Source organism: Leucopleurus acutus (assembly GCF_964270905.1).
Source record: "Leucopleurus acutus genome assembly, chromosome: 19".
In the NCBI taxonomy this organism is placed as follows: Eukaryota; Metazoa; Chordata; class Mammalia; order Artiodactyla; family Delphinidae; genus Leucopleurus; species Leucopleurus acutus.
In genome coordinates this window covers 27,020,782-27,226,012 of record NC_139161.1, presented here as the reverse complement: position 1 = coordinate 27,226,012, position 205,231 = coordinate 27,020,782, and the positions used below count along the sequence as shown (strand labels likewise).

Here is a 205,231-nt window from a genome sequence, read left to right as displayed (position 1 = left end):
AGGCAGTATATAATAGGAGTATAGAACACCAATATTGTGGTCTAATGTGAAATATTTTATAACCACGTAATGAGTAATAGTGAAGTACTGAACTTTGTTTAAAAAAAAGCTTACCTTTACAAAAGTGGATTAAAGTTCATATACTTCACATATGTATATGATTTATTTATTTTTTAAAAATTATTTATTTGGCTGCACCAGGTCTTAGTTGCGGCATGCGGGATCTTTAGTTGCGACATGTGAACTCTTAGTTGTGGCATGTGGGATCTAGTTCCCTGACCAGGGCCCGGACCCCCCACATTGGGAGTGCAGAGTCTTAGCCACTGATCCACCAGGGAAGTCCCCTATATGATTTAAATGGAAGTAAAAAGTGTTGTTACAGCTAGTGTTCAGGGAATGCATGTGGAAATGAAAACATCCATCCTGCTCATCGCAGAAAAAGTTTGATAACTACTGGTATAGATAAAAAAAAATTTTTTAAGAGTTTAGAGATGAGCATTGTGCTGTTCTTTCTTTCACACTGAGTTTTTTTTGGTGAGATCACTAAAGTACAGACTTTTATTTTCCTTTCAAAGACAGTGAGTTCTAATCCCTTCCTCTGATCCTGCAAAAGCCATTTAAATAGCTTTTTTATCTAAACTAGAAAGGAGGAGTCGGCCTATTTATTATTGGTACTGTAAATATTGTATTGGTCTGCTGTAACAAAATACCATAGACTAGGTGGCTTAAAAAAGAGAAACTAATTTTCTCACATTTGTGGAAGCTGAAAAGTCCAAGATCAAGGTTCTGGCAGGGTTTGATTTCTGGTGATGGCTCTTTTCCTGGCTTGCAGATGGCTGCCTTATCTCTGTGCCTTCAAGTGGCTTTTCTCCTGTGTGCTTGAAGGGAGAGAAAGAGAGTTCTCAAGCTCTCTGGTGCTAATCTTATTTTTAAACAATCAGGACCCCACCCTTCTGACCTCATTTAACCTTAATTACTTTCCAGTCTAAATATAGCTACACTGGGGTTTAGGGTTTCAACATATGAATTTGGGGGGACATATCAGTTTATAACATTCTGCCCGCTGGCCCCCCCAAATTAATGTCCTCCTTGCATTGAAAATACATTCATTCCATCCCAGCAGCCTCCAAAGTCTTAACTCATTCCAGCACGAACTGTAAAGTCTGAAGTCTATAGTCTCATCTGAATATCATCTAAATCCAGGTGTGGATGAGACTGGAGATAAGCTTGCAAAAATACAATGCTGGGACAGAGTAGAATATACATTCTCATTCCAAAAGGGAGAAGTGGAAAGAAGAAAGGAGTGACAGTTCTCAAGCAAGTCTGAAATTTACAAAGGGAAATTCCATTAGATTTTTTTTTAATATTTATTTATTTGGTTGCACTGGGTCTTAGTTGTGGCAGGTGGGCCTCTTGATTGCAGCTTGCCGGCTTCTTAGTTGTGGCATGTGAACTCTTAGTTGCGGCATGCATGTGGGATCTAGTTCCCTGACCAGGGATTGAACCCGCGCCCCTGAATTGGGAGCACAGAGTCTTAACCACTGCGCTACCAGGGAAGTCCCTCTGTTAGATGTTAAGACTTGAATAATCCTCTTTGGTTTCATGCACTGCCCTCCAGGTGCATTGGGGAAGCAGCGTCACCCCCAAGGCTCTGTGGGGAAGCCTTGCCCCCAGCCCCTGGGCCATGACCTTGCTCTTGAGGCACTGGGTGGTGGCATCTTGGTCCCCCACCCGCAAACCAAGGAGGCCGCACCTTTTGAAGATGAGGAAGAGCCAGCACTACACCCTGGACCAGTGGCAGGAGTGGCAGCCCTGCCCTCTCAGTCTTCCCTTTTCTTGAAGGATGATGCATGTTTGTAGCTGGTAACTATTGTTCCATCCTGTAGAATCCCAGACAGCCTTCTTTCATTCTGTCCCATTTGTTTTCTATTCCTTTTAGTCCCAGCTAGCAGTGTTTCTGCTCCTATAATCCCATCTTTATTCCTGACTTCTGCTGAAGTGGTTGATTAAGTTTGTGGTTCACCTCCTTATCAAATAGATGTTAGCCACATCTATTGTTAGTGTTCTCTTCAGATCAAGCCTTTATCATTTTTTGCAGCAGTATGGATAGGCTGAGGATTTTCCAAACCTTCAAGTTCCGGGTCCTTTTTGTTTAACAATTCCTTCAATTTATCTCTTTCCTCACATTTTACTAAAAAGAAGTACGAGAAAAACAAGTCTTCAACACTTTGCTTAGAAATCTCTTCACCCAAATATCCAATTTTATCACTTGAAAGTTCTGTATTCTACAGAACACTAGAACATGACAACAGTTCAGCCAAGTTCTTTGTCACTTTTTAGCAAGGATCACCTCTCCTCCAGTTTTTTGTTCCTCATTTCTGTCTGAGATCTTTTTTTTTTTAATTTTTAATTTTTATTTATTTTTGGCTGTGTTGGGTCTTTGTTGGCGGCGAGTGGTGCTACTCTTTGTTGCCGTGCGCAGACTTCTCACTGCGGTGGCTTCTCTTATTGTGGAGTACAGGCTCTAGGTGTGCGGGCTTCAGTAATTGTGGCACACAGGCTCAGTAGTTGTGGCTTGCAGGCTCTAGAGCACAGGCTCAGTAGTTGTGGTGCAAGGGCTTAGTTGCTCTGGGGCATGTGGGATCTTCCCAGACCAGGGCTCAAAACTGTGTCCCCTGCGTTGGCAGGTGGATTCTTAACCACTGTGCCACCAGGGAAGTCCCTAAGATCTTTTTACCCAACCGAACTTGGGTTCACTTGCCCATCACGCGGTAAAGCCAATCTACTGACACCGGATTGTGGTGAAAGAAAATATGGCCTTTATTTGTGGGTCACCAAGCAAGGAGGGTGGGCAGCTAATGATCAAAAAACCTGAACTCTCCCGTGGCTTTCAGGCAGGGGTTTTAAAAGGCAGCACTAGGGATGAGGGTCACAGAGTACATGATCAACTAGTGGACATTTTTCTGATTGGTTGGTGGTAATGTTCAGGAATCTTAATCAACAACTTTCTGGTTCCAACCAGTTTAGGGTCTATGTGCTTATGGTCATGCTTGTGGTCAGCTTGTAGTTACCATCCTCCACTGGGTTGGGGGTCTTAGTTTCAGCAGAACAACTGAAAGATACACGTCAGACTGTTATCTGTATCCCTTCAGTGACTTAGTCCTGTGACTCCATTGTTCAAGCTATTATTACTTCTCTTGCTTGACTGCTTTCCTTTGTTTCTGCATTTTCCACTTCTCTAATCATTAACTGCTTGAGTCTGCTCTTTGGCCAAACAAGCGGGGGACACAGAGGGCCTAGTACCCAGGAAGGCTCTGCAGGGTCCCACTTGGTTTCAGTCCCCCCTTTTCTTTGATATTCCTCAGTCCTGAGGGGAAAGGGGTGGGACAAGAAAGGGAATAAATTTTGGATAGAGAGGTTAATCATAAACTCTGCAGGGGAACTTGGTTTTAGGGGGACTTGGTTTCAGTCTCACCAGAATGGCCTTAAGCATTCATATTCCTAACCTACATTCTGTTCATGATGTGTTCTTTGAGATGACAGAGACTCTCTCCATAGCCCTCCTCTTTCTAAACTCTCCCCAGAATTGCCTTTGATGTCCATATTTTTGCCAACAGTTCCTTAACAGCAGTCTAAGCCTTTTCTATCAAGTGCCTCAAAACTCCCCCCGCCTCTACCCATTACCCAGTTCCAAAGCTGCTTCCACATTTTTAGGCATTTGTTATAGCAGCAGCTCACTTCTCAATACCAAATTCTGTGTTAATCAGCTTGGGCTACCATAACAAATATCACAGACTGGGTGGCTTAAACAACAGAAATTTATTTTCTCATAGTTCTGGAGGCTGGAAAATCTAAGATCAGGGTTCTGGCAGGATTTGGTTTCTGATGGGGACTCTGGTGGCTTGCAGATGGCTGCCTTCTCTCTGGCTTCCCACATGGCCTTTTGTGTGTATGTGGGGAGCGGGGGGGGGGGGGGGGGGGGGGGAGAGGTGGTGAGTGCAAGCACTCTGGTGTTTTTTCTTAGGTGGACACTAATCCAATGGCCCCACCCTTATAATCTCATTTAACAGTAGTTACTTCTTAACTCCAAATGCAGCCACACTGGGGGTCAGGGCTTCAGCATATGAATTTTGTTAGTGACATTCATTTAGTCCATAACAGAAATGTAAATACAGTTGACCTTTGCATAACTTAGGAGTTCTGGGTGCTGACCCATAGTTGAAAATCTGTGTATGATTTACAGTCGGCCTTCTGTATACAGCGTTCCTCCATATCTGTGGTTCTGCATCTGAGGATTCAACCAACCTCGGATGGCGGATGGCGTAGTCCTCTGTGTTTACTTTTGGAAAAAAATCTGCGTATAAGTGTACCTGAGTAGTTTAAACCCACGTTGTTCAAAGGTCAGCTGTACAATGTGAAATATTCAAGTTTTTGTATAGACTTGGTCTTCATCAAGTCTGAGTATAACTTAGAACCAAGCAGACATCTAGAACTTACCATAGATCCTTTTTTCTTTCTTGTTTTTTTCACAGCTAATTATTCATTGAACTCTGTTCAGTCAACTCTCACATCTCTTGAATCTGCCTTACCTTACCTCCCTTTTATAGTTTAAGTCCTCAACTCTTGTCTGAACTAACACAGTAGCCTCTAAACTGCTCTTTATGCTGCTTATCTGGTCTTTTCCCAGTCTTTTAAACACATTAATATGAGTGTGAACATAAATCTGATTGTTATTTCTTTGTTTAAAACTCAGGAATAGCTTAGAGTGTCCTTTCATGCAGTTGCATCTGATATCTCTATCTATCTAGGATTAAGTTTGGATGAATATTAAACAGAAAATATGTGATATAGTTCTTTATTTTTCTTATACGTAAATCTGGAGATAGAATATCCAGAGGTTGTATGGCAATTCCATGGTTGTTAAGCTTTTTCTGTCTCTTTGACTTCACCATCTTTAGTGTATGGTTTTTAACTTGAAGTTCACTTACAGGGTAAAATGGCTTCTGGAGAGGCAGCCATCCCATCTTGAGATCCAGGTGGGAAGAAGAGATAATAGCAAAAGGACATTGCTAGCTATCTGGAGCTTTTAAGGTGTCTTCTTGGAGCAATTTCTATTACATTTCATTGGCTATTTCTAGTTCCATAGCAAGGGAAGCTGGAAAGTATAGTCTTTTACCTGGGAACATTATCACCTCGAAAAAAGGATTCTGTTTATCTGCCAGTTATCATTCCAACCTCATTTCCTGCGGCTCTGTTTCTTGTACCCTGTACTTCATTTATATCAAACTACCTGCAATCCCCTGATTATCCATGCTACTTTATTCTTTTATATATGTTTTCCTTACATGGATTACACTTCTGCCCTTTTTGGCCATGTGAACTCCTATCCTGCAAGGGTCAACATCTCTTGGAAGCCTTTCTTAATTACCAGCTGGGACAATTAATCACTGGCTATTTGGGGACTCCATTTTAATACCTCCTCTTTAACATTTCCTGTCTGGCATTGCAGTTATTTTGGTTGTGCCTTTTTTCCCTACTAAATTTTGAAGTATTAGAATGCAGGGACTATGTCTTATTCATTTTGACTGTGCCTGACACATAGTAGATCATTTAATAAGTGATTGTTGAAAAAAATCAGCTAAAAGTACAATTTAATAACAGCTAGGTGGAATGTTATTCTTGTAGGCCACATGCAATTAGGAACTGCCTCTAAGAACTACAGATAATGAATATATAGGGTATGTGGGCTGTAACATTAAAATGATGGAATTAGAGAAAGTTGTGAAATCCCTGGTTGAATGATTTGAACATGCTTATTGCTTAAAACAAGGTGAAATAGAATTAGTGTTGATAGCTCTGCTTTGTAAATGAATTTTTGTAAATGAATTTTTTTTTTTTGGCAGATTATGCTTCCCCCTCCTCTTTTAAAACAGTTATAACAAACTAACAGTTATAACAAACTAGGTCTGTTTCATCTTTGATTTTCTTTCCCAAGGACAGTGTGTCCATTGCCTTGCTAAGTTGTACTTCATTATACAAGTCAAGTTGACTATGAGAAAAGAGAAAATATTCATTTAAACTTTCAGGAAGGAAGGCTCTCAATGGTCTTAGAACCTCAGATCAGGAAGTAAAGCTAACCTAATTTTTTTTATCCTTTTGACTTGGAATATATTTTCCCTCCCTCCCTTCCTTCCTTCCCCCCGCCACCCTTCTTTCTACAGATTTTAGATACCAAAGTTCTTTGTGAAGAAATAGATCACAGTCTTCTCTCCCTGCCTCCCCTTTTTTTCTCTAAGGCTAGGTTACTCCTGATTTCTGAAATGGTGCCCTTAGATGTAGTACAGATGGGATTTTGATCTCTCCCAGTGGGGTTGAAAGTTTAAATCTTCAGTTTAGCTCTCTTTGGCTAGAGGTAATGGTTTAGTATTCCTGAAGGAGAGTTGTATGGTTGACTATTTTAGGGCCAACTTCTTTAGTAACACTTTTGATGGAAGTACCATTTTCTTTAGTACTTACGTATCTAACTTGTGTTACAGAGATTTGTAAATATTTAGAAGAGTAGTATAATATGTGAAATTCTTCAGATGCCTATGGAGAAAAGAAAACCAGTACAGATGTAATACTTAGTATTCGTGTTTATGGCAGATTATATTTTCAAAAGATAACTATGACAAATATCTCCCATCCCACAAGCTGGTTACAATGTGACTTTGACACATTGGAATCTGTGCTTGCTTCTCTTGAACCTGGGCAGGTTTATGACTGCAGCAGAAGTGACAGTCTTGTTATTTCAGCTTTTAAAATTTGGGATACCAGTGGAATGTATGTTGATTTCCTGTGCCTCTTTGTCTAATATTTTCTCTCTAATCTTTCTGTTTTCACTTTGTTAACTTTCTTGTTCTATTTGCCTTCTTTTCCTTAATCTTGTTCTCTTTCTGTTTCCTGCATCATTTCTTTCTTTGGCCAGGGAGCGAATGATGGGCATTTTGGTAGACATTTTTCCATAATACTGGAGATCTCAAACTGAGATCTCCTTCTTCTCTGTTATCAGAAAATGAAATAAAATGAGGGATGGATTTGTATGAGGGCTGATGTATGTCTCTCTGGCTTTCTTTTTCAAATTGTAAACTTTTTCAGTGTGGAGTATGTTGTGTCTATATGAACACTGAGCACTTAATAGAAGTCTTAGATTTAGTTTTTCATTAGCTTCTAGATTTGCATTCCTAATTTAAAAAATTTACGCCTTATTATATACTTCTTTCACACTCTTACCAGAATAGCTCCTGAAAAAGTAAAAACTCATTAGCATATTTATCACCCTAGATATTCCTTCCATTTCTCTTGCCATACTTTTCTGTTTTGCAGTCCCCACACTTTACATTCCAGCCTCTCAAACTGTCCTGTAAACATTCCTAACATCTTCTGACTTCTGTGTCATTGCTCACTCCCTTCCTGATACTCGACATATTCTTCCTGTCTCCCTGTCTTGTACTCATTCTTAACTTTCTAGTATGGGGACTGACCCCCTTTTATGAAACTTTCCTAGATTCCTCCCTTGTAATCTTTTCTTCTGTACTTCAGTATCACTTGTTTATACCCTTTACAGTATTTATTACAGTCTACTTTGTGTTATTGGTATGTTACTTATGTATTCATTAATTTAGCAAACATTTGAATCCCTGGGTCCTACTTCTGGAGACTTCAATTTATTGGTTTGGGATGGAGCCTGGGCATTAGAATTCTTTAAATGCTCCTCAGTTGATTCCAGGTTTAAGAACTAATAGAATAAAGACATAACACAGTGCCCACCTGGCCTGTGATAAACACTCAAATATTTGTTGACAGATTTTAAGCTTTTAAATCCAAAGACCATAGTTTATTTTTGTATCCCCCATAACACCCAACACACTATTGCCTACTATTGTATACAGGTTTTCCCTATTATCTGAAAGTAGAGCATTCCTGTGAAACGTTTTGTAAGCTGAAATGGCATAAAGCAAAGAGGCAGTCACCTTAGGGCACATCTTGCTAACAATGTACAAAATAAATTGAGATAAAACATAAATGCTCACAGACATAGTTCAGAGCTATGGCAGCTTGATGCTGAGATGCTAGTGTAGTTCCCAGGGAAGGAGCTTGGCAATGCCACTCTTGCTGCTTGGGGTGCATGATGCCTCTATAATAGCTCTCTGCAAAACAAATGCTAAAAGCTATTTTCGCCTTCTTTTGTAAAAGCAAAAATCCTCTTTAGATTTCTTTTGATTAGCGAAAACAGGTGCTAACGTAGGTTTCTCATAAAAGCGAAGAGGCATAAAGTGAACTTTTGAAAAGTGGGGGATACCTGTATATAATTAGGTGAAATACATAGTTCTTTTCAGTTTTCATGATATTTCATGTTGTTGCAGGGGCCATTCAGAATATGCTTGGATTACTATGTAACTAGAAACTGCTAGACACCCGTAAAATGTTTTTTCTGCTCTTTGGCTGTGCCTGCGGGGCAAGTGGGATCTTAGTTCCCCAACCAGGGATTGAACCTGCGCCCCCTGCATTGGAAGTGCGGAGTCTTAACCACTGGATCTACAGGGAAGTCCCTGTTTTTTCTGCTCTTGTTTGTATTTTTAAAATAAATTTTAAAATACCCTCTAGAGAAGTCTTGGATTTACTGAACTCTAAACTAGTCTTGTGTTTGATCTGTGGGTTAAATATAGAATATGAGCTCCATTCTTTAATCTGATACAACGTAGTCTTCATAAAATGTGACTTTAGTTCAAGTATGTTTAGGAGCCTTTATAGATAAATATAGTAAATATAGCAAATGAATGTACCCATGCTTCGAGTAAATATAATATTTAGCCCAACCTATAGCCAGTGCATGCAGCAGAATTATCAGATTGAACCTTTGACCTATTCAGACCATATGGCTCCTGACTTGCATCTTTTATGTGATGTTGATAGCAAAATTTGTTTCACAAAGGGAGGTTTTATTTTGTTCATAATTTTTGGGAATGTTAATAACCTTTTAATTAAAAGTGCTTATGATACTTATGTGACTAACCTGGCTTTGAGTAAGACAGCACTCATGGTCAAATCTAATGCAGTTGGCCCTCTGTATCCACAGGTTCCTCATCTGTGGATTCAACCAAGTGTGGATCAAAAATATTTGGGGGAAAAAATTCCAGAAAGTTCCAAAAAGCAAAACTTCAATTTGCCACTCCTGCTACACACAGACAACTATTTATACAGCATTTACATTGTATTTACAACAATTTATTGATACGTAGCATTTACACTGTATTAGGTATTATAAGGAATATAGAGATGATTTAAAGTATAGAGGAGGACTTTTGTAGGTTACATGCAAATACTACACCATTTTATATAAGGGACTTTGATCGTCTGTGGATTTTGGTATCAGGGTGGGGGTGGGGTGGGATTGCTGGTCCTGGAACCAATGCCCGGAAGGTACTAAGGGTTGACTTGAGTACGTTCTTTACAATTAATGACAATACTTTCTGTATGCTTGTCTGTCAAACCTACAGAAATTGCCTTCCTCTTCTTGATAGCTCCCTTCCTCTTCTGCTTGCTCTCTTTTCCTTCCCTCCCCTTTGTTCCAGTGTTAGGTGGCAGCTGGATCTGCTGGGATGGTAACATTAGTCTATAGGTGAGGAGGAAAAGGATAGGGGAAGAAAAATTTGTTGTTGTTTGTTGGACTTTTACCTCCTTTCTCCAGTCCTCATTTTCACAACTTTCCTCCAGAGTCAGGAGTAGAAAGTAAACAGGGGCTGCTCTCATTACTGCTAGAAATCTCCTCCTCCCCACAGACTGTCATTATTGGGCATCCATTGTTTTTCTGTCTTTGTTTTATACATATATATATATATATATATATATATATATATATATATGTAAGTGACCGTGTTGGATTCGAACATACATATATTTTGTTTGTGCCCTTAACCATTTGGCCAGAGGTTGCCAAACTTGGCAGCTGGTGGGCCATATTTACTGCATGTTGATTAATTTTTTTTTTTAATATTAGCTGCTAACACTTTTAATATGGAGAGATTTCACAAAAAATTTATATTCCTGGTTTCCTCATTGCCACATTGCAGCATAGGCCTGGAACTTAGTAGCAGCTTCACGCTGTAGGAGGAATATGTGCTCTCTAGGGTTCCACAGACCCCACCTGGCCCACTTCATCATTTATAGTACCCTCCTGCTCCCTGTAGGTATTTCCGTTTTTGAGGTTTGCATCATCAGTCTTTACTACCACCAGCAATTCCTTTTATGCTTGAACTTGTGTTCCAGAGCAGAGGAGCTACAGAATATTTTTATTCATACAGCTTTTCTTCCCAGTGTGAGGTCTGAGAATAGTCAAGTGTAAGGGAGATGCCTTATGTTTCTGGCCTTTTGAGTTGGAATTACACATATTTTCATTTATTTGGACAATATTTATTGATAGTGGTGGTAAAGGATCAGATGAAATGTGGTTCAGAAATAGCGGAGAGTATTAAAGAAGCACAGGTTTCTTGTCAGCGCCCATGGCCCTGAATATGTAGTCCTTCAGCGAGACATAGACTGCCTGGAGTGAATTCAGTGTCCTCGCCTTAGCTCACCACAGTACACTGTTGCCTTTCACCCTGCTCCGAAAGCCAAGTGGTAAGAAAGGGTGGGAAAGTCTTGGATGAGAAGGTGTCCAGGAAGCACTAATTCGTGGCTACAATTAACTCAAATCAGCCATGTTAGTCACAGTTATATCAACTGATATAACCTGTAAATCTTACTTTAGCTCGGAAGACTACCATTTTCTCTTAAAAACTGGTGATTAGGTTGTTTATGCTGATAAGTTGCTATATTAGGTTTATTATAGATCAGATAGGTCTTGAGAATGTCATGCTATAGATGATCAAATGTAAAAAGAATTCACAAGGAGATCTTTATAGAAAGTATATATGCAAATAATCACTAGATGCACCTAGCTATCTGTTTTGCTCTAACTTGTGCTTAGTAATGTAGTTTTAGAGCACTCTTCCCCCTTTTTAGATGTTCTTCCTCTGTGCACAACTATGTCTTTTATGTTTACTGTATTGTCATTGTTTATTCATGAATCTGTCTCTTAGCTGTGAGTTCCTTGAAAGCAGACTTGGAGGTCTTATTAGTTTTGTGTTCCTCATGGCCTAGCACAGTGTTTGGGCATATGATCAGTAAGGGCACAGTAGCCTTTAATTAATTAATGATTTGTTGATTGATTGATTGCATTTCAGGAACGTCTTACTGGAAGGATTCTGTTTCTGTGGTGAGAACCATAATCTTTGTTTTATCTCTGTTTCAGTATTTGCCCTTTCTGTGTAATTGCTTTTACTTTTGTGCTATAATCATTACGTGATTATCAAGTACTTTCTTTTTCTTACCATATCTTGGTATTTGAGTGTGAGTTGCTAATTCGCACTAATGGAATATTTTGAAAACTGAGATGTCTTGAAATCACCAAGGCTTTTTGTTGGATGAGATTTGTGTTAAATTTTCTTGAAAATCTGTTTTGATATGAGAAAAGAAAACTTTCTCCCTTTGTTCTTTGCCTTGGGTGTTCCCTTGTCTTTCATTCACACTTACTTCCTGTTTGAGGAAGGATTTTAGTTCTGTTTCTGTAGTTTTCAATAAGATTCTGGTTAGTTTCTTGACTCTTATGACGGTGTTATAGGTGGACTTGAAATGTTTCTACAGTTCCTTAGATTAAGAAAAACCTAAAGTAAAACCAGCCCTTGAGATTTATTTTTTGAAGGTGAAATACCTCTTTAAGCTATTCCCATTGTGGTCAAATATATTAGTTTACTGTCCAAATGTATTAGTTTACTGTCATTCTTTCCTTTTTTATTCTGGAATCCTTCATTTCTAATCTAGTCTTGTTCTCTAGGCTTATGCATAGCTGTCCTGCTGGGATATCATATCATAATCATCTTAGAAATTCCCTTTACCTCTCTTATACTACAGTCAGTGTTTCCTGGATCCTTTTTCTTTCCTTTGTTTACCCCCTCATTTTGTTGTAGGACATTCTCCTGTAGCTTTCTGGAAGAGGTACAGGAGAGATTGTTTGTACTTTTTCCTTGTTATATTTTTCTAGTACCCTATTCTTATTTGGATGCAATTTTCTTTTTCTCCTTTTCTGAGAATATTTGGAGGTTTTCATATTTTTTTCTTCTTTCTTCATTATTTCTGTTCACCCCTCCCCCTTCCCCCATTTGTTTGTTTTGGTACCTTTCTTTTTGGAATCTTCCTCAATTTTTGGTGTTCCTTGGCAGTTCATTCATTTTTTCAGTCTATTGATATATAATTTACATACAATAAAATGCACAGATTTTAAGTATTCAGTTTAGTAAGTTTTGACAATCATATTCACTTTTGTAGCCACCACCCCAATCAAATATATGACATTTCCATCAACTCAGAAGAGTTCCCTCCTATCTCTTTGCAGTGTCTGTTCCCTGCAATTCCAGCCACATACTCCCCACTTCACCACCTGTCAACCACTGTCTTTGACATCACAGCTAGTTTTGCCTCTTTAAGTCTTTTATATAATGCAGTCGTATGGTATATGTTCTTTTGTGTCTGGCTTATTTTGCTCAGCATAGTTTTTGAGATCCACTTATGTTGGTGCATGAATCAGTGGTTTCTTCATTTTTATTGCAGAATACTGTTCCATTGTATGGATATACCACATTTATTTATTCATCTGTTCAAGGATCAAGGGGTTGTTGTTTCTAGTGTTTTTGCTATTGTTAATAAAGCTCCTTTGTATGTTTCTGTACAGTATTTTCTTGGGTAAATAGCAAGGAGTGGAATTATTGGGTCATAAGGTAAGTATATGCTTAACTTTATAATAACTGCCAAACTGCCTTTTTATTTTAAAGAGTGATGCATTAGAAGATTGACTGGAACACTTACATGTTTGAGTATATCACTTGTTGACTTGTGGATTTTCCTTTTGGGAACCCAGCCATTTCTAAAGGGGGAATGGAGACATTCCCCTCACCCCATGTCAGTAACAGTAGGTCTTTGTTCTAGAATCATTTACTTTCTTCAGAGAAGAATCCTCATTGATTCTGCCCAGGTGATATATATGTGAGAATAGGGCAAGGGAGGACAGCTGGATGCAAATGCTCACTTAATCTTCACCTTTTTTCATACCTCATTGTCCTTCCTATAGCTCTTAGCTAAATCTGGTGTTTCCATGTATGGAGCCTTTCTGTGTCAGTGTCTCCAGAAAATGTATCTCTGGTTTTTGATATATATCTACATCTAAAAGTGATGTGCGGGGGTGGGTAGATGGTAGATTGGTGCGTGACTGTGTTGTGCTGCAAGGGACCCGAGAGTCTAAGCACTCCTCATATAATTTTCAACCAATTTCTCTTCAATCCCACCTTTTACCCTCACCCCTTTTTTTTTGTGGTAACTGGTACAATGAATTTGAGTCTTTTTTGGGTGCTCTAGACAGAGTAAGTTAGTTCACTTTCTTGTTCACATTTCTCAACTGCTGGTGCTTAGGTTTCAATTTTATTTTATCTGCTCAGGTCAGTCACTCCTCCAGACACTAATGTTCCCCAGAAAAAATTGACTGCCTCTTAGATCCTCAGTTCTTTTTTCTCCTATTCTCTTTGTCCTTGTGAGTTTATGTCCTTTTTTATTCTTGCTGTAATTTTAGTGAAGTCTTTGGAGAGAGAGGATAGAAAAACCACTTGTGTTCAGTTTTCTATTTTTTCCAGAAATTGCTTTTTCTTTCTAAAACTAAAATAACTGCATTAATATTATGTTTTCCTACCCTAAAATTTTACTAGGCTTGATTCTCTTTTGTTTTCCATCTTGCCTGAATCTTTATTTTTAAAGTTTTCAAAGTTTCACTTGTACAATGAATGCTTTTATGTATTCCTTATCTACAGATGAACTAATTGTTAGCTTGTTTATATTGAATAAAAATACTATTTATTTTCAGTAAATATGGATCTCTGGCAGTATTTTAGTGTCTGATAGTTTCTTTTGTGCATATACAATAACTTATTCAATCTGTCTTCTGCTGATGGACATTGTTTGCTTTTACAAATGCTTTAAAAAGCTTATATGTACATTTTCTCCTGTTATTAGGGAATAAATTCATTAGTCATCTGGTTGCTATTTTTTTAACATATTACCAAACAGTCCTTCAAATATCTGTAACCAACAGTGTATAAGATTATCATTTTATATCACAATGATTGATTTTTCTTGTCTCCTCCACTAGACTATGAGCATCCTAATTTGTTAGTAAAACCATTAATGAAAATTAGGCATATTGAAGAAATAGGTATTCTGGTAGCTGAAGTAATTTCTTCTTTTTTATTGTAATTTATAAAATGAGCTTTGTTCTGTTTCTCACTTTTGCATTCTAAAACGGAAAAAAAATTAGTAACTTGGGGCTATTAATATTATGAATTCATTTTTTAATGAATTAAGCATCTAGTGTTCATACTTTTTCTAGCTGCTTATTCAAGTATTAGTTCTTATTGTTTTATCATTGCCCTACAGGTTGTTGAACTCATGAACTTTCCTTCCCTACCACAGACTTTCATTGAATGATAATCTATGTGCCAGGGCACTCTTTAGTCTTTATCTTGCTGGCCCTTTCTGCCTTACTTGAGACTGTAGACCAGCCCTTTTTCTTGTCCTTTGGAGACTACACTCTTGTTTTTCCTGTTCTAACTATTCCTTGTCAATCTTGTTTGAGTATTTTTTCTTTCTCCACAGGTACTGTAAGCTTTGGTTTCTCCCAGTTTTGTCTCTGTCTCATTTGTACTCTTCATTCATGGCTTTAATTGCCGCCTATAGGTTGATGACTCTCATCAAACCTCTCCTAAGCTTTACACTCATAATTGTAAAAACCCAATGGATCTCCCCAAGGTTCCTCATTTTCAGTATGTCCTTATCAGAATTTGTCATTGTTTTTCTTCCTCACGATTTTTTTAAAAAAATATTTTTAAAATTTATTTATTTGGCTCTGCTGGGTGTTCGTTGTGGCATGCAGGATCTTTGTTGCTGTGTGCAGGATCTTCGTTGCAGCATGCAGAATCTTTAGTTGTGGCATGCAAACCCTTAGTTGCAGCATGTGGGCTCTAATCTAGTTCCCTGACTAGGGATTGAACCTAGGCCCCCTGCATTGGGAGTGTGGAGTCTTAGCCACTGGACCACCAGGGAAGTCCCCATTTCCTCACTTACTCTTTTTCATACATTCCCTTTCTACATGCTAATACCATCCTTCAAGTTTCCCAGGATAGAATCCTGAGTGTTATTCTAGATTGCTTCTACTTTTAGTCAAGCTTCAGATTCTACAGACTTTTCCTTCTAAATATTTCCCAGATTTAGCTCCTCCTTTTCTTCTCTTAGTAGCAGTCTATCTTTTGCTTCCACATTTGTTCCACTCTCTATAGAACTGGTAAACTATCTGAATTTTATCTGACTGTGTCCTGTTTCCTGTCTGCCTGGAGTTTGTATCTGAATTGTGTCTGACGGAATCCCTTCCTTATTATGACAGAACCGAATTTCTCTGAATTGGTCAATGACTGCTTTAGGTTTATCACTTGTTACTCCCTGCCTTATTCATTTTGTTCTAGTAACATACAGTTCTCCATACGCTCTATACATCATGCTCTATGCATTATACTTTGAAACAAACTATTATGTCTGCCTGGCATGCCCTTGTCCATTTTGCCTGGATTAGCCTTTAAAAGTTTAAGTAATCATCCTCTCTGTCCAGAAGTCTTGTCTTTCTTCTCTAGCATGGGATAAAGGTACTAATTCTGTGCCTCCATAGTGACGATTGTACTGACCACATAATACTAAAGAGTATTTATTTTTCTGTCCTTGTAGACAGAGATTGTTCTATTCAGTGGAAAAAAGGCTTCAATGCCTAAAATAAAGTAATGGCTCAGTAACTTTTTTTTGGAGAGTGGGTGTCTAAAAATTATAGTTTATTAGAATCATCTATTTATAGGTTGCTTTCTTTGTAGATGATGACACGGTCTAAACTAAACTTAGGGGGTGTCTTCTGCATGGATAGATACGTGCTCAAAGAGTAGAAATAATATAATTTTTATCCCAGAGGCCATGAGTGCATTGCTGCTAAAAACATATTAATGCCAGCGTCTAAGGCCATTTAGCTTACTTGCTAATTCGAAGTACTTGTTACCTCTTCCTTACCCCTGCCTAAAACTTGTATGCATAATTTAATGTTCTGTCATTTGAAAATAGTGGGTCAGGAATTTGCATATTTATTCTCTAGATTAGATTTGAAGATATTAGAATTATGAAAAATATCTTTGGGTTTATTTGACTTATTTGGAAAGAGAAATAATATTTGCCAATTTTTATTAGGAATTGGGTTGAAAAAATGTAAAGATTTTGAGAGATGACTTTTCTCCTCTAGTTTCTTACCCATCTTCTCTTTCTGAATTTCAGTTACAGATGTAGAGCTGAAACGACTGAAAGATGCCTTCAAGAGGACCTGTGGACTCTCATATTACATGGGCCAGCACTGCTTCATCAGAGAAGTGCTTGGGGATGGAGTGCCTCCAAAAGTTGCTGAGGTAATCTTTATGTTCTAGGTTTTCCTGTGAGATAGTTACCACCAGCCTGAATTCTTGAGGGTTCTCCTGGTCTTGACAGATGTAATCTTCCCTACAGTTATTTTTCTTGCTGAGTAGGTTAACAGATCTTGTTTTAGATGTCAATATGGCTGTGTTCTTAGAGGCCAAATGGGAGTACTGCAGAGCTGCAATTCTGCTTCTGTGTGCTTCTGAGCTTTAATAGCCACTGATTATTATCATGGGACCATTTATATGACTAGCTTCTTATTCTTATAAACTTCATCACCCTGACATATAATTTTTATGTTGGGAGTATTTTTATAAATTTTGAATTTAAAACCTTTCTATATAGTAAAACCTAATTAAATTAATTCTGTAAAATTAAATGTTGTACATAAACACTAGCTTTTTGGAATTTGTAAAGGCTTATTTAAATTCTACTAAAAATTTTTAGGTAGAGATAAAATGAGCTAAGTTGATATAAATATCCCCTTTCTAACATTAAGTTCACTATTTTATAGGTATATACACAGATATGTATTATGTCATTTGAAAGGTGAAATGATAAAAAAATTAATAAAACAGTGAAAATTATAATAAGAATTTTAAGCTTGGTGTATTTCATAAAACCTTGATTCACCATTCCTAATTAGTGACAGTTGATATTTCTAACCCGTGCTGTGTGCTTTTGAATCTTATGGTTTACATAATATAGAAATTACATTTATTGCTTTTTTGTGTGTTTTAATCTTTTTTTTTTTTTTGGTGGGGATATATGTTGCATTAATTCTGTTACATGTATTCTTATGTAAAATTACGTACTTTCTTGCTCTGTCATTATTTTGGATTTATGACAGGATTAGTTTTTTTCCTGATACTATTTATTGGTTCTCTTTTTCAGTATGAATTCATCTTCCTATTTTCTTGTGTGTTTTTTTTTTTTTTTTTTTTTTGGCGGTATACGGGCCTCTTACTGTTGTGGCCTCTCCCATTGCGGAGCACAGGCTCCGGACGCATAGGCTCAGCCGCCATGGCTCACGGGCCCAGCCGTTCTGCGGCATGTGGGATCTTCCCAGACCGGGGCATGAACCCGTGTCCCCTGCATTGGCAGGTGGACTCTCAACCACTGCGCCACCAGGGAAGCCCTTCCTATTTTCTTTTAATTTATTTGTCTTAAATGCTAGTATAATATAAAAATTTGGAATTCAGAATTTTTCATTTTAGGATATAACTAGCAATTTAATGAGATAATATAACTTGCCCATTAGAGAAAGGGATTTAAACTGAATCCATAGTATTTAAAACAAGATGCTTCCAAATTCAAATGTATACTAACTTGAGCCTTTCTTTCCCTTAGCTTCTTCCTTAAAGTCAAAACTGTCAGTCTCTGTAAATTCATGGTGCTGGGAAAACTTAGGTCAGAATATCTGATTTATCTCTTTGGATCATGTATAAAGATTTACTTGTGTACATCTACATACCTATAAACAGATGTCCATTCAGGTCCTTGTCCATTTTTTAATTGGCAAGCTCCTACTGCTTGCCACATAACAGCTCAATAAATTGAGAGACGTGTTGTGGGGGCAAGGAATAACGACTTTATTCCGAAAGCCAGCAGACCGAGAAGATGGTGGACTAGTGTCCCAAAGAACCATCTTCCCTGAGTTAGAATTCAGGCTTCTTTTATAGTAAAAGGGGAGAGGGTATGGCTGGTTGTTGCAGACTTCTTGGTGCCTTTGTTCTTGCAGCTGTCCACGGAGGTCTGATCACAATGTTCCTAGACCTCCTGCAAGACAAATCTTATTCTCTGTTTGGCAACATTTTATCTCTATATGAATGAAAAAGTGTTATACCTTTAAGAAGTCAGAGCCTTGAGAATGGGCTATCTTGTATATTTTAGGCTATAGGCAACATTCTTTTATGAAAGGTGCAAAGCCTGCATGACTAAGCACAGGCAACAGAGTGCAAAGGTTAGAGCTAAAGGAATAGATTCAATATGGAGCCAGGTTTATTCTTCTCTGTTATAGTCCGAGCAACTGTTTGTTGAAAAGATTATTCTTTCCCATTGAATCGTCTTACCACTGTTGTTGAAAATCAACTGATCATAAGCATAAGGTTTTACTTCTGGATTCTCAATTCTATTCCATTGCTTTCTGTGTCTATCCTTGCATCAGTATCATATTGTCTTGATTACTCTAGGTTTATAGTAAGTGTTGAAATCAGAAAGTGTCATTTCCCCATCTTTCTAATTTTTCAAGTTGTTGTGTCTATTCTGGGTCCCTTGCATTTACATATGAATTTTTGTATCAGTTTTTCAATTTCTGCAAAAGAAGCAGCTGAGATTTTGATAGGGGTTGCATTGAATCAGTAGATTGATTTGGGGTGTATTGCCATTTTAACAATATTTAAGTCTTCTGACTCACAAAATTAGAATGCCTTTCCATTGATTTAGATTTTTAATTTCTTTCAGCAATGTTTTATAGTTTTTAGTGTACAAGTCAAATGTCCATCGATAGAACAAAATGTGGTATATCTAATCTATAGAATGGAATATTGTTAATAAAAAAGGAATGAAGTTTTCTGATACATGCATGGATGAACCTTCAAAACATTCTAAGTCAAAGAAGCCAAATACAAAACACCATGTATTTTTTTATTCTATTTGTATGAAATGGCCAGAATAGCCAAATCTATGGAGACAGGAAATAGATTAGTGGCACTTTGTTAAAATTGTCGCTGATTTTTTTCTTACTCGCTTGCATGGTAGCTGCCTCTTCCTGCTGTTGTTTTGGAGGAATCTATCTTTCTTGAAATGTCAGATACAGGTTGCCCTGTTAACTCTGTTCTCCGATATGCTCAAGAAATGTAATATGATAGTTAAATGACTTTTTCTTGTTTTTAGGTTAGGAGTGACACTCAGGCTTTCTACATCTAAGGTGGAAGTGGAACTCCCTGGAGCGTCATTTTTATGTCAATATTTCATAAATTTCATTTCACCCAAAATTATTTCAAGAGTCTCTGTCCTTTGGACTATCTTTTAAGAATCATCACTGGCTAGAATAATTAAAGTATTGAATAATTGTTTTCCAAGAATGATCTTAATTTTAAATTGTAAAATCCATAATGATAGTTTCAAATTTCAGTTTCATTGTAGTTAACACTTTTTTGTGTGTAAACTCTACCACAGTATTAAGCACAAATAGAAATTTTATAAATGCTTTTAGTGATGATGGTGAACTTAATTTATCCTATTATTTACAAATCTAGGTTTATTTTAAGTGAGGAGGAGTACTATTAGCATGTGAATATTGATTAGTACATATAACACTGTGTAGGTTTTAAAGTACTATAAGGAACTAAGTACTTCTGTCTTTTTTTAATTTATTTTTTTGTTTATTTTTATTTTTGGCTGTGTTGGGTCTTCGTTTCTGTGCAAGGGCTTTCACTAGTTGCTGCAGGCGGGGGCCACTCTTCATCGCGGTGCGTGGGCCTCTCACTATTGCGGGCTCTCTTACTATTGTGGGCTCTCTTGTCGGAGCACAGACTCCAGACGCGCAGGCTCAGTAGTTGTGGCTCACGGGCCTAGTTGCTCCACGGCACGTGGGATCTTCCCAGACCAGGGCCCGAACCCATGTCCCCTGCATTGGCAGGCAGATTCTCAACCACTGCGCCACTAGGGAAGCCCGGTACTTCTGTCTTTAATCTCTCGTATTTTCTCATGAAAGGATGTCTTTATAGTGTCTCATACAATAATCTCAAAGGATGAGTGAACCCCATTAAGCTCAGTTCTGGAATAGTTCCAGCATTTATATAAAATGAGCTTGTAGCATATTTCAGGCATCTCTCCAAGACAGGCAGGTTAGTAAATAGACTTCAACTTTTGTGTGTATTTGGGAAAGGGAGTATGCTTCATCTTGCAGAGTATAAAGTTATTTGCTAAAGAGGAAATAGTACATTTTAAGTAAAATGGAAGTATAGATCTGGGCAGATAGTTTTGAAGTTTGAATTTAGATGTAGTGGGTAGGCAGACTCATAGAATGGAGGATCTGTATTCAGTAGTTGCACCAAAATCTTGTTAAATGATGGGATTTCTAAACAAAGTGATTAGTTGCAAAGCTAAGGAAGTAATCATTCGACTGTATATGGCTCTTCTGCGATCTTTCTTAAAATCCTTCTAAGAGTTTCCTATATAAATTCCAAGACAGGCTATTTTGGATAAGGAAAAATAACTCAAAGTAGTCTAAAATTTTTAGAATCAAAGCATTGATTTCATTTGACTCATTATTTTCTAAGATAGATTAGTGTAGTTAATATTTTGATGTAATTCTGATCTTGCTTATAATAATAACTATGTGTTATTTGAACAAAATATTAAATGAATGGAATTTGAGGGAATTAAGAAAACAAGGTCAAAACAAGGTGAATGGAAAACTGTTCTACTGGAAATTGGACTTTTCTGAACCAAGGCCACTAACTCTTAATTATTCAGTGTTTTTTCTTTAGTGTGTCACCCATCTCCCAACCCTTATTCCCCCAAAGAAATCTAATGACAAAACATTTCCATGTAGTATTAATTTGTAATCATTTCCTCTTGTTTTCACATTCACTTAAAACTGGTTTTCACCATTTACAAAATATGCGATGCAAGTGAATTGATAGTTGCTACTCCTTAACTATTTCTTTTGACTGGAAACTCTTAAATCTCTATCCCAGGATTGATTTCAATTCTGGATGGCTGTCTAGGATAAAAATTCCACTCCACCTTCCTCCATAAAGCTGTCTCTGACAATTTTAGCCTGCACTGTTTTTCTCCCATCCTTAAACTCTTAACAGGCATTAAAGCCTGCCTCTGTACTATGTAGTACAATGTTTTTATTAGATAATGACTAATTGTTCATTTAAATCTTGTCTCAACTAAGTTATGATTCTTGACGGGCGGACTTTATGACTTTTAAAAAATTGGCCCCAGAGTGTTGTGCATATAATATAAACTCAGTGAGTATTTTGATGTTTCTGTTTTGTTTTGTTTGTAAGTAATTGTATATTCTGCAAAACTCTATTGTAAGAATGACCAGGACAGTGACCAGGAAACGATACTCCTAAAGTCAGTTAGCTTTGCTAGCTTTGCAGTCTTTGAACATTTAACCTTTTCCAAATTTGAGGAAAATACACATTTTAAGCAAAAGCAATCATGGAGACTGGAGTGTTTTTAGATATAGTGGTCAACATGTGAAAACAAGCAGCTGATTAGTAGGATATTTTTCCATTAGTGTTGGTAAATTTATGCTGAGATATTCATAATGCATTTAGATGCCCCTTGGGGCTAGGGACATGCATTTATTGAGTTGGCCAAAACGTTTGTTCCAGTTTTTCAGTAAGATGTTATGGAAAAACCCAAACGAACTTTTTGTCCAATTCAATACTAGACAGTCTAGGTTTAGGGGGACTATCTGACCATAGAATAATGATTTGTGATTGTTTTTTTGTTTTGATGTTAGTTGATCAGTATTATTGATTACATCCCTTTATGTTGGATTTACTAGAATCATGGATAACAACTTTCTTGACAGCTCTAGCCATTGTCAGCTCTTGATGCTGTTGATCATTGACTATTGTAATATACTAAAATAATATGTTTATATCAACCAGAGAAAAGCAGCTAATGTTTTCATGTTACATTAAATCCTAGTCTTGACATTATGGCTAACAGTAGAACACTAAGCAGGATACTGGTTTAAAATCTTTCTCTGGAACTGGAATCTGTAAAATATCCACTAGTCTTTATCTTAACTGCATCACTTTCGTTCAGTGTAATATTCATGCTAGTTCTCAAATTGCATTGTTGTTTTTTTCTTTTTGTATTTCTCTTTGTAAGACCAGACAAAAAAGATTCCAGGGGCTCTCTTAGATGAAGATAATAACAGAATATATCACTCCCTTCTTGTAAAATTACATATGGACTTTTAAAAAAAATATGCATTATTGTCTTGATGGTTCTTAACTGCCAAGTTTTATCCTAGAGCAATATTTAAACTGTTTCATAAGCTATTGAAAAACAAAGTTTATAGGAGAAGAGCTGATATGTCATTAAGCATAATGGGACTAGGGAATTCCTTGTATAAAACATTACATCAAATACATTACATAAATTATAAGTGTTCTAAGTGGTATGCCGTATGTCAAAGAAGTTACTTATATTGGTACTAAAAAATACTCTTATAGAAAATAACTTATGCATAATCACTTATTTTGAATCCTTGGTGTATTAAGTGAGCCACTGACATGACTAGTGTAGTAGATGATAAAAATAATTGACATCCTTTTCAAGTCAGTCTTGATAAGACACTTCTATCCAATAGCATATTCCTTAATTGGTATTATAAGGTAAAATAAAGTTGATTTAATTTATAATCGAGAGTGTTAAAAACCTCTGCCTAAATTTAGCTGATAAAATTCAGCTGAATTTGACTACAGAAGTTGGAAATTTTATATAAAAAGAATTCTAAATGGTGGGAAAAGCAACTAACGTTATCTAAACTTGGGTGAATGTAAAAGGAATGCATATTCATTCTTATCCTTTTCTCCCTTTCTGCATGCCCATGGAATAAATATAGCTGTATTTTATTGAGCACCTACCTAATAAATTTCTTTTCTTTTTATAATTTATTTATTTTTGGCTGCGTTGGGTCTTCGTTGCTGTGCGTGGGCTTTCTCTAGTTGCAGAGAGCGGGGGCTACTCTTCCTTGCAGTGCATGGACTTCTTATTGCAGTGGCTTCTCTTGTTGTGGAGCGTAGGCTGTAGGCACGCAGGCTTCAGTAGTTGTGGTGCGTGGGCTCAGTAGTTGTGGCTCGCGGGCTGTAGAGTGCAGGCTCAGTAGTTGTGGTGCATGGGCTTTGTTGCTTGGCGGCATTTGGGATCTTACTGGACCAGGAATTGAACCCATGACTCCTGCATTGACAGGCGGATTCTTAACCACTGTGCCACCAGGGAAGTCCCTAATAAATTTCTATTTGTAGCAGTAATGGAATGATTTTTATGTTTGCCTTGCATATGGTAGTTATTATCTTTTAAGACTATCATCTTTGAGTAATATTAATTATTACATTCAATACTTAGATTAAAATATAGGGAGAAGAGTTGTAAAATACAGTTGAACTTTCTGTATTTCCATAATTTTGTCATTAAGTGATAAATATGAGAATCCTTCCTTAATGTACTTCTAAATGTAATTTCTGTTTTTAAAAATAATTTTGTTTATTTATTTTTGGCTACGTTGGGTCTTTGTTGCTGCACACGGGCTTTCTCTAGTTGCGGCGAGTGGGGGCTACTCCGTTGCAGTGCACAGGCTTCTCAGTGTAGTGGCTTCTCTTGTTGCAGGGCAAGGGCTCTAGGTGTTTGGGTTTCAGTAGTTGCGGCATGCAGGCTCTAGGGCGTGCAAGCTTCAGTAGTTGTGGCTCATGGGCTCTATAGCTCAGGCTCAGTAGTTGTGGCGCACAGGCTTAGTTGCCCCGCTCCATGTGGGATCTTCCCAGACCAGGGATTGAACCAATGTCCCCTGCATTGGCAGGCGGATTCTTAACCACTGTGCTACCAGGGAAGTCCCTAAATGTAATTTCTTTTTTTTTTTTTTTTTAACATCTTTATTGGGGTATAATTGCTAAATGTAATTTCTTGATGCTTTATTTTTTATGAGTAGCTGATTGAAAATATGAAGAGGAAAGAATTTATGTTCAGAGTCATTTATTTATTTATTCTTTTAAAATTTATTTATTTTATTTATTTTTGGCTGTGTTGGATCTTCATTGTTGTGCGCGGGCTTTCTCTAGTTATGGCGCACAGGCTTCTCATTGTGGTGGCTTCTCTTGTTGCAGAGCACAGGCTCTAGGCACATGGGGTTCAGTAATTGTGGCACGCCGTCTCAGTAGTTGTGGCGCATGGGCTTAGTTGCTCCGCGGCATGTGGGGTCTTCCTGGACCAGGGCTCAAACCCCTGTCCCCTGCGTTGGCAGGCGGATTCTTAACCACTGCGCCACCAAGGAAGTCTCCAGAGTCATTTATACTTACAGCTTTAGGGTACACTTTTTCCTGCCTAGTTCTCTATTAAGTTATAAGAACATCCTGAAGCACCTTTCTGAGAATCTGAGGTGTTGTCCCAAATATGCTATTATAAAAAATGATGGACTTAAAGAAATTATTAGCTGTGTAATGGTAACATTTCATACTATATACATCATTGTAGTTTTGAATGCAAATACGTACAGTATATAAACAATATAACCACATATATTGTAGTTTCAAATATATGTAACACTTTATAGTCATCAAAAATTGTGATTTTAGGATTAATTTTGTAATTAAGGAACATTGCAGTCAACTGTGGGATTTTCAAGGGTGTATTCTCAGGAAACAAATGGCATGAAGAAACAGCAATATATCCTCCTATGTTCACACAAACTAATACAGGATAGCAAGTCATTTACTGAAAAATGTTTATATATTATGGCTAAAAAGGAAGTTCTTAGTATAGTCTATCCTTTTTTCTTTTTTTTTTTACAGTATTGTTCTTTAGTACGCGTCTCATTTATTCCCATTTAAAATAAATATTTGTTGTAAAATGTCTCTGATTTTTTGTGAATGAATAAAAATTTTTTGAACTGAACTCAAAATAATAGTATATAATAAATGATTTGTAATACATACAGTAATACCTATCATTGTATTTTCTCCTATATTAGTTAACTTTTCTCAGCAACATACATTTAATAACTAGTCCACTGGAACGGGAATATGTTTTAAAGAAGTCTTGTCCTGTATTTTTAGCTGCTAAAGCTAGATTATTGAAGTCTTTAATTTATTTTTCCTGAGAGTTTGATACTAATAAAATATACTTCTTCACTGGGCAGTGTTTCTTTGACCTTCTTCCTTCTAAAATAGAAGCATATTAAAAATGTTCATTCTGCTTATTATAAATATAGTAAGATGTTTTTCATGAGGATTTTCTTTTTACTACTTTGTAAAATTATATTCAGTGACTTAGCAGTAAAAAGGAAGACCTGTTGGTACACACGCAACATAAGTGAATCTCCCAATCACTATGCTAAACGAAAGAATCCAATTAAAAATAGAGCACATGCTTATGATTCCATTCATATAAAATTCTAGAAAATGCAAAATCTATCAGGAAACAAAGCTTACCTAGAGCCTGGTACTGGTGTTGGTGCAGGAGGAAGGAGAGGCAGGGATAAATTACACAGGGACATGAAACTAGAGGTGATAGAAATGTTTGTTACTTGTTTTTTTTTTGGCTGTGCTGGGTCTTCGTTTCTGCGCGCGGGCTTTCTCTAATTGCGGTGAGTGGGGGCTACTTTTTGTTGCGGCGAGTGTGCTTCTCATTGCAGTGGCTTCTCTTGTTGTGGAGTGCAGGCTCTAGGCGTGCAGGCTTCAGCGGTTGCAGCATGTGGGCTCAGTAGTTGCAGCACGTGGGCCCCGGAGCACGCGGGCTTCAGTGGTTGTGGTGCGTGGGTTCAGTAGTTGCCGCGTGTGGGCTCTAGTGCATGTGAGCTTCAGTAGTTGTGGTGTGTAGGCTCAGTAGTTGCAGCATGCGGGCTTCAGTAGATGCAGCATGCAGGCTCAGTAGTTGTGGTGCGCAGGCTTAGTTGCCCCACGGCATGTGGGATCGAACTCGTGTCCCCCTGCATTGGCAGGCAGATTCTTAACCACTGGACCACCAGGGAAGTCCTGTTACTTGTTCTCTTGATTGTGATTATGGTTTCAGTGGTATGACATGAAGTGTGACAAAATGGATCAATTGTACACTTTAAATATATGCAGTTTATTGTACTTCAGTTATTCCTCTAAAACTTGGTAGAACATTTAATTAGATGTACTTTTTGAGCTTTTCAGGAAGAATACTTGTTCTACTTGGAAAAGTGAGCTGGAAATATAAAAATTGACTATTGACAGACATATGATTTCCTTTTCGTTCTTCATTAAGATATTTGGATTTTAGTTCTAACTTTGTTATTTACTTCATGATCTTTTCCTAGTCACTTAAGTTCTGAGGCAAAAGAACCTCCAAACCTTCCATCAGAATTATTGTAGGAATTTAGGTATATGACCAGCTTGACTATAATTAGAAGAGTTTGAAGTGTAGTTAAATTGTTTTCTTCATTTATTTATTTATTTGGTTGCACTGTGTCTTAGTTGCAACCTGGTGGGCTCCTTAGTTGTGGCTTGCTGGCTCCTTTAGTTGTGGCATGTGGGCTTCTTAGTTGTGGCACGTGGGCTCCTTAGTTGTGGCTTGCCAGCTCCTGAGTTGTGGCATGCGAACTCTTAGTTGTGGCATGCACGTGGGATCTAGTTCCCTGATCAGGGATCGAACCTGGGCCCCGTGCATTGGGAGCACCGAGTGTTAGCCACTGTGCCACCAGGGAAGTCCCATGAAGTGCAGTTAAATTGTAATGTTCTACTGTTGACTTTGAGATCTGCCTGGATTGGAGGAGAGAAGGATATCGGTAGGTTAGTCTGGGAAAGTTGGGGCAGTGAAAGGAAAGAATTCCCAATGATAAATTTGGAACTCTGCCTTTTTCTCCTGATTTAAGTTATGGATTAAATTAAGCTTTTAGAAAATAAAAGTGAAAGCAAGGCAATTCTAGAATGAGATCATTAATCGTAGAAGATCCAGGATAATTAGCTTCCAAGAAAAGTACGGATAATAAAGTAGGATAAGAACAGACAAGGGGAGTCAGTTGTGAGGACAAGGATCCAATCTTAGGATCATGGATTAAGATGTGGAACAGCAAAGAAAAAAGCTAACCAGGAAATCTCACTAGGCAGAATTCAGGGATACTAACTCCAAGGAGAATAATTTTGACTTGAAACTTAGTAGTTGAACCTGCAGCATTAACAGGTTTCTTTCTTCAAGCATCAGTGAGTTTAAGGAAAATTCATTTTCTTCCTTGGGATGGGAATAGATCAGCTGTAAGGGACAAATATTTGCTTTAAAGGAAGCTAGTGAGTAGAAGGGGAGTTACAACCCAGAACTGCAAAGACATTATTTAATAATGTTAAATAAACCAAGGCCAAGCTACTTGAGAGAGTATACTAAAAATTTACCTCATCGATGTCTAGTGACACTGTAGTTTATGCTCTGAGCCTTTTTTGTAGTTGTGTATTTGAACAGACTTAAGTAGACAAGGTATCTTCAGAGACGAGAAAAGAGGGTACAGACTGAATCTTAGGACTTGCTATCCAGTGTGGTGGCAGCAGGAAGTTACCTAAGACAGAGGTAATAATCTGGTTTGTTCAGTCGGTCCTGGGATTAGTTTACTGGTCTGACAGTCTGTCAGATATTAAGTAATTAATGTACAGAGGTATTCTGAACATTTTGTTTAGGCAAGGCTCCTTTGCTGTTGGGCTGGAGGAAGGGAGAGCAGTAATAAAGAATGTTCTATTCTCTAAATTTAAGAAGAGTATTTGTTAGTAACTTACTTTCTGACTCTTATATAAACATTTAATGCCATGGATTCATGACTACCATATAACAGTCAACAATTCTGTGGGATATATACCTGACACAGGCCTAGGATAATTCTTAATATGAAAAATAATGGATTGTAGGACAAATATTAATGAAATATACCAAGAATATGGAGCAACTAACATGTTTTAGTTTTTTTCTGAAAATAGTATTTAATATTTTCCCTTCAACAATAAATTTCACAATTTATTCTTTAACAATAAAGTAAGTTGACAGGATAGTAATCTATATAAATAAAATTAATTTCTATCTCTTAGAACGTCCTGTGAAAATAACCAGACTTATTTTCATAAAACTTGGTAAAGTTTGTTTGGGGAGATAGGACTTATAGCCTATTCTATACTATGTTATAGACTGTTCTATACTCTGTGCATGAACTTTTCTTTGGTGATTCTTTAGGGGAGTTTCAAGGAGAGAGGCATCTTACATAGTATCTCATACTGAGGTCCAAGGATTCTATGTGACTTACCACAAGTAATAAGTCCCAATAGAATGAGAAAATAAACCATGGTGTCAAATATGGACCTCAAATCAAGTTACAAGGTTAGATGGTCTGACATGCAGGCTTTGATTTATTATTGATCTATGTACCAGTGGGAAATGCAACACCACTCTCCCCCACCTAAAATCCACAGTGACTAAATATATTAGTTTTGTTTCTCTTTTATGTAAAAGAATTTCAAAGGTAGATATTCTAGGGCTTGAATGGCAGCTGCCCTATCATCAGGGACCCAGGTCCTATTTGATCAGAGAGTCTTTTCAGAAGTCCACCCATTGACTTTCAGTTTTATCTCATTGGCTATCCCCAGTTGCAAGAGACTCTAGAAAATGTAAAAAATGTAAGTTTGAACAGGTATAATAATACCTTAGAAAAAATTGGGGTTCTATTACAAGAAGAAAAGAAAAATGGTTATTGTATAAATAGCTAACAGTTTCTGCCACAAGCTATATCATACAAGGTGTATTATGATCCAGGATAAAGTAGCAACAGGAATATACTTAATATAGATTGGACAGTTGAACATTTTATTTAATAAAATTGCCTTTTAAAAAATGTATACAGTAGGGCTCCCTGGTGGCACAGTGGTTGGGAGTCTGCCTGCCGATGCAGGGGACACGGGTTCGTGCCCCGGTCCAGGTAGATCACACATGCCGCGGAGCGGCTGGGCCCGTGAGCCATGGCCGCTGAGCCTGCGCTCTGAAACGGGAGAGGCCACAGCAGTGAGAGGCCCGCGTACCGCAAAAAAAAAAAAAAAAAAAAAAAAGTATGCAATAAATGTTTTTATTTATATTTTTATTTAGTTATATATTTATTTATATTGAATTACAGTGCTTTTTTGTTTTTAATTGCTCTGTATTTCATGTTTTATAATCCTGTGAACTGTTTTCAATTGATTTAAAAGAAATAGGTAATGTGTGTGTATGGCACACTATTTAAAACTTACAGAAGGGATTCCCTGGTGGCGCAGTGGCTGGGAATCCACCTGCCAATGCAGGGAACATGGGTTCGAGCCCTGGTCTGGGAAGATCCCACATGCCGCAGAGCAGCTACTGAGCCTGCACTCTAGAGCCCGGGTGCCACAACTACTGAGCCCACGTGCCTGGAGCTCGTGCTCCACAGTAGGAGAAGCCACCGCAGTGAGAAGCCCGCGCATGGCAGGCAGGAGTGGCCCCCGCTTGCCGCAACTAGAGAGAGCCCACGCGCAGCAACAAAGACCCAATGCAACCAAAAATAAAAATAAATAAATTTTTAAAAGATTAAAAAAATAAAACTTACAGAAGAGTTTTAAGTGAAAAGTTAAGACTTCTCCATTTTATCCCCATTATCTAGAGTCCTTCCCCAGCAGCAACCAGTTACTTGTTTTGCAAATAAAAATTTTAAATTATTTTTATCATAGTGATATATGCATATAGTTAAAGTAGAATCAGAAAGAGAGTGAAAAACAAGAATCCTTGTCCCCGCGTACCTAAATCTCATACCGGTTCCAGAGGCAACCACTTTCTAGTAATAGTTTCTTGTATATACCAACATTTTCTAAATACTGTTCTTTACTGCTAATTCTTAGTTAATTTTAGATTTTATCCTTTGCTTTCCAGTTGTAGAAGATATTTAGCGTTCTTACACACTCCACACCACATCATCCCAATGCAATTGTATCACAATCTTTGGTTAACTTGGTATTTGTTATTTATAGTGTTATGACTATGTAAATATTCTCTGCAACATGGTGTACTGTTATTTAGTTTTCTTTCTTATTCAATTTTTTGTTTTTTCCTGGAATTATAACAGTTTCCTTATTTCTTAAAAATTGAGGTATACTCGATTTACAGTATTTTATAAGTTTCAGGTGTTCAACAGTGTGATTCACAATTTTAAAAGATTATACTCCATTTATAGTTGTTGTAAAATATTGCTTTATTTTTTCATTTGCTTAGTTTTCATACCTGTGGCTAAATTGTTCTATACCTTCCAATTTTTGGTATGATTTTCTGTGAGACAATGGTTACTTTTTTATACTGATCTTCTAAATGTATTTTTAGCTTAAGTATTTTAGTTGTGGTAGATACATATATACATATCATATATTTCTTTCTTTCTATGTATCTGTCTGTCTGTCTATCTATCTCAGGCTGTCTTTGTTTCCTCTAATAATCCATGAATTTTTATGCTTTTTTGGCCTTCTTTGTCCCAACCATGAATAAAAAAAAAACAATGCAAGATTTAATTAGTGAGTTTTCCTTATTTGCTATTGAAGTAATGTGGGACATCAAGACAAAATATAGGGGCTTCCCTGGTGGAGCAGTGGTTAAGAATCCACCTGCCAATGCATGGTACACGGGTTCGAGCCCTGGTCCGGGAAGATCCCACGTGCTGCGGAGCAACTGAGCCTGTGCACTGCAATGAAGAGTAGCCCTTGCTCACCGCAACTAGAGAAAGCCCGCGCACAGCAACGAAGACCCAATGCATCCATAAAATAAATAAATAAAATAAATAAATTTATATAAAAAAAGATAAAATATAGGAGGTGAATTGAGGATGAATTTTAATTACATCATTTGCATGTTGTTAAATTACCATTAATAACAATGGAAATATACTAGATATAAAATTCCATCTGTACAAAGCAGCTGACCTCAGAGGAAGGAGAAATCAGGCTTAAGAATTGTTTTAGTTTTTTCCCTCTCATGTGAAAGAAGCTGAGATATTCTTTAAAATCAAGTTAGTAGCATCTATGAAAATGTGTTTTCTTTTTTTTACAGATTCTGGCTAGAGTTTAGCTTTTTAAATAGTTTATAGTTTAAAAATCAGTTTATAATTGGCGCTGTTCACAGAAATTAGTAATAGGCAAAAAGTTTTAAGTTATTTTGTGTATGGTTGGCAATTTTAATAGTATTCTAGCTCTGAAGAATAATTTCTTCATTAATTTCCAAATGACAGAGCAGTAAAGGTATTTTGACAATTATACAGAAAACTATACGGGCATATAATACCTCACATTAAGATTCATCCGAAATATTTTTCCCATCTTTCTTGTAGTTATATTTGATTTTCAAAAATTTCAGATTAGGAATAAAAATACTTAAAGAAGCAGTCTTCAAAAAAAGTGTATTAGGGCTTCCCTGGTGGCGCAGTGGTTGAGTCCGCCTGCCGATGCAGGGGACACGGGTTCGTGCCCCGGTCTGGGAAGATCTCACATGCCGCGGAGTGGCTGGGCTTGTAAGCCATGGCCTCTGAGCTTGCGCGTCCGGAGCCTGTGCTCCGCAACAGGAGAGGCCACAACAGTGAGAGGCCCACGTACCGCAAAAAAAAAAAAGTATATTAAACCAACTTTGCTGTGAATACCACTTCTTTGCTTTAAATGAAATAGTGCTGTTTTTTCCCTAGCAGCTTTTTCCTTAACAGTTCTGTAATTATTGAGATATAGTACATGCTATTCAATTCACCCATTTAAAGTATATAGTTAATGGCTTTTAGTTTGTTCACAGTTGTGCAGCTACCACCACAATCAGTTTTATCACCCCTAAAAGAAACCTTATTCTCTCCATCCCCTTCTCTGCTAGCCCTAAGCTAACTAATATACTAGTTACTTTCCATCTCTATAGATTTACCTATTCTGGACATTTCATATAAATGGAATCACATTGTATATGGTCTTCTGTGACTGGCTTCTTTGACTTAGATTAATCTCAAAAACATTATGCTATCTTGCAGCATGTATCACTTCTTCATTCCTTTTTAATAGGACAATATGCTATCATATGGATATATCACATTTAGTTTATTCATTAATCAATCAATGGATATTTGAGTTACTTTCACTTCTGGGCTATTATAAATAATGATGCTCTGAACATTAATGTGCATTTATGTTTTCATCTCTCTTGGGTATATACCTTGGATGGAATTTCTAGATCTTATGGTAACTCTGTGTTTAACCTTTTGAGGAGCTGTCAGACTGTTCTCCAAAGTGGCTACACCCTTTTACATTACCACCAACAGTGTGCGATTCCAGTATTGCTCTACATCCTTGCCAACCTTGTTATTAACTGTGTTTGATTATAGTCATCCCAGGGGGTGTGAAGTGGTATCTCATTGTGGGTTTTTTTTAAATTAATTAATTAATTTTTGGCTGCGTTGGGTCTTTGTTGCTGCCTATGGGCTTTCTCTAGTTGCGGCGGGCGGGGGCTAATCTTCGTTGCGGTGAGCGAGCTTCTCATTGCAGTGGCTTCTCTTGTTGTGGAGCACAGCCTCTAGGCATGCCAGCTTCGGGAGTTGTGGCACGCAGGCTCAGCAGTTGTGGCTTGTGGGCTCTAGAGCACAAGCTCAGTAGTTGTGGTGCACGGGCTTAGTTGCTCCATGGCCTGGGGGATCTTCCCAGACCAGGGCTCGAACCCTTGTCGCCTGCATTGGCAGGTGGATTCTTAACCACTGTGCCACCAGGGAAGTCCCGCTCATTGTGGTTTTGATTTGCATTTCCCTCAATAGTGGTATCCTGAAATAAAGTTTTTAATTTTTAAGGAAGAATATTTGAAAAGAATCTCTGTTCAGATATCTTGATTAAATATGTTAGTGGATCTGAACTGTATAGTAAAGACTTATACATTCTGTGGTGTACATGTATATGGGAGTTTGTGTTTGGCTTCATTGACTCAAGCCATTTCAGGGCACTGAAGAATTTGAGGTTTTTTGTATTTCAGCAATAGATATTTTTGAAAATTTAAAGTAATAATCATTCTTCAAATTTAATGTTGATATAAAAGACTTAATCTATATTGTATATGGTGGCTCTATAGAGTCCAGGTCTAGAACTATCTCCTCTTTTTTGAACCCCAACTCAGTTAATTTTGATGTTTTCCAATCTTGATCCTTTTCTGAATTTCTACTTTTTAAAATCCATTTTTAACAATATCTATATATCTGTTAATTTTGTATAAATAAAATTTTGTGAAGATTTACTAATATAGGGAACCAAGATGAAATGCCATTGGCTTTTAAATCACTTATACATTTTCTTGGTTTGTAGTATAATACTTACTAAATTCATCTAAGAACAATATTTTAAACACATAAATAAATATGATTTAGTTCTGCAGAGCTACTACCCATCTCACTCTAAAGGAACAGCATATTGAGTCTCAAGATATATTAAACATCTTGTATAAAACAGTGGACCTGTTTTGTACCCAGTAGTCACATTTTACTTTTTTTTTTTTTTGCGGTACGCGGGCCTCTCACTGTTATGGCCTCTCCCATTGCGGAGCACAGGCTCACGGGCCCAGCCGCTCCGCGGCATGTGGGATCTTCCCAGACTGGGGCATGAACCCGTGTCCCCTGCACCGACAGGCGGACTCTCAACCACTGCGCCACCAGGGAAGCCCTTTACTTATTTTTTTTCTTAGTCTCATAAGGACTTATATTTTGATACTATTTATTTTTGTTCATTAACTTTATTCAGTAGTCATTGAGTGCCAACTATAGGCCCTTTATCAAAAAGGGGTGACTAAAGTTGTGACAAAGTTGAAATACACTGCCTCGTAATCTCATTAGAGTTATGAAGAAAGTCACCTGATTAAAATAATGAACACTGAGGTGTTAATGACTAGTATAGTTGGCCTTCACAAGGAGTTTTCACTCTTAAAAGTTGAGCTTGTTTTCCCAGATTTCCAATTAGTAGACCTAAGGAAGTGATTTTTTTTTTTTTTTGGTTGTTGTATTCTTCAGTTCTAAAATTTCCATTTGGTTTCTATGCTGAGACTTTCCATCTTTCCATTCAAAAGTGTTCTCATTTCTTTGGGCATTTTTATCACGGCTGCTCCATATCTGTCTCGTGTAATTGTTGATGCCTGTTGATTGTTCCCTAATTGAATTGAGATTTTACTGGTTCTTTATATGCTGAGTAATTTTGGATTGTATTCTAGACATTTTTAAAATTAATTAATTAATTTATTTATTTATTTTTGGCTGCATTGGGTCTTCGTTGCTGCTCACGGGCTTTCTCTAGTTGCGGCAAGCAGGGGTTACTCTTTGTTGCAGTGCACAGGCTTCTCATTGTGGTGGCTTCTCTTGTTGCGGAGCATGGGCTCTAGGAGCGTGGGCTTCAGTAGTTGTGGCACACGGGCTCAGTAGTTGTGGCTCGCAGGTTCTAGCGTGCAGGCTCAGTAGTTGTGGTGCATGGGCTTAGCTGCTCCATGGCATGTGGTGGGATCTTCCCAGAACAGGGCTCGAACCCTTGTCTCCTGCATTGGTAGGCGGATTCTTATCCAGTGAGACACCAGGGAAGTCCCTATTCTAGACATTTAAAATTTTTTTTTTATTTTTGGCCACGACGTGCAGCTTGCAGGATCTCAGTTCCCCTACCAGGGATCAAACCTGTGCCATGGCAGTGAAAGCGCCAAATCCTAACTACTAGACCACCAGGGAACTCCCTCTAGACATTTTTAGTATCATGTTATGAGATGCTGAGTCTCTTTAAATCCTATGGAGATGTTGATACAGTTGGCCTTCCAGATCTCCTGGGTCCCCCAACCGAGGATTCAACCAACTGCGGATGAAAAAAACTTGGGGAAAAAATTCCAGGAAGTTCCAAAAACCAAAACTTGAATTTGCCACAGGCTGGCAACTATTTATATAGCATTTACAACTATTTACATAACATTTACATTGTATTAGATATTATAAGTAATCTAGAGATGATTTAAAGTATAGGAGAGAATTACGTAGGTTATAGGCAAATACTACTCCATTTTATATAAGGGACTTGAGCATCCGCAGATTTTGATATCTGCCAAGGGCTTGGCACTAATTTTCTGTGGACACCAAGGGACAGCTGTACATTTGTTTTTTGTCACATCATGGGTATTGATGGGTTCAGGCTGCAAGTTCCAACCAGTCTTCTTTTGGTTGTGTCAGTGAAGTTTTCACAGCCTTTGCAGTGCTATTTGGACCTGTTCCACACGTGCAACCACCCAGTGGCCAGTCTGGAACCTGGGCATTGACCTATCCTCAATTTGTACTTCTGTTTAGGATCAGATCCATGCATGTGCAGTTATGTGACAAACCCAGGAGTTCAAAAACAATTTTCCTGAGCTCCTTCCTCCTCTCAATATCCATAATACTTCCCTTTCGCTGAGCTCCCATTTTTAGTCCTCCTATCAGGTGCCTTAGTTACTCTGCTATGCCATGTACTTCCACTACTGTGCCTGTGTCCAGAGCCAAGCTGGAGGACAACAGAGAGATGACAAAAGCAATGGGAGTTTGTCTCACCCTCTAGGGATCGTAGCTACTCTGATTGGAGAGTGTGGTAGGCTGAATAATGGACCCCCAAATCTCCAGGTCGTAATCCCTGGAGCCTGCATGTGGCATGTGTCTGTGGAATTGTGGTAGTAAATGTGCATGTTCTAAAATGCCAGGTTTATTACTTTACCTGAAAATATTTTTATTTATTTAATTGAAGAAATCTGCCTTGACTACTGGAAATAGGTTTATATAATTATGTATTCTTGGTTGTTTAAGTCTCAGTTTGAGATTTCCAAGAGTGATTACTCTCTGAAAATTTATTGTGCGGGTGGTATTGTTCTAATGATGATATTGAAGATATTTATAACCTGTCCTCTTTTGTTTTGTAGTGAGTATTCTAGTTGCCCTTGTGATTTATTAAAATAAAAGTCATCTTTGACACAGTGTTTATCACACCCTATATGTTGAGTTGGGTCTTGATTTTACTGTTTCTCATAGAGTTATGTAGTATTTACCTAACAGGTGAGTGGTACAGTGTTTAGGCCAGTATAAGCTACCAAAGGTTGTAGGTAAGGGCAGGAACTGGCATGAGTTTTGGAAGACCGTGCTCTGAGCATTCCTGGCTCTTAGTTGGAGGGGCAGGTCAAACTAATAACCGTATATTACTGTAGTTTGCTCATTTCTTGTCTAGGTGAGAGACTGACTATGAAGGTGGTTCTCAGAAGAGCCCTCCTTACTGCAACTTTTACATTTAAGAAATAGGTATGATATACCACTAGATCAAACAAATCTTTTTCCATCTCAAAGGACTTTTAAAAAATTTATGAGAATAAGTCTTCTTTCAAAACCAAGACACTTTTAATGAGTTGAAGACTATGAGTAAGGAAGCAAATTAAGCACATGTAACAGAAGATGTATACATCAATTTTTGGTGCCAAGAAAGAAATTAAGTTGTTCCTTCTTCATTGTCTCCCTTACCCCATTTGATGCCCGACACAGAGATAATATTTATTATGTGGGGTATAATTTTTATTACTTAATTTGACTTTATGAATAATTTGTTTCTTCCTCTTTTTTTTTTTGGCTGCGCTGTGTGGCATGCAGGATCTTAGTTCCCTGACCAGGGATCGAACCCGTGCCCCCCACACTGGGAGCGCGGAGTCTTAACCTCTGGACTACCAGGGAAGTCCCAATTTGTTTCTTCTTTTTTAACTTGAAAAGTGTTTTGTTATTTTTTGTTTTCAGAAAAGTTCATGTTGTAAATGTGTGGATCTTTGTGGAATTTTTTCCCTTGGTCATGTGCCCTTAGGAGAAGAACTGCCTGTTACAGCTAGTGGTAGAGAGAAAATATTATTTAGAATACATTTAATATAAAATTTTTCCTAAAAAATTCTTTCTAGGGTACATTTACTCAAATATTCTGAAGATCGGTTCATCCTAAATTTTTTTTTTAAGGTTGGTGGGATTCTCACTTTATTTTTTTTTTAATTAATTAATTAGGCTGCGTTGGGTCTTAGTTGTGGCACGCAGGCCCTTCATTGCAGTGCATGGGCTTCTCTAGTTGTGGCACGTGGGATCAATAGTTGCAGCGCTCGTACTTAGTTGCCCCGCATCATGTGGGATCTTAGTTCCCCGACCAGGGATCAAATCCGTGTCCCCTGTGTTGAGGGTGGATTCTTAACCACGGAACCACCAGGGAAGTCCCCATCCTAAATTTTTTCAACTGAAATTTTTATTAAGATAAATACAGATTCACGTGCAGTTAATAAGGAAGAAAACAGAGATCCTTTTTATATTTTTCCAGTTTCTCCTTGAAGATAACATTTTACAAATGCATAAAATCACAATCAGTATATTGTCACTGATGTTATCCACTGATCTTATTTCGCTTTACCCAGTTTTACTCTGTGTGTGTGTGTGTGTGTGTGTGTGTGTGTGTGTGTGTGTGTGTGTGTAAAATTCTGTACAATTTTATAACTGTGTGAGTGCATGTATCTACCACCACAGTCAAGATACTAAATAGTTGGTAAAGTCACCAAAGCTTGATAGTTTGATGAGCTTTGAGTTTTCTGGTGTTATAGGTCTTCTGTTGGTAGAAGTCACAGAATGGAACCCAAGTGCAATATGATTTGCCACTGTCCATTTATCAGTCTTCTTCCAGCAAAGTTCCTTTGGTTTCTGGTTCCGATTGAGTCGATTGAGTTTGGTTTGGGGCACTTCTCATGATACTTTCTAGTTCCTGAGAATTGGAGCCCCTCATTCAAGAATGTTTGAGGATCCTTTTGTTTGTCTGAGAGAACTCTGAAAAAGGATCAGCAGCTTAATTTTACTGGTATTTTGAAAGCTATGTATTGAAGTTTTTTGGACTGAAAAATAGTCCCCATTACTGATTTTCATTGTCTTTTTTTTTTCCTCATTAGGGTCGGGAATATTTTTTCAGTAACCCCTGGGAACCACATTAAGCCCTCACCAGCCTATTTATTTGAAGCATAATAGCATGTTTATTTCATATCCTTGAACTCCAAAGAGATACTACCTGAACTTATTATTAGACTGTTTCTCTGTTAGGTCATTTGAGAGCATCATGCTATAATAGCCAAAGTTGTTAGTTTTATCCTTCTATGGGTAATTTCAACTGAACCCAAAATTGGCAATATCGTAGTTATACATAATAACATGGTTTGCAAATGTTACAGGAGGTATAAATAAAAGTAATTTGTTTATTTGAAACCAAACCTTTCCCTCAGGGATACTGTATGACTGTGAGAGACTTTGCTTGTTGTTTATTAATATTATATGCTAGCTGCTTTATTAGCTGCTTTACAAATATGTCATTTAGTACTTTGAACAACCACATTATGCTGTTAATGGGCATGGTAACTTTGAATACTTGGTAAAGCTTGTGTTTTCCTAGTGAATTCACAAATTTTTATCTATTTATTTAAGTTATATGACATTTGTCATGATACAGGTACTAATGTTACTATCATTTTTTAAAATAAAGATAAGTACTTTTTTAAAAAGTTAATTAATTTTTAGCTGTGTTGAGTCTTTGTTGCTACATGCAGGCTTCCTCTAGCTGCGGCGAGTGGGGGCTACTCTTCATTGAGGTGCAGAGACTTCTCATTGTGGTGGCTTCTTTTGTTGCAGAGCACGGGCTCTAACTGCACAGGCTTCCGCAGTTGTGGCACGTGGGCTTCAGTAGTTGTGGCGCGCGGGCTCTAGAGCACAGGCTCAGTAGTTGTGGTGCACAGGCTTAGTTGTTCTGTGGCATGTGGGATCTTCCTAGACCAGGGCTCGAACCCGTGTGCCCTGCATTGGCAGTGGATTGTTTTTTTTTTTTAAATGGTGTGTCAGTTTACAGTTGGTAAAGTCACCAAGCTTTACAATGGTGTGTCAGTTTCTGCTTGATAACAAACTGAATCAGTTATACATATACATATGTCCCCATATTTCTTCCCTCTTGCATCTCCCTCCCTCCCACCCTCCCTATCCCACCCCTCTAGGTGGTCACAAAGCATCAAGCTGATCTCCCTGTGCTATGCGGCTGCTTCCCACTAGCTATCTGTTTTACGTTTGGTAGTATATATATGTCCATGCCACTCTCTCACTTTGTCCCAGCTTACCCTTCCCCCTCCCCGTATCCTCAAGTCCATTCTCTAGTAGGTCTGCATCTTTATTCCCATCTTGCCCCTAGGTTCTTCTGACCATTTCCTTTTTTTTTTTTTTTTTTTAGATTCCATATATATGTGTTAGCATATGGTATTTGTTTTTCTCTTTCTGACTTACTTCACTCTGTATGACAGTCTCTAGGTCCATCCACCTCACTACAAATAACTCAGTTTTGTTCCTTTTTATGGCTGAGTAATATTCTATTGTATATATGTGCCACATCTTCTTTATTCATTCATCTGTTGATGGACACTTAGGTTGCTTCCGTGTCCTGGCTATTGTAAATAGAGCTGCAATGAACATTTTGGTACATAACTCTTTTTGAATTATGGTTTTCTCAGGGTATATGCCCAGTAGTGGGATTGCTGGGTCGTATGGTAGTTCTATATTTAGTTTTTTAAGGAACCTCCATACTGTTCTCCATAGTGGCTGTATCAATTTACATTCCCACCAACAGTGCAAGAGGGTTCCCTTTTCTCCACACCCTCTCCAGCATTTATTGTTTGTACATTTTTTGATGATGGCCATTCTGACTGGTGTGAGATAATATCTCATTGTAGTTTTGATTGCATTTCTCTAATGATTAATGATGTTGAGCATCCTTTCATGTGTTTGTTGGCAATCTGTATATCTTCTTTGGAGAAATGTCTATTTAGGTCTTCTGCCCATTTTTGGATTGCGTTGTTTGTTTTTTTGATATTGAGCTTCATGAGTTGCTTGTATGTTTTGGAGATTAATCCTTTGTCAGTTGCTTCATTTGCAAATATTTTCTCCAATTCTGAGGGCTGTCTTTTGGTCTTGTTTATGGTTTCCTTTGCTGTGCAAAAGCTTTTAAGTTTCATTAGGTCCCATTTGTTTATTTTTGTTTTTATTTCCATTACTCTAGGAGGTGGGTCAAAAAGGATCTTGCTGTGATTTATGTCATAGAGTGTTCTGCCTATGTTTTCCTCTAAGAGTTTGATGGTGTCTAGCCCTACATTTAGGTCTTTAATCCATTTTCAATTTATTTTTGTGTATGGTGTTAGAGAGTGTTCTAATTTCATTCTTTTACATGTAGCTGTCCACTTTTCCCAGCACCACTTATTGAAGAGGCTGTCTTTTCTCCACTGTATATTCTTGCCTCCTTTATCAAAGATAAGGTGACCATATGTGCGTGGGTTTATCCCTGGGCTTTCTATTCTGTTCCATTGATCTATATTTCTAATTTTGTGCCAGTACCATACTGTCTTGATTACTGTAGCTTTGTAGTATAGTCTGAAGTCCAGGAGCCTGATTCCTCCAGCTCCGTTTTTCTTTCTCAAGATTGCTTTGGCAATTTGGAGTCTTTTGTGTTTCTATACAAATTGTGAAATTTTTTGTTCTAGTTTTGTGAAAAATGCCAGTGGTAGTTTGATAGGGATTGCATTGAATCTGTAGATTGCTTTGGGTAGTAGAGTCATTTTCACAATGTTGATTCTTCCAGTCCAAGAACATGGTATATCTCTCCATCTATTTGTATCATCTTTAATTTCTTTCATCAGCGTCTTATAATTTTCTGCATACAGGTCTTTTGTCTCCTTAGGTAGGTTTATTCCTAGATATTTTATTCTTTTTGTTGCAGTGGTAAATGGGAGTGTTTTCTTAATTTCACTTTCAGATTTTTCATCATTAGTGTATAGGGATGCAAGAGATTTCTGTGCATTAATTTTTTATCCTGCTACTTTACCAAATTCGTTGATTAGCTCCAGTAGTTTTCTGGTAGCATCTTTAGGATTCTCTATGTATAGTATTATGTCATCTGCAAACAGTGACAGCTTTACTTCTTCTTTTCCAATTTGGATTCCTTTTATTTCTTTTTCTTCTCTGATTACTGTGGCTAAAACTTCCAAAACTATGTTGAAGAATAGTGGTGAGAGTGGGCAACCTTGTCTTGTTCCTGATCTTAGTGGAAACGCTTTCAGTTTTTCACCATTGAGGACGATGTTGGCTGTGGGTTTGTCATATATGGCCTTTATTGTGTTGAGGAAAGTTCCTTCTATGCCTACTTTCTAGAGGGTTTTTATCATAAATGGGTGTTGAATTTTGTCCAAAGCTTTTTCTGCATCTATTGAGATGATCATATGGCTTTTCTCCTTCAGTTTGTTAATATGGTGTATCACATTGATTGATTTGCGTATATTGAACAATCCCTGCATTCCTGGGATAAACCCCACTTGATCATAGTGTATGATCCTTTTAATGTGCTGTTAGATTCTTTTGCTAGTATTTTGTTGAGGATTTTTGCATCTATGTTCATTAGTGATATTGGCCTGTAGTTTTCTTTCTTTGTGACATCTTTGTCTGGTTTTGGTATCAGAGTGATGGTGGCCTCGTAGAATGAGTTTGGGAGTATTCCTCCCTCTGCTATATTTTGGAAGAGTTTGAGAAGGATAGGTGTTACCTCTTCTCTAAGTGTTTTATAGAATTTGTGGCAGGCGGATTCTTAACCACTGTGCCACCAGGGAAGCCCCCTGTTCCTACCATTTTATGAATGAGAAAAAGATACTGAATCTTAAGGATGTTTGGTTACTTGCTCAAGTATTAAAGCTAATGAGCAGATCCAGGATTCAAGTCCAGGTATCCAAATCCTTATTAGCTACTGTTCTGTGTTGCCTCCCCTGGATGATGATAATAACTAAAATTTATGGAGTTATTTACCATTCACCTGGCTTAGAGTAAATATTTTATGTAAATTATCTCATTTAATTTTCACCACACCATGTGAATGTTGCTATTATTAATAGCACCATGGAGGTGCTCTTATTACTAATCCCATTTTCTAGACTAGCAAATTGAAGTTATGTAATTTATTCAAGACCATACAACTCCTAATTAGAAGAGCTAGGATCTGACCCCAGGTCTTTTTGGTTCCAGAGTTGTTAACAGTTATGTTTCACTGAAAACTCAGGTGCAGTTGCAAGGTCATACATTTATTTGTCATGTTGATTCTTTTACATTTTTTTTTTTTATGCGGTACGCAGGCCTCTCACTGTTGTGGCCTCTCCGGTTGCGGAGCATGGGCTCCGGATGCGCGGACTCAGCGGCCATGTGGCTCATGGGCCCAGCTGCTCCGCGGCATGTGGGATCTTCCTGGACCGGGGCATGAACCTGTGTCCCCTGCATCGGCAGGCGGACTCTCAACCACTTTGCCACCAGGGAAGCCCTGATTCTTTTACTTTTATATAAGATGCACAACACTGTCTTATTTGGTCTACTGAAAATCTGTCTTGTCTGGTGACTATGGCTTCATTTTTTACCTGATTTAGATCTCTGTCAGTATGATATGGCTTGTGAGGACAATTAGGAAATACATGTCGTTTTTTCTTTCTTATTCTCTTTCTGTACTTTTTAACAAATGATACATTCTCATGGTTCAAAATTTTAAAAAAGAACAGACCATGAAAAAATCTCCTTTCCACCCAGTCCACCAGGCATCTAATTTCCCTCCCAGAAGGAAGGACCTTTCTTACCATTTTTTTCTTTTTTAGATTTTTTTTTTTTTTCTGGCTGTGCCACTTGACTTGTGAGATCTTAGCTCCCCAACCAGGGATCAAACCCAGGCTACTGGCAGTGGAAGCACAGAGTCCTAACCACTGGACCTCCAGGGAATTCCCTCTTACCAGTTTTTGATGTATCCTATTAAAGATGTATCTTAAAGGTATGAATTAGGATATTTACTCTATTTTTTAAAAATTGCCCTCACAGCAGTTTCTTCAGATTCCTAAAACATTTTGTTGTCCTGGAGTTTACAGAATGTAACTCCTGGGCTTTTTTTTTTTTTGGTAAGTACATTTAAGTTCTCTTAACAAATTTGAATTAGTGGCATATAATATAGTGTTATCAACTATAGTCACCATGTTGTGCATTAGATCCTCAGATCTCCTTATTCATCTTACAGCTGAGAAGTTTGTGCCTTTTTACCAACCTGTCCCTGTTTCCCCCAGGCCTTGGCAGCTACTTTTCTACTCAGTTTCTAAGAGTTTGACCTTTTTTCTTTTTTTTTTCTTTTAAAGAGATTCCACATATGAGTGATACCATGCAGAATTTTTATTTCTCTTTCCGGCTTATTTCTTATAGCATAATGCCCTCAAGGTTTATCCATGTTGTTGCAAATGGCAGGATTTTCTTTTTTCTCATGGCTAAATAATACTCCATTGTATATGTATACCACATCTTTATTCATTCATCCATTGATGAATACTTAAGTTGTTTCCATATCTTGGCTATTGTGAATAATATCTGTTGCATTGAAAATGGGAGTATATGTATGTCTTCGACATCCTGTTTTCATTTCCTTCGGATATATTCCCAGAAGTGGAGTTGCTGGATCATATAGTAATTCTATTTTTAATTTTTGGGGGCACCTCCATACTGTTTTCCATAATGGCTGCACCAATGTACATTCCTACCAACAGTGCACCAGTGTTCCCTTTTCTCCATATCCTCACCAACAGTTTATTTTTTTCTTCCAATTGTATTGAGATATAAATTGACATACAGCATTGAAGTTTAAGGTGTACAGCATAATGATTTTATTTACATATTTCTTGAAATGTTACCACAGTAAGTTTCATTAACATCTGTCATCATACATAGATATAAAAAAGAAAAAAAAATTTTTTACTTGTGATAAGAACTCTTTCGATTTACTCTCCTAACAACTTTCATATATGCCATACAACAGTGTCTCTTGTCTTTTTGATGATAGCCATTCTAACAGGTGTGAGGTAATACCTCCTTGTGATTTTGATTTTCCTGATGATTAGTGATGTTGAGCACATTTTCATGTACCTGTTGATCATTTGTATGTCTTTGGGAAAATGTCTATATTCAGTTCCTCTGTCCTTTTAAAAACCAGGTTGTTTGATTTTTTTTTTCTTTGCTATTGAGTTGTATGAGTTCTTTACATATTTTGGATATTAACCCCTTATATATAATCTACAAATATTTTTTTCCCATTGTATAGGTTGCCTTTTCATTTTGTTGTTGACTTCATTTGCTGTGCAGAAGCTTTGTAGCTCGATGTAGTCCTACTTTTTTGTCTTTGTTGCCTAGAATGAATGTGTGTTTGGGTTTGTGTGGTGTTTCTGATTTGCCTGATCATAAGATATCCCAGAATGATATTTATTTGTTAACTGTGTATTTTTGGTTACTGAGAGAAATAGGAAGATAAGAGTATCTTGGTACAAAGATCTCCATTCTTTAAAATGGCATTTTAGAGCCCACATACTCTTTTTTTCTTAAACATGTTACATTTTATTTTATTTATTTTTTTGGCTGTGTCAAGTCTTAGTTGTGGCACTCAGGATCTTCGTTGCAGCACGTGGGATCTTTCGTTGTGGCATGTGGGCTTCTCTCTAGTTTTGGCACGTGGGCTCCAGAGCACGTGGGCTCAGTAGTTGTGGCATGCGGACTCTGTAGTTTGGGGCACACAGGTTCTCCATTTGAGGTGCACGGGCTCAGTAGTTGTGGTGTGTGGGCCTAGCAGCCCCATGGCATGTGGGATCCTAGTTCCCTGACCAGGGATTGAACCGCGTTCCACACATTGGAAGGCAGACTCTCAACCATTGGAGCACCAGGGAAGTCTCCAGAACCAACATATTCTTAAATGTAGCTACAGAGCAGCATCTGCATATGACAGCAACTTGCTGGTATTCTCTTAGTTTCACTGTTGACTTCCCTCCAGGTTTATTATTACCAGTAGCCAATGTATATATGTGCAGAAAGAGTGCTCTATGCTCATTACTTCTTTTTTTTTTAAATTTATTTTATTGACTTATAGTTGCTTCACTATGTTGTGTTAGTTTCTGGTGTGCAGCAAAGTGATTCAGTTATGCATATAGATAATAGTTTCATGCTTATTACTTCTTGACTTGAACTGGATTCATGAGAATAAGGCACGAACAAAGGATAGCCAAACATGTTATTACCCTCCTTGATCGATCCATCTTTAGAGGAATGGTGGTCTCGGTTCTGGGAATGCGATTTTGGGTAGATGTATTATCAAGGACATTTCTGGCATGTAGGGACTTGATAATGTGCACTGCCCCTACTCCAGTTGCTCATTCTTTCTTTAGTTTACTTTTGTCTGCTTAATAATCTCAGCAGTGGGGACTGCATGGGACCAGGAAAAGAGAGGAGAGATGGACTGATACGTTCATATTGCCTTTTTATTTCCTTCTTACCACATAGTGTACACATTTCCCTGGAAATAATATTTGTAAATAATGACTGCATTCCTGTACTAGCCCCTAAGCTTATTTAGTTCATAATACAGATGAATACATTCACAGTTGTATACTTTTAAAGTCTTCTTTAAATTATTGTTGTTAATTACTCAGTATTTTAACCACATTATAATTTAGATAGAATTCGTGGGGTTAGCCAGGGAAATCTGATCATTGATTATGAGAGAAAATGCATTCTGTATTCAAACAGTTCTTTCCACAAGGTATAGTTTGTGAGTGGGGAATGATTTCCTTGTTTCTTAATAACTAAACTGCTTGTGAGTTATTTTAAGGGCTGCTTTTGGGTTAGGGTTTTGTTTGACTTTGCTAGTCAATCTTTGAATTTTCTAGGTAATTCCATGACATCATAGATTTGGACTGGATGAGTGAAGTAGGTCAGGCCTCAAATAAGTCACTTTACTGGATCTTACTGAGCTGAGAGAGAGCAAATAGTGTTTGTGTTAAAATATATATAACATAATTTGCTGTTTTAACTATTTTCAAGTATACATTTAAGTGGCATTAATGACATTCACAATGTTATGGAACTATCACTACTATCTTTATCTAAAATGTCTTCATCACCCCAAACAGAAATTCTGTGCTTATTAAGTGATAATAACGCCACCTACCCCCCCCCCAATTCAGCCACTTTCTGTCTCTATTAATTTGCCTATTCTAAATATTTCATATATGTGAAATCATACAGTATTTGTCTTTTTGTGTGTAGCTTATTTCCTTTGCATAATGTTTTCAAGACTCATCCATGTTGTATTACGTGTTACAACTTCATTTCTTTTTATGGCTGAATAATATCCCATTGTAACTATTAACTTTTAAAAGTGGTCAGTTTTATCTTAAACATCCATCTCTGTAACATTTCTCTTACACTGTTGAAGTTTTTGTGTCTTGCTAATATATTTTAATGTCTTGAAAATATAAGATATCATGAATTCAGTGAAATTTTTGTTTTTCATTCTACCCCCTTTAAATTTGGGGGCATTGAAACAGTTCTGTATATTCACCTGACCTAGTCCCAGCCTCATTTTATGGTTTTAGAGATAAGGGTGGAGCTAGAAGCCACTGGGGATTTTGGCACGGTATCATGGTCCCAAAATTTTTGCTGTCACTACTAGAACTCCCATTGGAAATCTGCTACCCCTCAGAGTTGGAATTAAGCTATTTGAATTGGGAAATGGGAACCTTCCCTTCTAGGCACATGAACAAGTCCTTTTCCCCTGCTGCTCCTTAACCATAGTTAATATGCATACTGGTTAATCCCATGCTGCTCCCTAGATGGAATTAGATTAGTGAACAGTAGGAGAATATTTAAGTCTTTAATCACTACCATGCAGCATAAAATTGCATTAGCTTAAGCAGAAAGGTCATAGCTTTGTTAGCTAAAATTTCCAAGCTTGATCATGTTCTTCTATCCTTATGTATAATACTGAGTTTTTAAAAAATTCTGAATATATTACATTTAATCTTGTTGCATTTAGCCTAGTGTCCCTGCCTAAGATGAATCTGATTCTATATTCTGCTACCTATTTTATTAGCCATTCCTCCCATCTTTGTCATTTACACAATTAACACACACGGCTTCTATGTCATAATCCAAATCACTGGTAAAAAGTGTTTAATAGTTACGATAAAATATAAAGTCCAGGTTGGCACTTCTTTATAGCCTTTTTTTCCAAAGAAGGTATAGAATTTTTAATCAACACTCTTTGTGTTTATAATTTTCAATCAGATTTGCATGACCCTAACTATAATTATTCAGTCCACAATTTACTATATTATCTAAAATGAGACCTTATCAAATACGTTCCTAAATAAAGTCAGCATGTTTATCTTAATTCTTATTAGTTAATTTGATCACTTTACCATTTTAAATTTCTGGAACATGATCTTTGTCGTAACATGGAAGCTAATTAACTTTTTGTAACTTCTAGGCTAGCTTTATAGTTAGGCATATGAGGAAATTGGTCTACTTCTTATGTGATCTCTTAAAGGGAAAGGTATATTTTTTAAAAATGCACTTTTCAGCACTTATTTTATTTTATTTTCATTTTTGGCCACAACGTGCTGCTTGCAGGATCTTAGTTCCCCACCAGGGTCTTAGTTCCCCATCAAACCCAGGCCCCCTGCAGTGGAAGCTAGGAGTCTTAACCACTGGACCGCCAGGAAATACCCATAAAAATTTACTTTTCTAGAGATTTGAATTGAGTCCTTTTTGAAAATAGTAGTAGAAAAATGTGAGAATTGATATATTCAATGATTAAAGGATTGTTTCATTCACTTGAAAATAGTTATTTACTATATTATTGTAAAACAAAAGGTATGTCAAGTTGACCTTTTGCCAGTTCCTATAGACTGTTTGTTTTTCCAAAACTAAACATTCATCACATCCTTGTACGAGAATCTGAAGCATAAGATTAATCCAAGTCTAAAATTAATTTTGCTAAGATTTCTATATAAGATTCAAAATCATTTAAGTAAAAACAAGCGATATCTGTATAAATTTGATCTAAAATGCTCTACTTAAGGAGTAAACAAATGATTATCTATTATAATTATCTTTAAAAATGTATTTTTCTAATACCATTTATATAAAAAGGAATAGTGAGTGCTGAAAAGCAGTAAACAGATAAAATCCCTGTCCCTCATGTGGCTTACGTTTTTGTCAGGAGAGGCAGATAATAAGCAAAACATACAAAATGAAAAAATTGCCCATCTTTTAAAACTCTCAAATGACTGTACTTTGTATAATTTATTCTCTTCAGCGTTCCTTTAAGATAACATTAACAGAAGGGTATATGTTATTAGTTCTTTTGATCCTAAGAAGCAGAGAATCACTTAAGTTTCCTTAAGTAAATGGTTGGTTATAAGGAATACAAGAAAATAGGAATCTTAGACTACTACTGTGTCTGGTTTTAACATTACAATGGGCTCACATTCAGAAGAATGAAATGGAGTTCAGGAACTTCAAAATTGTCTAGGATCCTGTGTATTTTAATCATTAATGTGTCCCATGAATCTACTCCTAATTTCTTACAGTTGATAGCATTTAATGGGGAAGATTGCTGGTAGGTTGGTCAGAATGGGACTCTAGCTGCCAACAAACCTGGATGGTGGAGTGAAATGTCTATTTTCTTTTTTATTATTTTAATTAATTAATTTGGCTGCATTGGGTCTTAGTTGTGGCACATGGGGTCTTTCATTGTGGTGCTTGGGCTCTTTGTTGCAGAGCATGGGCTTCTCTCTAGTTGTGGCACAGGCTCCAGAGCACGCTGGCTCAGCAGTTGCAGCACGTGGGCTCTCTAGTTATGGTGTACGGGCTCTAGAGCGCGCCCCCTGCATTGGAAGGCAGAGTCTTAACCACTGGACCACCAGGGAGGTCCCTGAAATGTCTATTTTCTTAAGTGCACTCAATAATTCAAAAAATATTTGCTGTCTGTAACGTATGAGGCACTAAAGGATTTATTGCAGTATTTAAGATCTACCAAAAATGTAAAGAAATAAAGCAGAATAAAAGCATTTTCTATACAGATGAAATCCTCTCTACCTTTCTCCCCACAATGTTCATTTCCCCACAGAAATCATAATTGTTTTCCTAAAATTGATGTTTCAGAAAAGTGGTGTTTCCACTTTTGGTGTTTTAATCTTTGGGGTTGGAACAAGACAGGTGTTTTAAAGTGGGAAACAAAATTCAAAGCTGCTTTCTAACAATAACTTAATAGGTTAAGGCACTAATTGTCTATTTTAAAAATCTTTTCTAAACAAACAAGGAGAACATTTGTGCTGAACAATCAGGTATAATCAGGTGTTTATTATTAGTTGATAGTGATAAACAGGTTCTAAGTAGAAGTTCTCCCATGTTTGTTTGTTTATTTTTAGTATGTTTTAATTGTGGTAAAATATTTATAACATAAAATTTACCATTTTAACTATTTTTAAGTACACGTTTCAGTGGCAATCATTTCATTCACCATGTTATGTTGTGTCCAGTCATCACCACTATCTATTTCCAAAGTTTTTCATCACTCCAAATAACATAAGGTTATTTTTCAGTCATAAAAATCCTGTTGATGGAGTTGGGTGACTCTCCATGACAGCTCTTTTTGTTGGTTCAGCTTTACAGGCAGTGTCAATTTTCCCCTCTTTTTTCTTTTTTTCCTGCACTGAAGCCAAAATGTTTATTTTCAATTTGTTACTCATTCATAAGACAATAGTGCACATTTTAGTGGGTCTTTTTCTTTTAATGAATTTTTTGTGTGTGTGGTATAGTTGATGTACATATATATATATGTTTCAGGTGTACAAAATAGTGATTCACAATTTTTAAAGGTTTTATTCCATTTATAGTTATTATAAAATATTGGCTGTATTCCCTGTATCGTACAATATATCCTTGTAGCTTATTTATTTTATACATAGTAGTTTTCATCTCTTAATCCTTTACCCCTGGCTTGCCCCTCCCCTCTTTCTCCTCCTTGCTGGTAACCACTAGTTTGTTCTCTATATCTGTGAGTCTGTTTCTTTTTTGTTGTATTCACTACGTATTTGTTTGTTTTAGATTCCACATATGATATCGTACCATATTGTCTTTCTCTTACTTATTTCACTTAGCATAATACCCTCCAAGTCCATCCATGTTGTTGCAGATGGCAAAATTTCATTCTACTTTATGACCGAGTAGTATTCCGTTGTGTATATGTATGTGTACACACACGCACCCCACATCTTCTTTATGCATTCATCTGTTAATGGATACTTAGGTTGCTTCCATATCTTGGCTATTGTAAATAATGCTATGAACATTGGGGTACATGTATCTTTTTGAATTAGTGTTTTTGTTTGGCAGTGTCAAATCTTTGGCACTTACATATCAGAAAGAGCATCTATAAATCAGTAGTGAAGTAATGGAAGTCATGCTAGGGAGAGGTCTTGTGCAATTAGGTGCATGGCCCAGAAGTGGTGTCTGTCATTTCTATCCATAACCTTTTGGTCAGAAGTAGTCATACAGCCCTATTCAGCCGCAAGAAGCATGAGGAAATGTCTCCATGCCTTATGTCCCCAAAGAAAGGAGAACTACCTTTGTGAGAGCATCAGAAGTCTTTTCTACAAATATCTAGGCTTAGTATGCTCATGCTTTATGCTCTCAGATTCCCTTTTGAAGTTACTGCTTAGAATTATCTTCTTGTTATCCTACTTCCATGTTACCTTAGTTCAGTGATGTCCTCTAGAAAGGAACATAGAAACATTATTAATATTGAAACATTCAATCGATATCAAAATGTAATGATTAGTTGGAGGTGAAATGGAAAAGATTGCATGTATATGGGAGTATTAGTATAAATTCATGATGTGTTTTACTTTCCTAGATCTGTCCACTGAAAAGTTTGAGAAACAGTCACTAATACCCAGGCAATAAGCACCACTAGTATCCTGATTGTGAGCTCTAAATACAACTTCCCATTTGAAAGAACAAGGCTGTTTGGAAAAATGTCTGATTCTAGGTCTGGGTCAGGGAATTTATAAAATGAGCTTAGACCATCTTGTCATACCAGAAAGTAAGGAAGGTGTAAGACACTACTTAGAGTCATATAGAAGGGATTCAGGAGCCAATTCGAAGAGTCTCTCTCTACAAAGGGATGGGCAAAAATGGGGAAATTGATCATCACTAAGGATAATTGTAAGGAGATTGAAACATATCAAATATATATTTTATTTATTTATTTATTTATTTATTTATTTATTTATTTATTTATTGCGGTACGCAGGCCTCTCACTGTTGTGGCCTCTCCCGTTGCGGAGCACAGGCTCCAGACACGCAGGCTCAGTGGCCATGGCTCATGGGACCAGCCGCTCCACGGCACGTGGGATCTTCCCTGACCGGGGCACGAACCCGTGTCTCCTGCATCGGCAGGTGGACTCTCAACCACTGCGCCACCAGGGAAGCCCCTCTATCTTTAACTTTTGATTTTATTTTCTCTTTGTTACTGTACCACAGAGAAGATCTCTCTCCATACTCTTCCCTCTCCTTCGGCAGTAGACTGCTGTTATTTATTCCTCAGTGTTTGCTAGCACAGTGGCGGAGGTGGGTGAGGGGTACCAGGGGCCGGCGGACATTCTCTGTTGTCCTATTTCTGTCTCAGTTCTAGGGGGTCATTATGTCTCTGGATCTTGGAGGGCAAGACTTTCTCAGTGATTCTGCCTTTTCCCCAATGGTAGAGGATTTTTAAAGGTCTGGGGCTTTAAAAATCAGGGATAGAGGGGGTTTTCTGTTACCTTCCTCTGGTTATGCAGGGGCTAACTAAAAATAGTTATTCTATGAAGTATACTTCTTATGTTCTTTTTATATTTTATATATTCTGATTTGAGGCCATCTCCCTATGCTAGTTTTTGCTCTCAGTGGCACTAAACACACAGTTTTTGGCATCAGCTGTCAGAGTATTATTAAATATATTTATAAATATCATTTAATGAATATGTATTTTCATATGTTGACCATTTAAGTTTTATTCCTTGAATTATCTTTAATCGTGTATTTCAATGACAAATTCTGCATGGCAGATACTAGGTCGGGTTTTTTTCCTTTTTCTTTTTTAAACAACACAGCACTTGCCGATGCCAAATGTGTGGAGTTTTTTCCCCACATCAATCAGTTCTCCAACTCTCTGAACACCAACTGGGTGTCCTACAATTCAATTCAGTTCTGATACTAACTATCCAGAGTTAGTGCAGACCCCACAGGTCTGCCCCCCACTTCAGAAGTTGCCAGTCGCAGGTCCCCGACGTCCTGTACTTCTGACCAATCAGCTATAAGTCGAGGGTTCCCATGTTCCCCTTCTGGGATTCAGTAATTTGCTAGAATGGCCCACAGAACTCAGGAAGGCACTTTATTTAATATCACCAGTTTATTATAAAGGATATAACTCAGGAACAGCCAAATGCAAAAGGATGCATGGGATGGTGGGGGGCAGTTAGGAGGGCGATGGTGCACAGTACTTTCTTGTCCTTTCTGGATGTTCCAACCTTCTTGCACCTTGATGTGTTCACCAATAAACCTGTAGTTTAGGGGTTCTTATAGAAGTTCCATTACATAGGCATGAATGATTAAGTCACTTGCCATTGGTGATTAGCTCAATCTTCAGCTCCTCTCCCTTTCCCTGACTTTGGGAAGTGGGGCTGAAAGTTCTAATCCTCTAATCACATAATTAGTTCCTCTGACTATCAGCTCCCATTCTGAGGCTTTGTAAGGACTCACCAAGAGTCACCTTATTAGCACAAATTCAGGTATGGTTTAAAGGGGTATTATCAATAACAAAAGATGCTCCTTTCACCTGTATCACTCTGGGAATTCCAAAGATTTTAGAAGCTCTTGTGTCAGGCCTGGAGGAAGACCAAACATATGTTTGTTGTATCACACTATCACACTAGGCACTCAACACAGAATTGTTGAATAAATGAATTTATGTGATTGCTGTTACTGTCCCTTTCTTATGAATAGCTTTTCTTCTTTATTTCTGATTACCATAATACTCAATTCTAAGAGTATAAAAATGTCTTTCTGTATTTTCTTCTTTTTTTTAACTTAAAATCTAAATATATTTGACATATAACTTTGTATAAATTTAAGGTGTACAACATGTTAATTAGGTACGTTTATATACTGCAGTATAATTGCCACTGTATTTCTGAACATTCACTTAGAGAATGTTGATCTTTCAAATCAAAATTATGTATATATGTTTAACAGAGGTTGAAGGAAGTTATCTAATTGCATGAAATCCTTATCACATTATTGGGACTATTGAAGGGGAGGAACTTATCTTTTTGGATCTTGATGAGGACTCCCAAGAGAAAGAAAATTCAGTGTGTGAGCCAGTGATATATGTCCTTTAGGATAAGTACAGTATATTCTTGGCTGAGTGCCATAACAAGGTGTAAGGGAGGAAGAAGAGGGAGAAACAACGTCATTGCACTAAAATTTACCAGGACCTTGTTTGGAGATGGAGATAAGATTTATTAAAGGTGATGTCAGCCTCACATTCCTCGACAACTGAAATGTCTATAGTTGACTGTATCATTCATTTTCTCCTAGGTGATTTATTGTTCTTTTGGTGGAACATCCAAAGGCCTGCACTTCAATAACTTAATAGTTGGACTTGTCCTTCTTACAAGAGGCAGAGATGAAGAGAAAGCAAAATGTGAGTACTTTTATTATCTCAAAATGTTAAAATACTACATCTGTGCACAGAATAATCTACCGCAAAATTTTGATGACAGTCAAAGGATTTGAAGTGATGTTTCTCCAAAGAAGATATACAAGTAGCCAGTAAACACTTGAAAAAATGTTAAACATAAGTAGTTATTTGGGAAGTGTAAATTCAAATTACAATTAGATACCACGTAAGTGTAAGATAGATAATGAAGCCACTTTGGAAAACTGGCAGTTTCTCAAACTGTTAATCACTGAGTTTTCATATGATCCCACAATTTCATTCCTAGGTATATACCCAAGAAAACTAAAAACATATTCATTAAAAAAAAAAAAGTTCCTAACAGCACTGTCCATAATGGTTACAAAATGGTAACAACACTAATGCCCATCAACTGATGCATTCAGCATAAACAAAACGTGATATAACCAACAATAGAATATTACTCAACAATAAGAAGGAATAAAGTACTGCGTAGGAGCGGGAAAAATTTCCCTAATTAAGTTGATATAAGACAGATTAACAGGAGAAAACCAAACAAATTTTGTATGTACGTACAGGAGCCCCATAAAAATATGAGACCCAAAGGGCAGCCAGGTAATTGAGGCTTATATAACATTCTGAGCTAAGGAAAGGGATAGGGATCTGAGGGTACAAGAGGAAGGGAGTCCATTCACAGGAAGGCAGAGATGTTTGGAGAACAAAGGTTGCCCTGTTATACTAGTTTCTTAGGTAAAAAAGTATCTCTGATAACAACTCTCTTTCCGGTATAGGCCTTTTTTCCAATGTAAATTTAGGCTGTTGATGGGGAGGTAATGAGCATTTCTGAATCTGCTGGGTTTTGATTGCCTTTAAGCTCAAAATAATTGTCAAGCCAAAGTGACGTATTTGGGGGCAACAAATTCTGCTCTCCTCCAACAGATACATGCTACAACATAGATGAACCTGAAAACGTTATGCTAAGTGATAAATGCCAGTCAAAATAGAACACACATTATGTGGTTCCAATCATATGACATGTCCAGATTAGGCAAATTTATAGAGACAGAATATAGATTAGTGGTTGCCAGAGGCTAGGGGGAAAGGGAAATGGAGAGCTTACTGCCAATGAGTATGGGGGTTTCTTTTGGGTGAAAATGTTCTGTAATTAGATAGTGGTGATGATTGCACAGCTGTGTAAATATATTAAAAAACACTGAATTGCACACTTTAAAAGAGTGAATTTTATGGAACGTGCCTTATATCTTAGTAAAGCTGATTTTTAAAAAATAATTCTGAAGACATAGATTTAGCAATCTATTCTTGCCTTACTTCACAAATACAACCAGAAGTTCACTTGATAATACTTTATACAAATTCTTGGTAAAAGGTTTAATTATTTATCATGGTTTTACTTTTAACTTCAGAGATGAATTTTATTAGGTGAATTATGTAAGCCCAGAAGAGGATGGCACCTTTAAGTTCTACTAAGCAGGGAAATTTTATGTTACAATGAGACGGCATCATTTACCCTCTAAATATGAAAGGGAAGACAACCTTAGTTGATCATTCATTGTCCATCTGTGTTTCCTAGGATATGCATTTATTTACTTAATTTTTAATTCATTCATTTGATTACTTATAATGTCTTATGTTTCCTCATTCTTTTCTTTGAGCTCCCCCAAGGCAAATCTGCTCTTAACAAGAATATTAGTAAACAATGTAAATTTTATTGAAAATTTTCCAGGGGAGATGAGAGGGAAATGTCAGATGACAGTTAAAATTTAAGTGACAGCATGGGAGGACTCAGCTAGAATTGCTCTATCTCTGACACTCTGACCCCAATGTCTGGCACATCGTAGGAATTCAGTAGTATAATTTGACTATTATCATAATTAATGATTCTCAGAGCAAAACATGGGAGAAAGACCAAGAACAAAATAGCTAGCTTGACCAATTACTATATGTATGACTCTGGGCCTCTTCCTTGAACTTCTGAGCCCCTGTTTTTCATCAATACAAGGATGAAAGCGACATCCACCAAAATCTTTCACTGTAAAACTCAGAAGAAAAAATGTATGTAAAGCACCTGGCAAGTATCAAGAACTAGCGGGCAATCAATAAATTGTTAACTTTTACTGTTTTCTCAAAGTGATTGTTTATATACACACATATGTACCTACAGTTAAACGTGTGAAAAACATTGAGGCCAAAATAAACTTTCAAAGAAGAAAAAAAAAAGAAGAAAATTTTCCAGGGGGAGTTTAGGAAGGTGTTTATATTAAAGAGTATGACGTTTTGCTCTAAAAATCCCTAGAATTTTACCCTTGCCCACTGGATGCTGGTCTTTCTCTCTTCTTTCTGCCTTTTCTAAGCTGCCCTCTTACTTCTTCTAAATCTCTCAGAATCTTCTTTCTCATTTCTGAATTTAGACTGTTGTTCTTCAGCTGTTTCCTTTTTTACAGTTTTGCTGAGGTATAACTGATATACAATAAAATGTACATATGTAAAGAGTGTACATTTTGATGTTTTCAGACATGTATATATCCACATTATCACAATCAAGATAATGAACATATCCCTAAACCCAATTTTATGTATTGGAATTTAACTGAGATCCTGATTTTTTCAAATTAACATCCCTCTACCAACAAACACATACTCTGGCTCCAGGTAGCCAATAAATAAAAATAACCAATTTGAGGGTCATAAACACATATATTTAAAATTTTAAATCATTTTTATTATACAATTGTATTAGTTTCCTAGGGCAGCTGTAGCAAAGTACCACAAACTGGGTGGCTCAAAACAACAGATATTTATTATCTCACAGTCTGGAGGCTAGAAGTCCAAAATTAAGATGTTAGCAGGGCCTTACTCCCTCTGAAATCTACAGGAAGGAATCCTTCTTTTTACCTAACTTCTGGTGGTAGCCCTCAATCCTTGGTATTCCTTGGCTTGCAGTTGCATCACTCCAATCTCTTTCCATCTCATCATGTGGCTTTCTTCCCACTGTTTCTGTCTTGTCTTCTTATAATTAATCATATTGGGTTAAGACCCACCCTAATGACCTCATCTTAACTTGATTATATCTGCAGAGACCCTGTTTCAAATAAGGTCACAATCATGGGTTCTGAGGTTAAGACTTCAACATCTTTTGGAGCGGGGGAATATAATTTAACCCATAACAGATGGTCAGAGGCTTCTAGCAAATATTCCCCTTAAGAGAATCAGCCATGACATGTGGGAGGGCAGTTCAACTCATAACAGTAGTATTTCAAACATACATGTAGTATGTACTTCCACCCAGCTTTATTATTTCTTACCATTGTGTCATATTTGTCCCAGAACTTGTTTTTTAAGAAATAAAAGATTATAGCCAAGGTGAGGCTCTTTCTCAGTATCCCTCCATATTCCCATCCACATTCTTCCCTTGACAGAAGTAACCACTCTCATGAAATTGGTGATCTTTCATTCCTCATGCAGGTCTTTATACATTTATGACATTTGTATGTATCCTTAAACATATCTTCAACTGTTTTACAGGTTTAAAACTTTTAAAATAGATAGTATACTATACAGGTTTTGCAATTTGCTTTTTCCCCTGAATATTATTGATATTTACCCATGTTGAAACACTTAGTTCCTTTATTCTAACTGCTATATAGTATTTCATTGTGTGTGTGTGTCTCAGGTTACCTATTTTTTTTGTTGATGGACATTTATCTTTTCTTTCCTAAATTTTGCTATTACAAAGAATACTTCAGTGTATGTTGTACCTTATGCATGTATATATGAGAGTTTCTCACAAGTGGAGGTAGAGTTGCCTAGAAATTGAATTTCTAGCATAAATATTCATCTTTACTAGATTTTGGCAAGGTGTTCTCTGAAGTGTTACAGTAATCTATACTCATTAACAGTATATAAGAGTTCCTGTTTATCCCAGTTTATTGCTAACACTTGGTATTGTCACACCCAAACATTTTTGCAAATTTGGTATTTGAAAAGATACCACATTCCTGTTTTAATTAGCATTGTTTTTTTAAGGAATAAATTAAATTATATATTTATAAAGTGCTTGGCACTAGTAATCACTCAATAATTGTTACCTATCTCTTCCCTCCCTACTTCCACCAGAGTACGTTTAATCTATGATAAAATTACTTTATTCTTTCTTTCTCCTAGACATTTTTAGTCTTTTTGCAAGTGAATCCGGGAGCTATGTTATACGGGAAGAAATGGAAAGAATGCTCCATGTGGTGGATGGTAAAGTCCCAGATACACTCAGGAAGTGTTTCTCAGAGGTATATTTAAAGATTTACATTTCATCCCTCCCTGTGGACAAAGTATTAACTCTTAGTTGTATAATGAATTTAGCTGTGATGAATAGATGTTTATGTGTAGCATATTCTTGACATTTTTCTATTTAATGTTTGATGCTTTAACGATTTGTGTGCTATGCTCGAAGGTGCATGACACTACTGCTGTGTTTGTGAATCTGAAAATTCCCAATTCCCAATAAAGGCAACTGTCTATACTTAACGGTATAATGAAACATACTCCTCCACTGTCACACCAGCACACATACAGACACACACACAGGTGATCCTGCAGAAACAGCATTGCTTAGGTTGTGGTGCTCATTGCTTTTCATCATGAGCATGTAGATATATCACTCACTGGCCTTGAGCCATAGGTGACCTCTATGATCCATCAATGCCTATTTTATCATTTATTTTACTTAATTGATTTGCATAGTGAAATATTTGGGTTTTAAAAATTTGTCATTTTCCTGTTTTCATAAATAATATATTTTCATTGTAAAAAACCTTTAACAACAGAAAATGTGTATCTTTAACAGAGAAAATTCTTTTATTTCTTTTCAGAGGTCTGCTAATATGGGAAAAGTCCCAAGAGATGGCAGAGTAAAGTCCTTTTACAAGTTTCTGATTCTTTCCTGCAGCACTCAGTGCTGTATGATTTCTTATGGGTGGCTATTTGACCCACTTCCATTTCACTTTCACTGCTCTTGGTTTTATTCAGAGAGTTTTAATTCAATTTAGTTTAGTCACCTTCCTAACTATGTAAGCATTGATTGTTAATACCCCAGCCATATGTGGTTCTTTTTTTTTTAATATAAATTTATTTTATTTATTCATTTATTTTGGCTGTGTTGGGTCTTCGTTGCTGTGCGCGCGCTTTCTCTAGTTGCAGCGAGTGGGGGGCTACTCTTCCGTGCAGTGCGTGGGCTTCTCATTGTGGTGGCTTCTCTCATTGTGGAGCACAGGCTCTAGGCACACGGGCTTCAGTAGTTGCGGCATGCAGGCTCAGTAGTTGTGGCTCACAGGCTCTAGAGCACAGGCTCAGTAGTTGTGGCTCACGGGCTTAGTTGCTCCGCAGCATGTGGGATCTTCCCGGACCAGGGATCGAACCCATGTCCCCTGCATTGGCAGACGGATTCTCAACCACTGTGCCACCAGGGGAGCCCATGTGTGTGGTTCTTATATCTCTTTGGACTCTCTGGCTTTACCTTTAGCTTTTCATCACTCTGGCTTTAAGTTTCCTCTGTGTTGATAGCACCTGGAGATTTCCCTTTCTTGCTTTTGAGCTTGGCTAAGCAGTTTTTGGTAGTAGTTATGGTGTTACATTTTACTAAACATTTCTGTGTGTTTGGTGCAGAAGGATTGTCCTGCATTTTTGGTTCTTACTTATTGACTGGAAGTTGCTGTGATGGTATTTCAGTACCTCAAGACAAACTAGATCATTTTTTTTTCCCCTAATAAAATTTGCTGACCAGAAAAAAAAACTGATCTCATCTTTACAGGCCTGATTACTTGAATTTTTCACAGAGATGTTAAGTGCTTGCTCATTTCTGGGGAGAATTTTATATATATATATATATTTTTTTTTTTAATATTTTATTTATTTGTTTATTTTGCCATGTTGGGTCTTAGTTGCGGCATGCGGGATCTTTTGTTGAGGCATGCGGGCTTCTCTCTAGTTGTGGTGTGAGGGTTTTCTCTCTCTAGTTGTGGCACGCAGGCTCCAGGGCACGTGGGCTCTGTAGTTTGTGGCACACGGCCTCTAGATGAGACGCGCAGCCTTAGTTGCCCCGTGGCATGTGGGGTCTTAGTTCCCTGACCAAGGATTGAACGGGTATCCCCTGCATTGGAAGGTGGATTCTTTACCACTGGATACCAGGGAAGTTCCTATTTTTTTTCACTTTAATAAGGTTTATGCAGACATTATCATTTTATAGATGGGGATTAAATGTGGTTAGCCACCCAGTTCTCTTATAATTTAGGCACAATAGCAGGTACATATATTAGATAATAATTAGTGCTATAGGGAAAAATAAAGTAGACTACAGGGCATAGGTGGTGATGGAGAGGAGGTAGCCAAGTGTAGGTATTTTGTATAGTATAGTTAGGAGAGGCTTATCAGAGAAAGTGACATTTGAACAAAGAATTTTAAGGAAGTGAGAGAGAAAACCCACGCGGATATGTAAGGAAAGCATTTTTCATGAAGAGAATATAGCAAAAGCCCTCAGGGGAAGTATGCTTGACTTGTTCAAGGAACAAGAAGAGGTCAATTTAGCTGGAATGGAATGAGCAAGGGAATAGTAGGAAATGAAGCTACAGAGGTTGGGGGAGGGGGTGGAATGGGGTAGGGAGATTACACATGGCCCTGTAGGACAGTGTGAGTTCTTCAGCTTTCACCCTGAGTGAGACAGAAATCTTTAGAGGTATTTGAGCAGGAAAATATATGAGTTTTTGTTGCTGTTGTTTAATTACTTTTTTTTTTTTTTTTTTGGCTGCGTTAGGTCTTCGTTGCTGTGCGTGGGCTTTCTCTAGTTGCAGCGAGCAAAGGCTACTCTTTGTTGCGATGCATGGGCTTCTGATTGTGGTGGCTTCTCTTGTTGCGGAGCACAGGCTCTAGGGCGCACAGGCTTCAGTAGTTGTGGCTCGCGGACTCTAGAACACAGGCTCAGTAGTTGTGAGACATGCACTTAGTTGCTCCGCAGCATGTGGAATCTTCCTGGACCAGGGCTCGAACCCGTGTCCCCTGCTTTGGCAGGTGGATTCTTAACCACTGCACCACCAGGGAAGTCCTGATTACATTTTAAACGTCATCATTTTGGCTCTTATGTAGAAAGTACACTGAACAGAGTCTGATTAAGGTATCTGAATAATCCAGGGAAGAGGTCATGGTGTAACAGTGAGGTGATGAGACTTTTCAGATTCTGCATTTATTTTGAAGGTGGAGTTGACAGGACCATTTCTTGTATTGATGATGGGCTGTGAGTGAAAGAGAAAAGGATGATTAAGGTATTTCGCTTGATTTAGTAAATGAATGGAGTTGCCATTAACTGAGCTGGCTAACGCTATAGGAGAGGGAAGTTGGAGGTTTCAAAAGCAAGAGAAGTTTAAGACATAATTAGAGAATCATATTAGACGTTCGGGTGGAGTGGTAACTGTGCTTTTTGACATATAAGTTGGAGTTCAGAGGAAAGGATTTGTTGGCTTATAGATGTGGATGAGGTCATCTAGGAGTGAATTAAGATAGAAAATGGATTGGAAGACTGAGTCCTGTACTCTGACGTATGGCGAGATGATGAAGAATCAAAACAGGAGCCTAAGGAATAGCTTGTGAGGAGGAACGAAAGAGAATGGTGTCCTAGAAGCCAAGAGATAAAAATGTTTCAAGAGGAAGGAGTATTTAACTACATCAAATAAGCCGAAAGATCAAGTGAGTTGTCCTTTGATCACTGAGAAGTGATCATTAGATTTGACAATGTGAAGTGTAGGTGATTGGTGTAGGTCCTGTGGAGTTAAAAAATCACTGGAGTCAGGATACTAGAAGGAGTGTGCTCATAAGAGGAAATTGTGACAGGGAAAGTGGAATGCTTAAAATTGCATTTATTGGAAAGGGAATGGATTTATAATAAAAATATCAATATAAGACTATGGTAACAAATGGTTGGGTTAGTCTTGTATGAAGGACAAGACCTATGGAAGAGGGAGGATCAAAGAAATGAGAGGCCTAGGTTTTGGGATACTCGTGTATAGCTGTTTAAATCATTAGGTACTCAAGGTTGATTTTAAAAAAACAAAAAAACAAGACTGTAAATGGGCTAATTTTACCTAATTCAACTATTTGATGTATTTATCTGCTGTAATTTCTGAGCAATGTGTGTGATGTGATCCAGACCCTTGCTTTTCAAGTTACCATGTTTCAGTAACTTGAAATGAAGGAAATCCATATAGGACTTATATTGTTTTTTTCTTACTGAATTTTTTTGGTTGTTGATTCTCAAGGTGGAAATTCGTATTTTACATTGTTCTTCAAAGATGTATCAGTTTCAGAAGTTTGTTTATTTATTTATTTTTTTTTTTTGCGGTACGCGGACCTCTCACTGTTGTGGCCTCTCCCGTTGCGGAGCACAGGCTCCGGATGCGCAGGCTCAGCGGCCACGGCTCACGGGCCTAGCCGCTCTGCAGCATGTGGGATCTTCCCGGACCGGGGCACGAACCCGTGTCCCCTGCATTGGCAGGCGGACTCTCAAACACTGCGCCACCAGGGAAGCCCAAGTCTGTTTATTTTTAGTTGCCTTTTATAGTACTGGAAAATTTTTTTTCTAGACTGCTATTATGACAGTTTATAAAAGGAGACTTCCCCTTTACTTCCCTTATTTAGAGCCATGATTCAAAAACATAAAAAGTCAGGTTTGGCAGATGGAATTTTGGTGCTACCAGTTATATGGAGTGATCCCAATGGGCAAGTGGATTTCAGAGATTGCTTTATATTTCACTAAGTCGGCCAGGCAGTGAAGTGTATAGTTTAGGCACAGAGACTTTGGAGCCTTGACTACCTGGGTTCAATCCTATCTCTGCCACGGTATAACCTTGAATGCATAACTTTTTGGAGCCTCAGTTTTCTCGTGTGTAAAATGGGGATAATAGTATCTCCTATAGAGGGTTGCTTGAGGATTAAATGAATATAAAAATATTTAGAATGGTGCTTAGGGCATTGTAAATACTCAATAAATATTACCTATATGTGAAGGTGGTAGAATAATAGGCAGCTTCTTTCTTTCTTAATGGTACATGAAGGTGCATCTTATAACATCATCTTAGTTTCACTGAAACCATTGAAACTATCACGTTCAACTGAATCTAAGATGCCATCGATTAATAACGTGCGCCTTTATGTATTATAAAGAACAAAAAACCTGCGAGTTACAATTGAAGGGTATTATTGATTTTAAGACTTTTCCCAATGTCAGAGATGTTAACTTGTAAAAATTAGTAGACTACAGGGCATAGGTGGTGCCCTTGCATCAGCTTGTAGGGTTTATACTGCAAACCCTCTTTCTAGACTAAATGTAGGGTAGAGAAAGAATATGGCTATGATTCTCTAAACATGTTGGCAATGTCCTCACATCCCTGCAGCAAGTCTGAATGCCATATTCTTCCATGTAGAAAAACAAGACTTCCAATGTTGTCTTGATCGCTTGGATTGCACTGTTAAGTGTTCTGAAACCATGAGGCTTAAGCATGTTGCTATACTTAATAGGATGCTACTAACAATATAGAAATTATTTCTACCATAACTCTTTTAGGTTCTAAGTTAATCCCTTAATATCTCCATCAGGATTAGAGCTGCTAGGCTCCTGAGTGTCATTAGAGCTGCTAGGCTCCCGAGTGTCATTCTTCATTGTATTTCTATGTGGGTTGCTTCTGCCTTTTTTCTCATAGAAACATCTGGCCCTCCCTCTACCTGGGTCCTCTTGTCTTCCAGTCAAAGAGATTGACTTACACAGCCATATGATGTTCTTTCTCAGCCTGGATACATTTTTTCTCCAGAGATTTAGCAAGACAAATACTTGGAAAGAAAACAAAGAAATAGAAATTTCCTTGCTTCTTTTTGTATTCTAGTTGACTTGTGAATACATGTTTTCAGTGATGTCTTTCGGAGGAGGACTCCTGGATAGATTTTAATTCGCCAATGAAATTTAAAAGAATATTTAAATTCCATACATATTTAATTAAAATATGCTAATTCTGACCAATTGAAGTACTGAAGAAGAGGGATGAAGCAAGTGAAAAGTTGGTTTTATTAAATATTGAAAGAAATTCAGTTTACTGATTTCAGGATATACCTTAGCAAATAAAATGTGACTTATTAGTAGAAATGCACTGCTTTAATGAATTGATGAAATAATTTGCAATTAGCATATAGATTTTATGCAAATGAAAGTTCTGAAGTACAATTATATTTGAAAAATTTTATTTCCAGGTATATAGCCTATAGTGATATTTAGATAATTCTTCCTTTATAGATAGTAGAAGGGTAAATGTCAATTAAATGCAAATTTCAAGTTGTATAAGTTCCAAGTAGGTACCTTAAAATTTGACTAAACCTATGTTTTCTTGTTTTAATTTTAGGGCGAAAAGGTAAACTATGAAAAGTTTAGAAATTGGCTTCTTCTCAACAAAGATGCTTTTACCTTCTCTCGTTGGCTACTGTCTGGAGGTGTATATGTGACCCTCACTGATGATAGTGATACTCCCACTTTCTACCAAACTCTGGCTGGAGTCACACATTGTAAGTAATGGCATTTCATTGTGTTCTGTTCACTTTTTAATACAATTGCCTGGTAATATGAGAAAATGAGAATTTGCCTTTTATCAGTGGGTTTTTTCTTCCAAAGTATAGTAAAATGGAATACTGGAGGCTTGAGTACATAGCTGAAAAGGAAAACTCTCTTTTTTGTCTACTCACTGAATACTTTTGTACTCCAAATGTGTGGGGTGTTTTTTTTTTCCCCACACCAAGCAATTCTCCAGTGCTCTATGGATACCAACTGGGTGTCCTGCATCTCAGTTCAGTCTGACACTGTCTACCTGGGGTTAGCACAGACCCCACAGTTTTAGGGCTCAGTCTCGAAAGACTGACCCTCTGCTCCCCACTTCAGACGCCAAGTCCAGATTGTGACCTGTGCTTCTGACCAACCACCTATAAATGAGACTTCCCATGACCCCCTCCTTGGGTTTGGTAATTTACTAGAACAGTTCACAGAACTTCAGGAAACAGTTACATTTACTGATTCATTATATAATAAAGGATATGTTGAAGGATACAGATGAACAGATACATAGGGCAGGATCTGGAAGGGCCCAAACACAGGAACTTCTGTCCCTGTGGAGCTGTGATGCCCCAATTCTTCTGGCATGTAGATGTGTTTACCAGTCTAGAAGCCCTCCAGACCCTGTGCTTTGGGGATTTTTGTGCAGGCTTATTACATAAGTATGCCTGATTATTAACTACATTCTAGTTCATCTTCCCTCTCCAGAGAATGGGAATGGGGCTGAAAGTTCCGAGTTTCTAATTATGGCTTGGTCTTTCTAGTGACCAGACCCTTTCTAAGAGCTTACCAAAAGTCATCTCAGACATTAAAACAAAAGATTCCTATCACCCAGAAAATTGCGAGGAATTTAGGAGCTCTGTGTCAGAGATTCCTATCACTCAGGAAATTACAGGAATTTGGTCAAAGAGCAAATATTAGCAGGAACCAGGGTCAATATTACTATTTCACAATAGCCCTCTACTAATTGTCCTTAACCAAGCTGTATTAGTTTCCTAGAGCAGCTGTAACAAATTACTACAATCTGTAAACTGAAAAAACAGAAATCTATTCTCTCACAGTTCTGGAAGCTGAAATCAAAGTGTTAACAGAGCCTTGTTCCTCCTGAAGGCCCTAGGGAAGAATCTTTCCTTGTCTCTCCCAGCTTCTGGTGACCCCAGGCTTTCCTTGGCCTGTAGCAGCGTAACTCCAATCTCTGCCTCCGTCTTCCCATGGCCTTCTCTCTGTGTGTGTCTATGTCCTCTCCTCTTCTTTTAAGCACACCAGTCATTGGATTTAGGGCCCAGTCTATATTCAGGATGATTTTAACTCGAGGGCCTTAATTCATTACATCAGCAAAGACCCTATTTCCAATAAGGTCACATTCTGTGATTGCAGGTGATAATGAATTTTTGAGGGACAGTATTTAGTCCTCCACAACACAGGCCTAAGTGTTAACTTCTACTGTTCTTCTTTCCTGTGGTTACAGAATTGTACCTACACTGGGCTTTTGCTTATGCTACTCCTTAACACTAGAATGAATGCCTTTCCCTTTTATTCTCCCTATAAACCTTAGTCATCTTTGAAGACTTAAATCACATGCTGCTTGGTTTTCATAAAACATTTTCTTGCCTTCCTGTGAGAAATCATCTCTCCTTCCTCTGAACTCTCATAACACCATTTTTGTACCCTTCTTGAATGAACTTATCACTTTTGTCCTTGTATTATAATTATTTATAGCATTCCATTTATTTGTACGTGTCATCTCTCTTAAATCATAGAGTCTGTATTATTTTTCTATTCACCCTGTGTCAAGCCTTAAATAAGTATTTGTTGACTGAGTAGAGGACCTTGGGTATCAAGTGCTATTTGTATCTATTTGTTCATATAATTTATGAGTTGGCTACTAGTTATACACCAGCTACTTTCCCCCTCATTTTCATTCCATTGTCACCAGAAGTTCTGACAGATAAATTCTGGCATGAATAGGCAATGAATTTGATGTTCCTACTTTTCAGTGCCCCCGCCTGAATATATATATATATATTTTTTTGAGAAATAATACTCATGTGGTATTTAGGAGTTCTTCGGACTGAGTCAGACACTCTAGCCCTGCTACTTATTATTCATGTAGCTGCGGGAAATTTAATCTCTATGAACTTCTTTTTTCATCTGGAAAACAGGAATAATGATACAACTGTACCTCATAGATATATTGTAAGGAGTGTGGGGAAGGAAAAGTATTTTCCTCTACTTATCTTGGTTTCATTGGGTGGGGCCCTTTAAATTAGACTAACAAAGATAACAAGAAAAAAACATAAGCTTACTTTGTTACTATTGATACTTAACTAACTTACTTATGTACCAGAACTTTCAGTGATGAGTAACTCAAAGGGGTGGTTAGAGCTTGAGCTTATATAGCATCTTAGCAAAGAGCAATAATTTTATGGAGATGTGACAAGACAAAAGAAAAGGACTTTGAGCTGCTAGGGATGGCACATTGTGGGAAGGCAAATACATGGAGGAACTGTTGATTGATATGGCTGGTTAATAAGGTTTGTTATGTAGATTCTTTCCTTTGGTGCTATCTCCAGGTTGATAAGTATCTAGAGTGGTGTCTGTTGATTAACTTCTTCCTGGTAGAAGGGCAGGTAAGACATCTTTATAAATTAGGCTAATAGGGGGAGCTGGAGAGCTTTTTTTTGTATCAGCTTCTTCTCAATTGCCTTCAACTCAAAATAACCCTTATGCTAAAGTGGCATGTTTGGGGTGGTATATGGTGCTACCCTTCAGGAATACATGAGATAGTACCTTTTTTAAGGGACTCAGCATTATGCCTGGTATAGAATAGGTAGGTGCTTTACAATGAATATGCATCCTCTTTTTTTTTTTTTTTTGGCTGGGCCCTGCGTGCGCTGCATGAGGGATCTTAGTTCCCTGACCAGGGATCAAACCCGTGCCCCCTGCAGTGGAAGCATGGAGTGCTAACCACTGGATCATCAAGGAATTCCCTGCATCCTTTTGTATTAGTGAACACTTGGCTTGGGAATGTCAGTGAGCTTCATCCCACTTTCTCCAGAGAGTAATTGTTTTGGGAGCAAGCAGTTTTCTAAGAGAGGACTGTAGATCAGTACAAAAATTAACTCATCCATGTCTGTGGGAAGAAAGTGTTTTTCTTACCAGTTTGCTTTCTTTTATTTTAGAATTTATAAAAATAAAGAACAAAAATAAACTAGTACAACAGACAACTCATTTGCTGCTGGCTTCAGCAAATGGCTCCTTTCTCAGTGGGCTTTCCTATGAAAGCATTATGACAAAGTCAGAATTACTGCTAAATTTCTTACAGAAATTCTGACATGGGTAGGTTTACATTCTGATGTCTGTGATTTATCATATTATTTATAAATTCTCAGCTTCTGTGGATGTCTTTGCAGGCTCTTTCACTCAAAGAATATTTGGTACATTGAGCTTTTCAAATAATGTGTCAGGAATGTGGAAACACGGGATAAAAATAGAGAATGTTATTAACTGATTTATAAGTAAACAGAAAATATTTATTTTAAAGCATCACTGACTCCATTTAAATTTGTGTAATGACCCAAGGTATCTAGGAAACAAAAAGGAGTTATAATTTTTCACTTGTAAATAACATTTATGTTAGAGTGCAGATGCCTTTAATTACTTTTTCACATACGATTATAAAGTAAAATTTGAAGTCACAGTAGGTTGAACATACTGCCACTTTTAATCAAATTTTTTCTCTTTCGTGTAAATCACAAATGAAACTGGGGCGCTATTTGCATTCAATACAGAGTTAGAATAACTAACTGATTTGATTTAGACAAGATTTTAGACTTTGTCATGGCCAGTACAGTTTTTAGAACTTCAGATTCCAAACTATTGTTACCTTACCTTTTATTTAAGTTTAAGAAATTGAATTAGAACTTCTTTTGGCTGCACCGCCTTGCAGGATTTTAGTTCTCCAACCAGGGATTGAACCTGGGTCCTCAGTAGTGAAAGCACTGAGTTCTAACCACTGGACTGCCAGGGAATTCCCTGAATTAGAACTTTAGCCAAAAGTCCAAGTTTTTATGCTTGAGTAGATCTTAACTAGATTTTTATCAAGACTGATATATTTTTCTTTTATAATTTGCTGTTTAAATACCTAAGGTTAGATTTCCTAAAAAGATTTTTTTCGTCAAATATATAGTGTTTTTAATGACAAGTTAATTTTTAAACATTTTGATATTCAGAATCAGAGAACATATATAGAGAACATAAACATGTTCTATATAGTTAAATGTTTGAAATAGTTTGGTACAAGTTTATTATTATTATTATTGATATCTGAAAGAAGATCCTACTTTCTAAGACTAACTAGTCATTTGGCTTTTTCTTGTAATAGCCTTTCCCCACCCATTTTGTTCATGGTTATTTAGCACTACATAGTGTTGGAATTTGGAGCCACAGACTATAAACTCAAAATGTAATTTGTTTTCATCAGCTTTTTACAAATTTAGTTCAGTGTATCAAATCCCCTACTATTGTACATGCATAGTCCTATCCAATCACAGTCTGGCATCTCTCTGCTTGAGTTTGAAGGCTCATCCTTTAGATGCTAACCTTTGAAACGTCTACATTCTAACCGAACTGTCTACTAATTCTAGGTTGAACTGCCATCTTTAACACTCTTTTTTTGTCACTCACTGGAAAGTAAAGTTCTCTCTTGTTTTTTGTCTTTTATCTTGTGTCCATAGCATAAATCCTTCTATAGGTTATCTATCCTCTTTCTTATTTTTGAATTATAGCAGAATACAACGGTTATTCTTTTTGTTTTTCTGTCCTATCACTACCTGTTTTTCCTAGAGACTTTTACACATGCTTTTTTACTTCTGCTTGCAATATCCTTCTTCTGTCACACTAGTTTTCCTTTCCCTGGTCAACCATAAGATGTTCTGTGTGTACCTCTTTAAATATCAAGACTTCTAGGGCCTCACTGCTTATGTGCTCCCTGAAAACCCTGTGTCTCTGTTCCTTCATTGTACTTTCCACACTGGATTAAAATGACCCATTTTCTCTTCTATTAGAATCTAAACATAATTATTTTGTTCACTGTCATGTCTATAATTTTTAGTGCAATGTCAGGTACATAAAATGTTTTTATTGAATGTTTGTAGAATATTAAATGATCTTGACATATAGCTCCTGTACTTTTTTTTCCCCAAAAATGCTTTGGAAGGTTCCAACTTACCACATACAGATTGAGCCCTTACTAAAGGAGGCACTATACTCCTTGTACATTATCTCATTTAATCCTTGTGCCACCTCTGAAGTTCATTTTATCTCCATTCTAAAAATGAGGAAACCACAGCTACAAGAAGTTAAAGAAACTTTCTCAAGATCAAATGGCTAATAGGTGCCAAAATTGGGATGTTTGAACCCCAGAGTGCATGCTTAGTATCATTTTAGGATTTGAAGACAGTTTATTGACACACAGTCATTTTTTTCTTTAATCTTTCGTAAGCAGCTTGTAATTGCAGGTAAAAGGAGGTGGTCATGTGATAGCTGTGGTTGTGGTGAGCCATCTTCCTCAGACTCACTTCAGACAATCTTGCAGCTTCACTTTTCTAATTTCCTTTTTTTCCCCTTGGGATACCTTCAAATGATTATTATTTTAAATTTCTCTTTAATAATTAACTTCATTTGATCCAGGCAAGGTCACTGAATGATTCCCCATTTACCAACAGTGAAATAGGTAATTGGAAGAACTAAGATTTTAAGAACTATGTTTTAAGAACTAATTGAGAGTTTTTTCCTTAATGATGATCATCTTTTCATAGAGTTTAGTTATATTATTTGGAAGAAAATATGTGTGCTAACTCTTTCTTGTAAATATGTTTTTTAGAGTTTCCCTAAAATGTATCATAAGCGTGATTTCTTTTAAGTAGTAGAATCTGGATACTGAGGTAATTAATGTAGTATTTTGGGCTAATTTTAGGGCCATTGAACTCATTTTGATTGGTTTTCTTTTCTTATCTAACTCAAATTTATATAACTCAAATGCTTTATTTTAGCATTTATTATCTCAACTAAAAATATGCATATTATTATATTCCCTTGCTACATTTTAGTTTGCAATGTTAAAGCCTCCTTTCTGTAAGAGAAAAATACTTCAGTGATTCTTAGGCCATAAACTGCCTAGTAAATCTGCATGTCCCTCCTTCATTATCCTCTTATCTGGTTGTAAATGATGTAAGGCTTAAATAGATTGCAGAAGGTCATTGCTTTTGAGAACAGGTTGCTTCCTCAGAAATGTTAAAGAACTGTGTTACTGTTTGAAAATACTTGGATATTTTGCTTGGCTTTGTTTTTGTTTTTGTTTTTAAATAAGAATCCAATTCTGGCCTTAAAGAGCAATTTCTGTAGCTGGAGCCTCCGGTAAGGTGGGACTTGATTAGGATGGCCCAAAGGGCAGGCCAGGAACTATTTAGAATGTTGTAGTATGCTACTGTTGTGAACCAGAAAAAATTATATCAATAGGTGGGTGATAAATTCATTCCCATTTAGCTAGTAAATTATAAGTTTTGATATTTATTTATGAATTGCAAACAGAGTAACTGCTGCAGTTGTTAACCTCTAACTTCTTTAAGTGAAAATAAGGTTAGTTATCTTTCCTCTCCTCAGCAATTCAGCTGCCAACTCATGTAAAATATTTGGGTGATGATAATATATATAATTTACTTTAGCATGCTTTTACAAATATTTGATTAACAAATTACAGTCTGTAACTATAAATGAACAGATTGCATAAACTTAAAAGGGAGCTGTAGCCATAACCAATCTGATCATTTTTGTCTTCCAAATATGTTCTACTTACTTGTCTTTCCACATTTCTACTTCAACAAAAAAAATTGTGTTTTTTAAGGAGATTAATGAACTTAGTTTTCAAAGGTAAAAACATTTGGGAGGAAGTTGATATGAATTTTCTGTGTTCTAATTTAGTGTATAAACTAAACACCAACTGATCAGAAGTACTCATTGAATACCCATTATATGCTCAGTACCTAGATGTATAAAAATGAGAACATAGTTTCTGTCTTCTACCTTTGGTTTCAGTGTCAGATTTTTTTAATCTGAAGATCTACTACTGGGAAGAAAATTTAGAATTTGAGAAAACTGTTTCTCTGGAGGAACAGATTTCTCTTTCTTTCTTCCTTTCACATAATAAATGGAGTAAACAGACATCTTATTTAGGAAAATGAGGCAGTAATGCTCAATTTATATATCAAACTCCTGTAATTACTCTCCCTATTGCTAAAATTTTAAATTATTCCTTTTAAATAAATTCAGTCATCTGGGTATTTGAAGTAGATGCTTCTGTTAAAAAAAAAAAAAAAAGAAAACTGTGGAAATTCCCTGGTGGTCCAGTGGTTAAGACTCGGCACTTTCACTACAGTGGCCCGGGTTCAAACCCTGGTCGGGGAACTAAAATCCCTCAAGCTGCGCAGCACAGCCAAAAAAACTTTAAGAAAAAAAAAAAAAAGAAAAACCAAAACTGCTAAGGAATAGAGTAAGAATGAATACTTTGAAATCACTGGAAATTTAAAATACATTGTTCTTGTCTTGCCAGGTAACTTGTAAGCTACTTGTCCATTAAATATTTCTGGAGTGCTCAAAATGTACCAGATATTATTCTAAGTTTTAGAATATAACAATGAATAAAATAGACCAAAAAGCCTGCCTACAAGGAGCATATGTTCTAGTTGGAGGAAACAACAAAGAAAACAAATAAGTCTTAGAGAACAAAGTAAAGCAGGGAAGAGGGATGAAGGAGCATCATTGGATGGGGTGCAGTTTAGAAGATCCGAGAATATGACATCGAGTAAAGATCTGAAAGAGTTGTAATAGCCATGCAGGTATCTTGCAAGAAGAGTGTTAAAAAAGTTTTGAAGCAGCATGATTCTGCTTAAATTTTTCTTCTGAAATGATGTTTTTATTCTTAGTGAAATTAACTTCCCCCCCGCTTTTTATGAATTGTCTGTCTTGTACTTGTTAATTTATTGTAGTCTTAATGCTTTTTAATTCCGTATATTGATGATTTAAACTCACTTCTGTTCTTAGCTGCCCACTAGGCTATTCTTTTTTTTTTTTTTTGCGGTACGCGGGCCTCTCACTGTTGTGGCCTCTCCCACTGCGGAGCACAGGCTCCGGACGCGCAGGCTCAGAGGCCATGGCTCACGGGCCCAGACACTCTGCAGCATGTGGGATCTTCCCAGACCAGGGCACGAACTTGCGTCCCCTGCATCGGCAGGCGGACTCTCAACCACTGCGCCACCAGGGAAGCCCTAGGCTATTCTTAACTAAGCAGTCAAGAGTGATCCTGTGGGTTGGATCATGTCACTCCTCTGCATTAGATCCTCCAGTGGTTCACAATTTCACTTAAAATCAAAGTCCTTACAGTGGCCTATATAATCTGACCCCCATTTTCTTACTGACTTTTATTTTTGGATATTTGTTTCTTGTGGGGAAATTGCTATTATTGTTATGCTTTTTCTCTTTTATATTTTCTTACATGTATTAATGAGATATAGGAAAAGCATTGATTTTTCTATATTTATTTTATATCCCTACAGGTTTTTAAACTCAATTATAAGTTTTAAATGTTTTCTCTTTGAGTTTTTTTGGAATGCATTCTACTTATATGCAAATAATAACCTTGCTTATTTTCTAACATTATACTTCATATTCGTATCTTATTGCATTGGTGAGAATTTTCAGAATCATGTTAAATAACAGGGGAAGGGTTCTACTTTAGGTTGGGAAGTAGAAAGACATGAAGGATCTTCATTCCCATTTTAATAACATGAAATCACTACATAAACCAAACAATCATAATCTTTAAAGCCACTGAAGACATATCAATACAAAGAAATCTTAAAAAAAAAACAAAACTGAATTCCAGAGGGACAAGTGCTTCCTAGGTAATCAAAGGATATAAAGGTGCTTTCATTTCTGAGGCCAGAGGCTGAGATTGGGGCTAAGGCTGCCAGAAGAGTGAGCCTGCCTGAGGACAGTCTTTGCTGGGATAAGGAGAAGCCAGCCAAACTTTGAAAAACCCGTTTCAGATTTAAATCTGAAGGAACCGCAAGTGCAAAGATAATCATCTCTGCCCTGTAATTCTGTCCTGTGGAAATTTTGCTGAGACTGGGGTTAGGCAGTTTCATGAGCTCATAATTTTGAAGTCTCAAAATCTTGAAGGTTGCAGTCTCAAGGCTCTGTGGTCCTGAGCTGCTGTCATTTTATGGAGTTGCAGTCTTGAAGTCCTGTGGTTATGCAGTTTCAACACAGGGATTGACAAACATTTTCTTTAAAAGGCAAATAGTTAATATTTCAGACTTGTAGGCCATATGGCTCTTTGTTACAATTACTCAACTCTGCCATTGTAACACATTAGCAACCATAAACTAAATGTAAGTACATGGCATTGTTGTGTTCTGATAAAACATTATTTATACAAACATGTATGCAGCCTTCAGGCTGGAGTTTATAGATCTCCAGGTTCAAAAACTAGCAGTTTCTGAGCTCTCCTGAATAGAAATCTGAGCTCACCTTCAGAACATTTGAACTAGAGGTAAACTTAGTCTAACCAAAGCTGCAACTAAACTTCTATCCAAAATCTGTCATGATTAATGATATCAGATGGACATTATGGACTGGGTGTTTCCTGTTTTCATTATTGCTCTGTGTAGATACTGATTTCCATCTGGTATCATTTAATTTAGTCTGAAGAACATCCTTTAACATTCCTTTTGGTACCGTTCTGCTATTGATGAATTCTCTCAGCTTTTGTTTGTCCAAAAAATACTTTATTTTGCCTTTGTTTTTGAAGGATATTTTCATAGGATATAGAATTTGAAATTAACAGGTTTTTTTTTTCTCCTTTCAAACCCTTTTTTACCCCATTAATCTTCTGGCTCCCTTGTTTCCGAAGAGAAATCATTGCTTATCTTAGTTCCTGTGTTTGTAATGTATTTTTTCTCCCCTCTCATAATGCTTTTAAGATTTTTACTTTATCAGCAGTTGGATCGTGTCTTGCCTTGGTTTGGTTTTCCTTGAATTTTTCTTGCACAAGTTTCACTGAACTTCTGGATCTATGGGATTATGGTTTTAATCAAATTTGAAATTTTTTCAGCTGTTATTTGTTTTAAATATTTTCTGCCCACTCTTTTCTGGGACCCCAGTAACATGTATGCTATACTTTTGGTATTGTCTTACAGGTCACTAAGAGTCTACTAATTTTTTCAGACTTCTTTTTCTCCTTATGCTTCCATTTGGATAGTTTCTATTGCTCAGTCTTCAGGTTCACTGACCTTTTCTCTGTATTTTTTAATCTGCAGTTAATCTCCCATGAATTTTTAAAATTTCAAGTACAGTTGACCCTCCATATCCACAGATTTAACATCCACAGATTCAACCAATTGGGGATTGAAAATATTTGAAAAAAAGTTTTTTCCAGAAAGTTCCAAAAAATAAAACTTGAATTTGCCACGCACCAGCAACTGTTTATATAGCATTTACATTTTATTAGGTATTATAAGTAATCTAGAGATGATTTAAAGTATACAGGAGGATGTGCGTTGGTTATATGCAAATACTATACCATTTTATATGAGGGCCTTGAGCATCCTTGGATTTTGGTATCCACGGGGGTCCTGGAACCAATCTCCTATGGATACCAAGGGATGATTGTATTGTACTCTTCATCTCTAGTAGTTTCATTTGGTACTTTTTTTTTTTAATAGTTTCCGTTTCTCTTTTCAATATAGTCATGGTTTTCCTTAAATTCTGTAGATATTTATAATGGATGTTTTAAAGCCTTGTCTACTAATTCCATCATCTCTGTTATTTCTATGGCTTTTTCTATTGACTGGTTTTTATCCTGGTTTTGGATCGCTTTTTCCTGCTGTTTTATGTACATATATATATTTGGATGCTAGACATTATGAATGTTATATGGCTAATGGATTCTGTTGTCATCCTTTAAATTAGGAAGTTTGTTTTGTTTTGATAGGCAGTTATTTGTGGATCAGGTTGATATTTTCTAGATTTTTTTTTAAAGTTTTTTGGGGGCAAGTCTGGAGTAGCCTTTACTCTAAGAGTTAGTTTTTCCCCTACTGATTAAGTGACCCTCTGAGTCTGTGAATGCTCCCAGTGTTCAACAAGGTATCTCCGCTCTGGCTGGTCAGAACTTAGGCATTTCCTAGCCCAGCCTCAATGAATTTCACTCTATGCATACACAGCTTAGTACTCTGCTATAACTCAGTAAGACTCCTGTTCATATTTCTGGAGCTCTTTCTCTACATAACTCTTTCCTCTCCAGTATTCTGCCCTGTAAACTTGAGCTACGTCAACCTACCTGAACTACAAGTTCTATTCTTAACTCAGTGAAATTTCACTGCTTAGGTTCCTCATACCTTGCCAAGGTCTGGGAAGAGGCTGCAGGCAGAAAGCCAGGGTAATGGAAAGACTCACCTTGTTTGTTTTCCAAATCTTACTTTAGTTCCTTGGAGGGAAAAAAAACAACAGCAACAACAATGCACATATAGAATGTAACCATAGTTGGAGTTTACCTGTGATTTTTTTTTTTAAATACATCTTCTGATGAATGAGGAGAAAAAGATGTTCATGTTTTCATGATGCCCCTATTACCTATCACATTATAAATCCTGTTCTACCCTGTCTTATGTATTGACTTTATTACTTATAACATCTTTTGTCATGTTCATTTTCATTTATTTAATAAGTATTGAATGTGTGTAGTTACCATATCGACAGGATGGATCAGACATGGTATCCTGCTATTAGGATGTTTATAGTGTAGCCAGGAGAGAATATGTATATAGAATCACTAAATCCAAGATACAGATTGAAAATTACCAAAAATGAGTAAAATAAAAATGGTGTGGGGGGCTTCCCTGGTGGCGCAGTGGTTGAGAGTCCGCCTGCCGATGCAGGGGACACGGGTTTGTGCCCCGGTCCGGGAAGATCCCACATGCCGCGGAGCAGCTGGGCCCGTGAGCCATGGCCGCTGAGCCTGTGCGTCCGGAGCCTGTGCCCTGCAACGGGAAAGGCCACAGCAGTGAGGGGCCCGCGTACCGCAAAAAAAAAAAAAAAAAAAAAAAAAAAATGGTGTGGGAAGCCATAAAGGTCTCAGTTGTTTCCTGTTTTACATATTGGATTTAAATGGGGAACTGCAAAAAAATTTTTTTCCCATTTTAAAGCTTCTTATATGTTAATTTGAATTTAATTTTCATTCCATTTTAAATATAATGTATTTGTCTTTCAGAGTTTTGTTTTAGGTAATTTTTAGCAATTTAACTGGGAAATTAAAATATATCCTTAGAAGTTACATTATCAGGATAAACTAACTGCCCAGAAGAGAAGCCTGAGGTTTTATAATCTTGTTTCATTTGACTCTCAGTGGAGGAATCAGACATCATTGATCTGGAGAAACGCTATTGGTTGCTGAAGGCTCAATCCCGAACTGGACGATTTGATTTAGAGACGTTTGGCCCATTGGTTTCACCACCAATTCGTCCATCTCTAAGTGAAGGTAGGAACATTCTATTTCTACAGTGTTCCTTGCTAAACACACATAAGACCATCTTTTATTTCTAACCAATACATCTTAACTCTAAAAGGCTATAATGTTACAAGTTTGCAAGTTTCTTGCAAATAGTGTAGTTCAGTGGGAAAAAAAACTAAATTGGGAATTATAGTCTTGAGCTTCCTATTCTACCTATGTAGCCTTGCATAAGTCAGTTTTGCTCTCTCACCGGTACATTCTCATATATATAAAACATTTTGACCGAGACAGTGGTTACAAAACAGTACTCCAGTGAGGTGCCTCAGCATCTGGTGCAGGGATTAGGGAGGTGGCCACTGAGCAGGCAAAGCTCTAGGTTTCCACACATAGCCCCACCTCTTCCCTCACCGCAAGAGCCTCCACTGTTTTTATTTTACATAAGAAAGTTCCACTGGGGAATTACCTGGCGGTCCAGTGGTTAGGACTCTGCACTTTCACTGCTGAGGGCCCGGGTTCAGTCTCTGGTTGGGGAACTAAGATCCTGCAAGCCGTGTGGCGTGGCAGCAAAAAAAAAGGAAGAAGGTTCCACTGTTCTATCCCTCCCTCCCTCCCCTGCCCCAAAAAGATTAAGAAACCACTGGACTGGACCATCTCTATGCTCCCCACTTAGCCCTAAACTTTTCATTGCTATAACTTAAAAAAAAAAAAAGTTAGTAATGCAAAGGGTAGTTGTTGGTGATATCACAAAAACCATATTTGGAATCTGAATACTTGGGTTCTGCTTCTGGTTCAGACCTTTTTAAACTTTTCTAACTTTTGGCAAGTCATGTAACTACTTCTAGCTTTGATTTTCTACTCTTTAAACTGAGGGCACAGAAGTAGAGTCTTACAGACAATCTGTATTCTTCACATTCCCAGTGTATTTCAGAAATACCTGTTTGGGGAGCCAGAACAGATAGGGCTTGTACCTACTTCAAAGGTGCAGTTGTGTTTTTACCTTTCTAGAATTGGAGAGTGATAAGTCATTTTATTTGAAAACAAAATTATTCCATTTCTATTTTTACAAAAGGTTTGAAAACCACAGGATTATATTATAAATTCCCTTTTATTTCTGAATTTTAAAATATTTATAAATATTAAGTAATACAAAAAAGACTGCAGTACAGAATTTCTTTCTTTGGTAATATAGTGTGTTATTTTTCTTTGCTTCATGAAAGAGCTTAATGGAGCTTATTAATAACAACACAGTATATCTTTGATATGCAGTTCAACTTTTCTTCTTTTTTCCTTTTTCTTCTTAGTCTTTCCAAATAAGGATAATTGTGGTCTCTGACATTTTTTTTCAGTTCTTGATTTTTTAAACTGATTTTTATTTTTTACAGCTAAAGTCATTTTGAGCTATAGGAATTGATATAAAATAGAGACAGGCAGGCAAACAAAACCAAATACTAAATGATGGTAATGTATTTTCTGCTAGAAGGTTAAGTTTTATAATTATACCAGGAAAAAGAGAAATACTTCCTAGGACAATGGGAACTACTGATAAACTTTTTTTTTTTTAATTCAGTCAGTTTATGGGAGTCATGCCTCTTTTCATAAACATGTCCTTATTACCATTAGGAAGTTTGTTTGTTGTGATTTACATTGTCTTCCTATTTTACAGGTTTGTTTAATGCTTTTGATGAAAATCGTGACAATCACATAGATTTTAAGGAGATATCCTGTGGGTTATCAGCCTGTTGCAGAGGACCGCTGGCTGAAAGACAAAAATGTAAGTGTGTTAAACACTGTCACAAAATTTGCAAACTATACAGCGAAAAAAATCAGCATTCATTCATATAAAAATCATCTGTGGATTGAGGCTTGAATTTTCATTACTCTGGCAAATAGCAGTCTCATGTTGAGCTTTTACTGAGGTCGCTGTAAGGATACAGTCACCTATTTTCTGTGGAGTGATTTGGGATTTGTCATTAGTAACGGGGTTGATTTTTCCAGATGAATGTGCAGCTCATGATAAATGAACTACATCAGTCATGATGTATTTGAAAATGTTAAGCATTTAGAAAATATTTTCTGGTAGTCTATAGAGAATTTTGTGTCTTACATGACTTGAAGTATAACTTATTTTCTGTCACTTGAATACATTAGTATTTTATTAGCAAAGTGAAATTTATGATCAAAACACAGTTTTATTAAATACTAAAATGGTCTTTTAAGCCTAACTAAAATATTATAGTGTAATTTATAAGCATATTGAATTAATAAATCTTAACTATATTTGAGAAAATGCAACAGTTTAGGTTCCAACATTTAATTGGAACCTAATTCTAATATATTTACAAGTGTCATTATCTCTGTGTCTTTCTAAAATACAGCTTCACAAATGTTGCCTATGTGGGGTATGCTACTTGTTATTTGATATTCTTCAGTAATGTGCTGTGATGCACTCCATTGATTTAATAGCATAATTATTATGGGAGTATATGAAATAGATAAGTATGTAATCTAAAAAATGTATATTCCTTTTTTCTTCCCTGATATGGTATACCATTATTCCAACCTGGCTTTACGATAGATTATTTGTTCCCATTAAAGTTCAAATATTAAATAAAGAGGCCAAAATCTTTGCTTTTCAATTGAGGTTTATTATTGCCTTAAAAAAATTTTAATTTCTTTTTTGCTAGTGGAAGTTAATAAACTAGAGTGATTCATTTGATGTTAATTAGCAAAGTGCTGCTATTTCTAATTCTTAGTCTGTTGTATATAAACAAAGAATTGAAGAGTTAAAATTGTTCTTTGGCAAAAAATGAGTGTGCCTTAATTACATTGGAGAGGCAAAATCTTTATAGTTATCCCTCAGTATCTGCTGGGGGTTGGTTCTGGGACCTCCTCGGATACCAAAATCCATGTATACTCAAGTCCTTGTATAAAATGGCATAGTATTTGCATATAACCTATGCACATCTTGTGTAGTTTAAATCATCTCTAGGTTACTTATAATACCTAATACAATGTAAATAGTTGTAAATACAATGTAGATGCTATGTAAATAGTTGCCAGTGTGGCAAATTCAAGTTTTGCTCTTGGGGACTTTATGGAAAATTTTTTTCTTAATTTTTATATATTTTCGATCTGTGGTTGTTTGAATCTGCAAATGTGAAACCTTTGGATACAGAGGGCCAACTGTACCACCTTGTTATTGTTGATTCTTAATGTAGATGGAACATTTTCAACATTGTGAGAATCAACTCTGAAGTGATCAGTTTTAAATAGTACAAATTAATTTAAAGGCTTGAATTACCTCCTCAAAATCTGTGAGGTATTGTACAGTAATTTGGCTCTTATTTTTCAGTTTGCAAGGAATTTAACTCTAGATTTGGGGGAAGGATAGGGTTCTCCAACCTGGCTAATGATGTAGATAGAGAGACTTAGCAAGTATGTGCAGGAAGTCCTACAAGTTCAGAGGACTTTAATGACATAGTCTGCTCCAGATAAGCAGACTTAATCCAGAATATACTTGCTTAAGAAACTAAGTAATTTTACTAAGGCAGCTTCCAGTAAAACATATTGTACTTCAGAATACTTCATAAGAGTTTCTTTTGTTTAGTTTGCTTCAAGGTGTTTGATGTTGACCGTGATGGAGTTCTCTCCAGGGTTGAACTGAGAGACATGGTGGTTGCACTCTTAGAGGTCTGGAAGGACAACCGCACCGATGACATCCCGGTAAATTCTGGTTGTATACATCTTGTTGCATGTAAATTTCCAACAGGAAAATGGAGTGAAAAATTTTAAAAAGAGATCAAGAGAAAGGGATTTGTTATTACCTCTAGTTGCTATATTATGCTACTCAAAATATCCATAGCTGAAGGTACAAAATTGGAAAAAGAATTTGCCTTAGAAAATTTCATAAACTGAATGTATTGTGTAAAGTAAAAATGAAACCAGAGGGAAATTGGCTTAATTTTTTAAAGCAAGTGTAACAATCTATTAATGGTAATTTAAAAAAATACTTGACCTGGCTTCCCTGGTGGCGCAGTGGTTGGGAATCCGCCTGCCGATGCAGGGCACACGGGTTCGTGCCCTTGTCCGGGAAGATCCCACATGCCGCGGAGTGGCTGGGCCTGTGAGCCATGGCCGCTGAGCCTGCGCGTCCGGAGCCTGTGCTCCGCAACGGGAGAGGCCACAACAGTGAGAGGCCCGGGTACCGCCAAAAAAAAAAAAAAAACTTGACCAAAATGTCGTATACCTTAGTCACTGACTAATAAAGATGATATCTACTCTTTTCTAATTACTTCTTTGGGTTTCTGTTTTTAAAGGAATTACACATGGATCTATCTGACATTGTAGAAGGCATATTGAATGCACATGACACCACAAAGGTGAGTCTCGCTGGGACTAATCCTTTTCTAAAAATACCTTGTACTCTGAATTGGTTTATATAGTTTATATATATATTTAAATCTCTTCTACCTCATCCCCACCAAGTGCTTATTTGGATCTGTTGTTACAACACCTCCAAGTTGTCTCTAAAGATAGCCCATTCCATCTTTAAACAACTCCATTAAGTGTTATATACATAAAAACATTTATTATATTTTATAAGCTAGGCATTTTATAAAAATTAAGTAGACACAGCCGTTGCCATCATTTATAATCTTTATTTCTCCCATTTTAATAAGTTATGGTAGGGCTAACCTTATACTGAGTGAAAGAATGCACAGAAAAAAAGAACACATATTGTATGATTCCATTTATATGAAGTTCGAGAACAGAGGCAAAACTTAAAAATGGTAACAGGTGTTACAACAGTGATTTCGGGGATGAGTGATTTAACTGGGGAGGACCATAAGGATATTTGGGATGATGGAAATGACCTTTTATCTCAGTCAGGGTGGTACATATGTTCTTTTACAAAATTTAAAAAGTAATATTGGTAAAGATCTCTTCTGAGTTCTTTAATGGCAGCCAGAATAAGCATGTAATCAATAGCTTATATATATTTTGCCTTCTGTATGAAAATGTAATTTTTGGTACACTTTGACACCAAGAAAATATTGCTTTACTCAACTTATAAGAGTAATGTTAAATTGTATTTTGGGGAAATGTAATGTAGATACTCATTTTTTATATTTATTAAATTCTTTTAAATCTCTAAGAATTCTGATAAAATTACCAGATATTTCTAAGAAGGTCTTAGAAAATTGTTAGGATCAAAGGGCATAATCCAAAGAGTCTGCAAAAATGCTTTCAAAATTAGTAAATGCTTCATTTTCCCTACTCAGGGCCTTTTGTGGGTTCCGTAAGTGACCTTTGAACCAGAAGATACTGTGAGTTATTTCCCAGGTCTTATTGGAGGAAGATGATTGTTGGGGATAAATTGTCCTCATTGCCATTGACTATTTCAACAAAATTTGGTTACTTTTAAACTTATCCTAGCTGGCCTACTTCTCAGATGAACACATAGCATCTACCTTAAATTATTGGTTTTCTTTCAGACATATGACAATTAGAAGTTTAATAAACCAGATTTTATTCAAATAGTATAAAAAATGAGATCTTTTAAAATACTGTTTCTCTTTCAGATGGGCCATCTTAGTCTAGAAGACTATCAAATCTGGAGTGTGAAAAATGTTCTTGCCAATGAATTTTTGAATCTACTTTTCCAGGTATGTTTAAGGTAAATGACAGGTACAGAGGACAGTGGTACCAGTAGTTCTGCATCTTTTCCATATGTAATAGTTATTACAACTAGGCTACAAAACCATATATTATAAAAAGAACTACATTATCCCGTACACGACCTGAAGGATGGTGAGAGAGCATGAGTGCCTACTGAAGTTTCTCAAAGTCATGAGACGATAGGAGGGTAGAATAGAGCTGATTATGTTTATCTTACAAGTAATGACAGAGGAGAATGTAGACACATAGAGAATAATTTGCTATTTTTCTTCATTGTTGTCTTGTTTAAAGGCCCCTCCTAACAAGTAAGGCTGTGTGAACAGAGAGATGGATCATAAGTAGGCAGCTGTAAATTTTTCACAAAATATACAATCTTCCCAGTTAGGAGATTATCTTAGATGCAAGACTGTTTCTCAGTTCTGTTTTTTTTTCTAATTCTTTAGAAGGTCCAAAAAAGATTGAAGGAGAAGGAGGAAAGAATAGCTGCTAGGAGTGAGCAGCCATATTTTAACTGTTTTCCCAGTTAAAATACTTCTCTTGCTCCAATTAAAAAAAATAACTTATGGTTTCCCATTTTTCATGGTTCTTTATAAAAATTTGTTGATTTAATAGTGATATTTTAGATTCTCCTTATTATATTTTCCTTTCCTTGTAAAAGCATCCCTGTGAAAGTCAGAAAGGTTTAGTATCTTTGTATCATGATCTTCCATTGCAAATAAAGAGTAACTTGTCTGTGACACAACGATGTTAGAATACATGGAAATTGAACTCTTCCTTATAGCTAATGACTAATTAATGTATATTTAAAGCATATGCAATCTGATAAGCCTATAATATCCATATAAATCACTCAGCTGCTCCACTATCAGTTTTCAGCAGGGATTTAAGTTGATGGCTTTGTAAAATAAAAAATGTACAAAAATAATATAAATCACTACTATAAACAGAAATGACTTGCTTGGTAATACGAAAATTGATCAGCTAGTTTTTTATCTCATTTAAAATAATATTCTCAACTACTTTAAGTCATAATTAGTTATACAAACATTTTGACCACTTAAGTAAACTTTATGTTCACTTAATATATGAGTAAGCAGACTGTTATGCTAATTAGTTTTATTTTCTATCTGTGTCTTAAAATAGAGTTAGCTGGTAAGTTCAGTGATAAAAGCTTGAATTATGCTCTTATTTTATTTGCCAAGATCCCACTCTTGCCTGAGTATTTAAGTGTAACATAAGTATCAGTAGAATTAGTAAACCATTCCTGTGGTAGTACTTTATTTTCAATCCTTTTTAATAAACTCAGTGCCCAATATTTTGCAGAGGAAGCATGCTAAACATGAGCAGGATCTTCTATCTTATACATTTGTCAGAAAGTATCAAATGTTAAATAATGTGGTAAGCAGAATAACTCAGCCTACCCCCACCCCCACCAATATCCATGCCCTAATCCTTGGAACCTGTGAATATGTTATTTTACATGGCAAAGGGGATTTTGCAGATGTATGAGTTTAAGGACTCTGAGATGGGGAGATTGGCCTGTATTATTCAGATGGGTCCAGTCTAATCACATGAGTCCTTAAAAGTGGAAAATCTTTCTCAGCTGTGGTCAGAGAGAAAGAAATGACATTGGAAGAAGAGTGAGAGAGGTGCAAGTGGCTAGCTTTGAAGAAAGAGGAAGGGGCCGTGAGCAAAGGAATGTGGGTGAACTCTAGAAGCTGGAAAAGGCAAGGAAGCATATTCTTCCTTTGACCTCCGGAAAGGAATACAGACAGCCCTGTTGCCGTCTTAATTTTTAGCCTAGTGAGATCCATGCCTTACTTTTGACCTACATAACAGTAAGATAATGAATTTGTGCTGTTTTAAGCTGCAAATTTTGTGATAATTTGTTATAGCAGTAATAAAAAAAAACCGATACAGAGGGAGGTAATCCGTATTTATGGATTGGAAGGCTCAATACTTTAATGATGTCAATTCCCCTTCAGTTGATTTAAAGATTTGTGCACTCACAATCAGAATCCCAAAAAGTTCATTGTTGTCATTATGTTTTTGCAGAACTTGACAAGCTGATTCTAAATACACAGAGAAGTATGAAGGGCCAAAAATAAAAATAGCAAAGGTGATATTAAAGAACAGTGGACTTGTATTACCAGATATTAGAACTTGTTATAAAATAACAGTATTGGGCTTCCCTGGTGGCGCAGTGGTTGAGAGTCCACCTGCCGATGCAGGGGACACGGGTTCGTGCCCCGGTCTGGAAGGATCCTACATGCCGCGGAGCGGCTGGGCCCGTGAGCCATGGCCGCTGAACCTGCGCGTCCAGAGCCTGTGCTCCGCAACGGGAGAGGCCACAACAGTGAGAGGCCCGCGTACCGCAAAAAAAAAAAGAATAACAGTATTAAGACAATGTGATATCTGCATAAAGTTAGACAAACCAGTGGAACAGTATTGAGAGTTCTTAAACAGACCTACATAGGTGTGATCACTTGATTTATAACAAAGAAGACATTGCATTGCAGATGCAAAGGGGTGGTCTTTTCAGTAAGTGGTACTGAATTAATTAGTATTCATATGGTGAAAACATGCCTCATTATTCCCACCCCATTATAATACATGAAAAGTAATTTAGGTAGATTATAAATCTAATAAATTTGAACGGTAAACAATAAAATGTCTAGAAAATAATATAGGAGATATTTTAATGACTTTGAGGTGGCAAAGAGTTCTTAAACAGGACGCATGCAGCAATGAAGACCCAATGCAGCCAAAATACTTCCAGAGAGCACTAAGCATAAAGAAAAGTTTTAAGTTGGACTTCAGTAAAATTAAGAATTCTTTTAATCAAGAGATACCATTAAGAAAATGAAAAGAGGGACTTCCCTGACGGTCCAGTGGTGACGATGCCACGCTTCCAATGCAGGGGACACGGGTTCGATCTCCGGTTGGGGAACTAGGATTCCCCATGCCACGCGGTGTGGCCAAAAAAAAAAAATGAAAAGATAAGAATATATTTGCTATACCTGTATCCAACAAAAGACTTGTATATAGGGCATACAAAGAGCAAAAATCAATGAAAAAAAGGCAGAAGCTCAATATCAAAGTGTACAAAAAACTTGAACAGGTGCTTCACAAACGAGAATATCCAAATAGCTAATAATTATGAAAGGGGGCTAACTTCTTTAGTCATAATGGAAATACATTTTAAAATCACTCTTGGAGTACCATTAGACATCCATTAGAATGGTTAGCTTTGAGGTGATATGAAGCATTGTTGAGGATAGCAAGAAACTGGAACTCTTACACATTGCCAGTAGGAATATAAATTCTTACAAGTATTTTGGAAATTGTTTGGCTGTTTTTATGTATACTCTATGACTCAGCAAATCTACCCCATGTATATATCCTACAGAAACTTGTATATCTGAGCACCAAGAAACATAGAATAAGTTCTTATAATCATTTTTTGTTACAGCCCCAAACAGAAAATGACCCGAGTACCTATCAACAATAAATACATAAACAGAAATGGTGGCACATGCATACATATGGTTTACTTTAAAACAATAAAAATAAATATACTAGTGCTACACACAACCACATGGATGAATCTTACATAATTTTGAGTGGAAAATACTGGACCAGAAAATTCAAAAGCAGACAAAACCAATCCATGGTGGTAGAATTTAGTAGAGTGAACACATTAAAGGGGTACAGTGGTGTCTGGGAAAGAACTCAAAGTGGAACTTTGGGAGAGGTAGCAATGTTCTGTTTCTTGACTGGATGAAGGTTACATAGGTGTGTTTACTTTGTGAAAAGTCAATAAACTGTACACTTAAGATTTGTTCACTTTTAACACTTTGCTGTACATGTGAAACTAACACAATATTGTAAATCAGCTATACTTCAATTAAAAAATCTTTTTAAAATATTGTTCACTTTTAAGCATGTATATTATATTTCCTTTTCATTAAGTTTGCTTACAAAAACCCAGATACCTGTGCTTCCCTCGTGGCGCAGTGGTTAAGAATCCACCTGCCAATGCAGGAGACACGGGTTTGAGTCCTCATCCAGGAAGATCCCACATGCCGCGGAGCCACTAAGCCCGTGCACCACAACTACTGAGCCTGTGCTCTAGAGCCCACGAGCGACAACTACTGAGCCCATGTGCCACAACACTGAAACCTGCACGCCCTAGAGCCCGTGCTCTGCAACAAGAGAAGCCACCACAATGAGAAGCCTGCACACCGAAACCGAGAGTATTCCGCGCTCACCACAACTAGAGAAAGCCCGCACGCAGCAACGAAGACACAACACAGCCAAAAATAAATTAAAAAAAAAAAACAAAACCCAAAGCCCAAGTATGCATCAGTAGGAGAATGGATAAAATGGTATTGTCAAACAGTGGACTGTTACTCAGCAATAAAAAAGAATGAACTACTGATACATGCCTGAATCTTATAAACCTAATTTGTGTACTGTTAATTGTACCTCAAAATGTAAACAAAACTATAAACAGGCATGCTGATGTATTTACAGGGAGCTGTACTAATAGCTATAATTTACTTTGAAATGCATGTAAAAATTAAGATGATGAATTGAGGGATGAATAGATTAAGTATAATAAAAATGTTAATGTTAGACTTAGATGATGGGAATGAGGTGTTCAGTGTAAAATTCTTTCAACTTTTCTGTATTTTTGAAAATTTTCATGTTAAATGTTGGGGGAAAAATCATATCTTTTGTGATGATATTTAGAGAAGGCAAATAAGTTGAGGAGAAAATGAGCCTTAAAAAGCATATTTAGGGCTTCCCTGGTGGCGCAGTGGTTGAGAGTCCGCCTGCCGTTGCAGGGGACACGGGTTCGTGCCCTGGTCTGGGAAGATCCCACATTCCGCGGAACGGCTGGGCCCATGAGCCATGGCTGCTGAGCCTGCGCGTCCAGAGCCTGTGCTCCGCAATGGGAGAGGCCACAACAGTGAGAGGCCCGCGTACCACAAAAAAAAAAAGAAAAAAGCATATTTAGCACTAGTGGCAATAATGTTTTTCTTAGAGTTGTTCAAATTGAAATGCCACCATTATCCTTCATTTTCTGTGTCCTTTTCATCTCCCCTTCACCTCTCTGCCCAGGTGCCATGGTATACTCCAGATTTCAGGAAAGGAAGTAATATTCTCTATGTGAGATAATTAAGATATATAGTGTTAATGAAATATTCTGAAAAGTAGTTTCTTCCTTTCTTTCTCCTTTTCTTCCTTTCTTCCTTTCTCTGTCTCTGTCTCTGTGTCTCTCTCTCTGTCTCTTTTTTATCACACAGAGATTTGGAAATTGCCTTCCATTGCAATGGTTTGTTTAAAAAGAAACAACAGAATAGAAAATTTAAGTTTAAAGTTCAGATTTGCTTAAGTGGATCATTGATAATTCATCAATTGAAAGCTATTGCTGATTTAGATTCCCATCTAGAATATGGATCTCATACAGAGAATGTGAAATAGTCTATAGTCCAGTCATTGGCACCAAAGAAGTTTAATTTACCACTTTTATCTCTAGGTATGTCACATAGTTCTGGGGTTAAGACCAGCTACTCCAGAAGAGGAAGGACAAATTATTAGGTAAGTTTGTAGTTTCAATCTGTACATTTTTCATTATATAGTTGAAATTTCTGACACCTGAAATATATTGTTACTGAGTAACAGCATGTCCCATTTTAACGTTATCATTACAATAGCACTTTGTTTCTCCAAAACAGTTACATAATGAAATTTTTTGTTAAACTAACTTCCTAACCAAGGGATTGGGTTAAGATATTTAAAGTGTACAATGTGGTGACTTGATATATTGTATACATTATGAAAGGATTCCACCCATTGAGTTAATTAACACACCATCATCATCAGCTCACATATTTATTTACCTTTTGGGGGTGGGGGTGAGAACATTTAAGTTCTGCTGTCTTAGCAGGTTTCATTTATATAATACATTGTTATCAACTATATTACATTGGATTTGAAGACCTTATATATCTTATAATGGAAATTTGTACCTTTTTACCGACCTCTGTTTCTCCCAGCCCCTGGCAGCCACTTTCCTCTTCAGTTTCTGAATTTGACTTTTTTTTTTTTATATCATGCAGTATTTGTCTTTCTCTGTCTGGCTTTTTTCACCTAGCTTAATGCTCTCCAGATTCATCCATGTTTTTGTAAATGACATGATTTCCTTCTCTTTTAAGGCTGAATAAAATTCCATTTTATATATATAAAAACACCACATTTTCTTTATCCATTCATCCGTTTTGGGACACTTAAGATTGTTTCTATACCTTGGCTAGTGTGAATAATACTGCAATGAACTTGGGAATAGAGCTGTCTCTTCAAGATAATGATTTCGTTTCCTTTGGATATATACCCGGGAGTGGGATTGCTGGATCATATGGTATTTCCATTTTTAATTTCCTGAGAAACCTCCGCACTGTTTTCCGTGATGGCTGTATCAGTTTACATTCCCACCAACAATGTACAAGGGTTTCTTTTCTCTACATCCTTGCCAGCATTTGTTATCTCTTATCTTTTTTATAATAGCCATCCTAAAAGATGTGAGATGATATCTCATTGTGGTTTTGATTTGTATTTCCCTCATTTTTAGTGATGTTGAGCACCTTTTCATGTAGCCATTGGCCATTAGTATGTTTTCTTTAGAAAAATGTCTATTCAGGTCCGTTGCCCATTTTTTTTTCCTTTGCCCATTTTTTAATTGGATTGTTTTGGTTTTTTGCTAGTGAATTATAAGAGTTCTTTGTATATTTTGGATATTAACCCCTTATCAAATATGTGGTTTGCAAATATTTGCTCCCATTTTATAGGCTGCCTTTTCATTTTGTTGATGGTTGCACTATTGACACTCTATCACATATGCACATACGTATATACCTCTGATGGAATTTGTAAATTTTTTACAAAAATGAGAGTATTCTGAAATATAGTTTTACTTTCTGCTTACATTTCCACTGCAGATAATATAAAATGACACTTGTATTTATCAATAAAATCCTCTTATAATTTAAATGATTGGCTAATAGGTCCTATTCATCCCCTAATTTTATCTCTATTTTTCTTTAACATAAGTATATTGGAACAATTTAGTAATAAAGTCTATAAGCCTTTGATTAGGGATTTACTTAGGCAGAATTACTTGAAGTCATATACCTGGGTTAATGAGCCTGTATATTTTTATAGTTATAATTCAATTTTTAATACCTTAAGTATCTTTCATTGCTTTAGGATTACTATTATACTACATGTTTATATAGAAAGTTTTAGAAATATGACTGAATCTCTACTAAACTTTGCTTTTAGAATAAAGTCTTAACATATAGTTTGTCACTTGACTTTTTCCTAAAGTAGTGTGTATAACTACTTTTTTGGTAGTTTCTTTTGGCTTTGGACTAATGGATAAAAGAGATTTTACTGAAACAGTTGTTGGGAACACCAGAGAACAAGATTACAGAGTCACATTTAAATAGGCAGTGCCAATTGAGATTTAGGTTAGTTGAAGTAGTAAATATATTTTGTTTTTAAAATGGATTTTTAAAAATAGTTCTTAAAGAAGGTTAGGCAAAATCCATTTTTTTAAAATGTTGTTTTCATAAAAACTGTAGTCTTGTGTAGTCTTTTTAATTTTCATACTCAGAAGACTTCTTCTTATTTACAGTTTACAGATGTTGACAGTGTTGCTTGATTTTCTCTAATGTTTAACTCTCGTAAAATAAAAATTAAAAGTACATTGAAGTGTACAAATGAGATAGTGTAAGGAAATACTAAAAGGCTTTTATGTAGCTGCAGTAGCTTTTTTTTCTGACAGCACTGCAATATAATTTCATATTATACTAATATCTTCTTAAGTCATTATGACTTAGCATAGATATTAAGAATGCTGTGTAAACTGTATATATATTTCTTGGCTTAATTATTTTGCAAATGTTCATAGCAACCCTATTTAAAAATATAATGTTGAGATAATCTTATATTTTTATAAAACTTTGTCCTTTGCAAAATACTTCCACTTGGGTTATTTCATCTAGTCCTCAGAATAACTGCATGAAATTAATTTCATCATCCCATTTTGTAAAAGAGAAAACTGAGATTCACAAAAGTTGAGGAACTTACCTAAAATTACATGGAGGTGGCAGAATCAAGTCTAGGACTTTTTTCATTAAAAACACTACTGCTTTCTGTATTTTTCAATAAATCTGAATTTTAAATCCTAGGTTCCAAATTTTTTATTTCATTTGGATTTCTGAGTTTTGTTTTATTTTGCCTCCATTTTTCACGTCAAAAATTCATTTTACTGTGATGGTTTTTGATGGATGAGTCAGGGAATCACACCTCTAGTTGCTAGACGGGATGCTACCTGATTCATGAATCATTGAATAAACTGAACTAGATCTCCAAAAATAATTTTTTTTTAATAAAAAGTAAAGGATGAGGAACTTCCTTGGTGGTCCAGTGGGTAGGACTCCACACTCCCAATGCAAGAGGCCCGGATTCAATCCCTGATTGGGGAAATAGATCCTGCACGCATGCCACAACTAAAGAGTTCGCATGCCACAACTAAGAGCCGCATGCCGCAGCTACGAAGTCTGCCTGCTACAACTAAAGATCCCACGTGCTGCAACTAAGACCCAGCACAGCTAAAATAAATAATAAATAAATAAATATTTTAAAATAAATAAAGGATGAGTCAGGTTGTTACATAGGCAATGAAGTGAAAGAAATATTTGTCTCAAAAAAAAAAAGAAAGAAAGAAATATTTGTCGCTAACTTAAAGAATCAGTACTTTTTTTAAAGATCAGTATCATGGACTTCCCTGGTGGTGCAGTGGTTAAGAATCCGCTTGCCAACGCAGGGGACACAGGTTCAATCCCTGGTCTGGGAAGATCCCACATGCTGCAGAGCAACTAAGCCCGTGTGCCACAACTACTGAGCCCTGTGCTCTAGAACCCATGTGCCACAACTACTGAGCCTACGTGCTTAGAGCCCCTGCTCTGCAACAAGAGAAGCCACCGTAATGAGAAGCCTCCGTACCGCACTGCAACAAAGAGCAGCCCCCGCTCGCTGCAACCAGAGAAAGCCCACACGCAGCAATGAAGACCCAAAACAGTAAAAAAAATTAATTAATTAATTAAGTTAAAAATCAGTATCATGATTTCTGCAATGGCTGAGTGAAGATCTCAGCAAATTCTCTCCCCGAAAAGCAACTGGGCAAAATTGTCAGCCAACCATTTCAGGACTCTGAAAACTGAACAGAGTTATTCAACAAATTGAGAAGCATTTATTCAAGAAAAACTACTAAACCTTGGTAAGAATAATGGGATTCTGTAGTATTTCTACCTGAGACTGTTCCCATGCCCTCCCATCCAACAGATCTGCATGATAGTTTTACCAGGGCAGGCCAGAGAGAGCTGACTTGATTTGCAGTAGAGCAGGGCTGAGTGCCTGGCCAAGAGAATTGTAAAAAAAAAATGGGGGTGGGGGGTGGAATTAGAAGTTTGGGATTAACATATACATACTACTGTATATAAAATAGATAAACAACAAGGGCCTGCTGTATACGGAACTATATTTGATATCTTGTAATAATCTATGATGGAAAAGAATCTGAAAGGTATATATATATATATATATATATCTGAATCACTTTGCTGTACATCTAAAACTAACACAACATTGTAAATTGACTATACTTCAATTAAAAAATGAAAGCAAAAAAAGAAAATAAGAATATAAACAATCTTATAAAAATATTGTAAAAAACAGTAGAGATTACATGGTGGCAAACAATCAGGGAACATCGCTAGCTTGGGGTTGAGGTACTGGTTAAGGGAAGCAGCAGACGGACAGCCCAGTCAAAATTTTAACAAAGACATCCAGAGAACAAGATAACCATAGTGAGTAAACTTCCCCATATTCTAAATGATTTGGAAGGCTGCTAGTATATACAAGACTACATGCAAGCTCAGAAGACACCAAAGCGAGCCTTAGATGTCTATTCATTCCTGGTTTAATGGGAATCCTTGCACATGCAGAAAGTAAAAGCCTTCCCTTGCACAGAGAAGGTTTGTAACCTTTCTGAACTTTGCATGTGTTTCTCAAATGGTGAACACAGATCCATCAGAGAAAAGGTGCAAGTGGCTCCAGATGTTTAAGCACAGCCTCTCACCAGTCATTGGCTGGCAAGTAAGTTATGCTCTTCCCAAGAAATCCAGGCTTAAAAATAAATATAAGAAATAATAATAAAACTGGGACTTCCCTGTGGTCCAGTGGTTAAGTCTGCCTTCCAATGCAGGGGACGTGGGTTTGATCCCTGGTCGGGGAACTAAGATCCCACATGCCGTGGGGCAACTAAGCCCGCGTGCCACAACTACTGAGCACACGGGCCACAATTAGAGAGCCCAGGCACCACAACTAGAGAGTCCATGCGTTCTGGAGCCCATGCGCCACAGCTAGAGAGAAGCCCACATGCTGCAACACGGAGCAGCCCGTGTGCCACAGCGGAGGATCCCACATGCCTAAACAAAGATCCTGCATGCCACAACTAATACCCAATGCAGCCAAAAATAAAATAAATAAATAAATATTTAAAAATAATAATAAAACTGAGCAGCCTTATACTTGCAGAAGAGACAGACTCTACAGAATTAGTTCTGGAAGTCACAAGGAAGAACACACGGGGGGGCGGTCAGAATCCAGAGTTGCTGAAATATATTATCAAATATGTCTGATTTTCGATAACAAAAAATTACAAGACATTGAACAGAATAGGAAAATATGACCCGTATACGGAGGGAAAACTAGTTGATAGAAACTGTCTCTGAGGTGGCCACTGATGTTAGACTTAGTACGCAGACTTCAAAGCAGTATTTGAATGTAAGTGTTTTCAAAGAACTAAAGTAAGCTTTGTTTAAAGAATTAAAGTATCATGACAATGACTGCTTAAATACAAAATATCAGTAAAGAGACAGAAATTTTAAAAGAGAAGCCAATAGAAATTCCGGAGTTGAAAAGTACAGTAAGTGAAACAAAAATTCACAGCAGATTTGAACCGACAGAGAAATAACCAGCAAAATATAATATAAACCAATAGATTTTTCGAATATGAAGAACAGAAACAAAAGAATAAATAAAAGTGAACAGCACTTCAGAGACATATGGAATGCCAGAAATAAGTATACCAACATAAACGTAATGGAAGTTCCAGAAGGAAAGGAGGGAGAGAGAAAAGAGCAGAGAAAAATATTTGACAAATTAGTGGCTGAACCTTCCAAAATGTGTTGAAAATCAGTAATTCAAGAATTCCAGTGAACTGCAAGTAAGTGAAACATAAAGAGATTCATATCTAGACACATAGTCAAACTGTTCAAAGCTATAGGCAAAGAGAAGATCTTCAAAGCAGGAAGAGAAGAATGACTTCTTTTGTAGACAGCAACCCCAAGTCAACAGCTGACGTTCTTAAAAGATGGAGGTCAGTAGCCAGTGGGATGGCATTTAAAATGCTGAAAGGGGGCTTCCCTGGTGGCGCAGTGGTTGAGAGTCCGCCTGCCAATGCAGGGGACACGGGTTCGCGCCCCGGTCCAGGAAGATCCCACATGCCGTGGAGCGGCTAGGCCCATAAGCCATGGCCGCTGAGCCTGCGCACCCGGAGCCTGTGCTCCGCAACGGGAGAGGCCACAACAGTGAGAGGCCTGCGTACCACAAAAAATAAAAATAATAAAAAATAAATAAAAATAAAATAAAATGCTGAAAGGGGAAAAACTGTCAATCCAGAATTCTTTATCCAGCAGAACTATCTTTCAGAAATGAAGGTAAATATAAATACTGAATTTGTTGCTAGTAAACATGTCCTAAGATAAATGCTAAAGAAACTTCTTCAGGCTGAAAGGAAATGACACCAGACACTTGGTAATTTGACTCCACACAAAGAAATATAGAGCACCAGTAAACATAATTACATAGTTAATAAAAGACAGTATAAATATATATTTTCTGTTTCTTTTTACTAATTTAAAATTAATGAGATAGTGATTTAAAAATTGTTTTTGTAACAGAAAATGTGTGACAATAATAATACAAAAAGAGTAGGAGGCAGAGCTATATTTGAGTAAGGTTTCTATATTTCACTGCAATAATTTAGAGTTAATCTGAAGTAGAATATGTTAAGATCCATATTGTAACTCTAGAGCAGCAACTAAGAAAATAATCCCAAAATATGGTTTCTTAAAAAAAATTAAAGTGATATACTAGAAAATATCTATTTAATGCAAAAAAGGAAGTAAAGGAGGAATAGAGGAACAAATAAAAATACTTGAGGGCTTCCCTGGTGGCGCAGTGGTTGAGAGTCTGCCTGCCGATGCAGGGAACACGGGTTCGTGCCCCGGTCCGGGAAGATCCCACATGCCGTGGAGCGGCTGGGCCCGTGAGCCATGGCCGCTGAGCCTGCGCGTCCGGAGCCTGTGCTCCGCAACGGGAGAGGCCACAACAGTGAGAGGCCCACGTACCGCAAAAAAAAAAAAAAAAAAATTGAAATAAATAGAAAACAAATAACAAATAGTAGGCATAAATCCAAACCAATAATTACCTTAAATAATAATGAATTAAACGCTCTAATCAAAAGCTAAAGATAGACTGAATCTTTTTAAATCCAACTACAGACAGTCCCTGAGTTATGATTTTTTGACTTTATCATGGTTCAAAAGCAATAACATGTTTAGTAGAAACCATATTTTGAATTTTGATCTTTTTCTGAGCTACTGATATGTGGTACAATACTCTCTTGTAATGCTGGGCAACAGCAGTGAGCTGCAGCTTCCAGTCCGCCACTTAATCACAAGGGTAAGCAACCAGTACACTTACAACCATTCTATACTAATGCAACCATTGTGTTTTTCACTTCCAGTATAATATTCAATAAATTGCATGAGATATTCAACACTGAATTATAAAATGGGTTTTGTGTTAGATGATTCTGCTCAACTGTAAGCTAATATAAGTGTTCTGAGCACGTTTAAGGTAGCCGAAACTAATCAGTCTATGATGTTCAGCAGATTATGTGTATTAAATACATTTTCAACTTAAGATATTTTCAACTTATGATGAGTTTATCGTGCCATAACCCCATCATAAATTGTGGATGATTTGTACTTGAGATTTAAAGACACAAATAGATTGAAAATAAAAGGATGAAAAAGATGCAACCATGCAGATAGTAATCATAAGAGAGCTGGAATGGCTATACTGATATTACAATTAAAATGGCTTTTATGCAAAAAAATGTTACTACAGACAGACATTTTATAATGATAAAAGTTTCAATTCATCAGGAAGATATAACAATTGTAAATATATATGCACCCAGTAACAGAACAGTCTACCCAGCAACAGCAGAATACATATTCAAGTGCACATGGAATACAGTCTAGGACAGACTGTATTCTAGGCCATGGGTTTTCATACTCTGGCCCTTTGGCTAACTTGGGAATGCTACCTGATTTTTATACAGCCTGCAAGCTAAAAATGTTACTTTACATTTTTAAATGTTTGAAAACCATCAAATGGGGATTAATAATTTGGGACACTTTACAATTAAATGAAACTCGAATCTCAGGGTACACAAACAAAGTTTTATTGGAACACAACTATGCACATTCAAAGAAACCTTTGGGGAATGGAAATTTGTTAACCTGATAAAGATTTCTGGAAAAACCTACAACTGATATATCTAATGGTTGGAACACTGAAGACTTCCCATAAGATCAGGACAAAGGCAAGGATGCTTGCTCTCACCACATCTATCAACTTTGTATTAGAGGTTCTAGCCAGTGAAATCAGGTAAGATTAAATAAATTTTTTAAAGTCATCCAGATTATAAAGGAAGAAGTAAAACCGTTTCTATTTGCAGACATAGATTCTAACTCTTAAAGAATTCACGGAAAATCTATTAGAATTAATAATTAGTTCAACAAGGTTGTAGGATACAAAACCAATATAAAAAATCAATTGAATTGCTATTTACTAACACTGAATAATTTGAAAGTAAAGTTAAAATTAAGACTCTAGTTCCTTTCTCAATAGAATCAAAATAAATAAAATCCTAGGAAACAAATTTAACAAAAGAAGTGTGAGACTTGTGCACTGAAAACTAACTACAAAACCAGGCTGAGAGAAATTAAAATCTTTGTAAATGCAGAGACTTTCCGTGTTCATGTGTTTGAAAACTCAGTACTGTCAAGATAATTCTTCCAAACTGATTTATAGATTCAACACAATACCAATCAAAATCCTAGCTTTTTTGTAGAAACTGACAAGATATTCCTAATTTTCATATAGAAACACAAAGAAATCAGATTAGCCTAAACAACTTGGAGAACTTCCTGAACTTCCTGAATTCAAACTTACTATAAGGCTGCATTAATCAAGGTAGTGTGGTACTGGCACATGGACAGACACACAGGTCAATCAAGCTGAACTGACAGTTTAGAAATAAACCTTTATATATTTGGTCAATTAATTTCCTACAAATTTGCCAACAAAATGTAATGGAGAAAGGGTTGTCTTTTCAACAGATTGTGTGGGAATAGTTGGATATCCACCTTGAAAAGATTTAGATCCTTACCTATACCATGCAAAAACAATGTAGTCCAAGTGGATCCCATAGACCTAAACATAAAAACTAAAACTATAACACTTCTGGAGAAAAACAATAGAAAGTCTTTGTGATTGGTATTGCCAAGGATTTCTTAGATATAACACCAAAAGCACAATCCATAAATGAATTTGTTTTGATAAATTGGACATAGTCAAAATTAAAAACTTTCAAGTTTCAAGAGACACCATTAACACAGAGACTGGGAGAAAATATTTGCATATCATTTATTCAGTAAAGGACTTGTTTCCAGGTTATATAAGTGAGTGTTACAACATTTTTAAATCCAAGTAAAATATGCAAAAGGCTTGAATAGGCATTTCACTAAATATATATGAATGAATGGCTAGTACACCCATGCATTTTCAGGGAAGGCAAATTAAAAGCACAATGATAGCAGTGACTCAGTGAAACTGGTGTAGTTCCAAGAGCCTGTCTCTCCACAGAAACAGTGAAAAATAAAGGAAAAACTGTCAAAACAAACTTTGTTAGAACTCTCAAAAAGAGTTGAAGGTTTATAGCAACTAAGCAAATGCTGGATTTTAAAAAAAGGCCAACTGAAAAAGCAATAGGAAAACTCTGGCAATTATATTTGCCCTTATCTGGTTCATTGTCAGTCTTGAAGATGGCAACCCATGTTCCTGGTTTAGACACCTGTGCTTGGTTTCACATGGAACAGAGCACACCATGTTCACAAAGATTTGTGTGTGTTTGTTCTAACCTGTCTGGGTTTATTTGAAGAACTGACACAAGGAGTTCATCTCTGGTATGCCTAACTGAGAACTTAACCAGGCTGGAAAAGCAGTGGGCATTCCTCAAAAATATTGTAAAGCAAATGAACAAACCGTAACCACCTGGGGCAAAAGATTATAGTTGAGCTGTACAACAGAGTGCCAAAAGTCTAGGAGGAGAAGCTGGAGAGAGTTTCCTTGGAAAATTAGAGCATTTGAAAGCACACTTATGTATACTAGCAAATTTAAAAAGCCTTGCACATACTTGTGGCAAGATGCATGCTCAGAATAGACCTGAGAATACCCCTATGTTTTCACCTCTGGCTAATCTCTAGACTGAGGGCATGTATAAAATGAAGGCTAAGGCAGCTGTAAAGAGCCTGGATAAGCATTGAAGAATTCCCCAGCACAGAGCTATTCTGTAAAGACAGGAGTGGTTTTTGTTTCCTCCTCATCTTCTTCCTCTCCTCACCCTGCCCTCCTCCATCCCCTCCTCCCTATTCTTCCTCTCCTCCTCCCTCTTTTTTTTCCCCCTACTATTCCTTTTCTCTCCCTCTCCCCTCGCTCCTGCCATTCAAGGAAATCTCTATCAAAACACTAGCTGAACACAAGTGAAGTGAAGAGAGACTTCAGAGACAACATATAACAGACTTTACAAAAAATAGTTTAGGAATGTCACTGAACAAACACTATAGCAAGCAACAAAAACCAGCAGGGGCGGGGGGAGGATCAGATTTCCAGAGTTGCCACATTATAATATTCAAAAGGTCTAGTTTTCAACAAAAATTATGAACCATGCAGCAAAACAAGAAAGTCCATTGCACATTCATAAAAGAAATTAACAGAAACTGTCTCTAAGGGAGCACAGACATTGGACTTTGTAGACAAAGATTTTAATCAACTATCTTAAATATGTTCAGAAAGCTGCTGGAAACCATGAACAAAGAGGTTAAAATAACCAGGAGAATGATGTATGGATAAACAGATAATATCAGTAAAGAGAAAGTATAAAAAGGAACCAAGCACAAATTCTGGAGCTGAAAAGTACAATAAGCAAAATGAAAAATTCAGTAGAGAGGTTCACCACCAGATTTGAGTAGATAGAAGAAAGAATCAGCAAATTTAAAGGTAGTTCAATTGAACTATCCCAGACTGAGGGGTAGAAAGGAAAAAGAATGAAGGAAGATGAACAGAGCCTAGGAGACCTGTGAAATAGCAGCAAGCATTCACGTGATGGGAATCCCAGAAGGAGAGGAGAGGAAGTGACAGAATACTTGAAGAAAAAACTTACCAAATTTGATAAAAGACAAGAACCTAAACATTCAAAAAGCTCATTGAACTGCAGGGTTAAACTCTAAGAGATCCACATGAAGACACATTATCATCAAGTTGTCAGAAGCCAGGGACAGAATTTTGAAAGCAGCAAGAGAGAAGCTACTTATCACATACAATGGATCCTCAATAAGATTTAAAGTGCTGAAAGAAAAAACAAGAATTCTATATCCTGCAAAAATATTTCTCCAAGAATGATTTCGATTTTGAAATTAATTCTTATACATGACCCCCAAAGCATAAGCAACCAAAGAAAAAAAATGGATAAATTTGGCTTTATCAAAATTAAAAAACTGTTCATCAAAGGGCATTGTCAAGAAAGTGAAAAGAAAGCCTACAGAATGAGACATAATATTTGTAAATCATAGATCTGACAAGGGTCAAGTAAGTAGAATATTTAAAGAACTCCTACAGCTCACCAACCAAAAAATAACTCAATTTTAAAATGGGCAAGGGACTTGAATACACATTTCTTCAGAGATGATATACAAGTGGTTATCCAGCAGTTGAAAAGATGCTCAAAAACATTAGTCATTAAGGAAATTTTGCAGTTCAAAACCACATGAAATTCCACTTTGCACCTACTAGGGTATTTTTAATTTTTAAAATGGAAAATAATTTTTTTGATGATTTGGAGAATTTGGGATCCTCATTGCATCACTGGTAGAATTGTAAAATGGTGTAGCTGCTTTAGAAGATAAGTTGGTACTTCTTCAATGTGGAATTACCACATAATCGAGCAATTCCACTTCTAGGTATATACCTAAAACAATTGAAAATAGACACTCAAATACTTGTAGCCAAATGTTTATATCAGCACTATTCACAATAGCCATAAGGTGGAAACAGCCCAAATATCAACCAGTAGATGAATGAATAAACAAAATGTATATCTATGCCATGAAATATTAGCCATAAAAAGGAATGATGTACTCATACATGCTACATCATGGATGAACCTCACAAATGAAGAAGCCAGACACAATAGGTCACATATTATATGATTCCATTTATATCCGTGGTCCCCAACCTTTTCGGCACCAGGGGCTGGTTTCGTGGAAGACAATTTTTGCACAGACTCGGGGGGTGGGGTGGGGGGAGAGTGCTTCAGGCAGTAATGTGAGTGATGGTTCAGACGGTAATGCGAGCGATGGGAAGCGGCAGATGAAGCGTTGCTCGCTTACCCGCCACTCACCTCCTGCTGTGTGGCCGGTTCCTAACAGGCCATGGACCAATACTGGTCCACGGCCTGGGGGTTGGGGCCCCCTGATTTATATGAAATATATGAAATATCCAGAATAGGTAATCTATTGGTACAGAAAGCAGATTGGTGATTGTCAAGGGCTGGGGGAAGAGGGTAATAGAAAATAACTGCTTAGTTGGGATGTATGAAAATGTTTTGGAGAAGTTCACATAGCATAAAATTAACAATTGTAGCACTGTTGGTGGAATGTAAATTGATACAGCCACTATGGAGAACAGTATGGAGGTTCCTTAAAAAACTAAAAATAGAACTACCATATGACCTAGCAATCCCACTACTGGGCATATACCTTAAGAAAACCATAATTCAAAAAGAGTCATGGGGCTTCCCTGGTGGCACAGTGGTTGAGAGTCCGCCTGCCGATGCAAGGGACACGGGTTCGTGCCCCAGTCCGGGAAGATCCCACATGCCGCGGAGCGGCTGGGCCCGTGAGCCATGGCCGCTGAGCCTGTCCGTCCAGAGCCTGTGCTCTGCAACGGGAGAGGCCACAACAGTGAGAGGCCCGCGTACCGCAAAAAAAAAAAAAAAGTCATGTACCACAATGTTCATTGCAGCACTATTTACAATAGCCAGGACATGGAAGCAACCTAAGTGTCCATTGACAGATGAATGGATAAAGAAGATGTGGCCATAAAAAGAAATGAAATTGAGTTATTTGTAATGAGGTGGATGGACCTAGAGACTGTCATACAGAGTGAAGTGAGTCAGAAAGAGAAAAACAAATACCGTATGCTAACACATATATATGGATCTAAACCAAAAAAAATGGTTCTGAAGAACCTAGGGGCAGGACAGGAATAAAGACGCAAATGTAGAGAATGGACTTGAGGACATGGGGAGAGGGAAGGGTAAGCTGTGATGAAGTGAGAGAGTGGCATGGACATATGTACACTACCAAATGTAAAATAGATAGCTAGTGGGAAGCAGCCAAATGTCACAGGGAGATCAGCTCGGTGCTTTGTGTCCACCTAGAGGGGTGGGATAGGGAGGGTGGGAGGGAGACGCAAGAGGGAGGAGAAATGGGGATAAATGTATATGTATAGCTGATTCACTTTGTTACACAGTACAAACTAACACACAATTGTAAAGCAATTATACTCCAATAAAGATGTTAAAAAAAAAACGATTGTTAAGTATACAATTCAGTGGCATTTAGTACATTTAAAATGTGCAACAAACAACCATCTTATGTTATATGAATTTCTCCTCAATAAGAATAGTGTCTTAAAAATCACAGTGTGGGGACTTCCCTGGTGGTCCAGTGGTAAAGAATCAGCCTTACAATGCAGAGGACGTGAGTTCGATCCCTGGTCAGGGAATGAAGATCCCACATGCCATGGGGCAACTAAGCCCACATGCCACAACTACAGAGCCCACTCACCACAACTACAGAGCCCATGCACCTTGGAGCCTGCATGCCACAACTAGAGAAGAGAAAACCCACAGGCCACAACTAGAGAGAAGCCCGAGCACCGCAACAAAGATCCCACGTGCCATAACTAAGACCTGATGCAGCCAAAAATAAATAAAGGAAACCATAAACAAGACGAAAAGACAACCCTCAGAATGGGAGAAAATATTTGCAAATGAAGCAATAAACAAAGGATTAATCTCCAAAATATACAAACAGCTCATGGAGCTCAATATCCAAAAAACAAACAACCCTATTAAAAAATGGGCAGAAGACCTAAATAGACATTTTACCAAAGAAGACATACAGATGAAGAGGCACACGAAAAGATTCTCAACATCACTAATTATTAGAGAAATGCAAATCAAAACGACAGTGAGGTATCACTTCACACTGGTCAGAATGGCCATCATCAAAACAATAAATGCTGGAGAGGGTGTGGAAAAAAGGGAACCCTTTTGCACTGTTGGTGGGAATGTAAATTGATTCAGCCACTATGGAGAACAGTATGGAGGTCCCTTACAAAACTAAAAATAGAGCTACCATATGACCCAGCAATCCCACTACTGGGCATATATCCTGAGAAAGCCATAATTCAAAAGGACACATGTACCACAATGTTCATTGTAGCACTGTTTACAATAGCCAAGACATGGAAACAACCAATGACAGATGAATGGATAAAGAAGATGTGGTACATATATGCAATGGAATATTACTCAGCCAGAAAAAGGGATGAAATTGGGTCATTTGTAGAGATGTGGCTGGACCTATAGGCTGTCATACAGAGTGAAGTAAGCTAGAAAGAGAAAAACAAATGTCGTATATTCATGTATATATCTAGAAAAATGGTAGATGAACCTATTTGCAGGGCAGGAATAGAGACATAGACATAGAGAATGGACATGTGGACACAGCAGGGGAAGGGGGGAGGGTGGGACCAACTGGGAGATGAAGTTTGACATAAATACACTCCCATGTGTAAAATAGATAGCTAGTGGGAACCTGCTGTATAGCACAGGGAGCTCAACTCTGTGCTCTGTGATGACCTAGATGGGTGGGATGGGAGCATGGGAGGGAGGTCCAAGAGGGAGGGGATATAGATATGCATATAGCTGATTCACTTCATTGTACAGCAGAAACTAACACATTGTAAAGCAATTATACTACAATAAAAATAAATAAATAATAAATTAATCTTAAAAATAAAATCACAGTGTGACACCACTTCACACCCATTAGGACATTTGTGATAGAAAAGACAGACAATAACAAGTGTTGGTGAGAATGTGGAGCAACTAGAACCCTCATACAGTAACTGATGGGGATGTTAAATGGTGCAGCCACTTTGGAAAACAGCTGGCCAGTTTCAAATTATCAGGTGTTAGATAGATAAACAAAATATGGTGTATATATGTATATATATAATAATATACCTATGGAATATTATTCAGTAATAAAAAAGCACAAACTAGTGATATGTACTCCAACATAGATGAACCTCAGAAACATGCTAAGTAAAAGAGGCCAGATATAAAAGACAATGTGATAACATTCCATTTATTTAAGTTCCTTGCCCATTTAAAAATTGCAAAATGTTCATAAAAAGGAAATTTATAAGAGATAGAAAATAGACTAGTGGTGTCTTGTGGCTGAGGGCAGTAATTTGACTAAAAAATGACTAAAAATAGGCATAAAGTATCTTTTGGGGGTATCTGAAATGTTCTAAAATTGGATTGTGGTGATGTTTGCACATGACTGTAAGTTTACCAAAATCATTGAGTTCTTTACTTAATTCAGGTAACTAGTATGTTACTAAATTATTCCTCATTTAAGCTGTATTTGAAACATCAGTTGGAGGCTTAATAGTGGTGTTATGACTCCAGAAATTGGCTTATCAGTGTTTCACTAATTTAAAATGTGGCCATCTCCCTAGTATATCTGTTTCATGTTTTTCCTTTGAAAAATTTCTAATGATAATTTGTAGGTGCATGGTCATATGTTTTATACACCATTTGTTGTACTGAATTTCTTTTGTATGTACAGAGGATGGTTAGAACGAGAGAGCAGGTATGGTCTGCAACCCGGACACAATTGGTTTATCATCTCCATGCAGTGGTGGCAGCAGTGGAAAGAATATGTCAAATATGTGAGTAAGATTCCTGTTTATCTACATTTTTCATAGGATTATTAACTCCATCAGACTTTGTGTGACTAGTGGCCAGTAATAAAATGCTCCAACCTCGATAAAGATTTGAAGGGGAAAGAAATGAATACCTATATGATGCTACCAACTTGCTTTTCTAAAAAGCAAGTTCCAGAGCAAGTAATAGATTCATTAAGGAATTAGTTACTCTACTCAGCATTTGGAGCACATTATGAAAACAAAAGTAGGAGACTATAATCCTCACTTGGGCAGTGGTTGCATAGCAAAATCACATAGAAAGCTTAAAAAAAAAAAAAGAAATGCCTATGCTCCACTCCAGACCAAATAAATCAGAAAGCATAATTGAAGAAAAAGTTTGAATTAATTTAAAAAAGTCATTTTTGTTTACTGAAAATTTTCTTTTGAAATCTGACTTAAATGGAATACATTTTGTTGGTAGGGACTCAATATCAGAAAAGCTGTGAGAAGATCAATATTATCTTTAATAAATTGCTATGAAGTCTACAAACTGAAGTCCAAACATATTAATAATATAAACTAACTACTCAGGCCTACTTCACAGGCCATAGGTCAGTGTGATTCTGTTGTTCCATTGTCCGTATACAATTCTGACTTCTTTGGTGGATAGTTGAATTTAAAATATTGATGGCCCCAAATCCATACTTAATGTAGACTCCCAGTTTTTAATCATTTGTGTACTATGGTCACCATTTTTTTACCATATAGTTCCCATACTATTATTTTCTTAGTATGTTTATATAAATAACTTTATCATTTTTACATAAATATATTTTATTTTAAAAGGAAACTTTATATCACTATCTTAAATAGAAAATCAGTGTCACATTCCAGAAATAGAGGATCAAAATAAAATCAATGAAAATAAAATATATTATTAAAGTCTAGCCAAGTAGTGTTGTCTTTTGAAGACTGATACTGAGACCTGTTCTCTGTCAAAAATAGAAATTGTCAAGTATTAGATTAGCAGATCAAGCATTAGATTAGCACATTAGTACCAAACTGAGACCCTGTCCTTGAAGTAATCAGAGGATTGAAAGAGAATTGAATAGGGAATAATTTTTTTCATTGTGAACTAGGGTTATTTAATACCCAAAATAATCTGGTACCTTTCCCATATTTTAAGAAAGTTAATAATTAATAGAAGATGCTAACACTTGGATCTGTAATAAAGAATGTGAATCTGTGTGCTTCTGAACTATTTGAAGTTTTAACAATAAGGCTATTAAAAATTTTTTAGTCCAATAAAGTTAATTGGTATGTAGAAAGAAATCTAGGTTTCATTCTCATTCTTATTGCCACTCTTGATTAAAGGCACTGGAATTTCTTCAGAGCTGGCTTCTGAAGGATTTACAAATTGATAATATTCCCCTGCCTTACAGATCAAAGAGGGAAAAAAATCTAATAAAATATTGACACAATGTCTCCTTGTTTTGGCTAAAATTAGAGATGCTGTAATTTCATTAAAAGAATCTAAAGCATCCATTACGCTGTTGCTATGCTGTGACTTGGAGTTTGTCTTTTAAATTTGATGTTTTTCTTGGGTTTCAACTAGTTACTTTATAAGCTGTGCCTTCAAGACCCACAGCCATTGATCAGTTTCATCTACTAAAATTTATGTCATTATTTATTGAATGCCACTTAAGATCCTTTACCCATGCTACTGTCTATCATTCTCAGATGCCTGTGGGATCTTGTTCTACTGGTTAGCCCCATTAGTCTTTCTCTTTACCTCTCACTTAAAAATATCCTGATCTTTTTTTAAAAAAGTATTTATTTATTTATTTATGGCTGTGTTGGGTCTTCGTTTCTGTGCGAGGGCTTTCTCTAGTTGCGGCAAATGGGGGCCACTCTTCATCACGGTGTACGGGCCTCTCACTATCGCGGCCTCTCTTGTTGCGGAGCACAGGCTCCAGACGCGCAGGCTCAGTAATTGTGGCTCCCGGGCCTAGTTGCTCCGTGGCATGTGGGATCCTCCCAGACCAGGGCTCGAACCCGTGTCCCCCGCATTGGCAGGCAGATTCTCAACCACTGCGCCACCAGGGAAGCCCTATCCTGATCTTTTTAAAACACTCACAGATATACATTCTCATAGCACCTTCCCTCCACCTTCTCCTCAATTCTTAGCTCTCTCTCTTTTTTTTTTTGTTTTTTTTCCACAAGTAAACTTAGTAGAGAATAGTTCTATGCTAGCGGCCTCTGCTTCTGGTACTCTGCATCTCCTCATTTTTCTCTGGTCATTCAGACTCAGTGTCCTTCCCAGATTCTTCTGCTACCTATCCTGTAAATGCTGTACTCTCCTTATTCTACATACACCATTTTCTTGTCCTTCCAGAAGTCTGTTGAGCTTCACATTTTTATATCTAGTCTCTTTCTCTGTCCTGAGCACTAGACTCAATGTCCATATATCTCAAACCAGAATATCCCAAAATAAGGTTATTCCTAAAACGATTCCAGTCACCAATACACCTTATCTTATGAAGGTGTCAACTCCCATCCAGTCATCTAAGCCAGCACCTCATGTCCGACCTTGGAATTATCTGTGCCCCTCTTTCATACACAATTAGTTGTCAAGTTTTTTTTATCTCCTAAATCCATGCTCTTCTCTCTATCTCCTTACTTATGGATCTAGCTTTTTATGGTTTAGTGCCTCATCATCTCTTGCCTGAATTATTATAGAAGTCTTCTAATTTGTGTCTCCATTTTCAGTTTCTGCCTCAAATCCGTTCTACACACTAGAGTTATTTTTAAAGCAAAAATTGGGTTATGCTATTCCCCTATTTAAAAGCCTCTCACAGAAAAATCCTATCAATATAATGTTAAGGGAAAGAAAAATTAGCAATATGCTGTATTTAAAATGTGATATCTAACAACAACCAGAATGATAGTTCACATTTACTAAATGCCAGGCATAAAACTCTGAGGTAGATATTAATACTAATATTATCCTAGTTTTTACCCATGAAGGAGCTGAGGCTTATAAGTTTACTTATTGTAAAAGGTCACAGAGCTGGGAAGTCAGTGCCCTGCCCTTAATTGTAACTGTATTCTCCACATTTATTTTTTACATATATGTATATGTTTTCAGTCACAAAAAATAAATGATGGCATCTGAGTACTTGTGATATTTATTTTCTTCATATTTTTCCATATTTTCTATAATAACAATGTAATCTTTAATAGTAAAAAGAATAAATATTATTTAATTTTTTAGTATCAATAAAAGCCTCCCATGATTTCCAACTTTCAACAGAATAAAGTCTAAATTATTTTATGTGGCACAGAGTCCCTTGTAGTCTGTTCCCATTCTGCCTTAACAATTTTATTTATATACACTATTCCCCTTTGAAGAAATTAAAATTTAGTTATCCATCAAAATCTTTTTAAGTGGCTGTAGCCAGCCACAGGAAGATTAGAAACAATAGACCATTTGCGGATTCATTTTTGAAGGCTGCATAATTGGCAGATTATTAAATTTTACCTCTTAATTTCTGACTTCATAATTTTTAGGATGCCAGCCCTGTTGCAATTGAGCCGTCATCTGTTCTGAATGGAGGAAAATATTTATTTGGAACAGCAGTACATCCTATAGAGCAGAGTGAAGATAGAATCGGAGGAGGCAGCCCCAGTTATGTGAACACCACAGAAGAGAAATTTTCAGACAACATTTCTACTGCATCTGAAGCCTCGGAAACTGCTGGCAGTGGTAAGCATAGTTTGTTTTCCAAGAGGTTTAGGCAGGGTCATTTCTTAAAGGGGTATATACTCAGAGAGTGTGCTTGGTAGGATATGGGGCATCAGGTTTCCATTCACAGAAATAAGTTTCGAATGAAATGGTCAGTTAATAGATTCTTGAATGTATTAGTATCTTTACAAAGAGGAGCTCTTCTATATTCTACCTCATTAATCTCTCAATTTGAAAATATTTTCACAGTTTTCATTGATTAAGTCAATCTTTCCATATTGTTATTAAATCATTTTGTCAATAAATTTAAATTTGAGAAAACATAATAAAATCTAACTTTTTATCTCCAGAACTCTCTCTAACCATAAGCATACATTCATTGGATTAAATGCACCCTCATATCAGATTCTACAGACATTTCAGGATGGAATTTGGGAGTTATTTTGTTAAAATATTTAGAAAGACTTCATAATGTTCCCCATAATCCCCTTCCATTGTTGATACCTACATAAAACTTAGTGGTTCTACACTTATGGGGAAGATGCTTTGGTGTATTTTGGCCCAAATGAATTTAGTTGATCCCTATTATTCTGCTGATACAGTGGCAGAACTCTCAACCTTATTCTGTTGTTGTTTCATCTTTGAGATTTTTTTTCTCCTTTTCTGTGGAGGGAGAAGGCAAATTGGACAGAGTTAGCATTTTCTCTACAAAACTCTTTGTAGAATCTACTGCTTCTTTTTCACCATCTGACGTTACAGAGATCACTTAGCAGTCCTAGAAGTGCTCTCTCTGATCAGCTTTCACACTAAGATTGTTTCTTGACCCTCCCTAAGATCCTTTTTGATATATGCTCACTCTGTATAATCTGTGCTATACACATGCTGAGCCATACCACAGATACAAGTTTCAAAGTAAATGATGGCTAGAAGGTTTACCTGAGATTAATATGTGGTTGAGAGTTGAAATACCTTAAGATACCACTGGGGTTCACAACTCTAAGTTATCATCAGTCATTTTCCTGTGTGTATTTTTCTACTGTGACATTCATGCCTTCCTTTCAAATAGATTTATTAGGGAACAGTTTCTTCCCTCCCAGCACTCTCTGTTGGAGTTCTTTTTTTAGCTCCTTCCCTTTGGTTTAGAGACTTGTTATCACCATTATCTACCAAGAACCTTTGCAGGTGGAAGAGAAGAATTAAGGGAAGATATGTGAGAGCCCAGCTACTTGACTGTATTTCTTCCTTTCCTATCAGAGGAAAGGAAGAGGACATATAATTCTCGTGAATTATTAGATATTCTAGGAGTCTGGCCAAACGTTCATTTGGTAACAATTTTCAAAGCTTTTATTCTACCTAGTGTTATACTAGGTATTGTCCAGAAAGGAATACCTCTCTAATTCCTATCTTCTACAGAATTCATCAGAATCTAACCCTGTACTGACCTGACCACAGAATAATAGCATTAACCTAATACGTGGACATTGAGTTTGTATATTCAAGCCTATTTATGTATAATAAAATAAAGAGATTCCATCTTCTTTTTCCTTACAGGCTTTCTGTATTCTGCCACACCAGGGGCAGATATGTGCTTTGCTCGACAACATAACACTTCTGACAATAACAACCAGTGTTTACTAGGAACCAGTGGGAATATTTTGTTGCACCTCAATCCTCAGAAACCAGGGGCTATTGATAACCAGCCACTAGTAACTCAAGAACCAGTAAAGGTAAGTAATTTGACATCTCTTTCAGGTTGCTAATAAATTTCATTCTACGGATTTTAGCACATAGAAAATGTCTGTGATTCATTTTATTAACCTGTTGTAGATGGAAATGTTTCTGTGAGAATATTTCATGACTTAGTACTTGTGTAGAAGCAGTTTAGTGATCCTTAGAAATGTTTTTCTTACTTAGGACAGCTACTGTAAAAATGTAGTTTCACGTGTATGTGAATTTTTTTTTTCAAAATAATATTTTTTACTGTTGGAAAGAAGTCTGTGAAAACTTTTATTATTCCCAAATGTTCCAGTGACTTTTTTCAAATGATTTGCCTTGAGTTTCATTTCTTAGTTTATTTTGAAAGTTCAAAATAAAAATCTTTTAGAAAATTCATTTTTTTCTAGTGACATGAAACTGAGTAGTGATGCATTTATTCTCCTGTGTCTAGGTTTTGTTAAAACACAAGAGACTGCAATTTTAAAAATCAAAATTTGGGGGAATTCCCTGACAGTCCAGTGGTTAGGACTGCACACTTTCACTGCCGTGGGCCCGGGTTCCATCCCTGGTCTGGGAACTAAGATCCTGAAAGCTGCAAGGTGCAGCCAAAAAAAAAAAAATCAACATTTACATTCCATTCTTTCTAAGGCTACATCATTAACACTAGAAGGAGGACGATTAAAACGAACCCCACAGCTGATTCATGGAAGAGATTATGAAATGGTTCCAGAACCTGTATGGAGAGCACTTTATCATTGGTATGGAGCAAACCTGGCCTTACCTAGACCTGTAAGTATAGCCAATATTGCCTTATATAAGGAGAAATTATAGATGGGGTCTTCTATTAATTTTTTATGTGAACCTCACTATCCACAAATTAGTTCTTACCCATGGTAGCAGAGTATTCAGTACCTGTTCAAATTAGCTGAATGAATTTTAGGTTCTTTCATATTCATTCATTCATTTACTCATACATTTATTGAGCACTACATTAGGTACCAACCATACAATGATGTTCCTTTGGGAGTGAGTGACTTATATGGAGTGGAGGAAATAGTCACTAGACTAAATAGAGTCAAGGAATTATGAGGCTAGTCTATTAAATAAGTCATCCACATAAACATAGCCATTAAGATAATGCAGAACTCAGACTGGAGCAGAAGTCTGAGAGCCAGTGCCAAAAAGTTCAGTGAATGTAGAGGAAGTGGTACAGAGGTTACTTCTAAAACTGTTACTCCCATTAACCACACAGGCATCCACTTAGGGATTGGATTCATCTTGTAGCTGTTGGTGGATTTTTGTGGTTTGTCTTTTTGAAGGAGGAACATATAAAAGATCACAACATATAATAAAAAGAATTCAAAGCTAGTGAATTCTGATTGTTGCCATTACTAGAATGAGTCATTTAGAGCATAAGTAAAATGCTCTACAGTAATTTAAAGGGCTTGGAGTATGTAATATCAAAATATTAGTGAGTTAACTGTTCAACATGATTTGTTCTGCTTATACAGTAAACAGCAGTACTCATTGCCCTGAATACTCTTCACATTACTGACGCAGTAAAATACTTTATAAGAAGACTCTTTTACTGTATCAAGAAACACTCTCCCTGTATAATGTCCAAGAACGCTTTTATACCAGAAAGGATTTCCATGAATAAGATATAGTAACTTAGGTCACGTCCAAAAAGAGTAAAAGTCTGCTATATGTCCGTACTCTTAATTTTGATAATGATTTTGAGTTATTAATAATTATGTTTATTAAAAATTATGTTTAAATCACAATCAGGAATTTAGGGTTTGTGTTTGTTGGCTCCAAAAGATTTCTACTGTATTTGTCAACAGAACTCCTAGGTAGATACATATAAATATGAATATACATAGATACATTTACATACATATTATATTCTTTATTTATTGGGGAGTGGGATAGTCCTTGAGTTAATCACTTAATTTCTGGTGGGACTTTCCTGCTCTAATATTCTTCTTTTTTTTTTTTAATAAATTTATTTATTTATTTGTTTGTTTATTTATGGCTGCGTTGGGTCTTCGTTGCTGGACGTGGGCTTTCTTTAGTTGCGGCGAGCAGGAGCTACTCTTCTTTGTGGTGCGCGGGCTTCTCATTGCAGTGGCTTCTCTTGTTGCAGAGCACGGGCTCTAGGGACGCGGGCTTCAGTAGTTGCAGGGCGTGGGCCCAGTAGTTGTAGCTCATGGGCTCTAGAGCACAGGCTCAATAGTTGTGGCACACAGGCTTAGTTGCTCCGAGGCATGTGGGATCTTCCTGGACCAGGGATCGAAGCCATGTCCCCTGCATTGACAAAGGCGGATCTAATATTCTATGTCTGTAGGAGAATCATGGTGATAATTGTGTTGGATGGATAGGTAGGTAGGTAGGTAGGTAGGTAGGTAGGTAGATAGATAGATAGATAGATAGATAGATAGATAGATAGATAGGTAGGTAGGTAGATAGATAGATAGATAGATAGATAGATAGATAGATAGATAGAGTTAGTGAGTGAGTGAGTGAGTGAATGAGTGAGTGAGTTTGATGTTTTGGAGTCTGCCTGAATTCAGATTACCAGTGCTAATCTCTAAACCTTAGTTTCCTCATCTGTAAAATGGTGATAACAATAATATCTACCTCATTATAGTTGTTTTGATAAGTAAATAATACATATGATTAGCACAGCACCTGATTTATAGTAAATGGTCAATAAATTTTGCCTGTTGCTACTATCATCACCATCATCATTATAATTATTAAACAAGTTTTTTTGGAGCCTCACAAAAGGTCATGTTTTTTAACATTGATGTCAGATAAATATTAGTTTAAATAAGTAGTAATTTTACTACATAAAAGCTTCAGTTGCAGGCTTGATAATATTTTTTTACCTCTAAATAAGATAAATTTAACGTGATTCAGGAAAAATTGCTGTAAAAACATTTAGAATATGGTGTTTCAAGTTAAAGAATACTAAATATATTTGCTACAGCAAGGTTAAAAGTAAATACTTTCATTTTTACATAAATCATACCATTAAAAAATAGCTTTATTTAATTTGCACATGTACAAGCTCAATGATAACAAATTAAGCAATATAGAAAAAATAAAGAAGAAAATAAAAAGCATACCATATCTACCATATCCTACTACTTAAGAGATAATTACTATTAACATTTTGGTTTTCATCTTTCCAAACATTCCTCTGTGCCTATTCATATACATATACAAATATGTATAGATAATTTAATGAAATTGAATTATATTATACTTGATGTCTTGTGATCTGCTATTTTCAGTCTAAGATAGATGCTATTGATATCTTTCTAAGCTAATAAATTTAGATCTATACCATTATTTTTAATAATTGCGTAGTGTTCCTTAATTTATTACATACACATGCATATGTACATAAATCACAATTAACCAATCACCACTGATGGACTTTTAGTTTGCTTCTAGATCTTAGTCGTTTAAAGCAATTTTCTGGGACTTCCCTGGCAGTCCAGTGGTTGAGACTCTGTGCTCCCAATGCAGGGGGCACAGGTTCAATCCCTGGTCGGGGAACTAAGATCTTGTGTGCTGCACCACACGACTGGAAAAAAAAAAAAAAAAAAAAACAACAATTTTCTGGTGAATAGTCTCTTTCCAAACATTGTGATGATCTCTTTAAGGTAAATTCCTGTAAATGGAATTGCATCTATTGTTTGCCGGTTATGGTTGAAGTTAATAAGTTCATATACAAGAATAATTAAAATGTAAATAAATATGTATTTATGTATGATTGTGCCTGTATGTATAAGAATTTGTTAATCTGTAATTAGCTCACAAAATCACTTATCTTGGAAAGCAAGCTACAGATTATAAAAATTACTTCTTTGTCATTTCAGATTCTGCCAAAAGTATGTTTTTTATGTAGCCTGATGACTATAGATGCAGAATTATTGATCTTTCCCAAAATCACAGTTAAACTGAAATCCTAAGAGAATTTTACTGTTGGCTTTGCAGCTATCAGTGACTCTCTAGAAGTGGACAGACTTTGTTTTCCTCCAGTGTCAGGGAGAGCTCCTTTTACTGCTTTAAATAGGAGTTGAAAAAGCTCCTAAGTGGAGCTTTCCTAGTACCATACTATAGCATATCAGAACATGTAGAATAATTTTAAGAAATAGTCCTAAAGGTTTGGTTTGTAACATTGTTTTTATCTGGCTCTTTACTGCCCCCTCTTGATATTAAAAAATGCTCTGTTGCAGAATATATTGGTTACTAAGGCAAAAGGAAATGAAACAAAGCCCAATCACTTGAGACTATTAAAGGTTCTGTAAGATTTTATGTTTTAAAGAGTTTGACTGTTGACCCTGCTATCCTTTTGGAATGCTAAATTGATAAGGTGCTACTCTTAAAACTCTTAAAGCACTACTTTGGTAATACGTTTTCCTGTGTTTTGGGGCTAGCAAGCAAGTTATTAGAGAGATTACTGAAAAATCCTGTTTCAACCGTGTGACTTCCAGTTTTGTACATCCAATTTAGTTGTTTTAATCATAGACAAAAAATATATGAACAGTCCAGTTACATAAAACACAGTAAATTTTTACGTGGAAACATTTTTGTTCTCACTACAAATACAAGAAATAAAATTTTAAGCAAATTTATAATATTTTTTATATGTATTAAAGAAATGGGGTTTGTTTTTTAATTTTTTTTGTTTGTTTTTTAATTTTATTATTTATTTTTGGTTGCATTGAGTCTTGGTTGCTGCACACGGGCTTTCTCTGGTTGTGGCGAGCAGGGGCTACTCTTTGTTGCGGTGCATGGGCTTCTCATTGCGGTGACTTCTCTTGTTGCGGAGCATGGGCTCTAGGTGCGTGGGCTTCAGTAGTTGTGGCACGTGGGTTCAGTAGTTGTGGCTTGTAGGTTCCGTAGTTGTGGCACACGGGCTTAGTTGCTCCACGGCATGTGGGATCTTCCTGGACCAGGGCTCGAACCTGTGTCCCCTGCATTGGCAGGCAGGTTCTTAACCACTGCACCACCAGGGAAGCCCAGAAATGGGGTATCTTTAAATGATATCCAGTGATAAGTTTTTGTGAAAGTAATACATTCATACATTTCCGGGAATATTGCTGCATTTTGGGTGTTACTATGACTTATGTAGTTAATGACATGAATACTTTCGTACTCTTTTATTAACTCCATTCCTAAGAATTTGTCCTTTAAAATACCATCATTTATATGTATGAAATATGTAAAAGTGAAAAGAGTTATGGTGTGAGAGTGCTAAAATTGTAGATAATATTTAAGATTTTTTCCCCTTAATTTTGATGTTACTTGCTTTTAAATGAAAGGGGAGAAAATACCCACCAGGAATCCTAATCCTGGAAAATGGACTAAGGTGCAGGAGGCTGAGGGTCTTTAAACCCATGTAATTAAACCTGTGAATTTCTATAATCTAACTGAAATATAGGCAGTGAACCTATTGAACATTTTAGTTTAAAAATAAATCTAAGAAATTAGGTTAAAAATGGCAAGTTTTGGGCTTCCCTGGTGACGCAGTGGTTGAGAGTCCGCCTGCCGATGCAGGGAACATGGGTTCGTGCCCTGGTCCAGGAAGATCCCACATGCCGCGGAGCGGCTGGGCCCGTGAGCCATGGCCGCTGAGCCTGCATGTCCGGAGCCTGTGCTCTGCAACGGGAGAGGCCACAACAGTGAGAGGCCCGCGTACCGCAAAAAAAAACAAAAAAAAAGGCAAGTTTTGTTTCTTTTATAGTGATCACTTTATGTCTTTTAAAACAATAGGTAATCAAGAATAGCAAGACAGAAATCCCAGAGCTGGAATTATTTCCTCGCTATCTTCTCTTCCTGAGACAGCAGCCTGCCACTCGGACACAGCAGTCTAACATCTGGGTGAATATGGGTATGATGAGCCTGAGAATGTTTCCTCAGCATTTACCAAGAGGTAACTTAAGAATGCAGCAAGAATACCATGCATTTCCTTAAAAAAATAAAAGCCAATTTGCTCATAGTCTGGTGCCACTGTACTAATACACATTTTCATCTGTTTTCATACAGAATCAGTAAATCACTTGTGGGGCTTAGATCTACGGTCATGCGCAAGAACTAGATGGGGTAGAGGCAAAATCTCAGCAGCAAACTGAGAAATGTTGTTCCCTTTTTTGGCTTGTAAACATACAAAGATAATACGTAGAAGTAAATTTTATTTATTTTGTTTCTTTGAGAACAAGACATTGTAAATTATGTGCTGGACCTAAATTAGAGTCTGCCAGTCAATGACTGGTCTTTTCAACTCCACTCAAATTTCTAAGCAGTAATTTCTTTGGCAATATCATCTTTTTTTGTTTGTTTTTTGTTTTTTTTTTAACAAAACATGATACATTTCTCATACTAGGTCCAAGGAGCCTTTATAACAGACAGATAATACAAAGGAAAAGATACATTTTTGAAAATGAAATTGACACATTTTCTTTCAAAAACATCAAGCCTATCAAAATGACATATAAGTTCTCGTTTTAATGTAATACATGCAAAAAGTTCCCTTTTGATTTCTCTGTGAGGTTAAATTTTATTTTATTTTTCTAACATCTTTATTGGAGTATAATTGCTTTACAATGGTGTGTTACTTTCTGCTTTCTAACAAAGTGAATCAGCTATACATATACATATCCCCATATCTCCTCCCTCTTGCATCTCACTCTCACCGTCCCTATCCCACCCCTCTAGGTGGTCACAAAGCACCGAGCTGATCTATGAGGTTAAATTTTATTGATGGCCTGGACTTGCTCAATGCTTTTGCCTTGCAAATATTTGAAATAGTTCTTCTTCAGCAAAAATAATGAGTTCATCCATTTACACATAGTCCCACACTGTGTTAACAATGCCAGAATGATGTTATAATTAATATAACTTAATATGAAAGAACTACCTTTGAATCCAAACCAACCCTATAAAGTATCATCCCTCCTTTGAAATGTAATAGAGTAGTTTTATATCTTCATTAAAGGTTGTATTCAGATAATATATGGAGATTCTTACACATACTGTTTGGTAAGAATTATAGCAAAGCAGTGGCCTCTGCCTAACCAAACTTTGTCTTGGAACACATTAAAATCAAGGAACAGTGAAATAAGAATCTCTCTGAAACACTCTTAATTTAATTTTCCATTGAATAATAATAGTATTTGCCTTGCTCCCATGGCACCCTTAGTACATATCTTTTTCAATTCTCTTTGAAAGATAACATGAGAGGCAAGATGTGTTGTTGCGCTTTTAGTAAGTATTCTTTGTAACTCTTGTGCTGATCCTAGATTTTTGCTGCTTCTGTAAATTCCACTAGATTTGTTGGTGCTATTCAAAAGCACGAAATTATGTATAATAAGTGGCTGCCTGCTTAATGAGCTATGCTACAAAAACTGTCTAGAATTCAAATAAATTTCTTATGTGGCTTAAGGACAATAGAAGTTGACTTGGACACTGCACTTGCAAATGCTTCTGAATCCTAGAACTGGGTAGTTATTATGCTCCAAATTTGTTCTTAATCTGAAATTTTATTTCTTACTAATTAGTTGTGAAATCAATCATTAATCACTTTGAAGTTTATAAAAATATGCTTTCTTGCTGTAATCTTATAACTAATCCTCTGATGTGTTTTTGGAGAAATTTGCTCTTTTGTTTTCTTCTAGGGATTATCCTTTGCTTGCTGATAGTAAATGATTTGCCTTGCTAGATGTTTAAAAATTGATCATGGTTGGGTTTGTTCTCCATAACGTGGTTTTCATCGTTCTCATTACTCAATTTATCACAGCTGTTTACTAGGCTCTTTTATTCCTTTTGGAATGACAGGTATACAAACCTTGCCACAGTTAACAATGACTTAATTGTAGCCTTTTCAACAGACAAGAAGTCATTGTTAGATGATTTTTCAGCTTATTTTAGGTGAGTTAATTCTTGGAAACTCTGAAAAAGTGGATGATGCCAGTACTTTTCTCCTCTGTTTAGTAGGTAAAGACTCAAAGCACATTTAATGGGAGGAAAAAAGCTAAGTCACCATTGAATGGATGGAAAACTACCTCGAGTGTATAATTGTACCCTTCATGGATTATATTGATATGTTAAGTGTATTTTAGTTTTGGGTTGCTCAGTAAACTATAACCTCCCATAGGCAGAGATGACCATTTTAAGCTACAGCTTTTGTCTAGATTTTTGGCTGAGTAGTTACCCAGGGTTTAGCATATTGTTTTAGCAACCTGTTTTTGATTTCCATAATCTCTTGTCATTTTATCACCCTTTTCTTTTGAAATATGTGGTTAGACTTGATATATTCTTCCTTCAGTATTCACTCTTTCCTCTTATTGCCTCTTTTTGTTTCCACCTTGAGCCCTTCAAGAATTCAAGGTCATGTCTGCTTTTCTCTTTTCGGGTGGGCAGGCCATATGATTCCCCCCTTACTACCTTTCAATAGGGCAATTTTTTTGTCATGGGAAGTTTCTTGGCTTCACTTTAAAGCTTTGTTTGGCCAAGTAACATCTATGCCTACTTAGAATTCTAAGTACAAGTAACAATTCTTGTGTAATTGTACCAGTGTGCTAGGTAATTGGGCTACTTAATGAGAGTGATGTGATTAGTAACTCAAAGACAGTTTATTTTAAGAAAGTAGATCAGGTAACTCCAATTATCTATCTGTGGGATTCAAATCCAGCCCCCTTTTATCTTCCCCATTCTTACACTGAGTTTTGATTTTGCTACTGAGTGTGACTCAGCTGAGGGCAGCCTAGATACAGATGCCCGTTGATATTTGCCAGTCTTCTTGGGATCCAGATACTGCCAATTATTTGGGCCTCTAATTTTGTTGTTCTTCCTTTCAAAGTTAAGGCTTACTCTAAGACACTTAGTTCTCCTATCTTCATTTTAAAGCTTTCTCTTAAAGCGTCTTAATTTATAAAATTATTAAATCTGTAACTCTCATTTCTCATCATGTCCAAAAATAGTATGGTCCCCATTGCTGAGAGGGGTGCTTTTTTTTTTTTTTTTACATCTGCGTTTTTCCTTACTGTGACTACTGTGACCATAGGAAATGTACCTTCTCCGAATGCACCATTAAAGCGGGTCTTAGCCTATACAGGCTGTTTTAGTCGAATGCAGACCATCAAGGAAATTCATGAATATCTATCTCAGAGGCTGCGCATCAAAGAGGAGGATATGCGCCTGTGGCTATACAACAGTGAGGTAAGAGACATGTTGGAGTCAAGGAAAGTCCTGATTAAGTGTTAAATCCATGTTTCATAAGTATGGGTTATTTTTATCTACACTAATTGTTCTGAAAGCCATGTCTCGGAATCGCAGTGGAAACTTCAACTTTTAAATTACTGGATGCATACATGTAGATATTTGTCATCTGAAACCCATAATAACAGTCATGGACAGTACCATCCTGTAAAGATTATTATTATAAAGTAACGGCAAATATCACTTTTTAACAAATAGTTTATTTTTGATTTGTCTTAAAGTAACTTATATAGATGTTAAAAAAATTCAAACAATACAAAAGTATGTAGTGAAAATTCTTCCTTTCCATCCTCTGACCCCATCTTCCATTCTCCTCAGAGGCAGTGCTGTTAATTGCTTATATATTCTTCCTAACACATGCAATATATTTCCATTAATACTCTGAAATTGGATCATAAGTAGTTTTAACCAGTTCTTTATTCCCTAGTTCCTTCTTTCTTACATTCTCCTTTGGTCACCATTGAGAGGTGACCAGTTGTATAATAAGTTAAGAGCAGAGGTCCTGGAGCTACACTGCCACAGATTAAATCTTGGCCCTCACACCTGTTAGTTGAATAACCAAGGGCGAGTCCCTTGACTCTGTGTCACAGTTTTCTCATGAGTAAATGGGGAAAATAATAGTATTTCCCTTAGGATAGTTGTAAGAATTAAATGAATTAATTTTCTGAGCACTTTAGACAGGGTGAGCATCAACAAAAATGTATAATTCTATTGCATGACATTTGGTTTTACATTTTCAATTCCTAGTAAATAATCAAGTTCCATCTTGACCACAAGCACATTTACTGAATTTCATACTAGATACTAAAAAAACTTCTTTTCTATCAGCTGTTCAGAAAATCTAAATCTCAATGAATTCTGGTTTGATATGTGATGAGTCTTTTCTGGTCTCCCCCAAATCCTATATAACTTTTTTAAAGAAAAAGTATGTGTTTACAAAGTATACATTGTCTTTCCCTCATTTTGCCACCAAAATTATAAGCATTTCTGAATAACTATAATATGCTAAATATCTGTCACGAGTTATGTAACTACAAGGATGTTTTTAATTGTCATTCATTTTTATTTCCATATTTGTTTCATGTTTAGTAATTAAATTAACAAAACATTTCCTCCTCCATATACAGAATTACCTCACTCTTCTGGATGATGAGGATCATAGATTGGAATATTTGAAAATCCAGGATGAGCAGCACTTGGTAATTGAAGGTACAAGATGGAAGCATGCATTTGTATTAGATTTTTAGGGGAAGAATGTAAAGATTGAATTACTCACTGATAATCGATTTTATAGTTTTTCCAACTGGTATTTGATCACTATATTCTATATAGTAAAGAAAACCCATTAAACCCTTATGTAATCCTACTGTAATGTAATACTATTTATATTGCTTTAAGAGAAAAACATGTCTGCATTCATTGGCTGGAAAGGGTGGAAACAGTGGGTAAAAACAAGTGAATTCAGTTATAAGTTTATAGCTCCTTAAAATTTTCAAGCTGCCTCTTTGTCAGGAGACTTTCTTGCAACAGTTAGTGGTGCAGGCTTTTCATTAGTCAACACTAGTCATTCACCAACATAAGCATAGATTTACACACTGGCAAGCACACATCATTGAAAACTTAGTGTGTCTTTTCTCATCAAGATTCATGAAACAGGGCTTCCCTGGTGGCGCAGTGGTTGAGAGTCCGCCTGCCGATGCAGGGGACACGGGTTCGTGCCCCGGTCCCGGAAGATCCCACATGCCGCGGAGCGGCTGGGCCCGTGAGCCATGGCCGCTGAACCTGCGCGTCCGGAGCCTGTGCTCCACAACGGGAGAGGCCGCAACAGTGAGAGGCCCGCGTACCGCCAAAAAAAAAAAAGATTTCATGAAACATTCCTAGCTGCCTTTGTATTAAAATGAATAGATTACTCTGGCAGTTGTCACAATTTAAGAAAGCATTGTAATAGTTCCAATGTATTAAGTTTAAGAACTTTAATTCCTTCTATAGATGGTTGAGTATAATTTTACTTCAGGTATGTAATTTAGAGATTAGCTTACTAATTAATTCTAACCAATAAAGTCTCCAGTGTAAAGAATTGGAATGGTTTCAGAGGCAATTACTAAAATTAACTTGATTTTTTTTTTCAGTTTCTGATTTAGAAATAAGAACTTTTTTTTTTAACAGAAGCAATTTAGTGGGTGTGATTTGAATAGATAAGAAATTAACACATTGCTGTCTGTTTTTCCAGTTCGCAACAAGGATATGAGTTGGCCTGAAGAAATGTCCTTTATAGCAAACAGTAGTAAAATAGATAGACACAAGGGTAAGTCTACAGTGTATTATTTTTAAACAATCTTAAAATTATTCTTTTATTTTTCCTTCTCTCAACTATTGAAGTGTTAATGACTTGTAGCTTTCTAGCTCAAAAGCGATTAGGCCCCCTCTTATTTTTCTTTTTCCTGAAGCATCAAATTTCTTTCTAACCATGCAATTAAATAATTTATATATTTTGAAAGACATAATTCTAGGAGAGAATTGTTTGAACTCTAAAAAACGATCATAACAATTAAAGAGAATCACTGCTGCTTCTAGATTACAAATGAACATAGATTATCATGATTGCCGATGATGCTCCATTAAAAAGCCTCTACTTAGCATTGCAAGACCCAATAGAGAAATATTAACTCCATTTAATTGATTAGAAGAGTTATAAAAATCATTGCATTGAATACAAATAACTGTTTGGTCATGACATCTTGCTACAGCTAGGCTTCCGTTCTCATGTTGTTTGTTCCAGTTCCGACAGAAAAGGGGGCCACAGGTCTGAGTAACCTGGGAAACACATGCTTCATGAACTCAAGCATCCAGTGTGTTAGTAACACACAGCCACTGACACAGTATTTTATCTCAGGGAGACATCTTTATGAACTCAACAGGTAATCTTCCTTGAGTCATTGGCTCTTAACTTTTATAACTTTGCTATGAACACAATATTACCTAAATCTCCTCTCTCTTCACCCTGGGGGAGCAAAGTCTTAATCTCATTTGCCCTATTAAGCGTGAAGTAAGGACCAAATGCTACTTCTCTTATTTTGAAAAGATATTTTGATGTGAGGAAACAGACTCTAGGCATTTCTGTGTCCACATGATTGTGATTTATAAGAATCTTTGGCAACGAATTTTCCTCTCAAACTTCTAGGACAAATCCCATTGGTATGAAGGGGCATATGGCTAAATGCTATGGGGATTTAGTACAGGAACTTTGGAGTGGAACTCAGAAGAATGTTGCCCCATTAAAGCTTCGGGTAAGCATGTTAAAATAATATAAAGGTATTTAAGTCCTAAGCAGTTATTTAAGTAATTATTTTTCTCTACATGTTATTTATATTTAGCTTTTTAGTTTTAGTGTAATGTTTTTGGGTCCTTCACAAGGCATAAACTGGATGTCAGATACTTTTACTTCTTCACATATATGCAAAATACTACTATAGACATACTGGGTAGAAAAAGATCAAAAGTATAGTCTAAATTTGGGATGTCATTCATTTTACTAATTTATCAGGTATCTTACTTGTATATACAGTACGCCTTTCTTTCTTAATCCTTCACTATTAGCAGTATTCTAACTGCAAGGTAGACTTGAGTCTAATTAATGATACTCCATACATTTTTAACATTACTAAGATAATTACTTCTATCTGTAGAATTTTAAAAAGTAGCAGAAAGAAAGAATGTAATTTAATGGATACAAATTTGACATTAATATCATATGCAGTGAATTCTAGTTGATGTTAGGATTACCAGCCACTGTAATAATTATGTATTAACTCATTTAATCTTCTAAATGGCCCTACAGTATAAAGCAACATTATTATCCGCATTTTATGGCTCAGGAAACTAAGACTCATAGCAGTCAAATAGCTTGTCCAAGGTTGCAAGCCAGTTACTAAGTCCTCACAGTTGAACATGAGGCTATTCTGCCTCTAATAATAAAAGCTAGGATACAACAAGACCAGAAAAGCTAACTGTAAAAGAAAACATTATAAAAGGGAATCTTCCAATGTGAGCAAATGCCATTTTAATATTTCCATCTTGTATCTTAAATAGCTATGTACCTTAAGAACTGTTTGCTTATATGATGCTAAACTAGGACATAGGATTGGCCATAATACTTTTTTGGGGCTGGGGGAGGGAGCATCGTTTGAGATTAAGATTAGAAAGATTTCATGATTATCCAAAATATGTTCGCTGAAATAGAGACAGACTAAATACTATACTATGTATCTTCTTCTAATGCCTCTGATAGAATTATGGACATGTTCTTTCTAAACTTTATGAGATAGCAAATAATGAGTTTGATTCCTCTTATATTTATAGTGGACCATAGCAAAATATGCTCCCAGGTTTAATGGGTTCCAGCAACAAGACTCCCAAGAACTTCTGGCTTTTCTCTTGGATGGTCTTCATGAAGATCTCAACCGAGTCCATGAGAAGCCATATGTGGAACTAAAGGACAGTGATGGCCGACCAGACTGGGAAGTAGCTGCAGAGGTTTGTCAGTTTTGAGTTTCTAATGTAAGCAATAGATAAAATATTCTGACCACAAATACGTGTTGCACAACTTAATGATAACTAAACTATTCTGCGGTCAGAATTTTACTGCGAAAATGAAGGAATTTACGTTTCTCTGCTTATTTCTTGTGCAATAATCCTAAAACAAAGCATCTTTAATGAAAATAGAAAAGTGTTTCCTCTTCAATGTAAATTTGGGGGAGAGGATGTAGGAATAATCATTCAGTAGAAATTTAGGAGTCCCCATAATTGCTAAAGTAATGTGTACAGTGACCAATAGGCATATTTTATCCGCTTTTTAATGGACAAAGAACTCATCATTGTTACTATGGTAAGAAGAAAGAAAAAAATAGGGTTTTCCGTCTGAATTTAATACGTTATAGATTGAGCAGAAAGGATCACATTGTATTCTGGACCGCCAGGGAACTCCCGATGGTGGTATTTTTAAAGAAGGGAAATATGTAAGCCCAAAGCTGCCGATGCGGAGTGATCTGGCTATGTCACTACAGTCTAGATTTACCCCAGTGAGTGCTGCTGCTACACTTGGCAGCTCTTCTGTGTTACCACTGTTGCCAGAATTCTTGAAGTATTTTATGTATTTCTCTACTATCTCAGTAGACAGTATATTTTAAATTACATATCTGACTTGTAAATTTGTAGGCATAAAGCTTTTATTTTTTAAGGATTATATTCTTGACATTTAGATCTAATATATTTAACCATTTTCTTTGAATTTGGGGAGATAAAAAATTTCTCTAATCATTTTTCTTGCTAGGCCTGGGACAACCATCTGAGGAGAAATAGATCAATAGTTGTGGATTTGTTCCATGGGCAGCTAAGGTCCCAAGTCAAATGCAAGACATGTGGGCATATAAGTGTCCGATTTGACCCTTTCAATTTTTTGTCTTTGCCACTACCGATGGACAGTTATATGCACTTAGAAATAACAGGTGGGTCGCAAAGTTATGAAAAATTATTTAATTCCATTGTCTTTTACCTTATTCAAGCAGCCTGAATTTGTAAGTATAGTCATTTGTGTATAATGCGTTCTCATAAAGATTGGTAGTCAGCATGTTATAATTTTTTTTTTTAATTTTATTGGTGTTAGTTGGTTTACAGTGTTGTGAGCATGTTACAATTTAACAGTCTAATTTCAGGCATGATTTGAGGTTTGAAAGACTTGGAATATGGGTCCATTTTTGTGCCCATTGAGTCTTCTGTCAGTTTCAAATGTGCCAGGAACTCTCTTTAAAATCTTGCAAAGCCACTCACACTTCTGTATCAGATGAATATTCAAAAAATAATGATTTTACTTAAGATTATCTTTAAGCACCATCTGTCGTAGTGTTTACATATAAAATTAAAATTCTAGACTGAAATGTTTGCTATTTCCAAGTCTCTCTCTCTCACACACACATACACAGTGTAAAGCTTTCAATGAAACCTGAATTTTACTGGTAAAAAAATCTTTTCTCTTTACTAGTTATTACGTTGGATGGTACTACCCCTGTACGGTATGGACTAAGACTGAATATGGATGAAAAGTACACAGGTTTAAAAAAACAGCTGAGCGATCTCTGTGGACTTAAATCAGAACAAATCCTTCTTGCAGAAGTACATGGTTCCAACATAAAGGTGATATTAGCTGTTCTTTTTAGGAAACTCTTGATTCCATCCTTCAAAGATCACAGTTTTCTCAATTAATTATTGTGTCAAATGACCAAGGGAGATAATAAAACACAACAAAAACTGGAAAAAAATTTGTGAAGTTTTTCGTTCTGGAAGAAACTTAAAAGAGTTGTCTACCAGGGGCTTCCCTGGTGGTGCAGTGGTTGAGAGTCCGCATGCCGATGCAGGGGATGCGGGTTCGTGCCCCGGTCCGGGAGGATCCCACATTCCGCAGAGCGGCTGGGCCCGTGAGCCATGGCCACTGAGCCTGCGCGTCCGGAGCCTGTGCTCCACAACAGGAGAGGCCACAACAGTGAGAGGCCCGCGTACCGCAAAAAAAAAAAAAAAAAAAAAAAAAAGAGTTGTCTACCAGAATAAAAGAGTAATAATGACGGTGGTATTTTTTTTTATTTATTTATTTTTGGCCACATTGCATGGCATGCAGGATCTTAGTTCCCCTACAAGGGATCGAACCCATGTCCCCTGTGGTGGAAGCACAGAGTCTTAACCATTGGACCACCAGGGAAGTCCCAATGGTGGTATTTTTAAAGAAGGGAAATATGTAAGCCCAAAGCTACCTATATGGAGTGATCTAGCTGTGTCACTACAGTCTAGATTTACCCCCAGTGACTGCTGCTGCTACGTCTAACAGCTCTTCTGTATTACCACTATTGCTAGAATTCTTAAAGTATTTTATATATGTACAAATGTGTTCTTTTAGTACTTATTTATGAATATATATACCTGGCCTTTCAACACACTAAGAAATTAAAGAGTAAAGACAAAGTGACACAAATCACTTCTTGCATACCAGCTGGAGAAACAAGAAATTTAATAAATATATTGCCTACCCTAAATTGAGCTCCTACCACTGGTATTATTTATATTCATCTTTGGGATTTCTGAACAAACTCCCACCTCTTTGACATTTTTTTTCATACGTAATGCGGAGGTGAGATCTCTCTGGGGATTTTGGGTTTAGATTCTTGAAATGATGGACAAAACTTAAGAAGTCAGTTATACACATCATACTGCCCTCCTATGAAAGGGGATAATGGTTTTGCCAGGAAGGTTAGTTTTCACTTAGTTTATCAAGCTTTCATTTATAGTTATTTTAGAAAAATTATTCGGACATCTTATTTGTTTTACTGATAAAAGGATCTAAGACATTTGCTTCAGATCTATCAGAGGGATGATTCTCCATTTTATCTGAAACATCTCCCCCTTCTCATCTTGCCTCTTTTTCTATAGACTTTCCCTCAGGACAACCAGAAAGTACGACTCTCAGTGAGTGGATTTTTGTGTGCATTTGAAATTCCCGTCCCTGGATCTCCAATTTCAGCTTCTAGTCCAGTACAGACAGGTAAGATAGAACTAGAGCTCCTTCTCATGATTTTAGCTTTGAATAACAGTCTAAGGGTTGTCATCCTTTTTAGGCTTTTGTTTAGGCTAAAAATGTTAGAGCAAAAGAATTTTGGAGCCTGAAGGAAACCTTGGTGATCATTTATCTCAAATCCTCATTTTATAGGTGAGGAACCTAAAATTCAGAGAACCTAAGTTAGATAGGTAGTTACTAGCTAAATCTACCACTGGAATTCAGAGGTCCTTTAACTCTTTTATCTAATATTAACATGGTAACAGATGGTATGAGAGAAATGTACTATCAGAAAACAAAATAATAAATTTGACTAAAAAGGAATCTGTTTATCTAATATTGCCTGTGATTTAATATGGTCATCCAATGAGTCTTTTTGGCCATTAGTGGGGTTTGTCTCCTCTTTATACTGTTGCCAGTTAGATTCGTTCCCCAACTATAACATGCTTCAGAGAGAATGAGGCTCCTCTCATTGGCACTCAGTAGATAGTACTGATGGTTGGGTTGGTGGATTATTTAACATTGCTTTTTGGTTATCATCACTGTCCACTAGAACTCTCTGCAATGAGGAAAACTTCCTGTAATCTTTGCCATCCAATAGAGTTATCTACTAGTCACATGGACTGTTTAGCACTTGAAATGTGGCTAGTCAAAGGGAGGAAATGCACTTTTAATTTAATTTTAATTTAAAAAGCAGCGACTTTCATCAGTTGTAACAAATGTTTCACTCTGGTGGGGCAGGTTGCTACTGGGGGAGGCTGTGCTGGGTGGGGGCAGGCAGCAGGTGGGAAATCTCTACCTTGCTCTTTATTTTACTGAGTCTAAAACTGCCCTAAAAAATAGTCTTTTTAAAAAGTTAAACAATTTTTTAAAAACCCATCATCTGGCTTGGGACTACCGTCTTAGAACATTTCTAGAAGAATGGAGAAATGAATTTTTAGAGGAGAGGAAAAAGAAAAGCAGTAGAACTGTTTTTGTGCCACAACACGGTACTAATAAAGATTGTTGGAAAAATTCTACTTACTCTTTCTATCAGCTACTCATGCTTTGTCATTTAGTCAGAAGTGTGAGTTATCGAGGTAAAATCTGAAGTTAAAATCTTCCAGTTAATCTAGAATTATCATTTGACCTATGATTCCTCCCTGTCCTCTGTTAAAAGAGAGTGTCAGTGGTCTGGGCTCCAGCGATATTTGAGAAAAGAGCAAAGATAAACGTACCACAGACTTGTAACGCTATACTTATCTTTGAATTTGTAGATTTCGCCTCTTCCCCATCTACAAATGGAATGTTCACCCTAACCAATGGGGACCTGCCTCGATCCATATTCATCCCCAATGGAATGCCAAACACTGTTGTGCCATGTGGAACTGAGAAAAACTTCACAAATGGAATGGTGAATGGTCATATGCCATCTCTTCCTGACAGTTCCTTTACAGGCTACATCATTGCAGTCCACCGAAAAATGGTTAGTTTAATGTTAGGCAAGTTACTGCTGGTCTTGCCAGTGTTATTTATGAAACAGCCATTTTCTGTCTTTGCAACATCTTCAGTGTGTGCACTTTCAATGTGTTATGTTCTAAGTGATTGCAGCCAGGATTTAATATCACACATGACGGCCTACGTATGAAATGACATTCCTCACTCATGTATCAAGCAGCAACAGGAGAGCTGGTGCATCTGAATATAGTACTACTGTCTTTAAAAAGTTTGTGGCTCCTATATGTTCATGTAGCCATGTACATCTTCTCCGCCATATAAGTGTAGATGCCTTTGGGGAGAAGGTTTTGTTTGTTTGTTTTGGAGGGAGAAACAAGAAGATTCTTGGGCAAGACAAGTTGTTTCCTAGGACTGCTGTAACAAATTACCACAAACTTGGTGGCTTAAAACAACAGAAATTAATTCTTTCACAGTTCTGAAGGCCAGAAGTCTGAAATCAAGGCATCAACAGGGTTGTGCCCCCTCCATAGGTTTTAGGAGAGAATCCTTCTTGCCTCTTCCAACTTGTACAGGCATTCCTTAGCTTGTGGCTGTATAACTCCAATCTCTGCATCTGTCTTGGCCTTCTTCTCCTTCTTCCTCTGCCTTTCACTGATAAGAACAATTGTCATAGGATTTAGGGGCCATCCAAATAATCCAGGATGACATCTCAATTAATTACATATGCAAAAACCCTTTTGCCATATAAGGTCATATTCGTAAGTTCTTGGAGTTAGGATGTGGACATATATTTTTGGGGACCACCAAAATTCACTACAGAAATCATTTATCATAAAATTATCATTTATTCAAAAAACTAAGTACCAAGAAAAAAATTAAATACCTGGAAATAAACTTTACAAAAAATATACAAGGTATCTGTATAGAAAACAATAAAATATTATTGCTAGAAATTAAAGAAGACTCAGATGTTTGAAGGAACAGACTGTGTTCATGGATTAGAAGACTCAGTATTTCAAAGATATCCGTTCTCCACAAACAAATCTACAGATTCAATGCACAATCCCAATAAAAATGCATACTCTGTATGTGTATGCTTGTGTATGTATAAATTGATAAGCTGATTCTAATATATGGAAGCACAAAGCACTAAAATAACCAAGACAGTCTTGAAGAAGAACAAAACATGAAGAATTGAGCTACCAGATATAATGATTTTATAAAGCAATGATACTTGAGACATTGTGATATTGGTGTGAGAAAAGGCAAATAGACCAATGAAATAAAATAGAGAGCCCAGAAACAGGGCTCTGTTATGTATGAACACTTGATTTATAACAAAGATGACATTACAGAGCAGTGGAAGACAGTTTTCTCGGTAAATTGTGCTGGGATAATTGAATAGCCATATGAAACTTGACACACCTACCTCTCACCACATAAAAATCAATTCCAGGGACTTCCCTGGTGGTCCAGCGGATAAGACTCCGCGCTCCCAATGCAGGGAACACGGGTTTGATCCCTAGTCAGGGAACTAAGATCCCACATCCCACATGCCACACGGCGCGGGCAAAAAAAAATCAATTCCAGGTGGACTGCAGAATTAAATATGAAGGAAAAGCAGACCCTAGAAGATAATAAACATGAATATATTCATGACCTTGGTTTAGAGAAAAAGATTCTTGAACAGGACACAGAAAGCACTAACCATAAAAGAAAAGATAAATTGTACATCATTAAAATTATGAACTTTGGTTTCATCAAAAGACATCACTAAGAAAGTAAAAGGCAAGCCTAGGAGTAGAAGATGTTTGTAACTCATATAACCAACAAAAAGGCTCAATCCAGAAAATATAAAGGACTCCTATAAGTCACTAAGAAAAAACAATTCAATAAAAAAATGGCTAATACTTAAATAGGCACATCACAGAAAGGATATCTAAATCGCCAATAATCATATGAAAAAGTGATCAGCCACACTGCTAATTAGGGAAATGCAAATTAAAATCACATTATGAAGACTTCTCTGGTGGCGCAGTGGTTAAGAATCCGCCTGCCAACGCAGGGGACATGGGTTTGAGCCCTGGTCCGGGAAGATCCCACATGCCGTGGAGCAACTAAGCCCGTGCGCCACAACTACTGAGCCTGAGCTCTAGAACCCGTGCACCACAACTACTGAGCCCACGTGCCACAACTACTGAAGCCTACGGCCTAGAGCCTTTGCTCCACAACAAGAGAAGCCACCACAATGAGAAGCCCGCGCACCACAATGAAGAGTAGCCTGCACTCTCCGCAACTAGAGAAGACCACGTGCAGCAACGAAGACCCAAGGCAACCAAAAATAAATATTTTTTTAAAAAAACCCACATTACAATATCACTGCACACCCACCAGAATAGCTATCATTATTAAACAGGTTGACAGTGTTGGTAAGAATAATTGAGCAACAGGAAATCTCATACACTGCTGATGAGGGTGTACATTAATACGGCTACTTGTAAAAATAGTTTTCTAATTAAAGATAAGTAATTTCACTATTCCATTTTGTGTTTTTATGAAAACACAAAATAAAACCACTAAATGTCCATTAGTAGTAGAAAGGATAAGGAAATTGAGACATGGTCATATAATAGAATATTATACAGCAATGAAAATAAATGAATTTTTAGTTATACCCAACATAAATGAATCTCATAAACATAATGTGGGAAAGAAGCCAGACACAAAAGAAATACCAATAATATGATTCTATTTATAAATAAAAACTTTAAAGACAGGGAAAATGAAATTTTCTGTTTATACGTAGGGTATAAAATGATAAAGAAAAGCAAAGAATTGATTACCATAAAATTGAGAAAAACTGTTACCGTTAGGAGGAAGGAAGAATTTGTGATTGGGAGGAAGCAAGAGGAAGGCTCTGGAGTGCTGGCTGAATTGTTTCTTGACCTGACTGGTGATTACACAACTATTTGCTTTGTGATAATTCTTTGAAATGTATATTTTCCCTCCTTTGAATCAGTAACTCCCGAGTTAAAGTGATTTTCTGACCATGTGAATGATGTTCTATGGAACATATTCTAAACAGGATTGTATGAGTGGACATCCTAGAGAATTAAGGGATATATTTGTGTCTTGGAATTTTGTTTAAGCACAGCTCCAACAGGTCCCATCAGCTAAAATAATTGGGGTGATTCATTTATTTCCCCATGTCTTTTTTAACGGAGCATTATCAGATTATATATTAAGAACACTGACGTATTTTTAATCTTTCTTAGAAAACAGCTCTCTTCATTTATCATGTATATGTTACATAAAGTGCTTGTAAGTGCTAAAGCATTATATATAGGTTTTTGTAATTATTGGACCATAAAGCCATATTGTCAGCTCGAAATTTTCACCTTTTAACCAGTTCCCTGTTTCCAGTTTCCTTCATGATCTAGCAGCTTCTTTGGGGAATGCCTAAAATTGATTTTACCATCTGTCCCAAGTCAACTCCCTTTTCCCATTATTCATGTGAAAGGCAACACCGTTCTTCCATGCTAAAGGCTAAAGCCTAGAAGTGTTCTTAGATTTTTTTCCCCTTTTCTTCTAAAACCCTATATTCAGTGTATCATTATGCCTTTTAATTTCTTCTTTCAAAATACTACTTGAATTTACCATTTTTCGTCATTTTCATTGCCACCTTCTTCTTTCAGACCCTTTGATCTCATGGTTGACTTACTTTGAAAGTATTTTTCTTCTACTCCCTTCTACAAGATAGAAAAAGAAGGGGAATAAGGCAAGGTAACATAGGCAAGAATATTCAGAGACTAAAGGGAGAAATAGTGTTGTGTGGACACAACAACTAAAGGGAAGTCAGTTTCAAAAAAAAAATTAAGAAAGAAAGACGTGGTTACATAGGCCAGAGACATCAAAAAGAATGAAAACTGAGAAGTTGGGCTGTGTAACCAAGTAAAGAAATAGGGCAAGAACTTAGCACAGTTAGGTCAAGTGAGTTTTTTCAGATTAGAGAAAAAGTTGTTAGGAGAGGACAAAAGGAAAATTCCTGATGCAGTAAAGCTGGGAGCATTATCCCATTAGGAACTGAGCAGGTATGGGCCACAGGGCCCTGGGAGAAGTTACCTTCAAGAGGATGAAAATTGTGTGGGTTTAGAAGAGAAATACAGGGACTTCCCTAGTGACACAGCGGTTAAGAATCCACCTGACAAGGCAGGGGACATGGGTTCGAACCCTGGTCCAGGAAGACCCCACATGCAGCAGAGCAATTAAGCCCGTACACCACAACTACTGAGTCCACGTGCCACAGCTACTGAAGCCCACGCACCTAGAGCCCATGCTCTGCAACAAGAGAAGCCACCACAATGAGAAGCCTGCGCACCGCAATGAAGAGTAGCCCCCACTCGCTGCAACTAGAGAAAGCCTGCGCGCGGCAACGAAGACCCAATGCAGCCAAAAATAAATAAATTAATTTTTTAAAAAAAGAAGAGAAATACACTGAGAAGAGTAAAGAAATAGTTGCTTAAATGACCTCATTTATTTAGTAAAATAAGTCATCTACCAGGAGTTGGAGTGGAAGAAAAGTAGAAGTTTTAGAAGAGAAAAACTCATCTAAGTTTTTTGATTTTTAAAAAATAGTTCTGAACTCTGTCCACATTTCTGTGGGTCTTATAATAATATAACTACCAACACATGAAATGGGGTCTTAAAATCATGTACTTAGCTAATCTTAAGTGAATAATGGCAAAACAAAATACTTGAGGATCTGAAATAAGAGAGTCTTTTCACTTAGAAACTAGTGGGTTTATAAGTTGTTGGCTTAGCTTCTCTACTATATAAAGACCAAACTTAAAGAATTAAATGTCCAAGTGCTCATCAGCTTTTTTGAGTAATCCTGCAACTCCCAGCAACCTTTCTATTATACTGAACTTTTGTTTTAAGCCATCATTTCCAAGCTAATTCTGTGCAGTATCTCCATGTTAAGAAATGATAAAAATCTCCTTTAACATACTCAAAGCAAACGTTTTAAAAGTTTACCTTACTTTTATTCTATCATGTAATTAAGAATATGATTTTTAATTTTTTTACATATGATTCAGTGTGTGTGAGAAATATTTATCAGAGAAAAACTACGTAGTTTGAAAATATTAAATGCTGAAAACCCAAGTTTGATAGAGAGCAACTCTGAAATTGGCAATACCTCAACCTTTTAGTGATTCCACTTTGAATAACCATTCTCTTCATATTAATAAAAGATGGTCCTATAAATAAAGAGAAGTGTGATAGCGACTAAGTTGAAAATGGTAGTGATGCCTGTTTTTGGCAGTCTTAGAAGAATGAAAGGGAGGAATCAGAGGCCTATCTTCTCCGCTCTTCCTTCTCTTGTTTGTACATACAGATGAGGACAGAACTGTATTTCCTGTCATCTCAGAAGAATCGCCCCAGCCTTTTCGGAATGCCTCTGATTGTTCCATGTACTGCGCATACCCGGAAGAAAGACCTGTATGATGCAGTTTGGATTCAAGTATCTCGATTAGCCAGCCCACTCCCACCTCAGGAAGCTAGTAATCATGCGCAAGATTGGTGAGTTTCAGGGCATCTTCCTAGATCTTTGGTTTCCAAATGTAGAAGAAGAATTTATGTGAATTCTGTGTGATTTATAGGACCCATTCCATGTCAGGTTAATCACTCCTTGAAGAACCATCCAGAGAACATACAGTTCAACCATTTGGTTTGGTCTTTTGAGTAGGAGAGACTGTATGCCTTCCTTTCATCACCTAGACATTCCAGTGTCTAATAATTGTTGTATTCTCTGATCTCTTACCTAAATTTTTTCAGCTAGTATTTTATATGCTTCAGGTAATATCCTTGGCTTCTGTTACTACAAAAGTAGAGAGTATGAATTCACCAGGAAATTTGCATCATCTCAACCCTCTGAATTTCCAAATGGGAGCAGTATCTATACGTGCATATCTATACATGAACTCTGAAAAAGTCTCATGCCATAACAATGATTCAGTTGGATTATCTCCCTACCATGTCATTTTAACATGGAGTAATTTCATAAGTCTTGGTAAAGAAAATAAGCATCTTCTGGTTTTTTTTCCATTCCTCTTACCACTGTTCTATTGGATTAGTAAATGTATTTACTTCTAATAATCTTTGGGATTGTGTTGCCTTTTATATCTCATTTGAATTGAAGATCATTTTCTTGTTATCATGGTACAAGTGGGAGTTTTGCTTCTGTGTTAACTGAGTAAAGAAATTATTTTTGCAGATAGGTTATTTGTTATGGTATGAGGGTCTTTTGATAATTAGGATACGGCTTAAGGTAAATAAATTTTAAAGGAAAAGTACAAATAATAGATAAGTGATTTAATTGATGAATGTTGTGTTTAGTAAAAATGACAATAGGGCAAGATTAAATTTGAAGCGAAAATCTAATCTAGCTTCTAGATGAGGACTTTTCCCAGGGCTTGCTAATGAATCAGATATAGAGTATGAGGGGAGGAGGAATCCAAGCTAGATTTTCAGCCTGAACAATTGTTTGTGAATGCTGATACCATTTAATGAAATGAGGAAGACTGGAGAAGGAGTAGGTTTTGGCAAGCAATGATAGGAATCAAGCTAAATTCAAGATCTGTGTTATATTTTCAAGTGGGAGATAGACTTAAGGTCTTTCCAGGAGGTATAAATATAGGTTTCATCAGCAAATAGTTGGTATTTAAAGCCCTGAGACCAGTTGATATTATTTAGATACTAAGAGAAAAGATGCCTAAGATCTAATTCCTGATGCATTCCAGCATTTAGAGGCTGAATAATGGAGGGAGAGACAACAAAGGAGATTCAGAGGGAACAGCCAGTGAAGTAAGAAGAAAACCAGGAGTGAGTAGTGTCCCAGAAGTTAAGTGAAGATAGTGTTTAAGGGAGGACTGGTCAGATTAAGAGAAGGACTGGGAATTGACCACTGGATTTGATAAAATGGCAGTCTTTGGTGACCTTGCAAAAGCTGTCTCAGTGGAGTGGTGTAGATGAAGACACAGAGGTTAGGGCTTCCCTGGTGGTGCAGTGGTTGAGAGTCTGCCTGCCGATGCAGGGGACACGGGTTCGTGACCCGGTCTGGGAGGATCCCACATGCCGCGGAGCGGCTGGGCCCGTGGGCCATGGCCGCTGAGCCTGGGCATCCGGAGCCTGTGCTCCACAGCGGGAGAGGCCACAACAGTGAGAGGCCCACATAACCGCCAAAAAAAAAAAAAAAAAGACACAGAGGTTAGAGTAGGTTAAAGAGAAGATGGTCCTACAGACATTAAAAGAATAATAAGAGCTTATCTTTTAGAGATAACACAGTGAAATATTTATGGATGAAAATGATAAAATGCCTCTGATTTTCTTCAAAAGTATCTAGTGAGTCACAGTAGCCAAGAGGTGGAAACAACCCAGAAGTCCATCAAGATGAATGGATAAACAAAATGTGGTGTATACATACAGTGGAGTATTATTCAGCCATAAAAAGGAATGGAGTTCTGATACATACTACAACATGGATGAGCCTTGAAGACATTACACTCAGTGAAATAAGCTAGACACAAAAGGACAAATATTTGTATGATTCCACTTTTATGAGGTGTATCTCGAATAGGCAAGTTTATAGACAGAAAGTAGATTAGAGGTTAACAAGGTCTGGGGGGAGGGGAATTTATTATTGCTTAATGGATAGAGTTTCTGTTTGAGAAGATAAAAAGGTTCTGGAGCTGGGTGGTAGTGATAATTGCACAACATTGTGAATGTACCTAATGCCTCTGAGTTGTACACTTAAAATGATTAAATAGTAAATTTTATGTATATTGTACCACATTTTTAAAAATGGAATAAAAGAATCTAGTGGGGCTAGGTAAGGGTATAGATGAAATAAGAGTGGCCAAGAGTTGATGATTAATTGTAGTTGGGTGCTGTTCATTGTACAGTTCTCTACTTTTCTGAGTATTCATGTCAATAAATTTGAAAATTTAGATTAAATGGACAAATTCCTGGAATTGAGGATCCATGCAGAAGATGATTAGTTTGAGGGACAGTGGATAAGGAGGAGAGTGAGGATTTGAGGGCAGTGATTGGAGGTTTATGTTGGGTCAAAGAATTGTTAGAGTAGTGATACTTGAATAAGTGATCCAAGAAGATAGGAAATGTTTGTTTCAAAGTAGGATGTTTGGAATTGAGATTTTTGGAGATGGTAAAGTCCTTATCATGGCTTCATTACCTTCAGCAGCCATGTAATAGCCACCATCAATTGACAAGATCTAGAATATGACCATTGGAGAGGGTAGATCAATATAGAATGGAGATTATTGTTGGAAGAGAGAAGGCCAAGGAGTTGTTAGGTAAGTTACATTGAAGTCACCAAGAGTATGATGGAAGTGACAGAGAGAAAAACAGTGAACTGCGTTCTAAAATCTTTAGTGAATAAAGAAAAAATGTCCCTACCAAGGAGGAATAGCAAGCAGGTGGTATCATTCAGTAGCAGATGCTACATAGAAACCAGAATTCTACCAGAAGTGGTAAAGAGGAGTAAGGAGGAGACCCATATCACCTTCAGGTTCTGGGGTGTATGAGAAGAAAGCTAGCACTTAAGAGGTGAGCTGGAAGCGGAGTCCTCAGGAAAGCCAGGTTTCCGTTAGAGCAACAAAGTAAAGAGACTTTTTAGAAGAGGGTGCTGCACAGTTCTCTGCCAGAGTGCTACCTGGTTGTTTTGTCCCTTTATCTTTCTTTGGATTCCTCACTTACCATTGACCTGGTTTTCATTGACATGATACTGGGCAGCATGGGCTATCAATAGTCATTCAATCAACAAGTTATGCAGAAAGCTGGGAACTGCTGTGACAGGCATGATACTCACTGTTGCCCTTACAGTGAGTCCTTATCATGGTTTTATTACCTTGAGCAGCCATGCAATAGCCACTACAAATTGCCAAATGATCCATAAAGTATATTGCTCTTATGTTATAGTCATTGCATTGCTTCTTATTGGGGCAAGGATGAATAAATTTTTTTAAAGTTGGAGAACTCGCAAAGCTATCTTGCAGTTAAGACATTACCCTAAAAATGTTACGTAGCTTATAGCTTTAGATAGTTAAGGCAAGGAAAGGGGGTATCTGTCATGTACCACATCAGGGATTCTCATTAAAGAAGCTTCTAAATATATAGTCAGTCAACTCCTCTAATACCATTATGACCTTTCAGCTTTCTGTGGTCTGTCAGTGTTCTTGTCATGGAAGAGGTCTGGTTTAATGTGAATTAAATCTCTTGATAGAATTAGGGCTGAAGGATAATTAGCATTTGATTTCATGATTAGCTTATTTTTATGAAATTTACGTGGACCACATGGACTCGCTCAGAGACATCTGGCAGTCTGCTGTGTCTCCCCCTCTATAAGCAGGGAGCCCTGAGTGTGGTTGCACAGGGCTGCAGTTAATGGGTTAGGATAACCAGCATTGAGCTGTCAATGTGAACATACTGCTCTGACAGATGCCTCTTTCTAGGGTTAGTTCAAGAGAAGATGAAAGAGACCTCAACTAAGAAATGTTTCTTATACTCTTTGGTTTATGTTCTGTTTCAGTGATGACAGTATGGGTTATCAGTATCCATTCACTCTACGAGTTGTGCAGAAAGATGGGAACTCCTGTGCTTGGTGCCCATGGTATAGGTAAAGTGACCTTCTGCAAAAGAAAAATTTTAGAATTGCAGCTTCAGATATTATACCCTTTTCATAACGTTTCCAGTTTCTAGAAGTAATAATGAATAATGAAAAGCTTGAAATAAACTTAGGAATTCTTCATTCATCTCTTCCCTGTGAGGTCTATAGCTAAGTTTTGCTCTTGAGATTTAGCTCGTTTTGTAAACTCTACAATCCTCATCAAATTCATAGTTTATGACTAACATTTATCATTCTGTACCTTCTGCTCCTTAGATATAAATGAGTTTAGCAATTCTGAGCCCAGTAAGACATAGTCTATTTACTAGACCTTGCTGGAAGTCTATTTTTGGTTTTTAGAAGAGTTATGGAGTTTGGCCATTACTGTCCCAGCTTGGAAAATGCCTGAGTACTGAAGTCAGCCTTCAGAGAACTGTAATAGGCTTTAGCAAACTGAGTCTGTATAGGCCTTGGAACCATGGCCTTTGTCATGGTTCCCTCCCCGCCCCCATAAATTTTTATATATATTTATTTAATGTGCCATTTTACAAACAAGGAAATAGGCATGGTTATGCCAGATAAATTGTCCTACCTCCAAGCATTTAATAACTGAATTTAGAATTTCTTGAGGGTGTATGGTCTCAGATAGCCAATTCCCATATCATTTATTTGCCATAAAGTCCGCATATTCATGTGGATTTACAAATGGTTATCAAGTACCTTGAAAAACCAAAGATTTGAGAAGTGATAAGCAGGATTCCCTGAAATAATAATAATTACTAGTACATATTCATGCATTTATCAGTCTGAAGTTAGAAGCCCATGACAAATTGGGATGCCCAAGAAGGAAAGTAGAGAAGTAGAAAGGGGGACTTCCCTGGTGGCGTAGTGGTTAGGAGTTCGCCTGCCAATGCAGGGGACATGGGTTTGAGCCCTGGTCCTAGAAGATCCCACATGCCGCACGGCAGCTAAGTCTGTGCGCCACAACTACTGAGTCTGCGCGCTCTAGAGCCCGCGAGCCACAACTACTGAGCCCATGTGCCACAACTACTGAAGCCCGTGCACCCAGGACCCATGCTCCACAACAAGAGACGCCACTGCAGTAAGAAGCCCGCGCATTGCAGTGAAGAGTAGCCCCCCCCAACGCAATTAGAGAAAGCCCGCAGGCAGCAACAAAGACCCAACGCAGCCATAAATAAATAAATAAACAAATTTATTTTTTAAAAAAATAAAAGAAGTAGAAAGGGAGAGTTTTGGGGGTTTTTTGTGTTGTTTGGCCACGCCCCACAGCTTGCAGGATCTTCGTTCCCCTACCAGGGATTCAACCCAGGCCGTGAGTGAAAGCGACAAGTCCTAACCACTGGACCTCCAGGGAATTCCCGGGGAGAATATTTCTGATAAAATTTAGATCCCTTCATAATTACTCTTTCCTCAGTAGATCTTTTTTCCCCCTTTAGATTTTGCAGGGGCTGTAAAATTGATTGTGGGGAAGACAGAGCTTTCATTGGAAATGCCTATATCGCTGTGGATTGGGACCCCACGGCCCTTCACCTCCGCTATCAAACATCACAGGAAAGGGTAAGTACTCAAAGCCATCGTAAGGTGGTGGTTTTCTTATGTAAAATTTTTCCCAGCTTAACTGTATCATGCCATTTCTATTTTCAGACAGTTTAAAAACAGCTAGAAAAACATTCATTGGCATTCTCTGTGGCACTTAAATATATTAACATGATTATGTGGATGTTTCAGTTTTCCCACTTGTAGAGTTAATTGTATTGGGGCATTGAATTTCAAAAATGTTAATAATAAGTAAATCTTGAAACAAAACTTTGGACGTAATTAAGAAGTTATATTCTCTGGCCATGACATATCGAGCGTGCCAGTCTCTCTGCCTGTTTATTAATTATTATTGAAGCTGCAGCATTTGGTAACCACTATTACTTAGCCCAAGTGCATTCCAGGGCTATAGCTGCTACCTTTAATGGGCACAGTGATCAGAAAATTAGAGAAAGAACTGAATGTTTCAAGACACCTAAGAGTACATCTCCATGCCTGTTCTTCACACTTAGCCTTCCTCTACTGCCACTCTGACTGGAGCAGTCATTAAACTTTGAAAATGTAACTTCCAAAAGAATACTACCTCCATATCTAAAAATGTTTGCTAAATATTGTTTGAAGAGTAGATTGACTAGATAGCTTGTGCGTAGAGATATGAAGAATCTGGTGGAGATGTAAAAGCAACAGAATCAAAGGAGTTGTTTTAGTCACAGGAAGAGTAGTAGTGGCTTTTGCATTTATATGATTCTTTTTTTTTTTTTTTTTTTTTGCTGTACGCGGGCCTCTCACTGTTGTGGCCTCTCCCATTGCGGAGCACAGGCTCCGGCCCGTGCAGGCTCAGCGGCCATGGCTCACGGGTCCAGCCGCTCCGCGGCATGTGGGATCCTCCCGGACCGGGGCACGAACCCGTGTCCCCTGCATCGGCAGGCGGACTCTCAACCACTGCGCCGCCACCAGGGAAGCCCATTTATATGATTCTTGATGGAAATTTCCTTCACTGTTTCTTAAGGCATTCCCTTTAGATAAGTTAGTAACGAAAATTAACTTTTCTGTCTTTTTTTTCTTTTTAAGTATAATTGACATAATGTTGTGTTTCTGGTGTACAGCAAAGTGATTCTGTTATACATAAGTATATATTCTTTTTTATATTCTTTTCCATTATGGTTTATTACAGGTTACTGATTATAGTTCCCTGTGCTATATAATAGGATCTTGTTGTTTATCCATTCGCATATATAATGCACATATAATAGTTCTCGTCTGCTAATCCCAAACTCCCAATCCAACCCTCCCCGACCCCTTGGCAACCACAAGTCTGTTCTCTATGGACTTTTCTGTCTTTTTGTGCTATTGAGGAGTGGGGGAACTCCCAGTTCCAGACCAAATTCCCTATTTGGATCCCTAAATACGCCGGCACACACCCTAAGGCTCTCACTAGCCAAGGATGAGTACTATTTGTGGATACTTGGCCAAATGAAGGATCATTGGGCTAAAGGTAGCTGAAGAGAAGTAGATGTTTTGGCAGATTATGCTCACTGTAGCAAGGTAATTCAATAACCTCAACCATGGTTACTTTAAAGAGGGAAAATTTTAGCAATTGAAAGAAAGATTCTTAAATCTTCATCAGCACAAAATCCAACAGGACATTATTGTGACAAGATACTCCTGTCAAAGATGAAAAATTATTTGGCTGTAAATCTCTTTCCCTTTTTAACAAAGCCAGTGTGCAATCTGAAAAACTCTGGAGGACATCCTGCTTTATAGGAAGAGGGACCTACGTGACCTGTTAAATCTCATCCCACTTCCATTTTCAGTGATGCTCTTAGGATACCATGGAAACCAAGCTGCTATTGCGATATCCTTCCTTTCTGGGGAATGGGGCCACATGACTAATTTCTTCCTACATGTGGTTTCTGCATGTGCTTGGAGAGTCACGTAGACAAAGGAGATTCAAAATTGAGATTGTTGCCTGTATGTTTTATGGTTTTTATTCCAGTAATTCCCCTTTTAAGAATTTATCCTAGGGAAATACTCTGTGATTTGTTGACAGATTTCATCTTAGCATTTGTTAGAATAGTAAAAAATTAGAAGCAACTTGTATTTGTCCCACATTAGAGGCATGTGGTATAGAAATTGGGTAAAATATTATGCAGCCATTGAAAATGCTGACTACCAGGAGTTTTTCCCGACATACATAGAGATGCTTATGATGTCTTGTAAAGTTTTTTATAAAGCAAGATATAAAATTGAAAAAAAAGACATAAAATTGCATACACTGAAAAATCTCTTCGTATAAAAAAAAAGGGCAGAAGAAAATCTGCCAATATTTTGACAGTTTGTCTTTATATTAAGAGTATAAAAGGTTTCCTGCCTTTTTACATTTTTCACTGCTTTCCAGAATTTCTACATGAATGTTTTATTTGGTAAGGAGGGAAAAATATAGGCAATTGTGCTTATTCTTTTTACTTTTCCCGTTTGGACCTCATATTCCTTAGTAAAAAATTAAACTAGATAACTTCTCAGATCTCCCTCTTTTTCTAATAGTCTTATAATGTATGAAAGCTTATTATTTCATTCCTTTATGTTTTGGGCTAAGGATGAGCTTTCAAGCAACTTAGATTTAAAAAAAAAAAGGAAGAGGGTGCCAATAATAATTTAGACTATTTGAATAATTGTAGAGGATCTGGGAATGGATCCCAAGAGGTAAAGGGAATCTTTGTCATTTAGGGAAATTTTATTAATAAATAAAAATTATTTTTGTCCACAGATATGTTTTTCATCCATCTCCTTCCTCCCTGTCTCCATCCAGCTCTATAGCCTGTGTGTTCTATAGAAAATATAGTCAATAAAAATCAACATTCTTTACTTAGTTACTATAATTTGTGGTTGGCCATAAGGCATCCCTGGTAGAGGTAATAATACAGATAATGTTTAACTGGCTGTGAGAAAAGAAACAGTACTATATTTAATACACCTCTTTTTCTACTCTGATTCTAACCACCATGATACAGCATGTTTCCTTTTGAAGCATGTCAGTTTTTCCCTTGGATGACCAGCCCTAAAAATGATGAGAGTTAATATCAGAAAAGAAGTCAAGGTCAAGCCAGATTTTCCTTCCGAAAAAAAAGAGATTTCCTCTAAGTTCCCCTTTTTAAATAAGCTCCTTAGAAATGGATGGTGATGCAATGCTAAAACTCTTCATTGCATAATCAACCCCAACCTTGATAGTTTATAAAAACATTTGACAGCCTGTGACTCAGCCATCTTCTCACGTAGGGAAAAAGTCACACCTGAAAATCTGTTCTAAACTGTGAGCTCAGGAAGGAAAACTTGAGGGAAATTGCCTCAGACAGAGAGAACCAATTCACCTCCGGAAGGAAGAAGTAATAAGTGGAGTGAGGGACCTGTATGTGACCTTTGTCAAAAAGAGAGGCATTCATTGTCGTCCATGTCCTCCCGGCCCCACCCTGCGATTTGATCCCTGTGGAGTCTCTCACGGTCATTCATAGTCATGCTATGTATGCCTCACCTGCCGTGGTTCTTGATTGCTTAGTAAGTGGCAGCCAAGAATTGGAGAGGGAAAAATCCTTCCTTTCTGTTGCATTCTAGGCCCCTCCTTGTCTCCTTCCTCCTGATTCCCACGCCACCTCCAACATACATCCTTGCACATCTACCCCCCTTTGCTCTCTCCTTCCTCATATTTACCTCCTCCTTGCTTCAAAGCCTAGCATGCTGGTTAACAGGAACCACAGAGGTTTGGGCAGGTATTAGGGGTCTTCTCAGCAAAATCAGGCTTTTTTGAGCTTGCTGTTCCTTTTATTGCCATCTCAGATAGAAAGGCACCAAGAGGCAGGAGACAGATAACAATACACATGGTATTTTGATAACTCTGTGTTACGTGGCACCAATATGCAAATGAGTTGTAGCCTGTGAGTTTTAATGCCCTGGGGGTTGTCCTCTTAAGGTGAGCTTTTCTGTATCCTTTCTTATTTAATCCAGATCTGGCATCTGTGTTTCAGTGATATTATTTCTCCTAGCCTCTGTAAAGCCTGCAGCATACTAATAATGTTCTGTGTCCCTGTTAAAAAATAAATGGCCTGGGCTTCCCTGGTGGTGCAGTGGTTGAGAGTCCGCCTGCCGATGCAGGGGACACGGGTTCGTGCCCCGGTCCGGGAGGATCCCACATGCTGTGGAGCGGCTGGGCCCATGGGCCATGGCTGCTGGGCCTGCGCGTCCGGAGCCTGTGCTCCGCAACGGGAGAGGCCACAGCAGTGAGAAGCCCGCGTACCGCAAATACATAAATAAATAAATGGCCTAATCTCAACACCCTGCCTTGAGAGCCAGTCCACATGTAAGCTGTTTTAGGATTTCAAATTGTAAAATAAACAGGCAATTCCTTGTTTGTTTTTGTCATTGGAAGCATGCAGAAATTTTTCCCCAAAAAGCTGTGGTCATATAAATAGAAATTTGATCAAGGATGTTATTGATGTTATATTTGTGAATAAATGTACAAATGCCCTATTTGCTCAGACTCTAGTCTGGGTTGTATTTTTTTCCTCATGTAAAGTAAATGAGGATGATGCATAGCAGGTGACCATTTTAAACCCCCTCCCTCCCACCCACCCCTTCTCCCGTTCCTCCTGTCCCCTCCACCTGCAGGTTGTAGATGAGCACGAGAGTGTGGAGCAGAGTCGGCGAGCACAAGCTGAGCCCATCAACCTGGACAGCTGCCTGCGTGCTTTCACCAGTGAGGAGGAGCTGGGGGAAAATGAGATGTACTACTGCTCCAAGTGTAAGACCCACTGCTTGGCAACCAAGAAACTAGATCTCTGGAGGCTCCCCCCCATTCTGGTATGTTACAGTCCCACCTCTGAGAGAGCAAGAGTCTAGCTTGAAGGAAAGAAGTGGGGAACAAATAAGAGTTTTTGAGAATAAGACCCTTCCTGCAGCAGTGTTTAAAACACATTTGCTGTTGCACACAGAGATGAATTGTACTACAGATATTTGCTAGTTTTGTATCCTAAAGAGCATACAGCCTAGAAGGGGAGAGAAGTCATATAGACCAGTAACTGCATTAAGTGCAATATATGAGAAGTGCCACGAGTGGTACAACCTGGTGAATTTGAACTTCAGGAAAAGGTGAAAGCACTCCTGGCTCTAGGGAGAGAGGAAGCTTTAGGCTTGTGCTTTATGGACTACAGCAGAGAACAGAGGCTGAACCTCCAATCCCGCTGTGCTTCATCACATGGCCACAACACGCTGCTGAATTAAATGTGAAGGCACAAGTGCACTGGGGCTTACATATTCTTTCTGATTTGATGTACTTCTGCCTTCTCCATTCATGGATTAGGAGACTCACCTGTTGCTTGTCAAGAAAGTTTGAGGTGTCAGTTCTTCCTATTCATTTAAGAAAGTTTTTTCCTTAAGGGAGGAAATCATATCAAATGTGAGGCACTGGTGTATTTTAACCAGACCTTGTGTGTATTTTTTTATTCATATCTTCTTCCTACTACTCTGTGAGACTGTGAATGTAGACCAGAACAACTTTCCAGGGAAGGATGCACAAGAAATTACTAATGCTGATTAGCTAGCTCGAGGGATGGGAAGCAGAGCACAGGGACAGGCTTGGGAACAGGTAGGTGGGAAGGGGGAAGCTTTTTTTTTTTTAATTGAGGTATAGTTAACATGGAATTAAATTCATAGATTTTAAATGTCTAGTTTGATGAGTTTGACAGTTATATATACTCATGTAACCATCACATAAAACATATCATGAAGTATTGGCATTTGTAAAACTATGTTTTTGAGGTCTTTAAAGAATAATGAGGAATAGATGTTATATTGAGAGCTTGGTGGGCTTCTGTTAAATCCACACACCAGCATCCCCCTTAGAAAGGGGTTCTCTTTATATAAACAGTAAATTATTAAGCATTTAGGGTAGAGGGAGCCACCCAAATATCTGTGCCCACAGTAGAGAGCATAATAACACTGCATAAGGCTAGAGGAATTCATTGCTCTTGAAAAGAAAAAGAGAAGGGAGATTCTTATGCTCTTCAGGACAGTGAAACTCCGTGGTAGCAACCAAAGGATGTGGTAAGAAGGAAGAGGCCTCCTATTGGAGACTCGGTAAGTTTCATCTGTAAAAAACGCCTCCATTTTTCTTCAAAACATTCAGTATATAGTATTCTATCCTCATGAGTGTGTTTATGAATGGATCTTCTGTGATATTGGAGAGAGGTAAAGGTCAGCATGTGTCACAAGCACAGAGAACATGCAAGTATAGGCTCCTAGGATATTGAAGGAAATTAGGAGGATTACCATGTTAGTCATATAGCTAAAGGGCAGTGGCCTGACCGTTAACTATGTTACATAATAAAATATATTCTTCTGGGGGAAAAAAAGTTATGTTATATTTTTGGAACATTTACGTGTATTAGACTTGGGGATTTTTAATGTGTATTTTGTATCTTCAGAACTCTTTAATGCAAGTGTTTTCTATTCTTCTCCAGATTATTCATCTTAAACGATTTCAATTTGTAAATGGGCGATGGATAAAATCACAGAAAATTGTTAAATTTCCTCGTGAGAGTTTTGACCCTAGTGCTTTTTTGGTGCCGAGAGACCCAGCTCTCTGTCAGCGTAAACCACTCACACCCCAGGGGGACGACCTCTCTGAGCCCAGGGTTCTGGCAGGAGAGGTGAAGAAAATGGATGCTCAGAACTCAGCTGGGGAAGCCAACATGCTCCTGAGCAAGAGCCCATCCTCACTCAGTGCGAACGTCATCTGTAGCCCTAAAGGTGAGGAGGCCTGGGGGACTTCACAGAGCCCAGACATCACTCTGCAAGGGGCTCTCCAGGGATCCCTCTAGGCTGCGTGTTTCCCTGTTTTCCACTCTGGAGCAACAGCTTGGTTGTACAGGAACATGTCTGAAATGTGACTTTTAGCAAGAAGTACAGCCTCGTTAAATCTATTTTCTCATTCATATAATGAAGATAATACTAAGTTCACAGAGTGAGAAATTGATACATCAAGAGTAATGCACTTTAGGACTTCCCTGGGTCCAGTTGTTAAGACTTAGCGCTTCCAGTGCAGCGGGCACGGGTTCAATCCCTGGTCAGGGAACTAAGATCCCACATGCCGTACTGCGTAGCCAAAAAAAACCCAAAAAACAAACAAAACATTTAAAAAAAGAAAAAGTAAAGAACTTTACATAGAGCCTGACATTTGGTGATCACGAATGATAGTTGTCACCCTTGTTCCCTTACAGCAGGGGTTCTCAATATATAGTCTGAGAACCCCTAGAGAGTCCCTGAGACCCCTTCTGGAGGATCAGAACTGTTTTCATAAAAATACTAAGTATTTGGGGGTTCCCTTGTGATCCAGTTGTTAGGACTCAGCGCTTTCTCTGCTGTGGCCCAAGTTTCAATCCCTGGTCAGGAAACTAAGATTCCACAAGCCACGCAGCAAGGCAACAAAAAAAGAAAAAGGAAGGGGCTTTCCTGGTGGCGCAGTGGTTGAGAGTCCGCCTGCCGATGCAGGGGACACGGGTTCATGCCCTGGTCCAGGAGGAGCCTACATGCCGCGGAGCGGCTGGGCCCGTGAGCCATGGCCGCTGAGCCTGCACGTCCGCAGCCTCTGCTCCGCAGCGGGAGAGGCCACAACGGTGAGAGGCCCGCATATCACAAAAAAATAAAGAAAAAGGAAAAAATACTAAGTATTTGCCTTTCCACTCTCATTCTCTCACAAGCGGAGTCAGAGCCAACAATACGTGTGATATTGTCAGTGAAATATATGCTTGTGTGGGGCTTCCCTGGTGGTGCAGGGGACACGGGTTTGAGCCCTGGTCCGGGAAGATCCCACATGCCAAGGAGCAACTAAGCCCATGCACCACAACTACTGAACCTGCAATCTAGAGCCCGAGAGCCGCAATTACTGAGCCCGCATGCCACAACTACTGAAGCCCGCATGCCTAGAGCCTGTGCTCCGCAACAAGAGAAGCCACCGCAATAAGAAGCCAGCACACTGCAAAGAAGAGTAGCTCCCGCTTACCGCAACTAGAGAAAGCCTGCGTGCAGCAACAAAGACCCAATGCAACCAAAAATTAATTAATTAATTTAAAAAAGAAAGAAAAATATATGCTTGTATATTGTGTTTTTCAAATTCCTCAGTTTTAATTTCTAGTATGGTAAATATTGATAGATAGAACTTACATAAACAAAAGTTCTAGAGGTCCTCAACAATTTTTAAGGGTATATAAGGGGGTGGGGAGCTATTTATGGCCCACTACTTTACAGGATTGTTGTGAGAGGTAGAGATAATAGAGTTCCCAATATCATGCCTAGCAATAGTAAGTGCTTAATAATTGGTGATCGTATTTTTTAATCTAATTTTACAAAGAAGAAGAATATGTATTTATAAGACTCCTTAGTCTAATATTGTTTTGAACTGAATCTGTCCTAAATCATCTTTCTGCTATTTGCTAAGTCTGTACTTAGTTGTACTTCACATTTTCAGAACATTGCTGCCTTGAGGGGTTTGGTGTTGAGGAAGACAAGAATGTAACTTACTGTCCACATAATAGGAATAAAGAGTAGCCAGTCAGGACGCCCCTGTCTTTCCCTTTATGTGTACGCTTGTGAAGTTGACTTCATAGTTAGCATTTGGTGGCTGGTTTAACTTGTGGCATTTGGATTTATCTTTTCTTCCCGTTCACAGGTTCACCTTCTTTATCAAGAAAAAGTGGAACCAGCTGTCCCTCCAGCAAAAACAGCAGCCCTAACAGCAGCCCTCGGACTATAGGGAGGAGCAAAGGGAGGCTCCGGCTACCCCAGATCGGCAGCAAAAATAAACTGTCAAGTAGCAAGGAGAACTTGGATGCCAGCAAAGAGAACGGGGCTGGGCAAGTTTGTGAGCTGGCTGATGCCTTGAGCCGAGGGCACATGCTGGGGGGCAGCCAGCCTGAGCTGGTCACCCCACAGGACCATGAAGTAGCTTTGGCCAATGGCTTCCTTTATGAGCATGAGGCATGTGGCAATGGCTACAGCAATGGTCAGTTTGAAAACCACAGTGAAGAAGACAGCACCGATGACCAAAGAGAAGATATTCATGTTAAGCCTATTTATAATCTATATGCAATTTCGGTAAGTGGTTTGTTGTATGTATTCAGAATGATCTGCACTTTCAGGAGTTTGTTTGCTTATCTTCATTCATTCATTCATTCATCATTTTTTCAGGGCCTGCTTATTTGCTGGTCATTGAGCTTGGTGATAGACAAAGTTAGCAGTAGATATCTTGGCCTTTTGGGTAGAATCCAAGATGCTCGCAGTGTAATAAAGGGAACAGTCGTGTAATCATTATAAAAGGAATCACAGGTTCAAGTCATTCACAATTGTGTGTTTCTAAGGAATTTTTGCTTTCCAAAAATAATTACAACAATAAAATGGTAAGATTCAGAGTTTTAAAATTTTCAGTTTTCCTCTTTGATTTGTTTTTGGAAGAAGGAAAACACTTTTTTTTCCCAAAAGTGTTTTCCTGATTGGATCCTAGTACTGTGCCCTGTCAACTACTAATATACCTCCACTTTCTTCTCTCTTATAGTGCCATTCAGGAATTCTGGGCGGGGGCCATTACGTCACTTATGCCAAAAACCCAAACAGCAGGTGGTACTGTTACAATGACAGCAGCTGTAAGGTAAATATCCCCAATCTTTGAATAAAAGAAACAAATGTCAACAGAACTGGAGGACATTTGTTGAAATAATGAACTTTCTCCTGAATAGAAAATAGTTATTGCTATTAGAATCAGGAAAAAAGAAAAAAAAAATTCCTCTAAGGGGGAATCAGTATATAGATGCCTTCAGTATAAAGGAATAAAAGTGATATACAGGGAATTCCCTGGCACTCCAGTGGCTGGGACTCGACGCCTTCACTGCGAGGCCCCGGGTTTGATCCCTGGTTGGGGTGGGGGGTTATGCAGAGCAGAGAATGAAAACAATGAAGAGGAAGAAGGTATTGGTTATAAGAAAAATTTCTTATCTTTTGAGCTAGTAGAATTTGATGGGTTGTTTTGTTTCATTTTTGTCATTCTTTTGACTTGTCTATGGTATGAATATTTTCCCCAAAAAAGCAAACATTGAAAATAATGGGTCTTATTTTTTAGGGGCAGGTATGAGACAGCCAAAATATTAAGCTGATTGGAAGCAATCAGGTTTAGTAATTAAAGAGGGTTGGTCCTCCCTTCCCTGGTGAGGATTAAGAGCCAGCATAGTGATGGCTTTTTAGTTAAAGCCTTTCTTGCTCCTTCAGGAACTTCACCCTGATGAAATTGACACCGACTCTGCCTACATTCTTTTCTATGAGCAGCAGGGGATAGACTATGCACAATTTCTGCCAAAGATTGACGGCAAAAAGATGGCAGACACAAGCAGCATGGACGAAGACTTTGAGTCTGATTACAAAAAGTACTGTGTGTTACAGTAAAGCTACCACTCTGGCTGCTAGACAGGCTAGTGATGAGGGAGATGACTCCCTGTAGCTGACATAGGGCAAAAGCGTCACTGAAAGGCAAGCTAAATGTGTAGTTATTTTATCCTGTGACCCTGAAGCACAAAATAAAAATCCTAATTAAAATAGCAGTTAACATAACAGTAGTAATAATTTTGTTTGGAAGTGTCTCACTCGAGCTCCCTGGTAGAGAACTTTCAGGCAGAGCCCACCATTAGCCTGTAAACAAAAGGGTTTGGCACCAGCCACCTGGGACCAAATAAGAACTAAGTTGTGCTTGTCCAGATACGAACAAACATGTAGCAAGTATAGTTTACCAATAATCATAACAAAATACTAAGAATTTCCTTGGAGTCAAAGTAAAACAAAAAATTGTAGTGTTGTCTGGGGACGACATGACATGCTACCTCCTTTTTCCTGAAGTTTTATTCCACTGTAGTGACTGACACAATGGAGAAAGCAAGATCACAAAGGCGTGCGAAGGATTCTTACAGCATGGACACAGATTTTTCGATTTACTTTTTAAACCATTTTCCCACTCTTTCTATGTCTTTATTGCTTTTTGTTTTTGTTGTTGTGTTTGTGTTTGAGACACAACCAATCACTGGTGGTAGCAGAGGCATATATAAGTGGTAAGTCTGAAAGGGAGACTCTCTTAAGAGTTGTGTGCCTTCTACCCAGGGCCTTGGTTGGGAGACCCTGCAGGAAAAAAAAAAAAAAGCGTCCTGGGAGATCCAGCTAAAATAAAATAACCCTCCAGATAGAGACGGCCTACTTTGAGGATACTTCAAGAGCCCTCAAAAATGTTTACCACCACTGCTGAGTGTGGGAGGGGAGTTGCCAAAATTTGTACCATCTTTACATGCACTGTTGCACAGAGAGCTTCTGAGAGGGAAAGTGGCAACAAAGCTAGATGGTATTTTACAATTAGTGGTTGTTTGTTCTTTGTTTCTTTGTTTTGCACTTTAAAGAAAGAATACGTGCAAATGAACTTTTCAGAACTTGTTCATATTTGATGGCTATAAGGGCTATAAGTTAACTTAATTGGGGTATTTTCCCTCATCATATTAAATTTAACAACAAAACACATCCCAAACATTGATAGTGTATAAGTATTTTTAATGAAATTGGTGGTTTTAGGAAGTAAACTTTTGTTTGCATGTCCATATACTTTTTTTATTTTGGTGTTTGTCCTTTTTATTTTATTTTTTTTTACATTTCACAGTAGTGGTCATCAAAAGTTATGTTTCTTTGCTCACTTCATTTTTTCCTTCAATAATTCAAGACTGGAACAAAAGTATATAAATGTTATTTATTTCAGGCAACATTTTTTTCCTGTGTTGTTTTTAAATATGTATTCGAAGTAAATATTTCACTTTTTTTTCAGTCTTTTTTTATTCATCTGGACCTTGGAAGCTGATTCTCATTAATTGTCAGATTCCATTATCCTTCCTTCCTCATAGATAGTAGGTACCAATGTAATTAAGCATTTGTGTTCTGATATCTGAGGTCGGTTGCTATCCAGTTCTCCTCAGAGCATTTGGAAAGGTTGTCATAAATGGCTATCTAAGTTGAAACCCTATTCAGAAGAAGCCTATAATTGCAGGTAGGAAGGAGTGGCCTAAATGGTATAATGTGATAAAGTCAAACAAAATACAGACTTTATAGTTTCATGATTTTCAGTGTATAAAATCTGTCCATTCCTAACTGGACAAGTCCCACGAAAAAGTGGAAGATTTTAAAGAATTTCCTTACAGATGTTTTATTTAAGCAGGTAGCACAATCTACTAATGTTGTTTGATCTGTGTTGGTTATATTGGTTGTAATTAATTTTTTTAATTCATGATTAGCAGAAAATTTATTAAATTAACTAACTACATTCACTTTGTAAATTACTGTATAAAACTTGTTGACAATGCACTGACTTTAGAAAGATGTTAATGTACATAAATAGAGTGTAAATAAAATAGTGTTGATGTACTGAAATATGAACTGTATAAAAAAGTATTGGTAATTGTATATGGAGTGTAACTGTTTATCTGTAACTATTATCCAAACAAATTAAATACTGTGGATGCATCTATGTGCTGTTTTTCCTCTATACAAGTAAACACAAAAAAGTCAAATTCTTTAGCCTTCCTCTCTGTGACCCTGTTTTAATTCTCCTAACTTGAATAATACCTACCTGATTTACAGAGTTGGAGGTTCTGTCTCTGAGGGAATGCAAGCTGTGTTGAAGGTAGAACAAGATACCTGCAGTGACCAGATAAATTGAATTAAATTTGGCCCACATCCCTGTTAGGAAATTGCTTCGAAGGCGTTGAAGGGGTTGGGGAGAAGGGTGGCTTGCTGGTTTGGAACTGAGAATTGATGAAGGAGGTTTCTCAATAGTTTTCCTGCAGATTAAGAGATAAAGTGAAGAAGAGGCCAACTTCTTATTTGTATAATGCCTTGAGATGATCCTGGATTTCTAGGGGGCTCTGAGAAACCAGGGATATCCCTGGTTGTTGTTCTGGGAGATCTCCAGGGAGGCAGTTGACAGTGTTGAGAAGAGTCGAAGATTTAGAGTTGTGGGTCCTTCACATTCAATCCTATCTATTTACCTTTAAAATCAGAATACCTACCTCTGGGGCTTATATTAAGTAAATGAAGTATATAAATGCCTGACACAGTTTCTTGGGAAGTGCTCAATGAATGTGAAATCCTACCCGCATGAGATCAGTCCTATACAAGGAGGTTTTTGTATTTCCTTGCCATACTGACACTAAAAGAATTTGATAGCTCACTGCTTACATTCTCCAAAAAACAGGAATACACATTAAAAATGTATAGAATGAAACATGTTGAATCAGCAGCAATAGTAGCTTGTTTAAGGAAACGAACAAACAGAAAAAGGATCAGAAAAGTCATCAGAAATGAAGCACGGCTTCCAAAGTGCAATCTGTGTCTCTGGCTTTTTAAAAGACAGCCTTGAATATCTTCATCTTTGTATCTCAGACATTGTTCCTGGCACATGGAAGGTAAATAATATATAAAATAAATAATATTTTAATGAAAAAAAAAGACAATCTTGAAAAGAAACAACATACAGAGATGGGCAGGCATTTTATTTCTGGTTCCTGAATGGCCCTGTAAATTGAGAGCGGTCATCAGCCTCTCTGGCTAAGGCAGTTCAACATGGAATCTCCCTTCCACTTGGTGGCATTGCTCACTTATGGGTTCTTTTCTTAGTTGTAGATACCATTGAATTGGAGCAAGTAGATGAATTGCCACATTTTCTCCAACTATTTTAAAGGTTGACTATAGAATTTTACTAGGCTAGAGCCAGAATGTGCAGCTTAGGGAACAGAGATCCCAGCTTTCCTTGATGATGTACCACCAGGTTTCTTAGTATTGAAATCAGAAGGTCAGAAACACGCCTACGTCTGTGATCAGAGACCCATACGTGATAGAGCAATAAAAAGAGGCTGACTTTAGGTTTGCCAAACTTCCTACCAGTGGAAAGCAAGGTAGTAAATAAGAGTGCAGGAGTTGCAAACTCAGAGACCTATAGGGACCAGGTTGGGAACAGAGTGTAAGAGAAGCTGGTCCAGCTGTGGATGAGAATGGGGAATAGTGGTGAGTTGTAGGGCACACATCCTTCTAAAGGCTCCATTTGTTGCCATGTAGGAATGCGGGCCCCAGTGTTAGACCAAACCTTTTTTTTCCCCCTAAGGAGAAGCCAGAAATCCAGATATACAAAATATCCAATTTAGACTTGTTGGCAGGTTTGTTTTTTCATTTTTAAACATTGTACTGTCCAAGTAAAACATATTTGCAAGCCAGATACTAGCCACCACTTTTATGCCCTCTGGTAAGTAGAAAGGTCATGGATTTGGAGAGATTCTAGGTCTTGCTATATTACAGCAACTGTGCACTAAAACAAGTTCTTTAGACCCTCAGACTTCTCGTGCCCAATGAGAATATCACTTTACTTCAAAGGATTATTATAAGGAATAGGTAAATGAATGTAAATAGGCACAGGCCCTGACACCTATTGGGTACTCAAATAATAGTATTCTTTCCCCACTTAGAGAAGCAGAACACAGGTATAACATAACAATGTTATGTTCAAGTTCATTACCAGTCAAGAAGCATACAGCTAATGACATATGAGCACATTCTAGGTACAGAGCTCTGTGCTAGATTCTCTGGGGCAGCTGTTCCCAACCTGGCAATTCATGAGCACCATCAAAATCAACTAGCAGCTTGTTAAATGTGCTGATTCCAGAGTCCCACCCACATTGTCATATTACATCTGTGCTCTGTGCCTATTGACACCCGGATTTATGAGATCATCTTCTCCCAAGCAGTCCGAGAATCTGCGTTTTCTAATATAAATTTATTTATTTAATTTATTTTTGGCTGTGTTGGGTCCTCTTTGCTGTGCGCAGGCTGTCTCTAGTTGGGGCGAGCAGGGGCTACTCTTGGTTGCAGTGCGCAGGCTTCTCATTGTGGTGGCTTCTCTTGTTGCAGAGCGCGGGCTCTAGGCGCGTGGGCTTCAGTAGTTGTGGCTTGCAGGCTCAGTAGTTGTGGCTTGCAGGCTCTAGAGCACAGGCTCAGTAGTTGTGGTGCACAGGTTTAGTTGCTCCGTGGCATGTGGGATCTTCCTGGACCAGGGCTCGAACCTGTGTCCCCTGCATTGGCAGGTGGATTCTTAACCACTGCGCCACCAGGGAAGCCCCAGAATCTGCATTTTAATAAGTTCCTCAGGGGAGATTCTTTTGTAGCCAGTTGGCACTGTCCTGCAGATTGGTCATTTATGGAAACCACTGCTCCAGGGAATGAATCATTGCGTCCGGTCTAATTAGGGAAAGATGATATGCATATGCATACACCTAAGGAGGATTGGTAGGTATAATTGTCTCTGATGACGTGCTGACTGAGGACGTTAGACAGTAGCTGTTGGCAGAGTACTTAGGGAAAACCATACGGGAAAGGGAAGTGAGCAGCGCCATGAAGCAAGACCAGGATTTTCTTGTCAGAAGTGTGCAGAGCAGTGTAGTGGTCTGAACAGCAAAGGGAGCCGAGGTGGTGCGTTCCAGAGGCTGTGGAGGCCGTTTGAGGTGAGCTGAAGGTGCACGAGGGGCATATAGTAGAAGATAACAAGCAGGAGGAACATGTTGGGAAGGCCTGAGAAGGTCAGACCTGCTCTCATAAAAGTGTTTCACATTGCCAAGTATTTTGGTATGGTTGCAAAACATTTTCCCATGGTTTTCATTAAGTACACACTAATCTGAGACCACTTAGTTATAAACAAATTTGTGCTTTCTGTAACTTAACTTTCTCATTTTCAAATACACAATCCACTTCTGAAATTTCTCTTGATAATGAACTTTGGACTTTACCACAAGCCCAAGAGGAATGCAGGTGGAAACTAGGCTTCAAGTGCTCCAAGAAGATCAAAGGAAGTAGAGGAAAAAGAAAGAAGGAAACAGGCAGGAAATGGGAGGAAAACTAGAAGGGCTGTGGAAAAAAGAGAAGGAAGGCAAGCCAGAGAAAGGAGCCCGCCTGGTGTGGCCCCGAGAACGGAGGAGAGGAGGGCCAGGAGGGAGAGTGGGCTGGTGGCCGTGTGCAAGATCCTTGGAGGCCTGCGCCACCAGCGAAGCTCCCTCCAACTGTATTTTATCCGAAGGACCTATAGCTGAAGCAGGTGAGGTTGGAGTTGCTCAGGCTGAAGTGAGGGTGGGGGATGGGGTGCTGCTTGAGCAGCCTCTGGGAACTCTGGATCAGATGTTCAGTAAAGCACCTGGGGGCTTCCCTGGTGGTGCAGTGGTTAAGAATCCACCTGCCAATGCCCGGGACACGGGTTTGAGCCCTGGTCCAGGAAGATCCCACATGACATGGAGCAACTAAGCCCATGCGCACAACTACTGGGCCTGCGCTCTAGAGCCCGCGAGCCACAACTACTGAAGCCCGCGCGCCCAGAGCCCATTTTCCACAGCAAGAGAAGCCACCGCAATGAGAAGCCCGCGCAGTCTAACGAACAGTAGCCCCCGCTCGCTGCAACTAGAGAAAGCCCACGCGCAACAATGAAGACCCAACGCAGCCAAATATAGATAAATGAATAAATTTTTTAAAAATTTGTTTATAAAAATTAAGCACCTTGGACACTAAAGCATTCAGAAAGTCGTTCATGGGGAATTCCCTGGCAGTCCAGTGGTTAGGACTTGGGGCTTTCACTGCCGTGGCCCCGGATTCGATCCCTGGTTGGGGAACTGTGCAAGACTCGCTGTGCGGCCAAAAAAAAAAAGTCGATCATGATGCAGTGCTGATCCCTGAAGAGCTCCCAGCGAATGGTCCCCAGCAACAGTGCTGTCGAACCCAAGTTCAAGTACCCGGTGCTGAGGCCAAACAAACCGAAATACCGGAGTTTGGTGCAGAGGAAGGTTTATTGATAGAGAGGGTGGCAACCCAGAAGATGGAGACGTAAGTTTGTCTCAGACCCGCTTTACTGGATGGCCTGGGCGCAAGGTTTTTCGGGATAAAGGGGCGGGGTCTTGGGGTGCGTGATCAGCTGACGCTCAGTCCTCCGGTGCGTGGTAACAGGGTGAAGCTTTTCGTGACAACGTCAACCCCCTGGGGTCTACATGCTTGTGGTCAGCATGCGGTCACCTTCCTCCACCGTATGTGGGTCTTAGTTTCTGCAGAACAATTCAAAGGTATGTGTCAGTTTTAATGTATATCCCTTCAGGAGGAATTAGGACTGTTTCATAGCTGAACTATTGTTTCTTGACTGCCTTTCCTTTGTTTCTGTATTCCCTCTCTTCCTTAATTGGTAATTGCTTGAATCTGCTTTTTGGAACTCAGGGAAGGCCTAGGAGACCACAGCTTGCTTCTACAAACAAGAAACGGGGCACAGGGAATTCCCTGGCGGTCCAGTGGTTAGGACTCGGCACCTTCACTGCTGAGGGCCCAGGTTCAATCCCCGGTGGGGGAACTGAGGTCCCACAAGCCGCGTGGCACAGCCAAAAAAAGAAAGAAAAAGAAACGGTGGGCATGGAGGGGCTTTTGTACCCAGGAGGGCCCACGGGGTCTTGCTCGATTTCAACAGGAGAGCATTCTCATTTTCTGCTGGAAATCGCCGTGCCAGCAGGGTGGGCCTTCCCAAAGCCATTTTGCTACTCTCAGTACATCTGGCTGGGCAGGGAGGAAAAGCCAGCCAACTAGAGTGAAGGCCAGTCAACTTCCCTCCCCCGCTGCAGAGACTACTGGAGCAGCCTGTGGCAGGGCAACTGTAGGGACCCAGCCCCAGGGCCTGTGGCCTTTCACCTTGGTGGCTGGAGAAAGTCACTGCTGCCACTCCTTGTTTGCAGAACTCCCTGCGGCTTGGATTTGCAAATAAACATCCTCTCACTTTGGGAGATATGGGAAAGGGAGAGGGCAGAGTTTATCACTCATACATCAAATGTTTATTGAGCACTTACTATGTGGCATAAAGGATAGTTCTGCCCTTGGAATCGGGAGAAAAGTTGAAGAGGGCACTTAGCCATTAAATGGACATTTACTGTTTGCCAGACCCCAAGCTATGCATGTTTCATTCATTCTTTAATGCTCACCACAGCTCTGTGAGGGATGCATTATCTTTTTATAAACGAGGAAACAGAATCAGTGAGGTTATCGTATTGTGATAATCACTGAATGAGAAAGTGAACGTGAACCCCTTTTACAACCAATAACGCTTATGCAAATGCAAAGTATTATTGTTATGTAAGGAGAGGAAGTAGGTGTCCTGAAAGCAGCCTCCTCTCCCTCTTCCTGGAAGATGAAAAGCTCTTGGGAGCAAATAGCCATTCAGTGACTCTTGAGGGAGACCCACTTCCTGGTTTGTTCTCTTCACCTCTGGAGGCCCAGGGACTTTAGGAGCCAGACGGAGGGAGGAGGGGTGTTGAAGGGAAAGTGGGAGCAGGGAGGGAGAAAGAAAGGACTCTGGGACTGGGGCAGGTCAAGGCCACTAGCTCCAAACTGGACTTTGGAGTGCCTGGTAGTATCAGGGATTTAGCAGGGAGGTGATTGTGCCAGAGGCAGGATGGGAAAGACCAGGATTGAATGAACTGGTTTTGGGAAGGCAGCCACCAGCCACGGAAGCCGTGAGAATCCCATGTTCCCCACGGGCCCCCTGCCAGGCGGGCTACCTGAGATGCCTGACCTACCAAGTACAATGCCTCCCCCCTTCAGCTGAGGCCTTTTCCTTCCTGGCCTTTCCTGGGAAGGGAGGGAGAACAATCGAGCCTGACCATTTATAACTAGGTGTTTGCGCCCATAAGCCTGGGCTTCTAAACTAGATACCACATGTCCATCCAGCCCGCATAGTGGGCCAATCACGCAGCAGGCTGACTCCTCAGCGGCCTTCCATTCAATTCTGACTGTGCTGAGCCCCAAAGAGGCAGCCCATTGTCTTTTTCCCCAGGGTTTATGAGCCCAGCTTTGGTTTTCTCATCTCTCCCCTTTGATGATAATGAAATGTCAAGCCTCAATCCAAAACTCATATACGTCAGGAGAGAGAAAGTATGCCTAATCTGGACTCTGGGAACATAAGCAGTATAAATGTAGAGGGAAATCTAAACTCCCTGACTGATTAGAAAAGAAAGGGAACGTCCTGGAAGTGGCAGCGTGGCCACAGCGCCCGGCAAAGGCTTGGACGAAACGTTTCATCTAATTCCCGTTTGCATGGGTATTTGTTGAGGCAACCGTTTCCTCATCTAGAGCGCAGACCAGCCATATCCTGCTCCCTGAACTTGAACCGTCACCAAATTCCACGCGACAGCGTCTGTGAACCAGCTTCTGTGCCGACTATGCTGGCCTGGCCAAAGCAACCTTGGGCTCAAGTGAAGGTCACTCTCTGAATACGCAGGTTTCAATGGATCTCACTATTATTCCTGCAGAAATCCCACTCTCGGGCTTCCCTGGTGGCGCAGTGGTTGGGAGTCTGCCTGCTGATGCAGGGGATGCGGGTTCATGCCCCGGTCCGGGAGGATCCCACATGCCGCAGAGCGCCTGGGCCCGTGAGCCATGGCCACTGAGCCTGCGCGTCCAGAGCCTGTGCTCCGCAGCGGGAGAGGCCACAACAGTGAGAGGCCCGCGTACCGGGAAAAAAAAAAAAAAAAAAAATCCCACTCTCCGTCTACACATTGATGCAGCCTCTGGAGGGTATCTAAATGTGTCTTGAACCAGTCCTTTCAGCTGTCATGTGGTGTCTGCTGGGTAGGACCTCCTGATCTTTTAGGCGCCCCTAATCCAGCACCACCACGGCTTCCCCTCACAGACTGGGCACCAGGATCGGAGTCCCCCACTGGGCCCTTCTACTCTGCTAGAGTGTTCCCACAGCAGAGCTGCTGTCCCCTACCTTAGTATTTGGGTAAAATTGCTCTTCCGGTTTTTATAAGCCACTTCCATTCCCCTCATGACCCCAGTGAATCCCAGAGGCTGACTGACATAGGCCACAACAAACTCCGCATCCCTTCACCCCTACAACTCTGAGGCTTCACGTGGACCCAGCATGTCACACCCAATGCCTCTCCCTTAGGAGAGGTGCCTCCCAGGAGGCCACTCAGGCAATAGACCCAGCACCCGTGGAGGGTCCTATGACCCTCCAAGCAGCTCCAGTGTGACTCAACCCTTGACTGCACGTGAAGCCACAGCTGAAACTAGAGTGAAACCCCAATTTGACCTGCAGCCTTGTGGAGCCTGGCCAGGCCTGCAGGATGGAGGGGCAAAGGGACTTAGGGCCCAAGGATGGGGAAGCGGATTCACTGGGGAGAACACATGATGCTGGGGAACAGCAGAAGCCGAGGGTCAAGCACCTCCTACAGGGCTTCCCTGGTGGCGCAGTGGACACGGGTTCGAGGCCTGGTCCGGGAAGATCCCACATGCCGTGGAGCAGCTAAGCCCATGCGCCACAACTACTGAAGCCTGCATGCCTAGAGGCCGTGCTCCGTAACAAGAGAAGCCACCTCAATGAGAAGCCCATGCGCCTCAACAAAGAGTAGCCCCCACTCACCGCAACTAGAGAAAGCCCACACGCAGCAACGAAGACCCAACACAGCCAAAAATAAATGAATAAAATAAATAAAGCACCTCGTATGCCCTAGCCCCACATGTGGAAACAGCTGTTCAAACTATAACAAAACCAGGTTGATTGTGTCAGTTACTGAAGGAAAGTCTGCATAGATAGAGATCAGAAAACCAGGATTATCTCTCAGGATTGCCTGAAGGGCAAGGTAAATATTTAATCCCGGCGCTGGAATGGTGCCTGCTAATTCTCTGCTTTACTATCATCTTTCCCTTCATTCACTCACGCTGACAACATTTGTTGCCTGCCTCCCTCCCGCCGCCCCCCCCCCCCCACCGCCTCCGCGTGGCCAACCCTGGCCTGATACTTCCATCCTCCGATGGCTCAGAGGGTATCCTCCAGTCTTCCCTTAGGGGATCTTGGTGGAGAAGGAGGGGAGCAGGGATGGGGAAGGCTTCACAAAGGAGTTAACTTTCAAGCCAGGTTTTGGCTGCTGTGTGGACCTCATGAGACAAGCCACAAGCAGGGGAAGGGCAGGGAGAGCATTGAAGATCTAGGGAACAGCATGTGTCCCCAGCATCTCTGGCCAGACCGGTGGTTTCTAAATCCAAGCTTCCCTCTGAGGACTCCTTAGAAGCACTTTCAGGCCAGCAGCACTCAGTTCAAGCAGGGACTGTGGGGCTTGTAGATCGCGTGGCCACTCATGGGCTGGCAAGGGGCGAGATCCTTTACCTTGTTAAGCCTTGGTTTCCTTCCAAAAAGGGATGGTAAGAGGGTAGGCTTGAGTATCAGATGGTCTGGGTCCAAATCCTACTACTGCTCTCCTACTTGTCAGCTCTGGGTCCCGTGTCTCATCTCTTCATCTGAAAGTGGAGAACATGTCCATCTCAGAAGCTCTTTCTAAGGACTGAGATAGAGAGCATGTCAAATAGTTTCACCTGAGTAAACGTTAGCTGCTCTGATTATACTGTTATTTGTGTAGAGTCAGGAGCAGCAATGCCTGCCCCAGGGTTCTTCCAAGTAAGTATTGATTGAGAACTCACCGTGTGCTCTGTACTGTTTGGACACTTGATGTCCTTGGGGCTGGCTTCCTGGGAAGCCGATGGCGTTGCGTGTGCAGGATGTTTATTAAGGAGTACCTCGAGGATCAACACCTGTGGGAGGGAAGAGAGAGAAATGGAGCACCCAAGAGGGCCCAGTGCTAACCTCAACTGGCCCCACTGAGAGCTCTGATGCTGGAATGGCCCTTTGGGGTCACCCTAAATGGGGCCGGCCCTTTAACCCACTTTTTCCCCTGTTGGTCAGTCAATGGCTGGGGGTCTGCAGAGAGGAGTGTGACCTTGAGCAAGGAAGCCTCCCCTTCCTGGAGAGGCCAACAGATGAAGAGGTCCACACGCCACAGCAGAGCTGGGACGCAGCATTCCTTGAAGGGGGCTCTGAGCCATGCATCACAGTGCCCACCTCGAGCAGGAAACAAAACAGGTGAACATCCCCACTGTCCTGAAGCAGCTGTTCCAGTGGGAGTTTACCTTCTAAAGGTTGCTGTCACGATGAGATGAGATAGTAGGTGTAAATTACCTTACAAAGGGCCTTTCATAACAGTGCAGGAGTGCAAAGAGTGAGAGCTAAAGGTCATTAAACAGATGGGGAGATTACAAAGTGATAGGAGTTAGAGGAAGAGCATCTGATTTGAACAGACTGGACTCAGTTATCTGCAGGTGTCTCCATCCTTCTCTGCCTGCACCCCAGGCTGTCACGTGGACGGGCTTTTCAACCCCGTCGGGGTCCTGCACCTCTTGAGACTCAGTTTATAAATAAAATCCTGGCATCAGGCCCCTTCAGACCCCTCCTGGGACAGCAGCCAGGCTCTCCCTGAGGGCTTCCTTCCGCGAGAGGTGGCTGGCATGATGGGCGGGAGCCCGACTGCAGGAAGGGAGCCCCGGCACATCCAGCTCAGCGAGGGCGGCTCGGGCAGAGACCAGGAAAGGGAGATAAAGAGATTTCCTTGGCACCGGCCTCTCCCATTTCTTTGGAAAACAGTGGGGAGGAAATCCACTGGCAGAAGGGCCTGCTCCAGCTCCCTTCTGAGGTGGGCCCAGCTGCCCTCACCACGGGGAGCCCGAAACACCAGAGGGAAAACCAGTCTGCTAGCAGTTCCTGGGAGGTGTGGCCAGCCGGAGGGAGAAGGAGAAGGGCCAGGAGGAGGCAGGGGCGGTGGTCTCAGCCTCTTGTCTCTTCTTTTGCCCACCTTTCTCTCTTGGCCTCAGTTTCCCTGGCGTAGGTGGGATGAGGGTAGGGCCATCAGATTCAGTAAATCCAAATACAGGACACTCGGTGCAATGTAAATCTCAGATAACCAGCAGGTAATGTTTCAGTGTAAGTGTGCCCCATGCTACTTGGGAGGGATATATTTATACTAAAATGTCCTTGTTTATTTGTTTATTTGTTGTTTATACTGTCCGGCAACCCAGACCATGTGCTGGGGGAAGCCTGCAGCAAATGCGAATAGGAGAGGCCCGCTGGCAGACAGCAGGGACAGAGCCCATGCTGGAGACAAGGACGGATCAGAGGGCACGTGCGTGCGTGAGTGCGCGGCTCCTTGGGAAGAGGGAGGGGAAGGGCTGGAGGAAGGTGAAACAGGAGCCCAGTCCCCAGCGCAGTCAATCCCACAGCAGCAGAGCAGGCTCCCACCCTGACCCCACCTAACAAAGCAGGGACAGGAGAGCTGCAGGCAGCCTGGGCCTCCACTGGCCCCCTTGGCTCCTCCTGGTGATGTCCTGAGTGACCCTAGGCAACGCTGGGCCAGGGTCGGGCTGGAAGGTCTGGCTCATGGGCTGCTCTGTGCGTGGGTGGGGTGGAGGGCTGGGGGGACGTCCCTGCATGTCTGAGCAGAGCAGCAGTCCCCGTGAGTGTGCTGGGGATGGGAGGGTCCCCCCTTGGGTAGGAGCAGCACTGCTACCCCACCAGACATCAGCTGCTGACCCCAGCGGCGAACCAATGCATCGCCCCTCTGCCCGCCCTTCCCTAGCTCCATCCCTGGAAGCAGCCAGTGTTTCCCCATCTGTAGGCCTTACCCATCCTTCAGTGCTCTCTCTCTAATAAGAAGAACCGTAATAGTAACTACAAATTATTGAATACATCCTCCTGGCCAGGCATCTTGTTTCATCTTTACAGCAACCCTATGAGGTAAATACCGTCCCCGTCCCCATTTTACAGATGAGGAAACAGGCTCAGAATGGTGAATTAAATTACCAAAGTCACCTCACCGAGCTAGTCAGCAGGGGAAAGGGACTCAAACCCCAGGTCTGGGGCCCCTGCGCCCCCCTCACGGCCTATGTTTTGTAGGCCCTCCGGTTGGGAGTCCTGGGGGAAAGAAAGGCACAGATGGGCCTTTCTCTCCCTGAATCATCAGTCTCTGGCACAGAGGAAATAATAGTGTTTGTTGAAAGACTCAATGTTGTTGAAAGAAAAATCTTGTTCCATGTACCCACGTCCCTTCCCTGCCCCTGTGCCTATCCCCACCCTCCCAGGCTTTTCAGCAGCCAGCACTTGGAATATGAGTCCAGTCTCATCTAGGACGAGGGCTCTGAGGAAGGAACTGGCTTGTGACTTGTCTGTCCTGTCACTCCCTCCAAAGGAAGCCCCTCCCTGGGCACAGGGGTCCAGGAACATGTCCTTGGTCCCTAGAGGAGATAATGCCTTTGTCCCTATTCAGATAAACAAGCAAAGCCGCTAGAACTCGTGTAATGCAAGGTGCAGGAGCAGAGTCCCACCCACAGACACGGGCCTGGACTTCCTTCCAAGGTCACCAGCAGGAGCCTGAGGACAGCTAGTCCCCATTAGACAGAAGGGCCAACCTTAGCCCATTTTGCAGGGGGATAAAGAGGCCCGTAGCAGGGAAGCCACGTTTCCATCCCTGCAAGGTTACCAGCTTCCCTGCCTCTTTCCACCCCTAACCCACTCAGAAGCACGGAGCCTCAGGGCCCATGACACCGGGGCAGCGCTCACAATGCAGTCTCGGTACAGGCAGCCCCTGGAGTTTTGTGACACAGCAGCCTTTACACTTACATGTGCGCCTGGGCACGTCCACCACCACCACCCTTGACTCTGGGCCCCTACAGACCCTAGTACTCCCCCCACCCCCTGCTTCCCTTATCCCCCTCCCAACACTGGCAGATCAGAGCCACAGGAACCGGGGCCAGCAAGTGTGCACGCTGAGAGCCAAGATGGGGAAGTTTATTTTCTAAGAATCATCTAAACACATGGGGAGTATTTTTAGCCCCTGGCTCCCTCCCAGGTGCCAAATCTAAACAGGGGGCCAGAGAGACAGCCCGTCAGGGATACAGAGCAGCATGTGGAGACAGGGTGGGACAGCGCGCTGCAGACCCCACCCCGCCCCTGTTCCAGAGGTTGGATGACTGTCAGAGAGAAAGCTGGCCGCGGAGCCCAAGAGGCAGAGAAGTGACCCCGGGTTCTGACAGGTCCCCTAACCCCTCTCTGTGCCTCAGCAACCTCATCCGAGCAACGGGAGAAATACCCCCTTATAGGATTGCGTGTGGCCCAGGGCGGCTCCTGCAGGCATTCAGTGAACGTGCATATGGTCTGTGCTAAGGGACCTAGAAGTCAGGTGGTGACCCAAACCTTCAGCCATGGAGCCTTCCCCAGCCCTGGTCGGCCGCAGTGAAGTGTGTGTGCTCGTGTGTGTGTGTGTGTGTGTGTGTGTGTGTGTGTGTGTGTGTGTGTGTGTGTGTGTACGTTGTTGTACCCAATGCAGGGACTCAGGAGTGAATGAAAGTAGGGCTGGGGGCTGCTGGTAGCCCCCATCATCTCTGGGGGAGCTGTATCAGGAGCCAGGCTGGCTGGGCACAGGGAGCTTAGAGCACCTTCTCCAGAGAAGGGGTCTGCAGAGGGTGGAGGGCGGGGGCTGGCGGGGGCAGGGGATTGAAACCACTCAGAAGAGGAGGCTCTCAGGGGCACACACACAGCTCACTGGCCTCAGCCTCCAGGGCGCAGGGGCCAATTCCAGGGGCGGGGCTGCCCACTCCCGGGGTGACTGGCCAGCAGTGACCTTGCTGTAAGTCGAGCGCTGACAGCACCTGCTCTGGCCTCCAGTTGCAGGGGACAAGCTGTGCCCGTTGTGGCCCCCACTGGCCAGGTTTATTACTGGGGGGTCAGAGGGACGGCGGCGGGGGGCGGGGGGGAGGGTCGTGTGCCTGCAGCCAGGGTTTGGAGAGGCCCAGGGTCCCCTACTCGCTAGAAAAGAGCTGGGACTTCCTGGTTCTGCTGCCACATTATTCACTGAACGTTGCCTTGAGGGTGTAGTTGGGGGGGGAGGGGCAGTTCAGACTTCTGAGAGCCCTGAGCCTGAAAGGGGGAGGGGAGGAGGAGGGCGCAGCTTGGAGCTTAGACCCCCCAGCCTGCCTGCGTGGGAACCAAAGAGAACAGGTTCGTGTCCACACACCCCCTGCTGACACAAGCTGCCTGCTGTTGCCATAGTGACAGTAATACCAACACCCCCACCAAGGCTGGCTGTGTGGTCAGCAGTGAAGGGAGGGGTGCTTATTCTTGGTCACGAAGGAGGAAAGGGAGAGGGAGGCTGCTATGGAGGGGAGCAGCCCTTGTCCCTCAGCCTAGCTGCGGGTGGTCAGGGACTCTGAGGGTATCTGAGTGGGAGAAGGCTTAGAGGTCACCTCCTCCAACCAGCCCCCCTCCAGAGACCAACGGCAAGCCAGGGCTTCCAGCATCGGTCGTGGAATCCCATGTGTGCTGACCTAGCTCTGCGTCTTCCTGTGGGAATCTATCTCATCACCTCCAGACGGGAAGCCTGTTACAGAGAGGTTGTCCCTGCACCAGCTGACCTGGCCCCGGCCCCAGGGCCCCTCGCCACCCAGCAAGGCCCATTCTTGGCCTCTTCCCCTCTTCTCATGCTCCTCCAAAATCCATTCTTCTTTTTTTTTTTAAGTTTATTTATTTTATTTATTTATTTTTGGCTGCGTTGGGTCCTTGCTGTGCACCGGCTTCCTCTAGTTGCGGCTACTCTTGGTGGCGGTAAGCGGGCTTCTCATTGCTGTGGCTTCTCTTGTTGCGGAGCGCGGGCTCTAGGCGCGCAGACTTCAGTAGTTGCGGCACGTGGGCTCAGTAGTTGTGGCACGTGGGCTCTAGAGCTCAGGCTCAGTAGTTGTGGCGCACGGGCCTAGTTGCTCTGTGGCATGTGGGATCTTCCCGGACCAGGGCTCGAACCCGTGTCCCCTGCATCAGCATGCAGATTCTTAACCACTGTGCCACCAGGGAAGCCCCCAAAATCCATTCTTAAAAATCCATCTCACGGTCCTCCAAAACTCCAGCCCTGCCCTAGATGATGAGGTCCCGGAGCCTGAGGCCCCTCAACCCCTGGCCCCCAGGGCCCAGCCTGGCCTGGGACCTACCTGTGGGGCCCTTATTTCTTTCTCCCTGTTTTCTGGACCCTCCTCTCTGCACCTGCTGCCTCCTAGTCTCACTCCCTTCTTGGGCCCCAGAAAGGAAAAAGCCATTAGAGACAGGATCTCGGGGTGGGGGAGGCATGCCTTCATTGAAAGCTCCTAAGATCAAGGGCCAAAGACCCTTGGATTCACCTGTGACCCAGTAGCTCCTGGATGAGGCATCAGTCCTAACTGCTCCCCGTACGCCTCACCCCTGCAGCCCCTGCACCACGGCCCCCGCTCCCCTCTCCCCCTTCCCCCTCCCCACCTTCCTCACTTGCCCACTGTCTCTCTCCCCCTCCCTCCCTCCCTCCCTCCATGCATGAACACTTGCTGGCCTCCAGGTGGCCTCCCCCCACTGGCTCCTGCAAGTCTTCTGATGGATGCCCCTTCCCACTGATTGACCACAGCCATCTGATACGGTGTACAATGTGTCTCTTTATTTATAGTGTCTCCTGCTAGACTGAACTCCAGGAGGACAGGCATTTTGTCTGTCTCATTCCCCGCCACAGCCCCAGTGCCTAGAACATAGATGCTCAAGAAACATTGGGGCAAATAAATGAACCCCACTACCCACCCCACCTAGGCTGTACCCACACAGGACCCGCACTCTCCACCACTAGTACAGGGCGGAAGGCGCTGGCCGGCTCTCAGCTGGCTCTGCCGTGGCCTCACTCTGTGGCCTCCACCCAGCCTCCTTTCCTTTCTGGGCCTCAGCTTCCCCCATTATATAATGAAAGGCTGGATTGGAACTTCTCCAGCTGTGGCTGTGTTGGAGCTCTGAGGTCCCTTCGGCATCTCTCCAATTGGGGTGTCAACGGGGAATTCACAAAGGTGGGAGGGGTGCCGGCTCAGAAGAAATCTCCAGGCCCTAAGGCCCCACCCTGGCATGCTGGGGTGGGTTGAGGGGAGCAGGGCAGCAGTAGTTGTGGGAACTAAAAACAGACGTAAGAGAGGTTTCCCAAAAAACATGTCCCTGTTTTAATCATCACCAAAGTCCAACCCGGGAAGCCTGAGGAACAGAGGCTCTAGCCCTCTTAAGGGCTGAGACCAGAGGTCAGGTGTCCAAACATGAGTCGTCATCGGAGGAAGCCTGCTGTCAGGCAGGTGAGCACGGGGGCCAGCAGGGCGGGCAGCGGCAAGGGCAGCAGCCGTCCCGGGGCCTGGGACCTGAGAACCTGGCGCTGCCCCCGGGGTTGCAGGGGCCTGACATTGTCTGTCATTTTCAGTTTCTTCTCGTTGTCATAATACAGCTTCTGAGAGAATGCCAGGATCTGTGGAAGGCACAGGGCTCAGCAGGGAGGGATGAAGCTGGCGGAGCTGCACTCCTCACTGTGTGACCTCAGGCCAGTCGCCTGGCCTCTCTGAGCCCCCTCAGGTTCTTGTGCAGAGGAAAAGAATCAGGGATGTAAAGTGCTTTGCATCCATGGGGGCTCAGCTCCCATGCGTGTCCTAAGCAGAGGGGACTCACAGCTCTGGGCTTTGAGGGCCTGTGATTACTATCACTATCATCACTGTTACCAGAGAACAGTGGTTCTCAAGCTTGAGCTTGCATTAGCCGCACCTGGGGGCTTGTTGAGCCCCAGACTGCCTGGGGCCCCCCGCAAAGGGACAGTTTCCAGGAGCTGACGCAGGGGAGGCTGCACCCTCAGCCGGGCCCCGTGTACCTGGTCCTTGTGGAGCTGAATGGGCTCCCGGAACACGGTCCAGACCACCTTCTCATCGCAGCCTGGTGTGGTGAGCGAGCCCGGGTAGCGGAAGTAGTGCCTCAGTTTCTCCTTCTTGGGGAGCAGGTCGAAGAGGCTGATGTTGTCTTTCAGCATGGTGTTCATATCTGGGGAGATTCACACACCTCACTCTGAGAGTACAGGCTCCTCCACCATCCAGACCTCATTCTGTAGGAAGAAGTCTTCTCCCCTCCCCCAGCCCCCCGCCTCCCGGGTCCTGACTCACTGGGATTGGGGATGTCAGACAGCGCCTGCACCAGGGGCTGGAAGTTAACATTCTCGGATCCGGCCTGGAACAGGAGGGAAAGGGGCTTGAGAGAGGCTTGTGGGGAGCCGGTGGAGACCACCAGTTCACTCTCCCAGTCTGGGGTGGGGCGGGCACGCAGCTTCTGGGACTGAGGCCCTCCAAGGCCCTGGGCTCCCCACACGGGGAGGTACCAGTCACTGCGAAACAGAGGGGAAGTCGGAGCTTCTCCAGCCCCTCCCGCCTTGCTGGGATCCCAGGTCTCTGGATCCTAAGAAGCAGCGCCTCGAGCCCTGAGGGACGGCAGCCCCACCTCCACCATGAAGGCCAGCACCGCGATCTCATCTTTGGGGTCCTGGTTCTGGTTCGTGTTCCTTGATGTCCCCTTTTCTTTCTCATGTACCACGTGCATCTGGTAAGGGGTGAGAGGGATGGAGAGAGAACCCGTCAGGGTGCTGGGCCCCCCTTCTTGCCCAAGGCAAGTATACCCAGAGCCCAGCCAAGGCATCCACCTGGGAAGAGGTCCCTCACCTCCATGGCAAAGCGATCCCCGTCGAAGCTGTGCTCCGAGCCCCAGTCCAGCACCTTGGACCAGTGCAGGTGCAGCTGCTTGGCCCGGTACCGGGCGGCCAGTCCTCCTCCAGCAATCGAGGCCTCGGCCCCCAGCAACACCATCACTGGAGGGCACAGGAGGGGGCAGAGTCCTCGCACCCACCTCCCCCAGCCTCTCCCAGCCCCTCATCCCAGCTCCAGCCAAGCAGGACCTTCTCTCCTACCTCGCACCCTTCACGGGCTACGGTCCCGGGCCTGAAGGGGCAGGAACAGTGGTACAGCCTGGACCTTCCCCTGGTCCCCTCGTCGGCCTCCCTGTCTGCCTCTCCCTCTGTACACCCCTCACTGCCCAAACATGCAGCTCAGCCCGGTACCGCCCGTGCTTCAACCCCTCCACGCGTGGTGCCCCGATGTTCCCAGGGCCACGTCCAAACTCCTCAGCCCTGGGCAACCTGCCCCAGGCCCAGCTGGACTGACCCTGGGCTGGCTCTGTCCTCCATGCACGTGGGGCCACATGCAGCCCTTTGAACACCCCAAGCTGCTTCACGCCTCTGCGCCATGCTGTCCCTTCTTCCTAGAACCTGCCCCTCCCCCACTACAGATTGCTCTGATACAGGATTGAAAATACTGATAGAATGTTCCCTCCTTTCCAAAGTCCACCCTGCTCTCCCCACCGCACCCTCCCAGGGATTCTCAGCCTCTCCTCAGCAAAAGTGTGCCCTGCCAGGAGGAGCCCAACCCTCCAGTCCTTGGGGAACTTGGGTCCCAGGATCCCGTGCCCCTGCGGTCCGGGGTCTGCATCCAGCCCATCTGAGACCTACCTGAGTGGCCATTGTTTTGCACGGCCCACTTTTGCTTCTTGTCGTAGCCGGAGAAGGAGAAGGGTCCCAGGTTTGGGTCCAGCAGTGTCTTGGCAGTGGCGATGTTGATGGGGGACTGGTGGTCATTCTGGCAGCTATCGCCCCACTGGTCCGGCCCTGAGCAGGGAGGGAGGGTGGGCTGGGAGTCAGGGGCGCCTGGCACCGAGGTGTGGCATCCTCCACCCCACTCAGGTCAGGCCCAGCTCAAGGCAGCAAGGTCTTTGGATGGCTGGCAGGCTGTGCTGGGGGGATGCCCAGCACAGAACTCCACCCTCACCCTTCTCCCTCCCCAGACACTCACACTCACACAAAACCAGCAAGGCGTGGTGTGGACAGGGTAGGACTAGGGTGTGAGCTCTGGGGTAGGGGACCACCTCAGATGCTGGGCTATGAAAGGAAAGCTCCGTGATAACCTGCTTCCTAGGGGTTCCGAAGTTCAAAGGAGGTTGATGGGAGAGTGCGTGGAAGCGGTGGAGTCCCCTGGAAGGGTCGCTTGTGAAAGGACCCCGTGACTTGACACTAAGCTTTATCTGAGCCCTGGGAGGCAGGGAAGGAGCCCCAGGGGAGCCCAGCCCCTGCACCCAGGACCTCCCACACCAGTGAGCGGGGCCGGGGGGTTGGGGAGCACTGTCCAGTCACCAAAACAGCAACGGTGGGAGGAAAGCAGATTGCAGGAAACTGGGCAGCGCTTGAAAAAGTACAAAGAACCGCCACGCAGGCCCACACGCAGGGGTGTCACTGGAACAGAATCAACTCTCCATTTTGTTATGAGAGGAGCAAAATGAATTTCTCGCTTTGATGCTGCTCCTGATTTATTTCAGAGGACCAGAGGGCTGACTCTCTTGGTGTCAGAGACGATGACAGGAGGTCCCAGTAAAAACTCAGGCCCCTCTATGTTCCCTGTGCCCTGAGCACCAGGAGAGAGAGAGAGCGAGTGTGTGTGTGTGCGTGTGCGTGTGCGTGTGTGTTAGGAGCTGATATCTGACTGGGGCCACCATCACCTCATCCTTCCCACCTCCCCTGGGTCTCCATTTCAACCCAGAGACTCGCTGCACTTACCCAAGCAGGTGTAGTTGGAGGGTTTGACTTGATTCTGGTAGCACCAGTGTGACCCTGGAACAGAGAGAGGAAGGATGTGAGGCCTGTGCAGAAGCATGTCAGTGTATCTGTGTACACACACGTCTGTCCCTATGAGTGCCAGTGAACTGTGTGCACACAAGCAACTGTGTGTGTGTGTGTGTGTGTGTGTGTGTGTGTGTGTGTGTGTGTGTGTGTGTACACAGTGGGCCAGAGGCTGGGAATATCCCTGGAGTCAGAACCTGGCCTGGGATGGGATAGAGCATTCCTGGGGTGGCATCCTGGGGGACAGAGGGCCCAGGGGAAGGAGCCTTAAGAAGAAACTGTAGGGATGGGGAAGGAGGCAGTTGAAACAGCCAGGCTCCAGGCGTCCCTGACCCACAGCCAATCCACTGGTCCCCTTGCCCAGGGCACTGCCCTCAGACAAGGCAGACCAGACAGCCAGCAGCCCTTGAGGGGCCCTCCAAGGCGGGTCAGCTCTCCCCAGGGGCTAGCCTGGACACTCTCTATCTGTTGCTCACCAGCCTCCCCCTCCCTCCTTGCATCCCCTCCCTCAAACCTGGAAGGGAGGCCCCCCAGGACAATACAGCCAAGTTCAGCCTGGCTGCTTTCCCAGAGTTGATGGGATGATGAGGGAGATTAGGCTAGTCCCTCCCTGGAACACACCCTCTTGTGCTATTAAGACCATTCTTGTCTAAACTCTCACAGTCCTGCAGGGAGGAAGGCGGCTAGGTCTTTTCCCCTGTCCCTCCAACCTGCAGTCCTGGTGTTTGGGACCAGACAGACTTGCCTTCCAATTCCCCACTCGCCTCCGGACAGGAGAACCAGCATCTCTGAAAAAAGGCTGCATCATGGATGTAGCTCACTAATGCAAGGTGTTGACAACAGGACAAACTGTGCACATGGGAACCCTCTCCTCTGTGCTCTCTGCTTGATGTTTCCGTAAACCTGAAACTCCTCTAAAATTACTCTATTGATTTTTAAAAGAAAGTCTGTGCCAGCAGGGTGGACAAAGCATTTGATCAGAGCTGGAATTCTAGCTGGGCCACTTAGGAGCTGTGGGTGTGGGGACAAGTCACTTAATCTCTCTGAGCCTTAGTTTTGCTGTCTGTAAAATGGAACTAATACCATCCACCTCATAGGACTGTGGGGAGGATTAAATGAGAGACGGTAGAGAGTGCTCCAGGCAGTTGGAATTTAGTCAAGTCCCTGACGAGTCCTTCCCTTCTCCTTGGCTTCCTCCCTCCCTCCCCTCCTCAACCTCCTGTCAGGGCACAGATGGCCAAAGTCAAGGAGAGAAATGAAGTGAGCTGGAAAGAACTCAGGGATGAGGAAATTCCTAAGAAAAGCAGAGCTTCCTGCTCAGCCTGAGCTAAGGCCTCTGAGCACATCCATCCCCACCCAAGCCCACCTCCTCTGGGGTCCCTGCAATGGGCACGGGGTGGAGAGGGGGCAGGTTCTCGGCAGGGGCTGGGAGGAAGGCCAGGAGACTGAGCACCTATAGGAAATTGGCCACCCCGCACTCTGGGCCCTTCAGAGCCACCTGGGGTTTCCCAGTCTCCCAGGTCTGGATCAAATGCTGTGCCTACTTTGCTGACACAGCCTCTTTCAGAGATGAACGGTGCCTGCAGTGTCTTCCCCTGGCCAGTCCACCCCCTGCCCGGGAAAGGGCTCTGCTGACCCTGGGACTTGCTGCATCTGGGGAAGCCTGACGAGGGTCAGCTCTGCAAAGGGCAGTGGCCACTTCCCATCCAGGCCCGTCTCTGCGTGTTGGCAGACTCTGATGCCGGAGCCCACCACCCGGCCTCCAGTCCTGGCTCTGACTCTTGCTTATTCTCTGCAAGAGAGTTCATTAACTTTTCTGAGCCCACTTTCTTCCTTCCTTCCTCAGGCAGAAGGAGCTGCCACTGATCTCCCAGAGGCAGTGTCTAAGGACACACTGGATGGGAGGTCATTTGCATCCGTGAAAGGCTTCCTGTTATGATTCTCCTGGGTCTCAGAGGTCCTGAAAGGCAGAAGGCGCATCTGAGGTAGAGCTGGCCCCTCCTGGTGACTGATACCCAGGGGGAAGCTGTTTTCAGGGGAAGCCTGGCTTGAGCCGGAACCCTCAGGAGCCAGCTCTGATGGGTGGAACCCCTGTCAGCCTCCCTGGAGCCCAGCTGGTCCAGGCTGAGCTTTTCTGAGGAATTTGCTCCTCCCTGCTTCTGGCTACAGTTCCTAGGGTTGTCATGGTGACCTCTGATCCACTGTCTTAATCACAGAGACTTTTGACCCACTTGGTTGAATGCTCTTGAAACTACCCTCTTTAGGAAGCAGAAGCCAGGAAAATGTGATGTTGATGAGGCCAAGGCTGGGGGTCAGGTCTGTATCCAAAGGCTGAAGGTAGGGGCTGGTTTTTAGGCAAGTGGTGGCAGGGTCACGGAGCAGCTCAGACTCCTGTACTGGTTCATGAGGGAGCAGCCCTTACAGATAATTACCAGCCAGTTCTCTCAGGCCACTTCCTAGAGGACCTGGGAAGGAGAGGAGCTACCCACAGGTCTTGGCTCCAAGCTCAGATGCTGCCTAGTCCATCTGCCCTGACCAGAGATGGAGTGAGAGAACTAACGACCATCGCCAGTCACCCAGTCACTGTCCCCCACCCTTGACGTACCCACCACCCCAGCCCCCTGCTTTAGAGCTGATTGAAGAAGTCCTCTCGGGTGGACCTTGCTCACCGCACCCTCCCACTCCAGGGGGAGGGAGGAATCCTGAAAACCAGCTCAGCGAAACCCGAAGATGCCCTGGGCAAAGTCTCAGCAGCTCCTGGCTAGGTCTGGGACTCTGAAGGGGCCTATGACCCTCTCCCCTCCTCTCCCCCTGGCAGCAGATGGTCTGAGGACGTCGATGTACAGCCTGGTCACTCTCCAGCCTCAGGTTCCCTAGGAGATGAAATGGGGCGGGGCAGGGGGGGGAAGGCAGGACCCTCGGCAGCTCACAGTCAGAAAGCCCCCGCGCTTAAGGGGAGCACAGCTTGTGAGAGGGGGCGGCTGAGAGAGAGTCCTGGCTGGCGGAGTCCAGGCCATGTGGCTACGGAGTGCCGGCTATGTGCCACACAGGCAAGGCACTAAGCACCTACTCCCACCATCTTATTTGAATCCTCAGAACAATACCTGAGTCAGATTACTCTCTGTTTTGTAAGCGAGGAAACTGACTTACCCAAGGAGGAAACTGACTTACCCAGGAGGGAAGTGACCCAAAGCCACACAGCTACAAAGCAGCCGCATTAATTGCAAAGCATTTCTCTTTCTACAAGCCCAGCAGCTTAAGTAGGTTTCAAACCTCCAGCCCTACGTGTTAAAATGTTCACATCCCGCCTTTTCTGTTTCCTCCTCTCCTAGGAAGAGGCCGGGAGTTGCTGCAGGATGCCCCTCATACCCCACCATGGGCCAGCTAAGGGTCTCCTTCTCTGCTGCTGAGGGCACCCTCAGCCCTCACCCATGACTCCGAGAGAGGAGCATCTAGCTTTAGAGAGGAGATTCGGCCAGGTGGACCCCAAGGACCATCCGAGGGGTAGCCGAAATGGGGACTGGCAGATGGGGGCCTCCTTCCAAGGAGATGGGGACCCCCGTGGGGTCGCAGAGAAGGTGCCAGATTGGATCCCTGTGCCCGGACGCTGGAGGCGCCTTCAGCTCCTTATCAAATATTAACACCCCTCTCCTGCCACGTTCCACATAGGCGAATAATTAAGAGCTCGGCCTCACCATTAATCTTTAAACGAAAATCACCCTGGCCGGAAAGACCGGCTTGGCTCGGGTCTCCGGATGTCCCCCTCCAGGCTCCCTACACAGTTCTGGAGGTGAAGGGTGCTGGCAGCGTCCGGGGACAAGGCACCCAGGGTGGGAAGCGGGGATGAGCGGGCCCCACTGCACCCAGTTTGTTGTCCTTGCCCCGGGCCGGGGGCAGCCACCAAGCACTGAGCCCCCGCCGGACGGACAGCGACCCACGACAGACGGAGGAACACCTGAAAGGGTAAGAAACGGAGGCGCGCGCCGCGGCGGCTCAGAGACGCATCCTTGCCCCGGACCCGCACGGCGCCCAGCGAAGGGCCCCGGGCCCCGCACACCGCAGTCGCGCACACGCTTTGCACCCGCTGCCCCGCGCCCGCCGCGCCCGGCCGCCCGCGCCTCTCCGCTCCCGCCGCCCGCGCCGCCCCATCGCCCGCGGGCGCAGCCTTGGCGGGGGGCGCGGGGCCCCAGCACCGAGGGGCCACGGAAGGGCCACCGAGGGGTCCCGGGGCCGAAGCCCTCGTTCACCTGCGCGGGCCCAGGGCCGGGCGGCGGCGAGGACCAGGAGCGCCGGCAGCAGCCGCATCCTGCGCAGGAGTGGCGACGCCGCCGAGCCGGGGACCGCGCGCTGAAGAGGCCGCCGGGGGTCCGCGGTCCTGCCGACCCAGGTTTTATAGCGGAGCCGCGACGGGAGGGAGCCCCGACAGCAGGACGCGGGTAGCGGCTCCTCCCCCTGGCGGGTCCTCCCCTCACCTGTCCCTGATCTAAGAGCCTCCACGCCCCCACTTGCGCTCCGTACCCACCCCCACCGCCTGGTCACCTTCCGACCGGTGCGCGAGGGCCCCTCACCCACCCGCGTCCTTCAGCGCAGAGGCGGCGCCCTCCTGCCTCGCTCCTCCCCTGTCCCACACCTGGTCTCTGGTTTGGGACCAGGGTAGCGACATTGCAACATACTCGATCCACACAAGGGTGGGGACCCCGAATTCCTGCCTTGGTTCGTTTTGGCGTGGACCGCTGCGCAGCCCTCTCGCCTCCGAAGCAGCCCGCGGGGGCCTTGGAATGGGCTGGGGCTGGAGGTTCGGGGAATGGAGATAGCGTCGGAGGGATGACAGAGTTGAGGGATGTGCGATGATGTTTCTTGAATCCGGTGTCCCCAGAAAGAGGGCTTGCTTTTCTGTCTCAGGCAGTGACGGCTGATTCTCTGGGTCTTATCTCTTTTTCTGTTCCCTCCCAGGCTGCTCCAAACTTAATTTCTAAGCAACCCAGGTACTGCCCCGTGGTCCAATGGCTAAGACTCTGTGCTCCCAATGCAGGGGGCTGGGTTCGAGCCCTAGTCAGGGAACTAGATCTCACATGCCGTAACTAAAGATCCCACATGCCGCAACTAAGACGCGGCGCAGTCAAATAAATATTTGAATTATATTTAAAAAAAAAAAAACCCAAAGACTGTTCTTCTAACACAGAGTGAGGACACTTATGAATTTCTGTGCAAGTGTGTATGTGATGGCCAGCGCTGGGGATGCTGAGGGGGCGGAACTGAGCAATGGATTGCAAAGAGGCTCAGTGAGAGAGGAACTAATGGGGTCAGAGGAGAGCGGCCGGTCCTGTTGAGCGCACTCCCCCCCCCCCCCGACTGCAGAGATAAGATGGGAAGAGAAGAGACTGGGGTCTGAATGGATCTCTCCTTTTCTCATCTGCCAGAATCTTCAGAGGAGTTCAGGGAAAGAAAACTTTCCTTGGAGGAGGCCCTAGCACTTAGGGAAATGGGGCTGGGGGCCTCCATGAGAGGAAGCTGCCTCTTGTCTCACGAAGGATGCTCCCTCTCCTGGACGTGGCTCGCCTGCTACAATGCCTCTATAGACCCCTTCATGGCTCTAGGTACTGTGTGTCCCACATGGGGTGGGGACTTCCGTGGCAGTTTGAGAAGCTCACTCAGACTTGAGTGGGGAATATGGACTTGGGTGGGCCTGGGCCCCCTCCTTCAACAGGAAGCCCCAGTTTTCTGGTCTAGTCACTTACCCATCCTCTGCCAACCTCTCAGCACCCACGGGCCTCTGAACTTAGGCAACAGACCTCCGAGGAGGGATTGCCTCCTCCAGAACTATCTGGGCAAAGGGGCTTCCTCCCTGCTTAGAGTCCTGGCTGACTGCCCCCCACCTTCTGGCCCAGGATCACACAGCCTCAAGGAGCAGCTTTGATCCTCCAGAGAGGAGAGCGGGGGAAGCTACAACAGGCTTAGGGTTCTATTGTCTGTGCTGCGTTAGAATTGCATCAACAGCCTGGGACTTGGACAGTCAGGGGAGGGATTCCACACCCCGGGATCTTTTCTGGTGGAGTCGATTTGTGTTCACAAGGCTGTAAAAATATATCTTTTAGGACTGGGGAATTGAGTGGGGAGGAAGCCCATTCCTGGGAATGAAGCCTACTTCAGGGGTCCCTGTAACCCCAAGCCAGCCCCCCTTACAGGCAGGAGAGAGACTTAGAAACCTTTGGTGGGGTTAAGGGGCTATTGACTGGTGACCTTAGAGTCACTTCAAAGTTCCTTTGGGAAGAGGAAGAGGAAGCTGGTTTCCAAGTAATCCTCTCCCTTCCCATCAGCGCAGCCCCTACTATGTTTTGGGCCAATGAGCTGGGGGAGGAGAACCAGGCCCCTGTGTGGTGTTCCTTCTGAGGCATGGCGAGGGGGAGGAGGTTAAGAATGGGCGCTTCCTCAAGGATGCGTCTTAATCACGGGTACCCCCGAGACTGCACATTTGCGACGCGGGAAGCCAAGGGGGGTGGCTCCTGCCATATCCATCATCTCTGATTCCAAGGTTACACAAGGCAGGTTACTTTGTGTTACCAAGGTCACCCAGCCTTATCTCCCAGCCTGGACCCCTGTCCTGCCTGCCGTAAACTTGTCACCTGTCACTATCTAGTCACCCTGGGCCTAGTTTCCCTGGAGGGGACATGACCCCTCATTACAGCAGGGATCATTAGATCAGGGATGGGCCCTGCTATGTCTCGATGGGGCCCATAAAGCTGCCAGCCCAGGCCCAGCTGTCCCAGCCCTGCTACAGCCTCCTTCCTCTTACTCCACACAGGGTCCCTGAGCTTCCTGTGTTCAAGTCCCTGCTCTTCCTTTGACTCAGGGATGACCTAGGGCAACTTTCTTACTCCTCTCTGATGGCAACTTCCCCATCTATAAAGTGGTGATGATAACCCTGCCCTGCTGACCTCTGCCAATAAACAGTTATTGGGCCAGAGGCTGCCCAGCCCAGACTTTCACAACCAGCCTCCTGGTGCCTTGGGTGTAGCCACTGGGCCATTGCGGAGGCAGAAATGAATCACAGTTCTCCTCCTCTGAGGCTTTTCACGCCATGGCCCTGTCTGGAACAGGAGGGAGGCACTCGGGGAGCTGCAGGGCTTTGAGATCAGACAACCCTGGAGCACTTGTGGCTCTACCCACTTGCTTTGTGACATCAGCCAAACCTTGGTTTTCTTCATCTGCGAAATAAAAATCATACCCCTGTCTTCCTCATATGTTTCTTTCTATTCTTTTCTTTTCTTTTCTTTTTGACTTGGACCATTTTTAAAGTCTTCATTGAATTTATTACAATATTGCTTCTGTTTTATATTTTGTTTTTTTGGCTGCGAGGCACATGGGATCTTAGTTCCCCAACCAGGGATCGAACCCGCACCCCCTGCATTGGAAGGCGAAGTCTTAACCGCTGGACCACCAGGGAAGTCCCCCTTATAGGTTTCTGATTCTCATGATTCATTGTGAGAACTCAAGTGACTAAAGCCTGAGGAGGGCTGACCAGGGGCCTGGGCACATGAGCACACTTCATCATGACCTCTATCTAAGTAGACGTCCTTTCACCTGATTGAACATGACCCTAGGCAGGCATGGATGTGACATTGCATGGAAGCGGTCACTGAGCTAGGCCCAGGGAGGGGCCCTGGCACATCCAGGCTCCTCTTGGTCTCCCAAGACCTAGGGAGGGGTGAGGAAGGCTGAGGGACAAGGAGGGAAGCCCCAACTGCAGGGACCCAAAAAGCTGAGATTCGGATTCAGCCTCTCCTGGGACTCTGCTGGGCTTGGGGTGGAGACACAGGGGAGCAAGACGCTGCATTCCTGGTGTTCATAGGTCAGAGGAAGGCCTAGGACATATCCCTTAACAGGAGACTACCAGGTCTGTGATCAGGGGGTGAGGTGGGCAGATGGAGAGAAGGCAGAAGCTTAGAATAGGTTTTGGAGGAACACTGCCCTGGATTCACATCCCCACCTCACACTCACCCTTCCCTCCAACGAAGACCCAACGCAGCCAAAAATAAATAAATAAATAAAATAAATAAATTTAAAAAAAAGGGGGGGGAGCACATGCAAAGTGGGCTCCACCATTCCGGAACCTGGATCTCTGCCATAATCTAGCAGAGACAAGAAAGCACTTCTCCAGCCAGCATCTGTGGAAGCTGCAGTCCCTCTTCCCTGGTCGTCACACCCACCCTATTTCTCTGGCCTGTAGAGAGAACCCCGGGGGAGCGGGAAGGGGGGAACAGAGAGGAGCTATCATGGGGGCAGGATTGGGGCCTCCTTAGTAGAGAGGTTTGTGGAAACTTCTACCCCTGAAAATTTTGAAATAATAGTAGCAGCAAGAAGCATGGAATAATCCAGCAATGGAGATGCCATATGTCTGTTCCCGCCCCGTAGAGAGTTCAGGAAAACTCCCCCACGGCTGTCCCTCCCCCCTCAGCCACAGGAGCCGGATCACACCAGCAGGAGGCCGGGGTCAGAGCTGCTTTGGGTTTTCCAATGTAGTATTTATATATATTCTGGTTTGTGGTGGAAGGAACTCTAAAGAGGGTGATGAGGGTGGAACCAGGTGGGGAGAAAAGGCAAGAGCCACATAGGCTGCCTTGGGGGGCGGGGGGGAAAGCGAAAATTCCCTCCTCCGTTAAATGGTATGGGAACACGGAGAGAACAGGCTCTTTTAAGGGTTTGTGTGTCTGTTAACTTCTTTTTCTCTGGTTATCCAGATAATACCTACTCATTGTAGAATATTTGGAAAGAAGCAGGGGGGAAAATTGCAGATAACCTTATCTCCCAGAGGTAACCATTTTACAGTTTAACATATTTTTTAAAAATTTATTTATTTTGTTTATTTATTTTTGGCTGCATTGGGTCTTCGTTGCTGTGCACGGGCTTTCTCTAGTTTCGACGAGCAGGAGCTACTCTTCATTGCGGTGCACAGGCTTCTCATTGTGGAGGCTTCTCTTGTTGAGGAGCACAGGCGCTAAGCAGGCGGGCTTCAGTAGTTGTGGCACAAGGGCTCAGTAGTTGTGGCTCCCAGGCTCTAGAGCGCAGGCTCAGTAGTTGTGGTGCACGGGCTTAGTTGCTCCGCGGCATGTGGGATCTTCCCCGACCAGGGCTCGAACCTGTGTCCCCTACATTGGCAGGCGGATTCTTAACCACTGCGCCACCAGGGAAGCCCATTTTAATGTATTTTTAAGAAAAAATATTTTCAAGAAAATAGTCAATCACCCCCACCTTAATCCATCTGTTTCATTTTTCCAACTTCTCTTTCAAACTTAATCTATATGCAAAACACTATTGACATAGTTCTGCTTTTTAACCTTCACCTTCCAGTGTCCACATGAGTCCATGTTACCTCACAGCCTCTGCAACTGTCATTTTGTGGTTCCGCAATGTACACGGCTTGTGCCATCAGCTTACTTTCCATTGTAAATAACACTGAAGAGAATATCTCCCCGCTGGAGAGGCAGGGCCACAGACTGGAGAAGGAAACCAGGGGTCCCAGATCCTTTCCCCAGCTCCTCATTGAGAAAAACTACCTTCAGTTTATGAAAATAGTTTGGAGGTGGGGTGAGGGTCCAAGGGACCCCCAGAGGCCAGTTAGAGAATCTGAGTCAGGGCTTCCCTGTGGCACAGTGGTTAAGAATCCGCCTGCCAATGCAGGGGACACGGGTTCGAGCCCTGGCCCGGGAAGATCCCACATGCCGCGGAGCAACTAAGCCCGGGTGCCACAAGTACAGAGCCTGTGTTCTAGAGCCCACGCTCTAGAGCCCACGAGCCATAACTACTGAACCCGCGTGCCACAACTACTGAAGCCCGCGCGCCTAGAACCCGTGCTCTGCAATAAGAGAAGCCACTGCCTACACACCTCAACGAAGAGTAGCCCCCGCTCGCTGCAACTAGAGAAAGCCTGCGCGCAGCAATGAAGACCCAGCGCAGCCCAAAATAAATATATTTTTTTAAAAAAAAGAATCTGAGTCAGGAGTTCTAACTCTTTGATCTCTGAAGTACCTGTAAGATAGGGAATATGGGGGGAGGCACGGTTCAGGGGGTAAGGAGTGTGTTTCTGTGTAGATTTGCGGGGTAGAGACGCAAAAGAGAAAAAGTGTGTGCCTGCGGGCGCCTCCTCTTACGGGTGTGTTTGCACAGCAGCGCCCTCTGCTGTCCCTGCTCCCCCAACAGTCCTGTACCGTTTACAGTTTGAAAGTCCTTCCCCCTAACTTTAGTCTGTCTTTCCCCATATTTCTTTTCAGTTGTGCGGAGCACAATAAAATCGCATTCAAAGAGTTGAAAAACAATTCTTTAGGTCCACCCTATACCCATTGCCCAGACCTTTAGCTCTGATAAAAAAAACAAATTCACCTGAGTAAATTTTAAAGATCTTATTGGCTTTATTCAATGATTCATGAATTGGGCAGCATCCAACCTAGCAGATGGAAAGGAGCTCCGAGGAGCTGTACAAAATGAAAGACTTGTATAGGCAGAGGGAGCGGGAACAAGGAAGCTACACTAGACAGAAAAGCAGATTGGCTGTGACAAGGGCACTTTCCTTTAGAGAACGGTAGGGGTCGTTCAGAATGAGGCAGATTACTTAACTAGTGCTGGTTAGGCAATTCCTGATTGACTTTAAGATTCCGTTTTGGGGAGAGATGAATCTAAGTTAAGTCTCAGTTGGGCGATGTGGGGTTAAGCATAAGTGACTCCATTTGTCTTGTTTTTAACAGTCCCCTTCAGGAGACTTCCAGGACACTACTGTCATGTGCAACCTCATTTAATCTGAACTACTCTTAGGTGTCATAGGGAAACTGAGACAAGAAATTGAGAATGTGTCAGCAAGTCCCCTGAAGACCCCATCCTAACCACTTCCTTCAGGAAGTGACTCCCTGGCCCTGGCTCACCCATGCCCTGGGAACAGATGAGGGTGTCAGAGCTACAGATAGAAGCTGAGGTTGAGCAAAGCTGCATAGATAGCTCACCTCCCCACCTCTGATAACAGCTCCCCATGGATGCCTGTGGGATGGGTAGATCAATCTGCCCTGACTCTTCTCTTATTGTGGCAACAGAGGACGGGGGTGGCCGTGGTTCTGCTGTAGTAAGTAACCCCAAAGTTAACCTTGAAGGGTAAAGTTTATTTAATGAATCCCATGTGGGATGGGTAGGGGCAGGGCCGCCTTCAAGGGCATGGGACTTGTATAGTTGCACAGGGGCAGCACTTGGTTTAATGTTCTGCTGTCGCCGTCTTGAAATTCTTAATTTTTGAACAAGAGGCTCTGCATTTTCATTTTGTAGCAGATCAGAGTTAGGGGCGGTGACGTGCAAGTCTTCTCACTGGATTTCGACACTCCCAGAGCTGTCCGGGAAGCAGCTGCGCAATGGCGCCTCGGAGAACCTGTGGACCAGCGGCCGCTTGTGGAGTCCTCGGCTGGCTTCGGTTCTGCTTTCTCGCAGGAAACGTTCCACACTCGCTTGCCGGAAACTCACGGCGCCGCGCTGCTGCCGCCCCTGCCCTCGAAGCCGGCGGTTCTACGTGCCGGTTCCCGCCTAGGCCTCCGGAGCGCTGCCGGCTCCGTGCAGAGCTGCGTGACTCTGGGGCGCGCGCCACTCCCAGCCCGAGCGCCGGCAACCCGGATGAGCCTCCGCTGGGAGGTAGTGCCGGGCGCTTTCCGCAGGCTCGGCTCCCCTGGAACGTGCTGGACAGCACCCGCAGGCCCTGCGCTGCAGACTTCTGCCTCCACTATCTGGTTTCACACCGTGCCCTGGGCTGAAGATCAGAAGGTGTAAGAAGCTGCGTGCGGTCCTGGAAGACCGTGCAGGGGCACAGCGGAAACGCAGGTGCGGCAGGGCCCTCCCAGGGCTGGCTGGAGTGCACGAGCCCGGCGTGCTGGCTCTTCATTGAACCGCCTGAGCCCTCGTTTCTGAGCTAGCCCCAGCTTCTTTGGGCTTCCCAGAATTACCACCATTGCGATCTACACCCTCAAGGGCAAAAAGTCTGGACCGGGAGATACGGTCCTCTACATTGGGAACAGCTGGCACCTTCCTCCTTGCCCAGTCTTTGGGAGGCACGGAATGGGGACGCCCACACGAGCTGGGGGTCACCCAGAGTCGAAGGAGGGCATATTCACTGTGTGAAAGGTACATGCGAGGAATTCTAGGGATTTTTCTCTCCTGCCTTGCAGGTAGCAGAGTCTGCACAGCTTGGATGCTTGTAAGGGGGCTGAGTCCGTGAAAACTGAGGGAGCCTTCCCAGTCTCACCAAACAATTCATAAGACAGGTTTGGAGTGGGCAGGGACTATGTCCATAATGTGTGAGTTCCTACCAGCCCCAGGACGGAGTACGAGATTCGAGTTTTGCCCGCCTCTCCCGCGGTCCCTGGGTCTGGTCAGGTCATGGACATTCTCTCAGGCAAGCTCGGAGCTCCTGAGTGCCTCCAGTTCAAACCGGTGATGGTCTGAATTGTTGAGGCAGACGATGACCCATGCGGGTTATTGGACCAGTGTGAACATGCCCTGGAGTTCGGGTCGGATCCTGAACGGGGGACGCGTCTTCTCCTAGGGGGCGGAGGCCTTGGGGAACTTCAGCACCATGGGATGGACAGCACCCCGGAGGTGCAGGCCTAAGCCCAGTAGGGGCTGTGAGCGCCCAACTCCCCCGTCGCGAGCTTTAGGGTGGGAAGCCAGGCGGAGGGACGGTCCGGACGGAGCCGAGCTCCTGTACCCGGGCCTCAAGCCCCAGAGGCTGTGTGGGGCTTGGGGCCAGTGCTCAGAGGATAGGGCCCGAGTTTGAGGTCCCTGCTGAGGGGGAAGGAGACGGGGAGGGAGCCAGAGCCGAGCTAGCCTGGGAAAGCTGGTGTTCCAGAACCGCGGAGCCGACGGCTGAAGGCGAGTCCTGGTCAGCCCTCCTTGAGCCTCCATCCGGTTCGCTTGGAATTCCAGTGTAGGCGCTGACTCCGGTGTTCTCTGCGATAGATGTCTGGCATTCGCAGGCCCAGGTATGCAGCCTCCACTACCCGCCCCCGATTAGAAAGAAAGATAAGGCCATCTCTTGAAGGGAAATGGAGATGTGGAAGGGCTGTTCCAGGGGAGGGAGGCAAGGCACTCGGCAGAGCCGACCTGGTGACCGCGAGGAAAGTTACAGACTTCGAGGAACCGTATAAATGACCCTTCCTAGGGTTCAGATTACACACCTCACGGGAGCAGAGCCGCCTCCCTGAAGCCGAACCGTCCCCAGCGCCTCCGGGGGCGGTCGTAGGGCGTCCCTGTCGGACTGCAGCCCCCGGACTGAGCGGACAAAGGCGGAGGGGAGGCGCTTGGGATGGGCGGCAACTTGTGGCTCTGGGAGGGCTAGCGTGCAGGTGGTGCGGGAACCCTGACAGGTGCCCCTCTCCCCATCCCAGGGCCAGGATGAAACCCAGGGCTCCCACTAAACATGACTCCATCTAGACACAATGCCCCATCCCCTGAACTTGCATTTAAGGCACCTGTCACACCCCACTAATTCATGTCTGGCCACATCCACTCCGCAGGCAGTCCCAGGGTTCCACCTCCTCGCTGTTTTGGCCTCCTCGAATTTCTGATTCCACCCACCCGGAACACCCTTCCTAGTCAGGCTTGAAGATCCCCTTTCTCCTGAAATGTCCTAGTTCCAACACCTCCAGCCGGGCAGCATGTGCCAGGTCCTCTCCTCTGCCCAGGCTCCCTGGTCTTGTGGCAGATGGCACTCTGCGGGTCTCTCCTCTCTACCTTGGTCTCTCTCTCTCAACCCCAAGGCCCTGAGTTTTCTCAGGTCAGGAACCGGCTTGGCTTCTCCTACAGTAGTACTACACAGTAGGAGCTCCACAAATATTTGTCAGTGAAGGAGGCTTGTCTTGCTTTACTCAGCGTGGGTAGCATGGACTGAGGAAAGGCGGGCTCCTGAGGGCCAGTGGCTCAGGATCGCCCCGGGGAGAGTCTCGGTGAAATGACTGCCCCCCTGATCCAGCCGCTGGTCCCAATCTCAGTTTATCCAGTTGTAGGACGTATTGGCAGTGTTATGAAAATGACATGACGGGGGAGAACCTTAGGGTCTCGGGCGTTCTGAATTTATTTTACAGATAGGGCTACAGGCCCAGAGACGGGGCTGTAATTTGTCCCAGGTCACATAGCAAGGTAAGGGAGGGCCAATGTCAGAGGTTTTTTAAAGATGAACAGATGGGGAAAAGCAATTTCCAGCCCCAGAAAACTGAACTGGGGAAAACCTGGCTGCAGTGTGTGTTACTGCTCAAAAAGCTTCAGCTTTCCAACCCTGGCCTGGCAGGATGGCTCCTGCAAAGAAGGGTGGGGAGAAGAAGGGCTGGTCCGCCATCAACTAGGTGGTGGCCAGAGAATACACTATCAACATTCACAAGCACATCCATGGAGCGGGTTTCAAGAAGTGTGCCCCTCAGGCACTCAAAGAAATCCGGACATTTGCCATGAAGGAGATGGGGGCTCCAGATGTACGCACTGACACTAGGCTCAACAAAGCTGTCTGCGCCAAAGGAATAAGGAAGGCCCCATGCCATCTCTGTGTGTGGTTGTCCAGAAAACATAATGAAGATGAAGATTCACCAAACAAGCTCTATACACTGGTTACCTACGTACCTGTTCCCACTTTCAAAAATCTACAGACAGTTAATGTGGATGAGAACTAACTGTGCTTGTTCAATAAAGTTATAGACACCTGCCCCCCCACCCCCCAAAAAAAAGCTTCAGATGTCCCTGGCCAGGGTGAGACCACTGACATCATCCAGAAACACACAGGCGCTGATCCCGGGTTTGCTGGGCCAGGATAAACGAGGGACTGTAGAGACCGTTTTTGTCCCACTCATACATTTTATAAGACCCAGAGAGAACAGATCACCAGCCCCAAGCCACACCGCGAGGTAGGGAGAGGGCCTGGGATAGTGTCCTTCTCGGATCTGAACTGTTCATGGACAATTTCCTTCCACGCGAAGGAACCTCGACCTCCCAGACACGCATGAGGCAACCACCTAGCAAGGTCCTCCAACTTAGCAAGGTCTCCGCCTCGGGCCAGGGACCTGCCACCGATCGAGTGCACGACGCTCTACTTCTAGTCTTGAGTAAAAAGCAGGAGTAATCGATTGGTTTCCCTGCCCGGCGTCGCCGAGCACTGATTGGCTCCGGTTTGGAACTGGGAGCAAGGCGGGGGCGGACGGGTGGGAGGGGCTTGACGCCGAGCCTGAAGCTTCTGGAGCAGTAGGAGAGCAGTCCTGTGCAACAGGTACTCGGATCCCGAAAGCACTGTCCCGTCGCCACGTGCTCAGTGAGTGCAGGAGGCCGGGCAGGGGCCGGGGGTCCCGTTCCTCCTCACCGCCATGGGGTCTAAGTCCCGTTTAGTCCTTTTAAATCGCCCTCAGTCTGGCGCCTCCTTGCCGCGCTCAGAGGCCCTTCCGAGGCTCGCAGACTCTGTTGGCTCCTTCGTTAAAACTCACCCGTCTTATAACGAATCCTTCAGTCTCGATTTTATAGTTGTTTTCGAAAGAAGTTATTTGCAAGCGGCCCTCCCGTGCTGAAAGCAGGGCTGGGGATCTAAGTTCGCGAACCCCTCTCTACACCCCTGGCCTCCGGGGTTCTGCCTTCAAGCACATTCCCGTTCTTTCCTGGTTGCCCGTAATACACAAAACAGTGGTCTTGGAACATTTACTCACCTGGTCACCATTTCCTCAGCTGGGAAGGGAGACAAGTTAGAGTAATAAGATTTGGAATAATAGCGACAACAAAAATCACAACAGCCAAAAATGTTACTAAATGCAATGCCATTTGAGAGAACAAGCTGTCAACAAAATACACTCAATTCTCTGGAAGGGGGGGGCGGAGAGGGGGAAGGAAGGTGACTCTGGAAAATTCCTAGCTGTACTGTTACAAATAATCCAAACCTAGATCCAAGAAGTGCAGGCCCAGCCGGTTTAGGGACAGCCGTTTTCCCAGCTTCCCCTGGGGATTCCTGGGCTTTGCTGCCTGCCCTTTACAGTGGAGTCACAATCACACACAAGCTGCCTGAGGCAGTGCTCTGATGGATGTGACCCCAGCCCAGCTGTGTCCTACCATATGGATAGTGTAATCACTGAGGCTGCCCCAGGGAAGCTGGAAGCAGGCCAGAAGCATCAGGTTCCTCTGAAGGCCCCTCATATTCATGGAGGTGTGGTCCAGGGCCAGCCCCAGAGGCCAGAGGCAGATTATTGCCCCCAGGAGCCTGGTCTGCACTGGGGGCAGTGGCAAGGACCTCACGGAACAGAGGGCCTGGAAGAAGGGATCCTCCTTCACTCCTTCAGTCCTTTGACCTTAAAAAAATTCTCTATACTCCAATAATTTTTGTTTTTGTTTTTGTTTTGCGGTACGCGGGCCTCTCACTGTTGTGGCCTCTCCCGTTGCGGAGCACAGGCTCTGGACGCGCAGGCTCAGCGGCCATGGCTCACGGGCCCAGCCGCTCCGCGGCATGTGGGATCCTCCCGGACCGGGGCACGAACCCGTGTCCCTTGCATCGGCAGGCGGACTCTCAACCACTGCGCCACCAGGGCAGCCTTCCAATAAAAATTTTTAAAAATTCTCTATAACTTTAGATTTTCCAGCCCTCTAAATAGAAACTTGGAAGCAAAACTCTGTTTTAACATTTTCCAGCACCTGACTGCAAACAGCTGGAGTCCTTTAACTGGACTGACTCAGTGTGACTGCACTGGCCTTATACTACCAGTGTCACTTTTTCACTCTTACAACCTTGCAGTGTGGGTGGAATCACCCCATTTTATACATGGGGAATGCAAGGCTCAGAGAGGTTCAGCTGAGAAGCCACTCAGCTAGCAGTGGCAGAGCCAGTATTCTGACTCAGGTCTGTCTGATGTCAAAGTCTCTCCGTTGCCCCCCATCCCTTCCCAGGCCAGACAGCTAGATGCTCACTTTCCGCGTCCAGCCTCTGGTGTGTTTTCAAGTTAACCAGGAACCAGTGGCTAATAATTTCCTCCTGAAACTGAAAAGGTGGAATAATGAAAGTATCATTAGAGCAATCACTGTTGCTGCATTGATGCGGCAGCTTTGCTTAAAAGTTTGAAATGTGGGAGTTCCCTGGCAGTCCAGTGGTTAGGACTCGGCGCTCTCATTGCCGAGGGTATGGGTTCAATCCCTGGTCGGGGAACTAAGATCCCACAAGCCATGTGGCACGGTGAAAGTTTGAAATGTATTTTACTTTTTTATGAGAGCTGTATCATGCTTCTTCATAAAGGTTAAGTTCTACACTCAGCACAAATAAAAAAGTTATTTAAAAAAATCCCTCAAACTGCCCTCAAGCTTGGAGAAATACCTACACTTTGAAGAGGCAGATGGGAGCTGAGACTTGCTGAGGGGCTGAGGGCCCAGCAGAATCATGCCTCCCGCCTCAGGCTCAGTCCTGGAGAGGAAAGGAGTGAACTACCTGCACCTTTTGAAATGCTTTCTTCCTCGTTTATTTTATTTTTTAAAAATTTATTTATTTGTGGCTGCTTTGGTCTTTGTTGCTGCACACAGGCTTTCTCTAGTTGCGGCGAGCGGGGGCTACTCTTCGTTGTGGTGCGTGGGCTTCTCATTGCAGTGGCTTCTCTTGTTGCGGAGCACGGACTCTAGGTGCGCGGGCTTCAGTAGTTGCGGCACGCGGGCTCAGTAGTTGTGGCTCACGGGCTCTAGAGCGCAGGCTCAGTAGTTGGCGCACAGGTTTGGTTGCTCCACAGCGTGTGTGGGATCTTCCCGGACCAGGGATCGAACCCGTGTCCCCTGCATTGGCAGGCGGATTCTTAACCACTGCGCCACCAGGGAAGTCCGGAATTAGTTCATTCTTAGAAGTAGAATTACTGGGGTCCAAGTTATGAAGATTAAGCTTCTTGGTGCATACTGCCACAGAAGTAATAGGAGAGATTATGCCCAATATATATACACGCCCCAGTCAAGTTGACATATAAAATTAGGCATTGCAGGGGTGAATAACTGATACATGCTACAACATGTATGAAACTTGAAAACATTATGCTAATTGAAAGAAGACAGTCACAAAGGACCACATAGTGTATGTTTCCATTTATATGAAATGTCCAGAATAGGCAAATCTATATAGATAGAAAGTCTCTGTAGTGGTTGCCTAGGGCAGGGAGGATGGATGGATTTGGAGGTGAGGACTGAGGGGTGTAGGGCTTCTTTCTGGGGCAATGGGAATGTTCTAAATTTACCATGGTGGTGGTTGCACAGCTCTGTGAGTATAATTAAAGGCATTGAATAGTACACTTTAAATGGATGAATTGTATGTTATGTGAATTATATCTCCATAAAGCTGCTAAAATATAGCAGTCATTCATTGTAGCCAAAAGAGGGCTATTTTGATATGTTATGGGTGGCAGCACAGTGGCCTGATTTTTGTCCGTGCTTAGACAAAATTACGAAGGAGCCTTATTCTGTCTCATTTTATCATGGTCTCAGAATAGCCTTGACTGAGGTTGGTATTCTGTGATTGTTTATGTCTGACAGAAAGAGGAAATGACCTGGCTCTGAGGGTCTGAGGTCTAACTGTGAACGTCCGATCAGTTCTGGATGTCAGGGGCTGCTTTTTCTTTTCCTCAGCAGACACTGGGAACCTCAGCTGGTCCCCCAGGGGCCCACAGGAATGTGAATAAACATACTTGGAAGGTCCACAGAAGCTCTGGTCCCAGCCTCCTGCTGGTGTGCGCCTGGGCTCCCGTGCCTGGGATCTGGGAGGTGGGGACACCAGGCCTGAAGAGAACATGTGCCACCTGATTTTTTGTGCTTGTTATGTTTGTTGCTATTTCAAAATATTTAAAGGCAGAAGTTTCCCCCACTGGCTTTGCCGAGGAGGCCCCCCAACATACTCCAGTGACCATGTCCAGCTCCCTCCCTGCTCTGTTTCCTCCCCCAGGACTCCCTCAGTAGCTCAGGGAGGACTTGTAGGGTCGGAGTGAAGGGGATGGGAGAGGGGCTGCAGCTTTTCCAGGCTCGGCAAGAAGGGGACTTCTCCTGTCTCTGCCTGCTCTCCGTTGCAGAGATCCAGACTGAGAGTTCAGGCTACTGACTAAACTTTGTGTTGGGTTTATCTCAAAAGACACCAAGGGGTATCCAGAGTCCTTGCAGACCCTTGCTGGTATCAGCTGCCCATCAGAGGTTGCAGAGGACAGGATCCAGTAGGGACTGGGTTCCCAGTGAGAAGAAGGCAGCGGAATGGCATGGAAGGAGCACTAGCTGGGGGCAGAAGCCTAGGGTTTGAATTCCAGCCCTGCTCCCTTCCTGCAGGAGACGGAAGGGTTTATTCCTAAGGAGAGCCACTCTTGTCTGGGCTTTCTCTCCTATTAACTCAAAGAGGTGGTTGAGCTCCATGGTTTAGGGTCCAGTGACCCCTAACCTGTTTCCTCCCCTATAAAATCAGTGATTCCAACAAATAAGCTCACCCCTCTGGCTCCACGGACCTCCTCTCCGGTCTCACCTCTCAATGTTCCAGCCTCTCACCAGATGCTCTGTACACCCTACCTCTGTGCCTTCTCTCATTCTGTTCCCTGTGCTTGGATTGCCCTTCTTTCCTCCTTTGGTTAAAGTCTGCTCATTTCGAAAGACTGAGGTCAGTCGTCACCTCCTCCAGGAAGCCTTCCCCAATCTCCTGCCTACTGGCTGGGTTAGAAGCCTGATTGATACTCTTCTGCTCAATACCTCTGGGCCTAAGGTTCTGCTTTGGAGTGTGTGTTGTTGGCCTTTCCCTGAGCTGTCAGGACCAGGAATACAGGGCCTCATTCCCCTGTGTTTCTTCCCCATGTCCAGTATGGGTCCAGGCAGAAATGAATTTAAATCTTACATTATCTGGGAAGGGGGAGGGATAAATTAGGAACTTGGGGTTAACATATACATGCTATTATATGTAAAATAGATAAACAAGGTCCTACTATATAGCACAGGGAAATATATTCAATATCTTTTTTTTTTTTTTGGCCAAGCTGCGTGGCTTGCGGGATCTTAGTTCCCTAACCAGGGATTGAACCCAGGCCCTGGCAGTGAATGTGCCGAGTCCTAACCAGTGGACTACCAGGAATTCCCTCAAGATCTTGTATAACTCATAATGGAAAAGAATCTGAAAAAGAATATATATATATATTATATATATAACTGAATCACTTTGCTATACACCTGAAACACTATAAATCAACCATACTTCAATTTTAAAAAATCTTACATTATTTGGTCTGTATATATCCTCCCCATTGTAACCTTCCTCTCACTGCTTCCCATTCCCATTACTGGGTCTTGGTGGTCCAGGAATACCCTGCCCTGTACCTGGGGCCCCAGGGACAACAGGGTGATTGAGCTCTTGTATTGGGGACCACACAGATCGACTATCCCCTACTGACTCAACCCAAGGGCTCTTTTTCTAGAAATGCTGGGTCCCTGCCCATGAGGGACAGGTTTCTGACTTGAGGTTGTGAGTTAACACCTGGGTTTGGCCCAAGGCATAGTGCAGGAGACAGAGCCTGGCACACCTACGCTGAGGCCCAAGCCTTCAGTGACCTCTCTGTAAAATGGCCTCTGAGCCAGTGCATATAAAGCACTTGGTACCATGCCTGACACGGGCTCAGGGTTACCCCAGAAGTTAACTGGATTACTTGTGGGAAGGGGTTTACTGGGGTAGCCTGCGTGCCCCTCACTGGCATCACTGGCATCTGTTCCCACAGGGGAAGGTGCAGTGTTGAAGACCGGCAGGGGGAGGACAGAGGCTCCTGGGGTGACCACAGGGCCACTGAGTGGCAGCACCACAGTTGGTACAAGAACATATTGTAGATCCTGATGAAGAGTGGCAAACTGGTCAAAGGGAACCACCTGCCGGGGCCACTCATGACTTAGCACGTTTACTTTCATAAGAACTTCTTTGTCCATGAACCCGGGCTGCCAACATCCATGCCTAACAGCGTTGAGCTCCTGTAGTGTGCCAGCCCTGCGCCAGGCACTGGAGGTGGGAGGGTGGGAGAGAGCGATGAACAGTGCATCTTTCACGCTTTCTGGGAGCTCTCAGTCTCCTGGAGGAGACAGTCAAAGAGACAGATGGGGACAGGAGCGTGAGAAGTGCAGTACTGGGGGTGGTGGGGACAGAGGGGGGTGCCAAGCATGGGAAACAGGAGAGTGCATCTCTGAGATCTGTGTCAAGCAGTGGAGTGGCCCAGGCCTCCGCTCCTGGACAAAGCCTGAACTTCCCCAGAATGCAGAGCACATGGGCTGTGCCGACTGTGATCACCTCCCACGATCCGCTCACCAGACCAGGGCTGGATTTGGCCTGAGGCCCACACAGCTAGTTTCAGTGGCTCTCTGGTGGCTTTAAATTTAATTTATTTGAGGAATTCCCTGACAGTCCAGTGGTTAGGACTCTGCCCTTTCATTGCCAAGGGCACGGGTTCAATCCTTAGTCAGGGAACTAAGATCCCACAAGCCCCGCCTGGCACAGCCAAAAAAAAAAAAACAACTTTGTTTGTGTCTCAGTAATACAGGCAGGTGGTTGAAAAGAAAAAGAGTACTGTGAGGCTTATAACAGCGTCCTCCTCCCACATGTTCCAGAGCAGCTCCCTACTTTGAGAGGCAGCTGCTTTCAGATTGTTCTGTGGTTTTTGGAGCATGTATGTCCATATCTTTAAATCATATGCTTCTGTTGTTACTCACTGAGTTTAAAATTTTAGATATCTGTTCACTTCCTACTTTGATGAGGATTTAGCCTTTACTTTCTTTTCCTACAGTCTTGATATTATTGTATCACAATTTCTGATTAAGTTAATTTGCAATGTCTTTATTATTATTATTATTTTGGCTGTGCCGTGCAGCTTGCAGGATCTTAGTTCTCTGACCAGGGATCAAATCTGGGTCCCAGCAGTGAGAGCGCCAAGTCCTAACCACTGGACCACCAGGGAATTCCCTTCATTGTTATGATCATGTAAATGTTGTTCACAGCAGAGCCTCATAATGCAATAGAACTGAATTTCCTATGTTGTAAAATGTTTTGTTTTTTCCTGTAGTTAATAGTTAACTTATTTTTCACTTGCTTAGTTTCTTTTATAGCTCATGTCATATTTAAGAACTCTTTCCCAAACCCTTTATCACTCCTTTGTTTTCTTCTAGAATTTTATAGTTTACCTTCTTGCGTTTATTTTTATTTATTTATTTTTTAATATTTATTTATTTATTTTTGGCTGCGCTGGGTCTTAGTTGCGTCACACAGGATCTTTGTTGCGACGTGCAGGATCTTTTAGTTGCGGCATGCGAGCTCATAGTTGTGGCATGCAGCCTTCTTATTTACGGCATGCGGACTTCTTAGTTGCGGCATGTGGACTCTTAGTTGCGGCATGCAGACTCTTAGTTGCGACATGCATGGGGGCTCTAGTTCCCCAACCAGGGATCGAACCCGGGACCCCTGCATTGGGAGTGCAGTCTTACCCACTGGACCACCAGGGAAGTCCCCCTCCTTACATTTAGGTCCATGATCCATTTTGAGTTAATTTTTCTATGTAGCATAAGATTGTAGTTTAATTTTTTTTTTTTTTTTTAGTGCATATGGCAAGTTGTTGAAAAGCTTGTTCTTCCCCCCTATTGAATTGCTTTGGCACATTTGTCAAAAATCAGTTGACTGGGAATTCTCTGGTGGTCCAGTGGTTCGGACTCCATGCTTCCACTGCAGGGGGCATGGGTTCGATCCCTGGTCGAGGAACAAAGATCTGCAAGCCGCACGGTGTGGCCAAAAAAAAAAAAAGAAAAAGAAAAAAAATCAGTTGACCATATGGTATAGGCCTATTTCTGGATTCTCTATTCTGTTTCTATACACCTATCATTAATTCATTCCCGACCTGACCACAAGGGCCAGCAAACATCCACTGATCATGCTGGCAATCGTGGCACGTCGCTCCAGCTCCGTTTCCCCTACAGGCATCCTGGAGACTCTCAGACCTCATGCTCCTGTTTGGACTGGGAGCTGCCTAGTGCTGCTGCCATGTAACTGTCCCCCAAGAGCATCTCTATGCCTTCATCTGGGGATCCCCAGGCCCCTCTCCTATAACAGGTCCTCTTTTTCTGGATCTGGATCCCATGGCTTCCTCTCCTCATTCTTTTTTTTTTTTTTTAGATCTTTTGGCCGGACATGGTTATTTCCCGACCAGGGATCGAACCCGTGCCTCCTGCATTGGAACCGCGGAGTCTTAACCACTGGACCACCAGGGAAGTCCCGGCTTCCTCATTCTTAGTTCACTTCTTTCTGCTTGTTGTGGAGCATATTCTCTGGCAGTTTCCTGGTAGAGGCACACGGAAGGTAAATTTTTGAGACCTTGAACATCTAATGATATTTTCTTTCTACCTTCATGTTTGGGTGATATTTGAATGGATAGATAATTCTATGTTGGAGATAATTTTCCCTCCAAAGTTTGAAGTTTTCTTCTATATTCTTCTAGTGTGCTGTAACAATTCATAGTCCCTAGTGTGTGGCTACTTGTTTTGCAGAAAGTTTTAGGATCTCTTTATCTATAAGTACTGTTAAAATTGTCAGCGCTGCGCCTTGTTGGATATTTCTCATCCACTGTGTGGGTATGTGGTATGAGTCCCTTCAACCTGTCAACTCATGCTCTTCCATTATGGGGATTAAAAAAATAGTTCTAAAAACTTCCTCCCTACCATTTTCTCTTTCTAGAACTCCTACTAATATGCAGTTTAATCATCTTAGTTTCTTATCTGTTTTTTAAAAATCCATTCCGTAACTCTCTGGCAAGTTTTTCTTAACCTTAGCCTCCGATTCTGCCTGTTTTGAGAATTGGGGATGGGGGCAGAAGAGGGGATGGGGACCACCCTGGAGATGTGTATGGGGCGTTGTTACTGCTCTGTACACTGCCCAGTGTGATGTTCCCAACCTCGCCCCCGGTAATCCAGGCTGTGGAATTCTAGTTCACTTGGATGCCCAGTCATTCAATTTGGCAGGATCCCTGCCACACTGGCCTTTAGAGCAACTTTCTTGGTGGTCCCCTGCAGTGGCCCCTCTGCTGTCCTCACTCTGCCAGGCTTGCTGGATGTGTTTGGACTCACATTCTTCCCCAACAAGAGCCTGGCCCAGCTGTGGCTCTCCTACTGCAATAAGAAGCTTAGACAGCACTTCTGGCTCACCACCTGAGGGCCCAGCACGTGCGGAAGGTGTCAGCACTTGCACCAGGCCCCCTACGCTTCTCCTAGAGTTTGCCCAGCAGCCCCCTTCCTTCTTTGGATGCTGTCCATGTCCTTGCCATGGCTGTGGGGCCAGCCAAGGTCAGGCATGTTGACCCTCAGGCCACAGGAGCCCTCCTTACGTCCTCCTAGGATTCTGTTGTTGAGAGTCTGGAGTGGCTGTTTGTTACTTACCGTGGTAACCAGGGCTGTTTGGCTTTGAAGGAGGGGACCGCCATTAGCATCGGCTCCTTGACGGATGAAGTGGAGAGCACGTGGCAGGAAGGAGGGTGTTGCAATAAGCTGAACATCGGATAGTTGGGGGAATTACCTAGGAGACCAGGGTTAGGACTCGGAACTTACACTGCTATGGCTCCAGGTTCAATCCCTGATCTGAGAGCTAGATCCAAAAAAAAAAAAAAAGTTGGACTTTCTCTGGGGCTTTGGTGACTGTCCCATGCCTTCTCTGCCCCTGTTTTCCCATCTGCCTAATGGGTTTGCTAATATCCACTTTGCTCTCCTGGTGTCACTGTGATGCCCAGGGCAACGTTAGTTATTAATCCATTGCCATGGGGGCTACAGTATGGGGCCCATGTGTTGGGGGATGGGGTTAGACCTTCTCATTCTGTGGTTGACTGTCCACTGCTGTCCCACACAGGTATGTCCCTTCAAGGGGCTAAGTGGCACTGGCCATCTTCAGGCACTCATCCAGGGTGCACCAGCAGGCACCCTGAATAAGGAGAGGGGTCAAGCAACTTGATTCACCATGCAGCACAATTTTAAGAATCCTCATTCTGGGATGATTCAGCAATCCTGAGGCTGCCGCCTGCTCTTCCTCATGGTGTGAACTCAACCCTGCCACCGTGCATTGTCCCCTGGGGCTCTTTGAGCCACATCCAGCCAGAATGCACTATATACCCCGGAGAACCTTAAACTGGAGTTGCCTGGCGGTCATGGGCACTGAACTAGGGTACTTTCACGCATCTGAGGAGACCAGGACATGACATTTACTTTTGCCAATGCGTGCTGGCCACAGAGTCAGCTCCTCTGGAGCAGCCTCTTAAAACTCTCTTGCCTAGACTCGCACTTCTCTCTCCAAGCCTGAACGGAGGCTCGGCTGATGCTAAGGAGGTACGACCGGGTCCTGGGCTGCCACGATAGCTCTGTGGGCTCCAGTGTGGGTTTGGTCCTGGACACCAGTGGCTACTCCTTCTGGCATCTTACCAGCCCTCTTTTCTGGTCTGATTTCTGCCCTGTACCCAGCTTCTTCATGCTGCCCAGTATCACTGCCATCACAATTATGCTCAAGTCACTGGGCAACCGTGTCATTTACTCCTTCGAGGGCAAGATTCTAGACTCCAAGTTGCAGAGCCCTTCACTGGGGACACCTGATCTCCCCTGCCTGCCTGGACGTTGGGTTGGGAGGAAGGGTTGTGAACATCCACGGAAGTTGAGGGTCATCCAGAATGGAGGGAGAGGCATCTTCACTACAGGGAATGTGTATGGGAGGAATTCCTGGGATGGTCTCACCCCACCCCCTTCAGGTAGCAGGGCCTGCTGGGTTTGGATGCAAGTGGGAAGAATTGAGCTCCTGGAAAGTAAATGGACCCTCCTCTGGGCCCAGTCTCCCCATATGACTCATAGGATAAGTCAGGAGGGGTCAGTGGAGATGCCCATAGTTCTACTGGTTTCAGGATGGAGCACAGGAATTGACTACTGTCCACTCTCCCTGGGCCTCCTCATGAAAGCTCGGGCCCCTGAGGCGATTCCAGTTTAAGCCCGCTAGGCAGACAAGGATCCTTGTGGATTATTAGGCCAGTATGGACGAGGCCTGGAGCCTGCCAGGTTGGGAATGGTCTCTGTTCTCAGTTGTCAGGGCCCGGGACGCTTCAGCACCGTGGGCTGGACAGCGCCTTCGGAGCAAGCGAGCGGCGCCCTATGCGAATGACTGTCCACTGTCAGAACTTCTCACCGTGGGGACACGGCGGAGTTTCTGGGGCGGGCCCCGAGGGGGGAAGGGGAGGGAGGGGACAAGGCATCCTTGACCGCGCGCGGGCCCAGGATTTGACCAAAGAAGGGAAGGCAAAGAGGGTGGCGAATTAAGGCTCTGGAAGGGCGAGCGCACGTGGCACGAGAAACCCTAACAGGTTGGGATCCCCTCTGGGGCTGAGATGAGGCGCAGGGCTCCTGTTAAAGCGCGATTCAGTCTATACGTAACGCCCAGTCTCCTAAGCCTGGCTGCTCTAGGCCGGTCACAACCCGCCTGCAGGGACTAATTTCTGACCAGTCCACTCCCGAAGGCTCCTGGACCCAGAACTTCCTGGGCATGTTCTGCCCGGCTGGGGCCCCTCATCCTGGACTTCACTCCCTTGGTGCAGAGGTCACGGGGCAGGTCACTGGTTTGCTCCCTGCTCAGTCTCCCCACCCCATCCCCACCCCCAGGAAAGGCACCCGGTCGGCTTCTGTCCACGGCCCCAGCGCCCCCTCCGTGCCGGGCAGAAAGTAAAAGCAGCTCCGTAATTATTTGTCAGGGGACGAGCCTCGCCTTTCTTTCTTCGGCGAGGATGGCGGGCGCTGGAAAACAAGCCCGAAGTGCAGATTCCTGCGAAACCTTGTAGGCGGCGCTGTGAGGCATGTCACCTGACCTAGCCAGAGTCGCAGAGTCGCGTTAAGCCCGCGCCGGGACTTGTTATGCAAATGACGTAGGCGGGGAGAACCCGGCTCCGCGGGCACGTGTGCTGCCTGTTGCCCCAGCCGCCAGGTCTTACGTACCGCAGGGTGTGCAGTCGGGCTACTGGCCCAGAGAGGGTCTGCGAATCGTTCCAAGCCACACAGCGAGGCAGGGGAAGGGCAGCACTGGGTAGGACCTGCAGCACTGGGGAAACGTCATTCCAACTCAGATCTATGCGGGAAAACCGCCGAACAGCAGCTCCGAACTTAGCCTCTCGCTATGGACTTGTGGACCCTCAGTCTGCGTGACCACTTCTCGCCTTTGTCAAGGCGACACATACAGCTGTGCTAGATACTCCAGACAAGCTCTCAAGGTCCTGGCAGCATTAAGTGTTGTTTTTTGGGTTTTTTTGTAATTTAAATTTATTTATTTATTTATATTTTTGGCTGCATTGGGTCTTCCTTACTGCGCGGGGCTTTCTCTAGTTGCCACAAGCGGGGGCTACTCTTGGTTGTCGTGCGCGGGCTTCTCATTGCGGTGGCTTCTCTTGGTGCAGAGCAGGGGCTCTAGGCTCGTCGGCTTCTGTAGGTGCCGCGCATGGGCTCTTAGAGCAGAGGCTCAGTAGTTGTGGGTTATGGGGCTCGAACCCCTGTCCCCTACATTGGCAGGCGGATTCTTAACCACTGCGCCACCGGGGAAGTCCCAGCCTTGGGTTTTGGACACTGTTCTGGGGTTTGCTGTGGCTGTGAGGCAGTGGGACTGGTTCTCAGGCCACAGCTGTCCCCTCCAGTCCCCGTAAGCGGAGAATGTGACTGAAGGAGAGCTCACTTGCCAGCTGCCAGGAGAACCAGAGCTGTTTGGACCTAATTGGGAAGACGAAGTGCAGATATCAGCTGTCTCCAGGTGTTCTCTTGAAGAAGAGCAACCGGGTAGAGGTGGAGGGTGCTGTGCTATCAGAAAAGGCCTATGAGCAGCACGGCTCCAGCACGTCTGTATGATAAGAAAGCTCCAGGGGAGACCCCGATGCAGGAGTGGCCACTTTTTTAAAGCTATGTTCATTTTTAAACTTCTTACTTTGAAATACTGCTTTGAAATGTACAGAAGAAGGTGGTATAAAGAACTTCAGTAAACCCATCGTTCATTTAATTATCCTTAATATTTTGCCAACTTTTCACGATTCTCTGCTTCCTCTCTCTCTGTGTCTCTCTTTCACTCTCTCGCTGTCTTTGTCTCTCTAGCAGACACACACATGTGTTATTATCACTATTGTTTTCGAACCATTTGTAAATAAGTTGTATATTTCTTACCCATAAGGGGTCTTTGTGAAGGAGCCAGGTCTTTGGGCATTGCTGGGAGCAACAGCCCAGTGGGGAATCAGCCTAGGCGAGCTGGAGAGACTTAGGACGGGGTAGGTAGGGATCTAGGTAGAGTGGTAAGTTCAGTGGAGACACTGAGGGAGCCTGAATCTCATGGTTCTCATCTCTTTAATGAGCCTGTGGGGCAGGTTGTTGCATCCCTCAAAAGGAGGCAGGCAAGGTCCCAGCCTCTGTCAGGGGAAGTGCCCAACCAGGGGAGGAAGCCAATTCTAGTCCCTAAATCGGTGTGCAAGCTCCCATTGCGGGGCTGAAGTTGGGGAGGGGACTGAATTATCCCCCTACCACTTCCTGACCACCATCTACCATATTCAGCTACGTGCCGTCCCTTTAGTGGGAGCAGGATCTTGGTGGGAGAGGACAGGTGGGGCATTGGGAACAGGAAATGGGTCCTGTCGAAACAGAGTGGGACACCCATACAGCCTTACCTGGGGCCCAGTGGGCCCTGTTGAGACAGTTCTGCTCTGTTTTCCTCCTGTCCTGGGCACAGTTTTGTCACTTTCCTTTCACTCTCTCTTCTCCCCTCTCTCCCCCTCTCTCCATAGTGTGCTCTCCTGTTCTGTGTCTCTTGCCCAAAGTCCCCGGGCCCCTGGTTGATCTTGCTGCTGTTTCTCATCTGCTGTGTATCCAGGGAGGCACTGGACAGCTGAAGGTGATCAGATCTGTCAGGTAAATTCCAAGTCCACGGGAGTGGGCCCCATGAATGCAGGAGGACAGGCAGTGGGATCTGCAGTGGGATCATGCGTCACACAGGATCTGCTCTTTTTTGCTTAGCAATTCCTCCTTTAAGTCATTTCTGTCTTCTCACATTTTATCAGATGCAGTCAAGAGGAGCCAAGCCAGACCTTCAAACGCTTTGCTTAGAAATTTCAGCTAAACATCCAGTGTCGTCACTTGCAAGATGGGCCTTCCACAGAACTCTGAAACAGGAACATCGTTCAGCCAAGTTCTTTGCCACTTTACACTAAGGATCACCTTTCCTCCAATTTCCAATGTTCTTTAGTTCCTTCTGACACCTCATCAGAACGGCCTTTACCATCTGTATTTCTACCAACATTCTGTTCACCACCACTTACGTATTCTCTAAGATATAGCTCTCCTCCTCTTCTGAGCCTTCACTTAAATCACCTCTGAAGGTCCCTTCATGGCCATGTAGGCTTTTTCTAGCATGCATCTCAAAACTCTTCTGGCCTCTACCCATTATGTGGTTCCAAAGCCACTTTCACATTTTTCGGTTTATTACAGCAGTACCTACTTCTTGGTACCAATTTCTGTCTTAGTCCACTTGGGCTGCTGTAACAAAAAATACTATAAAATGGGTGACTTAAACAACAAACATTTTTTTCTCACAGTTCTGGAGGCTGGGAAGTCCAAGATCACAGTGCCAGCAGATTTGGTGTCTGGTGAGAACCCGCTTCCTGCTTCACAGACTGTCATCTTCACACTGTGTCTTCACATGGTGGAAGGAGGGCACGAGAACTCTCTGGGGTATCTTTTATAAGGGCACTAGTACCATTCACGAGGGTTCCATCCTCATGACCTTATCACCTCCCAAAGGCCCCACCTCCTAATACTATCACATTGGGGTTTAGGATTTCAATGTATGAATTTTGAGGGGACACAAACGTCCAGTTCATAGCAGCCTCCTCACAGGCACTTGGTATTGCCAGTGTTTGTAATTTTAGTTATTCTAGTAGGTGTGTGGTGTTATATTGTGATTTTAATTTCCATCTGGTATCATTTTCCTATTGCCAGAATAACTTTCTTGTGTGGATCTGCTGATGAAGAATTCTCATGGCTTTTATTTGTCTGAAAGTTGTTATTTTGTATTTAGTTTTAAAAGATGGGGAAGGAAACAGGGTCTTACGTCCTTTTCCCTGCTCGCCACTGAGCAGAGTTCCTATGCATTTCTGTGTTGGGACCCAGAGTAGTCCACCACAAAATGTGCCTCACTGGTGTATTGATTATTTTGAATTAAAGTTGCTTAAGAAATGGCCAAAAAAAAAAAAAAAAAAAAAAAAAGAAATGGCCAATGCGGGCTTCCCTGGTGGTGCAGTGGTTGAGAGTCCGCCTGCCGATGCAGGGGACGCGGGTTCGTGCCCCGATCCGGGAGAATCCCACATGCCGTGGAGCGGCTGGGCCTGTGAGCCATGGCCACTGGGCCTGCGTGTCTGGAGCCTATGCTCCGCGGCGGGAGAGGCCACAGCAGTGAGAGGCCCGCGTATTGCAAAAAAAAAAAAAAAAAGAAATGGCCAATGCAAGAGGGATGCTCTGACCCTCCTTGCTGTCTCCTTGAAAGCAGGGAAAAAAACCTTTCATGTGAAAGATGCACTCCCTACATCTGGAGGTAGAAGGACCGCCTTATTGCCAAAGATAGGGAATTCGGGCCGAGAAGCCTATGTAAACAATCCTTGTTACTTCAATTTACTATCCCAAGCCCAAACTCTGTTCTAATTCTTCACTAGTTGGGCACCCAAAATCTGTTTCTTTGTCTTGTCAATTCCTCACAAATTTATTGTTTCTTTGTCTAGAAAGTATAAAAGCTGCCTGCTTTGGCCTATTCTTAGGTTTCATTTCTATGGGACCTCCATGCGTATGAGTTAAATTTTGTTTCTTTTTCTCTTGTGTCAACTTTATTATTAGTGCACTAATTACTATTAGTGCACTATTTATTATTAGCGGCAACCAGAAGAACTCAAGAAGCATAGAGGGGGAAATTCTCCCTCCCTGACATGCCATGTGGGAGGTAGAGGTGAGTTAGGAGGTTTGTGCAAGCCCCACTCCCACTCCATATGGGACCTTTAGAGGTTTCGTGGAGAATCTGTCTGGGAAGTCCTGATTCCTTTGATCTCTGTCCTAGGAAATGTACGATGGGAGATATATATTGATTTGCAAGTGGGAGAGGGTGGGAGAAAAGTGTGGGGTTGTGGGCAGTAGCGTGTATTCATGAAACAATGGTGACCTTTAAGGTCTGTGCTCTCCCATCCGTTCTGCTGTAGATAATGCTATTATTTTTCTTTTGTTGTTTGGAAGTTCTCCTTGGAGTCTAACTGAAGGTCAGACTGTCATTGTCTAGAGTTGGGGAATGAATGTCATTTTCAAGATAAAGTAACACGCAGAGAGTTGGAAATGGATGACTTGGAAACCACTCCAGCAGAACCTCAGGCCTCCTTTATTTGATTCGCACCAGCAACCTCACCCCCTTTAACATCTGAACTACTCTCTTAGATACCAGAGAGTAAGTGGAGGGGAGGAGGTGAGAACCGGGCAGTATAGGTCCTCTAAAGATACCATCCTAGACACTTCTCTTGCTGCCGCCAAGAGGGCAGAGGGATAGAGATGTTAGGGCTGCAGAAAGAAGCTGAGATTTGGCTACACCGAGAGCCCAGCCTTATCAACATCTGGCCTCAGATAAGGGCAACATGCAGCCCGCGTGCCCGCCCCATCATGGCATCAGGGAAGGTGCAGGGCAGTGGTGCACCCTAGTTGGTAACCTGAAAACTCCCGAAGTACTATTAACCTTTCACCAGGCCAATGTGGGGTGGCCACCTTCCAGCTGGATATCCACCCCAGGGGTTGCCGAGAAGCGCGGGGCGGTGGGCACCGCGGGAACTGCCCCTGGACAGCCAGGCGCATTTGGAGCCCTCGGCTGGCCTTGCGTGGGCCTTACTTTCATGGAAGAGACACCGCTGCCCATCCGGTCGTCTGCTTCAGCCCCGCACTCTCGACCCTCTCCCGCCACTTGGCGATGATCGAGGCGCCGGGCAGGCCTGTATTTACTCTTCCCTGAATGGCGAGACAGTATGGCCTGCCACGCAAGGTCGGTGCGAGCGGTGGTCCAGTCCAGCTCAGGCTACGCCAGGGCCAATCTCGATCTGGAGCGCCCTCTGGCGGTGCTGAGTGCCGGGCCTGGGACTCCACGCGCGTCTCCAGTCTTTGGCGTTGGCGCCGGGCTCGGCCCGCCTGGAATTTGCTGGACAGCGTCTGCCAAGCAGCAGAGCTCTGGAAACCGTTCTGCCTCGATTATTACCTCGCCTCTCTCCAGGTCTGGCCCTGCTCCTCGGCTGACGCTGAGAAGGCGTGAGGCAGCCTTAGACAGCCGCTAGGAGGGCGTGATGGGGGACCAGGGAGAGCCAGACCACATCGGTGTGGACCTCTAGTTGCTGGGGCCCAGAGTCATACCCGTCTTTCTTCTCTGAACTAGCCATTGCCCAGAGGAGCTGTACCCGGCGTCCTTCACTTCTTGGTGTTCCCCAACCTCATCACCATCAGAGATGAGCCACCTTCTTTCCTGGATATTGGAGCAGGAAGGGTACGTCTTTCCAGGGAAGCTGGAGGTCACCCAGAGTAGAGGAAGAGGTATTTTTACCGAATGCAATGTGCATGGGATGAATTCCAGGAATTTTCTTTTTGCTGGTGTCACCATCTCTGGACCCAAACGTAGGAGAGTCAGCATGGTATGGTGTGGGTGGGCTCAGGTTGAGCCCCTGAAGATTGTGGAGACTCTCCATGGCCTCAGCCTCCAAACACCTCAGCCTCCAAACACCACTCCAAACACCCAGAAAAGTCTGGGTGGGCAGTGGTGATGTACCTAGTAGGAGAATTTGTGCTGGTGCCAGACAGGGCATGAGGTTCAAATGTGACCTGGACAAGTCACTGACCTCTGGCCTTCCCTGTTAAGCATGGGCTCTCTGGAATACTTCTGGGTCAAACCAGCAGTGGTCACAACTGTTGAGGAATACAAGGAACGCTGCAGATTATTAGGTCAGTGTGGAAACGTTGGATTTTGGCCTGAGTTCTGTTTGGAGGCTGGAGGCAGGGGCAACTGCATGCTGGGGCAGGTAGGCAACTGGAGGGGCCGGTGTCACTTCAGCACTGAGGACTGGACAGCGCCCTCAGGACAGTCTGGCAAAGCCAAAGGAGTGATGGATAGTCACTCAAGCCCAACCCCAGCATGGCTCACCGAGGCTGACAGTAAAACCCTTTTAGAGGGGCCTGAGGTCCAGCAACCTGGGCTCCAGGGACTTGGGGCCTGGAGCCCACGCTCATGGGGTAGGGACCAGGGCTCCAGGAGAGTTTCAGACTCTTCCTAGATATCCCATAAATAACCTTTTGTAGCACTTCAGATCACAAACCTTTTTACAGTCTCCTCTCTGATTTAAATAGCTCAGGAAAGTAGGCCTGAACATCCACTCTAATAGTTGTAGGGTAGACAATTGTCCAAGTCACACAGCCAGAGAGGGGTTGGAGCTAAGACTTGAATGACTGCTTTGGTTGTAGCAGATTCATCCCCACAGACTGTGACAGTGGTTCAGGGCTTTTATAATAATGAGATCCTGAGGGCTGATGGACCAACACAAAGGGGAGGTTCTTGGGGTGAGGGTGACTTATGGCCCTAAGAGGGCACCCCACATGTGTGGGCTGGGAACCCTGGTTAGGCTGGACAATGCTCAGGGCTTTGAGGAGGAGCAGGGCTCCCAATAAAATGTGACTTTGTCTATTCCTAAAGCCTGAGGTGGCATTCAAGGCCCATCACAGTTCACCTTTCTGGACCAGGATCCCCACCTTTGGGCCAGAGGTGACTCATCTGTTCCCTGGCTAATCAGTCCCACCCAGGGATTCTCCTTCCTGCCTTCACTCTAAGCCTTAAGGTCCCAGAGACCGTGCCTGCTAATCCCTGGGTGTCCCTAGCCCAGCATTTGGGCAGTGCGGGGCTCACAGTTGGAGCACAATAAACATCTATCAGTGGCCAAGCCTCATCTTCCTTTACTGTGCGAAAGATGGCTGGGAAGGGCACGTGTGTGTCATGTGATTTAACAGCCAGTGTGTGGTCTTCTCATTTGCTAAAAAAAAGCAAATGAGGGGCTTCCCTGGTGGCGCAGTGGTTGAGAGTACGCCTGCTGATGCAGGGGACACGGGTTCGTGCCCCGGTCCGGGAAGATCCCACATGCCGCGGAGCGGCTGG

General features: G+C 41.3%; 2 protein-coding genes and 1 pseudogene across 3 annotated transcripts; 2 read left to right on the top strand and 1 right to left on the bottom strand.

The window, feature by feature from the left end:
- Positions 1–1,602: 1,602 nt before the first annotated feature.
- On the top strand, positions 1,603–152,050 carry USP32 (ubiquitin specific peptidase 32; the record flags this gene model as incomplete). The annotated part of the gene is made up of 34 exons (XM_082861592.1): positions 1,603–1,852; positions 16,483–16,610; positions 53,912–54,017; positions 58,194–58,312; positions 64,457–64,616; positions 77,117–77,248; positions 78,885–78,992; positions 80,829–80,944; positions 81,538–81,600; positions 82,804–82,887; positions 88,446–88,507; positions 104,374–104,476; positions 108,023–108,218; positions 109,749–109,924; positions 110,562–110,702; positions 115,704–115,863; positions 118,993–119,147; positions 120,335–120,416; positions 121,438–121,512; positions 121,987–122,125; positions 122,389–122,494; positions 123,567–123,740; positions 124,537–124,711; positions 125,245–125,396; positions 126,681–126,792; positions 128,061–128,269; positions 133,637–133,821; positions 137,849–137,935; positions 139,381–139,501; positions 144,140–144,331; positions 145,990–146,278; positions 148,197–148,621; positions 149,079–149,171; positions 149,786–152,050. 34 exons carry the CDS (start codon positions 1,603–1,605, stop codon positions 149,957–149,959), a joined length of 5,049 nt encoding a protein of 1,682 aa, XP_082717718.1. The 3' UTR covers positions 149,960–152,050.
- Positions 152,051–167,084: 15,034 nt separating this feature from the next.
- On the bottom strand, positions 167,085–175,374 carry CA4 (carbonic anhydrase 4). Its single transcript, XM_082860119.1, has 8 exons — positions 175,245–175,374; positions 170,935–170,988; positions 169,837–169,992; positions 168,995–169,140; positions 168,777–168,875; positions 168,446–168,509; positions 168,160–168,326; positions 167,085–167,766 (listed from the first exon to the last, which is right to left on the bottom strand). The coding sequence occupies exons 1-8, from the start codon at positions 175,300–175,302 to the stop codon at positions 167,572–167,574; spliced, it is 939 nt and encodes a 312-aa protein (XP_082716245.1). The 5' UTR covers positions 175,303–175,374; the 3' UTR covers positions 167,085–167,571.
- Positions 175,375–185,303: 9,929 nt separating this feature from the next.
- On the top strand, positions 185,304–185,681 carry LOC309975114 (large ribosomal subunit protein eL31-like; annotated as a pseudogene). The gene has a single exon. The product of its transcript is annotated as a large ribosomal subunit protein eL31-like (transcript).
- The last annotated feature ends 19,550 nt before the right edge of the window (positions 185,682–205,231 follow it).

Coding starts and splice junctions, on each gene's coding strand:
- CA4 (XM_082860119.1), bottom strand. CDS start 175,302: ATGCGGCTGCTGCCGGCGCTCCTGGTCCTCGCCGCCGCCCGGCCCTGG. Junction 168,876..168,994: donor GGGATCGCTTTGCCATGGAG/GTGAGGGACCTC, acceptor ACCCCTTACCAG/ATGCACGTGGTACATGAGAA. Junction 168,327..168,445: donor GTCTGACATCCCCAATCCCA/GTGAGTCAGGAC, acceptor GAATCTCCCCAG/ATATGAACACCATGCTGAAA.